Genomic DNA, 279,577 nt, shown 5'->3' with positions numbered 1-279,577 from the left:
TATTTTTCATATTTGCATTATGCAGAAGTTGTACAGCTTTCTAGCAAATAAAGGGCTTTATTACAATTGGAACTGCTTTATTGCTGGAGTAGCCGTTCAATAGCCCATCACACTTTGTACGATTGTTAAAAATTTGTTTGAACATTTTCCTTATAAATCATTCATTTCTTTTTATTAAACGATATTTGAATGCATTTTCACAGTTTATATTTTTTTTTACTGCGTTGTATTTCTTTGGGACTTCTTTAAATTATGATATATTTCCATGGAAAAAAAAAATGCAACTGAACCTTTCCTTTAGAAAAAAAACATCCTTCTGCATCCTAAAGAAAGCAAAAATATTCTTAAATTAACTTCTACATATGGTTTATAAGAGCAAGAATTCAATTGTCTGTCAAAGAAATTTTCATCTCGACTAAGGACTAAGGAGAATTAGTCCGAACTGATGTGTAAACGAAGCAAGCTGCTGAGCTTGTGAATCAATGTGTCTATTATCTTTTCCGGACAGATCAATAGAGCTGAAGAACGAGCTGTGAATCGCAAAAAAAGAGAGAAACACTGAAAGGAAAAACAAAAAACGACACACACTAACTCACCAGCCAATGGTTGAGCTTAAGTCTATTATCTGTATGTCAGGAAAGTCCATACATGACTGATAACCTTTACTTCCTCTGATAGACTTTACTTGTCAAGGTTCATGCCACCAAGTACCAAAAAGTTGCTTAAATATAGCATCTCTCATTATTCAGTTAGTTCTGGACTTTTAAACAGATCAAGAGCATATTAGAAAAACAGATCACATACAGCCATATACAACAAATGAGAAAAACATTAAAAAGTTAATTTCAACTTTATTATTTCAATTTGGAAAGCAAAACCCAATATACTTATTAATTACACACCGACTGATGTTTCCAAGCTTATAGTTCTGTTAATAATGATGCATCTCCACTTGCAGCAAATGAAAACACGCTTTAGATTAGAATATTTCTTCAAACCAGTAAAATAACCCTTTATGACACAGAAATCATGACTTATGGGAAAGTATGTTTAATACCTGCTTAAAGGTTATTTTAAAAAGCACTTTTATTATAACAAACAAACTGCATTTTTTCGTATTTTATAGTATATTGAATTTGACTGTACGTACAGAGACAAGGAAATACACTCTGCTCCTGTGTGTGCACCAACAACAGATAATACTAGGTCAATAAGAAAACCAGAGGTGTTGAAGTGGCATTAGCCAGGTAAAGCATAGCGATGTAATCTAATAGGACATGTAAAAGAGCCCCCCCTCATGGCTTATTCATTGCAAGGGATGTCATTACTGAATGTGCGTGGACTGTGGGAGGGATGTGCTGGCGGGGGCATTTTCCCTGGAGTCACAGGATGCAGAGGAGAGGACGGAAGCTGCAAGACTGCAGCAGCAGCTGATTGTTCATGCAGATGGGTATCAGCTTGACTCTATGATCGGGAAGAAGCAGTTCCTAGTTTTAATGTTTACCATGCAAAAATGTCATCTTAATGCCGTTACTTTTAACTTCATAAGTGCATTTAATGCACAATTTCACCCTGGTAGAGCACAGAGAGGGCTTTGGAAAATGCATAAAAGAATGGTTAACAATATTACAAGTAACTAATTTAAAAATATCAATTTCACTGTCACAGCCTCTGTATTTTTTAAATGTTTTTATAATTATAATTTTTATTTTTTTCTGACACTTTTTATGTTTTGTACGGTGACCTTGAGTGTCCAGAAAGGCGCCTTTTTAAATAAAATGTATTATTATTATTATTATTAATTCTCAGAATGGAGGGGTTTGCTTAAGTCACCAGGTTGTCAGATTCTGTGGATTATTCTCTGGAGCATTCAAGCTCACTTATCATATGTCGTTTTTTTCAGGAAAACCTCTCTAAAAATAAAATACTTTATTCAAAGCAGCCATGTTTTATGGGAAGTTCCTATTTGGTTAAAGCATCAGCACCTCAGATGATTTGCGACACTTTCCTTTGAACCTTTACAATAGAAATCTTTGGAATGTATCCACACTTTAAACATACTTCAGCGTTTGGTCTGCTGTGATCTGATATAAGAACAATAACACAACAAAGTCAGAAGAAATATGAAGAAGCTGTAAAATCAAGCAAAATGGTTTTCTTTTCAGGGACTTAAAATTGATCTATGGAAAACACAGTCTGCCAGTAATTTAAAACACTGTTGAATTATTCATATCAAAAACTGTAAATAAAAAATTGTATTTATGCTCGTATATTGATAATTTCTGCTTGTTCTGACTTTCATTCTCACTATGATGTGCTGAGATATCAGCACATTTCTCAAAGCAACTATGTACACAGAATATTTATTTATAAAGACAGTTCTTACTATTGCTAAGTCTCACTTCTGTCAACATGAACATTTCATGTTTTACATAAGTGAATTTAAATGTACTAAAGTATTATTCTTGCTCGAAATGGTATTACAAGGACACCGTCTGTTACACTACGCATTCTTTATAAGGTCAACAATAGGTTTTTACATACCTTCATAGTCTTAAAAAGGCAAGTGAAATTAAATCTGCAAATATAATATTATATTTTATATATATATATATATATATATATATATATATATATATATATATATATATATATATATATAATTTAATATAACAGGAATATCCCTAAAACATAGCAGGAGCCAATTCTGTGAGCTAAAAGTTTAATAACTTAACTTTTTCAGCATCTCTGTGAGAAACTGAAAGGTGGGCTGATATTCTAACAATGAATTAAGTTTATTTTGTCACAGCCATTTCCAAAAAACAAGAACAACTGAGAACATTGTAACTTTCCAGTCTATCATTGGGAAATCTAAAAGAAAACTATTTCTATACAAACATGCTAGATGTCTTTGTTGGAGTCATGGATATTTAACCCCAGCTTAAGTGGATCTCTGGAAAGAAACGAAAAAAATTTGAGTTTCGGGTTATTTTTATGAGGCTTGTCATATTGAGGTGATTTCTCAATATTCAAAACATTAAATCAGGTTCAAACAAAGTTTTTTTTCTTACCATTTTCATAAATAAACATGTCTTATCATTTCAGCTGGTAAAAACAAAAAATAAATCCACCTCCCCTGCCTTCTGTTGCCACAACGTCCTGCTGCATTAATCGTCTTTGTTGCAAAATTGATATGTGTATATTTACAACAATTTTTTAATTTCTGGTCAGTTTCCTAATTAATACTGCTATAAACACAATGCCATTATCCGTACATGCTAGTCTGTTCCTGTATTTGTGCCTGTGATGTGGCAGGTAATTGTTTAAAAGAAAATACATTTTATTTAATTCTCGGCTTTGAAAACAAAAGAAAAGGTAGATAGTGATACATTTATTTTTTATATATTTTTTAAAGTTTGATAATATAATAAATCGTATGAACCATTAAGAGATGTGTGACAGCGATTAGGGGTAATTAAAGATGAATAAAGCCGTGATGTTTGATTTCCAGGAAAGAGAGCCTCATGGTATTTACCTGAGGGCCACGGCACCACGAATCTATAAAAAAAAGACAAACCTCCTGCAGTGAGACGTGGAAAGCGCTGCACTGCTGCAGGAAAACAGCCAAGACGCTAATGGATAAAACACAGAGGATTTCTAATGGAGACACCATTATCTGCACAGTGTCTAAATATCATTATTTGGAAGTCGGGAATCAAACCACTAAAAAACCCTCCTTCTCAGAACAAACGTAAAAAAAATAAAGTGAGACCTCAAAGCCTGACTAAATGATGGATGATCTCACTCTCACTGTAATCTATAAAAGACAAATTCAGTTGGTCAAGATTGTTCAGATTTTAGCGCACTGCAGAATGGCACCAGGAGAACATTGCATCATGGGTAAAAAAAGGTAGGTAGTTGCAGATTAAGGACATTTTTCTCCAGCGAAGGTAATTTTAGTGCTGCACCTCAGAGAACTGTAAAGTTAAAACAGGATTTAAAGCCAGTGCGCAAAGGTTTAGAGGGTTTCCTAAGTGTCACTGCTCCTGGACTGAGCAGTAAACGTGTGCATCAATGAATGTCATTAAAATACAATTAATAGTTTAGTGCTTCGAGGTTAATTAAATGTAATATCAAAATCAGTTGCATAATTTCCAGTTTTCCAATCTCATATACTTCTAAAACATCTAAAACCTCCCACGAAATTGGAGAGACTTTTAAGATCATTGGAAACTTTGTGTTCTTTACTTAAATAGTAATATATATATATTTATAAAATGTAAAAAAAATTATTAACATGCAAAATACACACGAGGAACAGCTGCTGATAATCCTCATTTCTCAAATCAGCTTCTGCTGTGGTATTAAATTGAGTGGATTATGAGTTATGTTGCACAGAGGGGTTCTCTTACACTGATGAAGGAGAAGGAGAAGGAGAAGGAGAGGAGAGGAGAGGAGAGGAGAGGAGAGGAGAGGAGAGGAGAGGAGAGGAGAGGAGAGGAGAGGAGAGGAGAGGAGAGGAGAGGAGAGGAGAGGAGAGGAGAGGAGAGGAGAGGAGAGGAGAGGAGAGGAGAGGAGAGGAGAGGAGAGGAGAGGAGAGGAGAGGAGAGATCGACTGACCCTGGAGGTTGCGTTCCCCTTTAAAAGTCCCATCCCTCTCAGATACGCAGAGCTCATGCAGGATCTGCTGCGGCAGTGAGGGAACACTGCTGAGCTGTGCAGTTTGTGCTGCCAGTGAGCGTGCAAAGAAGAGGAGGGGGAACAAGCGTGCACCGGAGAAAGAAGGAGGAGTAAAAGGGAGAGAGAGTGCAAACAATGTCATTCTGTTCAGGAGGCAGTGCTGCAGTCAAGTTTGCCGCGCCATGAAAGCACACCACCAGTGACCAAGAGGCTCACAGAGAGTGAAGAGAAGTTTTCATCCTCTCCTCCTCCAGAGTGATGCAGTGCCTGACTCTTCAGTGGGTAAATATTCCATCCTTCCTTTAGTCCTCTACCTTGTCCTTTACTTTGCATGTTTATCTGCTAAGGTATTTTTCTTTCTGTTTGAAAGCATAACATATTCCTCGAATCATCCTTCCATGAGTTGATCTAGGCATGTCGGTGAGGATGCCTGCAGTGCTGAGGCTCCAGGCTGCATCTGCCTCATCATTTGCAGGCAGCGGCCAGCCAGACAGAGCCACTCAGTTCGCAGTCAGGCTCCACTGCTCCCTCATCCATGTTTAACACATGGCAAAGGCTCGAAATAGCAGCCGGCGTGTTAGATAGCTGAACCTCGACAGGGCTCCATTTCTCACAAGGGCACTGTAAACTTATCAGGATGCAAAGAGTTCCCTCCTCTAGTTGAGACTTGAGTCTATGCTGACTCTGCTGGTTGTATCTTGGCTTTTTTCCCCCACTAGCTTTGTGTTTACATTTAAGACAATGGGTATACTGTGCTTTAAATGCTTGACATTTGTAAGGAAGACCTGCAACAATGACTGGGTTTAGATAGTGAGTGGGAAAATGAAAATGAGGCCACAGCGGCCTGTGTGGGACAGGGAGGCTGTGGTGCAGTCATGAAGTTGTGCTAATATGACTCCCCTGATGTCCTATATGAGGATGTTAGATTCTTTACAATGAAAAACACTGCTGTAGAGCAAGTCTACTGTTTCTAGAGGTAAATGGAGATCATTCTTAGCAGAAATACTCCTACACTTTTCTCATAAATGTTAAAAGTCAACGTTGCTACCTCTCTACTTAACTTTAAGAGATTTAAAAAGGAGATAAAAAAATGTTTTTCTCAAGATGAAGGATGTTTAAAATGGTTGTCTGTATTAAATGCTGGTTTTCAGCCTTGCAGGGCTACTTTACTACATGCCTGGGTCAGCAGTGAGTTCACTTAAGGTAATCATGTTATGTGAGTTTTGGACTGCGTTCTGTAGAAAAACTTCTAGCACACAGAACTAAAGCTCTGCGCCAAGTATCTGAGCAAAGAACATCTGCAGTTCTCCTGCACGCCGGCTCACTGGGGTTAATGCTGCACTATCAGCACAGGAAACTGCAGCACTTACCTGATGTTTCTTGCACCTCTGTTCTTGCCCTGCCCCCCCAGCCCCTCCCCTACCTCCCTACACAGCTCCTCTCTTTCTCTCCTCCTCTTTGTCTCTTGGTCTCCAGTTTCCCCTACTGTAGTCTTGCTCGCAGGTACAGTTGGCCAGCAAAGCGCTTGACTGGCATGCTTTGCAGCTCGCTGATCCCCCCTCCCTCCTCCCCCTGAGCTGAAAAAAAGTATGCAGCACATGCTTTCACCATCCTCCTTGAGCATTTTGCCCGAGAGAGAACATAGAGAAGAGAACAAGAGCCAGTGAGGAGGCAGCAGAGCACCGATCCTGCAGTGTCCTGCAGCAGCTGTACTCCTGCAGTGCTGGCCCACAGCAGCGTGCACACACTCTCACACACACACACACACACAGGGATATGAAGATGCACACCACCACACAACTCTATCATTTACTCATCAGAGTCCTTCGCTGACATGACACAGCGGTGCACAGATTGAGGCAGGGCAGGCCGTCTCGCTCAGCGTTGGAGTAAACCGAGTTTAGAGACAGAACAGGGGGAAGCAGATGAATTCACCCCCCCTCACCCACTCTCCCCCCCTCCCTCCCTCCTTTCCTCACCCCCGATGGTGCATTGTCCCATTCCAGCACTCCTGTTTCGATGATGTAATCAATGCAGCAAGCTTTGAACTTGCTAGGCTAGGGGTTCCTCTAGACCACCCGCCCCCCACCCCTCCATTACCAGGTGCTCTGACTGACAGAAATAAAAGTGAGGCCTCGTTGCAGTCCCAAGTAAGACGGGAGATAAATGGCAAGATTTCACTTTTTTTTTTGCAGCTGAGGATAATTTCCTCTGAGTTGCCTCGCTCAGTGAATGTTCATATTCCACTCTTGACCAGCATCTCGTATAACTCAGTTTGGACTTTGCGGTGCTGCATCATGGCTGTCACTACTTTAACACCACCATACTCAGACCATTTCCCCCTCTTCTGCTCTTTTTCCACAGATTTCTTCTCTAGCCGCCTGCAAAGACGAAGCAGAGCTGAAAGCACTTGGAGTGCCTCTGGGTGTAACGCCGTAGTGACTTTGTTCTCTCATTGATAAGGTCATCGGCCTGTTGACGGGCTGCAGCAGAGAGTGACGCCGCTGATGTACAAAGCGCACAACTTTAAGAGACGTTCAGGCAGCCAAACTCAGACCATATTGTAGCAGGTGAGTTTTGCTGAGCTGGCTTCTGCTACTGAAGCCAGAATCTGCCTAGTGATCAACTTCCACTAACAGCAGTGATGAACTGGCATCACCCCTCCTCTAGTACTTAAAAAACCCAGCTACTCAACATAATTAGCACTCGCTGATACTGATGATCTGGCACATTTAGCACAGTTTACATATGAGTACCTAAACAGCACGCAGTGCACATCTGCACCTAAGCTCTGACCGATCTGATAGAAGATCTCTTGATTGCTACATCAGTGAATGGCTTTTAAATTCAGATCAAAGATCGAATGTTGATGCTCTATGAAATAGTTAATATTTCACACAGATCTCTAATCTTTGCTGATGCTTTTTCCTCAGATTTTTGGTTTTATAATTTATACTGGCTTCATCTGTAATTGATGTGACCTACTGAAGGATACTGTATAATATGATCTGATGAATCAGCAGCTTTCATTAGTACGCTGTGCTGGTGCCCAGTTACAGCTTCTGCTAAAGATCAGATAGAACTACAACAGATAGAACCGAAGAGGAATTTGGGCTCTTTTGGATTTTCTTTATTAAAGTTATGCATTCAGCTTCAGCCAATAAAGAGTGAAAGTTTGGTGCTAATGCGACAAAAATTAAAAGAATTCAACCATTTTATGGTGCTTACACAAACATTGTAAACAGTAACATGTAACAGTAAAATATTAATACTAAGTTTCCGCAACTATTGGTGCAGAATATTAAACACTTTGGCAGAAAGGCAGAAAAAAGTTTAAACTTAAGTATCAGACCCACGTGTCCCAAAAAAAAAAGCTAAAATTAACTTCATAGTGGGTTAATCTATAGTTAAGCCAAAAGTAAATCTGACAGAAACTGGATAATCTGGATGTTCAGCCAGTTCTCCTGGGTTAGCTGACATGTCACTCTTTCCTGACTTTACTTTTATTTGTGTTTTGTTTTTGACACTGAATTTAGTTTCTTTCTTGAAAATAAGGGAAAAAAAAGCTGCAGCCCCTTTTCAGCCTGCTAACCAGCAGTGTTCAGCAATAGGTGGGAAAACCTCATGCTGGCATAAGACTCTCTCGCACTTCCTCTGGTGCCCCATCAAAGCAACTTTAAACTACAGAAACAGTATTATGGGATGTTTTAACAGTTTTGAAAGTATAACTTATAAAACCTTGACATGAACACATAAACAACTTCTAATCTGAAAAGTTCTCAGAAACAAGTGGAACTTCCTTCTTCTTTGTCATCAAGTCAGGCCAGTTTATTAACGTTCCCCTCTGACACATTTTTTTGTTGAGCTGCCTTTATCCTGTCACGTCATCAGCTCAACAATAACCCCATCATGTGTTTTAAAGTGAAAGCTAAGCTAACTCAGTGAAGGTCTGAGTCATGCTGGGTCCTTTCTGGGCTTCCCCCTTCTCTGATCCTCCTCCCTCTCTGTGGTCTAGGCTCATGCACTGGGTTCGACTGCTGGTGGCGTGATGGAACATGCCTTGACATGTTGTGCTGTCTGGATGAAGCAGACGCAGAGACAGAGAGAGAGGCCACAAAGAAACAGAAGAAGCTGGTGGTCAACTGGAGCTTGTGTGAAGAGACTCTGCAGCAGCCTGTATTTTGGATGGAGGAGCTCTGCCGCTGCCTTGCTCCCTGGTGAGTGTGAATAATCTCCTATGACTTTATGTTCGAACTTATTTTAACAATTTGATTCACTCTCACTGCATAAATAGGCAGCTAATGGTGGAGTAGGTTAGATTTTGTAGCATAGTTAAGTAAAATAGAGGACTTAAGGCCATCAGATAAGCTAAATTAACAATATGAGTTGGCCTAAATTGAAATGTCGAAGGTTAATTTTAAAATGACGGCTTTCAGCATTGTGAAAGTGTCTTGGAAACTAGGGAAGAGGTTGCTGAATTCAGAGGACAGCTACACAAATGACAAAGTGGCGTGAAAACGCCTGCATGGATTCTGAGCCGAAGGATAACCTGATATTAGAAGCATCCTCTCTACAAAGCCAGGACCAACAGGAGGAACACTGCCTGTACAAACTACAGCTGCTACTTATGGGATGACGGTGTATTCAAAGTGCTCCCACTCAGTGCAGTCAGCACTTCTGCATGATTGCAGTTCAGTTTACAGAAAGAGATAAAACTGGGACAGACTTTCCACATTGTCACTCACAATCACATGTTATTGATAAACTTAACGGTAAAAATCACATGGAAGCTCAAATACATAAACCCCTGTTCAACGCACTCTGACCCCCTCTTAGTTTTACATTAGCCTACCTGAACTATTAACCCACTTCAGTATATAAGCAAAGGCAATTTATTCACACCTCAGCTGGTTTGCAGTCAAAACGCATGCAATGAGATTTCAAAGTTACGCTTTTTAAATCAGTTTTGTTTTCCGTCATTCTGTTGCAGAGGAGTCTGTTTAAGCATTGAGTAACACAGTACTGCTTCTCTCTCACCTGCTGAAAACTGCTGGCCAGCTGGCCGCAAGAAGGCCGCTACCCTTTCCCCTAGCTTCTTAAAGAGACACGTTGGAAATATTTCACAGAAAAAATAAAAAAACGCTGTTCTTGCAAAATGCATCCCCCATACTACAGTAGCTCGGTTTCAAAGGTACATTTGATAAGCTAAGCTTTTCAATTAGCCGACTGTAGACGTGCTTCCCGACAATTAAGCTTACGCTACTGAACAAAGAGTGTAAATACTCTGTGTAATAAGCATAGAAGATTACAGCTAGGTTTATTATAAATTGATCACTAACTATATTACATTTTTAGACTGTTTTAATTTTGAATTACAGCTAATATTATGTAATATATTTTAATTTTCTTCTTTACTAAAATACTGTGATAACGTTATATATGTCCACCATTGCCATGTCAATCCATAACTACTAACGGCTTTTGATTATGTCGATTTAAATGGCCTCCTGCCTCTAATTAATAAACAAACAGTTGCTCACACCACTCTTCAGAAACCTCCCTGTGCAATATTACCAACAGCATTGTTAGCCATAAGATGATTATGTGAGTGGAGTGGGACCAAGCCGGTGAAGCATGACTGCCGGAGCACTGCAAGCTGACAGCAGAACAACGGAGAAACGTAGGGAGCAGAGAAATGAGGGATGAGGAAGGAAAAACACGGGGCTGCTGATATGAGGCATGATGGTTGTTTGTTTTTATTTCTGACACATTTAGAGGTCTGACAGCAGGTAGATCTAGGTGAGTCAGGTGTAGGGGAGCCTAGGTTTGCTCAGCGTGGAGGTGTGTTTGTTTGTTTCAGTGCAGGTGTTTCTTCCTCCTGAAACAAGATGTTGCTTTTAGGCTGCATATGTCGCATAAATGCCAACTAATAGAAGAGACTGTTTACCTGAAGACACGTTCACCACAGCCGAGCAGGTTGTCGTCACACTGACTAATAATCACCTCAAACATTTTTTTAAATTAACACAATATTATATTCCTTTATAAGAAACATTTAAAAACCCTTACTTAAAGTACAACGCTTACACACCTGATACTAAAGAAGAAGCAATTTGGATTAAAAAATTATTTATTAGAAGCGTAGATAATGTAACACAGAAGATCAGGGAGAGGAATTAAGAACAAAACCACTGAGAGATTAAACTGTGTGCATTTTGAAACAAATAAAATTACCAGATTAAAAATAATAATTTGAGTTTAAGAAAAAGGAAAAAAAAAAAAAGAGATTTAACTTTAAATGTTGAAACCAATTTTGAACTTTCAGCAGCTGTGATGAAATCATGAGCAAAAGCCTGAAGTGCAACACCAGACTAACTCAATATACGTTCTACTTGAGGTTATTCTCATTAAAAAATGTCGAATAATGTCGTTGTGAAAATTATTATATTTTATGATTAGATAATTCAAGTAATAATTAATAAATATACCTGGTGCTGTCTTAAGAAGGGGGAAAAATCTATTAGATAAAATAATAATAATAATAATAATAATAATACAAATATGTATTATTATTATTAGCATTATTATTATAGTTTCAATCATTTTGAAGAAAAGCACTTAAAGGTGGCAGAGAAAATTCCCCCAAATTAATTTCAATTTTAATCAGTTCCAGCCCTATTTCAGTGTTAAAAAGTAAAACTATGGTTTATTTGCAACTCTATTTGGTTAAGTTCACAAGTATTCATACCCCTGGCAGATTTAGGTTAGGGATAAGATTTTCTAGATAGCAACCTGTCTTTTTTAAATAAAATAAAGATAATATGCAAGGATCTAGCCAGAGTCTGTAGTCAAATTTAGTAAAAAATAAAAATAAAAATTGTTGATGAAGCTAAAGATTAGGGTGACAGAAAGATGGCCTTCCCACATCATGGAATTAGATTTCAGCACTGGAGACGCTCCAAAGGTGGTCAGCAAACTTAAGAACAGGTTTCAGCGCTCCATTGACATTAATGATTATTCTACTGAGTATAAATAACATTTGAGAAATTAAAATTAAAATAAATTATGCTGCTTTATGATCTTTGGGACTACAATTCTCGTTCCATTTTAAAAATTTCTTGTTCAAAAGAAAAATTACTTTTAAGTCTAATCCATTCAATATTTAATATGACAATTGGACAATGTAGATCAATATAATGACAAACAAAATAGTTTTCTGTGTTATACCACAAAATATTTTTTGTAAATTACATACATTCAGGATATCCATTTTACACACTTCTCTATTTGCATAACTTCTTCCTTAATTCATTCACAAATGTACTGAAAAATAATTCAGTTTTTTCACAATTCTGCCTTCCTAATCTTGAATATGTTCCGAAAGAATCATTTGTCTAAAATAAACATTTAATCTAAAAATGTTATAAAAACATTTTGTCGTCTTGTGGACAAAACAAAACATCAAATGGGCTAGTTGACATTTTTCTATATATAAAAAAAAACAAATGTTTGACTGAATCAATGCTATAATAATTTCTGTATTTGAAATTTGGTTTTCCTTTCTCAAAACATTTGTTAATATTTTAACCTAAAAGCTTTTTCCGTGAGGAGAGTGGACAGCGTTTATTCCTGCAGTAGCCGGCTGCCTGAAACAGTACGGCAGCCTTTCATTCATTTAGCGAGCAATGCTGCTGGGTTTTCATTGGCATTCCTCAGCTCTTTATTAGGGATTACATCAAGGCCTGAACAGGAAGGAATTCCTGTTGACATGCGCTCAGCGACGGCGACGCCTGGCCTCAAGACAAAGACACAAAGGGACACGGGCGCAGCTGTTGGCCATCAGAACGCCGGTCAAGAGGATCCGCTGTCCTTCTCTGCAGACATGAGAAGCCTTCTGACAGATAAACACCTCAGCAAATTTGCTCCGTGTGAATGTTGCAGGCCGCTTTCATCAAAGCACTGAGATTCTTTTTTATCTGATAAGGTCCAGTACTTAAAAGCACAAACCAAGTTCTGGAATTCCCAATTACAAAACCCCAACTGTGTCAGAAAATTCACAAACATACAGAAGACGGATGAAAAATGTCCCCGTACAGACTCAAAACTCCCTCTTGTCCCTCGTTTGTCAGCAGCTGCGATGCTGGTCTCCAGTTTCCCCGTTGTCCTGTCAGAGAAGCAGATCCCAGCGGTCAGCCGGACTAAAATAGCTCTGCAGACAGCGGACGCAACTGATAGCAAAGGGGGATAGAAGGGTTTTTAGTTGCAGTTCCTGAGGAACATCAACACACTACGGGTTACATAGTAGTCCAAAGAGCAAATAGATACTCAAGTAGGTGAGAGCTAAATCCGACCGAGGTTTTGTTGCAAAATCATGAGTCATGTCAAATCTATTCTTAGTCTGCGAGTGTTTGTGTTTGTCCAAGTTATGCAAACTTCAAGAGATGCTGCAGAAAAAAGGCTGGAAGGATATGAGGCATCTGCTCGGAAATAGGCTCTGGGCTACTTAGCAGGAAGTGCAGACTCCTTAGGCTTTTGTATTTTTTTTTTTAGGCTTTATGAAAAAGTATAAAAGTTGTGAAATAATTCTTACACAATCACTTTCTCTGTCCTCACATCTTTTATTCTGCAGGTCCTCTACATCCCATCACAAAAAGCTGAGAGAAACTGCAAACGTCAGCAGCGGCAGACTCCAGGGGTCAGACGGTGCAGCTAAAGCCCGCCAATTCCATACTGAGAGGAGGCAGGTGGACAGACGGGTGGATGGACGGTAGGCCGCGGCTGCTGTGGGTGTTTCTCTGGCAGTGTCTTAGCTGGTTGTTGTGAGGAGTGAGAACGAAGCAATCAGCAAGTATACTGCCGCAGAAATTCTTCGCAATAAGAAGCCCTGGGATCATTCATCATTGAGAGGTGGAAAGATTTTCCACGGCAAAGAAAGTGAAGAGAGATCGACAGAGCTTGGCCTTTTTTTATCACCAGCATTTACATCTGGAAGAAGCCATCAAACTTCTCAATGCTTAAGCTGTACCTCTATGATCTTCTGCTGCCATCTTGTGACTGAAAACAACCTATCTGCATGCTTCTGTTTATCAGTCCTACCGGCTTCTACTGTAAAACATACAATTATCTGTTATAGCTGATTGTAAAAGAGATGCATGGCTTTAAAGGTATATTTCTTTGTGACAAATCTTTAATCTTATTATTCACTTCACTCATTTATTAGCTGTGTACAGGTGCAAATAAAGGTTTCTTAACAACTGATTTTCTCATTAGTTTTTTTTTTATTATCAAACATGCATTTTATAATTGTAAATAAAATCTTGCTCTGTGTTTGAACCACTTTGCCGTGGGTAAAAGCACAACGGTTCCTGGAAAGCTGGCGTTGCCAGGATAACAAAGCAGACTTAATGAGTGCAGATGAACCAGGTGCACATCAATTGAAAGACTCGCTAATTACTGCAGGATCTATCTTGTTTCTTGAAAAGAGTAATCAGACAGATGTGAAGGAAAAACACGCAAGTGCTGCTCATATGTGATTCTGACTCTAATGCAGACGTTGCGATTGCTGCAGTAGAAAAAAAAAAAAAAAACAACCCTTGGTGTTTCACTGCACTGCTGCAACCCGGGGTGGGGGTTTCTTCAGCTGAAGGGATGCAGAAGCTGTAAACTCCGACTCTCACACACAAGGTCACTGCTCTGCTGTTTTTCAGTCTTACTAAACTTCAGCTTTATGAAAATCCTTAAATATACATGGCCAGGAAATAATTACCAGCTGGATGCAAAGAACAACCTTCCCTCATTAATCAGAGCGTTTACTCCTCATCATGTTATCACAGGGGACCTGTGAGCTGCTCGATAAGAGGAAGTTCTACTTCAGGGCAGATGGTGTCCATCAGCGGACCATTTTCCAATTTACTTAATGTTATTTTTTTATGTGCGAATAATTTTTGATTTATTGGAGGGATTCTCAGTTGCAGATAAATCGACATGTTGAGTTAATCAGCAAAGTAATTCAAAAGGCTAAGAATGATAATGAACTCCAGGTCAGTCAGCTGGTAATAATTTTTCATTAAACGTGAACTGCAGCAATAAAACACCATGAGGTTTGTATGGAAATATAAGGCTTGGAGTCAGAAGATACAGTGAGGATTTAAAAAAAAAAAAAAAAAGTAAAAACAGGATTTATTAAATTTACGTTGCCCGTAGGCATTGCTTAGCATATATCAGTAACTCCAAAGTAAGGGTTGACATTTTATACATTTTATAAATATGGATTCTACATTTTAGAGTTTGTGTTAAGAAGTATAGACCAGCTTAGAAATATAGACCATTATAGAGGTATAGACCAGTATAGAAGTGTAGACCAGTATAGAAGCATAGATCAGGGTACATTTACTTCACAAAAAGCTTTTAAGGCATGTATCTACAACATATTGAGGGGGATTAAGTATATTTCCAATGGACCCACGCACATTTTATGTACAGCAGATTAACCCAGTAAGACAAATATAAAAAGAAATGAATTGAAATTAGCCCAAAAAATGGGGTTACATCTAATAAATAATGTGATGATGAAACTAAGTGTTCAATACTTTATAAAAAATGAAAATATTTACTTGTTGGAATTGCTCAGAGGTTATTTTGATCCATTTTTCACAACTGGTCTTTGGATCTTGACTGTTTTGCAGCTTCTTCTTTCCATTGACTTTCAGTTGTATTTTACTGAGTTGATTTGCATTCATGCAGCTTTACTTTCTTCCTCTGAAATGAGCTGATCGTCACCATATGTGATTGGTTGGGATCAATCACATATGGTGATTTAATCTTCTAATATTCACACAAAGTCCAGCCATGCAAAACACTGTATTTGAAACAATTTTAAAGGAGCCAACTTTGGTGAATCTAACCAGGCTGTTTTTCACAGCATTTCCAAATACTCTGCAGCAAACTTTAAACAAGCATCCTTTTATTTTTTGTTTAACTTTGGAGTTTCTTGCTATGAGTTCATAGTTACCATGATGGCCAAGTTATCATTGTGTTTTCTAATTAAAGGTCTTTTTTAAGCAGTTTGACTGTTATAGTCCATAGAATAGTTTTTTCTGTAGTAATTTTGAGCCCAGATGGTCTTTTTACTTTCAATGCTCTCAAACACGAGTGCAGAAATATGTCCTTAAACAATGCATTGAAATCTTTTTACTTAATTCTATCATGAGGTGTTTCTTGTTTGAATCCCTGGTCATCAAAAACTCTGTTATAACCAGCTGTTGGACGGAAAGTAATTTATGTTATTTCTTTGCTTTCAGTACCCTTTGTATCCTAACTTTCTAAAACATAACTTGATTTATTAACTAATATGTTCAAACTTTTTGAATTTTGTGTTTCATGTTATTAAAGATACATTTACTGGGTTGTGTGATGCCCCTTCTCATGCACAATCTGGCCAGCACATCGACAGATTATCCTCTGAGAAAACAATGTGTGATGAACTACCTGAAAGTTGAAACTGCTTTTTAATGCAGCCCTTTACTGTTGTTTTAGTAGCCTGGGTCGGCCTTCCAAATCACCCCCATTGATTCTCACATTTATCATCCTCTAACGCTGACCCCAAGCAGAACTCATAATTATTACTATTTTAAAAGGCTCTGAGCTTACTCAGGAAAAAAAAAACATGGAGCAATCCCTCTTCAATGTAGTTACACTAGTCAACATTGAGTAGATATTTGTAGTTAGTATTTCTACATATAATCCATACTGGAAAACAGATCTCTTGTATTTGCATGCATTTTGCCATATAAATACACACAACAGTCAAATACATGTAATAATTTCATTTGTACAGTGGAGATTTTTCTATAAATGCATAGTTTGATATTTAAATGAAATTAGGGCTGCAACTGATGATTATTTTGTAAATTGATTAATCTGATGATTATTTTTACGATTAATCGCTTAATATGAATATAGCCAAAGGTTCTTTAAAAGAGACTTTTTTTTTTTACAAAATTGAACCAGGAGAAACTCAAAATGTTTATATATATATATATTTTTTTTACAATCTTGGTATAATTGCTGCTTTAAGCGGGTTGTTGGGCCAGCTAAATGTATGTTTTAGTCTCTATACTCCATTTAACGATTATTTCAGTACTAAATTAGTTGACGATTATTTCAATAATCGATTAATCCGATTAATTGTTTCAGCCCTAATTGAAATGCAAAAAAGTCTAATAAATTTTTTTATATTTGGGAATGTAAGCTTTTATAAAATGATTCCACAACTGTTACACTACAGAGTAAAAAATTATCTTAGCACAATAGCCATGTAGAGATATATAAGATAGCAGTATGAATATTAAGTTCGGTGCTGGTGCTTTAAAGTTGCATAAGCATTCCTATAAGACTATCACTGACAAAAATATGGTGAGAGCTGATCAAATAAAATAAGACTGAAAACAGACTAAAATATAACTTGATACGGCTAAAATATTTTATAAGGTTAAACAATATCTGTTTTACTGGTTTAATACGGGACTTTTTTGGTTAACTTTTTTTTCTATCCATGAATCATTTTCTAGATATTAAAACAAAATCTATGTTTTGAAGGAACAAATGACCAAAACAAAAATCTGTTATGTGATTATAAATCACACAATTATTTTAACACTGCACAATGAACGACTTTGTTTATAGAGGACACCGGTTATACAAAGGAAAAATGGGAGATAAAAGGATTTATAATATCTGAAACTATGTGAGAACCGTTGTTCAGTGCTTTAAAATGTGAATATGCTGGAGGGCCAAAACAGGGCAAACCACTATCATGTGTTCTGGAGCTGCTGCAGTAATTACTGGGAGATTTCTACAAAGAATATGTATAAGAATATGACAAAGTAATAACCAAACAACTAAGTTTTGCATAAGATACATGCATTTTCAATCGATTTAAATAGCTATCACAAAAAAATGGTTATTAATGGAACTCCTAACAGCTGATGACTGGATTAATGAGATTTATAATCAGCTTAATGGTGGGGAAAGTAAAATATGTTTTGAGATTTAAATATGAAAAGCTTAAACGCAGTGGGAACTGTGGGGCTGAATGTTTCATCTATTAGCTCTGATTTCATCACTTAAATATATAGCTCTGTTCTACATTTGTTTTTTAATAGGATACCTTACATATTTAAAGAAGAGAGTAAAAAGTTTTTTTTTTTTGCTTTTCTTTAACATTTTTTCAAATTGAGAACTATGCATTTGTGAAATGTCAATTGTTCCACACAACCCCCCCCCCCCCAAAAAAAAAAAATGAGTCACACAATGATTCCACAGCTATGCAAGAGGATAAGGACCACTGAAAAAAACAAAAAAAGTTAACTATTTTTTAAATTTTATTTCAGTATAATATGAAGGAAAAAGTCAGAATTCTGACTTTAATCTCAGAATTCAGACTTTTATCTCAGAATTTTGACTTTTTTCTCAGAATTCTGACTTTAATCTCTGAGATTAGATTAAAGTCTCATTAATCCAGTCATCAGCTGTTAGGAGTTGCATTAATAACAATTTTTTGTGACAGATATTTAACTCGACTGAAAATATTCATGTATCTTATGCAAAACTGAGTTGTTTCGTTATTACTTTGTCATATTCTTATACATATTCTTTTTAAAAATCTCCCAATAATAACTGCAGCAGCTCCAGAACACATGATAGTGGTTTGCCCTGTTTTGGCCACATTCCCTCCAGCATACGCACATTTTGAAGCAATGAACAAAGGTTCTCACATAGTTTCAGATATCATAAATGTTTTTATCTCCAATTTTTCCTTTGCATAACCCGTGTCCCTTTGTAAAAAAAAAAAAAAAAAAAAAAAAAAAAAAAAAAAAAAAAAGTCAGAATTCTCGGATTAAAGTCAGAATTCTGACTTTTTCCCCATATTAAACTGAAATAAAATTTTAAAATCAGTTAACCTTTTTTTTTTTTTTTTTTTCAGTGGCCCTAATCCTCTTCCGTACACAGCTGTTACACTAGCAGAGAAAAAAAGAATCTAAGGACAAAAATAAACCTGTTTCTTCCCTCCACCAGCTGACCGTGACTTCTGCTTTGGGTTCCGGGGTTGGCGCAGCTGTAGGCTTGGAGGGAGGGCTTAAATGCTGCGTAAAAAGTTTTTGTTTGCCTCGTCAGGACTGGGAGTTTCAACCCTTAACTGCTTTTGAGAGAAATCATGATAACATCCAGCATAGATTTGCTGCTCCTGCTCCCTAAAGTGGTTGGGGGAACCTGCGGGTGTTGGCTGTAAGCGATGGCCCCTGGGAACCAGACAGAGCTGTATTTATCTGAGCAGGTGGTGGTGTTGTTTACCTGCGCTCTGTCCTTCCTGGGCTCCTCTCTGATCATCCTCACACACATTATCTGGTCGGATTTGAGGACCACTCCGCGCAGGCTGCTTGTTTTCCTCTCGGTGACTGACTGGTTGTCTGCTGTCTCTTACGCTTTCGGAGTCTGGAGTGTTTTCCGCACAGACTCTCCTGAATGCATCGCTCAGGGAGCCCTATCCACTTTCGCCAACACCAGCAGTTTCTTCTGGACCGTCTCTATCGCCGTCTACCTGTACGTCTTCATTGTAAGGTCGAGCCAAAGGGTCGCTGACAGCCTGGTGCTGTTCTTCCACCTCTTCAGGTATGTGTGTGTGACTGGAACCAGTGGCGGAGCCAGCGGGTTCCATAGGGGTGCCCAGTGCGCACTGAGAAACTGAAGGAGAGATCACCTAGTTTAGGGTCAGTCTACACCAGGAGTAACCAATTGAAAATAAGCGGGGTCCGAATAAAGAAAATAAACTACCAATTAAGGTCTGGAGACATTTTTAATTATAATCTGGTAGGCTACTTTAAAAATAATTTAACACTGAAATAAAATTAGGTGTTTATGCATTTTATAAAAAAAAAATAAAATAAAAATTAGAATTTTTTTCCATTTAAAAAATCTAAAGTGTTTTTTTAAGTAGAGAACAACAATTGTTCAGTTTGGTAAATAGATAATTTCCTGATCCACATATTTTATGAAACACCTGAACTGACTGTGTTTTTTTTTTTTTTTTTTTATGGCTTAAAGGGCAACACCTTTTTTATATTGGGCCCTTGAAATTACGTTATTACATCATGTCCTACTCACCCATATTATTTTTGTCTCATTTGGAGCCGTTCTGAAGATATTCCGTTAGGTTATATCCAGAGATGGCAAAAGTACTCACTTTCCGTACTTGAGTAAAAGTACAGATACTTGTGTTAAAAAATACTCTGGTAAAAGTGGAAGTACTGATTAAACTTCTTTACTCAAGTAAAAGTAACAAAGTACAGGCTTGTAAATTTACTTAAAGGGATAGTTCGGGATTTTTGACATGAATCTGTATGGCATCCCCATCACCAGTGTCATGCAATCACACTGACTTACCCCTGGCAGCGTCCTGTGAGCAGAGTTCTCGTCCAGCTTTGGTCAAGCCGAAAGTAGTCCGGCAGGTTTGCTAGACCCAGCGAAATAAAACGTTTCTCTTCCCAAAACATTATGTGTTCAAAAGAGTGATATTTTTGCATTCCAAAAACATTGTAGTGGAAAAAGTCACACGTCGTTATCACTTGGTCCTATTTTCTCTCTGTTCGTATCAGTGCGCGCGACACCATGACCTGACAGCTAGGGCCTACTAACCTGACAACAGCCAGATGCATGTCTCGCTCCGCCTAGCTCCTAGCTGGGCGGAGCGAGGCATGCATCTGGCTGTTGTCAGGTTAAGGGCCTAACTGTTTGATTCGCGATTGTTTACTACTGGGGAAGATGTCTGACTACGAGAGCGACGAGGAAAACATCGACTTCCACTTAGAGCCAAAGGGATATCTTTATGAACCCGAGTACACTGACGATGAACTTCGACAAATGGAGTTAGATCGGGCAGAAAGAGAGAGGGTGGACAGAGAAGTGATGGAAGCTGAAGCCGGAGCCGCAGGAGCCTCAGCTGGAGCTGCGATATCCAGGGTGGCCGACAAATCATGGTGCACTTGTTAATTCTCAAGCACATATCAAGGTTTTCATTTGTGAGCCTGATCGATATTTATTTTTGATTATATTCATGGTGGAGAATCCTGCTTCACAGCAGGATGAGCCAAATATACTCAAAATGTGCAGGGTCATCTTGGAGCACGAATTTTACTTCTCTTTCACTAGTTCACTGCAGTTCTTCCAGCAGTCCACACTTTCTGTGCTTTCTTTTTCTCATCTAAAAGTACCTAGCAGGTGTGACCCAGACTGACAAAGCTCATTGGCTAATTTGTTTCACATGCAGCCTGCTCCCAGATGCGCTGAAGGGCTTTACCGTAGAAACAGAAGAAGCGGAGATAGTGAAATTGGAGATTGCCTTCGGACAACATGCAACCATTTATAAATGCTTTAAATCAGGTTGGGTCTGGATTAGCCAGCAGGTAGGTCCGGATGCGGACTGCGGTCTGCTAATCCGTGACCTTTGGTCTACACTGTAGTAACTGGGAAACGACGGAGCACAGCATAGTAAATACATTTTCTAAATAAATCTATGAAGATAAAATAGATTTTTCTGTTAATATCTACAATAGGCTACCTTCACATTCATGGGCAGTTCTAGATGTGGGGGCTGACAAGTTCATTTTAGACAACTGGACATGAAGTTTTCTAGAAGACATTTTGCCTCTCATCAAATAGGCTTCCGCAGTTCAAACTGATGTTGAGGAGCAAAGAGGCAGTTCACAAGAACGCCAGTAGTGACTCGTGTCCTCATCAAGTATGTTCTTGAGAAGAACACAGAAAAGTATGGACTCTGTCCTTATCTTGGGTTTTATTTTGATTATTTTATTTTTTATTTTAGTTTTACCCCAGTATATATATCGTATTACATAAAAGACTAAAACTATACCAGAAACTAATAAAGCCAATCTGAGGCTAAGCATAAAAAAAAAAAAAAAAACATGTAATTCAATTTAAACTAGCTAAAAAAACAAAAAAAACAAAAGTAAAGTAGTGTAGAAAATTAGAAGTCAAAACAAAAAAAATAAAAGCGAAGGAAAGCTGTCAAAGCTTGGTCTGAACGGTGCAAATCCATTCTTCTTAATAAATGCGCTGTCTTCTTTGTTAATGATGGGAGTATTGATTCTAGACGTGTTCAAAATCAAGTTTTTTTTTTCTTTAAATTTTGGTTTGGTTTTTGCCTTTTTTTTTTTTTTTTTTTTTTTTTTTTTTAGAGAATGCACATTGTGAAATAAAATGAAACAAATATTTGCCTCACATTACAGATCAGCTGTTTCCGCTGCAACCGTCCCATTAGAATCACGTTTCCCTATCAACATCTCCTTTAAAGGCATTGTGGAGGATTTTCGCAATTTTTTTTAAAGAACCTGCCCTCTATTTAAAAAAAAAAATGCACATGCACAACCCTGTACCCGCTCCTGAGAGGGAACGCCTATTAATCGCACGCAAGAGCATGCACAAGCCCATTTCTCCTGGTGTTTCTGTTCTCATAGCCCGTACGAGCTTACTGTGCCCGAACATCCGCCCTAACCCCTAAATCCCTCAATCACTATATAGAGCGGGGACTATATAGTGGACTTTATAGAGAACTCAAATAACTGACTGTTCAGACAGATGATCACTTATCCCTTTAGTCATGTAACTCCTCTTCCACTGAGTGGTGCCCGCGGCATCTTTGTTATTAGTGTCCGATGTCGGGTAGCGACAGCCTATGGTGACAGACGGCCGCTGTGACAGCAAATCCCACAATGCATTGCGAGGAGAGCTCTCTGCGTAAAGCATTCCGGGATATATCTTCCTCTTCTGAGGCCTTTCTTTTCTTCGCATACACTTCATACACACTTTTTCTCTTACGACCCTTGGCCAATTTCAAAGAACCGCAGTGAGAAAGGTGAACTTCAATGACTGTCTGAAACCATAACTCACCACACAAATATACGCCTGAAAGTGCGCATGCACAGAAAAAGATAGCTAATTGGACGAGCAGGTAGGACAGCCTTATGTAAACATATCACCAGAATGATGGACAATTAGGAGGACCACTTATTTAGATGACCCACCCTGAAATAAAATATTTTCCTCTATACCTTTAAGTACAACTTGCCTGATTGCAAAATATTTATTAAAACCTCAGCCCATCACTGATCTGCAGCCCATGCTAGTGCTACCTCTATTTTCCTCTATTTACAATTCATGGCAGAATGTCGTCCTACACGTTCAAAAGAAGAAGCAAAAACACGAAAACTTTTTACTAGACAGTATATAATATTAATAGCAATGTTTCTGGTACTTATTTCTTTATTTTCTTAAGTAATACGTTTGTCTTTTTTATTCAAAGAAGGAATTAGCCTCAGGAATCTGTGCAAAAATATTTATTTTTAACGGTTTATTTTGATAAGCTATCAAAAAAGGGTGTCTTTAGAGGTATAGATTATTGTTTATATCATTTATAATGGAAATGAATAGCTGTAAACAAACTAGCAAAAAAGGATGAGAAAATATTTCTTTTATCAACTGGAGTTTATTCAGAATGCCGTAGTTCAGCTTCTGATGAACATTTCCCCCACCGTGCAAGTCTTTTCAGCATTAATGGCCTGTGTAATTTTGAGAATATAAGGAGGAAGTAGATTTTTCTAAAGACGCCTCCCTGCATACGTGGGAGTCTTAATTTGTTTTCACACACAGGCACACAGCTAGGCCTAAAGCGTTTCTTTATATGTAATAACTTCCCTTTATTTTCATGATAAAGTGAAGTTTATTTGTGATAAATTGGTTCAAGAGAAGAGATCATGCTTGAGTTGAAAATGGTAAACTTTTTTCAGAAGGTGGAAAACATTTTGGGGTTTTATGAAGGAAAATAAATCAGGAGCTCTTTCTACATTAACAGAATAGACAGTAAAAGAACAAGCAAAACAAAACACAAATAAGTAAAAAACTAAACTTAAAGCTACAGTGTGTAATAATTACAGGGATATACAGTCAGAAATGTAATATATTATACATAACTATGTTATTTATCATCATCAACGAGCTCAGCCTCTTAACCTTAATATTTGCGTTGCCTTAGAATTCGTTATTTATAATTACATAGGAGCGGGTCTCGCAGCCATGGAGGCAGACATCTTTGCGCTACGGCAGTGCAGAGCCAACAAACTAGCGATTGCGAGATCGCCCATTATGCTCGAAAGTAACTACGGCAAGTTGAGAGAGATGAACTGAGACGGTACTGAACAATGGATGGCAGTATTATGCCTGAGAATACTATCTGTAAAATTATCTATGTAAACAAACCTCATCACTTGAGAAGGTAGGTGATGCGGATGTCGTGGAAGACATTTTGTCCCGTAACGCTCGCCGTACTGTTGGGGGGGAGAAGCGGTGGGGGGGGATGTTCATGTTGCTGCGGTCTGCAGTCTGGACGTTAGATGTCGCTGAAAATTACACACTGTAGCTTTAAAAAACTGCTTAAATGATGTATGTGCAAAATATCTTTACTCGAATATATATTTACAATATACGTATTTATATTTGAATGCAAAAGAAATAATTTTTCATCGTGTCTTGTAGCATCTTTTTACCTTGAAGGATTCACAAATGAAATCTACACATAGGGGAAACTTTTTAGAGAATTAACACTGAATATTAAAACCGTCTTTTTTTTCTTTCTTTTTTTCTGTAGCTGGGGTATTCCACTAATCATCACTGTCACGGCTGTGTGTCTCAACAAAATCGGCTATGATGCATCAGAGGTGTCTGTGGGCTGGTGCTGGGTCAGGATCCACGCTCCGGATCGCGTCCTGTGGATGCTGCTGACTGGAAAGATCTGGGAGTTCCTGGCCTACCTCACCCTCCCTGTGCTCTACATCTTAATCAAGAGGCATATCCATAAAGCGGTGAGAGGCCTTTCTGTCAGCTAATGTCTGCACACATTTCTCTGCTTAAACTGAGCTCAGGGGATTACCAACTTTTCAGGTCCATCAAGAATATATAAGATGTGCTGTCTGAGCAATTATAATGAATAGAGATATATTATAAAAGGGCCTATATCATGGAAAATATAGACTTTTTAAAGCTTTTAACCATTTTATAATGCTATTACTTCATCAAAATCATGCTCAAAGTGGTATTTCGCTTGATTTATTCATGTCTGAGTAATCCTCATGAATTGTGTTCTGTGAGCAGCAGCCCTGTCCTGCAGAACAAGTGGCCATGACAGGTTAATGTAGAGAAGTGATTCCTTGGAAGATGGGGCAGATAGCCTTGACCATGCTGTGCCTGCCCAGTAAACAGCTCACCCACAACACACTGCAGGGTCATTCTGCTATAAGTTGAGACAAAGCGACTCTGTTAGCACCTAATCTGCACAGCAACAGTATTTGTTGTCTGTGAGATGTCTAAGACTTTTTTCAGCCTTGGCACTGGAAAACAACTAATATTTAAGTTTCACTGTATATTACGAAATCTCTGTTGCAGGGATGTCACGTAGTGGGGGAGATGCTCTCGCTTACATCATCTCCAAGCAGCTTGATGTTTGTGGGACTATAGTTGCACACATTTTTCAGAAATACTGTATAAGATCCATGGGACTATAGGTTGCAGTAGAAAAAATTGTGACAAAGAGACTGGTAATACAAAGGGTAACAAAATAGCCCAGAAAAACTTTTAAAGAGATCAAAGGTGAACTTCAAGCTCAAAGAACATCAGTTTCAGAATCGCACCATCTGTTATTGTTTGATCCAAAGTGTGCTTAAGGGGAGACGACCAAGGAGGTTTTAAAACAAATCATAAAAAGCCAGACAAAATGCTTAACTACATTTTAAAAGCCACCAAGCTTCTGGAAAAAATGTCCTATGAGAAAAAAAAAAGCATATCATTAAAAGATCACACTCCCTATTGTGAAAGATGGAGGAGGCACTGTTATTTTGCAGGTCTGTTCTGCTTCATTTGGCACAGGATGTCTTGAAATTCCACAGGATCAAATGAAATATCTAAACTTTCAAGGGATCTTAGAGAGAAGCTTTATCTCAGACACAGGTCTTGCAACAGGATAATGACCCAAAAACACACGGCTAAAAAAAAAAAAATTTCTATACCCCTAACTCTGAAAAAGCATAACGTACAACTTTAACCAAACTACCTTTACTTTTTTTTATTTATTTTAGGAATTGGTTTTCCAGAGCTAGATGATAGCCCAGCAAATTTGCTTTCACAAGCAGAGGTTTTTGCCATAAGGTTCCACTTGATACTTTTATTTGAAACTTTATTGTAAATGATTTAGGGAGTAAAATCATATACAGTAGTCATGGTAACAGAAAGGGATATGAAAAAGAATGAAGGGAAAAGAACTAAGGGGAGAGAGAACGAGACACAGAATATAAACAGTAACTCCTGGAAGTCTGCTTCCATGCCTGCATGGGATGAGAAAAAGAGTAAACAATAAATAAACAGCAAAAAGAAGACAACAGACACCCAAAGTAAACGAAATAAATGAAATAAAAAAGCACCTTCTAATATAAAACTAAACTGTCTTGTGAATTTAGAAATAAAGATGCTAATGCAGACTATTTTTATTTTGCATATGCAATTGAAATGTTAATTGTTGCACATCTACTATCAATCTGTCCATCTACAGTCTGTGTTCATGCATTCATACATCAGTCTAGCATCTTTCTATTCATCCATTCATTTCTCCATCTGGTTATCAAGCAGTTCATTTATTCAGCCGTCCATTAAGCCATCAGTTTGCCCATCACTCCTTGCTGTCCTGTTTCAGACTCATTCTGCATAGTTAACAGTAAATCATTTTAATTTCTCTTTATTTGATCAGATAATTTCTGCCACAAATAACATTTATCAAAAAGAGAAGAGATGTCATGAGCTAGGTTATAGCAAAAATACAAATTTCAACCCACAGTCCCTGGACATGCTGATGTTATACTTACAGAAATTCATAAAATATATACAAAATAATACACGTAAACATCACTTCATTCTAATCATGAAAGCACTTTCCACTCTCACTCACTCACAGTTTACAGCGCTCATATTTCAGCCATTCAATGCGTACATGTTTGCTTTGATAATCACTGTTTGGTCAGGTGTGTAAACATACTATAGACTGTGCATGAAATAATTTCATTTGGAAGAGTTTTCCCAAAGCCTTGTTACTTTATAAGAGAAAGATTGTTGACCAAATGCAGTTTCCAAATAGGTCATTTGAAACCTTTACCAGTCTAAAGTAAGATTTAAGTGACTATGGTGAAGTGTCTCTGAATAATGGACAGACCTAGCCTGAGCAGTGTCCCTTCAATGTCAGGCTTTAAATACCAATCTGTCAGATTTGCTCTCTGAATATTCATGAGGTTTGTTAATAAATTGTTATTGGGCCAATTATATCAGATATGATGTATGGTATTTTTCTGTAATGGCAGGATGACTCTTTCAAATGGTTGGTCTAAGAGTTTATTATATAAACCTCAAATTATTCTATTTTTTCTTTAACATGAATATTAGGTTCTTCATCCCTCAGAGGGAGGAAGAGGGAAAAATGTTAAGAAAAATAGCTGTGGTCTCTCATTTAAGATGTGTGACACATCTTTCAGTTAATCTAAATTTGAATGAACTCTGTAATCCTCTTTAAAATCATAGATCACACTTGTCTGACGCTGTGTCATGAAAAATTATCCATTGTTGCGGATGGTGCGTTACATCCTCTTTCAATTGCTTTGCTTCTGTAAATAATCTCTGTCCTCTGTTTGACGCAGCATGCTGCCCTGTCAGAGTACCGGCCCATCCTGGCCAACAGGCCCCCGTCGCAGTCTTTCTCATCCATGGCAGATGTGAAGCTAACTCTCATCCCCATCATATTCATCATCCTGCGCATTTGGAGCACGGTGCGCTTCATCCTGCTGCTGGCTGACTCTCCGGTCAGACAGAACCCTGTGTTGGTCACTCTTCACGTGAGTTTAGTTGATGTGCTGTTAAACTTGTGAGTGTAAAAGAGGATGTGATTAAACCTATGAGTCATTACACCATCATACTACTTTTTTTCTTTTCTAAAGAAAGAAACGGTTCTAAAGTGAAGCGGTTTTAGGATTGAATCAGTCTCCGGTACGAACCCATTCTAGACCCAACAGAAGACATTCACTAAAGACTCATCATGAAACTATTTTTGTCATTGTAATTTGATATCTCTTTTTCCAGGATTAAATGAGGAGTTGTTTAAAAGAACCAAAGTAAAAAATGAGTGTGGATTCTCTTTGATCAGCAAAGACCAAACAATATACATATATGCTCAAACATCAACTTACATTTGGTCAGATCTCATTCAGGAAGTTGCTCTGCACCACTTCTACTGGTGGTGAAAGAAACCCCGAGCATCCAAGCTGCCCTGAAGCATGCAGTATGCATAGCGAATCTTAAAATGACCTATATCTGGTAAATAAAGAAACCCCCCTTTAGGATTTTTCCTATCCTAAAATATTTGATGCTGCATTGATCAACAAGACCTGTTTTTGAATGCAAGCAAAGTTTTCGCAATATTTAAGCAAGCTACGATTTAATTCATAAAGGATTTAAGCAAATACAAAGCAAAACACTATGTGCATATTCGGTTTCCATTACCTTCTTTCAGCTGATAGGTCAACGTCATGCCAGTCAGAAATTGAACATCCAATCAGAGAACAGATTTTAGCTTTCCGCTACTGAGCTTATTTATTTATGATAGGCTACACTTTTGGGGGGTTTAATTAAGCAAGTTTATATGAAGCTTTTAGAATAGCTTTGACCTCAATCTTGTGAACTAACCTATCTGACAGGACATCAAAAACTTCAAATTAACTCTACCAGCTATGTCAAATAGAGGCTTAAAAAATCAGCCAAAATTATAGCACATAATAATTAGAAGTATTAGTGTGTAAACAGTTTTGACCAAATGCATTGTCATTGTTTGTTGTAGGATTGTTAAAATGGGGTTTCCGCTCAGGAAGAAACTTTTTTTACTATCTGCCTATTTGTGTCCCATCAGGGTATCGGCAACACGTCGCAGGGAGCGGCCAACTGCGTGATGTTTGTGTTGTTTACCCAGCCCATCCGCTCTCGCCTCTGCACTGCGCTCTGCTGCTGCTGCGCTAAATGTCGAGAAGAGGCACCGCGCTCCGACGGTGCCCCACAGCGCAACAAGACGAGGCGGGACTCTTCCACACAGAGAGAAGAAGAAGAAAACGGCAGTCGTGCGCAGGCAGTCAGATGATGCTTTGCTCTGAAGCTGTTGAACACTGCTGGCGTTTGTTCCGTACTCCCACTTTTTGGGCTTATATTACCTAAAGTACACTGATACTTGATGACAACTTGGAGTACTGTTTCACTTTTTGGTTCTTCTATTATGTTGTTTGATTCTGTTACATCAAATAAAGGACAGCTTACTGTAGCACCTCTATCATGTACTGTAACTACTGTAAGTTACCACTGTGAAGCAACAGGCGAGCAATTAAATTCTGCTTAGAGGAAAACGCATGTATGTGACGCCTGTAAACGTTTTCTTTTAAACTAACATTTCCAAACTGTTAAAGTTGCAGACTTTGAAAGGTTTAACACCAATGTGGTTTGCTCAAATTTAGCTGAACAATTCAGAGAAAATGCTGTTTCCTCTTTTTTAAAAAGGTCTTATTCCAGTACTGTACTTCCATGCTGGTTAGTGTTGGGTGTATGTGAGATTTTTTCTTTTTCTTTTTTAGCATGGTTTAACTGAATATGATGATAAAAATATCTCATCCTTAAGGGGGTTTTAACAGATATTGTCCTAGTTTACCGACACACTGTAAGCCTTTGGAAACTTAGAGGAGATTAAATGTTTAATGTTTCATAACTTTTCAACAGATTTAAACTGCTGAATATTTTAGGATTTCATTTTTTTTTCTCCATCTTATTTTTTTTTCTCCGGCCAATTTGACATCCTCACTCATTTCCTCTATGTGCACAGTGTGAATTGCAGTTGCCTCATACGAAAAACAAGTAAGCTTTTACTCCATATGAGGGACTATGTTAGTTTTTAGATCTTGTCTGTATGTTTTTCTTTGCATAGTTTTAGTCTGATGAATTTAGGCTAAACTGGTCTAGTTGACAAAGCTCCGCTGTCGTGTATTTTGACTGTGGGAGGAAGGTGGAGTATCTAATCTCAGGTCAGATGCATTCTCCATGCAGAATGAGTCTAAGGCATTAATGCTGCAAGGTAACAGCGCTAACAACTCCACTTATAGTGTTTAAGCATTTTCTGCTAATTCCTTCTCTGTTTCCATCACTGTGTTGTTAGACATACTTCTTTCTCTCTGTTTCATTTTTTTCCCCCACCCAAAAAACAAATGTTTTGAATTTCCAGTGCCTTTCATGCTTATTTAAAATAGTACAATACCCTTACCTTTAATTAATTAATGTAATTTGATTAAGTTTTTTTTACATCACCAGAGATGCAGTCATTTTAAAATATGTTTGGTTGTAATAAAATTTACCTGAAACCATTTCATATGGTTGATCAATTTTATTGTTTCCCTAAGGGGCTCGAGATTATCTTTGTCAGAAGGCATTTCTCTGTATGATCTTTTTGTTGGGACAGAAGAAAACATGAAATTCTAGTCAGCTCATTTTCTTAAATCTGGTAATGACTCCAAACATTAAATCGACCGATACTGTTTCATGGACGGCTGGAGCTGTAAGACACAAGGAATGAAGGGGGGTAAAAGAAATTGTCTAAAGCTCAAATTCCTTAAATGTGTAGTGGAGGAGTTTTTTCGATTTTTTTGAAAAGCCTCGCCCTCTCAACTTGGAAAAAAAACGCACATGCACAGCCCTGTACCTGCTTCCGACAGGGAACGCTTATTAAATGCATGAGAGCGTGCACGAGCCCATTTCTCCTCGTGCACGCTCTGTTTAAAAGTTGCTCTTTGCATCACTCATACAAGCTTACTTTCCAAAAGAAGATTTGCAATTTTTCTTCAATGTCAGACTCATCACCAGTACGTGAAAATGGGGGCTACCACGTAGGATGGGCTTATGTAAACATATCACCAAAATGATTGACAATTAGGAGGACTTATTATTTTGGTGATCCACCCGGAAAAAGAACATCCTCCAATATACCTTTAAATTGAGGTCCCGACATCTCCATAACAACAATTTGACACAATATCCGTGCAAATAAGCCATGTGATGCCCTCCACCATCACAGATATAAACATAGGGTTTGGTCAGATAGGGTTTTTTTGACAATCGAAACCCCAGGCAAATATGAACCTGTTAAAAAATAAAATAAAAAAATAAAACACACACTTTGTTTTTTTACTGTGATGTACTGTACACAAGAGGTCTGTGAGGCTGTGAACCGTTTTTTTTTTACATCCCTTTAGAGAGCAGGATTCATAACCCATTTAGAAATCCCCAAAATTCAAAAATAGAAGATGGGCAGACTCAATTAGAAAAACTGATATTGAATCATTTTTTCTCCTCGCTATAAACAAAAAGTAAGTTTAATTACCAAAGAATTACATGAAACTTTATTTATGAAGCACTTTTCATGCCATGGAGAAAACAAAGTGCTTTACATGGTAATAAAAACAATTGCATGTCAGAATAAAAACAAGCTTTCACACACACAGGTACAAGTAACAGGACAAATGCCTTAAAAGAAGCATTTAGCAAACAAACTCATCCTTATCCTAACGGACCTTAACCTGATAGAAACCAGTCAGCTGACAAGATAAGACCCGACCCAAGAATCTGAGTAACGTGGAAAGATTTGGTCACAGATCTTGTTTTTGATCAACTTATGAATGTTATAAGAGCGTAAGATGAAATAATCAAATAGGTACATGGTTTGCAAAAAATAAATTTTTCAATAATTAAAAAAATCTGAAGAATTATTATTATTCTCCTCACCAATTCAAAACCTAATCGATTAATAATTACAAATGAATTTATTTGAAAGATTTTTGCTTCTCTTTACCAATATGGAAAAAAGCTACTGAAATATACCTAAAAACAGCCAATCATAGATAACGAATAACGTGGCATTAAATACTGAAACAGAAGCAGACGCAGTCATTTTAGTTTGTATTTTAGCCAAACTTACTGCAGTCCTAAGATGCTGATAATGTGTCTGTATTAGTTTAACCAAGAAAATGTGAACATCTGTTCTATAATTTTATCAGATCATCATTTTTATTTAAAAGGCTTTCAGAATATTTCAGTCAACTCATCAGCTCAAACTTAAATGTTTTAAAACTGTTTTGCACCATAGGTTTGCTGGTTTTCATTTCTTTTAAACTAATATCCTGTTGTGCAACTGTTAGGTTGCAACAGATTTTGGTAACAAACGGCCTTATTGTGATGCGTCACCTTCATCACTGCTGTCATCGCGGTCAGGCGAAGCATGAACGACCATCACATGTCATCCTTCCTCCTTGCAACCTGAGCTGCGCTCGTGACCCTAAATGTCTTGCTTGACCCCTGCTTCTGGACACTCCTGTCTGCTGGACATGAATAAACCAGAAAAAATTCATAGGAGGGCATAAACTTGAGAAAACAAGCACAGATCAGACCAGTGACCTTACTTATAACCATAACAGCTATTTCTAAATCTGGCTGTTTGGGTACTGCAGGAGATTTGCTTTTCTTTAAGTCAGAGGCTGGTGATGACCCCTCTCTGATGCCTCCTCATGACGCCACCGCCTGAGAAAGAAAATAGCACAGGAACGTACCCTATATATGACATGCAGCTGTGTGGAAGGACACACATTTTAGGCAAGCATAAGAGGAAATTTCTTTGCCACACAGAATGGAGCGGTTGAGTTAAACCAGGCAAAGAAACAGAGGTAAACAAAGCATGTTTCAAGAAATTTAAGCCAGCTTTCTGTACCCAAAGCTGCTGTAGCTCAGTTAGCTTCAAAAACCTGTGGTACTTTAAACTAACGCATCATATTGCTGCATGTGTGAATTTTATTCAGTCTCAAAGCTGACACACTTAACAGTTGTGATCTTACAATATGTGGTTCCCATACATTAATCCGGTGTCCGATGTTTACGTTGATCTTATTAAAACAAGCAGTTCAACTTTTAGTTGGAGTAATGTGACAGAGAGCACAGTTCATCCTCTATTGCTGGGAATATAGGAGTAATGAGAACAGAGCGAGTATGGGAAAACTGACTGTGTGAATGTTGAGTCTGCACTGCCTCACTGCAGCAGTCCTAACACATGATAGACCAACAAAGACTAGAGCATTAGTGACTATAAAGTGGCAAGAAAATGATATTCCGATCCCCTTAAATAAAATCTAGAGCAATAAATTAATCCTTTGGGGAAAGTATATGTGAGCAATGAAAGTCCTGCAACAGATTCTCCAGGAGACGTCACATTTGGACAATGACTGACCGTTCTAACTCGTCTGTATAGTTTGTTTTAAACCTCTCTGGCTCAAGGTATGTAGTTTGTTTAAAAGGTGTATCTCCTTGCTTGACACTAATTTTAGTAACTCTAAGACCGAGTATGTATCTATAGCGAAATTATTCAGGCGCACAGCATAATGCTGTCTCTACCATGTTTCTATGTGTGGATGATGTTTGAGGGAGCTGAACGGGGTTAGACAGCATGCAGTTTAGAAGGTGCAGCTTTGGTCTCTTGTCACAAGAGCATTGTCTGAGCCTGTCACACGTTTTAAAATTGCAAGCTGCAAAAAAGTTTTACCAATGAACTCTTTGACGCACATTGTTGCAAATGTGCCAGAACCCCTTTGTATTATGCACACAGCCAAGGTAACATGTGCATCCTCTAGATAGATAGATAGATAGATAGATAGATAGATAGATAGATAGATAGATAGATAGATAGATAGATAGATAGATAGATAGATAGATAGATAGATAGATAGATAGATAGATAGATAGATAGATAGATAGATAGATAGATAGATAGATAGATAGATAGATAGATAGATAGATAGATAGATAGATAGATAGATAGATGATAGATAGATAGATAGATAGATAGATAGATAGATAGATAGATAGATAGATAGATAGATAGATAGATAGATAGATAGATAGATAGATAGATAGATAGATAGATAGATAGATAGATAGATAGATAGATAGATAGATAGATAGATAGATAGATAGATAGATAGATAGATAGATAGATAGATAGATAGATAGATAGATAGATAGATAGATAGATAGATAGATAGATAGATAGATAGATAGATAGATAGATAGATAGATAGATAGATAGATAGATAGATAGATAGATAGATAGATAGATAGATAGATAGATAGATAGATAGATAGATAGATAGATAGATAGATAGATAGATAGATAGATAGATAGATAGATAGATAGATAGATAGATAGATAGATAGATGCAATACATGCAATAATGTCAAAAATCCAAGGGGTATGAATATTTTTTCAGGCCGCTGTAACTTTCTTTGTCCTTGTGAGCAGCAGGGCACACAGAGAAGGCCCACTCTCTCTGTATTTCCTGCAGGAATTAATCCATTGTGTGATTTGGCTGACATTGAAAAACCTCGAGCTGGTGGAAACCCTTCAAGGAAGAAGTTTGTGCTCTATCTTCTCTGCTGGCTCTCTGCCCGGTTAATTCATTAGGTCCAGGGTACCTTTGAAATGTGGTGATGTGGGGACCGCTCTCTATGGAGGGACTCATTTATTTTTTTACTCAACATGAGCTGTTCATTAAGCTGATTTTGTTGTTGTAGGAGCAAATTCTCAAATTCACTGTTCAACACACAAAATAGAAAGAAATGTAACAAATAGAAGATCAGCTTTGTATCTAAAGGTTTTAAGGTCCCAGGAAAACTTATATTTGAGCAAAACAAGCATGTGACATCCTCCTTCTCTGAATCATGTGACGCTGTCCTGCACATCAGCGCTACCTCCTGTCCCTAAAAGTTATTGCAACCACAGCAGAAAATTTCACACTGCAGCTCTTACAGCTTTCTTCACTTTATTCTTTGACTGATCACTAGTAAAGTTTGCTGTCAACATACAATTAGGATAATAGAGGAGCTCCACTGACACACTTTTATTAAATACCTTGGTTCATATAAGACTTTTTAAATTTAAAAACAGAAAAATGTGCTTCACAGAGAGAGTAGAGAATCATTAAACCATTTACATTAAAGTTGAAAAATAATATATAAAAAGAGAAATTAGAAATAGACATAAATATTAAAAAGATCTAAATCAAATATTTCAGTGGCTCTTAAAATTAGTTCAAACTCTTAAGACCATGTAAAGAGAAGAAAAACAGAGAAAAAATTAAAACAATCTGAGCTTTTAGGACCAAAATTCCAATCTTGGTAATTAATGAGAGAGCTGAGGGGAAAAAAAAAAGGTTGATAGAAAAGTCTTTAAACTACAGCCAGTAGAATCACATATTCTTATGTTTAACATTTGAGATTAGGGCTTAAACAATTAATTGGATTAACAGTGATTAGTGGATTTTTTAAAATAATTGTCAACTCTTATAGTAATCGATTAATCGTTAACTTGAGTATAGAGACTGTAAAACATGCCTTTAGCTGACAGAGCAACCCACTTAGAGCAGTAATTATATCAAAGTTGTTTAAAAAAAAATAAAAATTTTGTATTTAAGATTAAAAAATACTTTTTTAATCTACATTTTGGTGATTATTTCATATTACCCCTCCTCATCCAGCATTATGAATGCAAGAAACTTTATTTTATATTATTTATCTAAACAGGCATTGTGTACAATGTAGAAAGGAGAGATGCATTGCTATTTTACTCCTGTAGGCAGAAAGAAGCTGTTTTTTTCCAGTAAGAGAACAACTTTCTTTGCATGATTCTTAGAGCTGGAAACAGTTTGTGAGTCCTGTTAAGTAATCAAGAAGTAACCTATTAAACCCACAAAGTAAGTGCTCTTTGTCTTTCACAAATCTTTAGTAAGAGTTCACATCTTCACATCAAGCTGTTGAAAGAGTGATACTGAAAATGTTGCCGTATGTTCCTATTGAAATGATAAAGTGAGACAATAGAGAAACCAGTGAAACTAGAGAGAGGCTTAACGAAGTGGACCTTTGTTTTAGATGTAGCAAACTATTCTTAACACTTCATCTTTGCTCGGCTCTAAAATCATATCTATTTTTAGATCCCTAAAACAAAAGACTTCCAGCTCGAAGAGCAAACAGATTTAGGGACCCTCTATGGACAAGCATGCTCAGTTTTGGAGGTAATATCTACGTGAACTGTTGCAGACAGAGTCAACAGAAAAAGAAAAATCCACCATTTCTGTTCCTGCAAAAGGTCCCTCTTTGAAGCTTATTCATTATGACATAAAGGCAGATAAATCCTATAAACTGGAGTGACGGTTCTGGCAACGGATTCCTATTTTAAAGCTACAGTGTGTAATTTTCAGCGACATCTAGCGGTCAGACTGCAGACTGCAGCAACATGAACGTCTCCCCCCCACCGCTTCTCCCCCCCAACAGTACGGCGAGCGTTACGGGACAAAATGTCTTCCACGACGTCCGCATCACCTACCTTCTCAAGTGATGAGGTTTGTTTACATAGATAATTTTACAGATAGTATTTCATTAGTCTGTGTAGGGTATAGATTTCATGTAGACTTAAGATAATAAATATACCCGTTATTTTTTCTACGTCGTTGTGACGTTTTGGTGAGCTGCTTTGCATGGTGATATAAACAGACGAAGGAATTGTAGTCATTAGTTTAACAGCGAGATTGTGTTCGCTGGAAGAATATATATTCCCCGTTTACAGAGTCCAAGTCTTGTTTGTGGCACGGGGGTTACAAGGCAAGGAAGAGGGAAAGGAAGAGGGCAGAGAGGCCGGGGTGAGCGTGCAGCTGGGGCCAGGCGAGAGAGGAGAGCCAGCGGGGTGAGAGCAGAGGAGGAAAGGCTTGAAGATCTCCAAAGGAGCCGGAGAGAAGTAACCGAGGTATATATCCAGAAAATTATTTTACAGAAAATTACTGAATCATTACCTGTGAAACGTCAGGGACGTTGCTGAATAAGTATACTGGAGAGTAACAGCATCATCACGCAGCATGTTATTGTTTTAGACAGGTCTGAGCATCCTGTACTCCAAAAACTGCAGTGATATTAGACAATTGTGTGTATAGGATTAATTACCTGTCCAAGAGAAAACTGGCAACTTGAGCGTCACTTTGAAAACCTTTTTCCTCCATCAGTGACTTCCATCGTGTAAATGCCGTGCCAATGTTGATCCGTGTTTTTTGTCGTTTCTTGTCACTCTTGCGTTTATTCTCGTCGTGTTTCCGCTTCTTAGATGACGGGGGTTCGGTGTCCGCCGCTTTTCGTTGTGATACAGAGTAGGCATGATCCTCCATTCGTCTGATGTTTGGCCACACAGTGCCAAACAGTTTGCAAAGTCACTCACGCCTGCCGCCTTGTTTACCTTTCTTGTTACCGAGGCGCAGTATACCTGCTTCTTCTTCTTCTTTGGTTTCAGGCAGACTAAACGCTTCTCAGGCATAATACTGCCATCTACTGTTCAGTACCGTCTCAGTTCATCTCTCTCAACTTGCCGTAGTTATTTTCGAGCGTCATGGGAGATCTCGCAATCGCTAGTTTGTTGCCTCTGCGCTGCCGTAGCGCAAAGATGTCAGCCTCCATGGCTGCGAGACCCGCTCCTATGTAATTATAAATAACGAATTCTAAGGCAACGCAAATGTTATGGTTAAAAGGCTGAGCTCATAGGTGATGATAAATAACATAGTTATGTATAATATATTAAATTTCTGAATTTATATGCCTGTAATTATTACACACTGTAGCTTTAAAGTCTTGTAATTCCTTTTATAAAAGTAGTAAAGTCGCCTTATCCTTATCATTTACCTTTTATGGCCAGCAATCTCTCTTATTGGTTTAATCAATTCAGGCAGTGTTGCGGTGTGATAGTTACAGAGGGATTTTGTCACGTTTCCACAACAATCTTCAGTGCATGAGAAATGTTATGTCCAAAGAACTGAAAAGTGTGAAAAGCATTTGTGTTCAGTCCCCTTGATTTTAAACCCCCTTGATAAATCACATGCGACTACTTGCCCTGAAAAAAATCCCTTCACCAGGTGCAGCCCGTTTTCTAATTGGGCAAGCCCAGCAGTTCCGTGAAGGCCTCAGAGTTTCCTTACAGAACCAACAGCTTCATAAAGACCAAGGATTACAGCAGACAGGCTGAGGGGAGAGCTTCAGAGAGATATGAGGAAGAGATAGGTTAAACAATATGTTACTGATCAAATCTGGAAATATCCGGAAAGGGACAGACATTTGCACAACTGCAGAATTACCAATATATGGTCTTCTGTGTTAACTGATAGGCTGGACGCTGTTAGCATTCATTGGAGAAGCTGCCAAGAGGCGTACGGTAACTTTATGGAAGCTCCAGATCAGATCAGATCAGGCATTAACAACACATTCCATGAGATTGGCCTTTTTAGAAAGGTAGAAGGCTGGTGTTGAATGAAAACCATGAAAATCCTGTTTACATTTTGCACCTTCCATGTTGCAGACCCTGCAAGTACGACTAAGAAGGAGCTCCAGTGAGGTCTGACTAAAATTCAACAATCGTTCCTACTTCTTTGAGGAAGAAAACTAGTGCTTCACTTTTTACTCTGCACTCCATCCTACAGGGAAACACGGTGGTGCAAGCATCATGTTGTGGAGTTGCTTTGGGGGTTGATAGAAACGTATATTGAGCTCAAGACAAGACAACACTGGTGGAAAAGGCTATCAGAGGCTGCATGAGTCTTCAAACTGAGGTTTCGCCTTCTAACAGCCCTAAAGTTTAGGGAGTAGTGGCCTGGTGGTTACAGCACTGTGCTTGGATCCAAGAGGTTCTTAGTTCAAGCCCCACTCCCACAGACTGCCACTCTGAGTCCCTAAGCAAAAGACCTTTAACCCCACATTGCTCCCCGGGCACTGCACAATGGCAGCCCACTGCTCCCGAAGGGTATGGTTCAAATCCAGAGAGTTCTGTTCATTGCTTGGTACTTGTGACAGTGTAATGACAATAACAGCTGGAGAAGTTACAAGAGGAAGAAATAGACCAATGCATATAAATCCAACCTAGATCATGGTATTTCTGGAAAACTGATGTTTACAGACATTAACATTACAACAAAAAAAAACTTTGTGGTTTTAATGTGGTATGAGCACTTTTGCAAGACACTGCTTGCATATCTACACCAAGTCAAGTCTATTATTCAATATATCTCATGTCCATTCCATAAAACTGAAATAACTTCCCTGCATGACAGCTATGTCAGCAGCCTGGGAGTAATAATCAGCTGTAAACCTTCACTGCGCTCTCTGATCCCATGTCCAAAGGGCGAGCGAGCGCTGCAGCAATAACAAAACACAGTTATGATTGCAGAAAGTGACAATAACTCTAATCGCAGCCATGGAGGAGAGTAAGGAGCTGGAGAAGTCTGTGGAACGGAGAGGGGTGAGTTAACCATCAGGGTTTAGTCTGGTTGGGGTGTAAATAACTAATATGGATGATGTTTGTGAAAGAAGTCTCTTTTTGTCCTCCACATTAGAAACTAACACCAGTTCTGGCACTGGCCACTCTCATCTCTGCGTTTGGTTCATCCTTCCAGTATGGGTATAATGTGGCTGTGATCAACTCTCCAGCACCAGTAAATTATTTTTGTTTTTTTCCCTCTAGCAGTCATTCATGCTTAGAGTTTATTAGAGACACATCATTCGGTCTTGTCTGCTTCTTTGCAGTTCATGCAGGAGTTTTATAACGAAACCTACACAGATCGTTACGATGAACCGATGGGGGACAACCTCTTGACCCTCCTGTGGTCAGTGTCTGTGTCCATGTACCCTCTGGGAGGCTTCTTTGGATCTCTGATGGTGGCTCCTCTGGTTAACAAGCTGGGCAGGTGAAAACTTCTTCACAGCGAGCGTGCCAACTCTGTATCCATCTGCAGAGAGTGTTTTAAATCTGCTTTCATCTTCCAACAGAAAGGGCACCCTTCTCTTCAACAACATCTTCTCCATCGTCCCGGCGATCATGATGGGGGTTAGTGAGATCGCCAAGTCCTATGAGATCATCATTGTGGCCAGGTTCATAGTGGGGATATGTGCAGGTTGGACATTTTTTATTTGACTTTATTTGACAGTACTCTGCAAAGTTTTTACACTCATGGAGCTTTTTCGCATTTTGTCACTTTGGGATTTATTCCATAGCTGATGCCTTTTTTTTTTTACAGATAAAAATCTGAAGGCCCTTATTCATAGTTAGCTCTTAGAGTCTGTATTGATTTTTGCCAATCCATTTCTATTCTTGTCACAGATTGTTATCTTGACTTTGAACGTTTATAAAATGTTTAAATATAAATAGTTTTAAAACAGAGGTTCCCAAAGTGGGAGTAGGACTTATCGGGGTGACGAGACACCGAGTGGGGTGAGCCTTTAGATACACGGAGGGCTAAAATATATCAAACATCTGTGAAAATCGTCAATTAAATACATTTAACATGCATTTATCCCATATATTATTCAAATATTGAATATATAATTAGTTTGTAAAATGCACTAAAATGCATTAAAAGTCCCCTTAAATAATTATAGTTCACATAATGAGTTAAATAGTTGAATATGAATTTAATTTCTTAACTTTATATGTAGAAATAAAGGGTGAAGTATTCATAATTATCTTTTTTGGGGGGTTGCCAGTCAGTTGCATTGCTGTTTTTTAAGGTCACAGACCTTAATGTTTGGAAATGTTTGGGAACCCCTGATTTGTATTAGTCAGATCTGTGATTTTATTTGGTTGTTTTCCTACTGGAAAGTGAACCTCTGTTCATCTTTTGCAGCCTCTACCAATATGAGATACAGTGCTGTGCAAAAGCATTTAGTGCCCTTAAACTTAAACTTTAGACCTCTTGCCACATTTCAGGCTCCAAACATAAACACATAAAAATTTAATTTTCTGAGAAGAATCAACAAGTGGGACACAAACATTAAGTGGAACGAAATTTATTGGATATTTCAAACTTTTTTAACAAATATAAAACTGAAACAATGGGTGTGCAAAATTATTCACTCTCCTTTACTTGCAATTATAGCTGCAAGCTCGGGCTATGTCTCTATCAGTTTAAACATCGAGATACTGACATTTTTGCCCATTTTTCCTTGATGCTGCCAGCACCATAATGCTGCCACTACCATGTTAGACAGTGGGGATGGTGTGTTCAGCCTTGTTGCTTTTATGCCAAACAATGTTTTGCACTGCTACCAAAAAGTTTGATTTTGGTTTCATCTGATCAGAGCTTCTTCTTTCACATGTTTGCTGTGTCTCCCAGCTGGTTCGTGGCAAACTTTAAATTAGGCTTTTTATAGATATAAGAAATGGCTTTTTTCCATAAAGGCCAGATTTGTGTAATCACAGTCGTATGCGAATGGTTGTTGTCCTAAGGGCAGAGTCTCCTACCTCAGCTGTAGATCTCTGCAGTTCATCCAAAGTCATCATGGGCCTCTTGGCTGCATCTCCAATCAGTCTTTTCCTTGTGTGAGCTGAAAGTTTAGAGGGACAGCCAAGTCTTTGTAGATTTGCAGCTGTCTGATACTCCTGCTATTGCAATATTATCACATGCACAGAGCTCCTTGGGATGTTTAAATCCAGCTTTAAGCTTCTTCACAACAGTATCTCAGACCTGCCTGGTGTGTTTCTTGTTCTTCATGATGCTCTCTGCACTTTAATCAGACCTCTCAGTCTATCACAGAGCAGGTGCATTTACACAGAGACTTGATTACACACAGGTGGATTCTGTTTATCATCATCAGTCATTTAGGTCAACATTGGATCATTCAGAGATCCTCACTGAACTGGAGAGAGTTTGCTGCACTGAAAATAAAGGGGCCGATTAATATTTCACGCCAAACTCTTCAATTTTATTTATGTTTAAAAAAAGTTTAAATTGTCCAATAAATCTAATTTCACTTCATTATTTTGTCCCACTTATTCACTCTTAAAAGTTTTGTATCTTTACATCTGGAGCCTGAAATGTGACAAAGTTTCCAAATGTTCAAGAGGGCTGAAAACTTTTGCAAAGCATCGTATCTGTTACCAAGCTTCAGTGTGTATAATGAGCTATAGCATACCCACAGCATGATGCTGCCATCGCCTTTACTTATCGTGGTGCATTCACAGTGATATGCAGGGTTAGATTTCCATCAGCTTTTCAGTTAGCCAGAAAGTTCAATTTTGCTGTCATCTTTCAAGAGATGGTTTATTTTGTATCTTATATGACTTGTGACAAACTACTAATAGAACATCATACGATAGAGTATTCTACTAATTTGATTGTCTTATCTAAACAGTGTCTTAGGCAGCTGTTTCATTATTGTCGTCCTTGTGTTGCCTCTCATTTATGTGGACAGACTTTTTTTGTCAGGTTTGCTGTTATGCCGGATCTCTGAGGTCTTCATACAACAGCTGGATTAATACTGAGATTATATTTTCTGGCCTTTAAGTGCATTTACATTTTTTGTAGAGATAAAATGAGCTGAATAAAGCTGCAAACTTTTTAATCTTGCAAAAAGTTTAAAATTCATGTCTTATTTATATTCTGCTTTACAAGTATGCACCCCTTTGCATTGGTTTTCACTTGAAATCATAAAATGGGACAGAACCTCTTCATATTTGCAGGTCTATCATCGAACGTGGTGCCGATGTATCTGGGAGAACTCGCTCCCAAAAACTTGAGAGGGGCTATTGGCATCGTCCCACAGCTCTTCATCACCATTGGCATCCTGGCTGCACAAGTGATGGGCATCAGAAACATACTAGGCAACAACACAGGTCCTCATAAATCCTAGAAAATGTCTGCTGCTGCTGTTTTATTCCTCCCACTCAGCCTTTAAATTAAACCTGTCCTGATCCAGGCTGGACCATCATGCTCGGCTTGACGGGCATTCCTGCAGTGATAGAGCTGGTTTTCCTGCCCTTCTTCCCAGAGAGTCCCAGGTACATGCTCATCCAGAAGGGAGATGAGAAGAACAGCCGGAAGGGTGAGAAGACAAGAGTGAAATTTGCTTTATGTGGCTGATTTAAAAGTAAATTCAATCGTGTTCTGGGTTTTGTCCCTCTCAGCATTGCAGCGTCTCCGCGGCTGGGATGATGTGGATGCAGAGGTGGAAGAGATGCATCTGGAGGACCAGTCGGAGCGGGCCGAGGGCCGTCTGTCGGTGGTGTCCCTGCTGTCCCAGAGGTCTCTCCGCTGGCAGCTGATCTCCATCATCATTATGAACATGGGCCAACAGCTGTCAGGGGTCAACGCGGTGAGGCATCCTTCACTTTGTGCTTCAACACACTGATCTTTGTTGTTTTTTTACAATATGAAGCAGATGCATCCCTGCTCTTGTGTTGCTTTATGTTCTTTAACCTAAAAAAATACTTCTTTTACAGATCTACTACTATGCAGACAGTATTTATGGTTCTGCAGGAGTAAATGAGAAAGACGTCCAGTACGTTACAGTGGGGACAGGTGCAGTGAATGTCTTCATGACCATAGCGGCTGTGGGTACCCTGGAATAACAAAAACTGCAAATGTAGAAGAGCTGATTATACCAGTTAGAGGCCTTGGTTCTGAAGAGGACGTTTTCTGTCACAGGTCTTTATCGTGGAGTCCTCAGGCCGACGGCTGCTCCTTCTTTTGGGGTTTGGCATCTGTTGTGGGGCCTGTGTGCTGCTGACTGTGGCCCTTCACTTCCAGGTAAACTGCTGCAGTGGGTCTCCAATTAAAGATGGCACTCTGGTGCCCTCTACTGGTTGATCCACAGATCTTCTCTGTTCTTTTTTATTCACAGTTTTAATGTTTTAAATAATCAAACATCAAACAGTTTCATCAAACAAACAAAAATCAAACACAAACAGCCTGAGTAGCTAAAATAAATTAATTAATAATTTCAACAATAATTAAAAAAAATAAACTAAGCCAAATTAATATGTGAAAACCTGTTTTGTCCCCTAACCTATTATTTGGTTATATCAACCTTGTTCAGCAGCAAAATCATCAAGTGTTCAGCAAATAGGTAATGACTCTTTAACATCAAGTGGAGGGATTTGTGCCACCATACTTAACTAGATTTTTAAAAGTCAGTTGCAATTGGAGCATTGGATCATGCTAAGGCATCTCACTTGGATTTCAGTCTGACCTTCGACCATTCAGAGTAGGACTTGTTAGTGAGCTTTAGAGCCTAGAGAAACCTAAATGTGTTTCATCTTCAGATTAAAAACTGGTGGTTACATTTTTTTTCATCATTTTTAGTCTTCTTTTTTAGCTGTGGTTTTGGCCTTGGACGTCTCTGTTAACCTAATATTAGATTTTACTAACCAGAGTTGACAAGATTTGGGGGTTAAAGCTTCATGGTGCACTCTAACAATGTTTCCAGAGGTTTTTGCAGGAGATACAAGTCTACAGCATCACAGAGCACACATGCTCTATGGTCTTTCCTGTTTTCGAAAGTGAGTCAGAGAAGTAGCCTCTGTAGCACAACATCTTTGTACGCCAAAAGAAACAGGAAGTAATGGATTATTATGCAAAGTTCAAATTCACTGTGATTAGTATGTTTTACAAAGATGTTTGTGGTATATTTGTTTAAGGCTGTTAATCAGTGTGCAATCTAATTATTTAGAAAAAAAAACCCTGAAACTATTGGATAATTTTCATTCCCTGAATAAATATTATCAGAATAAAGGCTGTATTGTTAAGTAACTGAAGGGTGCTGAAGGAGGATAAAGCTCCTGCTTATTTCTTTTTGTTGGGATAAAATGTTTTACATTAATAGAAACCTATAAGAAACTCTGTTCAGTTCAGTTCTGTTCAGTTTCAAAAAATGACATAGAAGAGTTCTCAAAGTATTGCATTTCTTCTCAGCTATAGTTTTCACAGCCACAATTAATATGAAAATCAAAAAAGCTAACTCATTTAACTAACATGTGAAAAGTAATACAGGTGCTGGTCATAAAATTAGAATATCATGAAAAAGTAGATTGATTTCAGTAATTCCATTTAAAAAGTGAAACTTGTATATTATATTCATACATTACATACAAACTCATATATTTCAGATGTTTATTTTGTTTAATTTTGATGATTACAAATGACAACAAATGAAAATCTCAAATTCATCATATCAGAAAATTAGAATATTACTGAAGACCAATAAAAACAAAGGATTTATAGAAATGTTGGCCAACTGAAAAGTATGAACATGAAAAGTATGAGCATGTACAGCACTCAGTATTTAGTTGGGCCTCCTTTGGCCTGTATTACTGCAGCAATGCGGCGTGGCATGGAGTCGATCAGTCTGTGGCACTGCTCAGGTGTTATGATAGCCCAGGTTGCTCTAATAGTGGCTTTTAGCTCTTCTGAATTGTTGGGTCTGGTGTATTGCATCTTCTTCTTCACAATACCCCATAGATTTTCTATGGGGTTAAGGTCAGGAGAGTTTGCTGGCCAATTAAGAACAGGGATACCATGGTCCTTCAACCAGGTACTGGTAGCTTTGGCACTGTGTGCAGGTGCCAAGTCCTGTTGGAAAATGAAATCTGCATCTCCAAAAAGTTGGTCAGCTGCAGGAAGCATGAAGTGCTCTAAAACTTCCTGGTATGTGGCTGCGTTGACCCTGGACCTCAGAAAACACAATGGACCAACACCAGCAGATGACATGGCACCCCAAACCATCACTGACTGTGGAAACTTTACACTGGACTTCAAGCAACGTGGATGAAGTGCCTCTCTTCTTTTCCTCCAGACTCTGGGACCTTGATTTCCAAAGGAAATGCAAAATTTACTTTCATCAGAGAACATGACTTTGGACCACTCACCAGCAGTCCAGTCCTGTTTCTCTTTAGCCCAGGCAAGACGCTTCTGACGCTGTCTGTGGTTCAAGAGTGGCTTGACACAAGGAATGCGACAGCAGAAACCCATGTCTTTCATACGTCTGTGTGTGGTGGTTCTTGAAGCACTCACTCCAGCTGCAGTCCACTCTTTGTGAATCTCCCCCACATTTTTGAATGGGTTTTGTTTCACAATCCTCTCCAGGGTGCGGTTATCTCTCTTGCTTGTACACTTTTTTCGACCACATCTTTTCCTTCCCTTCGCCTCTCTATTAATGTGCTTGGACACTGAGCTCTGTGAACAGCCAGCCTCTTTAGCGATGACCTTTTGTGTCTTGCCCTCCTTGTGCAAGGTGTCGATGGTCGTCTTTTGGACAACTGTCAAGTCAGCAGTCTTCCCCATGATTGTGTAGCCTATAGAACTAGACTGAAAGACCATTTAAAGGCTTTTGCAGGTGGTTTGAGTTAATTAGCTGATTAGAGTGTGGCACCAGGGGCCATCAATTTTGAACCTTTTCACAATATTCTAATTTTCTGATATGATGAATTTGAGATTTTCATTTGTTGTCATTTGTAATCATCAAAATTAAACAAAATAAACATCTGAAATATATGAGTTTGTATGTAATGTATGAATATAATATACAAGTTTCACTTTTTAAATGGAATTACTGAAATCAATCTACTTTTTCATGATATTCTAATTTTATGACCAGCACCTGTACAGGATCAATTCAATCAAAACATCAGTAAAGAAGGACATGGACACAAGGAAAATAAAGCCATAGTAACAAAACCACAAAGGATATATGATAAAATAAGAAAACTGTTGGAAAATGTAGAACTTTATTGAAAATAATTGCCAGTTTTAGAACTACTGTATTTTTAGTTGTTTTAATCACAGAAATAACTAAAATGTGAGGGCCTAATAACAGCAGCTGTTCTGCAATGTTTTATATTCCACTCCTGCAGATCACTTCTGCTTTGAGAAAAAAATATATCTTGCATCTCTGTTGATGTTTCAGAAAATCCAGGGGAGAGCATGAATTATAAACAGACTGACCCAGAGCACAGTCCCTCCTGAAACCACTGCATGGTTATCATGGCCGGACACAGTTCTATGTTTCTGTTGAGAACTAATTATGTGATTAATGACAATGTTTTTTTTTATTTCTGTTGACAGGAAAACGTGTCATGGATGCCTTACATCAGCATCGCGTGTGTCATCATCTACGTCATAGGACATGCCATCGGTCCCAGTAAGCCTGACCCACCTGTGGTTATTTACTCAGATGCTGGTTACAGCAGCTGCTCCATTAGCTGAAGTGCTGCTTGGACCAGACATGTAATCACAGATTTAGTAAACTCAGCGCTTTGGTGTGCTTGATGTCAGCCTCCTCTCTGTGGCTCTAGTAGAAGGATTGTTTGTTGCAGTGTTTAGAGTAACGTTGTACTCGGCAGGTCCCATTCCCAACGTGGTGACCACTGAGATGTTCAGGCAGTCGGCCCGGCCAGCAGCTTTCATGGTCGGAGGCTCCGTCCACTGGATCTCCAACTTTGCTGTCGGCCTAATTTTCCCCTTCATGGAGGTTGGTTATGCGAAGGAGCAGAGACTTATTAGACCAACTCCTAATGTTTATGTGTAGATTTTTCTGATATTCAACACTCACAAAATATTTCACACAGATTTTAAGATTTATGTAAATTTATTACATAACAAATTCCCATTTGTTTTTTTTTTTTTAGTTCATTTTAACACAAACCTATGAAATAAACCTCACATGGCCCATTTTCCTTTGAATAAAAAAGCATATTTGTTTGAAATAAACAATCATCATAATCATCACACTCCTTAATTATAACTTTGAGTAAGTATAATTGATCAATTCTGAATACATAAACCCAACATTTATGCATTTTAAATTCATTAGCTCTATCACTAATTAACTTAAGAATATGCGTCATATAATGTTCATTTAATAGGTTTAAAATTATCTAAAAACAAGTAAATGGGAATTTATGTAATAAAATTGCATAAATCTCTGTGAAAGTGAAAGCAAAGCAAATCACAGTAATAAGATGAAAAAAAAAGTTATTCAAATGATTTAAAGTATTTAAATCTCTTAAGCTTTCTTACATTTTGTGACAATACAAACCCACAACTAAATGTGTTTTATTGGAACTTCTTGTTTTAGGCAATCTTTAAAAGGACTTAGGTTGCGTTATAAAACTCACTGTCAGGATTTTGGTGTTGGTTTGGAGGAACCAAATGCAGAGGCAGGTAGGCAGAGGTGAATTTAGGTGGGTTTAATGAGGTTCACAGGAACTGAGGCAGGAATCAAAAATCCAACAAAAATAACAAATGAATCCGAACCAAGGAGACATCAGGGGAAAACCAAACTCTAGGAGCCAGGGAGAGACGAGGTAAGCAGACAGACGTTAGACGAGGATCCAGCAAACAGGAACTGAAGAGGAGGCTTTTAAAGGGGACAGAGACAAAGAGAGGGCTAACGAGGGGATTGAAAACAGGTGAGGGCAGAGCAGAAAACAGAGCAAGGGAAAGAGGACACAAGAGGGCAGCAGAGAACAACAAATGGAAAACCAAGACTGTGACACTCACCAGTTTAGTAAATTGGGTCCACTCAGTTTTATTTTATTAGGTAATATTAGTGAACAAACAGCAACATGGAGATCATTTAAAAAAACCAAAAAGTTTAGAAATAGAAGAAGTATGGTATAATTTGCCTCACAACCAATTTTGGAGATATTTCCAATTAAGTAGTTTATTGTCCAAATGGCTGGGAAGCCCTCTCAGATGTCCTTCAGGCAGCTTTGTTGAAATCTTGCTTTGTACGCTGGCCAGTGGCAAAGGTGTTACCTCTAACATATACAAAATGTTGATTATTCAATTGGGTGACTCATTATCAAAGGTTAAAAAACTCAACTGAAGACATGGCCCTGGACATCTCTGAAGGTGATTGGCACTCATGTTTACCAAATGTAAACACAATGTATAAAGAAATTAGTAATTATTCAATTAAAATCTTTCATCGATGACATAGAACCCCTCAACAACTCCATAAATGAAAGTTTATTCCTAAAGACGCTTGCTGGAGATGTAATGAAGAGGGAGGATCTATTCTACATATTCTCTTGACCTGCCCTGCTTTCCAAGACTGGTGTAGAATATTATGGAGGTCATTTTTGAAATATTGGAAAGAAGGTTTAATATCACTGCCAAGCTTGCAGTTTTAGGCTCCACGGTAAAACTCCCAGACTCACACTTCTGGTGTAATATTATCTTCTGACTAAGTGAAATACAGCCTCCTGTGTAAAATTCATCAGTGTGATTATACATGGTCTGCTTTTACTAACTGGCTAACTGTAAAGTAGATTTTGAAAGGTTAGTGTGGCATGTTGACATATTTGCTGTATTTTTTATAAAACAAAATTCAGTAAAGTATTACATAATGGCAGACCTAATGAAAACATGGAAATCCAGCTGAACTGATTGGACAAGGAGAGTTACAAGGCCAAGAAGCCCTCAGGAGGAGCTGCAGAGATCTACTGCTCAGGTCATTTTGTTATAAATTCCACACTTCTGGCCTTTATGAAAAGCAGCTGGAAAAGGAAGTCATTAAGTCATGTTTTCAGTTTACCAAAAACCATGTAAGGCAGAGTGTAAACATGAAAGAACATGATCTTGTTAGATGGTTAGATGCACATTGTTATTTAAGGTGGAAAACTATGACTGCTCGCCCCCACAGGCTGAGAGTGAAGCACAGTGGTGGCAGCAGCATGCTGTGTCTTGCTTTTCCTCTAAAGGGAACAGGGAGAACTGGTTTGAAATGATAGGGAGACTGATGTCCTAGGCAGTGCTGAAGGAAGAAAACATGTTAGTTTGTGAAAAACTGGAGGCAGGAGTGTAGATTAAGTTTCCTACAGGACAAAGCCCCTGAACTACAGCCAGGGTTACAATGGAGGGTTTAGATCAAAGCAAGTTCCTGTTACAGGATCGAGTCTAATCCAGATCTGAAAGTTGTTTACAGATTAAAGCAGATAGCTGGTGCCATTTAGAATGGGTAACAAGCTCATTCTAAATGGAGATTTATTCTTTACTTTTTGTCAAATACCACAAAACGCTGAAAAGTTTGTGATTGTAATATGGCAAACAACTCTGTAACTCTGTAAAAACAAAACAAAAAAAATATCCCCAGTTTATATATTTTGAAAACTTTTAATGCTAAATTGAATGTGAGACATCTGAGAGTGTGAACATATGAGTTTACAGGCACAAGCCTGTCTAAGATCTTTTATCAAAGAAAATGTAAAAGTTTACATCAGCTAGTTCTAGATGTAACATCATTAAGTTTGTAAATCAGTACTAATTAGGCCACTTAAGTAAGAAGATATTTCCTCCGTTATTTATGGCTCAAGCTGCTCTCTTTTTGATAAACAGATTGTTGGAACCTTCTAGATGTAGAAAAATATGAATGAATAAAGCAAACAAGTAAGGAATGTGTTTAGGGGGTAGAACAGTTTTTTCCATACAAGAAATCATACTATCTATCTTCTGTTTATGGCCAGCTGTGTCTCCCTGACATATTTACAACCTCTCCTCCTGAGGACAAACAGATTAGTTTTCCTCTCCTTCCTTATTTTTCAGAGAGGCCTCGGTGCCTACAGCTTCATCATTTTCTCCGTCATCTGCCTGGTCACGCTGATCTACATCTGGATGGTGCTGCCTGAAACCAAGAACAAGACCTTCCTGGAGGTTTCCCAGATGTTCGCCAAGCGGAACAAAACGGAGATCAAAGTCGGGGATGGAGATCTGCCTCTTAAGGACAGCAAAGAGAGCCTGGATAATTCAGAAAGGAGCAAAGCCTTCTGACTACATGAACGAGAGAACTGAGAGGAAAATTTTAGCTACAGGATGCAGAGAGGGATTTCAGAGGTTTAATTTTGACTCCGCTATCTTTGTAGGGATTCAGACTCAGGCTGGTTAATTTTGGCACAATTAGTTTTTAACATTCTTCAGCAGGTTAAAAATATTTAATAGTTGCAAAGATGTGACAGTATTTTAAAACACAAAACAAAAAAACATAAACTTTTAACGTAGGCCTTTATTTATGATGCACAGACATGGATACATGGATGAAGCTATGAAACATTTTAAACATTGAACTGCAAGAGCCTGATATGCATTTTATCTTTTATTACCATCACCATTTACTAAGGTCATACCATTAGATGGGATGTTTTGCAGCTTGTGAGCTCATTTCACAAGCAGGACAGGGTTTTCAGCAGAATGGTTGCAAAATTCGGAAACTTTCCATGGGAAATAAGTAGACTTTAGGAAATAAACATTGATATGTTGAAAAATGTGACTAAAATAACTACATTTAATTGCTGCTTACTGCTGAGGTATTGAGCCCATACCCCAATTTACACCCTGAATTCCTTCACCTGCAAAGATGATTTACAAGCGTATTGAAGAAACACATCTGAGCCCATATTCTAGCTGAAGTGAAGCAGCAGTGGGTGACATTATGGGGTGAATAAATATAAGGTGTTGGTTTGTCTCACAGATATTATGACTATGATGGGAGTGTTTTTATAATCATGTTGGAATCCCAAAAACTCACATAGTTTACATGGAAAGTTTGAATTTTAGCAATTTATTTTGAAAATGTAGAAGCCACTTTAGGAACATCTGTACTGGTTGTCCAGCTGCACTCCCCCAAAAATGCGTAGTTTGCTGCTTCCCCAGCTCAACACATTCCCCGCAATAGTGCCGTTTTTCTGGCACAAAAACTGGTCTCGGATCTCTGCTGTGGTCAGCACATAGTCCCAGATGTTGACATCCGTCATTTTACCCACAAAGGCGTCTGTGTTGGAGATTCCCAGATATCCGTCCTGGTCTTTGCCTAGTATGAGCGTACCGCCAGGGCTGATCATGTGGCTGCTTTGGAGGTGCCTCTGCTCCCCGCCCATCCCGTTGATCCACAGGTCCACCCCGCCTGAGTGGGACGACCAGGTGACGCAGTAGTTGGTCCAGTCTTGGGTCTTCAAGCTGTGGGGCATGTTGACGAACTCGTTGCTGATCCACAGACCCACCTCCCTCACATTGGTATCGTCAGTGATGGAGACCATCAGCTCGTTATCATGGCCGTTGCTGGAGTAGGAGATGACCGTGTTGACCCCTCTACCCTTGAGGAGAACATGCATGCAGACAGTGAAGGCGTCCAGATCCATGGGCTTGCTGAGTTGAGCCAGAGCGTATGTATCAGCGTTTTTATCATCGAAGCTGAGCACCAGAGGGAAGAGGTCACTGTGTTCTGATGGAGATAATAAAGCTTTCATCAGGCTGGAGAAGCAAAACACACCTTTGAATCATAGTTTTAAAGCTGATAAGCAGACATTTTACTCATATTTCCATTCATTTTAGTCACATGTCAGTCTTTTTGGATTGATTTCCATTTAGCTGAACACTTTTATTTAATACAGATAGAATATTGTGCCTCTGATGACATCATATAACAGATACCAGCATCTCGCCTGCCGCCCTGAGATCTTATCATTTTTATGCTTCTCTTTGTCCTGTAAAAAGCTTGTGTATGCAGTCTGTTATGAAAATAAAGCCTTTCTTATTCAATCTTCACAATTTGCATTTTTCCCTCAACATGTACATTTACTAGTATTCTGTATAGCTGGAGTAAAACACTTAAGTAGTATTTCAGAATACTGAATGCATTTTAGGAAAAATATGGCAGAAATAAAACACAAAAGCAGCTTGTGGAGACCTTGGCAGACCATACAATGGGGAAATTTAAATCTCAATAGGTAATTTTTTCTTAAAATAGGTGCATTTTTGTCTTGAAGAGAGGAGATAAGTGAGACTCTTTGCCATCTGAGCAAGACATTCATCCATTTTCCATCACGCTTATCCCAGGTGGGGTCGCGAGGGAGGGGTGCTGGTGCCTATCTCCAGCTGTCTACCGGTGAGAGGCGGGGTACACCCTGGACAGGTCGCCAGTTATTATCTAAATATCTTATTTAAAGAGTCAAAATAGGCATTCCATTGGCAAATCATCTTATTTACCTACTCAAATCAAAGGTTAATGCACTTAATTTAAGAAATGTGGACTTATTTCTTGATTAGTTTTGCAGTGTAAGGCGAGATCTGAAAGATCTTCAGAGACATAAGCATTTTTTAAGGTTCAATTAAAAAAAGCAACTTCCACCAATCAGCCAATCACCTGTCCAACCTGATACTAGCAGGGTGTTCCTAATAAAGTGGCTGCAAATGTGTAAAGAACACAGTTTTGCACATCACTTACGACCAAAGGGAAGATAAGGAAATATTTGTCTAAACACTCAGCAGCCAGAAAGTACTCTAGCTAGCTTTTGTACGCTCTTGTGATGTCAACAATCTAAATACACATAAAGAAGAAGTCAGCAGATGTTTTTCAGCAGCCAGATGAGTATTTCGTGGGAGTATATGCTATTATAATAAAAACACTGGTAGTAAATATAAAAACATTTACCAGGTTTGAAGGGTCTCAAAGATCGCCCTCCTATTAGAAATAAAAAAAAAGATTAATGGTTCAGAAGGTTAGGAGAGGATTTACATTTTTTGTACTTGCATCCAAAAGTTTAAGCACCTGAATACATATTCTTTCCAAGAGAAGTTATCAGACCCTCGATCCTGTGGAGCCTGGATTCGATTTCTTCTTGCCGACAAAAAGCTGAGGAGGTAAAAGGTAAACAAAGATGGCTTTGAAACCAGCTCTGCAAATTCACAAGTCATCTATAAAATAAGCATTTGAAAAAAAAAGCATTATCACACACTTCCTTTCCCGAGGGGTGGCAGGAAAGAGGACTCTACGACGCGGTCGTTGAGTGGCTGAGCGATACGGTAGTCATTCCACAGAGTCTTGTTATCCAAGTCCATTAGAGAACTCTCCAGCTTGTTGATCTGGGTGCGGCGGCAATATGGCAAATTAATGAAACAACAAAGACCCATTTTAGTCTCACGCGTTCACTCCACCGTACCTGGTTCTGTGACAAAGTGATAGGCGTGTCGAACACGGTCCAGATGATGCTCTCGTGGCAGGGGGGGGTGGTGAGGGAGCCCTCATACCTAAAGAAGTTACTGAGGTTCTCTGGAAGCATGGAGCGCACATCGAGGTTGGAAATGTTCATAGACTGGCCTGACAGGGAAACACAACAGCAAGTTAAAGGAGCTCTCTGGAGCTTAGGCTGCAGAAAGACAACTTTGCACATGCGTTAAACGAATACCATGCGGGAAAGCATGTGCATGTTGGGGAAACTCACCTGCAAACTGGATTTTCCCCAGGTTTGATATAAAATCACTGTAGTAGGTGTTCTCAAAATGACCATCCTGGAAAAAGGGAGAGCATTTTAATCATCTTTAATCACATCAAGGAAAAAGCCTTTTGAAATGAGCTGAGTGGTTTCACTTTAGATAAAAGTACTGAAACAACTCATTAGGTTCCGGCATCAAAGAATAACAAAACAAACCCCACTTAGTAAACACAAGATGTTTCACATTTGTTGACTATATGGTCCATTTTAACGCTTAAAATAACATCTGTACAAACTGCAAGTAGGTGTGGCGCAAGTACTAGAGAGATCAAGCAAACTTTGACAGGGTAAGGAGATGTTTAGCAGATTGTTCAAATGTAAAAAGATATAAGCAGTAATGTTATCAGCAACAAATACCCACTGGCTTCTTCTTTTGATTTAAATTAAGATTACAAAGTACAAGAGGCTAACAGGTAATGGTCAAATAAGAAGGTCAAAAACAACATGGATTCTGTCCCATCTTGGAAACAGCTCAATTTTAAAAGTCCTTAAAGTCATTTTTACACAAGATTGTACAAACTATTTACCATTAAAGTAATGTTGACAAGAGCTATATGGGTTATAAAAGAGTTTGCAAAAACCTTTAAAAAATAATTGAACTTTATTGATCTAACATTGGAGAAATTTACCTCTGCATTTAACCCAGCCCAGTGGGCTGCCATTGTGTGGCGCCCCGGGGAGCAGTGTTGGGTTAAGGGTTTTGCTCAGGGATCCAGAGTGACAGTCTGTGGGAGTGGGGCTTGAACTCAGAACCTCTGAATTCCAAGCTCTATGCCCTAACCACCCGGCGCCACTCCCCCCTGATGTTTGAGAGATTAGCTTTTTTTGTAGTTCTTGCTGCCTTTAGCCCTGGCCTCTTGCTAATCTAAGTTTATAATAAATCAAGAGCTGACTTCTGCTGGCAAGTTATTTACTTCCTCATCTTTAAAGCAAAACCTACTTCATTCTCTTTTAACTTCAAAATGAGGATGACTTGTTTGAGCAAGTAAAAAATAAAAACTCTGCAAAAGGCGCACTTTATCTAAATTGTGGAAGTCATCTTAGTTGTTCAAAGGGCAGCTTGGTCTTTGCTGCTGTCAGAGTGGATGCCAGCTGAGCCATTGCTGCCACAATGACCTTAAAGCACGGGGAAGAAAGTTTCTTATAGCTCAGACATGTCTCAGTTATCTAGCTGCACCTTCAATGTATCATGGTGAGAAAAACTTACTTCAAAAGCCAGCTGTTTATTGTTTGTAGCTTTTTTCTGCACAAAGAAATGTTTAAAACTGCCTCTAACAGAACAAATGCTCATTTGTTTTTCTAAGTGCTCTCAGAGCTGATTAAGGTGCTGAGCAGACAAGCAGAGGAATGTCTTTGTGGCTCACATACATCATAGACAAACGCAAGCACCGCCAACCCATCCGGCTTATCTTTGGCCTCAGAGAAGCTCTTGTACTTCTTAGAATTGTAATGAACGACGTGGAGCTGCAAGAGACACAAACACGTCAGATTTAAAAGGGACAAAAAAAAATATATTTATTGAATATTTTCCAGGAATTGAATAAATCATTCTTTTATTTCTGGTTTCAAAGCCTACCTCTGCCATGTAGCGGACGCCGTCTATGGTGTGCTCCGCTCCACTCAGCTCAGAGTCCTGGCCACCCCAGTGCAGGTGCATCTGGACAGCTGTGAACTCTCCCGGGAGGCCCTTGGTGATCTTCATCGTGTCAGGCAGGTCGATTTGAACTGAGGGCCACATTAACATTTCATCAACGACCTTTAATACTTAATTGTTCATTTGCAGCAGCCCTCCAAACCTATTTATTCAAAGACAGCTTCAAATAAACAATAAGCTCGGTGCTTATAAAAAGAAAAAGAAAGCTATTGTGCAATGTGTGTTTCTATTGTTTCTATGCTAGTTCATTGCTGACTTATAAAACGTGTAGAGCAGGACCCACATAAAGGGAGGAAATACTTTTTTATTTCAAATAAATTAGATACTAGACTTGATTACTGAACCGGTAGCAGGTGGTTGATTACAGAGGTGTCAAATAACTAAGTACAAATACTTTGTTACCTTATTCAAGTAGAAATTTTGCCTATCTAAACTTTACTGGATTAATTATCTTTTAGACAAATTTTTACTTCTTCTCCTCACATTTTTTGCAATAATCTCTACTTTCTACTCCTTAAATTTTAAAAATAGATTTGTTAGTTTTGTTTCATTTTACCTCAATTTCATTATGGCGTGTTGGTATAAAAAATAAAAACTATCAAAATAATTTGTTTTATCCAAACAATTTTTTTGTGGTTTGCTTCAGTACTGCACCAACTTGTCGCCACATACCAAAATAAATAGTTATTCATGATGATGTAAACATGGACGTAATTTTCGGGGGGGATGGGGGGGGACATGTCCCCTGCTTTTTTTTCAAACAAGCGTTTTTGTCCCCTGCACTTTTTACTTTTCAAAAACAATGTCACGCTACACAGACATTCCACGAGCAGAAAGCCACAGCTTAACCTGAAGCCCGCTTCCCTGAGTTTAGACCCCCAACAAGCTCCTGATTGGCCCACCATCTTTTTTTGTGCTACTGGCTGAAATTTAAGTTTCATGGATGAAAAGATATATTTGACACTGTTGCCATTAGTTTTTAAACTAAGAAAATGAAGTTTAAGGAAATTAACATCCAGAATTATGGAAAGATTTTCATTTAATAGGCCAGTGCAGTAAAGCATATCTCATTTTTCCTGCATTACTGTTACTTTTAAATTTTGAGTTGTTTTAAAAATTATACTTTGGGATTTTTAAACAGTAGGATTCTAGTTCTATTTGAGTAATAACTATTAATACTTTGGAAGACATGTAACTGAAGTTGGAATTGTATGAACTTACCAGGGAACAAGAGAACAGAATGAAAAAAAAAACATAATTAGACTGACATAAAACACAAGAATAAAAAGCCCCAATGATGAAAAACCTCTTACCTGTGTGTCCGTTGTTGGTCATGCGGAAAAGTCCTTTCTGAGCCTCATACCCACTCAGCTCCAGCTTTAACATGTCTGGGTTAAACCTGACATTGCGCCGCTGGATGTCTATAGGTGATTGCTTCTTGCCTCCACAGTCTGGGAATTTGGTTGCCCAGTGCATCTGATCCAAGGATCCCTCTGTGGTGAAAGTATTAATTCATAGTCAGTGATAATTAGAGAGAAAAAAAACCGAGAACCTAAAATATAGGTAGCACGGATGACTGCAGATATTAAGCAGCATCGTTCCTTTAGATTATGTTAAAGTCTATTTAAAGTATTAAGCTTTTGTTTGTAGAAGGATTAAACGGAGCGCACAGAACCTGTTCAGCTGGATATTCCCATTGTTTATTGCGTGGTAGGTTATTCACCGCTGAATATTAACAGCAGCTGTAATTTGTTCCCAAAGCTGCCCTAACAAGCTCTAAATGACAAGGCAGCAGTTTCCCAAAAACGCAATTAGCAAATTCACAGCGCAGGGCAAAGAAGCGGTGATCCGACAGCCCAGGTTCATGTAAAACAGATCGTAACAATTTTACTTGATTTACACAAAAATAAAACAAACCCCCCAAGTTTTATGGGTTGTGTTTTTGTGGTTAATATGGGGTAAAGAATCCACGCGGTACCATTTTACGCACGTTTTACGCATCAGGATCACATTTAATCAGGTAAAACGTTATTTTGTAAATATTCCGAGCGCAAAATAAGCCCACCTTTGTATGTCCAGTGTATATCAGTGTGGGCTCCAGCGTTGACCAGGCAGACAAGAGCGGCGGAGACAAACGCGGAGAAGATCTCCATCATGGTGCCTTGGATCAGTCACGCAGGACACCGACACCCCGCAGAGGGCTGCTCTCTGTATTTAACCCGCATGTGGTGGGGGAGGTGTTGAAGGCTCAGCTGAACCCGCCCAGAGCGCTTCCCATCAGTACCAAAGTGACTGGAAGGCAACCACTTAATCTGACACTTATCTGAAATGTGTTTCTAATTTAGTTCAGGCTTGAACTGTTATGGTACATTAAAAAATGACTGTCTGCTTATTAAGAACATCTACTTTTTACATCACAAATTCATTTGTTAACTTTGGTCTTTTTAAGAATCATATTTTTTTTTCTTCTCACATTTATTTCCCTTTATGTGCAGGAAGAGATTGTTTTGCTAAGTGCCCTGTAGTTATGGCCAAAAGTATTGAGAATGACACAAATATCATATTTTCACATGATCTGCTACCCTCTGGTTTTCATGCATGTATGTCAGATGTTGTCATCACATACAGAAATACAATTGCTATCATATTATGAGTAACTAAAGCTTTTAATGACAGTTAGATTGAGTTAATGCAGCAAGTCAAAATTTGCAGTGTTGACCCCTCTTCTTCAGGACCTCTGCAAGTCTCCCTGGCATGCTCTCAATCAACTTCTGAACCAAATCCTGACTGATAGCAGTCCATTCTTGCACAATCAATGCTTGCATTTTGTCAGAATTCCTAGGTTTTCGTTTGTTCACCCATCTCTTAATAATGTACTACAAGTTTTCAATGGGATTAATATCAGGGGAGTTTTCAGGCCATGGACCCAAAATATCTATGTTTTGTTCCATGGGCCAGTTAGATATCACCTTTGCTGTATGGCAAGGTGCTCCATCATGCTGGAAAAGGCATCGTTCATCACCAAACTGCTCTTGGACGGTTGGGAGAAGTTGCTCTCGGAGGACATTCTCCGGAGTTTTTCAGTCTGTCCCTGATGTTTTTCCTGGAGAGATTCTCATTATCAGTTCGTATGAAATCGTACGAAAAGTTATGCACAGCATTTCGTAAATTTTTGACGTTTTTTTCGTCGTATTTCGTCGTATTTCATCGTATTTTTACGTCTTGCCTCGAGACAAGATATCCATGCGCATGCGCATCTTACGCACCATTCAATACTATAAAATTTAACATACAATTAACTCTAACCCTCACCCTAACCTTAACTCTAACATACAAAACAGCAAGCAACCTAGTGAGAGACATCATGAAGTAATTATTGCACTGTCCGTCCCAGTTTTACGTCCTACCGCTGATCTGCTTTTTTCGTCTGTCTGGCTGCGCATGCGCACTGATATGTTTTTTCGAGGAAAAATGTCAGAAACGTACGAAATACTGTGCATAACTTTTCGTACGATTTCATACGAACTGATAATGAGAATATGTTGAGAGAAGTGGCCTCTTTGCCGCCCTCCTTGAGACCAGGCCTTGTTCCAAGAGTCTCCGCCTCACAGTGCGTGCAGGTGCACTCACACCTGCCTGCTGCCATTCCTGAGCAAGCTCTGCACTGCTGGTAGCCCGATCCCGCAGCTCAAACACTTTTAAGAGACGGTCCTGGCGCTTGCTGGTCTTTCTTGGGTGCCCTGGAGCCTTTTTGGCAACAATGAAACCTCTCTCCTTGAAGTTCTTGATGATTCGATAGATTGTTGACTGAGGTGCAATCTGTCTTGCTTTCTCTTTCCTGTTAGGCCATTTTTGTGCAGTGCAATGATGCGTGTGTTTCTTTAGAGATAACCATGGTTCACAGAAGAGAAACAATTCCAAGCACCAGCCTCTTTTTAAAGTGTCCAGTGGTGTCATTCTTACTTAATCATGACAGATTGATCTCCAGCCCTGTCCTGGTCACCACCCACACCTGTGTTAATGGAGAAATCACTGAAACGGTGTTAGCTGGTCCTTTTAAGGCAGGGCTGCAATGATGTTGAAATGTGTTTTGGAGGATAAAGTTCATTTTCTAGGCAAATATTAACTTTGGAACTGTTAAGCTGATCACTCTTTATAACACTCTGGAGTATATACAAATTGTTGTTATAAAAACTGAAGCAGTAGGCTAAATGACTGTACAGTTTGTGTGAAAAAGTGATAAACGAACTGAGAAGTCTAGCATCAGTCTGCAAAGGAAGCCTCTTAACGAGAAGTCATGCCAATATCATTGTGAAGACTTGTCATTCAGAGTAAAAAAAGGAACATAAAACCATTTGCATGATCATGCCATCGGACTCTAAGCAATTAATCTTAAAGCTTGTCTAACATTTTAACTCCAAATGTCCCACCTGTCAACTGGATTTCACTCTGCATGGGAGCATCTGCAGCCTGGAATTTTACTGCAATGCTCAACAGCATATTTCTTACTCAAACTCATTCATTTTTTTTTGCATGGAGTTTAACCCAAAGGTTGCTGTATGTCAATTAAATGACAGGTAACTGTTACATCCATGTAGACTTACAGCTTAAGGCACATTTCCCAGCTTTTTGAGTGCATTTAAGAATATTAGTGGCCATTGGTTTTTGTTTTTGTTTCCATTGTTAGATATATTTTTTACGCTGCAAGGTTGTGCAGTTTAAAGCACTGTCTTCTACATCAAGTTAGCATGTTCTTCCCATGCATACATAGGTTCTTTTCAGTGATTCTGTTTTCTTCCCACAATCCAAATACACCACTGTTAGGTTAATTGGCATATCTTAATTGCCCTTTGGTTTGCATGGTTGTATCTCTATGTGTTCTCCTGTGATAGTCAGGTGACCTGTCCATTGTTTCTTGCTAATAGATTGTTGGAGATACTGCTGGAGATAGGCACCAGGCTTCTGACCAAAAAGTTCCTGTTCTTGGAAATGCTGAACAAAAACTCCTACATAGTCTTGGTAAAATAAAAAAATGCTTTAGGAGCAGGTACTGCTCAGTCCAACTTTGGTCCCTTCTCTGTCTCTTGTCCAGTCAACTCCTCTCCCTGAATCTAATGTGTGTCTCCCTTGATCTCAGGTAAAACTGATGTTTTCAGATTGTACAGATGATCCATCTTTAGTAGTCTTGGGGTTTCTAGATAGCGCCTCTTAATTGGTCCTAAGGTTATACTTTGCCTCCTGCTCATTCCTGCCCTGTTTTGAATCTTTTTTTCTCAGCGTTTTATTGTCATTACACTGTCACAAGTACAGAGCAACAAAATTAACTCTCTGCATTTAACCCATTCCCTTGGGGAGCAGTGGGCTGCCATTGTGCGGCGCCAGGGGAGCAGAGTGGGGTTAAGGGTCTTTCCTCTGGGACCCAGAGTGGCAGTCCGTGGGAGTGGGGCTTGAACTCAGAACCTCAGGATTCCAAGCTCAATGCCCTAACCACTAGGCTGCCACTCCCCAAAGCAGGCATTTGCATGAAGGGTCTTCCCTAAGGACCCACACTGGCAGCTCATTCCCACAAGCTGGGACACGAACCCAGGCTTCCCGGGTGACTTACCACTTGAGCTAGCCAGCTGAATCTAAGCATGTTTCATTGGTTTCTTTTTCTCGGCTAAGATCATTGGAACAACAGCTTCTTATTCTAAAAGTGTCCTGACACCTTTTACCACCTCCGCGTGTATGCCAACTCTCTTTAGTTTTTGACCATCCAACTGAGACCTTTCAGTCTCAGAGGTTCTGACTGATGCCTCTTAAGCTGGTCCGCAAAAAAGTCTGTCGCCAACCTATAAGTTAAAGGGTGTGTTGTGGATCTTTGGGGGGGGGGGCGTCCCTCAGGGCCTAACAGCTCCTTTCAGAGCTGTTATCAGGTAGGTCAGAGGTCTTAGCCACGGGGGTTACTGTGGTACTGCAAGCGTGCCACAACATGTTCTCCCCTCGCAGCTAAATCTCCACCAGTTAAAATGGCTGACGGTAAATTTACTTCTACATCCATCACCCTGGGTCCACTTCAACACAAAAAACAGAAAAAAAAGAGCATAGATAAAAGCATTAATGGACCAAAAGGGTGAGTTTTGCATGACAGTATTTCATTGAACACATCAAAAGATGAAAAATACAGCAGTGCATGTGAGTATCAAATCTACTGGCACTGCTTGAAATGAAGGTGCCTTTTTGTACACCCATATTAGTTCAGCACTACTGCACCCCTGGTAGTGTTTTTATTTTAAGGAAACCTGCACGTGTTCAACAAAATATAAACTAAATCAAGGAGTAAAATAAACAATGCTCGCATATAACAGGGCTTTATTGATGTCTCTTGGTCCTTGGAGGATTTAATCAGCAAGGGAATTTACCTGAATGTACCTGAAGTCTACTTGTAGGAACATAAAAAAATACCTCTGAATGCACAGCCAAACACTACTTGAGCTTCACCAATGAGAACCCATACTTTCCTTTGTCTGATCATGTAAACACTCTGTTTTAAATAAAATAACCCACAATTGCATCATCCCTGGTATAGAGGCTTCCTGTTCTGCTGAATTTGATTTTCTTATTGTTTTGATGCTTTAGCTCGGTTCCATAAAATTGTTTCTGTAAGCTATCCTGGGACAGCTGATGGACTTGAACAATGGAGTTTAATTAACATGAGCGGATGGCTGAGGAGCAGCAAAGCTTTTGTCACACAGACTAGATAAATTAGAAACTCAATCCTCTGCAGGGTAATTTACACTGAGCTTCCTGCTGTGGGGCAGCTCAGGCTTAGAGTAAGTGCCTTCACCCAATAATGTTTAATAAAGAAGTTATTTTTTTACCTTGTAGTTAAAGTTATAAGTCGCTATATACAGTCATGGGGGAACTACATCTTTTATGATACTATAAGTCTTGAAAAAACTACATTTTATAGAGTTTAAAAGTGAATGGGGCCGCAGGAGCTGCTGATCAAAAGCCCAGATTCACTAATCTTAAAAAATAAAAAGAAACAAAAACTCTATAAGCAGGAATATAGACGGTTTGCTGCATTGGAGCACATGATTATGTCTTTACACAATGTCAACAAGGGAGGAGATGAAAACCAACCTCCAAAAAGTAATTATTGGCTCTCCATCACTCTGGGAAGCGTTGCAAGACCATTCAAAGAAAACAGATAGTCTGTTCTTCTGCCATTTGATAGATTTTTTGTACTCCTTAGCTCAACATCAGACCATGCAACTGTTTGACAGATGGCTGTTCAATGTCAGCATCTCTAACGTCTGTGACAGGGATATTAGAGAAAGATTAAACAGGTAAGCTTATAAAAAGTATTGCAAAATCATGCCTCGTTCTAGAATAATGCTCTTTACCCAGATGAGACACAAATAGAGATGTTTACCTTGATGGAAAGCAGCATGTTTAGAGACAACCCAACTCAGCACTCCACATGTCAAGCACAGTGGTGTAGTGGTGATGACTTGGGTTTCTTTTGAGAGGTGGGACTTTAAAATATATATTCCAAGCTCATATATGTTCTTAGATATTTAAAAATATCTAAGAACATCATTAAACCAACCCAGTGTTGTAACAAAAAAAGAAAAAGAGTGGGTAAAAGTCCCTCCACAGTAGGAGAGTAAAAGTTGTCCAATGCAAGCAGGGGATTTTAGGAAATAATTACATCATTCTATTACTGCTAAAGCGGATTTTATTACCTTTCCATTACAGTGTTTCACTGGAAGCTTTGGAAACTTTCATTTTTTCATTACTGTGAAAATTGTCTTAAACAAAACCTGATTCTTGAAAGTTTACAACTAATGTATTAGCCTTTTATTATGTTTAACAGTACACAAAACAAAGAAACAAACCAATTAAATGACCTTTGAGGCTTAACAATAATAATAATAATTTGGAAATTAAAGCCTTTTTCTTTCAAACGAACCCTTTCAAGAGAAAAATAGAAAATGCAAAAGTAAAAAAAAAAAACACCAACAAAGCAGTTGTTTAAGGATTACTTTTTTTCCTTTCAAAGTTGCCTTAAGTCTATGCTAATGGTTTAACCAAAACATGGGAGTAAGGATAGCCTTCAAATGCAGAGATTTTAATAAACTGTTAAACTATCCAAAAACAAACTGGATTCAAAATCTGCTTTTTTTGTTTTGTTTTCTCATTCATAACTGATTAAAAACAAAATTATACTTGCTTGGAAAAAAGAAACCAGTACACAAGACGATTATGAGTGAGGAGACATGAAAGACTGTCCTACGCATAAAGGATGAGATCACTCAGAATCCACAGACATTATGCCTTTCAGTGTTTAACTAAACATAAATCCTGGCTGTCATCTTCTCCAGCAAATCACCAGGTTTATCCTGGCTAAGAGAGCAATGATGGTTTTTAACGTCTTATGGACGTTAATGGGGTAATTTTAAGAAGCTAGGAGCAAACTGGTCATTTTCAAAACAGCATTGAGGGGGAGGTTTGGGGGGTTGATCTGCTCTGCATTGTTCAAGCTGCAGGAAGGTTTCAGTAAATAAGACAGATGCCCAAAGTAAAAGCATAGTTATTTGGTGAAATAAAATGTTCACATTATAATTTGTATTTGATGTATGTCTAATTTTCATTCTTTAACAAAGCCCCTTTTTTGGTTTTGTTTCTTTGTTTTCCTCGATTGAGAGCATTTCCTCATATTACCTCATCTTCCTCATTTTGTACAATTATATCTCAGTATAACTTATTCACATTTTTACTTGCAGCATGAGGATCCTATAGCAAATAGCAAAACTACAAAGCAATAATCTTTAATGTCTCTTTAGGAAAACGTAAGTCTTAAATCCAGTGCAGTTTTGTTTAAAAAATACAACGCCATGTAAAAGTATTCCCTTAACATTTACTTTATTTTCTTGGGATTCTGACTTATACGTAAAAAAATAATGTCCATATTTTTATTCATCTTTTTACAAATAAAAATCTGAAAAGTGTGGCATGCTTTGGAATTCTACCCCAATCCAAAGAACTAACGCTAGAAATCCCCAAAATTCCTTTCTATGTACATCAAGCTCTGTTGAAGGCATAGCACATCTCTGGTTACACAAAACCAAAACAAGAGCTTTTGATCTATACATAAAGCTCCATATGCTACAGAAACCTACAGAACTATATGGTAGCAGCATTATGCTATTCTGATAAAAAAAAACAAGCATAGACTGATTACAATGCAGAGCAATCCTGCAGAGATCTGTAAATTTGAAGTAGCTTGCAGATACAAATTGGCAAAAGTTCAGTTACTACATTTGCAAAGCTGCTAGGGCCTTATCTAAAAACACTCACAGCTGAATTTTTAGAATAAAGGGCTTTGACAATGGATTTTGACATGATCTTGGCACTGATGGCTGGCAATCATTGTCACCCATCAGATCCACCTTTTCCTGTTCCCTATTTAAGCTGCTTGTTCTCACCCATCGGTGCCAGATTTTTCAAGCCATTTGTGAGAGTTCTCTAGTGTACGAGTGTGTTTCTGATTATCTAGTCCTGACTAGTTTCTGCCCCTGGACTTCTGAGTTTTGGTTTCCCCTGTTCTGCTCTGTTTGCCTGATCTGTCTTCAGGCTGTTACCTGGAATCTGCCTGCTTACGACCTTGGATCTGTCTCCTGACCCCGGCTTGGAAACTCTTTCGGTACCTCTTCAGATCTCTGATCTTCTGGCTACGAAACCTGCTCCTGCTTGTACTCTGGGTTTTGATTGTCCCTCCTGATACTTCTGCGCTGCTAGCTTCTGCTCGTCAGTCTGCTCTGATCCGCTCCTGGAACTCTGGGGGCAGCTCCTACCACATGCTGTAGAGAAACAATCCTTCTGGATTCCACTCCTTCCTCTGAGCTCAGACTGAACTTTTAACCAGGTTAGTGACTCACATACTCATTATCATTTCCCGTCTTAGTTTCGTAGTCACTAACCTGAGGTTCCACCTCTACAGAGTATCCAGTGATCCTGCCCAAGCCTACGAGCCCCTGTACGCTAAGCAGTTAATAAACTCTTGCTTTGAAAACACTGTCTGTCTGCTTTTCTGGGTCCTATGTTCTGAGCTATTGGCAGATTTAGTCATATAGAAATTTTTATTTTGAAAGAAATTTGACAGCGTTTTCTTATTCCTTTCCTTTTGCAGTTATGAGCTTGACTGTGAGTGGCCGTCACATATAATCAGGGTACTGTATATTAAAGTTTGTGGATAAAATGTATAAAAATATTAATGAAATAAACAAAATAGGAAAAACAATAAAAAAACTTCTTATTTTCATATTGTGATGCATATGTGATGCAATGTAAATATTTATCACCAGAAATAAGCCCATCGCAAAAAGTTCTCTGAGTTTCTTGGAATTACACCAATGTGTTGAAAACATCATCTGGTCGATGGGCGACCAAAGCAATACACATAATTCACTGTAGATTCAGCAACCTGGACCAGGAAACTGTGCAGAAAAAGCTGACATGTCCGCTTACTGGGAAGATCGGGCACTTTCCCAGTAACGCCCTACTGTCACTGTTGCACATGTTTACACCTGAGCACTGCCCATTACGGCCAGTCTGTAAGCGATTCAACAGCTCTTCTCTGCAAAGTGTGCCTTTTGTTATTAGTGCTGCAAAGAGGCATTTCCTGTTTGAGGTATTTTTCTACGGTCAAAGATCACAAAGTTTTAAGATGTATTACTGCCTATAATGAGACGTTCAAATTTCTTAATGTTTGAGCCACTAAAGAACTGGTAGAATTAGACGTCTACCGAACCCCTACAAGACTCATTGTTTGATTTAGTTGCACTAAGCAGGTTGCTGCTGTAGAGGTTGTAAAATCTACAAACTTCATGACATCTAGATGTTATGTAGACCAGTCATCCTATTTTAGGGACTTATCTCATAGTCAGCCAACAGACATAATGGCAGAGAAAATGGCTGATTGGACAGTTGGTGGTGAAAGGTTACTTTCTGCAAAAAAAAGCAAAAAACAAAAACAAATGAAATGCTTTATTTGTTTTTGGTGTTTAGAACCACAGCAGCTTCTGTTCAGTTCTGCAGCTAAGCTAAATGCATTTATTTGCACCCACAAACAATGCAGCCCTATCTTTCTTTTCATCTAACACGTGGTGAGGCTCTGACTAAGCAAAGTTAGACTCTTAAACAGTTTCACTTTTCACTTTATATCACACCACAACATTTCACAACTTCCCTTTGAGACTGAAGTGTGGCCACAGCTAGCTGTGCCACAGCTCATTGGGGTGAAACACTTTATGTGAAGGATTAACAAAACCAAATGATTTCAGTGCAGCATGGATTATTGCTGCTACATTATATTAGATTTCATTATTTATAAGATCATTCAAAGCCTAAATCAACAATCAAACCTATTATTTTTTTGTACACTTTTAATAAGACCATACATGCAAATCTGTTGGTTAGTACTAACTCTAGAAGAGGACTTTGGCGCATCTCACATACTGTCCATCAACACAGGGAATATTGATACAATCTACTTTAAATCAGGCACAGTTTACCTTTTTATACCTGAGGTGTTGCATTTTGTTGTTCTTTGTCTGATGCAGCGAACAGAGAAAGAAGAGACTCTTTTCAGGCAACGCAGCATCAGAATGCAAAACAAAGTTATTTTTAGGATAGGAGGGAATGAAAAAAATGGTAGATCTACCAGGAAATGTTATAGGCATTACTGATCAAGATATCCCAGGTGGTGTCTGAAAGTCTGGATGATGCCCCTTTACTTGGCCTGCATGCCATATCTGGGGGAGAAATCAGTTGGAGTATTATATGCTAACCTCTTTCAGCTAACCTACAGGTGCTGGTCATAAAATTAGAATATCATGAAAAAGTAGATTGATTTCAGTAATTCCATTTAAAAAGTGAAACTTGTATATTATATTCATACATTACATACAAACTCATATATTTCAGATGTTTATTTTGTTTAATTTTGATGATTACAAATGACAACAAATGAAAATCTCAAATTCATCATATCAGAAAATTAGAATATTGTGAAAAGGTTCAAAATTGATGGCCCCTGGTGCCACACTCTAATCAGCTAATTAACTCAAACCACCTGCAAAAGCCTTTAAATGGTCTTTCAGTCTAGTTCTATAGGCTACACAATCATGGGGAAGACTGCTGACTTGACAGTTGTCCAAAAGACGACCATCGACACCTTGCACAAGGAGGGCAAGACACAAAAGGTCATCGCTAAAGAGGCTGGCTGTTCACAGAGCTCAGTGTCCAAGCACATTAATAGAGAGGCGAAGGGAAGGAAAAGCTGTGGTCGAAAAAAGTGTACAAGCAAGAGAGATAACCGCACCCTGGAGAGGATTGTGAAACAAAACCCATTCAAAAATGTGGGGGAGATTCACAAAGAGTGGACTGCAGCTGGAGTGAGTGCTTCAAGAACCACCACACACAGACGTATGAAAGACATGGGTTTCTGCTGTCGCATTCCTTGTGTCAAGCCACTCTTGAACCACAGACAGCGTCAGAAGCGTCTTGCCTGGGCTAAAGAGAAACAGGACTGGACTGCTGGTGAGTGGTCCAAAGTCATGTTCTCTGATGAAAGTAAATTTTGCATTTCCTTTGGAAATCAAGGTCCCAGAGTCTGGAGGAAAAGAAGAGAGGCACTTCATCCACGTTGCTTGAAGTCCAGTGTAAAGTTTCCACAGTCAGTGATGGTTTGGGGTGCCATGTCATCTGCTGGTGTTGGTCCATTGTGTTTTCTGAGGTCCAGGGTCAACGCAGCCACATACCAGGAAGTTTTAGAGCACTTCATGCTTCCTGCAGCTGACCAACTTTTTGGAGATGCAGATTTCATTTTCCAACAGGACTTGGCACCTGCACACAGTGCCAAAGCTACCAGTACCTGGTTGAAGGACCATGGTATCCCTGTTCTTAATTGGCCAGCAAACTCTCCTGACCTTAACCCCATAGAAAATCTATGGGGTATTGTGAAGAAGAAGATGCAATACACCAGACCCAACAATTCAGAAGAGCTAAAAGCCACTATTAGAGCAACCTGGGCTATCATAACACCTGAGCAGTGCCACAGACTGATCGACTCCATGCCACGCCGCATTGCTGCAGTAATACAGGCCAAAGGAGGCCCAACTAAATACTGAGTGCTGTACATGCTCATACTTTTCATGTTCATACTTTTCAGTTGGCCAACATTTCTATAAATCCTTTGTTTTTATTGGTCTTCAGTAATATTCTAATTTTCTGATATGATGAATTTGAGATTTTCATTTGTTGTCATTTGTAATCATCAAAATTAAACAAAATAAACATCTGAAATATATGAGTTTGTATGTAATGTATGAATATAATATACAAGTTTCACTTTTTAAATGGAATTACTGAAATCAATCTACTTTTTCATGATATTCTAATTTTATGACCAGCACCTGTAATTCATCATGGTGCAGGAGGAGGAGGAGGAACGGCAAAGGAGGTTCCCAGATGTCATGAGCAGGAACCCAAGAATGCTTTTCAGAACAATAGCCCTCATTATCCACCCAAAATAGGATAGAACGCCCCTCTTTTTTGCCAAAAGTGAACTGGAAGTCAAACTTTATTTCTCTTTTAGCTATTTCAATTTCAAAACCGCTGAAGTTGAATGGGAGGGGACGGTCATTATTACCTCTAATGGAGGTCTTGAGACCTCTAATGTCAATGCAAGACTAAATAAACAAATCTTCCTCATCTGTAGTGAGGAAATCAACCCCAGCTGGTGAATATGATTTACCAATGAGAGCGCATACCAACACCTCCTCCAAATATATCTCTGTAGCCTGTCTTTGGTGCAGATAAAGGGTGGACACTATCAGTAGGAGGTGATGTTTCTGGAAAATCATTGGCAAACCCAATGATTAAATCTGTTTGTTATTTTTTGTGGTTGTTTTTTGAGGTACAAGGGAAACAAAAACAAAGGAAATTCAAAAAGATCTGTTTTTTGTTTTTTTTTGTATCAGAAGATTTGGGGATCTTATAGAGCAGCGTTTAGACTACAGTGATATATAAAGAAAAGCAGTCATATCTAAAATTATCCCTTTAGGTCAAGCAGTACAGGAGTAGTGAGTTAAAGCCAAGTGTGACCCAGGATTATACAAATGCAGTTGAACTAAATCCAGCTGATCCGGTGAAGTAAAGTCTAATATTCATGTCTTGGGGAAGAGGCCTCACTGATTAAACATCGCTGAGAGGATGAACTATCTCAATCTTCCCTCTGGATCTTGGGAGTGGGGAGACCAACAGGATGTAGATACAAGTAGAAGATGTAACTACAGCTCTAATATTCAGCTTTTAATCAGCTTTTTATTCAACCTACAGTTTGGCTCAAAGTTATCCATACCCCTGATAGATTTAAGTTTGGAGCAATCTTTTGTTTTTATCAACCTTTTTCTGGTTCGAAGTAACATTAATGTTAAAGGTATAGTGGAGGATGTTCTTTTTCCGGGTGGATCATCAAAATAAGTGGTCCAAATTGTCAATCATTCTGGTGATATGTTTACGTAAGGCCTACCTATGTGCCCATTCCAATTTTCACTTACCAGTGGTGAGTCTGACATAGTGGAAAACTTTTAAAGAAAGTGTGCATGAGGAGAAATGCGCTTGTGCATGCACTCACGGGCTTTTAATAGGCTTTCCCTGGGTTGTGTATCTGCATATATTTTTTAGAGTGGATAGGGTGGGTCTTTTCAAAAATTTGCGGAAATCCTCCACTATACCTTTAACATCCTGACTTATATCTGCTGGAGGAGCTAAAGATTTGATGATGGTAAGGATCACATCAAATTCAAATTTAACTTCCATCCACAACGATCTGGAGGTCTTCACTAAATATATAATATATTTCACTGGAAACACACAAATAGATGGTCCATGTCATAAGAAAAGTTTGCTGCACAGTTGGAAAATCTAGTTAATCTAGGTAAATCAAGAATCAAAAAGTTAACAGACTCTACAAGGAAGAAAAAAACACTGCTACACTGGCATTGTTTTTTAATAGATAGAAAAATAAAAATAAATGAAAAACCACAGCTGACTTACAATTATTGAATAACTGCATATGCATATTTATCCAATTTAAATCTGTATATATTGCAAAAGCTTTAGATTTCTCGTGTAACCTGGAACTGATCGCTGGTTTGTATGTTGCTGAAAAGTTAATCAGATCCAGATCCTTTACAGTCTTGCTAATCAAAGGTTTAATGTTACAGGAGGAGCTGAACAAGGTTGTTTTGTTTCCTGTTGATAGTGTCTTAACTTTGGAACCAATCTAGCATTAATGAATTATTCATAAACAGTTACAATTGAACCAGCTTTTTGTCAGAGTTCCAAAAAAGATCTAATATGCAACTAATTGTGTTTCAGTCTGAGGTCAACTTTTCCAGGCAAACTGCAGTTGGGTGCTCATAAATCTGCAAGACTTGCATTCCCATTAAACAGCTGATCTCACGTGAGTTTCATGTAACAGCAACAGCCCTCAGTGTGTTCCCTCGATGCGTGTTTTCTTCCTGTTTTTACATTGTTTTTAGAGTGAAAACTTGCATCATTAACACATTTTACATTTATTGCACAAAGTGAGAAGTCAGAAGGTTTGCTATAAAAACTCTAAAAACTCATGGTATCTAAATGTGATTTTTTTTTTTACTAAATATAATAAATGATAAGTACAGAAGAAGTTAACTGAACAGAAAAGATTAAAGTCAGAATTCTGAGAAAAAAGTCAGAATTCTGAGATTAAAGTCAGAATTCGGATTTTTTTTTCTCATATTATACTGAAGTAAAGTTTAAAAATCAGTTCAGTTTTTATTTAGTAGCCCTAATCCTCTTCCGTAGATAAGAACTCATTTAATACCTATTTATGTTTATATCACATTATGTACTAATGCCATAATAGCATTATGAGTGAGGGTGTATGTTTCTGTTCTGCTGTGGTGAGCTGTAAAGACTTTCAAAGTGTTCAGAGAGTAGACGTCCTCTAAGAAATCAAGAAGTAAAATTGTACATCAAAATGATTTTAAATAAACTATTAAGAAATATGCTTATCTGATATATCAGTTATATTAATAGTACATTTGCATCCTCTTTTTGTTCAACCATTTCTGTTCAGCTGCAGAGGGTCAATGTTGAGGCTTGATTTCAGTTTGTTCTTCATTTTAAATCCGCAATTCTCTATGTAGGTAAATCAAAGAGGGAAAATGTGAGAAAGTTGTTTAAATAATAGGTATTTTCTTATTCTTCATACTTGGATGTGTTTGTCTCTGTTTATCAGTAGAAAAGCATTAGCTGGCTGTGTGTTTCTGCTTTCAGTTTACCACAGACTCTCTGCAAATTAAGTGATTTTAGAGCTGCTTTTAGTGTGTGTCTGTGCAATTGTTGGTGTTGTGGTTGTAGTTGCATGTATTGGTTGTTATGCACAGTATACCACTGCTATGGTGCAAGTCTAGAGATGTTAGTGCACCGAGTGACTGTGGGCTGCAGCCTCCCTTTGTGGTGACTGGAGGAACTGACTCTGACTTACACAAGCTGCAGAAATCCATTATATTTTTATGTATTCAGAGGAAATAAATCTATGAAAGAAAAAGTATAATTGGAATCTGCTTTTTGTACACCGAATTTTAAACACAGTTTTTTTTTTTTTTTACACATTTAATTCCTTACACTGAATTTATATCTGGTAAAAATGTCCCTCCAAAAAAATTTAGCTGCAAAAAAATCACCTACAAAACAATTCCACTGCAAAGGTATTGACCATTTGGTGAACTCAAGCCAAAGCAATCGGCACTCGTTGAAATCCAGCAGCTTCTAGCCAATTTGGTCACATGACAGTTGGGCATAGCTTTGTTCTAGGCTGAATTAAGCTGATGATGAGTTTTTCTTGTTAAATAGATATGATTACAAAATATGAGGTATCTACTAATAGACAGCCATTAGAGTTTTTCATCTAGTCAGACATGGTGAAATAACTGAGCCGATCACAGCTGGTGCAGCATCCCTGTTTGCCAAGGCTCTGGTTTGATCCAGAAGAAGCGGTCAGCGGCAAAACTTCCTTTTTTTCTGACAAAATGAGCTGATTTCATTGGCTAGAAGCTGCTCGATTCAATTGAGTGTAGATTGCTTTGGCTTGAGTTCACCAAAAGGTCAACACATATGCGGCTGAATTCTTTGCAGCTGAATTTTTTTGAAGGGGAATTTTTGCAGCAGAATTTTCACCAGAAAAAAAAAAAATTTAATTAGTGTAAGGAATTCAATGTGTAAAAAAAAACTATGTGTTTAAAGTTTGGTGTACAAAAAAAAGGCAGACTTGTTTTACTTCCATATAAAGCTGATATCTAAATGTATCAGTTTTATACATTGACTGTAATGTTTGCCCACGTTTTTTAGTAAAAGATGTCCAAATATATCAGATTGTGAGGAGCTCTCATGTTTGCAACATTCCTCAGATGATCCAACAACTGGAATTTCGCTCAGCAATCCCAAAACTGGGTTTTTCCTCTCTTTTAAATTTTTTATTTTGCTGAATTTGATGTATTCTTCAAATCTTTGCAATGTTTAAACCTCACCTGTCTATAAGTCTGTTAAAGCTACAGTGTGTAATTTTCAGCGACATCTAGCGGTCAGACTGCAGACTGCAGCAACATGAACGTCTCCCCCCCACCGCTTCTCCCCCCCAACAGTACGGCGAGCGTTACGGGACAAAATGTCTTCCACGACGTCCGCATCACCTACCTTCTCAAGTGATGAGGTTTGTTTACATAGATAATTTTACAGATAGTATTTCATTAGTCTGTGTAGGGTATAGATTTCATGTAGACTTAAGATAATAAATATACCCGTTATTTTTTCTACGTCGTTGTGACGTTTTGGTGAGCTGCTTTGCATGGTGATATAAACAGACGAAGGAATTGTAGTCATTAGTTTAACAGCGAGATTGTGTTCGCTGGAAGAATATATATTCCCCGTTTACAGAGTCCAAGTCTTGTTTGTGGCACGGGGGTTACAAGGCAAGGAAGAGGGAAAGGAAGAGGGCAGAGAGGCCGGGGTGAGCGTGCAGCTGGGGCCAGGCGAGAGAGGAGAGCCAGCGGGGTGAGAGCAGAGGAGGAAAGGCTTGAAGATCTCCAAAGGAGCCGGAGAGAAGTAACCGAGGTATATATCCAGAAAATTATTTTACAGAAAATTACTGAATCATTACCTGTGAAACGTCAGGGACGTTGCTGAATAAGTATACTGGAGAGTAACAGCATCATCACGCAGCATGTTATTGTTTTAGACAGGTCTGAGCATCCTGTACTCCAAAAACTGCAGTGATATTAGACAATTGTGTGTATAGGATTAATTACCTGTCCAAGAGAAAACTGGCAACTTGAGCGTCACTTTGAAAACCTTTTTCCTCCATCAGTGACTTCCATCGTGTAAATGCCGTGCCAATGTTGATCCGTGTTTTTTGTCGTTTCTTGTCACTCTTGCGTTTATTCTCGTCGTGTTTCCGCTTCTTAGATGACGGGGGTTCGGTGTCCGCCGCTTTTCGTTGTGATACAGAGTAGGCATGATCCTCCATTCGTCTGATGTTTGGCCACACAGTGCCAAACAGTTTGCAAAGTCACTCACGCCTGCCGCCTTGTTTACCTTTCTTGTTACCGAGGCGCAGTATACCTGCTTCTTCTTCTTCTTTGGTTTCAGGCAGACTAAACGCTTCTCAGGCATAATACTGCCATCTACTGTTCAGTACCGTCTCAGTTCATCTCTCTCAACTTGCCGTAGTTATTTTCGAGCGTCATGGGAGATCTCGCAATCGCTAGTTTGTTGCCTCTGCGCTGCCGTAGCGCAAAGATGTCTGCCTCCATGGCTGCGAGACCCGCTCCTATGTAATTATAAATAACGAATTCTAAGGCAACGCAAATGTTATGGTTAAAAGGCTGAGCTCATAGGTGATGATAAATAACATAGTTATGTATAATATATTAAATTTCTGAATTTATATGCCTGTAATTATTACACACTGTAGCTTTAAATACAATGACTTCCTAGTCAATTGTGCCAGAGGCCCACCTCCTTGAGGATGGGTGGGAGAAAAAGAGTGAACCCTGGTCCGAATGTCTTCTCAATGCAGGGACAATAAAAAAAAAAAATACAGAAAGTCTTATCTTTATCTGTGTTGCATCTTTATTAAAATGACTGTTATTGTTCTATAGTCCTCCTTTTGCTTTTATTTCTGTCGTGTCTTTAACCATCCACCAGAGGTCTCTAGTGTCTGCTTCTCCAGCCAACAACCTGCAGCTTCTCTCTTTCTACTTTCTAATCAAAGTATTTGAGAATCTACATTTTTTCAAAGCTTATTATCAGACCCTGCTTATTGCAAAATTATTGGGGTTTTTTCCCAATTCCTTTTTACATATTAAAATCTCATGTTGTTGCTCAGTCTTTTAATTCAAATTAACTTGTTTAAAAAACAGCAACAATAATGATCCAATCAAAAAGTCACTCAACCTGCTGTACCATCTTAGAAAATAGGAGAAGCATCCCGCTTCTAGACACAACTAACTTATCATAACAGCCTTTGGGTGTGAGACGTTTGTGGCCACCAGGGGGCGCATTTGACTTTAAAATGCTGCAGTCTCAAGGTCATTGCAGCAGGATGTGTTTTACCCTCTCGGTCGCTCCTGCCATTGATGCTGCAGGATGTGGACTGCGCAGCTGCAGAAGGACTGTGTCATACAGAGAGGAAACTAAAGGGGGGGACACTCATCAATTTTTCCTCATGACTAATTCATAGAAATTGTTGAAATACGAAATTCAAGTTTGACTAATCATTGAAAAAAAAAAACTATATATATATATATATATATATATATATATATATATATATATATATATATATATATATATATATATATATATATATATATATATATATATATATATATATATATTGCCATCCATATGTTGCCAATGTGGGTTCAGTTGTAATAAAAAAGTGCCTGCTTCACGCGGGGCACAATGATTCATTTCCGCGTTTCCATTCATTTCACGACGTTTGTAATGAGCAGATGGATGGTGCTGCCAGGAAACCAGACCACAACTAACATGTGACCAACAACGAAACACTGCTTCGGGAGATCCCTGCCTGCTCCTCTGCACGTACTCATCTCTGCGTCATCTTTTTCCGCATTACTCCATCTTTGAATATATATACATATATATATGGATTAAAGCACAGAAATACATTCTTTTTCCACCATCCGTTTAATTGAAGTTAAGATCTCTACTCTGTGTTCTGTACTGTTGTTTTAGGCGATGCTTCAATTAAGAATATCCGCATCTTCTATTCTCTGAAGTAGCAAAGTATGGCAAGTCATTACATTATTTAATACAACCTGTTACCCTCAATATTTTAGTAATCTCAACAAGCATTGTTCAAAGGAAGAAACATTTCCTATGGAGTTGTTGTCTTTTGAATGTCTACGACCCTTTTAAAAACATTTTAATCACATTTTAATACAATCTATGATTTGGTTATCTGAAAAAAGTAATATTAGGCAACCTTTCCTGTTAGCCACACTCAGTTGCTATTTGTTGTAAATGAAATTTTAAAAATCTAAAATGAAATAAAACTGTATCTTATTCATTAATGAATATAAATAATGGAAATTATTTGATCGGAATACCGATTATTTTAAGTGGCATAAGAATTTATATAAATCAGTGTTTTATAGGGGGCATTTACTCATGCAGTAGGCAGGCTGCAAAGGGAATCAGCCATGTGTTCTTGCTATGCATCACCATAATTCAGTGGTCAACAGGCAGCAGACAGGGTAGATAGATCCATCCTCACACAACTTTATGAGGAGCCAGTATGTATTTAGGCTTTTGTGAGGAAGAATTTAGTACACAACCTTGCAGGGAGAACATAGCAATTTAAAGATATGGATCCTCCTAATCCTTATTGCTAGGCTCTTTGTATTATTAAGAAAGAACAGATATGTATCATACCTTCAGTGTTAGAAACTCAAGCCAACTTGACCATTTAATGCCATTAAATATGCCACAAATTAAATTACTTTTGTTTCACTTTGTATATACTGATGTGCAGAGGCGATTCTAGAGTCTGTGGGGGCCCCAAGCAAAAAATCCTAGGGGGCCCTACCGACCAGTGTTCATCACCATTATGTTAGGCTATAAATAATCTGACACCAACGAAAAATGTATTAAATAAAACCTTTTTTTATTCCAAATGTTCTAAACATGAACAACCTTGTTATTTTGGAAAATATAAAAGAAGAAAAAGTTAATAATAAATTAAAATAAATGTATAATAAAATAAAAAACAGTAAACAGTATAAAAATAAAAAACAGTAAATTACTTTAAAAACCCAATACAAACGTTGTACAAAATATAAAGTATAGTAAGTGTAGTGAAATTATTGGGGTCCTATACTGCTTTCAGAATTGCTGCTTACGGGCCTTGGCTTGTGCAAATGCAGACATAAGTCCTCCAGATCCAAAGACCTTCGCACACTATACCCTATGGAAACAAGTGCCAGTCCTGAAAGTCTCTCTTGACCTCAGGTTTTTATCAGCTTTAACGAGGAGAAACTTCTCTCTCCAGAGGCAACAGTGACCGGGAGAGTTAACAGCAGACGGAGGGCAATGCTGAGATTTCCATAAAGATCCAGAATCCGTTCCTTGTAAATGTAATCAAGCATCTCTCTTGGAGAGGCAGAAACATGATCAGGAAAGGCATGGACAGCAGCCCTGTCCTTTCATTATTCATTGCTATCATAGAATTCACTTAACGCTATAGCTGCTGTCTCCCCGTTAGAAGACAAAGTAGCATCATTTCAATGACAGCTGTTAATGTTATGCTTAAATCATTATCTGCTCCACTTACCACTGTCTTTCTTTCTTTTGCTTCTTCATATTTTTTCTTCTTCTTCTTCTCGCTACCAGATGGATAGCTCCTCTTCATTTTCCTTCAGCTTAGTTACTTAATTGCTTTCCAATTTACTGAACGATAGGCCTACAACGTCACCCAACACATTCATTCATTTTCAGGGAAGTTATCCACCTGGCTGGGCTGGGCTGGATTTTGACTGGGCGAAGCCAATGTCAATCAACATTCCATCCAATCGAAATTTTTATATGCAGTTGTGCATCTCCTCAGTCACTATAGCGTTGTCACTTCACGCTCGCCTGTTGCTGTTTATCTACCGGGTGTACAGTAGCTGGCTCTCGGGGGCCCCCCAGCGGCTCGGGGCTCCAAGCAGTTGCTTGGTTTGCCTGTTGACAAGGTGCGCCTCTGCTGATGTGCCTGTATTCATATGTGAGCAAACAACAGTGATGTGATGATTCTATGCCACTTTTCTTTTCTCCTTAAGATATGTACCTTTATTTTGTACAAATTGTGTGGCAAAACTCACTGCCCGTCTGACCCTCCTTGGTGCCTGTGGGTATTAACTGAGGATTGATCTATTATTTGAATTTGACAAACAATATATGCCAAAATCATTAAAAACTCCTAGATTTCCTTGAAATGTTAAACCGTTTGAGTGTAGTGTGATTACATGCTAATGTGGCCTGCCGTAGCCCCTGACGGCGAACGTGCTTCCTCCCTCGCGCTGCTCTGCGTGGTGATTCGGTTCCAGCCAATCAGATTGCGCCTTTCCTGACTCCGTCCACTTATCATCAGGCTCTCAGCGTCACGAGCGTCTTCTCTGCTTGCCCGCCCGAGAGACACAGCACCCTCATTGCACACAGTTAGGCCAGAAAAGGTAACTTTATCCGCGTTTTTTTACCCTTTTCTTAAAAACAGAAGGTGGGCTTATTTAGCGCGTATGCTCATACATGTTTTGTATTAATTTTAAAACTTAATAATTTTCGCAAAATCCTGTACATAATTTATTTTATCCTCGCCGGCCTTGTCAGAGGCTTGTCCTTGGGTTAGCTAACTCCTGAACGGTTACCTGTCTTCCCTGCTCCAACAGTTTATTTTTCTTTCTTTTCAGTTAGTTTTATGTCTTGCAGGATGCAGCAGCTCGTGGCCCATCGTCTATTTTTAAAAGCAGGCCCGTCAGCTGTAGGGATATCACTCTCCATTTAGAGAGCTGGGTGTGTGGAGGGGTGTCGGGTTGCGTGGTCCACCTTGTAGCCAGTTTTCCTGCTCATTTTGTTAGAAAAGGATCGTTTAATTCAGCAATGGAGGATGTGTGGAGAACCTGATAGTATCACTAGTTATATTACTGTTTGAAGGCTGCAGGGGCGGAGGTGTGTGAAGGAAAATTACCGTGTTGCAGCAAGTCTACACAGGCTCAAACGTCTGCTTTAGGCAATGTCAATTTCCATCAATGGGTTTTCTTCCCCATATTTCTATACAGCTATAGATTTAGCCAGTAAAGTGATGGATATTTGGGGGTCTTAAATGTATACCCATAAAACAATTTCATCCTTTTTTGTTAGTTTTGCTGAATATATCAGGTGCCTCATCATTTATCCAAAGATGGCCTTTTTTCCAGGCAAAGTCTATATATTTTAAAGAAATTAACAAGCTCTCTCACTTTGACCAATCTTCCTGTATATTTTCCTGATGAGCATGGTGTGTAAAAGGGAAACATGCTGCAGGGTTTAGTAGAGCTTGTAGTTTTAATCCAACTGCACACATGAGGTTAAAGGCTTTTGCTTGGATGCATTTTATGACTGGGAAAAACTGAATTTTGTTTAACAGGCTAGTTGAATAAAAATGTTTCTTTCTCTTATCCCAAAAGACAACGTATATTGTATATAATTGAAAATATTTTTATCTCAAACGGGTTATACATGTACAAGAGAGCTGAAAATCAGTTCTTTATTTAAAGAAGTGGAGTACCTGTGTCCTGCATGTTTATTTGCAGCAACACACCTGGCTTGTATGAATGAGTGATTAAGGAGCTCCTGCAGCACTTGTTGGTTACTGAGGCTAGGTGATTGTTTGAATCAGGTGTGTGTCTAGAACATGTATCAGTTACACTAGTCTCTGGTTATCTATCCTCAACATACTTGGATTTTTCAGTTGTATATAGTGGCTATAATTCCACACAGGCTTTTAATGGTTGCCTCTGCTGTTGGTTTTAATGTGGCTGCAAACTATGGATTTGGTTTGCATAGAGTGCTAATCAATGGAACGCTGCAGGCATCATGGCCAGACACTCCAGCTCTCTGCTGCTGAAACTGGAAGAGATTATGGTGCCACTCAGCTCTGCAGTCCATATCACTTAACAAAAGGAGACCAAACAATTCCCTTATGCCAGGTCACGTTCCCATTGTTAACATGTTTATATTCAATTGCTGCAGTAGAGAACATTTGTGCAAGAATTTTGCAATTTTTTTGTTTGACTACCCACTCAAACAAAAAATGTTGCAGTGAAGCCACACCTCTTAGACTAAAGCATAATGTGTGGCCTGACTGCATCAGTCGGGGGTGAACAGGTTGTATGCTTAAGAACATTCATCTGTAGTTCTCTGGGATTTTTTTTTCCCTTGAGTTTTTTAGGTTTTTGTTTCTTGCCAAGTCATTGTTTACTCCTCAGCCAGAGACTGCAGTGTAGCCTGTCTCCTTCAGGGCTGCATTATATTAATGAGCCTTTGCTTTGTACTCTAACAGAATAAGAAACCATGTCTATCCTGAAGATCCACGCCCGTGAGATTTTTGACTCCCGTGGCAATCCCACTGTGGAAGTTGACCTGTACACGAAGAAAGGTATGTTGTCCCTTTTCTAAAGCTATAATATAATTTTTTTTTTTTTTGACCTTTTCGAGGTGATTCTTCAGGCGTGCAAGATTTTTTTCAGTCTGGCTGAGTTTCAGCCTCATTGTGTGTCCTACAAACTGTAGTATACAGGGGTCATGATGGATGAGCAGCCTCCCTATCAGGAATCGTAATGTCGGAAGATTAAACATGTTTCAAATTCAGTCGTAAGGTTTTTGTGGAAAAATCCTGCTGTTGAAGGAGAGCTATGAGCCGATTTACCAGAAACCTCGAGCACTGCCCATGTGCAACCAAGGAGGTTCTTCCCGATTGACAAGTCTGACCAGCGCCATCTCTCAGCGCTGGGTCCGACATACGTTTTTTAGACGTACAGTGTGAGTAGGTAGATCGCATCAGAGCGTCAGGCCGCACCGTGGGCTTTAAAATTTTTAACTCTGCGGCTTCTTCGTAGTTTGAGTTGTAGCTGAGTGCAACTATTAAAAAAAATCGCACAGTGTACGCCTGGCTATAATGTGAAGCTTCTCTATGGCGTTTCCTTCATCCAGACCTCAAATTATTAAGCTGTTTAATATGTAGATGATAAAACACAACAATTTAAATGTATCTTACATCAACTTTGGCAGACAAAGTTCAAACCTGTATTCTGTATCCCTCCCTGATGGCACAGTGAGATCAGAACCATTTAGTCAGATAAAATGATCGTTTAAAAATGTCTCCTGTGATTGACTGCAAGCATACTTTGTTAATATACTTTCAAGAAACCCAGAGTCCAGTCAAAAGCTGTGCTTTTGATATGAAACGTTCATCAATCGATCTGCTTTCTTCAAGAGCTTCTCCATAAATGCATCAGCCAATGTCATGTTCTTTGTAGGGATCCTTAACTAAAAAAGACAAACTGGAATCTGTGCTTAAATGCATAAATGGGTAAAAAAAAAAAAACTTGAAATATTTTTTTATTCCATTTTGGGTACGTTTTATTGTAATCTCAGAAAACCAAAAACCTTTATTGTCTCAGATGTTGGATCAATTAATCTGTTAAAAATCCGACTTTATTGGCTTCACTCTGTTTAGCCATTTTATGTTCAACCTTTAAAGTTTTCCCACATTTAACTGAAGCTTATATCACTTTATCTAAGCAAGTGGTGGTCTTTCTACCTTATTTTACTTTTTATATTAATGGGTTTTTTCCAAGTTCAGACAAAGGAAGTTACTCAGTCTCTAATGTCCTGAGAATGTTAATGAAGCAACCTGAATGATCACTGACATGGAAGAGGATCAGACTGGCCTAAAAAAGCAGCCAGACTTCTCTACAGCGATCTATTGATCGGTTTAGTATGGCTGTCTAGTTTTGTTTACAGTAAATCTCCTTTATTTGCTATTTTGACAGAATTCCTTTTTAGTCCAGCAACAGAGAGTGTCTGCACTCTACAGCATCCAGTCTGTTATAATAAACAGGCGCTTTGTCTCCTGTTGGACAGTCATACTCTGATCTTTATCATCAGCTTGTTGAACAATTTGCATAAAATCAATATTTTATTTAGCAGTTCAGAAACATTTGCAGTTAGGAAAGTTTTTTTTTAGCCCGTTTGCCCTCATATTTAGCAAATAAAGTCAGAAAGCACTTTATTCATGGCCTGATGTGGCCTGATGTGCTGTAGTCACTGCTCCCTGATCAGTGCAGGTTCATTTCCAGCTGCAGATTTGTTGGCCTGTACCAGAGCGCCTAGATGGCAGCTGGGTCCTGTTGTCCTAAGCACTAAATCCCCTCAGATTCTACAGTCTCTGCTGCTCCACTGAGCAGAATGAATAGTGCTTTTTTTTTTATTCCAGACTCATTCACTTCTGACTCGGCTGGGCTTGTGTGGGCAGGACTTGACATCCTGCCACAGATTTACTGCACATGCTCAGTCCATGGTTTTTTTTTTTTCTCATTCGGTTACATCATCGCGTTCTGCAGCTCAATTTCCTTGCTGTGGATTTCATTCCCTTTGGGCTGAAGGAAACAAATATCTGTACTCTATGAATGTTTCCCTGTAAAACGTAAGGAAGCAGCATGTCCTGGTGAAAAGTTATTTAAAAGCTGCTTTGGCTGTTTTGTGCATGAGCAAAAGTTTGTAAAACTAAACTTTTTTTTTTTTTTTTAAGGTCTCTTCAGGGCTGCAGTTCCCAGTGGTGCTTCCACAGGCATCTATGAGGCCCTCGAGCTCCGTGACAATGACAAAACCCGCTACATGGGCAAAGGTAAAGTATCCTGTTTAGTTGCTTTAAACTGTGGCCACTTCCATCCTTCTGCAACCTTTCAACACTTCTACAAACTCTACCCTATTTCTTCATCTTGTTTTTTTCTTTTCAATTTCCCCATTTCTGTTCTTCCTGTTAGGAGTCAAAAGAGCTGTTAAATATATAAATGAGTTCTTGGCCCCTGCATTATGTAACCAGGTAAATAAAGAGAAAATAAGGGTGACTCTGTCAGCACTGCACAGCAGCATGGAGAATGAGTTTGTACCTGGAGACTAATGTTGGTCAGGCACTAACAGATGTCCACAGATCTAAAATGTAGATTAAACTGCTAAATGAGTGGCTGTTTAAATCATTTACCTGTGTGAAACCAGGCGCTCTGTGTTCATCTGTGTGGCCTGCGTTGCATGGTCCTCTCCTGTCCGTCAGTCATGGTCTGCTTGTCCCTTGCAGGTGTCTCTAAAGCTGTTGAGCATATCAATAAAACTATTGCACCTGCACTGGTCAGCAAGGTAGGACCATTCATTGTTTGACTAATTTGTGTGCTGATTTCAGTTGTTTTAGTTTAACTCTAGTAAAAAAAAAACCTAACAGAAAATACTTTAACAGCAATGGTAGAGATGACTAACACTGCAGCATTTCTGTTTAAAATGTTTTAGAGCTGACCTTTGTGTTTAAAATGCTATTACTGCAGTATAATTCTCAGATGTCTGCACAACTTTATAGATCAATAACGTTAACAAGTGAAACAAGTTGAATTTCAGTGTCTTTGGTCCAACTTGACCTGTCCCCCCCCCTCTGAATCTAGAGTGTGAATGTTGTGGAGCAGGAGAAGATCGACAAGCTGATGCTGGACATGGATGGAACAGAAAACAAGTGTAAGATGCTGCTTTAAAACTGATTCCCAACATTTTTAAAGCCAGTTTTTTTTTTTTTTCTCTAATAATCCCAGAGGGAAATCACTTCTCTGCATTTATCCCATCCCCTTGGGGAGCAGTGGGCTGCCATTGTGCGGCGTCCGGGGAGCAGTGTGGGGTTAAGGGTCTTGCTCAGGGACCCAGAGTGGCAGTCTGTGGCAGGGGGGGGGATCAAACTCACAATCTCAGGATTCAAAGCCCTATGCCATAACCACTAGGCTGCCACTCCCCCGTGAGTGGTCTCATGGTATTTGACATAGCTGTTGCATAAAAAAAAAAACCTTGGGCGCCTGTGAGGTTAAGCTGTGTGTGGAGCTCATGAAGGCTTAAACTGATCAGAACAGCCCACATTCATTAAAGTTTGGCGTTTGCAAAGTCAATCTGACTGGTCAAATGGAAAACTACATCAGTGACCTTCTGGGATGAAAACTAAAAAGTAAAATGGCAGCCAAGATTGGAGCCAGATATTAAGGGAATCATTTCTCTGAACCTTCATGTCATCCAGACTCAATATACTTTACACATCACAATTTAATTTTTACCTTAGTTTTGACCTCCAAGATTGTTCAGAAGAGGATTAGGGCCACTGAAAAAAAAGTTAACTGATTTTTTTTTAATTTTATTTCAGTTTAATATGGGGAAAAAAGTCAGAATTCTGACTTTATTTTGTCGCAATTCTGACTTTATTTTGTCGCAATTCTGACTTTATTTTGTCGCAATTCTGTTACATGTTAGCTTTAGAGACTAGCTCTCTTGTTTTAATGAGGGGACCCCTCAGGCAAGTAAAGTCACCTAATTCCATCATTTTCCACCAATGTGTTACTGGCCCTCCCAAACAACTCACATCTTTGTAGGAGAAGCTGAGTGCTCCCACATCTCTTCCTTCATGGTGCCCATCTACATTAAGATCCAAAATTCTGAGATTAAAGTCAGAATTCTGACATTATTCCCCATGTTAAACTGAAATAAAATTTAAAATCTGTTAACTTTTTTTTCTTTAGTGGCCCTAATCCTCTGCTGTAAAGATGTAATAATTGCAGAACAAATTAAATGTATTGCTATAAATGCCAAAACTTGCCATAATTTGTCATAAGCAGCCAGTTTGAGACATTGTGGGTTAAAAGTAGGCAAACAAATTGCTCTAACTCTAATGTACAGAAGCAGCTTTTAGTGTTGTAGTCAGGAGCTGTTTCAGTGCTAGCATCAAATAATGGTTCATTTTCCATCCTTGGTGAGTTTTGTTGCCAGTGTTGCTTTTATTTCACGGTAAACATTTGTTTAGGGCCACAATGATCTGATCAACAAAAAGTACAGTTTGTCTTTTATTATTTTATTGTAAAAGAGGAAATCCTGCTTTTAAATTGCTGAATGTTATAATAGTTCAATAAGATATATTCCTTACAACCAGATGCAGCTTTAACTTTAATTTAGAGTTGTCGGCTTAACATGAATAATCCTCATCCTTTACCCTGGCTGTACAGATTTAATTTCCAAGAATAGAGGAAAGGCTTCACAAAAACAGAACCCTAAATTATTGGAAACCTGGACTAGATTGTTTTGGTTTAGTAGTTTATCCTCACATTCCACATCCCAGCTGGAGATCATACCATAAATGTACAGAAACTGTAAAGGTTGTAAATAACTATGCACTTGTATCTAAAACCCAACAACTGGATTTTAAATTTCTAATGTTAACATGTTGTACGCCTGATGAACAATAGTCTACAATTTAGCCTAAATTAAACTGCAGTAAATGAATCAAACTAATTAAAATGCAGTGATTTTACATGAAGTAGGAACCAGTGTCATTGGTGGTTAATAAGGTTGATAATCGTATTTATCTTGAAGCAATACAGCGTACTGATTATACCTGTCTTCCCTTCCTCAGCTAAGTTCGGTGCTAACGCCATCCTGGGCGTCTCCCTGGCTGTGTGCAAGGCTGGTGCAGCAGAGAAGGGTGTCCCCCTCTACCGCCACATCGCTGACCTGGCAGGAAACCCTGAAGTCATCCTCCCTGTGCCTGTAAGTATCATGGAAGCTGTCCTCAAAGGACTGGTGCCCTTTGGCCAAAAAAACATTTCATCCAGTCATTACACTTGATCCTGATTCCTTTCTGCTAATCTTTAGGCTTTCAACGTCATCAACGGCGGCTCCCATGCTGGAAACAAACTGGCCATGCAGGAGTTCATGATCCTGCCTGTTGGCGCCAGCAGCTTCAAGGACGCCATGCGGATCGGTGCCGAGGTCTACCACAACCTGAAGAATGTGATCAAGGAGAAATACGGCAAGGATGCCACCAACGTTGGAGATGAGGGTGGCTTCGCCCCCAACATCCTGGAAAACAAAGAAGGTGAGTGAAATGAAGTCGCTTAACCCTGCATCAGGGTTGTAGTCTTTGAAATGAAGGTCTTGCTTTCATCTCGCTGGGATTCTGTGGCTGACCACTCTATGAGCAGCTCACAGACCCTAAATGTGTTTTACTTAAGTATATTGCTTTTAATCAGCTCTGGAGCTGCTGAAGAACGCCATCGCCAAGGCCGGCTACACTGACAAGATCGTCATCGGCATGGATGTGGCTGCCTCAGAGTTCTACAAGGGAGGAAAGTACGACCTGGACTTCAAGTCTCCAGATGACCCCAGCCGTTACATCACCCCCGACCAACTGGCTGACCTCTACAGGGGCTTCGTCAAGGATTACCCTGGTGAGTTTTTAATACTTTTAAGGGATAGATGATGTAGATTATGCAACTGGGCCAGAATATTGACTCATTCAATATTTTGATCTAACCGAGGTTCTCCCTGAGGTATTAATCAAATGCTTACCTTTCTCACAGTTGTTTCCATCGAGGACCCCTTTGACCAGGATGACTGGGAGGCATGGACCAAATTCACAGCCAGCACCAACATCCAGGTGGTGGGCGACGATCTCACTGTCACCAACCCCAAACGTATTTCCAAGGGTGTGGCTGAAAAAGCCTGCAACTGCCTGCTGCTGAAGGTCAATCAGATCGGCTCGGTCACAGAGTCCCTGCAGGCGTGAGTATCCATAACACTGCAGGACTGTTGACAAAATTCAAAGCAGTAAACAGAGTTTAAGCAGACTGAAATGTTTCCTTTGTTTTAGCTGCAAGATGGCCCAGACCAATGGCTGGGGGGTGATGGTAAGCCACCGCTCCGGAGAGACTGAGGACACTTTCATCGCTGACCTGGTTGTTGGCCTCTGCACTGGACAGGTAATCGCCTTTTTATAAACACTCTAAACGGTTTTTACTTTTAGATCTAATGTATCTTGTACTTGTTGCAGATCAAGACTGGTGCACCTTGCCGATCTGAGCGTTTGGCCAAGTACAACCAGCTCCTGAGGTGAGTCTTCTGCACAGTCTGCTTAATAAAGGGAAAATATATGAATTTCAGACTTAATGGTGATAACTGTCCCTCAGGATTGAGGAGGAGCTCGGTGACAAGGCCCGCTTTGCTGGCAAGAACTTCAGGCACCCCATCTGAGACGGGTCAACTTCCTCTGGGCCACTGCGTGTTCATTGCTCATAAATAATCCCCCACACATGTACGCCACGCTAGATCGCCTGCTCTATATGGAGTGAAGATGGAAAAGACACCTCTATAACCCAAGGTCCAAGTCTGTAGTCTGTGGCGTTGAGAAGCGGCACTGTGTCCCAGTGCAGCCATATGGCTCAGCTCATCTGCTAACTCTGCTTTAGCTCCTGAATAGTGTTGGTCCTCGTGTTTTGTGTCTGTTACTGTGTGAAATTTCTTTAAGCTTCCTGTGAGTTGTAGTGATTGTGGTCCTCAGATTATTTGAGCAACTAACTTTAGTAGGGTTCAGCCTGAAGCAGTGGTAAGAGTTCTGTATGTGCAATGTGTTGCCTAAAGGTCTTGTGTTGCTGTAAGCACTGGCAGAAATATGTAATAAATAATATAGTTTCAAAACTTTTTGGTTTGCATTTGTCCTTTTAAAAAAATGTCCTTATTAGAATATTATGCACACTTGCAAAGAATCAAAGGGTTTTTTTTTATTCCTTGGTTAGTTCTCAACTTTAAGCTAAAGGAGGTAGACTCTTTGACTCAAGATGTTGACTCCATTTCTCCCTCCCCTGGGAGAAGGAATTTGAAAGCTCTGAGCCTTGCCAAGATAAATGGTCTATTCACTAGTGACCTCTGAGGGGTTCCAGCTGGATTTGTGCCACACAAATTAAACTGAAGGCCTTTATGTACTGGTCTATTTAAAAAAAAAAAGGTGTAAAACGGATCCGAATCTGTAACGGATTTAATCAAAACTGGTCTTTAAACAAACTTCACCTTATAGTGGATAAGGAGACTTGCAACCAAACTTAAACTGTCTTTGGTAGTTTAATGGATGTTTGGCGCCATCTTGTGCTCGATGGACAGCGGTGCACTTTCCAGACGCCACTGCGGGACATTTTAAGGTTATCTTGTAAAGCCAAACAGTGTCTTGTATTGTGAATTAGTCCTATGTATAACTTTCAACACTTTGTCATCTGAGCATGTCACCTACAGAGGGCTTTCTCCATATCTATATCAAATTGTAGGTTTTGTATTCCATTAACATTAAAAGAATAGTCGTCAGTAAAACTCACAACATGCACATAGGTAAGCCATATGGCTCTATATATGCACAAGGTTGTAATGGGTTCAAGAAGTGCATTCTGCATCTACCTTTGTGGTATTTGGCCGAATCGGTAAATTCTAAGTTATATTTTTCACCCCCACCATTAAGCATTATTGATAACATCTGCATTTACTAGTGAACATCTAAATCAGGAAAGTGCAATGCATTGTTGGACGCAAGAATGGAATGTTACTTGAAGGGTCCCCTTACATTACGATGAATAGTGATGCACCACAGGGCCCAAATCAGGTTATAACATTTCTGAATTATTGGTTGGTTCTTTATTTTGCTGTTATTGCCGTCAATTATGTAAATTAGACTTTTCATTTATTTGCACTTGAGCTAACACTACTTTCTGTTTATTGCTTCAAATCCAAATGAATTGCAAAATGGGTAAAAGAGCACAAGTATGAGCACTTTAAAAAGGTTATAGTTGATACTGAGAAACTGAGTAAAAATTTATTTATGAAAACAGAATTCTGCGTAGACAGTACAATGGACACATTAAAAGCAGCTAAGACCCATTTTTTAATATCAGTCATTTGTAGTTTTTTGTGTAATAAGCTGTTTTGATTTCAAATATTTTCACTTCTCAGTTGATCTAAATGTCATTTTTAATAACTACAGTTTTTTTTTCTGGGATCTGGGTTTTTAATTTGCAGTAATCTTATAACATTCTGATCCTCCCTCCCTTTTTCTTTTATATACCTTTATGCTTTTATTGGCTTATTTGTGTTTCCTCTACGTCTAGACAACTGAACTTCCCCACTGTGGGATGACAAATATCTATACTTTTTTAAATTTTAAGCGTATCACTCAAAGTTTAACAGTTTTTCCCTTTATACCACATTTGTTTTATTTTGATTTATTTTAAATAAAAAATAAAAAATATATATCTTTTTGGGGTGTTTATATTTTAATCTCCCCTGCACACCTAATAAATAATGAATTCATGATGACAGAATTGATGCCTCCAGGACTACTATTGAGCGTGGCGTTTCCGGCTTTGACCAGTAGGTGGCGGTATTTCACCGGTTGAGCTTTGAGAACTCACCCCCCGCTTCTCCTCCTCTAACTGCTCTCACCCCAAGATGAAGAAGGATGCTGTCATGCTGAGTACCTCTCATACACACCAGTCTGAGCATCCCGGCAACGATTACTCCCTCTGTATTCTCATAGTCCATCATTTATGACAGCATTATACCAAAAGCCGCTTGCTTAGTTCCAGCTACATAAGAAAAAGACACACAGGTGGCACTGCAGCTGTTGTACTACTACTGTTGTAGTGGCGACACTTGGCTAACTAACGTTGGCTAATTGCCCCTGCTGCTGCTGCTATTGTTTGTTGTTGCAGTCTCTCATCAAACAAATCACAGATGTTGTAGAGCAAGCTGTTTAAGGTAAGTGCAATGAGCTGCAATCAGCTTCTTCTTTTCACATTTGATATACAGCAGTGAATAATGATAAAAATGACAAATGTGAGGAAATAGTTTGGGAACGCTGGGCTGTTAACGCACATTCTTGTTTGGTAGCTGCTGGGCTCATTTGTTTGCCCCTGACTGTTGCTGGTTACCGTGAACCTAATGTTAGCGGCTAGTGACTAGCACTGATTGGGAATGCCAACTGGGTGCCGTCTAATGCATGGAAACACACGGCTCTTTTACAGCGGTTAGCTTGGAGTACGTGCAAAACACGCAACGTAACATTATAGTTTTATTTAATTTCTGTTAGATAAGGCTTAATCAGTAATAATGCACATTAGAAGCATTTCTACACGCGAAGCTCAGCTTGTGTGTGGTGTGTATTCCAGGAAGTAGACGTAGCCCCAACAAGCTATTGTCATTAGCTCCAGGAGACGTTAGCCAGCAAAGCTAACTTACAGTCTTTGTGTGTTTGCCTTAATTATTGTTGTGTTGCTCGTAGTTTGTGGTTATTTGAGATGACAGCACGACCTGTTTTTAAACCACACGAATGCAGGTTGGCTGCAAAATCTTGCTGAGTTGTGGAAACAGAAAGGAGAAACTTGAATATGTTTATGTTGATAAAATTGGACATCAAATATAGCAGCATTACTTCTGAACTACTCGAAACATTAACGGTTAATCTAGATATGCAATCTCCTGTTGTTATATTTGCATGGTTATCTATGCTTTTAGTGAATGTTTGGCTGATTTAAGGATAAGTGAAGTAATGCAAGTTTAAAACTAGTAAACAAAAATAGTTTTATATGAGTGGTTAAGAAAGATGTGCCACTTTTTTAATGTTTGTTTTTTGCTTTTGTTTTGGGATTTTTCCAGTTTTCTTTCCCACATAGAAAGCTCTGATAAACAAAACTTTAAAAGGGAGGGAAATATTTGTTTAATTTTCAACTGTAAAGCTGTTATCCAGTTGGCTTGGAGAATCAGATTTAAGGATTACAGAGTCTGCATTTCCTCACTTGTAATCATTATGCCGGATTCAAGGAACGAAGTGGACATCCTGACAGGATTTGACTTTTAAACTACCTTCCTGCTTCATCTAATCAAGTAGCTTACAAAAGGAAAGTTTCTGTGCAGTGCTGCTGCACCTCTCTGAGCATCTAAACAATCCCTGGCAACGGTTCAGGTCTGTTAGTAATGGCATGCTGGATACAGCAGAGACAGTAGAAAATGAAACTTCATACACACTTGTGGTTTATAATGTCTTGTTGTTCGGTCGCTGGGTTTGTCATGGTTATTACGTAATCATCTGTGGGGATGTTTTTGTGCTGACTCCAGATATTTGTGCCTAAAGCTTGAGAATTGTGTCTTGTAACCTTTCTAAACTCTTAAGAGCCGCTCCAAAACAAGTTGAATCCGTTTAAAGTTTCCTGACTATAATGTATTATACTCGTTTCGGTGCCCCTTTACCAATAGTGCATAAATAAAAAAATTTCTAGGTTTTCTTAGGGGTACTGTTTTGAGTTTAGCTGTACACTGATATTGATGATATTGAGGTTTGTGATTCATCATATTGTTTCAGTTTTACAGAAACTGCAACAATTTGCCTTGATTATAGCAACAAACTTGAGGCTACCCACAATACTACCTTCTTTCTACTATGTTATATATATATATTAGTGGTATACAACGACTTGAGTAGAGACATAAATGATTAAAATTGGTCATCTAGAGGGAACTTTTATATAAAATTAAGCATAATGGGTTTAAACGTAGCAGACACGTCACTCATTATGTCTTTTTAGCCTTAAAAAGTCTACTTTTGATCCCTAAAGCATCTTATTTCAGATGCTTGGTGGTTTGTAATTCAGTCTGGCAATGTTTAGTGGCTGTGATTTAGGTTTTCTCTCCCTACTATTTAGAGTATAAACTTGCTGTGTTGAGGTACAGAGATCTGCCATTACAGACTGTATGTTGATTACCAGTTCAGCACCACTCTGACTGAAAACCACCTTAATGGGTGGGTTTTGGAACAGCTCAAATTCCTTTGGGTTTTTTTTTTTTGTGGAGGATCACTCAAGAATGGCTCGAACTTTTAACAGCCTTTTGTTTGCTGTTGTCGTTCCACTCGAGGTTCTGTTCCTCGGTATGTCTTGCATTTATTTATTTATTTTTCTCTCTTGAGTAGAAAAAAAATCGCATATCCGATGACACACCCTGCCTATCGGGGGTGTAATCCGGTTGGGATGCTTTTGGAGCAGAGTCATGATAAGTGAAGTGTAATAAACCTGCCATTTTTCTTCATTGACTATATGTTTGAGTAATGGGAGCAAGCTGTGAGTAATATGTGGCAAAGGCCAGACAATGATGAGGAAAATCCCTTTTTTTTTTCTTTGATTTTTCTTTCCCCTTGTGCTGCGACACCTCTTTGTTGGATGACGTGTCAATGCACGCACTCTGGAATTCATTATTACCGTGTTGCACACAAATGGCAGCTTGTTGTTTTCACCTATTACTATGAGAAATAGTTTCACCTCAAAACCCCTGTTTTTCTCTGACAGCTCACTCCTGTACTGTCCAAGCCTTGTGGCGTTCCACAATGCATGGCGTTGAGGTAATCTTTAAATGCAGAGCTGCTGTATGTTGTTTCAAAGGGGAGGTGATTAGGGTTGATTTATTATTTTATTCAACGTGGTTCGGTTGCTGGGAGATCTAGGTAAGCAGTGAAACAGATGTTGTCAAGAGCCTACAAAGGAATAAACCAGCTAGATGTGAATCCATGTGTTTAAATGAGGAGGCGTACTTGTAGCAAAGACGACGCAATAGACGAGGGGAAAAAAAAAGAGGAAGGCAACTAGATTTTCCTTTGTGGTGTTCAATATCTGTTTCATTGCAAGATATCTGGCTTTTACACAGAAAATTAATGCCCTTAACAAAGGAGCAATGTTCGCTCAAAGACCTCTTGATGGGCAATTCAAGTGCTGTATATTCATTAAAAATAACAATCTGTCAGCACTTACTGACAGCACGCACAACAAGCCAAGCTCTCTTTATTCTCCTCCGAAGATGTTTTTCAGTTCCCGTGCCAAGAGCAGGGTAATTGGCTGTAGCAAAGCCGTGCATGTGTTGTTTTAAGATATTGGACTGACACGCACAGGGCACACTGGCAGAAATGAGGCGAGCAACCCCCCCTCCCCTCCTCTTCCTCTCTCTCTTCCCTTCGTTCTCCTCCCGGCCACCCCCCCTCAGCATGTCAGAGAAAGGGAAGACTAGATGCGTTTTGTGTTGTTTGACAGCTTCCCTTCACCTCTCATAAGAGGAGATCCAAAGCACGCCGCATCTTCTCTCATCTTTGTTTGATTCGGGGCCTAGCTCTGCAGCTGCAACAATTGTGCCAAGGAGATGGTATCGGCAAGAGCCGTTCGTGTTAACAATTGTGAACTGTCTTACTGCCTGCCACTGCTGGTATTTGATGTACTAGATGTGATCAAATCTGTTTTTCTGCGAGTGTCGGCCTCATCTTCATCTCACAAATGGCATCTGAATCCTGCCGGCTGGATTGGCATGCATACATCCTAACTAATAAGGCACCAGTTTTTTCTGTTCCTGAGGCTGTCTGCATATTTTCTGTGTTGTATTTAGGGTTTTGCAAGAGACCACAGTCTAATCTCCTCTCTGCTGTGTGTACCTATGCGGGTGATACAATGGTGAGTGTGGAAACCGCGAGTGGAGGCTTGGCTAACAGTTTAGCTGTGAAGAAATGCACGATGGCAAGGGTCATGGGCCTAGACACCCAGGGTTCCATCTCTCCCTTAGATTCCTCCTACATTTTGTAACAAAGCACACTGCCCTGTTTTCTCCACTATTGGATGTTAATGTTTGTTCACCTATTCTTTATATGCATTGCCTTTTGAACTGCGTGCAGTAATATCACTTGTGACAAACCCACAGATCTTCCCTGTGGATCTGGTCTGTATTTTAGAGCTTCCATCATTCTTGACCTTTTAAGCATCCTGGAAGCCAATATATTTGTCAAGTGTGAACATTAAGCTGCATCGAGCGGGCAAAATATCCTATAAGCTTGCAAAATCCAAATTTCAGGGACTCACAAGCAGTGCACTCTGATGGCACAGTTGGAGGGATACAATCTTTGAGGAAACAGTGTTCCAGTTTTCTGCCTGTGCATATTCGTATTCTCTATTTACATCATATGGCCACAACCACCACTGTTACAATCATAATGACAAAAACCCTGTTTTTCCTGATTTTTTGATATTTTGCACATATAGCTAGCATTAACACATCTTGGCTAATAAATACTAACGATCAGGAAGCAAATGATACGCTTGATGTTGTGTACATTTAATCAAGAAATGGTCAAAGTGGGACATTTTGTACGTGCTTCGTACAAACAAAACAAAGCAGGAAATATACAATTGTTGATGTGACGAGTTCATGTTTGTATTGCAAAAGTGGTCATCAGCCTACTAGAAATTGTGTCCAAGAATGATAAACCAGGCTTGCTAAAGTCCACAGCCCTCTTTCTAATATCTTGTCTGATTTATTTTTTGGATTTTTTTCTTTTTTTCTTTTATGTTTTCAAAGACAGAAGTGTGACAGTTTTATTAAGGTTGATTCTGGTATTATTTTGACATCAGTCTAACTGTTCCCTGATATATGCAGATGATATTTTAGGGACAATTCTCTAAAATATGATTTCCTTTTTCTTCATTTACATGATTTGATTAAAAAATCAAACAAAACTAGGGCTGCAGCTGTCATCATTTTAGTGATCTAATAAGTTATTCCCTTTTTTCAATGAATAGATTACAAAGAAATACTTCTAGTAAATTAATTACTCTAAATATACAAGCATAAAAAACAATTATCTCAAATTTTAATAGATTATAAATGGCCAAATCCTCTTAAAATATCCAATAGACAGACATATTGATATAATTATGTATGAAGAATGAATACCTTTAATTTCAAATGGAAAATGTTTACATGGTTTAATTATTTAGCAAATGGCATGCTTTAAAGCTTATTTTCCAGCAATCAAGGTAATGAACCGATAACCAAATTAGTTATTCTATTGATCAATTAGATGAATCGTTTCAGCTGTAAACAAAATATTATAAATTTCTAGCAAGTGGCTATGCATGCGCTCCACATGATGTCATGCACCCGTGAATCAGCCAGCGCCTACAAACATCGACGATACAAAATAAAAATGTTTATATTGGCCAAAAATATCAGCCAACCAATGTATCGGTCTAGTGCTTTTATTTATAAAAAATATTGTTGAAACAGCCTATCAGAAGCTTGCAAGGCCGTGACATCATCATTTTTAAATCATAACCTCAGTATTGCTACTTTGAACTACTAAAAATCCTTTTAGTAAGCTGACCTAAAATACTCAAAGTTTTTTCCTTTTAATAATATCTAAAATAAAAATGTATTACATGATGTATGTTGAGAAGCTTAACATAAGATTCGGGTCATAACCCAGTTTTTTTTTTTCTTTTAGTGCAAGAGAGCCTATTAATAGCTCTGTCACTGACGGTGCAAAAAAGAAAAAAAAAAAGCATAAATTGTCAAAAACAGGAGCCAGCAATTCAGCATCTCAGTTAGTGAGGAAAATGAAATGGTGTAGGATCAGCTGGCTGGCCCCCAAGGAGAAGGAGAGAAGGGTTGTGGGCTGGGGGGAGTGTGTGAGGTAGGAGCACTGCTTGGCTGCTGTGTGTGTGTGTGTGTGTGTGTGTGTGTGTGTGTGTGTCAGTCCTGATTAGGTAAGAGATTGCCTCATGTAATGACACTGCATGGGGCTGGTGGTGCAGAAACACAAACAATACATACCAGTGTTCCACTGCACACACACCCTGCAGCTGCCTGCTTCAAGATGTTTTTATAGACATATGCACTATCCCTGGAATACTTCCACACGTTTAAAGGTTTACTAAGAGACGCACAGAAATACACCCTTATTCTGCCAAATAGCCCCTTTTCTGGGCCCTCTTTTCCTGTGTAGTACAGATAAAAGGTGGAGGTGATTAAAGGAAAGGAGCACAATACAGCGCACATTTTTCTATCAGCGCTCATTGTTAGTATTTTTCTGCAAGCACACGAGGCTGAATGGGCTACATAACCTCCCAAACCTCCCGCTGTTAGTTTAACCTTCAGCAGGAACATGTGATATTTGGTTCCTGTTTGGACCTGTAACATTTTTATTCTTTACCCTAGTTTTGACCTAGTGGACACCCAAAATCGTCTGCGTAGATTAAATTTAGGGACAAAAAACAAAGTTGTGTTTAAATCATGCATGGCTTTTTTTTCTAAATTGAAAAATTTAAAACTTGTGGCAGGAGTTTGTAATCACAACTACTTTTTCCTTCCTGGAATTACAGCTACAAGCAGCGTGCGTCTGCCAGCTTTTTGCAAAGGAGTGACAGACATTCTTTGGAGCTTTAAAGGAAAGAATTCTTGAACTTCAATTTAGATGAATAGAATTTATGTCTAAACTTTGGATGGGTAATGGATTTGACTCCATATCACTAAAGGTACGGCTTCTTTGTACATTTGCTTTGTCGCTTCAACTGATTTGGATTCAGATTTTTCTTTCCTAAAACATTTTTTAAAACCATGTATCACTTCCTTCCACTTAACAGTTGTCCTCTGTGTTTATTTTTCACAGGAAAACCCTAACACTTTGTGACCAAAGTGACCTTAATTAGCAAATTTGAATGATACAGTCGATTGAATTGATTATTTCATAGAGTGGGTTATCAATAGCAGGAGTGTGTTTTGTCGAGCATTAGTAAAAGTGTTTGTTCAGGCTTCTAGTGTTGTGTTTAATGGAGAAAAACAAGGTTAGATCATCTGAAAATATGCTGGCTATGCTTTAGAGTCTCTATGACTAGTTTGGTTGATATACTGATTAGGGCTGCAACTAACGATTATTTTAAAAATCAATGAATCGGACGATTATTTTTTCGATTAATCGATGAATCGGACAAAAAATATTTTTTATATTAACCTCTTTATTCCAAAATAAACATTTTAGACAGAACAAACAAGCACACAAGTACAGGTTTCTCATTAACTGTACTGGTGCAATATGAAAAATAAACGTTTGTGTTAAAACTACGCAAACTCACATGAGAAATGTAGCTGTACATCCACAAAATATAGGGTACTTTGTTTCATAAAGCGCAAAAAAAGACATTTTTGTTTTTAAAGCCCCTAAGGGGTTCAAACAATAGGCCCCCCCATTTCAACAAATGAGTTTTTTTAGACTAGAAGAGTTCTGCCTTTTAAGACAGGAAAGTATAGCAGTTAAAGTTGCTGCTTGAGAAAATACTGAACCATAGAGATAAAAATAGCCCTGTGATTCAAATTATAAATTGTATTTGGAATAAAAATGAGAGAACTAGGGGTGCTAAAACACACATCCTCCAAAGACAGATATTTACATGGGAATGTGGCAGATAATTAATTGACATATTACTGATCTTGCTGGATTTTATTCTGCTTTACTTCCATAAATTGCAGGATCTTCTTTACTTTAACTTTGCCAGAAGATTTAAACTTTAAAAGCCTTGCCCTCATAATTTGCAAGTTAATTTATTTATAAAGAAAATATAAACGCTGCTTAAGCTAATTCAAATGAAATTAAAGGTAAAATAAGTAGCCAACCTTATCACTGTCTGTAACCTACTAACACGGTAAGGAAAGCATCAGATGAGCTACCTGAGAAACTAACGTTACGTTTCCCCACTTTAAAACCAAACAAACATGGTGCTTCCGTGCCATGTTAATTTCTTTTGAAAAAAGTTGCATGTTACGACTTTTTTCGCTTTACAAAGCGCAGGCTATTTTAATTATTGTGATCAATTTGCGCCGTCAATCCCGGTGCATGCGCGCTTCATTTGCAGTCTGGACGCTGAGGCTGACTGCAGCGCTGAGAGGGACTCCTGCGGGAAAACGCGGTTGGGGTGGGGAAGGCGCCCCACGGCAGAGTAGGAACGATACATGCTTTCACGTAAGAGTCTCCAAAAGCCGCCAGTGACACCGAAAAAAGTCGCCAGATTTGTCGCTAGAACGCTTTTTTGAAAAATAGTCGCTGGAGGGGTCTGAAAAGTCGCTGAGTTGGCAACACTGCACCTGCGGCGCTGACTCGCTCTGCCTTTTTTTTTTTCTTCCTCTATCAGTCCAGAGGCAGTGATGACGGCGCGGCGGATGACGCAATAATCGCGCGACACAACTAATCGATGATGAAATTCGTTGCCAACGCTTTTAAAAGTCGATTTTTATCGATTTTATCGATTCGTTGTTGCAGCCCTAATACTGATGTTTTGAGTGCACACATGATGCTGTGTTTGGAGTCTGTGTCTGACGGTTTATTGGAAGTATGAGGACAGACAGTGAGTGCTCTGTGTTAATGTTGTCAGAAAAAAAAGGCCTGGTGACATTGTGACTGCCTGTTCACAAGGTGCTTCCGGTAAAGCGTGTCCTTGATCGTCCTTGCAGGGTTAGACGACCCTATAGAGAGCGCTGAGGCTTCAGCTTGGGCGCTGGATACTCGCATCGGATCAACTGAGTTTAAAGATGGACGTCTTGTCTTTTGCACCTGGGTGCCAGGAGCCGGCGCAGAGAAAATGAGTTCTGAGGATTGGGTTTAGATTTGCCACTGTAGCACTTCCTCTCTGATACACTCCAGCTACCATCAGGGAAAGGTTGTCAGAGATGGAGAGAGAGAGAGCGAGCGAGCAAGTGGAGGAGGGAGAAAACAGCGAAGCACAGCAGTGCTATCTAATAGATCAATTTGTAATAAATCTGTTGCCTCGAGCTGTTGTTGTTCGCTTCTACTCACTAAAAGGTGTCTGCGTTTCTCAGGCAAGAAAATGCTTGTCAGGCTGGGCATACAGTGCTCTCACTGAATGAGACGCGCCTAAAGCACAGTAAATCGTTTACACTGAGCTCGGTTTACATAGGTCGAACACATTGCTCTCTTATCAGCACGTTCCATTGGTCAAAAAGAGGCCAGAGGACCAATCGATACGACTGAACGCTGAAATCAGGAAGTAATACTCCCCTCACATTAAATTTCCTCCACTATCCAATATGAACCATTAATCATGATGAAAGAGCAATTGATTGAGCGATCAGTCAAGCCTGGTGAATTTATTTCACCAGGAATCCTGCTGCTTTGTGGTAATCTGCTGAAGTAGCGCTGGGTTTCTTTTTCCAAGGAAAGTGGCAGATTTCAAATGGTCCAATTATTATGACAGCGGTTTGATCTTTAAGGTAACAGAGAAGCAGCCTTCAGTCAAAACCACAAGGGAGCCCTCCTGCTCCTCCTCCACTAGCAGCCATATGGACCGTACTAATTGTGTTTTACGCCAACCATTTTCCCCGATGCATCGGGGGACTTGTGCGAGCGCTGTAGCTATAATGTCACCAGCAGTGGGCTGGCTCATGAAAGAAACATTAGCAAGCAAGATGAGATGACAGGAAGGCAATATACTGCAAGGCAACACAATTATTGATTTTATTCAAATGAAAACTGCGGCTCTCTGAGCTGAATCTGTGAACTGTTGTCTTTAAAGCGTGATTTCTTGCACCTATTGTTTGGATCAGTTTGTTCTCATACATAAGGCATTATCCTATCACTTCATTAGAGGACTTTGTCTTAAAATCCCTAAAAAAAACCTTACTTTAAGCATTGAGGATCATTTTCACTGTACACTGACTTGGGGTTTTATATTGTATTTTTTTCTTTTTTTGTGATTTTCTTTTTCGTACAGATTCAGTTAATAAATAAGGAAAAACATACCTTTTTGTTTAGTTTTTTACCTGCTTATCACTGTTTAGAGCTGGTTTAGAAATAATTGAGCCGGCTGATTAATTAGCCACTAGTACTCCTCTTCTATAAAACCTTTGCTTTTTAAATTTTTCTCACAGCAGAGAACAGGTTTGGATGTTGAATGTAAATGTGGCATTCACTATTTGCTTCCTCCTTCTGACCCCGGATCCGTTGTAAGATATTTGAAGTGCTAAGTGCGACAGAGGCAAATCAGTGTGTGTTTATAATCTTCAGTCTGGAAAAGGGCACATCTATGGAAATTAGATCTACCAGAGGAAGGGGTTGGGCATTTTGAATGGCGACTGAACCGAGGGAGTGGATAAAAAAAAAAAATGATGCAAACGTGTGTTTTTATAGTCCACTTGCCAACAGATTTCTTGTAATTATTGAAATTGATGTTTGCTGCAAAGCTGTAAATCTGCAAGATCTTCTGTTAATAATGCAGCAGCCGAGCCGTTAGGCTGAGAAATAAAAAGCAATCAAGCCTCCAACATCCTGTCCCTCGCCCTAAAACGAAGCAGCAGAAATCCTAATTAACTGAGAGGATGAGGAGCTCTTACTCCAGTGCTTGGCTAGCTGCTGTACCCTAATGAAGACACTGCAGTAGTCTCTTCCAAACCCTCTTTCTCTCCCGCTGCCTTTGGCTTTGGCTGTTGCTTGCCTGGGGAATTTTTTTGCCCCCCATATCTTCTGTCAATTTCTGCTTCCTCTTTCTGTGCTTGTGAAGTTGTAGAAGTGACCTTTGAACTGATTGGGCGGGAGGAGTTTTGGAGTTGTCTGAAATCCCTGCACAGAAAATCTTTGAGCTAGAAGGTGGCCTTGGTGACGGTTATTGTATTTTATGTAAAGTGCTGCAGAAAAAAAAAGGTAGGAAGAGACGGCATTGATCTCGTCCCATTGATTTCATAGATCCTCTTTAGGATGACAATACAGTTGTCTTTCTGTGTCATCTTCAAGGGCTCCTTTTCAAATCAGCGATGTGGCAAATTACTCCTGTCATCTGCTGCCCATACTCAAACAACATCATGTCATCCTTTGTGGACTTGAAAGTCAGGTTAAATCTTACTGTGCACATCTGCTGTCTGTTTGGCTCTGCAGCACTCTTTGAAATCTACTGGAAAGTTTTAATTATGTGTTGCAGAAGAATAATAGTTCTACCTTTTTTATTTTTTATAGATAAATCTCAGTGAGGCATGTTTTGAAGAAGCATTAGGAGAGAATGCTTCAATCAATGCATACAACAAATGAACTGAAAATGTTAAATATAAAAATCAGTAATCATACAGTGGTGCTTTCTCAGTTATTCTGGAATGTGTTTAAAGGTCATGATGTATGTTGGCTTCTAATAGAACAATCGTTGCCCATTTCCCAAGTCGTCTACATACAAAACCTGCCATTAAAAAAACTCCTTTTATAAGACATCCTAATTCTCTATATGTGCATAAAACATGGCAGCTGTAAAGAGATAAAAATGGTGAAGTTCCCCACCATTCCAGTAATAGGTGATATGCTCTTTAAAGCATAAACAGACACTACCTCCTTACATAGAGAAGAGAAAATGATCAGTTTGTTGGAAGATTGAAAGGAGTTAGGGCCACAAAGACGTACTCCACCATCTGCCATCATTGTTGATATTGATTTGACTTCTTCTGATGTGAGTCGCACTGATCATGTGTCAGAGCTTCCCCATAAGAAAGCTCCCATTGTTCCTGTTAACAGGACAAAGGAGAAACATTAAATGCTGGAACCTGTTCTTGACATGTGTGTTGCATAAATGAAGAGGGGAAATGCAACATTTGTTTTTCATTTTTCCCAAAAATGTTTTTTTCTTTAAAGAGATGTCTGATATATTCTTTGTATATTTCTAGTTGGATCAATATATGGCTGCTAATAAATGGTTTTGATCTAAATGAAAGTTAATAAATTACAAGATTTCCCCAGATAAGGCATCGGAGCTTACTCCCCTAACCTTTATTTTATTTTTACTGCCCTTTTAAGAACACATGGGCTTAGAAAGTATAAACAAGTCAGCGTCTGCTTTAGCCACTTTTTTTTCTTTTGTTTTGTTTTTGTATAAAAAATAATGCTTGTTTGCTGCACAGTGGGTTTGTGAGGATCCATATTTTTATATTTTAGTATGTCTGTTAACTTACAAAAAGGCTGTAACATGTTATTTATTGACAGGAAATTTTTGAGGTTTTGAAAATGGATCTAATAATTCTGTGTTTGACCACTTCACCAGTCAGATTGCCTTTGATTAGCTCATTTATCTTTCATTTTGAAAGATGTTTATTATGAGAGGGAGGTTTTCAGAAATCACAATTGTAAGATATTTGCAGCTAGACTCTAGTTCACTTAGCGTTCCCTGCGTGGATTCAATAAAGGTTTACTTGATTTGTTTTCTTTTTGTTTGTAAAAGCATACCTTTGTTTTCTTTACTATTAAATGCCAGCTTGAGGTGACAGAATTGTGACTGAATAATGTCAACCAATGTAGATAACTAAGATATGCAATGGTAAAATTCGGTCTAACAGAATTAAAAAAATATGGGAATGAATACATGGCCTTGAGGGACACCTTTTGTGACATTAAAATAGTAATATTCAATCGTGTTTAAACAGGAAAGATCATTGAAAAACTAACCAGCTTACTGAGCCTGTGAATAAGCCTGGTTAATTAAAGAAAACAATGCTAGCTCTGCTTTCATTTAGTGTCTGAAACCACACCTTGCCTCAGCTCTAAGCCAGATTCTTCTCCATCTTCTCTGTGTAAACTCATCCTTTCTTCCTCTGCTATCTGTGGATTGCCACAGAGCGTTTTTTTCCTCTGCCCACACCCCCCACAAGTCCCCTTTGTTGTAGCAAGCAGCTCAAAAGCCTCTAGGGATTCTCAGACAAATAGAGGACAGCGACAGGTGAGGCTCTGTCCCTCCATTCTTCCATCTCTGCGTCTCCCCTGTGAGCACTCTACCAGACAAGTTTCCAGGCTCTCAAAAGCAGCAAATCGACTCACTGTAGGATTCATTGTCACTTAGCCAAGCTGGGGCCTTGCAGCTCTCTCTTAAAGACCATATCCTCCTCCTTATTTCACCATCTTTTCAAATAAAGCCACAGCTATGTAGTGTGACTTTATACATTGCATGATTATTATGATACATATATATCTTCTCTGTATGAAAATGCAGCCTTTTTCTGTTCCTTTAAACATAATCAGGGTGCTTCTGATGACAGCTAAATTAGGTGCTTGTCACATCTCCGAATATTCCCACTGGATGCATCCATTCTGCTGCGCTCCCATCTTGATTTGCAGCGTTTAATTTTTATGAGAGCGTCGGGCGGGACGGCTCTGCAGGCTCTATTGTGCGAATCTCTCATCAAGGTGGCGGATGTTCTGTTTGCTTGCACACATTTCTCGAGTATGATTGAGAGCGAGCAGAGCTCAGTCAGACTTTGTGTCTCAGACTTTATTCCTGGCATGAAGGAAAATGGAAGGGCTCGACATAAAGCCACCAACCCTCCTGCTGAACCTGGCATCATGCAAAAGCACCAGGATGCATGCACTCTATCAAGGACATATCGAGTAGTTGTAGGGAAAGATCAAAAATGGAATAACAATAACAGTTTACTCCTAAGTGTGAAACCTCTGTCACAGGGGAGACATTTGCTACCACCTCGGGCAGAACCTCCCTTGAAGAATGTGCTGTGTTTCCCTCCACTTCTGTTTCTCCTCCCATGTTTCCTCTAATCAGAAACAAAAACAGTACCATTTTCAACATAAAAAACAGTCCTGCAGCCTTGCTTATTTCTCATTTCCCTTTCTGCTGCTCGACTCTTCCCAGGAGTTTTCTTCACCTTCCCCATGTTGCTACCTTCTATGAAGATGTTGACACCAGGCACTGAGAACTAAACGGACACTTTCTCTTCACCCACCAACCCCCACCCTCCTCCTATCTTTTTTTGTGCCTTTCTCTTTATCACGTAGCCGCTCACATTACACAGGGCTCGTCCGTCGTGTAGCTACTGTTGCCGCGAGATAAAGACGATGAAAGTGAGAAATCTGTGTGACATTTTCTGGGAATTCAGCTAAGAGATGTGGGTGTGCATACAAAAATGTGTTTTTTTTTTCTTTTTGCAAATTAAGCTCATGGGGCAGAGGAATCATTGGCTGGTTTTAATTGTTTGACACATGAAATGAGAAACAATAATGTGCGACTTCTAGGGAGCCTAGGAGATTACAATCTGGTGGGCTGCTGAAAAGAGAGTCTGTGAGATGCAGTTGCACGTCTTTTTTTTTTCCCTCTCACTGCCCTCTCACTTAAACCACTCAAACACATTTAGTAAGCAGTGATTTTATTTATTTTATTATGATTTCTTATTCTCTATCTCTTCACCTCCTCTCCCTGTTTGTTATCTCGGATTGCTGCTGTTGGGAAAACCTCCCAAGCTTTGAGCGAATCCTCTAATGTCTGTGTCGCTCCTTGCAGCCTTGGTTCTCGGCAAATATCTGCAGCACCACCTGATTTGACTTGGTAATGGGGCATTGATGAGTCTTGGGGGAAATCGGAACAGGAGCACAAAACCGTGCAGGCAAAGGAGCCGCCGCTGTGAGGCGGTAATAAAGGATGTGTGTTGATTCTCAAACTCAGTTGACACAATGTGCCTTGCAAAAATATACATAGCCTTTGACATTTTTCACATACTGTCAGATTGCAACCTCAATGTTTGAGGTACTTTAGTAGGATTTAACATATAAGATCAACACACAGAAAACTATGCTTAATTTACCTTCCACTTAACAATTATGCTACTACTAAGTTATTTAGCTAATAGAAATAAGAAAAATGTGGGGGGCAGTGGTTTTTGTCATCCTTTTGCTCTGATACACATAAATAAAATCCAGTAATACTAATTGCCACTAGTCAGTCAGCTAATCAGAAAATAGAGGCTATATGAATGTAATTTCATTTCAGATCAGGTCCAGCTGATCTATACAGGCCTCTGAGTTTGTTTAGAGAGCGTTAGTGAGCAAACAGCTTCATGAAGACTAAAGTAGGCCGTAGTTAATGTTTGAAAGGTGGTCAGAATATTTATAAGAGCTGTTGATCTAAGGATGTTTTCATGCATGGCTTAAAAATATGGCTAAAAACTATATAGTTTCCATTGGTCCAGAAAGTTTCTGAATATAAAAAAAATAGGTTTAATGCTCTTGAAAGTTTTGAAAAAAAAAGCACATAAAGACACCTGCCTTTGAAGTCCTTTAATGTTTTTTTGTTGTTTTTAAATTTCACACTGATTATGATTTTTTTTTTTAATTGCTGCATCCTTGTTTCCAGATGCATAAGTATGTGCAGTCATTTTGGGTGAATTGGTGGATTGTCAGGCACTTCTAGTCAGTCATCGACTCTGTGAATAATGCAATGCATAAAATTTCAGGATGTATGACTTGCCAAAGAAAGCCATGCCGACAGTCGCAGAGCCAGCCTAGTTAAGCTGCATTGTCCAGCCATGCTGCTCCTTAGTTGGTGACTTTCATTAGCTGCTTTATGTTGTCTCTACTTTTTTGTCTTAACATACAGTTAACCTGGCAAATTGTGTGCAAGTGACGGGTCAGTAATTTAACCTGACTGCAGATTGTGTTGAAATATTGTGTAGTTAATAACTATGATACTAGCATAATAGACTTGCAAACTGCAGTGCTCGGAAATCGTCTGATTTTCACGTGATTGGCCAGAATCAGTGACCGGATGGATATTTGTTGTCCATGCTTGGGGTAGTATGGTGAAATAGCCCTTCTAGGGCTAAATTCAGAAAGTTTTTTTAAAAGCTACCTACAAACCTATTAAGAGCATTCCCGCATAATTTATCAACTGTATTTTATCTGTCTTCCATTTTGATTAAAAAAAAGCTAATCTCTGCTCATTCACTAAAACAGTGGTTAATTCACGATACTTAATAAACCGGTGTAAATGTACACAGCAACTGCTGTATCATGTGATCAGCAGAAACTAATTATTGCAATCGGCATTTGGCTCCAAAAATCCTAACCAGTGCATGTCAGCTAGCAACTCATGGGTTTATTCATGTAGTACCAATTCACAAGTCATCACATCAAGGCATTACAGAGATACTTTAGTCAAATCATTCAGACAGATTAGTTAAAATTTTCAATATAAGAAGCCCAGCTAATAGCGTAGAGTCATTGACTTTGCAGGATTCACTCGTTATGGATTAGCAACAAGTAGCAACAGTTACAAAAGCACTTAAGGCTAGTACATCTTTTCCTTGTTACTGTCATTTTAACTGAGGCTGCCTCATAAAGGCAGTTTTATACACAGTGTGTTTATGAGCTTGCATAATTATATTGAAGTCCATCATTTCATACATTAAAGATGTGAGAAACGTGTCAGAATCGTTGTTCCCCAGTGAGTATTTGAACCTTAAATGAGGCTTTAAGAAATGCCTCATGTTGCGACGTATTTGCTGAGGAGATTTTAAAGCTTCAACAAAGCCTGAACGTGCCATCACTAAACTTGTCCATGAATGGATATGAATGTAGACCTGATATATTATCAGTATAATTGAAGGCTGTTTATTTCATCCTCTTTTATTTTTCGGATTCAGCAACTTTTATGGCTTCTTTTTTTATTTGAACTAATCTTTTATTAGTAACATATTCAGTGGTAGCAGTAGTTAACTGCTGCTGGGTGTTGTCTCTATGTTTGAGAGAATTGGCACTAAGAGGACATTGACAAGTCATTGAATTGAATGTGGGAACCCTGGGTCTATATAGTTTTACAGTTGATAATATATTCTGTTGAAATTTATATAAACAATATAAAACCCCCAGAAAGACTATCAAGAATTCTCACAACAGAATCCTGTACAAATTCATGCCATATATTTTGCCAAGTTCAGAAAACTCCTCTAGAACTCCCCACCTTTCTTTCACTAAATAAATCCCTTCTTTATTTGGCTTGGTTGGGTCCACTTTCCCACTACAATGACCAAACCATTTGGACAACAGTTAATAGTAGTTTCTATTTTTGGATGGTATTGTCAAGAAGATGAATAAGTCATTAAGAGGAAGATTTCATCCAGTCCAGCTGGTTTAATCACCATAAATATCAACAAACCATAGAAGAGCTACAGATTTATGAAGACTTAAAGGCATAATGGAGAACTTTTGTGATTTTTTTAAAAGACCTGCCACTTAACAAAACAAAACAAAAAACGCACAACCCTGTACCCTCTCCTGAGAGGGAACGCCTATTAAATGTGTGCAAGAGCATGAGCCCATTTCTCCTCATGCTCGCTCTGTTTAAAAGTTGCTGTTTGTATCACCCATCTAAGCTTACTTTCCAAAAGAAGATTCCACCGGTAAGTGAAAATTGGGATGAGCATGTAGGACGACCTTACATAAACATAGCACCAGAATGATTGACAATTAGGAGGACCACTTATTTTGATGATCCACCAGGAAAAAGACCGTTTTGGACAACAACCTGCCCAGAATGTGGAGTAGGCAAGGTAACAAGCTGCCCAGCATGTTGATCTGTTGACCCTCTCGATAACCCTGTGCAAGTGAAATGCCCTGTTCACTCTCATGCAAGCAAATTGGACTGTCTGAAGAATCTTAAACTACATCCAGATTAAGCTGAAAAAGATATCTGCACAGAAAAGTTTAAGTGTACAGTTGAAACACCCAAAGCAGGAGGAACTGAAATAGTTGTTGTAATACTAATGCCTCACCACAGGGTGGTATATTAATACTGCCATAGGAAAATAAACACAGTAGAAGAAGAAGATCGAACACAGGGGTTAAAAAAGAGCCGTTTGTGTGAATAAAATCTATTTAATAAATACATTTTAAAACACAAGGATACAAGGACTCCGAAAACAAACTTACTGAATTAAGTTGACTTAATTGAAAAGCTACTAGACTAACTCTAGTAGCTTTAAAGCAGACAAGAACAGTGGTGGCAGCATTATGCTGTGGAGGCTATTTTTTTTTAGCAGATACTGGGAATCTGGCCAGAGATGATCTCTAATTATTGTCCTTGAACAAAGACACAATGGCTAAATACAGGCTAAAGGAATTTAAATAGAATTTTTGAAACCCATGTATGCTTTAGCTTCTACACAGTTTCTTTGGGTCTGTCTGAGAAAATCCCCATGAAGCATGACTTTTATGCTTGTGACTCAGCAGAAACACAAAATCAAAGGGTATGAATATTTTTGCAACACATCGAGTTATTGAAAACGTAAAACCATAGGGTATGCAGCAGCTGTGGTCCGTTGATACCTGAAGCGTCTGGCTGTCTCTACAGGAGGGGGAGGAAAATAAGCCAGGAGGAGGAAATAGCCTCCGACATTCAGCCTTCAACTCAATTTCTGTTTCTTCTACTTTACCCGAACAGTTTCTTCTTCTTCTTTTAGATCTAAAACTGTGCTCACTGTTCAGCGAATCAAGAGTTCAACGTGAAGGACATAAAAGGTAGCCCCGTCAGGAGTTGTACGCGAGATAAAAGCAGAATCGCTTAAGTACTCTGTTATTTGAAGCACATTTCAATTGCTGTTGATGTCAGAAGTCTAATAATTCATCTTGCTAGTTTCTATCACAGCACACGCACAACGCACACACCCACACACAGTAAGGCTCTATCTGCAAACACATTTTCGCCCCATAGGTGAGGATAGACCCTCCCCAGTATAATACAAGCAATTTGAAGATGAAATAGTTGTCGGGCTATGGTGTGTCTATACCCATCCTACAGATGAGGACTGTGAACAGAAAGCAGGAGCTGCCCCTGCCCATCTCCATCACAGGGGCATCTTGTCTCTGTTATCATTCCAGCTACTGCTGCAATTAATATTAATGTGCTTTAAAGCACACTCCAGCAGCAATGCCTCTCTTGTTTTCCTTCTCTAGCTTTGTCTATGTGCGTGTGAGACTCAAGAGGAAGAGGGCAATAAAGCCAGAGGGTAGATAAGAATCTAGCCAGGATATGACAGTCCTCATGTCAGCTGTCGTTGAGCTTGAAGGATATGTGGATAAAGACAAGGGATGAAGCTGAATCCCAACCGACCAAGCAAGCAGGTAGTACAGCTTGTAGTAGGAGGCTCCCTGCATCCACAGCGACTGGACTGTGCCATGTGCAAAGCCTGTTTATTTAGTCATGTTGTAATAATGCTTGACCTTTTCTTTTGAGTGCACGGCCTGACCTTTAGCACCTTACCGCTCTGCAAATCGGTGCCTGTGTGTGTTTCTCGCGAGCACGCAGTGGGAGGAGGAGAAGTGCACCTCCTTTATAGGGAGCGTCATGGTCTGCCAACTCGGGGAGTGGATTGTTCCAAATTAGTATGCATTAGGTGGTTAGTGCAGAGCATTTAATTATGCGAGATGGCGCTAAACTGTCTATGTTATGATTAGCCCAACACGTTACAACCTTAATCTTTTCATTCTTTTTTCCACCAGATCTGTCTTGGTTAAGATGAGGTGGGGGGTGGTGTAGGAAAGGTGGAGGCTATGATGATATCCAGGATGTTTAGGATTTTTTCTCACAAAGTCTGTTTTTAGGGAGAGATTTTCATAACTATACCTCAATGGTCTTCCTTTTCTTCGCCCAGGGCCTGAAATTCTTGATCTTATTGTGCAACGGGGTGTGTGTTGCACACATTTATTGTTGAATTGGACATGAAGCAGTTGTCTGCAGCTGAGTGGGTAAATGAAGTAATCTGAGGATGAAGCTAATATCAGACGGTCGTGCTTCCATGCCTCCCCTCTAGATGAGGGCTGTCACTCTGCAGCCTCCTATCTTGTCATGTTACGTTTGCATATTGACCATCACATGTACCTGCAGGTCCAAACAAAAGGAAATGAAGGGGATTTTGTGGAACATCGTCTTCTTGTGTTTGAATTATGACTGACTCTGAATCTGAATAATGCATGTTTGTTTGTAGTCTTCTGGGTGAAGATGGGATTCGTCACTCACAACATGATTTAGGGAGGCATCATACCACTATTTTCTTATTCTAATCATGTACTGACATTGTAGCATACACAGATATAGGGTGCTGATCTGAATACTAAATAAAAACCTATTCATTGTTATGGCTTTGAGATTAATACATTTTATTGATTAATTACATTTTTTGTTTATGTGATTTTTTTTTTTCACTGATGCACATCTTGGGCTTCCAAAGTTCAGGATGACAGCAGTTTATCAGGTTTTGTTCTTAGATTTGTGCTTATAACTAGATTTTGTTGCCCTTTGAATGATTGCCTTCCAGAAGAGATTATTGAAGTAAAAGTTAGCTTTTCTAAGTTATTGATTTATATCATAAAACTTAAAGGAGAAAATTGATCTGTCATAATTTGTAAGAAAATAAAAGAAGATTTATGAATTGATTTGATCCATATGGCTCAGCACTACTCATAATGGGTTGTTTTGTTCTTATTCTTAGATAATGTTTACCAGATCAAGATGAACTTTTACCACAAATCTGCTACATATCTTTATTTGCAGGTTGGCCATCTTTAAGAAACCAGTTTTTAATTTTTTGAGACATGGAACTCTGCTTTATGTTCAGTCTGAATGCTAAGCTAATGAGGGTTTTCCCTCCAAATCCAGCTCCACCTGCTTCTTTTGTTCACCTAAAAATACTCCCACACCGCTAACATAGCTCCTCCTAAATCATCTCGATGCTGCTACGGCTTCTTCTCTTTGCGACTTGCATAAATTTTATGGTTAAAATTTGAATTTTCTGGGTCAGAATATTTGAGAGCAAACTAATTCTGATTGTTAGAAAGTAAATAATTCTAATATCAGGTTCTGTAGTTTCAGTGTACCTTCAGGAAAAACAACTATGACGACAAATATCTATATAAATCTGTGCCAGTGCACTGAATCTGTGATTATTGGCTGGACATGAACTGTAGATACCAGTGCTATTTATCCCTTTTGCATTTAGACATGGGGGAACAATTTTTTGCTGTGCTTTAACTGAAACTTGTTTTTGCCATGTGTGTCTGGATACATTAGCTTCACCGTAGCTCCTAGTTTGCATTGCTGTGTGCTGAGTTAAATAAACCAACAGATTGATGGACAAGAATGCTATGTAAACACTGTATTATGACTGAGCCTAGTGACATTAAAGCGGATATCTGCTTTCAAGCTTTTCAGTTGCTCTCCTAAATCTAAAATCCTTTTACTAGTTAAATGTGAGTAAACTTATCTTCCACTGCTTAAAGACCTTAGTTTGGATCCTAAGCTGCTCTTAGTCAGTCTGATGATTTTTTTTTATTACAAACTTGTTAAAACAAGCGAGAGAAAAGAAAACTATTCTTTGCTTTCTTAAAATGGTTTAGAAATTAGCTGTTTCATGGTCTTAATACTAAGCATTAAGTGGTCTTTGAGCCAAATCTGACCTTACATGCAAAGATGCTCTACAAAAGGAGAAATAAAACCGCAGAACTGCATTGAAGTGGAAGCTGAGGATTAAAATGAATATAAATAAGATTTTGCTGTTATGTGTATATATGAATATATAGTTGATGGATTTCATGATATGCTGGCAATATCAGTATCAGCCAGTGTTGGTCATTTTTAAGCATATCGGTCCGATAGAGGAAAGGGTATCAGTGAAATGGTATTTTTTTGTCATATGACAGTGATTGCTTTGCAGCTCAGGATTGTGGCTGTTTGACTATTTTTGATCCTTCATGCTGTCTTGTCTAAAGAGTAGGGAAATATACCATATCAGTAAATATAGGTTATTGGCCATAACAGCAATAATAATATCAGATATCAATATTTTCCCAGATTTTCGATTTAATAAGGTAGAGAGATTAATCCAGTTTATATATTGAGTCTTAAAATAAAATGTCTTGTTTTACTTTAAACTGGTTATAAAAACAGAATACCTTCATCATTGAATTGCATTCTTTAAAGAATGAGTTCATGGTAAATATAGCTTTAGATGAGCTAAATCAGTTCTAACTTATATATCTACCAATTGTCTTGTTCTTCATGATGTAAGCCCCCCCCTTTTCTAACATTTGTTCTGTTTAGAACAGATTTAGCCCTGGATGGAGAGCATGATGGTTTCACCATCTTTTAAGAAATCCAACCGTTTTCCCAATAAATATAACAAGTATCCCCAATATTTTGCACTAAATGTGTTTCCCTCTAGAATAGTCCTTTTCTTTCACTTTTCCTTTCTTGTGCTGAACATTCCTTGCCACACAAAACTGCATTTATCATGTCACATTCCTGCCTTCTGTTTTCAGTGGGAGTCTTTTCATGGTTTAGGCAGGGCTTTTTTAATCTTGAAGAGCAGACGGTGGCGGCAGAGGAAGCCTGGGCAGAGCCGGAGCGGTCCGAGCTGAGCCAGGCAGGCAGTCGCTGCAGTGGAGCCCCTGGAGGAGCCCATTATACAGGAGAGATATCAAACCATGAATCATTTACGCTAGCCCTCCCATCCCCTCCTTTCTCCTCCAATCACACGCAGCAGTGACGCCCGGCTAGGCCGCCTGCTTGCCGCTGTCTGCATCTTAATGAATGATTATTATATTTCATAAACATGGTCCAGAGTAATTAAAGTATTATTGATCCTTTCCATGTTTGCTCCAAGGCTTACAATAATGTTTTGGGATATTTTTGGCTCCCTGCTCTTTCCACAATGTTGTTTTTTTGTTTTGATCTTGGACAGTAAGAAACTGTTAGGTTTCCCAGTTTCCAGAAATGGGTTTAATACTAGAGCGAAGTGGTGTTAAGGATTTTAAAGGGTTTCCCTTTAATGGAGTTTCAGGATTTGTTTAAAAGGTGGAGAGACACCAAGGTTAATGTGCTGGAAAAGAGTGATATAGGTCAGCGACGGTCTCTGCATCTGTCACTCTGACAAGCTGACGCTTTAGGAAGCTGAGCAGCAGTGAATGGAAAAAAAAGAGACAAGTGAGAAGAGAGAGAAAATACAAAAGAAAAACCTGACTGAACTGTGATTTGTGCACAAAGTGTTACCAGCGGCTGTTTGATATAAACTTAATCAGTTGCACCTCTTGAATGAGGATGAAGACTTTTAAATCAGTAAATAAGTCCTTTTCTTCAACCATCTGCTTGTTTTTTCCCCTCTCTGCCTCGCTGTAATTTCTCTTCTCTTGTCTCATTTTCAGCAAGCTTGTCTCTTTTTCTTTCTCTTTCGCTCTCTAAGCATCTTCCTCAGTTTTGATATCTGGTTAACTGATAGGAGCCATTTTGTGTTGCAGTTACTGATGTGGGGAAATTGTTGTGTTTTCTTTATTAACAGACATGGTTTGTATCCTTGAAGTTATCTCTATAATTTCCTTAAATGGATGAATGTTTATACTGTTTTATTGTGTCTCTTTAAAGAGTTGCACTGCTTTTTAAATGATAATTTCTCTTAAAACTTTTCACCTTTTAGTAGCCGGACACTCAAAACATGTATGAAGTATGAAAAAAGTCCAGTTTTGTTTAGGATAGAACAAATATGTAAATTAAGGTGCTGTCAGATTCAACTGAAAAAAATCAACCTTAAAGCTCAAATACTCCATATGTATGACAAAAAGTTATGCTAGTTTGCACCATGGATGAGGAGTTGGTCGAAAATACTGAACCTCTGGTCAGATGAGACTAAAGATGAACTTTCTGGCTTCTCAACAGTGGAGCTCAATGAAGAAGAACCCAGGGAGAAAATACTCTAGAAATTCATGGAATAAGAATCTCTGGCAAGACTTAAAGATCGCTGTTTGAGTCTGACTAAGGTAAAAACACATCAGGCAAATATTTCCCTCAGCAAATATCAACAAACCTGCTGCTTTGTTAGTTTTCTAAGGTATTGACGGGAGGATTTAAAATCTCCTCCTTTTTATTTTTGTCAAATATTCCAACAGTCGTGTCATTTTACTTCAGGATCATGTTCTTGTTTTATGTTGATCTAACACCCACTATATCCAGGAAAATACACTGCATTTTCTGCTGTAAATTTACTACAAGTAATGAACAGTCAAACATGTAAATCTTAGTTGGATGTTGATTTCAAGTATTCTTATTTCTTGACAGCTTTTTTTCTAAATAGCATTACCACAAATTGAATATTGCTATCTGTAACTTAAAGATGTAAAAAACCCCGATTGAGCCAGCCATTAATTCTGAGATAGCCGGTTTCAGCGAGCCTCTGCTGATTAGTAGCCTTTTCTCCCTGCCCTCTGGCTGGTCCCTTTTGTTAGCGAGCCACATGGCTGTGTGCAGACTTTATCCTAATCAGTGCTAAATATTCAGCAGTAGACCATAGCCTAATCAGCCAAGGCATAATCATTGTCAACCAATTGCTTTCCTCTTGACCTCTCGGATGGAGGTAAAACTGCACAGACTCTCCACAGCGCCGCCTCAATTACTGCAGTGGTAACGGTGATAAAGAAGACCTCCAGCTCAAATGGAAATGGCTTATTTATGTGGGCACACACGGCTCATAATGGGATTATAAGGAAGTGCATCAATGCAGTTTATGGGTGTCGTGATTTACAAACGTTTGCCAGGTATGCAGTTAAATATATATGTTTTTTTATTTTCTACCTCTAAACAGTGCAGCAGACCCCCCCCCCCCCCCCCCCCCCCCACACACACACGCATGCACACACACATTCTTGCTCTGCTGCACAAAGGTGTGTTTGTGCGTATGAGGAAAACGCTTGTGTGCTCTGCCACTGACTGACCCTCTTGTGCTACTGACAGCTGTGAGGTCGGAACAAAAAGCCGCCTTTTTCCCAAGCAACAGCTCTCTTTATCCTCTCTTTTTAAGTAAACACAGATGCATTAAAAAGGCAAGGATTTGTTTTGATTGTTTGATGGAACTAGTATTATGATTAACTATTCCTGTGTTTATGATTTAAATGAAATACGCAGGTGATTGATGATTGAATAAAATTCACATTTCAGATGCTGTGCTCATGGTTTTGCTGTGTGAGGAAACTCTAGTGTCGACCTAGTGATTTTTGCATATTAATAGGAGCTGATCCGTTGTTTTGCTGGGGAGACTGCACAGAGCTCTGCTTATTGTCAAGCCGCCCTTCACTTATTTCTGTTTATCCTAATGGAGAGCATTAAGGGAGGGACGTAATTAATTGACCCTGGCAGCTTAAAGGGGCTGCAGCCGAGCTGGGAAGCAGGTTCTGAGTGGGCGCCTTTCCCCCCCTCCCTATCCTTCGTTTTTTACTCCAGTCCCCATCTCAGTGTGCATATCAACGCAGGTACCCAACACTCCCCGCTGACCGATTGGCTCAGACGGTTCTTGGTAAGTGCAATGATGCTGGATGCCGAAGCCTGCGTGAGCGGCATAATACCTTCTAATGCCTGAAGGAGCTCTCTCTCTCTCTCTTCATTTCTATTTCAACACTTCCCTCAGCTGCTGCTTCCCAGCCAAGCCTGGCCAGTGGAGAGCAGAGCTGAGTGCCTCCTGTTCCACTCTGCTTTGCCTGGCAGTTTATTAAAGAGAATACTAGCTCCTTTTTTCTCCCCCCTCCTAATGTCAGAATGTTTGATTTTGACAGCAGCAGAAGCTGTCACAGCAGATAAAAGAAAGTGAGCCCAGGAATTAATGTTCACACTGCATCTGTATTTACGCCCCCCTCCAAACAATCCTCTGTTTCCTAGAAGGAAAGAAGAGGAAGGGAAAATGGAGGATGGGTAGCTGCAACCATGTATCTTTAAGCTGATGCCTTATAAGAACAACAACGAGACAAAGTAAAGTCATCATTTCAATACACGCTTCTAGTTATGTAGAAAAGACAACAAAGAAAAAGGAGGATTCATTTTAGAAATTGAACAGACCAGATTTTTTAAAGCAGATACGAATTATTATAACATCAGTTCAACAGAATTCTGACATGTGCTACAAATTTTTCCTTTTTTTTTTTTTTTGTTTAGGCTGAAATTGTTTTTTCTTGCTCCATTTATATGATAAAAATCTCACAATTATAAACAAATCTCAACAAATTTAAGAAAATATTAACAATGGATAGTAAATGGAGGGAGCAGCATTGCATGGACCTTACAGGATGTGAAGATATTGCTAATGAATGCACCAAAGAATTAGCGAACTCATGGCTGTTTGTGCTGCTGTCGATTTGAGAAAATATAAATATATAATTGTTTCTTTTGACAACATCATGTGCCAGGTTTGGGTATAGCTTTCTAGTATTTTTGTTTGTATTTGTCATCAGTGTGAAGTAAAGAATAGGAGTCGGTTAAAATAAGTTTCTCCAAGTGTAACTTCTAGTAGTAATATCACTGTTTGGTATTTACCTTTAAAAAAAAAAAAAAAAAAAAAAAAAATGTTTAACAATAATATGTGTTTTATCTAAATGTTAGTTCGCAGCCTCTACTTCGTGTTTATTACAATGAAGCAACTGATAAAATTAGCCTTGGTTTAGCATGGGTAATATGCTCCAAACCAGTTGATAGAAACACACCTTATTCACATTTTAATTTTCTGTCAGAAATCTTTAAAGCTTCAATTCAGGTTAGGATTGAAAGAACTGCAAACTGGGAATCAACCAACCTAGGGAACTAGTTTTATGTAGTTATTTCTGATACACTCTGCTTTTTTCGAATTATTTATATATAATTTTAAGTTTGATGTGTCTTTATTTTGTATGTGCATTAGGCCGGTTTTTAACAGCAGCATGTGTAAGTTTCTTGTCCATATCGCCTTTGGAAACGGAGGAAAAATACTAAGGCGGTTGAATATTTGGTTCTTATTTTTCCACTCAAGGTTAAGGGCTATAATATATAGACATATATCGTGGTAGAGTGTTACTTTGAAATGTTCCAGCGCTTGCAGTAGTTTGCATAATCTACAGCTGTCTGTCGTCTCCACACATCTCGATGCTGTACTCTTATTTGACAGCTAGAATAATGTATTCGTGGCGCTGCCACAGTGAGAGGCATTACTTTACCTCTGCCTAATTGAGGGGAAACTCCCCTGACACCTGCTTAGAGCGGCACAAGGTACGGAGAGCAGCCAGACTCAACCCTAAGAGCTGAGCCTGCTGAACCCTGACTGAAGAATAACAGAACCTGGGACCACCCTGGGACCGCAGAGGGAGGAAATTATTTAATAATGTTGAAGGCATATTACACCAGCCCTTCCTGTGTTTTCTCTCCCCCTGCACACTCTCTTTTTATCGCCCCTACCTGGCTCAGGAGACTGCTCCGGTTCTCCTGCCTGAAGGTGCAGCTAGATAGCTTTGCTTAATATTTCACACCCTAAAGGCAGAGATTCAGAGCAGAAGAAGCAGTAGAGAAGGGAGAAAGGAGGGCAAAGGAAATCACGGCTGAGGGGTTGACATGGATTGTGGAGTGAGGCTGGGGAGTAGTCAAGGGCAGTCAGGGCAGGCCTGTAATTGGCTGACACTGGACTACAGCAGTGGATTTGTGGGTGCATGCATTTATGCACTTGGGCAATGCCTGTACACTGCAAGGCCAAATATATCGCATGGCGTTCAGGATTTGACGCGCTGCCATCACCTTGCACTTAAGTGAATGTTGATCTCAACTACAGCAGACACTGCACATTATTATTTTGGGAGGGAAGAGGGACTCTTAAGACGACCTCCACTCACATGTGTAGCCATACAGGCAATGTCCCATCCGAGACTCAGATTTGACAGATCGTCTGAGTCCTCATCCTGTTTTAATTGTTCGGAGCCTTAGGGGGTGCTGGGAGCTAGCAGGGCGGGGCTGAGGATTTTTTTTATTCTGGGTGAAATGAGAAGAGGTGGGTGACAGAACAGTTGAAGTGTCTTTCGCAGGTGTAGAGAGAAGAGATGGAGGAGAGGGCTGACAAGCTAACCGCAGGGAGCCAAATAGTGGGAAGGCGTGCAGTAACAGGGAAGGGGAGATGGCTTTATGTAAGAGGGGAGCTCAAGGAAGCATCCATCTCCCTCCTGCAGCACTGATAGATGATTACCCACCTGATATCAGCTGCTCTATTAACAGTTACTACAGCAAGGAGGGTAGAAAAAAAGCAGTGTGATGTGAGCCGAGTGGGATTGAACACAAAAACGTTTCTGATACAGCCACGGTCCATTTTAGAATAAAAAGAGTAGAACAAAACCGAAAAGCTCTCCTGTAAGTCCCCTAAGTTGTGAGGTAATGGATCACATTTGTTTAGCCAGAAGATCTAAGATACTTTTTAAGGCCTAATGATTCCTAATCCAACAGCTCAGCCGTTACACTTCCTCATTACTTAGAACATGTAACAATGCTCCTCAGGGTTCATAAATTGTTAAGGAAGGTTTTCTAGGACTTTGATAATCAAATAAAGGTCTTATCTAATATTTTTGGAGTTTTACACAGAAGACTTAAGATGCTGCAAGATGATACTAAAGTTAGTACTACCTATCCACAATATTCAGCTCATCAAGGTTTTACCAGTGGTAATAATAAACACAACATTTCTCATCAAAGAGAAGGCTGTCTGCTTGTGCTATCAGTTGTAATCAGTGTATTACTTAGTCTGCTAAAATAAGAATAAATTATTATTTTCCTTTAATATGATCTCGTGGCGTGCAACACCCAACAGTATGTTGTTTAAACCTTTATTTTGAAGTATAAAGGAAGCAGTTTTGAAGTTGTTCAGTTTGTGATTTAAAATTGAAAATGACTATAGGTTTTTTACCTTGATAGTTATGCAACAAAACCATTGATGAAGCCTCTGCTGCTCTTAAATAGGTTGTTGGAAGTAGTTGGTAGATAAAGGACACATTGACAGAGTGACAGTTCAGTTACTGATGATTTAAAATAACCTTTAGAACTGTCTAACAAGCTAGTCAGGAATACATTTGGTATCGGTTCAGAGATCCCCAAAAATACTAAACAAACTTGACTGATACCTGATCTAAGACTCTGGAGATTTGGAAAGCTTTAATGTTCAGGTTTTTTTTTAGTTTTTTTTTTAGAGCACATTTGCATGAGACCTGCATAAAGCAAGCAATATATGGACCAACCAAACGTGAACTGAATTACTCTACATCAATTAGATTCTCAGTGTTTTCTAAACTCAACCTTCGTTTTGCTCTGAAGCATAGTGTAAATTCTTATCTGATTATCTTAATGTATCATTAAAGCTCTAATATTGATAAATGATTCTGGAAACACACTGATGGGTGATAATTTAAACATCCTGTGTTATCTGTCAGTACATCTTTGTTCTTCTGAAATAGGCATTACAGAGTTTTTTTTAATGATACTGCCACGTGTGGCCAAAACACAGAACTGCAGCCTTCTGCTTGTTCTCACGGCTCGTGCTCGTACTTACCATGTTTTTGGGTTTTTTTTTCACCTTACCTGGTATTGCCATTGGTGTCTCAGTTGAGCTGAATGCCGGTGACTTCTGAGTATCCACAAAATCCATCTTCGATATGAAATTTCAATTGTTTTCTAGCTTGGACCCATTTAACACGGATAAACTTGAGGTCACATCCACAGATAGACCCCAGTAACTTCCAATCTAAATTAAATTAAGTCTTAAAGATGCATTGTTGCTGAACTAGCGAAGTGTCTGTTTGCTCATCAAACGATGTTCTAGTCATGACGAGGTGAAATAAAAAGGCCATTTTAAATGTATTTTTCAGTAAAAACTTGCTTACTGTCCCTTTAAATGAAACTTTTGTTTGTGTTTTTCCATCTTGTGGCTACATGGAGGCTGAGACAGAAAATATCATCTAATTTCTCTTGTACTCTCATTACTGACAGTTTGAGCTGTGAGTCATCATTTCATTAAAGCCCCAATTCCAAAGTGCTGCTGAAAGACATGGGAAATGCACCTTGTAATGTTTTCTGTGACTATGCCCTGTTGGATTGAGGTAATTGCAGCCAGTGTTTACATGGCAGTTTATTACTCAGAGTATTATCTCTGTTGGGTAAATTATGAAAAAAAGAAAACAAAATGGCATGCTTGGTTATTGATTGAGTCCTTTTTAATGAAAAAGCTCCCAACACAATAGCAGGGCTGTTCGGGGCTGCTGGGATAAAATGCAGCCTTTTTTTTTCTTTTTTTGGTGTTCTTCCCGTATTGCTGGCACGGAGATGTCATCCAGCCAGTCATGCTGGGGTAAGAGGCTCTGAAAATAGCCCAAAGGTGATTGGGGCTGCACCGATAGCATACCTGCTGTTACCCTGAGACGTTATCCAATCCAGGCTTCTTCCCAGCTGCTTTTCTGCTCTGGATTGTTCTGAAATACCTCACAGAAAGATGGAGTGGGGCCATTATACCTCTGGCTCTCTAACCCTCCCAGCAGACACAAACATAAACACACATGCACATATATATCCTCACTTAAACCTGCAGCAGCAAGCGTACACACTCAATGCAGCCATCCACATTGTGGCTGATGTTAAGCTCTTTGTGTATGTTTTTGCCTAAACGTGCACAGATTATTGCGACCACACACACGCATGAAACCCGATTGTGCTGTCACCACATAAAAAATCTCTGAAGCAGTGCATGCTGGCTGGCTTTTTGCAAAGGGTCAGAGTTGATGGCAAATTACAGCTGTTGGCCGACCGGGGCTCGTGATGGATCTCAATGCACTCTGTGTTTACCCACACACCTGCACCCCCCCCCCTCACCAGCGGAGGGGGAGCAGGCGCTGAGAGCACACAGCCATTTTGTAACACCTCAAGAAACTCTCCTTCCCTGTCTGCTCGCTGTGTGTGATGAGGTGGTGCCATTAAGTGAATTTGCTGTTATTTCCCCAGGCTCTTTGCTGAAGATGTCAAACCTCAGCCAGCGAGGCAGCAAAAGATGACTGCCTACTCACACACACACACACACACACACACAAAGGCACCACCACTCTGCTACGCTTATGATCAGCTTTCATGCTTCTGTGTAATTTATCAAATTGCTTGGGCATGTGATGAATGGGCTCAGATCTCAAAAGGCTAAAAAAAAAAGAGAAGGCATTAGGTTTGCATTAGGCTGCTGTTCCTCCCATGTAACGGCTCTGAATTTAATTACAGTCAACGGTAAACATCGTATTCACATTTTCTTTAACAATATTTCAGTGGGCCTAATTGCCGAGTACTTTTGTAGACTACACTTGAGCGATTACACAAGTGGAATCAGTTTGTTAAACAGAATCTGCTCAATCCTATTACTTCTACTGCAGGCTACTATATTCTGAGTGCGCGGAATGAACAAGTAGGCTTAATGCGCTCTACATTTTCCTCACAAATGTCCACACTCACACATCCTTGCTGTTGAAGAGGCTGCTTCTCTCCTGGTGATTTGTCACAGTTCCCTATTGTATTACACACCACCTCTCCTTCACACTCCAAATCCCCTCCTCTTTTTTTTTCTTCCCCCTTTCTCTCTTTCTCTCCCCCTTTCCTTTGCCCCTTAAATCATTTCTTTACATGTGTGTGGGTGTCCCCTCTTGCTGTGATTCTGATACTTCATAACGGCAGGAGGAAATTGAGCTGACCTTGAGGCTGCCGAGCTCCTTTATAATGCTGATGTATGGGGCTGCGAGCTCAGGCAGCCAGTAAGTGAGAGGCATGTTTTTATTTGCCGAGGAGCAGGGCTCAGTGTCAGGACACATAACAAGGTTCATTTCTTTCCCACTCGAGCTGGCTAGTGTACCGGGAAGCTTAGTGTCAAGCATTTGGAGTCCGCTCGCTGTCATTTACCTGCATTAGCCTTTGTTGACTGAAATAAGTTGAATAATGCTCCCTGAAGGATGGCGATAGACGATCCAAACCATAGTTCACCATGTAGATAGATTTGATTCACAAAGATGGGATTTACAATCTGATGCTGCTTCGCACATTGTTTACATTTGTTGTCTTCTGTAATCAGTTGACTTAAAATCTACATAAATACCTCAACAGAATAATATAAGCCTTTTTTTCTCAGTCATGAAATGTATATAAATGTATCAAACAGTTAAAACTTAACCATAATAATCAGATTTGGACATATTATCTGATGTGGGAACTTTTACCAATGATCCAGTAAAGTACATTTTTTACTCCTTTTGAAGTTGCTAAATGTAACTTATTCTATTAAATTTCACATTTGAAGATTTTGAAAAAGCTAAGCTCTTTTTACAGAATAGATTAGATTGCTAAACTAACTGGGATATTTGCATGTAAACAAGCAGGTCCTGCTTACTCTGCCACCTATATTTAGGTGACAACAGTCTGCCTGCTTAATATCACCGCTATCACTCCTTGGTCTTGCAGCTTGCCTTCATTTTATGTTGCATTACCACCACTTACTGGATTATTTGAGTGCTAACTAATAAAGAGGGAAAATAAGTCTATGCCTGTGGTATCAGGCCTCTGTACAAATCAGATTGTATTGAAGAAGAAAGTATAGACCATAAAAAGTTGCAATAACCTTGATGCAAACATGTCCATTCTTTAAAACTTAGTTGAACAACTTTTTAAGTCAGTTTCAACATTTTATTTTTTATCTATTTAATCCTCGACAAAAACTGTAACTGCAAAAAACAACCCAACACTGTTTATTTTTTTTCGCTACAAATTAGGATTGTTTGAATTCTCAGTATATCTGGGAATGTTAAAACCTCCAGGAATGATAAAAATCTCACAAACACCTGTGAGAAAATGTGTTCTGCTCCGGCCTCCTGTTCCCATAGTTCCCATGTTCAGCTCAGACGGACCACTATACATCACCAAAACAATACCATATCCTCAGAGAAAGAAGGTGGTGGCAGCATCATGATCAGGGTTGTTTCTTTTCAGATGGTTGGATAATTAGTCTCGACGACGGTATGCTTGGCAAATGCTGCTCAGTTTTCCCAAAAACCTGCAGCGGAAGCTCTGTTTGAGTCCTGAGAGGAGAATGAAGGTTTGGGACTGATTCCAGTGGAAGAACTCCTAAACCTGTAGGAGGGCTATGGACAACAACTTTCCTCTCTGTCTTGTTTTTACACTCTATGTTTTCTGCTAAGAACCTGCTACACATTTTCTGCTCCTCAATGAGTTGTAGTCCTCAGCAAAAACGCAGAAACCAAAGATCAGACTTCAAGAATAAACCTGTGATCAGTCCATGTCTGCCCCCTTCATCTGTTTGGCTACTGAGTCCTTCAGCACAGATGCATTGTGTTTGGCTTCTTCATATCGGTCTCACATTGCTGTTGGTGTCATATTATTAATCAGTATTTGTTCATTGTACATGTCCCACTTTCTGCTCTGCAGTGCCACTTTGCTCATCAGTGCAATCAGCCGCATCCTAACAAAATCAGCCGGCTCTCAAATTACAGCCAGGATTGAGGGCAAGTCGGCAGCAGGAACCTGCCAGTGGTTTTTGATTCTAGCTTGTTTAGAAGAGAAGACCTGATGATTAAATGTTTCTAGATGATGACGAAGCGAATAGTTCTGATATAAATTATACTTTTTTGAGCTTTGGAGATGATTTTACTCAAAGAAAGGAGTGAAAGTTGGATGCATTTTTCTTCTATCGTTTGTCCTCATTTGTATTCCGTTGTGGAAATCTGTGATATTGTGTTGCCTAAACGTTTATGCCACTTTTTCTGAAATAAACTAATTTATCTCTAAAAATGTTCCACTTTTTGTAAAAATAAATTGGTTTTCTTAATCTTTTTTTTCACTTACTGAGTTCTTGATTCTCATACATTCTCAGCAAATTGAAAAACATTGTTTTAAAGAGATGAAGTCTATTTTCTTTTTTTTCTTTTTTTACTGGCCTGCTGTTATGAAAGGGTCAGTATGATTGTTATGTGCCCCAGGCACATTATGATTTTTGTCCATTTCTTTTCTTTGTTTTCTTATAAACTTTAGTTGAAGGATCTTTTGTTAATATATTTTAGGATTCTTTTAGTAAGTTAATTATGTTAATTTGTGGTGCTGTCGTCCGCCTATAAATAGGCTGGCCTTCAGCACGTTAGCGCGTTCCTTTCGCGTTCCTTTCCAACCTCGTTTGGACGCCACTTCCCACCTGCTTCATTTGCTCCATCGTGCGCGGTGCGCACTTGTCTTGTCGCTGCGGCCGGCAGCGGACGTTCCAGCCTGCCATGTGGTATTTTTGTTACCTTTTTCTTACTTTTTTCTTGAGGTTTTTGGCCTGGCGGGACCGGTAGTCCTGTTTTCGATTTTTCTTTCGCTTAGGTTATTTTTTGCCTTTAGTCCGGTACCAGTAGGGGCTTCGACGGCCCTGTATAGGGTTGGCCCCCTGCTGTACCGTTTTATTCTGTTTGATCGGCCTGCCAGGTCCAACTTTCTGTTGTTACTTTGGGTTTATTTTTTTATTTTTTTGGGGCACGGGATTTGAGGGCCGTTAACTATTTTTCTCTTCGCAGAACATCTGAAGAAGCCGAACTAAGAACAACTAAAACGGAGAGAATTTATTAATAAAATATCTTTTTTTGAACCCTCATTTTTTGTCTCGTGTCCTCAAATATGTTGTGTCCTTGGTGGGCGTAACATATTTTTGGGGGCTTGTCAAAACAATGTTTGCCTTTAGTGCCCTCCGATATGTTGTGTCCTTGGTGGACGTGACATATTTTTGGGGGCTTGTTTAAACAAAGTGTGCCTTTTAGAGACAGGTCGTGTCCTACGGTTGGTTCTTGTTTGTTGGCGGTTGTGCTGGGTTTGTGTGTATTTTTGCGCAGCTGACGCGCGTTGCGCTGATTAGTTAGAGCATTCGGTTCTGGTGGTGCTGTAGCTTTGTTAGTGCAGAGGTGTTCCTGATTTGGTGTGGCCTGATTCCAGGGGTAGACATGGAGTTTGACCTGGATGAGTTTGTTCGAGGGCCCACATTGGACACTTTGCATAAATGCACAAAGGATCTGTTGCTGGTAATGAACGTGCGCCCGCTCTGCATAAATCTATCGGTTGTTTCCAGTGAACGAGATGACGCAGGTGTCGGGGCAGCTGCAGATGCACGGGAAGCCGAGCATTTTGAGGTTATTGTGGATTGGACGATTTGACTCTGGGGTTTTTGTGGCTTTGTGTGTGTGCTTGACAGTTTGTGTGGCTAGATTCCAGGGGTGGACATGGAGTCTGACCTGGATGAGTTTGCTCGAGAGCCTACATTGGATGGAGTGTTCCTGTTTAGTGTGGCTAGATTCCAGGGGTGGACATGGAGTTTGACCTTGATGAGTTTGCTCGAGGAGCCACATTAGATGTCTTTAGTGAGTGCACGAAGGATATTTTTCCTGCTGCAGTTTTAACAGAGTCTTGATGAATCGCCGAAGGAAACCTCATGTGCAGCTGATCCATGTCGTTTAAAGGAACTTCAGGTCAATTTTGGACAGCTGGCTTTGATAGAGGGAAGAGCTGTTTTTTGAAATACGCAGACTGAAGTTGGTGAATTGGATGTATTTGCTGCGCTTGGTGGCATTGAGAGCGCATTGGATCATGTCTTGGATGTGAGAGCTATGTGACGCGTTTTTATTGTAGGAAGAGGGGACAACGTAGTGGCTGACGCACTTTCCTGACTCTAGTCCCGCTTTCCTTTTAGCGTGTTTTTATTGTAAGAGGAGCAGACAATGTCATGGCCGACGCACTCTCATGACTCTAGTTCCGTTTTCCTTTTTTTTCTCTGAATGGGTTGAGCTTTGCTTCGGACCCCATTCAGAGTCTTTGGGTGGGGGTGTTATGTGCCCCAGGCACATTATGATTTTTGTCCATTTCTTTTCTTTGTTTTCTTATAAACTTTAGTTGAAGGATCTTTTGTTAATATATTTTAGGATTCTTTTAGTAAGTTAATTATGTTCATTTGTGGTGCTGTCGTCCGCCTATAAATAGGCTGGCCTTCAGCACGTTAGCCCGTTCCTTTCGCGTTCCTTTCCAACCTCGTTTGGACGCCACTTCCCACCTGCTTCATTTGCTCCATCGTGCGCGGTGCGCACTTGTCTTGTCGCTGCGGCCGGCAGCGGACGTTCCAGCCTGCCATGTGGTATTTTTGTTACCTTTTTCTTACTTTTTTCTTGAGGTTTTTGGCCTGGCGGGACCGGTAGTCCTGTTTTCGATTTTTCTTTCGCTTAGGTTATTTTTTGCCTTTAGTCCGGTACCAGTAGGGGCTTCGACGGCCCTGTATAGGGTTGGCCCCCTGCTGTACCGTTTTATTCTGTTTGATCGGCCTGCCAGGTCCAACTTTCTGTTGTTACTTTGGGTTTATTTTTTTATTTTTTTGGGGCACGGGATTTGAGGGCCGTTAACTATTTTTCTCTTCGCAGAACATCTGAAGAAGCCGAACTAAGAACAACTAAAACGGAGAGAATTTATTAATAAAATATCTTTTTTTGAACCCTCATTTTTTGTCTCGTGTCCTCAAATATGTTGTGTCCTTGGTGGGCGTAACATATTATTGGGGGCTTGTCAAAACAATGTTTGCCTTTAGTGCCCTCCGATATGTTGTGTCCTTGGTGGACGTGACATATTTTTGGGGGCTTGTTTAAACAAAGTGTGCCTTTTAGAGACAGGTCGTGTCCTACGGTTGGTTCTTGTTTGTTGGCGGTTGTGCTGGGTTTGTGTGTATTTTTGCGCAGCTGACGCGCGTTGCGCTGATTAGTTAGAGCATTCGGTTCTGGTGGTGCTGTAGCTTTGTTAGTGCAGAGGTGCTCCTGATTTGGTGTGGCCTGATTCCAGGGGTAGACATGGAGTTTGACCTGGATGAGTTTGTTCGAGGGCCCACATTGGACACTTTGCATAAATGCACAAAGGATCTGTTGCTGGTAATGAACGTGCGCCCGCTCTGCATAAATCTATCGGTTGTTTCCAGTGAACGAGATGACGCAGGTGTCGGGGCAGCTGCAGATGCACGGGAAGCCGAGCATTTTGAGGTTATTGTGGATTGGACGATTTGACTCTGGGGTTTTTGTGGCTTTGTGTGTGTGCTTGACAGTTTGTGTGGCTAGATTCCAGGGGTGGACATGGAGTCTGACCTGGATGAGTATGCTCGAGAGCCTACATTGGATGGAGTGTTCCTGTTTAGTGTGGCTAGATTCCAGGGGTGGACATGGAGTTTGACCTTGATGAGTTTGCTCGAGGAGCCACATTAGATGTCTTTAGTGAGTGCACGAAGGATATTTTTCCTGCTGCAGTTTTAACAGAGTCTTGATGAATCGCCGAAGGAAACCTCATGTGCAGCTGATCCATGTCGTTTAAAGGAACTTCAGGTCAATTTTGGACAGCTGGCTTTGATAGAGGGAAGAGCTGTTTTTTGAAATACGCAGACTGAAGTTGGTGAATTGGATGTATTTGCTGCGCTTGGTGGCATTGAGAGCGCATTGGATCATGTCTTGGATGTGAGAGCTATGTGACGCGTTTTTATTGTAGGAAGAGGGGACAACGTAGTGGCTGACGCACTTTCCTGACTCTAGTCCCGCTTTCCTTTTAGCGTGTTTTTATTGTAAGAGGAGCAGACAATGTCATGGCCGACGCACTCTCATGACTCTAGTTCCGTTTTCCTTTTTTTTCTCTGAATGGGTTGAGCTTTGCTTCGGACCCCATTCAGAGTCTTTGGGTGGGGGTGTTATGTGCCCCAGGCACATTATGATTTTTGTCCATTTCTTTTCTTTGTTTTCTTATAAACTTTAGTTGAAGGATCTTTTGTTAATATATTTTAGGATTCTTTTAGTAAGTTAATTATGTTCATTTGTGGTGCTGTCGTCCGCCTATAAATAGGCTGGCCTTCAGCACGTTAGCCCGTTCCTTTCGCGTTCCTTTCCAACCTCGTTTGGACGCCACTTCCCACCTGCTTCATTTGCTCCATCGTGCGCGGTGCGCACTTGTCTTGTCGCTGCGGCCGGCAGCGGACGTTCCAGCCTGCCATGTGGTATTTTTGTTACCTTTTTCTTACTTTTTTCTTGAGGTTTTTGGCCTGGCGGGACCGGTAGTCCTGTTTTCGATTTTTCTTTCGCTTAGGTTATTTTTTGCCTTTAGTCCGGTACCAGTAGGGGCTTCGACGGCCCTGTATAGGGTTGGCCCCCTGCTGTACCGTTTTATTCTGTTTGATCGGCCTGCCAGGTCCAACTTTCTGTTGTTACTTTGGGTTTATTTTTTTATTTTTTTGGGGCACGGGATTTGAGGGCCGTTAACTATTTTTCTCTTCGCAGAACATCTGAAGAAGCCGAACTAAGAACAACTAAAACGGAGAGAATTTATTAATAAAATATCTTTTTTTGAACCCTCATTTTTTGTCTCGTGTCCTCAAATATGTTGTGTCCTTGGTGGGCGTAACATATTATTGGGGGCTTGTCAAAACAATGTTTGCCTTTAGTGCCCTCCGATATGTTGTGTCCTTGGTGGACGTGACATATTTTTGGGGGCTTGTTTAAACAAAGTGTGCCTTTTAGAGACAGGTCGTGTCCTACGGTTGGTTCTTGTTTGTTGGCGGTTGTGCTGGGTTTGTGTGTATTTTTGCGCAGCTGACGCGCGTTGCGCTGATTAGTTAGAGCATTCGGTTCTGGTGGTGCTGTAGCTTTGTTAGTGCAGAGGTGTTCCTGATTTGGTGTGGCCTGATTCCAGGGGTAGACATGGAGTTTGACCTGGATGAGTTTGTTCGAGGGCCCACATTGGACACTTTGCATAAATGCACAAAGGATCTGTTGCTGGTAATGAACGTGCGCCCGCTCTGCATAAATCTATCGGTTGTTTCCAGTGAACGAGATGACGCAGGTGTCGGGGCAGCTGCAGATGCACGGGAAGCCGAGCATTTTGAGGTTATTGTGGATTGGACGATTTGACTCTGGGGTTTTTGTGGCTTTGTGTGTGTGCTTGACAGTTTGTGTGGCTAGATTCCAGGGGTGGACATGGAGTCTGACCTGGATGAGTTTGCTCGAGAGCCTACATTGGATGGAGTGTTCCTGTTTAGTGTGGCTAGATTCCAGGGGTGGACATGGAGTTTGACCTTGATGAGTTTGCTCGAGGAGCCACATTAGATGTCTTTAGTGAGTGCACGAAGGATATTTTTCCTGCTGCAGTTTTAACAGAGTCTTGATGAATCGCCGAAGGAAACCTCATGTGCAGCTGATCCATGTCGTTTAAAGGAACTTCAGGTCAATTTTGGACAGCTGGCTTTGATAGAGGGAAGAGCTGTTTTTTGAAATACGCAGACTGAAGTTGGTGAATTGGATGTATTTGCTGCGCTTGGTGGCATTGAGAGCGCATTGGATCATGTCTTGGATGTGAGAGCTATGTGACGCGTTTTTATTGTAGGAAGAGGGGACAACGTAGTGGCTGACGCACTTTCCTGACTCTAGTCCCGCTTTCCTTTTAGCGTGTTTTTATTGTAAGAGGAGCAGACAATGTCATGGCCGACGCACTCTCATGACTCTAGTTCCGTTTTCCTTTTTTTTCTCTGAATGGGTTGAGCTTTGCTTCGGACCCCATTCAGAGTCTTTGGGTGGGGGTGTTATGTGCCCCAGGCACATTATGATTTTTGTCAATTTCTTTTCTTTGTTTTCTTATAAACTTTAGTTGAAGGATCTTTTGTTAATATATTTTAGGATTCTTTTAGTAAGTTAATTATGTTCATTTGTGGTGCTGTCGTCCGCCTATAAATAGGCTGGCCTTCAGCACGTTAGCCCGTTCCTTTCGCGTTCCTTTCCAACCTCGTTTGGACGCCACTTCCCACCTGCTTCATTTGCTCCATCGTGCGCGGTGCGCACTTGTCTTGTCGCTGCGGCCGGCAGCGGACGTTCCAGCCTGCCATGTGGTATTTTTGTTACCTTTTTCTTACTTTTTTCTTGAGGTTTTTGGCCTGGCGGGACCGGTAGTCCTGTTTTCGATTTTTCTTTCGCTTAGGTTATTTTTTGCCTTTAGTCCGGTACCAGTAGGGGCTTCGACGGCCCTGTATAGGGTTGGCCCCCTGCTGTACCGTTTTATTCTGTTTGATCGGCCTGCCAGGTCCAACTTTCTGTTGTTACTTTGGGTTTATTTTTTTATTTTTTTGGGGCACGGGATTTGAGGGCCGTTAACTATTTTTCTCTTCGCAGAACATCTGAAGAAGCCGAACTAAGAACAACTAAAACGGAGAGAATTTATTAATAAAATATCTTTTTTTGAACCCTCATTTTTTGTCTCGTGTCCTCAAATATGTTGTGTCCTTGGTGGGCGTAACAGATAACATTGACTTAAATATTTAATGCACTTTTGATTTTGCAAAACAATTAAGATAATTTGAATTGATTTAACGGCTGTGGTTTTGTTTTATTGCTGCAAAAATATTTTAAAATATTCATTACATTACTGAAGATTAGATCAAATTAGGAATAATTATCTGATTAGTCTAGTAATGGTATCTGTTGCAGTTTACCAACATTTCTCTCACTCTTCTCTCTCTTTTCTGTCCTTATGAAGCCCTTATTCCCAAATGAGGTTTAACTTTTCACCCAATAAATTCTGCATCCGATGTGAGCATCAAGGGCAGTAGAAGTTCAATGCCAACTGAGAGGAAATCTTACTGGCGTGCAGAGCGCTAGGCCTTACAGCTGAAATATGTCCCACCAATAACTGCATGATGCAGGCCTGTGGGAAACTTGAACAGCTGTACATCAAGTGTTGTCAGGATTTAGGGGTGGTAGTATTATTATGTAACAAATAAAATTGCATTGATGATGATCATTTGTGATAAATCTTGTCTTTTGCGTGTGCTTCCAATCTTCTGTGTGACTGTTGGAATCTTAGACACAGTAATCCTGCTCTAATATTCTGTCCACAGGCCTGAATTTGTTAAAGCTGACCTAAATGTCTATTTGTGTCTCTTGGAAAGCCGTAGCTAACAAATATGCTCTCCAATAGCTCTTTGAATATCATTATTATTCACCCTTAACGATATTCAGAGGAATATTTAATGATAATATTCGAAATGTTGCCTTATTTTTAGTCTGATTTGGATTAAGTGAATAAAACAAAATATTAGAAGTGCTTATTGAAGTTAGTATTAGTTTCAATGAAGGTAAAACATTTCTGCCAGCTGACTGGCGGTGCACAGCAATAGCAGGGAGGTAGCATTATTGCAATCTAGGAGCTCTTTCTATGTGGTTTTATTTAAATTAATTTAAACATTAACGGTGACTGTACAGGAGAGCTGAGCAGCTTAAGTCAAACATTTTTGTACTCGAGGATCACCTAATTTTTTTAAAGCAAAATATCTTTTTTTTTTTGGCTTTGATCAAAAACCAAGCATTGTTGACATTTATGTGTTTGAGGGGCAATCATTTTTCTGAATCTGTTCATGACTAAAATGCATAAATGAGACCCATTTTTCAGAGTTCATATGTATTTATTAATTGCTGATATGTTTTTTTTTTTTTTTAAATGAGATAACTATTCTATCCTGAATTCAAGAGTTCTATGTTAAAATGTTTCTTACTTATTCAACCCATTTCTGTCAGTATGCAAAGCTTGATTTATATTCACCGTGTTGCACAGGGTGCACAGGGTGCGAGGTCCCGCACCTCCAAATATTTGTAACTTGGTGCGGACCGCGCGTGCCACCTTCGTTCCAAATGGGAGGATATAAAGTTTTTCTCAACGAACAAGTTTTTCTGTACTGACATCAAATGGTGCAGAAGGTTCCAGTTGAACACTGTGTTTAAATTAGAGACTGACACGGGAGTGGATTTTCACTCCTGTCCTGTCCCACTCCCACAGAAAAAAATGGTGTCCCGTCCCGATCCCGGGCCGGAGTAGAAATCTAAATCCTGTCCCGTCCCACTCCTGGTGAAATTACTCCCACTCCCATCCCGCTCCCATTCAGAATGACTCCCGCTCCTGCACCACTCCCATTCTTGTTGTTTTTGAGCGCGGGTGAAAAACTCAGAGCGGAAGTTACTATTGGTTAGCTCCCGCTCCCATCTGCTCCCGTTAATGTTTAATCCTCTACCGTCCCAATCCCGTGATCGTTACTAATACTGACTCCCATCCCACGGGAATCCCACGGGTATCCCGTGACCCGTGGGATTCCCGAAAAAATGTCAGTCTCTAGTTTAAATGCAGTGTTGGTCCTGTTTATTCAGTGACTGAAAACGGCAAACAGGGGTGAGTTTATTGGCTAAGCTTGTGGAAAAACAAGGATTTAATTTCCTTTTAAATCGCATATATAAAGTCTGAAACAAATACCCATTGTATACAGTGCATTCAGGTTTTATTTACTGTTTTATTCCTGCGTATACTTCTGTGTAACACACCTGTTATTCTTCAATAATCATCAATTCTTAAATAAGCAATACTGCGCTCGGCCATTTTGGAAGTGGGATGTCGACTCTTTCTACTCTTGTTTTTGTCTTTCTGTTATGTTGATCACTGCCCCTCTGTGGTTTTTGCGAGTACTGCACCTATATCCGTGTGAACAGGGTACAGTGCTTCTATAGGCTCGTGCATGACGCGTACAGACCGCCGCAACAACCCAGGCTGTGATATTTCGGCCTTAAGTGTTAGCCAGCCTTTGCTGTGGTTGACTTGTTGAAAAGGGGGCGGCAGGCAATCACACCCAGTTGACTGGCCTCACCTCATGTGTGCTTCTGCAGACGGGCAGAAACTGATTCACTCACAGACGGCACCAACAGCACATCGACTGTGTGCAAAATATGTTTTAGTAGCTTAACAGCGGTAGACGAATCAATGAAATCTGATTTTGCCATCCATTGATCTTGGCACTCCGTGGCTGCAGATAATTACACTGCGTGTATGATAATATCATCAGCAGCTCTCGGTCAATTTATAATCGGAGGGTAAATGCCAGGAGAACCCACCCAAGCCATGCATAGAAACATTTGCACTGCCAAATGCTGTGGAGAACGCTCCAAATCTGCTTCACGAAAGCCTCCCAGTCATTCCCAACCCCTCACACACCAACACTAGTGTAGTAAAAAAAGGTAGGCGAGCCTTCTGTTGCCTGCTGACTGGCGTTCTGCTTGTTGATGAATGCGCCTGCCTGACAGCTCAATGTGCTTACCTAATTGGAGCAGCTCTGCTGTCACGCCGAGTTTCCCCGTCTCTCTCTTGCCCTCACCTTACTCAGTCCTGTATGGGTTTTTTTTCTTATCCGTTCCACTTAACCACACATCTTTTTAAAGGTTAATAGAGTTATCTTGTAAAGACACTTTAATCATTAGCCAATCGCTTTTGTTTGGCTCGATGTAACCAGGGCAGCCATTTTGAAAAAATACACATGTTGAAGCGAGGAGCAGAGCCTACTGATGGTTTCAGTTTTCAGCTTAGTGGTAGCTAAGTCATATTGAAGGATGTTTACAGTTTCCAGATCTAGTGTTTAGTGTAACAGCACATGGTCTCCTCTGTGGAAAACCCACGTGAAGTCATGCATCATATCCAAACACACCTCTCATCATCTACTCTGAGTGTAAGCATAACGTACTCGCAACTAGATCTGTTATTTTGTCTGTGCCGGCCTGTGGAGGTGATGCTTATTGTTAACCTTGGGTTTTAAAATAGCAGCTTTAACACCAAACATGTGGCAGCCAAGCAGAGGCACTATGGGCCGGACTGACGTCAGGACATTAAAACACTTCTCTTTGATGTCAGCCAGTGTCGAGGGGCTAAGGCGGTCGAAGTGAATTAGGGTTAGAGCGAAAAGGGTTTGAAGAATCGTTGTTCCAAAAAAGGTCAAAGCAGGGAATGACTAAAGCGCAGTCAGAGGGGCGTGTTCATCTGTTTAGGCTGAGATGAGGCAGCTGAAGAAGCAAAGGCCAGTTTGTCTGTCATCATCCCACATCTGCCCATTCCGCTCACAAATAATAAAGCTCAACTCAGAGGGCAGTAAAGTAATCTTCCTCTCACATGAGCTCCCAGACCGTAAGATGGGAGTGGACGTTTCTAGGCCTCTTCAGTTTAGCAGCTCTTGTTTTGACCTCTGGGAGAAACTGGATGAGCTTTTCTTAAAGGAAGAATGTTGGATGTCTGATGTAATTTGGACACAGCCTTCAGACTGAGATGTGAGCAGATTATAGCAGAGATTTTTTTATTTTTTTAAAAGACACGTGGAGAAAGATGACACCTTGCTCATGTTGCTGAGTTTTCCTTCCTGGTCACATTGTCCATCACTGTGGAAATCCCAGGGTCGCAAAAGAGATTGGAAAATCAATGTTGGCTATTCATGCACGGATCTAATCCTCAGATTTACTGCCATTTAATCTGTGGTTATGGCAGGGCTCTTATGGTGCTAATGCTGTCAAACAGATGTCTCGTCTCAGTCACTCAGGTTAGGCTGCACCTGGTGACTCCATCCAGGCCTGACGGTAGGCGGCCCACATGTTGGATATTAGCCTCAGACACCCACTGCTACACTGATAGGGCGTTCTACATGGGTTGTTTGTGCCATTTGTTTCCTTTACATGTTAGACAGCAGTATTATATAAGCTGCTTGTTTTAGCGTAGTAGAGCACTTTATAGGCTGCCTGGAAATAGGTTTAAGATTCTAGAAGCGTATGATAGCTTCAAGCAAAAATATAGCAGAATCTCATCATGGAAACAAAGAATTAAAAAGTGAAAACCTTAGGGAGAAAGAGGGGACAGGTGTATTGTTAATTATGACCAGCTCTGCAGTTAAACCAGCTGACTGCGCTCTCTCATACACACAGTGTGACATCGCCTCTGCTCCTAATAGGAAATATGTTTGCTTGTGATCTAAAGGCTGCAGCATAGTTGAAATATATGAATGAATTTCAACCCAATCACATAACAATTTATCCTAGCTTTGTTCTAATAATTACTCAGAGAAACATCCCTAATTTATTTTGAGGTGTCTTTTGGAAAACAGGGATCGTAGAATATTTTCAAGCATGCCGGAGGACGTCAAACTGATCTCACTCCTTAATGAAGGACAAAAACCATGATGGGTATTTCTAGTGGTAGTGATGTATGGCAGTGATAAAGATGAGACCGAAGCTCTATGCTGTTTGGGAAAAATGCATTTCTGAGACATCAGCTCATAATCAAACAAAGCTGACTGGTAAATATTTGCACAAATCAAGCTGTGCATCTTTTTCAATCCAATTATTGCATCGTTATGCGATTCCAGGCTCACATTCAGGACTGAATTGCCCAAACATTGACATCCTCATCTTGCTTACAGTAACCCATATCGGGTTGTGCGCGCGAGAGCACGCGAGCGTGTGCTCTTTGTTTCTCCGAGTTAAAGAGAGTAAATGCAGGGAATCTCTCAGTGTGCGGATGCTGAATGTGAAATGTCAATGTTATTGAACAAGTGCTCCGAGGCAGAGCTGTGATGTTTTTATTTCCAAGCTCTTGTAGAGCGAGGCAGAGAAGAGAGAGCTCATGGGATAATGGGGGGAGGTTCAGGGGGGAGTGTGTGTGTGTTATGGTGTGTGTATCCAGAGGTTTATTGAGAACAGGTAGAAGAGTTCAGGCTCTGAGCATAAGCTCTCAGTGTCCTTATTGAAAATGACACTGTAAATGTGGCTGTGTTGTGATAGATTTTTATTGTGCATCCTTTCATGGCATCTGCGGTCGGAGTCTTTGCAGAATATGCCAGCCGTCTTCTCCCAGGCACCCACCTCTGCCGTCAATCTGTTCTCACCTTGTTTGTTCCATTTGCACATCGTTCATGGCTTTTTTTCCCCCTGTCCTCTCCGTGTGTCTGGTTTGTTTTTCCTCCACCAGTATTTCTCTCACAGACTGTCATTGTGTCAATAGTCGTTTGGATGCAGTCTGACAGCGAGGTAGGACCTGAATGCAGCGAAGAACGGGGAACAATGCTTCTTGATGCAGAGGCACTGACTGACGTTAGGCGTTCTGCTCTTTCCTAACCACGGCTGCACAATATCAGCAAATGGTGCAATTGTGATATTGTTTTTGAACGGTACATTGATCTTCTTTTTTTCCTCTGTCATTTAAATCTTGAACACTGAGATTCAGCGTGTTGAGGGTGATTATCTTTGTAAGGTGTGAGCTTCTACTGCAGTGAGGCTCCATCTAACAGCCTGAATGAACTAATGGGATGTAAAAGGATCAATCTATGGCCAAGATAATATTATAATATAATAGACACAGTTTACATCAATAATAATGAAAATAGAATAAAAAATATCTACATATTCTTATACTGTGCAGCACACAGATAGAAAATGTACATAATACATTTTTTAAAGGTTTTTACAATTATTAAACATTTTTGTTTTGGTGAAACTAGCAATGTATTATTTTAAATTAGTAATAGGAACAAAAAAAAAAAAAAAAGAAACAATCTTCTAGAAGGTATAGACAGGCTGACCCAAGTGGGAGAGAATGAAATATTATTTTAAAAGGGTTGAAAGCCATGTCATAAAGTCCTACTTTGCCAGTCACTTCAAATCCAAATGAAATGCATCAGTTCCCACATTGGCCTCTTAGTGCAACAGTTTTATTTATTTCTCTACATCTTCCAGTTTTTTTTTTTTTTCCTTTTCTGATGTGTATTTTTTCTGCATTTACCAACAGCAGCACATATCTGCAATGTCTGCAGCAGCTAAGAATCCACTCACAATGCAGATGAGGCCGAGTTTCAAAGCTGGCTAGCAGGTTACTTAATGAGTTTGGTAATTGGCACGCTGTGACCTCCGCGCATCCCTGCCCTCCTGCTGCTGATGTGTGCAGGAACAGAGAGATGTTCAGCCTCCTCCCCTCCTTTTTCCCTCTTATTTCCTTCCTTGCCTCCATCAACCCATCCATTCATCCCTTCATCCGTGTTTCATGAGCAGGAGCTAATGCCTCCTCTAGAAACGCCAAACGTTTTATGTTTTAAAGACGGTTAGCGCACAGCTTTTCCACACAACGTGTAAAATAAACAACATTCTTTTGTTCCTCAGCCACCCACTGGACTGCTTTCTCTTTAACACTCCTAACCATCTTCTGCAAACACAGGACATGCTTTTTTTCTTTTTCCATTGTCCTAAATGTTTGAAAGAACTTTATAGCATTTGACTTTATAGTACACGTTTCCCTCGGTTTATTTTTGTTTAGATGATAAAAGACTATAAGACATATAGGTGTTAGTTTTAGGATTGTGCTTATTACATAGCAAGCTATACTTTCTCAGCTATATCTGTGTGTAGTTGGTTTCATAAGAATGTTTTGCTAATAAATGAGGATTCTTAAGTTGATTTTCTTGTGGCTGCTTCATCAGTCTGGGATGTTTTTGATTTTTTTTAGAGGATGTTTAACTGGGATCAGTGCCAATCCTGCTCACTAATATATGGAGGATTCTGGCTAAAGAGTGATCTTACCACCTTTCTTCTGATCCCATTAGTCTTGCTTTATACTCTGCAGAGTTGTAAGAAAAGCCATCATGAATTACAAAATGCAGTTTTCTCCCTCAGACAGCTGCCAAGTCGTTTTTTTTTTCTCCCTTCATCAACTCCCACAGTGTAATAGTTGATTCTGAACGCTGTAGGGGTTGGAAGGCCAAAGCACAGCTAAGTGGCTCCTCTTGACCCCGCCACTGATCTCCAAACTGTCTGCTCTGACTGCACACAGACTTGAGTTTTAACCATTTGCTTCTGCAAAAACAGTCTAATCCACGGGTGGAGCTCCAGCGCTGTGACTGTCTGCTGTCTCTGCATCCTTTTTCTCAGTGCTGACATGCAGAGAAAACGTCTGTCTCTCAGATTACTTTCCTCTGCCTTTATTCTTCAGGGTTTAGATGCAGCGTGGGCAACTACAGAAATGGATTCCCTGTCTTACTGTTAAAAAGCTGTTCTCTTCCTCCCTCCTGTCCTTTTATCACAATATTCTACAGTATTTATTAGGATATAAGATGACATTGATGTGTTTACGACTCCCTTTCAATCATTTTTATTCGAGACTCTTGATACATAACAGAGTTATGTTTATCACCAATTCACATGTTTAAATGTATTATGCTTTGATGAATAAGCAGTGCAAAAATAGTGGAATTGTTTCCCACAGAGAAAGGCGGTGTTTGGGGATTTCAATCTGCTGTATTTGGAGTTTATAGACGGCCTGATGAATCAAAATTTGATTATTCATTTTTCATGATGATGAGCAAAATGACCAGTGCACATTCCCATCTCTATTCTTTTTTTGCTTTTGCTGTTTTCTGTCCCTACAGTTTTCTTCTAACCTTTTTTGTTTCCTTTCCTTTTGATAATTCTTTGTTTAGGGTTTTAGTTCTTTCTTTCATTTTTTTCTTTGTTTCTTTCAGACTTCCACCTTTTTTCTTTACCTGTCCTCCATTGTGTTTGTTTCTTCCTTCCCTTCTCATGCTTTCTTTTTCCCCCCTTTCTTTCTATATTTTGAAATTTCCTTTTTCTCATATATATTTTTTTTTTACCAATAACATAAGTCCTTCTTTTAATCCCTTCTTTTGGTTTTCTTCACGTTTCTTTTTCCTTCCCTTTCATCATTCTTGATTCCCTCTTGTTTTTTTTCCAGGTTTAAAAACTAAATCTTAACTATCTGATCTACAATGTTTTCATTGCAAGTTTTTATATTAAGCTTTTAACAAATAAACAGCAAAGGACTTAAGCTGAATATAGAAACATTCAGTTCCTTGGACACAAAATACTCCTGTAAACCTGACACACATCAAAAGCTAAGGTGGAAAAAAAATCTAATGTAAACAGTTGTCTTCAATATTTGTCTTCTTCTGATGTGTTAGGGATGTTTTAATATTATCACCCTCTGTGAATTTTATATCCACTTTGTTAGTTTCCACAACAAGAAGAGCCAAGTATAACCAGAGAGGAATTGATTTCTGAATAAAAATGGGTACTAAAGCAGAAAGGATAGATCAGTGTGCACAATGCAGAGCCTGCACCTGTCAAGGATAGTGGTTTGTGGATGTAATGCTGTGTTTTACTGCTTTTCGGCTTTGCTTCCCCCTCCCCCATTTAAACAAGGCTGCACCTATGCTCAGTGTCCACAGGGTGGCAGCGTGTGGAGGTGAGACAGCCCTGTGTGAAATGGAGCAGTCAGTGGTTATCTGAGCGCCTTAGCCTGGAGACAGTAACCACACAATAATTACACACCCCAACTGTCACTCTGTCTCATGCTTTCAGGCCCTCATATGCTTAGATAACGCCTGACCACGTTTTATCACCCTGCTTCTGTACAAGCAGAAGACATTTTCTGAGCCGGACTCAGACACATGTACTGTTTGTTTATCCTGCTCGTGTCTTTGTTCACTAAAGTACTTGCCTGAAATGTAAACTTCCTCTTTACACCACAGCGCCCTGTCTGTCTCTCTTGGTTTGGGTCTGCTGGAAGCCCGTACAGTCTCATTCCTCAGAGTCTGTTCTCTCTCTGTGTGCAGCTACGGCAAGCTGAACTGCTCTTTTATTCTGATGAATGAGGGCCTGTTTGGCCCAGAGACACAGACACATTTGAGAGAAATGTCTGTGGAAAATTGGGGATTTACAAACACTATCTGAGGACTATATATGTGTGTTTGTTTGTAACACATTCTGCTTCTGTTTGGTGGTGTTTTTTAAAAACTGCTAAGTAAAAGTTGTTCCCAATATAAAGGTATCATGGTCTCTTAATAATAATGAAGGCTTTACAGATATGTTTATCTGCTCGATTGTGGATTTATTAAAGATCTAGATTATAGAAGGATAGATTTATGCAAGTTTTATTCTCCTGAGTAGCCTGTGTAGCTTGGCGAAGAGATTAAACATATGTAGCCTACAAGTGTCTTGGTTTCCAGCGTTGCGAGGCTGCCAAATGTGTCTGTGAATAGCTATGTAAACAAGATAGCTATGTGACGGTAGACCTTGCACTGATTGCTTAAAGTGAAACACTATTCCTCAGCTTCACTTGCCTTTTACAACTGTGTTAATGACAGCAAATAAAGACTTGCTGAGTAGCAGCTCACATAGAATCTGTTTGGTTAGGATGTCTTTTATTTTCATTTTATAGATTTTTATGCTGTAACAACCATATTTTAATTGTTTTTTTATCTTTATAATTAAACCAGTTTCTTGCAAAAAATGTAATACTGTTAAAATGTTTGAACATTTCTAGCCCATAGTTGTTCAGCTGACGATTTTATATCTGAAATGTTGCTTATTTGTATTTAGACATTTGGGTGTACCTGGGGTTGACGAAACCTGCTCCTAAAACTTGAAAGTTTAAAGATGACCCCAGTCCCGGATTTGTTTGGTCAGCCTTAAACATATAACTTAGGACTCTCCTTTCCTTTGACAGGCAAACGCACACAAAAAAACAGTGTCGGACTTCAGAGTCTGCAGTTTTGTTTCACAAGTGAATTCATTTCCAGTTCATATAATGTGCTGCATATGATCCAAGTAAATTGAAGGGATTTGTTACATGTGAAAATGTTTTAAACAGGCTAAACAGAAACAGTTTAGCCGAAATTAAGAGTCCTGAAAGTATAAAGTTCAGCACATTTCCTTGACTGATTTCCTTCTCCAAAAATCAGACAATTTCTCAGGAATTTAATACAGTTGTTTTACAGCTTCCCCTTCTTCTCCAGGCAAACCGTCTTGTTTCTAATAAATCCTGTTAATGCCTTTTTATTATTTTCCTCCGATTTTGCAACTTGTTAAGTTCTCCCTTTATGTTTCTATGAAGGCTAAAAAGGGCAGCGAGTGATTTGGAGTCATGCTTTCCTTGAAAGGGGAGGGACGACGTATGAGGAACAGTAACTTCTAACAGCACTCACACAGAGTCTTTGTTCTTTATGGATATAGTACGTGTGGCAAAGACAGGCACTGCTTTAAAGCCCCCATCTGGAAAACCACTGTTCCTATTCCTAATGCTAGCAGAACGGCTGCTTTACATGATGCCTGTATAAAGTCCAGTTTAGCACAGTCCAATTCTCATTTCTGGTTAGATTTCAGCACCAGGGAGGTCAGCTTGTTGCTCTGCAGCAATTTAGTCATGTGTTAAACTTAAGCTTCTGAATTACAACCCCTCCCCCACTACCAGCACCACCATCCAAACCTAACCTTCGTATTAGTTTACAAGTCTGTTTTCTTCTCCCAAACCTCTTTAACTCGTCTGCTCACCCCGGTGGATGTATTAAATGAACTCCATAGATATGAGCGATAAAGGCTCTCTGCTCTCAGCCTTTGCTCAGTCATCCGTGTCACTTTTTTTCCTGTTGTTTCAGCTACTGGCTGACTTATTTGTATTGCTGAGCACTTTAACTATTGGCTCCCATACTTGCTCCACTGAGCTCCTCTAAGTGGCTTGCGTGTTGTATTTTTTCCCCCTTCCTTCTCCACTGTAGTGAAATTAGGCTAAAGCAAACAGTTTTTGTCAGCCACAGCTTTTATAAAGGATCCATTTTTAATGAGAGTTAGCGGCTCCAGAAGTATTTAAAGCAAAGTGTCTGCTGCCAGTAGAGGGGATAGGGCTTGTTGGCCTTTGATTCTGTTTGGTAATACAAAGATGTGTAGAAATGTGAAAAAGTATTTATTCCTTACTGGTTTTTTTTTCCCCGTTTTTACCACATTCTTTATATCATTTCAAATGGTGATTTCATTTATCATGTGAGAAAAGTTATCTGAACCTAAAAAGCTCTATATTAAAAGTAGTTTTTCTCTAAACATAGTGACTGGTTTTAATACCAGCACCATCTACCATTAATCATTGCTTACTGACCTAAAAACAAAAACCTGTTAACTAGCTTTTTCTGCCATCCAAAGGTTTATATTCTGTGATTCAGATTGTCCTGCTAAAAAAACAAACGGATGTTCTTAGCCTTTAAGATTAAGAACGATGGTCATTTCTTTGTGGGATTATCTTCTAAAGAGCTTCATTCCTGCTTCCACAGCATTTAACAAAGCCGCCCAAGACCATCATACAACCAGGAACACGTATGACTGAATAGCTTCACACAAAAAAACTGCTCTTTATGGCCAGCTGTTGCCTTTGAAATGGAAACCATTTTTACTTAGTCTCTCTTTTGTATTGTTAAATGATGATATCTGACGTTAACTGGAGCAAGTTTGGCCTGGATTGTGTTGGAACCTCCTGGATGAATCCATGATTGACTCTTGGAATCATTTAGCTCCCTCCTGGAAAAGGTTTAACCACTCTTACGTGTTTTCTTTCTTCAGTTCTTTGAATTTATAACCCTTTCCACATTTACAGATAAAGATGGCTGAGTTCTTCACCTGTTTCGTGATTTGTTGGATCAAGGTGTGATCTGTTACTTTGTTGTCAGACAGGTTCTGGTATCTTAACTCTCTCAGGTGTGGCTACATTATTCTAATCAAACTTAATTCATGATTTAACAATGAAAGCTATTCACACATATTACAATAGTAGTTAAGATGGTTGTTTAACTCCAATGTCCCAATTTAAGAAAAAGAAACAGTCTACTTTTTTGTGTACATAGGGTTATCTTACATTATGAAACATTTAGGTGGGACAATAAAGCAAATCTGGGTAACATGGGCATATACTTTTCCTGATCTATGAATAATATTCTGATCTTTTTAATTCACCCAGGTTATTATTTCCTCTTCAAGTACTTATCCAATTAGCTGGATATAATTTCCTTGAATTCAGAACAGGGAGCAGGTTAGTAGTATTTTTATTTTGTCAGGATCCAAAGCACAATAGCTGCAGAAAAAGGTGCCCAGGGAAAAAGAAGGCATTGTGATGGGCCGTTCGAACAGCGAGCAGAATTGAATAGACACAGTCAGCTTCCCAGATACATGCTTAGGCCTGTAGAATGTGGAGTGCTTTGCTTGTAACTGCACCGGTTGTCTTCTTTCATTATCGGTTAATGGTGCCCAACTTGACAGAGCCATGTGATAAACAGAGGGGCTGTGAAATCCTGGAGGTGGAGTTCTCGTCTGCCTGATAATGGGATCTCATCTGCCAGGGAAAGGAAAGCCTGCCCCTCCAGCCAACCCAGCTTTGCCTTGCACAGCCCTCATAGCGGATTCACAGCACTCTGTTCGCTTCAATGCCGCCTCCAGCCAGCCAGTATCTCTCATTGTCCTGTAAATGCTGGGGTTTGACTCTCCTCTTCTTTAATTATTTGTTGGCCAACTGACAAACCGTGCATTAGAAACCTAGATAGAAGTGGATTTGAACTTTATCATCAGACCTGGAGGCTTTGGATATTTGTGTAGGGGAGAAGAAGAGTCCAAACTGTGAGTGTGGGTAAATATCATAAACACTGACCTTGTGAAATGTATACAAACGGTGATAGGGGAGGTGCAACGGCTGCTGTGGTGTTGGGTTACCATGGGGGGGGGGACTTCTCTGGACAATTTGCCACTAGAGCTGGAGGGAGGTTTACCATCACACAGCAGTAGCCCTACCACCCCCAGCACTGCTAAAGTAAAGACGACCAACATGGTTTGTAGCACAATGAATTCCTCCCCCCCGCCCTAAACTCAATTTCTATTGATCCTCATTGCCCGTCTCTCCTGCTGCCCCTGTTAGGCTTTAGTGCAAAAAGAGCCCACAGCACAGACTATTTGCTTTATTTAATTGGATTCAGACAGCGATCCAATATCACGTTTAAGACAATGAAAATGTGTCAAGCTACTTGCTCGTTGTAATGAAAGTTATCCTTTTAATTTATAAGTTAAGAGTCCATCCTTGTTTTGCATGCTCTCTCCCCTACATGTGTGCTGAACGTTATCATTCGCAGCTTAAAGTAATAGATAATCGGGGGTTGTCCTCTTTTCGGCTCTTAGCCATTTTAAGATTTTTGTTGTTGAGTTTGTTTGCCGTTCATTAATTTTCTATGTCGATATAAGCTAGAGCATTCCAATGGTACGAATTTTAAAACCCAAAGACGTAGAAATAATTTTCTAGGATCTTATAATTACTATAAAGGAATATAGTGAAGTGACGCCATCAAACTACAACTATCCTAACAAGGTTGTTAGAGCTATTGAGGTTTTATCAGGTGTTATCAGGTGGGCTATAAAAGCTTATCTCCCACAGGCCTCTGTAGTGACTCGGAGTGGGTCTAGATACGGACTGCAGTTTTTACAGTTTAATCTACATAAGTTATCATCTATAACATTAACACCAAGTTACCACTCAGAAACTTTCCGCTTTTTTGATTGTTTGTCAATTCACTCTCTTCAGATTGAGAACTGTGGCCTGGGAGGAATTGATCCTGTTGTAGATTTTAGGTTTGGTCTTTTTGTACACAAATTTAATGGGTAAGAAATCAACTAGGGCTTAAACAATTAATCGTCATTAATCAATTACTGAAATAATCATCAACTAATTTAGTAATCAATAAATCATTGACTGAAGTATAGAGACTCTAAAACGGGCCTGTAGTTGACCGAGCAACCCACTTAGAACAATAAGTGTAAAAATTGTAAAAAATAATATATAAAAAATTTTTTGCATTTAGATAAAAAAAGAACAACTTGTCAAGATGCTCGAAAAGTGGAAAATTTTGAGTTTTACTTGGTTTAATTGTGTAAAAAATCTTATAAAGAACATTTTGCGATTATTCTGATTATTAATTGATTAATCAATTTAATAACTGACAGATAAATCAATGACAATCAAAATAATCATTAGTTGCAGCCCTGAAATCATCATATCATCAGTTGAATGTTTGGTACTGACCATGTGTTTGACAATCATGAGTTGAAGTAAATTTCTGTCCTCTTACATCACTGTAGGAAAACATTATTTGACAGCAGATAATGACTATTAGCTCGATGGCTCTCTACATGATCCTCACTTAATGAGGATCTATGTCAGCTGCACCAAATGGAGACCAGAAAACAAAAAAATGGAGTTTGGATAAAGTTTTTTTTGTTAAAATATATATTAAATATTATGTGTGGTTTAAGAATTCTTTCTTTTTTACCTCCGTAAATAGTCAAAATATTTCAGTTACAATGTATTGCATTGATACAAAATGGTTTAAGGAAAAAAGTATTTTGTCATTTGCTGTGATAGTTGCAACTAAAACACATTTTTCTGACTATTTTTATGACCACTATGTTCTTATAACTTTCCGTGATCTTACGGAAGTTTACCACTCTGATGCCAGGTTTGATCATCGTAAGTTACGTCCCTCTACAGCATTTGCATTGAGATAGTTAATACATGTCAAGCACTTGAAATATGATAACCTAGCCAACCCCCCTTACTTAAGCCGCAACGGAGGTTCTGATATTGTACCACTGATATGGGAATGAGCATATTGCAGCTCTCTTTATCACCTGTTGTCATTGGTGATGTTTGATTTGAACGATTTAGCTCACTGCCCAGTGTGACATGGCCTGGGGGCGTGGCATTTACACTCAAAAGAAAAAAAAAAACAAAGCAACAAATATATAGTTGACTTAAAAATGAGTCAGACTCTTCTATCTACCTTACTAGCTCCACTTTTTTAATTTTGTTTCATAGAACCACTAAGAGATTATTGTTTTCTGGGTGCAGTAGATGGTTCCCGCCCAGGGCACCAGTCCTGCAAGAACCGCCTTTGCCTGGCTTAAAACAAAACCTGTACAGCAGCTCCAGCAAAATAAGTGAGATGAAAATCTAAAGCGAGGTGCAGGCAGTTAAAATCAGCCTACCATATATATATGGCTAATGAACTATAGTCACATCATCATCCTGGCTTGTTCCTGCCTTTTTTTTTTAAATGGGTGGGGTGGCTAATTAATTCATTATACAAAAATGCAAATGAGATGCACAAGCCTGATCCAGTGTGTTCCCGGAGGAGGAGGGGGGCATATATTAATGTTTTCAGATTAAAATCAGGACCCTGATCTGATATTAGTTATTTACACATTAAAAAGCGTAATGTCTGTGCAGAAGGTAATATATTATGGACTGTTGGGATTTAATTCCATTAAAGGCTCTCTTTGTCTCACCTCTTGTGTTTCAAGCATTATCATTGATCCAACAATGATGATGATGATGATGGTTGGACCACTTTGGCTGCTTCCACAACGCACCACCTTCACCCCTTTTTGTCCAAGTCGATTAAATTAAAATCCCCTCCATGTTTGGTGTTTTTCTTTCACTCTACTTCTTTTTCGCTTTTAAACCCCATTTTATTATTATTATTGTTTAAGCCCAGTGCATTCTGTGTAGTTCTCCTCCACTATGTGTGGATAAAGCAGACTGGGTCAGCCATGTGGATGCGTGTTGAACAGCTGAAGAGGAGGTGTTGGTGGTGAAGGAGGAGGAGGAGGGCTTATAGAGACGAAGGGAGCGATAGGGAGAGTGTGTGTGGAGGAAACAGGGAGAGCAGACGAGGGGGAGCAGCGTGTGTGTGTGTGTGGAAAACGGAAGCAGAGCCTGTTAACGGAGAACTCGCTGGTCTCGTACCGCTCGGAACAAGCGCCGCGGTGCTTTTTCATGTGGACCGTATCGACGGCGGCGCGAGCGGCTTCCACGGGAGCCGAGCTGACGTCACAGCGCCCGTTTCCTCGGTTATTTCGGTCGCGAGTCATTTATCAGTGAAGTGAAACAGTCTTTTGTTGAAGCAAGTAGTACTACTCTCCTCTCCGAGCCCCCTCCTCCTCCTCAGCGGTTTTTAAACATAATAAAAAGTGTTCGCCTCGCTCCTCACCGGCTCTGGGATTCTAACCGTTTTGCTCTTGTTTAATTTCGCGGGTACAGGATCTGTTGGTGTTTTTTCTTCAATTTTTTCACTTGTTTGCTGCGGTCTTTGGGACTCATAAGAATCAGCAGACTGGCGGGTGAGTAAAATAAATATCCAAAAAGGCTGCAGGACAGTTTTGTCGGAGGAAGGTGGAGCGTGGTGTGGGTGATAGCCGAGTTAACACTTGTAGTTTCAGTCATAAGTTTGCTAATGTTGTTTATACCCGGAGGAGGAAGCGTGAGTGACCTGGAGTCAAATGTTTTGAGTGCTCTGGGGAGCTGAAAGTTGGCCGCATTGTTGTAAAACTTGGCTGTGGACTGTGAAGCTCCCCTCCGTGACCTGGCTAGTCTGTAATAGCGTTTTAAAAACTAATGGCATGGACTGTGTGGAGAAGCATGGACACCTCTCTACCCAAAGGTGCCATCTATGTAGAAAATGTTGCTTAAAACAGTTTGATCCAGGTTTGATACTAAGATCATGCTAATAGATTAAGAAGGATAATTCAGCATTTAAATCTGGTCGATTTGACTTAAAGTTAGCTGCATTAAAGTTTTGGAGAACATCTGTAAAGCTAGTTAAAGATTAGGGTAATGGCAAGGAGTCACTACTACCTAAAAAAAAAAAACCTAATCTCTAAAGATAAATAATCAAAATGCAAACTAAAATCTGCAGAAATCTGGTCAGCAATAGTAAGATTGATTTAAATGATCTAATGTCAGTCATTTTATTATTATTATTATTATTACTATATATTACTATACTATTATTATAACTAATAATAACACGAATAAATAAACTTTTTCTAAGTGGAGACTCTGTCTATTATTTTTTTGTCATATCCCATCAGAAATAAGCTTCTTGGTTTGCTGGAAATTGATTAAAAACCTTAATCTGCTTGAGGTGAGATCCATTTTAAGGCTGGATGTAAAATGTTTAACCATACTTTGTTTCATAGAATACTTTGGCTATTTGATTCAACTGTTTGTACCTATCATTTTTAACCTCTCTAAAAAGACATTTAAATCAATAAGTGACCATGTGCTTGTAGCTGTTATTGCATTGCAATCAAATAACCACAATTCATAGGGTTAAACGGTGAGTAGAATAAAGAAAATGACTTTAGATGAGCAAATTGACACATAGTCAGTTTGAAACCTGTCTCAGTATCAGGTTGGCAAATAGACCAAAACTGCAAAGGTACAAAATGACCAAGGAGGCATCAAACTCATAAATGTGTCTTTTCCTCCCCCACCTTTTATGATGTCCCTGCTAATGAATGGGACTTCCATTTTCAGCTTTCTGGTGTCACAACACTGCAATAACGGAAAATAGTTGAGTTGCTTTCTTTTAATGTGGTTAGGGAAGTGTGGGTGTGAGAGCAGCTTCTAAAAGATACTGTTGAAGGGCCAAATTAACTTGAACCCTCTCCTTCTCTGAGCCCCAGAGGCGATGAACTCTGGCATAAGCACATGCAGCTCTCTTTCTGTTTGTGTGTTGGGTGATGGTGGGGGTCCTAGTCTGTTGTTAAAAAGAGCAAGGAGGGGCTGGCTGGTGGTGGGGGCTGTATGCATTTGTTTGGGCGTGTGTTTAGGAGCTTAGGATTTAGGCGCAGTCTACAGTTATTTGTCTAAAAGACGGCTTATGTGGTGTTTTTGAGCTACTGTAAAGAGAGGGTGTTGGGCTTGTTTACCTAAATAACTATAACCTGAATCCATGTGGTGTTTGTTGTCCTAAACACAAAGACAGCTTCCCACCTGACAAAGATTCAAATGAAGACAAGAGGAAGTGGCGATCCTTTTCATATAAATAAAACAGCAGCTTTGCTGTTAAATAGACTCTGATATCGTGCTTGTACTTGTTAGAGGCTAATCTCCTCTATTCCCACTTTATTGTCTCTTTTATGCTCGTTTATTAGCTGTTATGTGACCTCTGCTTTGATGATTCACATGTGAGTAATCCAGTTTGAGTGGGATAACACCACATCGGTTAGTGCTGCAGTAAAGACAGAGAAAGGTGAGAAGATATTCTGCTTTTGCTTTTCATAGTGTATACATACTTCAAAGTAATGTGAACATTCTGATAGGCTACACTTCTTATGGGAACATAGTATTGTTTCCTCTTATGTGGCCCTCTGATGGCTTCAGATCACTTTGCACCTTTGCTTGTTTATACGCATAGATTACCATTTCCTCCCTGCCTTCCTTATTACTGTATTTTGTACTCATGTACCCAGACCTGTGTTTAAATGTACCTATCTTATTATTTATCAGAGCTAAATTGATATAGATATTCTGAAATATCCCATTAAATGTCATCCTATTATCAAACATGACAGCTTATGTCTCCTTATCAAACTAGAATCGCTCAGTAGACCATCAATAGGTTATCAAAAATGATTAATCCTAAAGGATGGAAAACAGCCGTCATCTTCTTCTAGTTTGTGGAAATTGTTAGTTTCATTTTGAACATGTCTGCAGAGAAACTATCAATAATTGGGTAGATAAGAAATAAAGTAGAAAAGGAGCAGAACCTCCTGAATCCATGTGGTGTATGTTGTATAAACAAGCAGGAAGTAGAAATCAGATATAAGACGCCCTTCCTGCTGTTTAACGCAGACAAAGATGTTATTATTATTGCAAGGAGCTGATTTCCTCAGTTTGTTGGTTTGATTGACTGAGAAGTGGCTTCTGATTGGATGTGGATACATGTCAGTGATAAATGTTATGAAAGTTTAATAGAAGATCATCTAGCTTCAAGCTTCACATGCCTTTAGATGTAATTCTGGTAACGTGAACCTTTTTGTACCTGAATTTTTCAGCTACTATATTAAGGCACCTACCAGAGGACCTTCTGTCCTCACATTCTACTTCTTTAAAATCTGACTGTTTAAAGTCCTTTTGATGTCAATTACAATATGCCTTAGATTTGTGTTTTATTGAAGTATCTATCACCTTACCTATAAGATGAGAAATAAACTTGTAAACATATGATAAGATAAATAGGTATGCAGTAGTTGTTTAAACAGGTATGAACCAGAAATGAGGGATAAAATGATTGTGTTTGTATTAATGGCTAACTAAAAAGTAGCAGTGCTGCTTGCTTATCTCGTTGTTATGTGACTCTGCTCTAGGGCAGGAATAACCCTGTGACTGTAATGTTTAGATCAGACATTGGTCTGTATGGGATTCTCCCCAATTGACAATCTTAGTTGAAATACTCTGATTTTCTCAGCTCCAGAACAGATAAGCCAAACCAGATCTAATTGCTTTTATGTAGAACAAAATATAAAATAATTCCAGCTACCTGTGTTATAAAATATATATAACAGATACCAAAAATTATATCCATTTTCTTTAACCATGTTGATTGGTATTAAAGGCTAAAATACCCTTGTTTATTTAAAGGTACAATTTTAGGTTCTTCCAGCCAGTGAGTGGCACACTATCGTTCTGCACTGCGTGTCAGTCAGGTTTGCTCAGGCTATTGCTAACCTTTGGCTATATTTTGTTCAGAACAAAAGCAGCAGCGTCTGAGGCCATTTTCTTCCTTATGTCAGCAACAATGTTCAAAAATGTGACTGATGTTCACCCTTATTGTTTGTCTTAGCTTATATCTAATAGATGTAGCACAGAGAAGTTGTTGACGGAGCTGCCAGGATCTGGCTTGGCTTCTTAGCTTTTTCTCGTGTGACTTGAACCCACTGTTCCTATTAGTGCTGAATCCTGATATGTGGGTGGTGACGTCAAAACCAGAAGTAACTATTTACATATTTTGGACTCATCAAAATGTAGAAAATAATTACTTTTGGACTAATTTCTTTCAGATAAATTACTTTTATTCTGCACCACTCTAAAGGTCCCCTGGATATATTATTTTTAAGCTTGTTTTTGATGATAAAGTTGTAGCTACGACCTTTAACTCACATGCTTTCTAGCTTCCAGACGTTGTTTGAAATGGTCTTAGATGAAAAACCACAATGGGAGGCACCAGAGAAAAAGCTGCAAATACGTTTTATTCCTGCTATGTTCAGCTGGTGTCTGCATGAGATTTCTTTTTTTTTTTTTACTCCTTTGTTATGTTAAAAAACAACAACCCTGTAACAGGGTGAGATAAATCATTACAGCCCATGTAATCATAATCTCAGACTGCAGCGCCACTCGGGAAAACTTGCATAGCTTGTCCTTCTGAACTCATTTTAGAAATGGCATCCTCTTCCTTCGCTCCCCCCAGAGGTTAGGATATCCATTTAGCTCCACTACTTGTGGACTGAATGAAAGAGGAAGTGGTCAGCCCTCTTAATGGAGTTGTATACAGGAGGCTGAGTTGTTTTGCTCTGTGGGATTTGTATGGCTTGGGAGCACCGAGCGTTTCACAGTGAAGCTGGTGTTTGATGAGAAATACGGTGGCCGAAATCTTACTTTAAACTCACGTAGCCGTACCCTTGTCTGTATCTTTTCAATCATCTCTTTTTGCAGAGCCTTGCTCCAGAGTTTGTGGGAAATAAAATCCACTGTGGAATTCGATCTGGGGGTGGCTACGTTCCCAATTGGCATTGTTGATTCATGTAAACCTTGCGGGGGGATAACAGCGGTGTGAGTCACCCTTGCTTCACAAAACACAAGTCTCACAGCTAACGAGGTACTGAGAGCTAGTACACATGCAGCTCACATACGACTGAGTGTCACCTCTGAGAAATCACAGAGGAGATATCAGGATCAAAGAGGCTGTTTCTGACCATGCAGAGGGAAGGAAAGATGCTTCATAGTGAGGCGCTGCACATCGGCTGTCTGACTTGGCAGAGGCGGCTGAATGTTTGACAGGGCATTGGAGAAACATTATTTAATCTGCTAGCATGATGGCCCCCACTGGGATTGCACCACGCTGCGTCTCTCTCCCCTTCTTCCTCCTGTCAGATGCTGGCAGTGGCTGGGTGGTAGGGTAACAGTCTGATCTGGCTGTTTTAGCACAATGATCTTATGTTTGAGGAACACCTGAAGGCTGAGTTGCGTTTGATGCTCTGTTTCCAGGATTCACATTTTCTTCCTAACGACAAGTCTGCTGCTGCTGTCTTTAGCATTTCCATTTAGGTAACAGACATTTGTTTTTTGGTTTGTATTCTTGTAATTACAATGGCTTGATGCTGTTGTAATGCCCCACCTGAACAAAACATACAGGATCTTTAAAACATTTTTTTTAGAACACAAACAGAACCAAATGGTATCAGGAAATCACTGAGGACAGCATTGTCTCCACCCCTTCCATCCCCCCATTCTGAAACTCCACCATGGTTTTGAGCTGCGATGATAAATCTCTTCAGGTTTTTTTTTAGGCTAGAGACGGGTTTCATCTCTAAATGGAACAAGCTCTCCCCTCACTTGGTGACCTATTGTCCTTGCAGATAGTCCATCGAGGCATTGAGAGCACTTTAGCCACAGATGGACAGGGTAACAATGGTAGCTACTGCTAAGGAGGCAGTACCCTCTGGTGGGTGACTACAGAAATGAAGCTTTCAGTCCTCATAGAAAATGTAAACTGTTTTGCAGAGGAAAAAAGGAACAGGGGTTGATATCTTTAATTAAAATAAACCTCAGGAGCAGGAGAAGAGTTCAGAATTGGGGTAATTGAAAACCACCTCTCCAATCATCTGTGCCCGTGCATGTTTAAAGCGGCAGAGCTCATCAGAGGGCAGTTTTCTCACATGTTAAGTTGGGGGTTGGGTGGGGGGGGTCTGTCCTTGTTAATTCGGTCATAAACAGAGTCCCCTGTGGACCCGCCCCACTCTGAACACCATCAGATGTCTGCATGTCCTCGCATATTGTTTTTTTTTTTGTATAGAAATGCTCCCATAAATCAGTCAATCCTTTAATCTGCTCTTAACACTGACTAGCGTTTTAAATGCTGGAAAATCCAATGTGTTTTCCTGTTTATTAAATGCAACACAACTTGCTTCTCCTTGGCTTCCTTGTGTCCTGAGAGCTTGGGTAATGACAGATTTGCTGCACAAAATCGGGGGGCTAAGCCCTTCCTCATACTGCATCATTTGTTTTATTAAATTAGTGGCATTGTTGACCACGTCTGGTTCAAACAGCAAAGCAGACAGGCTGCAATAATAGTGAAGGGCCATAAACGACAAAGGGGAGAATAATGTATGGAAAACCAAGGACATATCAGCACCAAATATATGGAAAGAACACGCGGCCAAAAAATGTCTAGGTTCAACCTTGAGACTGCGGAGAAAAGCTTACTAATGGATCGAAACAGCCCCACCAGTTTTAGTCAGTCTAACAGTGCATCAAACTACAGCATGTAATTTAAAGCTCCTTCCATGGTTTATCAAAACCAGAAAAATGTTAGGAAAATCAGCTTTCATGTATACATTATAATTATCTTGTAATTCCAAGATTTTCATCAAGGAAGCTGTTATCATTGTTAAAGAACCCATAACACACGTTTTTTTTCTTCTTCTTTTTTATGTCTCATTGCTCTAATTGAAAACAAAGCAGCATTGGTCAGTAAAACCCTGATTGCTCCATCTCTGCCATTGTTTTTTTTATCCTCCCCATTTACTTTCCCTTTTTGAAACCAGCAACAGCCCCACAATCTCCATATGAGGGTGAAACGCTGCCGATGTCTGAGGCAGATAGTGACAGTAGATAAATCATCATGTGCTGGAAAATTGAATTACTGCATGGCTGTCATGTCTGGTTTTATTCACCCATCCTCATTCTTACTTACTTAAAACCTTTCAGGGTGGACCCTTTCTTTTTTTCTCTCTCTTTGAGCGCCTCCCAGACAGCTATTTTGGTTCAGATCACACGTTTGGTCTCTGGAACCTGTATTCTGGTGTCAACCTTTCAACCGCGCGACCACGGGAGTGGCAGTCAAACAGAAGCATTCACACTGCACCCTCGTATCCTATTTTATCATGTAAACATTTAATGTCTTCAAATGTACCGCCGCTTTATTTATGCATAGAATCTGCTGTTAAGTCTGAATTATACATTAGCAGATGAATAATTCATCAGTGCCATTCCTTAATGATTACTTGCCAGGCGGCGAATGGTAATATTTGCTGATAAATTTTCTCATTGATCTCGCTGGTGTGTAACCAGGCTTTCAGAGATGATGTGTGCTCCATTTCATTTTAAGCCCCCCGCCCCCCCTTTGAACTGAATAGCAAACTAATTGTCATGTTAGAAATAGGAAAGTCAAAATGTCAGCCCAAAGGAATGGTTTGGAAATGGATCCAGCCTGTATTTTCTGAGCTGATGCTTTGTTGCTGCTTCCCTAATTTCTCTTAATAATGGAGGTTTTCTCTTGTTAATGTACTCCCGTGGCCATCGCTGCTCTCAGAGCGACTTGTTTATCCTTAAACCTCAACAGATCAAGGAGTGATTACATTATTGTCTTTGACGACCTGCAGCTGCTCCTCGACGAGCCGTGCATGCTCTTTCTACGAGTCTAGACGCAGCCATGCTTGACAAAGGCTTTCTTTGGTACTGCGTCTTCATTCGGTGCTAACAGCTGCACCGAGCAGGGTTATTGGCACCTTAAAACACACAAAGTAAAAGCCTTGAAGCACTGGTTTCAACCAAGCAGGCACATTTCTTGTCAACACAATGAGAAAATATTGACTTGTTGTCGCCCTGTCATTTGATTATTTGCTTGGGCGCTTTTTATTTGTCGCCCTGGCAACCCAAATGGGAAAAACACAGCATCCACCTTGTCTTATCCTGTAATGAAGCACCGGGGCAATGGAGATGATCACATCTGGAAAAATTCTCTCTTAGCAGGAATGAATATCTTGTTTTTTTTTTATCACTCCTGTATGTCAGCTGGGTTAGTATCCACAAAAACCCTGCATTTGACAGCTTCTGTCTCAGCAGAATGTACAGCAGTGTGGGAGGGATGTACTCCAGTTATTTCACTTTGATTTCTGCAGCTCAGCTGAGTGTGATTTATCTATATATTTATCGTGGTAGCGAGGTGCTTCATTTTCTTTTGTCTGCAGAGGAGAGCAGCTTACAGCAGTCGGCGTCTGGGTGTAAGGCAGGTCATAATAAGACAACCTTTCATTTATTTCAACAGGATTCATCAGCGCCCTTGTTCTTCTAAAAAATAATGAGGTAGACAGCAAAGGCTGCCCCAGGCTCCATGTAGGGAGATGATCTCTCTGAACCGGCAAATCATCCCTGTTTTTTTATGCTCAAAAGACAGCCTAATGACTATTCTTGATTTGTGTCAGTGATTTAAGTTAACCAGCATTAATTCTCAGAAAGATCTAATGGGCTTGATTGTCACGCTGAGGCGAGGCAGTCAGCGAGAGGCTTGTGCTTGTAAAAGAGGGAGGGAAGCGGGGGGTTGGGGTGTAATTGTTTTTGCTGGCGGTGATTCTGACTGGAAGGGATGACTGCACAATCCAGATATGTAAACAAGCAGAGACACTTAAGGTGGTTTGCTGATACTGAAATGTCTAAGCGCTGCCCAAACGCTCTTTGTATACACCTTAGCTGTGTAAACGTGTTGTTTTAGCATACCTGTGTGTGTGTGTGTGCGCCACACATGCAAATCAGATATGGAAGATGGAGACGTTGAGGAAATCATTAACTATGACAGCAGACGGTAAAACAAAGAGAGGGTGAGGTAAAGAAAACTCAAAGGGTTGAATTCTGCTTACTGGAAAGCTGCAGAGGATCGCAGTGCGTTCATGGAGGACAATGGTAGCGTTTCCTCTGCCAATCATCTGTTCTCAAATGGCAATTATAGAATTCACATAGTGGCCTTTTTATTGTGGAGGCCATCATTTTTATAATTAAAAGTCTGTTTGATGTTTCACAAAATTGTTTCTGCTAGCAGAGCTTATTTCTACTCTTTGTTTCTTAAAAACAAACACTGGTGATACTGGAGTATAATTGGGTTTAATGGAGATCAGGTAATATTATAATGAAACTAAACCTGTATTTGGTGTTGTCTAGGTAATGCTGACATGGGAATATTTCTGGTAATGTATCAGTGTCGGAGTAAAAACGTACTTATCTGAAGTAAGAAAGGAAGTAGCTGGTGAGTTTCTTTGTATTGACATCAGCAGCGAGTAAAACCAGCCTCTTTGGCTGCCTAAAGTGACGTATCAAAACTTTTTGGCTTCACCTATTAAAACAATATTAATCTATCAGAAACATTTACCTGTTGAGGGTTAGTGCCAGAGATCATAATCAGCTTTGTGATTTTCTGCTGGATTCAAAACTTCTACCTCTATGAAGGAAGCATAACATTTTTCTGATTTTCTTGCTGTTGGGATACAAGATTTAGCAGGTCAGACCTCAACTAAATCTGGGAAGTGGTATCAGCCAGAAGAGCCCTGATCTGTGCATCCCCACTTTTCTGTGTCATAAATGGCTAAGCTGCTCACTCATCTGCTGATGAGACTTTTGATACGTAAGGCTGGGTAAAGACCAGCCCATCAGAAAGCAGTCCAGTTTGCAAACATCCAAATACTCTGAGGGTTAGTGCCTGAGTCAGCTTTGGGGCAAGACTGGACATCTGTCTCCTAGTGATCTATAACGCCCACAATCCCTCCCACAGACTGTCGGCTTTGGCACCAGAGCAGCACACCGGTTGCTGTAGTATACCAATCCAACCCACTGCACCGACTTATCTCACCAGCACAACAAGCAGCCGTGCTGCAAAAAAAAAAAAAAGGATTGAAACCATTGGAACACACGGAAACAGAGGACCTTAAGAGCCCCGTGCCATCATAACTCCACTTCACAATGCAGGCCTTTGTTCTGAGATTGTTGGAGAAGACATCATAGCGAGGAAGCAGCACATCTTTTTCATCCTCAAACACACTCACTCCCACTCAGTCTGCTGTCGGTGAAGGAGATCCTCCTCTTGATAGGGCTTCAGAGGAAGGTGTTCCTCTGGGACTGTTGTTGAGGGATTTCTTCAGTTCTGCTCGGCACTGATTAAAGGAACACTTGTAGATAATCCTTTTATTTAAAATAGTTTTTTGTAGCAGCAGGGTTGGCTTATGAGAGACTGGGGTAGAAAAATAGATTTGCTTTTTAAAATGGTTATCACCTTGATATCCTCTGCTCTGCTCACATAAATATTTTATGACAGGGTGGCTGAAATAGAGCTGTTAGAAGCTGCTGGTGAGAAATGAAGCTTCTATTTAGATCCTATACGCTTTCATAAAGTCATTGGTAGACAGCCCAAGGTTATTAGTGTGGTATGAGAGGAGTGTGTGCTCACGGTGTGTCTGGCGGCTGCTGAAGAGTCTTTACTCCTCTTCCTGCTGCAGAGATACGAAGAGAAATGCACTCAGTCCTTTATTGAGCATTCACTCATGAATCCTTGATGTATTACGGCTGCGCGTGAATGCGCGCGTGAGGGGGAAACGACACAGTTGTACTTTGCTTCATGTCACGGGATCTCTGCCCTCTGGGCGCTTGTTGCATGTCGCACACATCATGCAAAATTGATGGCTAAGGTTGGTGTCTTTCCTGGCTGCAGAGAGGCTGTCTCAGCATAAAGACAGATGTTCCTTCAGTGTCTCCCCCTTTAAGTATTGAGTAGCCATCGGCCTGCTGAGATGAGAATCTGATTTTATTTTCTGGGCTCCATCCAGCCTGGATAAAATCTGCTTTTCTTTGACTTCTCATAAAAAGGAAAATGTTAGCAGTTTGATTCTTTAAATTGATAATCACTGTTTTGTGTGGATTAGGAAGTGAAGCCTTCAGTCTTACTTATCGGTACGATTTAGGCTCTGCTTGAATCATCCTGTTTACTCATTACATGATGGCTGCGGTGAAAGCTATTACTTCGAGCTTTGAAGTACCTTGGTTTCAGTCACACCGTGGCTCTTACTTATCTTAGTGTTGCTCCCAAGGCCCCCGCGGCTTCCAATCAGTCCGGAGAGTGCCGTTCGCTGACACCTGTGCCGTCTGTGTGGGGAATAGGTGGGCAAACACAGCAGAGTCCTTGCAGCATTTCCCAGACTCTGCTATTGGATTACCAGCTGCCTTTCCAGGACTCATCCACACAGATGAGCTGCAAAATCAATGAAGCTCTCGGTGCAAAGCTTCTTTAATCACAAATGGCTTTGTTACTGCTGATCAGAGATTATGTATTTTCCTTTTTTTTTGCTAAACAAAAGGAAAATGTGTTTAATACCCACAAATCATCAGCAGCTCCCACTCTAATTAACAACAACGAAGGGGCTTTTTTTGTCTTCATTATTGGAATGATGGGTGGCTGTGCTGGGGGAGGACCTGGACATAGAAAGAGGTGAAATGCTGCCTAAAGTGATCTGGCCAGTTTCGCTGAGTGCAGCACGAATGCTCCTTTTTTCTCCCACGGAGCTGCTGCATCATAAATAAGCTAGGAGCGTGTTTTTAGAGCGATGAGGTGTCTTCCACTTGGCAGGGAGGAAGGGGTGAGGGGCATACTGACCCTGTTGTTTAGAAAAACGCAAAGCAGACTTCCCATTGCCCCTTGTTCCCTGTTAATTATTGTTTGATGCTAATAAAGGAGGGGTGGGGCGTGTTATGAAAGACAATTATTCATTGCATGGTTTCCCCCATACGGGCCCTGTTCCCCCTCCCTCCCCTTTATGCGAGGGAGCTGCCACGGCTGTCACTGAGTACAGCAGAGATGTCCCCTCAGTGTCTGAGGGAGGGGGACAGGAGTGAGCGTGGGTGAAGGACGCCATTTGCCCCAGTGATGTATGAGGAATATAGCAGTGTATGTAAAGAACTGCTGAAAGAAAGAAAGAAGGTCAAGGCACATTGCAGTGAGGCCATTTATTGATGGGTTGCACACTCTGACCAGCACTGCAAATACAGCTGCTCAGCAGCAGCAGTGGGTTGATGTGTGTGGCAATAGCCTTCCCATTTCAACTCAAAATACACATACAGACTATTGAATGCATTGCTGTTGCGAATATGCTAAGTGTGCCTGTTTATAAGCCAACATTCAGCAGGAAGCTATTTAAACAAACCTGCAGAAATAGCCAGAACCGCCTCAGTTGGTTGACATATTTTGTGGCATTGACTATGATAATCCGTCCATGTTGGTGTTTCTTTTCCTCTTCGGTTGACAGTTTACAGGAGAGACCGTAGAAGAATTCATGCACACACTCACTCCTGAGGGCAGTTTTACAGACAGATTCATGTAACATGCAATGTTTGGATTGTGGGAGGAAGCTGGAGCACCTGGAGAGAACCCACACATGCAGAGGGAGCGCTGCCAGGATTGAAAGCAGGACTTTTCGGTTGTGAGGCAACAATCGGAATAACTGCACTAAAATCATGCTCTTGTTTGAGAACCCAAAGGATAAATAACACAGACTTTATTTAGATAATTACCGTTATGTTTGTTTTGAATTAATGCAACCATAGATTTTCTCCATCTCACTGCTTCTGGATTTTCACTCACTAATACATGAAACACCCTCGTTCAGATAGCGTTATTGACTATTAATGGCTCTTTTGGGCTCTAGATCTTCTAACATCTGGTTTTTAAACTGAACTCAAGCTTAAATATCTGAATATGATGGAAGGGTTATGGACTTTAACCGATCTAATCTTTTCCACATACTAGAAGAGACAAAATAATTACTCTTTTCTAGAAGTCAGATTCAACATTATGCTGGTTATAACATTACAGACATATTTTTAACCTAAATGGTTGGAATGGAGGCCAAATCTGGAAAATTGAATCTTGAAATCTTTGAAATTTTCAATTGGAAATGAGGTTGAAACCACAGCATGCATTGACAACCATAGTTAGTGGATTTGTATATGTTTTAAGGACATTTATCCGTGTAGATAAAGCTACCATCTGGTAGAACATGTGCAGAGAATTAATATTTTTGCTATTTATGTTGAATTTGAAATAATTAATCCTCCATTAGATTTTTGATATGCTATTAAAGGTTTTACTAGTGGAAGACATGCACTTTTGACCGAAATGACAACATTCAGGTTTGTCATATCTGAGATTCAGAACCATTAAGAGTTTTATGTTTATAAACCATAAGGGTTGCATTTGGAGCCCTTTCAACGGTGGAGTTTGTAACTTATTAGTATGCAGCAGCTGGTGAAAGGAATTAACTTCAGTCAAATTGCTGATTTAGATTAGTCTGTTACTTGAGTAATGAGTGAAAACATAAATAAAATGAACAAAGCCTTTTAGTGGCAGCCCCAGAAATAGCAGATCCTCTGTGCATGACGACAGCATATGGCGTGCTTAAACACAATGTGAGCGTAGGATTATCTCACAGTTATGTCTCATAACACAGCGGCGATTGAGAGCACTTTAACACTTACTCTGGCCCAATAAGAAAAGCCCACTGCACAGGCAGGGCAGAGCTCCTCGTCATTAATGGAGAAGTCAGTGAGACCGCCACGGTCAAAGCCTGACATTAACATTCCAAGAATATCTGAGGCTCACTCAGCAGCTCAGATACACAGCCAGCTTTGTTCACCTCCTGTATCAAGGAGACAATCAAAACCAAAGAGAGTGTGAGTTATGTAGGTGCTGGCTGCGTTTTGAACATGCCTTTGTTGTTTTACTGCAAAAGGTGCAACATCAAACCAATGCTTGACGGTTTGTTATTTTTTTCGGGTGCGTTTCTGGTAAATAACCAGCAGCTTGTGTTTGTAGGAGCCGTAGAACGCTATCAGTCGGGGATCAAGTCTCCATTTCACACATGAACAGACAGAGTTAATCTCTGGATCACCACAGCACACTGTATAATACTCTGTACTCTATTCTTAAATTCCTTCCCAAAGGCCCCTTGTTCTAAAAGCAAGCCCCTGCTGTTAATATTTTTGGGAAATGTAGCTGATGTCTAAACACCGAGCTGGATAGAAACATAATAACTAAACCCTCTCAGCCTGGCCCTTTTACTTGGAAATATGCATTGTGTGTTTGTGTTCCACCTGTGTGCAAAAGCTAAAAACTGTACAGCTGTAAGAGGCTTAGTTCACGTTTTTATGCGCTGTCCTCTGAGAGTGTAAGAGCTCTGAGATCCTGCTTGCCCCTGCAGAATTTTCATTACATTTACCCCTATCCTCCTGTTTTATCTTTTTGTCTGAAAAGGACGAAAGACTAAAACAGAATGCATCTACAATGTGGTGATATTTACAATACCACCCTGGATTTGAATGCAGTTTAAGCAGCATGCAAGCCCAGCCCTTAGGGTATTTCCATTATTTGAAGCACTTGTATTCATCACCGTACACATGTGTTCGGCATCAACGTGTTCAGCACGCTCTCAGCTTTATGTAAACAGATTAATTTTTAGGCCACAGTAAAGGGATAAAGTAATAGCACATTAAGTACATTTTTCCCTTAAGAAAACCTTTTTTTTTTTTTTTTTTTTTTTGGATGACTATTGTCTTAGTCATAACTTTATAAAAGTAGTAAATTATTTTAAAATCTTTGTGAATAAAATTATGTAAAATCGTAGAATAAAAATTTAATGTAAAATAAATTTTTGCTTTAAATTGAGATTAATAACATATTTTTTCAGAGTGGCTTTTGACAAGGCTCTTTTAAATATTATTAGTTTCAGTTTGTAGTCATAATTCCTTGCATTTTCTTTTTTCTAATCATTAATTTTTATACTATTTCATTATTAATGTTCATTAATTATTCAAATACTTTTATGCCACTGCAATGTACTTTTGTGTTTTTCTATTAGCTGTTTTTATGTACAGCACTTTGAATTGTGTTGCCAGTGAAATGTGCCGTTTAAATAAACGTGCCCAAAATGAAACGATGCAGCAACGTGAAAATAGACTGAAATAGATGCAGTGCTCGCTAGAATTTGTTGGTGTGAAATATCCCAGCTGCTAAAGACCTGCTTGGGTGCAACATTTGGCAGACTATAACATTGCAGGTGCCATTTATTCCAAACATTCAAGTGTCTTTGATGGCCCCCTTCCCCCTGATGTTACAAAGATGCTTTCACTCATGAGAATGGAGGCTCATCATTATGATGGAAAAGCAAACATAGTAATCCAGTAGTGTTCAACTGCGTCATCCATTCTAAATGAGGAGCCTTCATGACTAAAATGTGCAGAGAGGTAAATGACCTCTCCTGCCTTTTGATGTAGATTTTGACGCGCTGCCTCTTGGGAAACATGTTGGAAAATGGCAGCTTCTTCAGCTGGAAATCAGTAGAGGTGGTTGTTTTACGGCGGTTAGAACAGATTTTGGAGAAAAGCGTCTGCTTAATTAGAGGTTACAGCATCCTTTGGTGTATTGAGGTGGAGGGTCCCGCCTCCTTTCTTACCTCGGATCAGTAAAAGGCAGTAAAAGGAGTGGGAATTGTCCACCGCCGGCCCGACCATCTGTCCCAATGTGTGGGATATTTTACTGTTATAGAACCTAGCTTAATAACTCAGACTGAGAAATAGTTTTGTATATTGACCTCCACGGCTTTGTTTATGTGCCCCCCCCACCCCTTGGACACTGTTCTTGACGGCATCCTTCATCGTTCCTGCTGGCCCTCGCCATCACTCTGAAACCTCTGAGCTGTCTTATCCGTCAATCTAATCTATTTTTGTTATTTTCTTTTCTCCTCGGCATTGGCACGTATCTCGCTCTCTGTGTGACATAGTGATTAGTGTAGCTGGAGGATGTAGGGGAGCTTTGTGAATACATTTTCTTTCCCTCTCAGGCTCATTTAGACTACCAGTTGAAGTTGAACTGATGGATAGGCTTGTTAAACTGATAGGCAGATTGCAGGGGAAGAGTAAGGATATTTGATTGCAGAATATCAGTGGAAGTGCTACATGATTGAGTGCTCAGATATTAAAATCTCAAGAGTCTGTTGATTTTTTTTTTCTTTCTTTTTCATCTCTACTTTCTACTAGTGAATCTTTTAACTGCTTACATCTGATTGAATAAACGTTTTGCAACTCTTCCCGTCTCCCCCCACAGCTGTAGCTCTGCTCTGTTTCATGAAGATAAATGTTTGGAGACAAAAACATGATAGAAATCTTCTCTGGTACAAATCAGCGTTGGATGTCTCCCTGGTGTGTATTTATACTCCTGACCCCAGCCTCACCGGGGGCTAAATTTCCCTGTTTCGGCAGCATAATATACCAAAAAATTGAATTGTCAGAGCCTTACTGAATGTGTTAAACACTAGAAATCCTTTTGAATCAGGCTCTGTTTTTTGTTTTTTTTTTGTTTTTTTCCCTTCACACCGCTTCTCACAGAACTACAGGGCAACTCAATTATGAGCTACGTTCATGATAGCACTGTCTGCCTGCACATACCTCACATTCTCCAGCTGCTGTTATCAGTGGCACGTTGGGAGAGGTCCTTCACTGGCTCCCTCACCATTACCTTCCTAAAAGTGACTCATTTAGAGGCAGGCGAAAAAAAGAAATAAAATGAGTGAGGGAGGACAGCCCTGGCATTTCCCCTTCGAGGAGTGATGTCAAAATGGGATGTTTTGTGAGATGAAATTGCAGTTTTGCTCTGCAGAGAGAGTCTAGGCTGAACCCAGTAGGTGCCGCGTCTTGAAGCAGCCGGTATTAGGCTGCAAACCAAAGCTCTGCCCACAAACATTGGAGGTAATGGACGGGTTGGATAGCGCAGTGGCCGCCTCTGGGTCATTTTCAAGCTCTCGTGGAGAGCCCACAAATGGAGCGGAGGGGGATTTAGCCTTCTTTTGGTGATGGAGTAGAGGCTTAGGCTGTGAGGAGCGTACAGGATGTTTCTCTGTGTGAAAAATGCCTGTGATTACAGGGTCTGTCTGGATCCTGGTAGAAGTCATAGTTATTCGAAAAATGTTCATATTTTCTCTTTTCCAGAACGTTCATCAATATTGTCCACCTATTTATCCAACAATCGTCCATCCAACAGTCAACACATCCATTCCTTTATCATTTTACAACCTTTTATCCAGCCTTTCATCTGTTCACACATTTGGCAGTATGTTCATCCACAGCTGATTAGATTATAATGCTGAAGGAAAGTATTGTTTTCTATTGAGAACCATTGGATAAGGCTGCTAATATCTCTGGTTTCTGTGGAGCACTGATTTACTTCAAACCACTCCCCTCTCTAGGCAGGTTTAAATGTTTTCATTGGAAACCCCCCATGCTGCTTTTTTTTTCTTTTTCTTTTCTGCTCTTGCTCTGTTTTTACCTACTGAAGTAACCCCGGATGTATTGTCTAAAAATAATAGTGTCAGTGATCACAGCTTTAGCGGAAAGGAAGAAAAAAAAATGTGGTTATCATCTGTAAATTGAAAAACAAGTCTTTTTGCTTTGCTGGTTTGCACTAAGACAAAGCAAGGCGAGATTGCAGCAGGTGAGACAAAGGAGGAAGGGTGCAGAGACCACAAAGAATCCCTTATGAAGTGGCCTGCCCCTGCCTCCAGCTGAGCCTTTCATTGTGCTGTTGTTTCTAGGGAGCTGGGATGGCAGCTTAGATTAGATCACTCTGAGTAATGGATTGGTGCTGACGAAAACCCGCTGCAGCTTCACATCGCCACACTGCCAGGATCCCTGCTCTACCGAGAATCTTGCTGGTTTATTCGGATCAATTTGAGACGCCCTCATTGTTAATAACCCTGTGTATATTCATACCAACATTGTTCTCCTCTAATCTGTATTCATGCGAGTATTTCATTCAATCCTCGAGCAAAGCCGGCCCTAAATCCTTGCCAGTCACATTTTGCTACTTCATAGTTCTGCATTTGAATATGGCATGGTTGCCTTATCAGGACCTCTCAGTAATCAGAGTGAATCATTGTGTTGTCCATATTTAGCTTTCATTATATTTCATTAAGATTTCCATTAACTTTGTATTTTGTGGACAATTGCATGTGATAAAGTGCATGTTGTGCAATATTTATAATCGCTTTTGACATTTTCCATAATAAAACATTAACCCTGCTGCTTTATCAGCCTGCTTCAATAGTTAAGGGAGACTCTGTGATTTGATTGGGTATTCTTTGGCGAATCATGGGTTTAGCTAAACCTAGGACTGAGTGGGTTGAATAAAATGTTCTTTTTTGTGAGTTGGAAGGAGAGAAAGAGCTGCGTTTAGTAGCAGAAACCCTCCGTGTGGCCGTTGGTGGGGGATGATGTGTTAATAGAACCACAAACCTTGTGGTTTTTCCGGCCAGAGGTCTCCATTGTAAAAGACAAGCGAAAGAAAAATGTATTTCAGCAGTGGCCCCCCGCTGGCTGTTAGCCCTCGACTTCATTGCTGTAATGTAAATGGTGGATTAGGTGTCGTTAGCTGGGACCTCCTCAACCCCTCTTCAGCCACTTCCCCCTCCTTTGCTTTTCCATTAAGACAGCCGGTATCTTTCAATGGGTCCTGGCCAGGTGATTGATGTGTAATAGCTCCTGGCCTCACCTGCCCCCCTCACAATGTTGTTCATCGGCCAACACAGCTCTCCTCTGAGCACTGTGGGTTTTTTAAACTGCAGTACCAAAGAAAAAAAAATCTTTCTTCTCTTTGTGTCTCACTTCCTTCTCTCTATTTGTCCTGTTGGTACCGACTACTTCTACATTTCTCAGCTTGTTCATCTTCCTTAGCTTGCATAAAATGACCAAAGGCAATAAAACTTTGCTCTTTCATTAGAAATCTTTTACCACTTTAGGGTTCGTAGAGACAAGTTTATGCACTTTGGTGGAATAATTGAAGCAGAGCAGCTGCATTGAGCGTATCCAGATGCAAACTAATCACACCTAGATTGTAAAGATCCTTGCAGCGGCTTGCATCAAAGGAGAGCCGGTCAGCCCCTCCATTCGCAACAGTTTAGAGTCCTTGTAGATTTCATTGGGAGAGGCTTATGTTACTGATTAGAGAAGCATAGAGGTGCTCAGCTTATACACAGATTCTGGCAGCCTTCAGGATCTGAGCCCAGCTATCACGTGCTGCAGCAAAGGTCTTTGCCTTTCTCACAGTTTCTATACTCACTGGTAGATGTGGGCAGAGCCAAAGCCTGAGTGGAACAGCTGATCCGTGTAAAATGCTAATAAGGAGCCACCGATAGGGCTTGTAGGTGGATTTCTGGTCTCTGAATATGTTTTTCATAACTGTAAATTACAGTTTCTGTTTGTATTTTAGAGAATAGGGTTGCAGACATTTTGATAGAGGTTAAGATTTCATAGAATATTTAAAATACAGAGCCAGCACAATGGACTCTGTTGAGCCTTAGCTGTCTGCTGAAAGACTTGCTCTCACTCACCCTCCTGCAGCCTGAATCAGCTGCAGAAATGTCCTCACGTCATAAAGTTAACCTCAGCCCTTTCCTTTGACTTAATTTTTAAACAACTAACTTTTATCATTCTTCTTTCCGTTTCAACTTTCCCCACCGAAGAGTGTTGTTAGCCTAGCAAGCTAATCGTTAGTGTGTTTACATCCAGTCACACAATATCCCTAATACACAAACGTGTGCAAAGCTTAAAAAGATGCATAAAGCCAACAGTAGCACATTGTTGTAACTGAGCTAACTCTGTCCAGGTGTCTGATTGATGTGTTTGATACAGCCTCACTGCTGTAGATCTTTTCCACTGGCATAAATTCCAGTTTCCCTTAGGTCTGAGGGATTGCTTAAAGCAAGGACTAATTTACACTGATATCATATTCACGTCATTTCTAGAAATCTTCAGCAGTCCTAGAATATCTTGTGAAAATATTTGTTTGTAGTTTGCAATAAGTTACCTGATTCCTTATATTGGACTAAATGCTGCTTCTACAGCTCCTTTTATTGTTCAGATGTTTTGTTTTTTATACATTTAATGTTTTAACACTTTAACTTACTTTTGTTCTAAAGTTGAGCTCAGAATTTGAGTAAGTCAATAGATTATTCCCCAGACCCTAACCACAGATTTACTGTGATGCTTTTAAAAAAGAAACGAGTAACAACAGTTGACTGTTTACTTCCACTTTGCGGATTTGCATTTCAACAAATCACCCAAGTTCATTTTGGAAACATGCAGTTACTGGTGAGTCCTCCATGGCCAACAGTGGTAATTCTAATGACTAAGCACTAAACTAAATTCAGACATGCTTACATTTGGCAAAGTGACTTCCAGATGAAATGCACTGACTGGATTTGATGCTTACGAAAAAGAAGATTGATTTAGCAGGTTTTGGGTTAAAAGGTTGATTAACCTCTAAAGGGAAGCTAATATTTAGCGTTTTGCTTCAGAAATAGCAGCTGATAGTGAAGTTAGTGCTGGACATCGGTTTAAGCAGGAGGCCACTGTGTCTCTTCACACTCTCTGTTTGAGGTATGCCTCAGTTGTGGCTGTGTATCCTTCCACCATCAGAAAGCTCCGGAGCCTTTTAATCTTCCCTCTAATGTGTGTGTGTTTGCCAGCAGCCCAGTGGTCGCCTGGTAACTCATCATTAGGTGATTAATGGGGCTGTGACGAGGCTGCGGTTTAATCAGACTCTGTGTTTGTGTTGAAAGCGACGACAAGAGCAGCTGCCCTGTCAGTTGGTGTCTGCTCACGAGATGACAGCCCCCGCTGCTAAGCACTGCCTTTGTCAGAATGGCTTCAGTTTCTATCATTCTGTGATAGTTGGAGCCAGAAGCATTTTTTTCCTTTCCTCACCTTACCGTCCTTATGGCTCTTCAAATAAACGCTTCCTCTCTTGAAGAGTCGCTCTACCTGGCTCAGTCCCCCTCTGTTTTCCAGCCTCTCTCTTGCCACCATGACCATGGTAACACCGCTGCAGACTGCCTGGTCTTAGCCCTCCAGGGCCGACAATAACCATTTCTAGCTAAATTGTTGCCGTGGGGGTGGAGATGAGCGCTCACAGTAAATGAGTCGCCTTCTTTGTAGGTGGTGTGTGTAGGATCGGTGAAGTGCCTCTAGTTCTGCTTTGCCTGCTTCAGTGTTTGTGGAGGGGTTTATTAAAAAAGTGATGGCTTGGTGAAGATAGCTGTAAGTGGCAGCGAATTAAGCATGGCAAATGACTGACTCTGGCTCTTTCCCCTCCCCTCCCTCGCCCAGCGGATTGCTGTATTCTTCCCTCCAGAGCTGTCACTTCACATTATCACAGCAGAGGCTGTCAGCTAGGGCAGTGGATTGGGTTGGGCTGGGAATCAGTCTCTGAGCCAGAGTGTGCACACACGGATGGGCAGAAACCTCACTAGTGGGCTGCAAAGACACTAGTCTGTTAACCTGCTCATTGAGAACAGAGCTTCATATGTGGAAACTAGACTTCTACTGCTGGAAAAAAGGCTCATCATGTGACATCTGATTATGTTTGGTTATATATCTAACGTTACAAACCTTTATGTCATCTCTTAGTGTATTATCTAATAGAGCAACTTGGTCCATAATTGCACAATGGAAGAAATAAAAATCTTTTTGCAAATAAAAATCTTGAGGGGGAAAAAGAAAGCATGGGGTGAACTTAGCTCGTTTGCTGATTGGTAAACGGAAGCCTTCATTTGATTTAAACTCGATATGAACACAGATTTTCTTTGTGAAGCCAAGAGAGGTGTTTACAGAACATTAAGGCCAAATCAATCCGCATCTGTTTCAGCATCCAACCCGACAGAAAATCAGGTGGCATTTCATCCATAGTAATTACAATATGTTGAAGCACCTGAGACTGGACTCTAACTGCAATAGCTCTAGTTTGATCAGATATACTCAGCAATTTGATGGGAAGGTCACAAGTCAGACAGGAAGACAGACATGGCGGCTAGTAAAACACATCAGCCTTGAAGGAAGTACAAATGAAAATGGCCATATCAGAAACATAAATTGATCATAATTCTGCTTCCGATGGGCAAATGTTCATCACACAGGCTTGCATTGTATCGGAATATGGCTGTGAATGTAATAAACACAGCTTAAATATAGTGTAGGAAGAAATAAAGCGATAACTGTAATTAATCAACTTGTTTGAGCTAATTTGAGCAGAAAATGCAGTTTTATGTTCACTCAGAGGCCGGCATAGGCAACCAGTTCACAGAGCCTCTTCGTCAGAGATTATATTTATATTTTAAAGAAATCAGATCTCAGCTTGAAGAGTGATTAGTTTGTCTTTTAGCGAACAAGCAACATCATGAACTGGTTAAAATATAAATGGAAATTTACTAAAAAGCCTCTAATGTCTGAGAATCTACAATATCTGACCTTTACACCCAGTTTGAAAGAGGATAATAGCGAGTGCTGCCTTAAAGTTTGCCACATGCTATGCAGGAAATGCAACAAATATGCAGAAGAAGATGCTCAAATCTGATAAAAACAGTTGTGATAAGCAAAACTAAGAAAGCTTATCATGTTGAACACGTTGTGGAGGCAGTACCATGGTGTGGGGATACCTTTCCTTGACAGGGACAGCGGTTATGGAAGAATTCCTATTAGACACCTCTTAGCAGTTCAGTAGCTTTTATTTGTCCCAGTGTGGGCAATATTTGTGGCAACCCTAACCCAGAGCAGAGGGGGAGTCTGCATATAAATGCACACCGCACCTTTAAGATTCTGATTTTACCTAACCCTTCCACTTGATAATTACTGATTATTAGACAGAACACCAACAATTTCAAGTTAAAGACTTGAAATGTTTAGCTTGGTCGTGTTTAAGCTCCTTCAGGATGGGCTTCAGAACAGCTAATGAATTCATTTCAGGTTTTCAGATTTTACTAGTTTTACTTTGTCTGTAATACAGCTGCTTTTGTGTCTTTAATGAAGAGGAAATTTAAACAAAACAATAAAGATTTCTTTTCTTTTAAGCTGTTTTTTTTTTTTTTTTGAGTGAATAATGTTTTTAAAGAGGTTATTTCAATGATGAATAGCCAACGTTGGTTCCTGAGGTTGTTTTTGTTTCATCACAAAAGATGCAAATAGTGCATGCAGCAGATAATAGATGTATAGTGGCAACTTTCTGAAATGTTTTTTTTTTGTCCACAGGTTTCGTGAAACACTGGGGTTGTTGGTGTGGCCAAATTTTCCCTGGATTTGACTGGTAAATTCAGAATTCTGAAGCCCAGGCTCACAGTTTACCTTTCACGGAGGCCCAGCCGTGAGAGGACTGAGGAAGGCACGTGGCGGATCATGACGGCCGACAAAGAGAAGGAACGAGAGAAAGAGCGGGACAGAGACAGGGATCGGGACAAAAGAGAGGCCGGGAAATCTCGACGGCAGGACGGAGACCGAGGCGAAAGCGAGAGCTCCAGGCCGCGCCGCAGCTGCACGCTAGAGGGCGGCGCCAAGAACTATGCAGAAAGCGAGCACAGCGAAGACGAGGACAATGACAACGGCAGCACCGGTGGAGGCAGCGGCACGGCCGAGGAGGCCGGCAAGAAGGGCAAAAAGAAGATGCCCAAGAAGAAGTCCCGCTACGAGCGCACAGAAAACGGAGAGATTACATCTTTCATTACAGAAGACGATGTTGTTTACAGACCCGGAGGTGAGTTCTGCTCCAGCATCATCCTGGTGTGTTAATGTGTGCTTTCACCCACGCTGGGTTCAACTGAACTAATGTGTCTCATCTTCAAAAGTCAAACAGGTGCTCTGATTCGCTCCCAGCTTTGTTTTTCATATAAATTATATATTGTTAGACAGTATAGAAAAGTCTGGAATTCATTCCAGGTGTTTTTTTACGTCTATTTGAGTAAAAAGACAATAAGATGATGTGCAAACATTGGTGTTTCCTTATACCCATGTGTTAATCTTGTGTCCTTCCTTCAAGGTATACTTTCATCATTTCTGCTTCAGGGTGTCTTACCATGTTATCCTTCTTTGTGTCAGTTTTCTGTCCTTCGTTAATTGTCTTTAATTTGATCTCGTCTCGTTCTTGCCTTTCTTGGCTCCCTTGTATGCTACCATTTTTACCTTCTCCTGCATTTTCCTTATTTACTCTTCATCCCTACTTACCTTAACATGCCTCCTTGTGTGTTGTCTTCCTCTCTCCCCTTCTTTCCTACCTTTTTTTCTTTGCTCTCTCTTCCTTATGTCCCGCTGATCTTCTTTCTGTTCTTATTTTCTATCTTTATGTTGTTTCCTGCTTATTTTTGGCTCATCCTTTCTTTCCTACCTTCTCTCCTTTTGGTCCTCCCTCTATGTGTATTTTTAAGAACTTTCACAGTAAAATGCATCTTGATGAAACTATCTTCGGGGAACAAGAGGAAACAAAACCTGATTGATCAATAATTGATTTCCCTTAAAGAAGCAGTCATCTCAGTAGCAATGAGCTGCGCAGAGATTGCAGATTCTTCAAAGAATCAACTCTCCAACAGCAGAAAGCCTCCCTCCGGCTAAAGGCCGATGCATCATGCAATCAATCTGTGACCCGCTCTGAGCTTTGTCTTGAGCCCAGTCAATAAAGCAAAGTGGTGCTTCACTAGATGATGTGATTGTGACGACAGCCGCAATAACGATTTCTTCCTAACACCATCCGACTCACTGAAAGTCTACCACCGTTTCTGGGGCCAAAGGCTTCTCCAGTTTCCTGGAGAGATTTTTGAGCCGCCCCTTCAGTGTCTCTGTCGAATGAGCTGAGAGGGGATGAAATGGAACCAAGCTCATCTAGAGCTAGAAATGTAGTGTTTCTGAACTACTGGCATCACAGTTACAAATGTGTTCTGCTGATTTCTGCTCTCCTGCTGCTCAGAGCTATGCACCTTATGACTCCATCGCTGCTGTTACATCTTGAGGCAAATATAGGAGCTGGTGAAAGGTCTGGCAGTGAGGGGAAAGCTCAGATGGAAAAAGTGTTCAAATGGGAAAAGTTAAACCTTTCAGGTGGCATCCTTCAAGCACCTTAATTAATGCACAACGGAAAACATACTTCCTGTGGTTTCCTTTATGATATTATGATAGTCGGGGGCATTTTTTGAATGTAATACTTTTAACATCATTCAAATTACCTTTTCTCTAAAGGAAGTATCCATCTATTTGTAACATGTTGCTTTAACAGTTTACTTCTGTTCATTAAGACATAAAACGGTGAGAAATTAAACATATTCACCAGTAAGCACAGGAAGGTATCCTATTGTTTGTTACCTCTAACTAACTATAATGAAATTTGTTTATTTATTAATGTTTTACTGCTGTTTGAAAGCAAAGACCTAACTTTGATGATGACGTCCCTTTGTAGCGACTTCGACACCGTAGAGATTTTCTTTAAGTTCGCCAGTCACCATCGATACCATCACGCTGAAAGTCTTCCAGTTTTCCGCTAATGATTAAGCATTGGAAAGTTTATCAAACCTAGATAAAAAGCATTCATCTTATATGAATTGAAATTCATCATGTCATTAATTAGATCTAACCGATGTTGGAAATCCCTAAAAGCGGTTGAGATTGTGGTGCAGTTGGCTGCTCTGCCTCGCAGGCAACATCATGGTCCTGGGTTTGAATCCCAGGTTTCCTTCTTCTGAGATGGGTTGAGATTTTTTTTAAACTTTTGTCGTCGGTTCGTTTTGTTTTTGCACCATAAAAGCTTCAATAAATATCTGATTCAATGCAGCGATTGTGCTTGTGTGTGATACTCCTGAAATGGTGTCACGCTTTTATTCACGTTGTAAATCGAATCGCCAGTTTTGTCGCCCTTCCTACCCTGACACCTAAGGTTACAGTTAGAGGTGCAGCCAGTCTGTGAAAATGTGATGCGTTCTAGAGACCAAAGTAAAAAGGAGGAGGAATAATGTAAACAGACGATTACATCGATGAAACATTCAAAAGGCATATAAACACAGTCAACCGTCTCAGCGCTCCAGCCCTATCCAATATTTATATTTCCACATCCGAGAGCACAGCAGAGCCAGTGTGGGGAATATTTATGTTTCCTGTCTCTTTCCTCCGGTTAGATTGACAGTTTTAAAGGGGCTGAAATGTCACAACCCACTCCCACCATGACAACGAGGGTATTTAGGTTGGTTTATATGAAGAACGGCTCTCAGCTCGGTTCTACAGCCTCATATGCTCATTTGTAAAATTCCTGCCAGTGTCATAATGGACACTCCTCCACCTCCTCAGCAGATTTCCTGCTGTCTCCTCATTGTTGGGGTGATACACCATACGTGTCTGTTTCCCTCCTCCCAGTTAGTCGTTGGTAGAAGTATTCTTGCCATCAGATTTGATTCGTGCAGCTTAGGCAGGCACAAAGCCTGCAATGGATTATGCTTTACTAAATGTTAAATCCCTTTATACCAGTCTAGTGAGATACAATATGTAAAACTGACCACCCTCAGAGGGGGATTTGCACCGCCCTGGATGTAAGGAGGCCAGGACTGTGACGGAGAACAGTCACCAAAGCAGGACTAAATTTGCTTCAGTCGTGGTCCTGATCATTTTCGTCGCATGGAGCTTTAGGAGCAAGCAGACCTGTGCAATCACATACAAAACAACTGGTAATCTAGTTCTGAACCCTCCTATTCTCCAACCACACTCCAGACTCTCTGCTTAGCCTCTTCTATCCCTTGAAGATGGCTTCAGGCAGCTTAGCATGCATCGATTGGATGGGGACTCTGTGCAAAGGGAAGTGCTAGCAGCCAGGAGGTGGGCCTGCAGCGGCTGTCTAAAAAGCACGTAGGAGTGTATCTGCGATGGTGGCCGGGGCACTGTGTCCCAGGCCGTTTGCATAGTCCACTTGCAGTCTGATGCGGGGGGCAAGCAGACATGCCAGATCGATGTGGGCCCCGTGGCTGAGCTTTCAACACTTCTCCAGGCTCAGCTAGACCCTGTTAAGCCTGTTCTCTCCTTCTGTCGACCCCCAACCCCCTCCACTCCATATTGTAGACCTTCTCCTACGAGGGTATACACATTGCCAGGAGGAGATCAATAGGAGACTCACTAAACTTATCTATACACATGAATGCAAAGTACTCTGATAAATAGAACTTATGCAAACCAGCCTCTACACTGTTGCTCATTGAAAACACTAAACACACCTGTTAGTGATTGTTTTTTTCCTCCACTGCAGGAGGACTCTGACTGTGGTTGATGGCTGGCTACCATACCATGCCTCCTTCCTTCCTTCCTTCCTTCCTTGCTTCCTCCCTTATTCACTGTAGCAACATCAAATGGAGCCTCCTCCTCTCAGAGTTAACACGCTCCCTTTACTCTTCCACCTAGTGTGTGTCCCACAACCTGGTTACCTCCACAGCTAGGTAATTTAGACGTAAGGCGGTAATGGTTTGTTTGAGTATATTGCAGTATACAAAGAAAAATTACAGGCTTAAAAAAAGTCCCTCAGCGTCTGAGCTCAGAGGGAATTCTTGATGAGGACGGCTAGTGCTGCTTTCTGCAGCCTTCTCTACTCTGTCACAGACAGCACTTGTATATGTAGCATGAATTTGAAGCATGCTGCACAGCATTAACATAGCTGACACACAAACACATTCATGAAGGCCAAAATCCAGTTATCATCCAGATTTCCTGTAACTTCCAACCCAACTGGCTGTAGTCAAACAAACGTCTCATTTTCAGCCATTACCACAGCACCAGTTTTTCATTTCAGATCTACTTCATGTTGCATTTAACGCCTACCTCTTGCGTGATTTTTCACCTTGCATTCCCAGACTATAACATATTTTGTTGAAAACTGTGGAATGAAAACAAATATTTGTTTTTCTTATTTTCTAAAAGAACTGACGAGAATGACATACATTTTTATGTAGACTCTTAATCAGTAGTTTGTAGGGCTACCTTTTCTGTTTGCTAAAGACATGTTCTAAGGTCACTTCAGAACCTAAAAGTTGTTTTATTATTGTAGCAGCAGATTTAGCCATAAATCCATTTTATGAACAGAAATAATTTCCCAGCAGTTGGAAGGACTACTTTCTGTCTTGGGTTCATGTTTGCAATGAAACCAAAGCAGAAGTACTTCAAAAAGGCAATAATGTATTTGCTTTTTTAAGGAAAGTCATATTGTCACCAACACTGTCGCTTATTGCATGTTTCCATTACATCAGGCAGGGCTATAAAAAAGGTTTGCAGAGGTGTCAGAAGGTTGACCTCCGCCCCAGAGTGAAACCTTTCATCTCCCCTCTCAGTATTTTTTTTTCTTTTGTTTTAAAATATATTCTGTATTGGGCTCCATCATTCTTGGTGAACAGTATCCCTTCTGCATAATGCTGCCACTGCTATGCTTCATCAAGGGGATGGTTTAAGCATTATCTGCATTGATAATTGCAGTTATTGTGATAGTTGTTTGTCTAAAGTCTTAAAGAATAAGCCTCTGTTTTACCGTTATCAGTCTTATTTATATTTAATTTTTAATGTTTGTATTTTAACTGAAGTTGACGTTTATGAATTTTAAAATGAGGTGGCATTTCTGAATTTAATGAGATGGTAAATGTGAATGTTTATCTGCTCAAGTGTGGCATCTTAGCTTGTTCATGTTAAATTATATTCCTGTAAATAATATTTGATCTAGCATTTCAGGATTATTTACTCTGTTACATTCATTCTGCTTTAAGAGGCCAAAGATGGTGAAAAGCCACTAAAATGTTACTCCCTAAATGTTGGACTGCTGCCACTGCACATTAGTAAAACACATCCCCTGAGCTGGAAAGGCCGAGCTGTCAATCACTGAGCTGCTTCTAGTCGAGCAAACATAAGGGACAAGCCCTGGGAATCATTTCCTGTTGAAACATGGCAGTGTGAATCTGTAGCCTGGCGTTAACTGAACAGATCTATTTTTAAAAGAGCCTCTCTCTGCTCTCACTGGAGACTCTGAGAAAAGAGCTTTTTAGTGAAATCCAACCACCTGCCGACTGCTAAATGAGAAAGTGTGGGCTAGGCGAGAGGGAGACGAGCGGGGTCGATGGAGGGGGGGTTACTGTCAAAGAGCCTCTGTTTTCCCCCGAGGAGCTAAGTCAGCTGTTGACCTGCTCCTATTGTAGGGAGCTGATGGTATCGCTTGCCATGTATTTCCCTTTGCTTTTCCACTGAGAAGAAGAAGGACTTGTTGGGCTGGTGGAAGGGAAAACAGGAAGGAAAGCTGTGGAAGAATCAAGTGTCCTTTGCACCTTCAGACCCGCGCTGTGTGTAACACACCACCCTGCTGGGAGCGAGCCAGCAGGAAGCAGCAAGCAGACAGCCTCGGCCATTGGTTGGCCTCACACAACGAGCTGCTGGAGTCTGTGCTAAATCAGCTGTAACAGTGACTTTTACCTTTCTTTGTCTTTATTTGTTCTTCAGCTTCGTTACGCCCATTATTGCTTTAATTTTGCTACTTAAAAAAGCCTCAACCAAAGTCATATTTAGATTAAACTATGTAAGCTGTGAAAAAAATGTTTTCACTGAAACAATATGGACTCTTTTTAAAGAAGTCTATGTATGTTTTGCTGCTCTAGACAGGTTTCAGATTGTAAATCTTTCAGATGTATGGGATAGATCAATATAATGTATTGCATCACTTTGAATAGCTGGAAAAAAGTTTGCACCAGTTTAAAAATAAAATCTGTCACTGTTGACCAAATGATACCCAGCAGTCTAGTTAAGAAGAAAGCCCTTATTATTCCTCCTTAATGTTTTCACCATCAGACCGTTTGCATCTAATCTGGGTGATCTTGAGCTATTTTGCAAAAAGGAAAGGGCAAAATGTAACCACTAGATAGATGTTCAAAGCAGGGTCAAAAGATTAGCGAGGCAGGAGTGTCTTTGCTGCCTTCAGGCCTTGCCTAAATGTAACACCAACCTGCTGGGAACAGCTGGTGTTGCTAAACTGCTGGAGAATACAGTTAATCAGCTGTAACACCTCTATACTTTTTGTTTTATCTTTTTAACACTGGTACCCTCACACTATCATTATGTTCATTATTGCATATTTTGTGCCGAGGACTCGTAGGATCGTTATTGCAGAGGAGTGGTTGTTCTGAAGACGCCTGCTTGTCAGTTTAGGCCCAGCGCCGATTTTAACAATGCAGGTGCATCCTGCTTTCAGCCCAACTCTCACCACCTGCTAGCATGGCTTAAACAAACACTCCCTTTGATTTTAATAAGCCCGTCTCTCATCCTAAAATATTCACCCGCCTCCTTCTCCGCTTGCTCTGTTTACAAAACGCTCTTGATATACGTCTGTGTTCAGAAGGTGACTCTCCCATTGTTTTCAGGTTGGAGAAGGAAAAGCCTGGCTGATGTTATCAGGAACCTCCCCCCTCCCCGCCCTGATGCTGAATCGCAGCAGTAAATTAAACAGTAGCATATCTGTTCTTAAACCAAATCTACTTGTCGAAGTGTTTTTAGATTAGGAGAACAGTAGGATGAACTAAGAGTTACAGCTTTTAAAGACTGAGGCAGCGTGTGTGAGCCAAGGTCTTATTAATCAGTATGGTGGTGTGCTGTGAACTAAGCATCAATGTTGTGCCCTTAGCTCTATCCTTGTGTCCTTCCTTCTCTTCCCTTATTTTGATCCTTGTTCCTCCTTACTTGTCGCCTCCCTCTTTGTTTTCCCAGCTCTCTTTTCTCTCTTTTTGGTTTCCAACCCTTTTCTCTCTCTCATTTTCTATCTTTTGTGTGTTGCTTGCCTTTCCCCCTCCTTTCTAATTTCTAGTTTTCTAATTTCTGTGTGCCATTGCTTTGTTCGTTGCTTTTCTCCTCCCCATTGCTGTTCCTTCCCTTTTTGCAGGTTTTCACGTCTAAAATCAGCCTGCTGTAGGCATTCATGCCCTAAGCTCGTGTTGAACTTTGTTTTTTTTCTTTAAATGTGGTTCTAAAGCAGTCTGGAAATTAAGAATTCCTGTTGAAGTCTAGAGCTTTGGTGAGGGTCTGAGGCAATGTGGATGTTAAACTTATTGCTGCTGAATGAACTGGAGCACTCCTCTGCTATGGTCCTGCTGCGGTCTCCCTCCTCCTACCATGAAAGCTACATCTACACACCCAGCATGCACTTCAGTCTTTTTAAAAAAAGCCCATCCCCCACATACACCCTCTGCACAGCTAAACACCCCCTCCTCCCCTCTTCACCTCTCCACTTGAGCGAGGAGACCCACTTCCAAAAGCACAAAATGGCAGGAATGTTTAACAATCCCCGAAGACCGTCGAGGAACCAGAAGGCCCTCTTCAGCTATGTTCCCCCCTTCACAATATCTCCCCCAGCTCCAATCCTTCTCTTTTTCATTCAAACAGTAAATTTGAAGGTGCTAACTTTTGCCTTAAGTTGTGAAATTCATAGTTTTGCCTTTCAGAGAAAAGCCCCGAAGGGAAGTAGACTTTTACTGCCCAAAATTAATTCAAAACGTGCTTTGTGACGTTGGAAGAATAGACTGCCATGCTGTCTGTAAATGATTAAAGTAGATCCCCGTCCCCCACCGCCCTCCTCCACTGCCACCTCCTATCTTTTTCATTCTCGCTCTCTCCTCTTTGTGCCTGTTGATGTGCTCATGGGCGCAGACACAGAGATTTGGCTCCTCTAAATGAATTTGCCGGCAAGGTGAGGGGACACTAAACCCTAATTCCCCTGATTTGACTCCTCCGAAACATGTCAGCTCCTTCAGATTAGTCTCTTTTGTTCTCCGGCCCTGCTCCCCCTCTCGCCTCTCTATCATGCTCCCTTTTCCTTTTTCCCTTCCTAACTCCTCGCCGTCTGTTATGCTGCCTGTGTTGCTCCCCGATCACACAATAGGACTGATGGATATTTTCATTCATACCATCTTGTAAATGACTTCCAGGGATGCCGTAAAGGAGAAACATGGGGGGGAGATATAATGCGTTACTCAGACCCAGTGTGGGCGATAACGGCTCCCTCCCCTTCATCCCTCCATCCGTTAGAACAGCTCATTCAGCTTACAACAGATAACAAGCCCACCCTGGGGTCTCCCACACATACACACACACTTAAGAAAAACAATGCCCATGATGTCAGGGATGCTCTTGTACACACCAGCACCTCTACAAACGGTATCTAGGGTGTCAGGGCCATTTAATATCTCCCCCTGCCTCCTTTTTTCCCTCTACGAGCGGTAAGATAAACCACAGGCGGATCGATGGTCGTGTTGACACAAACAAATAAATAACAGATGATGGCAGTGTCAGTCACTGAGAGAGGAAGGTGTGGGGAGAAAAAGGGAGCTCCAGATTTTTTGTTAGTTGTTCTGCATCAAACCGCTCAGCGTGTGTTTTTGGTGAGATGAGCACCGGCGTTGTCAGCGTAAATCTTACCTCTGTTGGCTTTCTTTGAATCAGAGCTAACAAAGCTGCAAGCTATCATAGCCGACGCTGTAATAAAAAACCAGGAGCTTGTTTGATTGTTTTTAAATCAATAGAAAGCAATATACGAGCGTGCATACGATCTCTTTGTATGAGATGAAGCAGGGAGATTCATCTTTCTTCACAGTTTGGTTCCATGCGCTACGATGCATGTAATATTAGCGGTTTGAGATCTTCTACTTATGGTCTGATAATACACGGTTCTGCTTGTTCATCACTTAGCCAGGCTGAGCCGAGTCTTCCATCATCCTCCAGAAGTGGCTGTGTGTTTCCATCCTCTGCAGCGAGAATGTTTTTGTTCAGGAGAAGAGAGTTCGTGACCCGGCCATACCACCAGTCACATTTAATTTAACAACGCAGCCAGCTCTTTTCACTCAGGCCTGGAGCTGACATCACTAAGTAGTACCATTTTGCAAATAGATGAGTCAGAGGGTGGTTTCTGTTTTGTTTCACTCAATGTAATCCAAAGCTAATTAGACATATAGTATATTAGTGAGTTGCTTATCCTCTCTTATAGATGTATTTTGGTATAATATCATATATTAGCTCTTGCCTTTTTGCCTCAGATGTCTCTTGGGGTTTTATTGCAATTAATGCATCACACTGCTTTTTATGTAATTGGTAGGGCTGCAACTAAAGGTTTTTTGTTTATCGATTAATCTGAAGATTATTTTTTTCGATTAATAATCGGATAACAAAAGGCAAGGCGAGGAAAATTTATTTCTATAGCACAATTCAGTACAAAGACAACGCAAAGTGCTTTACATGATTAAAATATAGGAAAATAAAACAGAATCAAAGCAAGTAGGAAAAAAATAAGAAAATAAATAAATAAAATTAAATGCAGACTCCAACAATGATGTATTTACCAACTTCTGTCAACCCTGTTGACTTTATAGTTCCCGGACCTATTTATTTCAAACACAACGTTGTTTTTTCAGACCACAAGATCCCTGATCCTGACACAGTGTAACAGCCAAAAATGCAGAAACAAAAAAGAATTTTAAAAACATTTGGACTAAACAAAAATAAAAAGTTGAACTAATGATGTTTTAGTTGAACTGTTTAACTAGACTAGTCGAAGGCAATCCTAAACAAATGTGATTTTATTCTTGATTTAAAGGAACTCAGGCTTTCCTCACTTTTACTGCGGAAAAAGTGTGGAAAAGGTTCTTTAAAGATTTTTTTGAAGCTTTAAACAAGGTGAAACTAAAACGTTTCTACTTGAGGAGTTCTGGATAGAGCATATTGACAGATTAAAAAGTTTTATCTTAAATACTAAATATTTAAATATGTTTGTACAGTTTTTGTACAAATACTGCCCTAAGTGAGTTGCTCTGTCCAAAGGTATTTTTTAAAGACTCCAGATAACAATTCATCGATAACTAAATTAGGTGAGAATTATTTCAGTAATGGATTATTCACAATCTAATTAATTGTTTAAGCCCTAATCATTATTAAAAAGAATCAAGAGAATCTAAAAGGCAAACAAAATGACCTTATTGAAGGCAACACTTAAAGGAAATCACAAATATTACCTCAGCTTAATCTGCCAAAAAAAGCTTTAATTTGAGTACATTTATTAAGTGGTAAAAAAAATTCACATTATCTAGGAACATTTAACCAGCAGTTCAATGTTTCTTTGTTAGAATTAAATGCATGATGGGTTATGATGGGAGTGTTGGCCCAGTGGCTAGAGCAGTGCGCTTGTGCTCTGAGAAGGTTGCAAGTACCTGGTTCTATCCCCATAGCCTGCACTCTGGGTTCCTGAGCAAGACCCTTAACCCCACACTGCTCCCTCTGTGCCACACAATGGTAGCCCACTGGGTCGAATGCAGAGGTAAATTTCTCCAATGTGAGATCATTAAAGTTAAATTATTCTTTATTATATTATTTTAATATAATAGAACTCAAATTAAATGGCTTGACACAAAGTTGACATAGGAGAATCAGCTCGTATTTTCTTCCTTAGAAATTTTGTTGCACTGCACAAGATCGTAAAACCCTTTAAAATACCTGGAGATTTGTAATGAGAGTCTGCTGACCAGAAAACTGTAAATGTCTTTTATTATTGGGCCTTTCCGGAGAACGATGTTCCAAAATAACACAATGGTTCAGTTGATGCCAACTCATCTTGTTTCAACTATAATCCACTGACCAAGTCTGGGCAAGTGTAAGAGATGACCGAGGGGCTTGAGAATCTCCAGCTGGGGTGTCCATACTATCATTTAGGAACGAAATCTGTCATTGCTGATTTTCTTAAAACCTGCTAAATAATAATCGGATTGATACATTTACTCGATGAATTTGTTTCCATGAAATTGAATGCCACAAAAATTTGTTTATTTCAAGACCTTTTATACATTGATACCAGAATGGTGAATAAATGATGCTGGAAATGTTCATTTAAAATTCAAGAAAAAGCCTCAAATATCAGAAAATGAGTGGCAGGCTTGGTCCCTCCATGGCTGCAGCCATGCAGGGATGACTGGAGGTGGTGGGGGTTGGGTGAAGGTTTTAAAGTCACTGGTGTATAAATGCAGTGGAACAATAACATAATTCCCCTTGAGCGTAATGTTTGCTTTGGAAAGGCAACCTTGTAGCGCTCCAAAAGTCTTTAATCCTATTACTCGCATTCCAATTGAATTTGACTTGAGGAGAAAAATGTCTTTTCAGCAGAGGTAACGGCACAAGAAATAATGTTTTGCCGAGTCTGGCTGCTTAACATCATGAAAGCTCTGATAAGTGGGAGCATAGTCTCTAAAACCTTTTTTTTTTCTCTATATTTCTCTCTACAGATTGTGTGTACATTGAGAGTCGGCGACCCAATACTCCCTACTTCATTTGTAGCATTCAGGATTTCAAGCTGGTGAGTAGATTTTGATTTGCTCTCTATCCTTTCCTCTGCTAACCTGAGATGCAGAACAGACCAATCAAGCTGGGTGTTTCAATGCTTAGAAATTGCTCAGGAAAATGAAGTGTGTGGTTGGTTTACATCCAGGCTAGTTTGAAAAATGACTTTTTGTCCTGAATTTTGTTGCCTGGACAAATAAGAAACCCCACAGGAAATGTGCTTTGAATATTACCCACATCTGCAGTCCGCTGCATGTAGTGTGTAATAATGCTCGTAATGAAAATATAGATGTTTGTAGATGCAATTAATTGATCTAATGAAGGAAACCCTCGCCAGTATGAAATTGATTTTTCTACATCCTAATGTGGCCAAATTACCTCTTTCCCTGCATAAAGAAAGAAATTAGTTTTTAATTTGCTGCAAAAGGGCTGATGCATCAAGCTCAGTTAGTTTAGCAAAGAGGTTCTTGTTTTCTATGCAATATGGCACTCACACACACTATTAGTTGGTTTTATTGCACTGCATTGTCTGTCTTCTTAAAATAAGGTGGGTGATTCGTCACAACAGATTAGTCCCCGTTGTTGTAGGTGAAAGATGATGCTTTTGTTTTTGGAGGGATGCAGATACTTATCTTCACTGATGCTAAAGAATCATAAATATTTCACAGCTGATCAAGCAGGAACTCTTTGAACTAATAAACGCTATGATGTGGGTTCTCTCTGAGCTTTACCACCGGTTCTAATGTGAGACATTTCCTCAGAGATCAGTTCATCCCAACAGCTGAAATGTTATCCAAATGTTAATTTATTGGCTTACCCTGAAATCATTCAGCTTTCTTGGTTAGTTGTGCTCTGGTCATGTTTTTAGTAAAGTTTTGTGGTTATGAAACTTTGTTTTTAAGGCTTTAAATGTAATTGTTTATCAATATAATAATAACAGGGCTACATTTTCTCTGGGCTGTGATGATTAGAGTGGCCGACTAATTCTTCAACTTGGTCCACTCTTCAAATTTAGCCCTTATGAAACCCACTGCTGAAAGGAGGCTACAAAACCTCCCAATTCCAGGTTGTGTTATCACAAAATGAAAAGCATAACCATAGTAGTATTACACAGAATCTTCTTCTGTTGTGTTTAGAGATGCACTTATAATTTTTTTTCCTGTTCCGATCTAATACCAACACATTGGTTGAGGATATGGGCTGATACCAATCTAATACTATCGTTAGAGGAATGATCCGTGTCGGAGTCCTGCACGAGTCTGATTTTTCAAAACGGTACCTGCCTGCACATGTAGCGTTCAAAACCGAGGACCTATTACCCGTTATTATACCCATTTAAAACCCAGGACCACTAAGGGACCCCTAAATAATAAAGTGCTCACAAAGTGTTAACAAAGCTGTTTTTAATGCTTAAACACATTTTTTCCAGCTGCAGCAGAATATTGTCTTAATAATACCCATAAAGAACATTGCCCGATGCCCACATCCAGATTAAATTGGCTGAAATAAGAAGGTTTGCCTTGTTCCTTAAAAAATTTGTTATCTGCACATTCTTGAATCAATTTATTAAGATAAAGAGTTAATAAATAAGAAATTATAAATAAGTTTAATTCATTCTGTAGCTCTCTGTGTGATACCTGCCCACATTTTGTTCATTTATACCCGTGTCAACACCCTGGAATAATATGGGTGTTTTTTTCTACCCAGAGCTGTACGTTTAATACGGGTACCTGCTGGATAACCGTGGGAACCCTACCCGATGCAGGACTCTGATCCGTATACCACGTGATTGAAAGAATCAGATTTTACTTGATCATTGTTTATAAAAAAGGTTAAAAACTAAGATATGAAAAATTAAGATATAAATCATAAAGATCTGATTAGCCTGATGATGATCCAGAAGGCAGCGTCATTCGTCTCACATCCCATCCAGATAATTGGTCGATATCGGAGCTGATCTTCTGGGTAATGAAAACTAAATGTAGAGCAGTCGACAACTAAGCCTGTTAGCTGCAGAGAACAGGACTGGAGTTTAGGTCAGATTTTTAGTTTGGAAATTACCTAAAGCCATCATGTGGCCATGGCATTATAATGATTGTAAAATACGGGTTCAGATTGTGTGCAGAGGATCATGCCCAATAAAGTGTGTGTGTTTTAGATGCTTTTGTGATTTAAGGGTTTGTTGTTGGATGTAAAGCAGGCTTTAAGGTGAGCTTTAGGACTTGCAGCCAGCTCCTCACAGCAGCGTAGCTTTAATCCAATTGTAGCTAGAAAGTGCTGAGGATTGTAAGTGGCCCTTTCTCACGGACATACACTTTGCCATAAAAAAGCTATGCACCTGCACCTTGGTTACATGGGTCTGTGCGGTAATTGTCCAGAGAGATAGAGAAAGAGACAGAAAACTGGCTGCATTAGCTGACCTCTCCCTTCAACTCTCTGTATCCGTCTCTCTGTGACTCCCTCCCCCAGTCCATCTGTAATTAATGACCAGCCATCTGCATGCTTCAGTGTGTATGAGCAGACTATTCTCTTGTCCTCCTATGTTAAAACAACAAGCCCCGCTGGCTTTTCAAACAACTACAGTGTTTTGCAGTGAGTTCACTCTGTCACAGGACGACAAATCACAAAAAGGCCCGCTGCTGCCCTGGGTGCTGTGAAAAATTCAACTTGTATTATATGGAGTCAAAGACTATTTAGTGAAACATGATGAGCGGTGTCATCGTACATATCCGTGTAGTGATGCATTGGAAAAAAAGAGGCAACAGCAGAAAGTATTCTTCTTTTTCCCTCCCCCGTCTCTTTGTCCTTCCTCCAGCTTTTCCTGCCTCACAAATTATTGATCACCCCCCTGCCATTCATGTTGTAGCGGGGCTTCAGAGGCACAGAGTAGGAGAAGAAAATTTCATTGGTCCTGTACCAACAACCCCATCAATATCACCTCTCTTACAGACACCTCCATTTTCTCGCCCATCTGATCCAGTCTTTAGGCGGAGTGTCGCTAGTGCTCTTCATCGAAAGGCCTGGGAATCCAATTAGGGCTGTGCATAAAACATGGATGTAGCCATCATGGTTGTTGTGTGCAAGATTTAGCTCCCCATTTTTCTTGTCACGTGTTTGATTTCTCAGAGAAATCTGTACTCTTATTAAACCCAGATTTGATATGCTTCCAGCAACAACATGCAAAGTTAACAACAAAAAGAAATTGGATAGGAGGAAACCAAATCAATTCTTAGATCATCCTTGACTTGGAGGACAATCATTTTCTTTTGCTTGTTTACTCAACAGTGGCAGCTGCGTTGCCCTCTGCAACCTCTGTGACTTATTGATCTGGTCATATAGATTTCAGCCTCCTGCCTTCCTCCTAACATGGCTGGACGGGTACAAAGATGACCGCTGGGAAGTAGTCATGTTTATTTATACACAAATAAATCCAGTTTATCAAAAAAATTAGATCTCAGCCTACATTTAGATCAAATGAACTGAGAAAACGGTTAGAGCTGTTGGAGATGCATTAGACAGTTATTAAATGTTTCTACTTATGTTTTCCTCAGTCAAGTTTTGGCTAATGTTAGCTACTTCTGGTTGAAGTTTATTTTTGGTACAAACCAGACTTACTGAACAGGTTCTGCTTTTAAACTTAGAATTTTGTCTTTTCAACATCATAGCATTTAACAGCTAGTATTTCAACTGTTCTCTACATTTAAACATAACATGAGCACATCACACATTGATGATAGGGAGCTGCAGCAGCTCACCCTGAGCGTCTTTATAGTGGCTGAAAAACACAAGTGTCGGTTCCACCTTAAAACTGGGTTGATATTAATAACCAGTGTCTATTTCTATTTTGTGTTGTAGGAGAAGAAAGGGTGTCTGCCTGCTGTAAGTGTGGCGATGTGGCTGTGGTAGTGATGCAGCAAAGGGTTGTTTGGTGTTTCACTGAAGCAGAGATGTAATGTCATTTATACAGTTTTTTGTTTGTTTTTTTTAACTGTCAAATTATCTGGTAAATTATCTGTCACTGACTGTAATGGCAAAAGTATTAAGGATATATACATATTTTTTGGTTTTGTAATGGTGCATTCTTATTGTGATCTGCTTGATGGAGCACAGCCTCTAGACAAAAGAGCAGCAACATGATCAACAGTCGACAGCCACATCTTCCCTCTAACCCTGACGTCATCCATCAATCTTCCTTTTCTTACCTTAACCATCTTCTGTCTCCATTTCTCTCGCTCTTATCCATCTGTTTCTACACCTGACCCTCCCTCCTCCCCTCTCCTCCTTATCTGTTGTCACTCACCTCCCCCCCCCTCCCTTCCTGCATCCCTCATTGGGAGTCATTGTGTCCATGTCCTCGAAGCTCATTGACCCTCCTACCTCCCTCTTTGCTTGTAACTAACCTCATTTGCTGTTATTGGCCAAGTTAGCTATGTTCCTCCCCCCTGTTCTCCCCCACACCTCGTCCCTCTGTCCCCCCCCCCCCCCCCCCCTCCCTCTCTCTCACTAATGGAGTGATTGCAGTATTTCTCCCTCTGGGAGCAAGGCGATTGAGGAGCCCAGTTCACCCATCACACACCCGCAAACATGCGCTCTCTCCCACTGTTGCCTCACACACAAATCTCCACCTAAGGATCTTTCTGCTTCTGGACATTTAATTAGAGCCACGCACAATGCAATTATCTTGCCACAAGTCCATCTCGTATGTTGTAGGTCTGAGCAGCTGAAGGAGACGGAGGATTTTCCTCGTCAGTGTCGGACATTTTAGCACGTAGTATTTATAGATGATTTTCCTTTTTAACCAGGCTGTTTGTAATGATCAGAAACGTGTCTTTACTTCCTTTCCACTGAGAAATTTGATACGTGTGAAACGAGCTACTTTCTCTATCATGCGTTCTGCACTAGCAAAGTAGCTGGTCTTTGGTTGTAGCTAATGTATTTGTGTCAGTCTAATTTATGAGACGTGTAAAAAACAAACGGGGTTACTTCTAACTCATAATTCATGCTGATAGTTTGGCTGTTTATCCAACAGGCAAGATTTGTGGAAGCGGATTTGGCTGTCCTCTAAATGTCTAATCAGTGAGGTTCCGGTCAAAAGAAATCTTCTTTAATTGGTGTCAACTTGTAAAGCTTTTGTTTTTGCTGCTTTTGATTTGTTCAATTCATCACTTTACTTTAATAGAGAGGCAGCAAACAGGGGCTTTTCTTAACCAGCACAGATTTCCACAATCGTTTACTTTTGTTTTGTCTTTAAAATATACTGGTTTGTTCATAAATGTTGTCTTTTAAAATCAAGCAGAAAATGAAGGATTATTTTCCTTCTTTGAGAATCAAACTCTAACCTTTTACTGAAAATAGATTTGAAATCAAAACTTTTGAGGCCTTTAATAGAATGCAAGAATAAGTATTTGACCTGCAGATGATCTATTTGAGCCAGTTTAGGAAAAAAGGACCCATTCCAGTTGATAGCATTTCCTCTGGCTAACCTAACCCAGTCAGATAAAATATTACTGATCCGAGGCGTTCCTTACAAATTAATGTGAAAACAGGATGTACATTTTCATAATTGTGGAAACATTCTCACTTTTACTTCCATTTCCTATACTCATGATGTGTATTATTGGGTTTACTGTAATATGTGTATGTTTTTATGATAGAATGAAGATTTATCACTTTATTTGGATCTTAGCACCTAACTGGCTCTTTTGTAAATAAACCTAAAATCTAATCCAGGCACTGAATGGCCTAATCTAATCTATGCCTAATCCATGGATTGAAGACAATGTGGTGCATTGCTTTACTTTTATGCAGTCAGGGCTCAACATGGACTGTCACATCTTTCAGGGATGCTAAGATTGTAAAAGTAGTAGCTTTCCAACCTCTTCTCCACCTGCAGTTTGGTAAACCTGTGTAACTCTAAAATGCAGCACAGTGCAAAAGGCAAACGTTATTTGCACAATAGGGAGTTTATTTAGCATTTGACACGTGTGCATCAACTGGAAATCATTCTTTCAGCTGAAGCTCATCATACTGCCTTGGAGGGGGGAAAAAAGCCACCGATTCAAAGCTCATAATTAAAAATGTTTGATAAAGATGCAAATATATGTGCATAAATATGCATTCTGAACACGAGCAGCTATTAGTGTTTTTTTTTTCCTCTCTGCAGAGCTTGACTTACAGGCCTAATGGAAACCAAAGTGCTCTGAATTAGCTTAACAATAAAATCCACAGGCTAATTAACTTCTGTCCATCACACTTTCACATCAATAAAAACATTTCACTTGATGTTCATTTGCTGTTGATAAAGTACTTTCCATCCATCGCTCTGTACCTGGATTCCTCTCTTTATTCATAGTATGAGTGTCAGCGGTCTGTGACGGTGCAGGAAGTCCATAAACATGGCACTCCTGCACCATAGCGCTTCTGTTTACACCACAGTGTCTTTTATTGGTGCTGAGGAACTGAGATGATGGAGGCTGGATGACTAGACATTCACTGCCTAGAAGCTGGAGTTTCCCCTCTTTATCCCCTCATGACCACCCTCCTCCCAAACCCCCGCCGAACATTTGAAATGCAATTATGGATCAGTGAGCACCGCCATCAGTCGCACTTCTTGTTAATATTTATCAAGTAGAGCAGCAGCCGCTGCCATCTCCTCAGAGAGGGGAGCTACAGTCATTAGAGGCTATTTTCTGTGTGTTGTTGTGTGTGTATTTGTGTTCACCTCATTCCAGAGTCCACTCAGCTGCTGTGAGCGAGCTGGTACATTTCACAGACATGAACATGCAGAGATGTGGGCGTTTATGGTGGTGCGTGTTTGTGTGTTGCTGTCCTAAGTGTCCGTTGGTCTTCGTGCACTCTGAGGAAGCTGTGTTGACGTGGGCTTTTGGCTCTCTGTAGATGGGTCGGTCGATGATGGGTTGTGCTTGTCTGTTTACCTCTGAGTAGCAGCCTTAAAGACATGGGAACCAAACTTAGAGCTCAATCTCCTTTCCTGCTCGCCTATAATCAAGTTGATTCAAGAACAGGGCATTTATGCAAATATAAGCCTGAGAAAACTACTGGGAAAATTCATAAAAATCAGTTTACTGTTTGAAGAAAGATTTAACATTAAAAAAGCCTGAAGAAACTACTACAACTTTAGTTTGTACAAACCAGAAAGTTTAATATGTATATTAGTATAATAGAGCATAATAACTATACAGTGGATGGAAGGATAGGCAGGGTTAGAGAACGTTTAACAAATAAAAATCTGAACAGAGTGGTGAGAATCTTTACTCAGCCACCTCTTCATAAATCCAGTACAGTCGGTTGTTGCTGGAGGTCATCTGTAAGTAAATGCAGTCCAACAGTTAGCAGTTCAATTTCAGCAGAAGTAAAGCTGATCTGTGAAGGCCTTACAGGTGTGTTAGAGAACAAAAACGGCGTAATGGAGACCAAAGAAAAGAATATACAGATTACGGGGGATGTTTTATTAAGATCAAAAGGAGATTCAGCTTATAAAACAATATTTAAAGATTAGGACATCTCACTGTCATCTGGCTCAACTTCAAAGCCACCAAAACAGGGCCGACCTAGAGACAACCAGGAGGCATGCTAACTCTGGAGGAGCTGCAAAGATCAGCAGCTCATCTGGAAGTATCTGACAGGAACACTTAATAATGCCCAGCATCTATATTTTCTTTCAGAGATAGACTGAGGCGTCCCTCTGAAGGGCAGCTGTAAATGCAGCAAGAAGTGTTTGCTGGTTACTAACGTAGGGTATACTGCTCAAATTTTTTATTCTGATCTGTCTTTTGTCCTTCCACTTTCCAGTCATGAACACATCATTAATTGGTCTGTCTCATTAGAGTAACCCGTGTTTGTGTTTCTAAGCTGACACTTGGGGCTATCAATAAGTGTTTTTTGTCTTATTTTCTAGTAATTATTCCTCATAATAACACTTTAGATTATTACTCTTCTATAAACTGTAAGGTTCTCTGCTAATCCTGCCTTTCTTTTATTCTGCCCTCTTCTGTCTCTGCACACTTGGATTTTCACTGAGGTGAAGCCTTTAATCCATTCTTTGTAAGAACATTGGGTCATTTATCCGAGGTGGCGAGGTCACAGGCTGCAGCAGCTGCTGTTTCTGTGCAAACACGCTCTTAAGCATTCACAGCCTGCAACACGGTGAAGTATTAGTCCCACTCTGGGGTAGGTTTGCATGCTTGGATCATTGCTCAGTTTAAATGGAGACAGGCATGCATCTCTCAGACAGATCCAGAACTTTGTCTCTTTTGGGAGGCAGGTAGGATGGATTGTCCACATGTGCACGGTGATGAATTAATAAAGCAGCCAAAGTTGAGCTAACCCATTTCAGACAAAGACGGAGCTGCAGTCAGTCCTCCTAGTGGTTCTGAAAACCACTCAACCCTCTCTGCGGCTGCTCACCGCCTCTTTTTTATCGTTTTCAGACCCAAAGCGATCTTCTTTCTCCTTTCTTCTCCCCTTCCTATGCTGTACCTAAACGCTGCTATGGAAACCAGCTGTTCGGTCAATAAGACAATCTCTTCCTCTCTCGGATAGACCATGGGGCAGAATATGCAGACTGAAACCAGAGCCCAGTTCTGCTTGTTTCAAGCGTGTTGATTACTTTCCCAGATGGGAGAGTGGGGCCAGCCTGCAGACAATGGGGAGGTTAGCCTTGCTGGGGGGGTGCAGGCCAGTGGTCAGAGGGCTTCACCAGGCTATTTAAAAGCTCGATCAATGACCACCTCCTTGTTGGTTACTAAATTATTCACTAGAAAAAGCTTGTGCTGTCTTTTCACTCTTAGTTTTTTGTTAGTTTGGTTGCTGCTTGACTCACACAGATTCATGCATTTTATTCAGATATATAAATATATATTAATATATATAAATATATACAAACCTTCGTCCAGCAAGTGCTTAACTCTGTTTCGCTTCAAAGGGGAAAATATTCCTCCTCAAAGCTTTACTCTGAGGGTTAATCAGGTGCTCTATTACATTTTATTTTATGAACTTTGTTCAACCAGCTAGCCATCACTCAGTCTTTTCTCTTGTGGATTCATTTAATTTGCATTTATTTGTATTTTGGTACTTAAAGGTTTTTAATGTAATAAGAAAGAAGAAAATCTAACTGGTCTGAAATGACCTAAACCACTGAACAAAACCCCTCTTTCTTTCTTGACCTGAGACTTTTCCCCTCCTTCAACAACAAATAAGCTCCTGAGGTTGAAAATTAAGCCAAGCTCACCAGGATCTATCAACAGATGCTTTGTTTCGTGTCAGCTGCTGCCTGGTTTTTATTTGTTTCTGTAAAGATTTAAGCTAGAGGAGCAGATGCAGCACGGAGACTGTGATTTGTCATTTATTCTGAAGATGGTGGAAAGATCAGAGATGCTCTGCTGTGGTAAATGATGCTATCTTAATCTTAACCTCAGCTTCAATGTATTTTATTGAAGTGGAATGTTAAAAGGCGCAGTTGATCTTTAATAAGTTAAAATAGTAAGATGTTTGACTGGGGTCGTTGACTCTGAAACCGTTTCCACACTATTTCATGTGAGGACCTGATTGAAATGGGTTCTGTTAAGTAATCAGGGTGATGGAGGCTAAATTTCATCTGAAAAGAGTTTGAAAGTCTTGTATCATGTTCCCTCCTCTGCACACAATCCCAGCTGAAACCATGTTGTTAGGTGCCGTACGTCAGTTGTTGGCAAACCCTTTATTTGTCCTTTGTTCTCTCAGCATTTCTGCCTTCAGTGCCTTAGTAGCTGCATTGGATGTTGCTCTGAAACAATAATTTCTCTCTCCTGGTCACCCTGCACTGACTAAGCAGGCACTGAACACATCTGTGTGGACCGGTGAAGCTTTAATTGGATTGCCCTCTGCTCTGAAAATGGAAGGCTAATTTTAACCCTCCTCCTCGTCTTCTTCCACATTACCGCTTTTCTTCGGTCCCCTCATGTTTTCCTCTCCTCTACACCTTTTTCTCCCCCCTCTTTTCCCCTCTCAGTTGAAGTAGATATCTGGCCTGCTTCACCGCTGCTTCTCAGCTCAGCTCGGTGTAATTTCCAGCTTGTCCAACGTGTGACATGCCAATAAAATACGAATGAGAGAGAACAGGAGAGGGGAAAAGGAAGGGGGGGACGCTGTAACTCTGTGGAAGTGGAGATTTACAGATGTATCGAGTTCACACGCTTCCACCAGGGTCCTGTTTTCCCCTCCTCTCTTTCTCCATTAGAGAACACATGGTGCAAATTAACTCTTGCCAGTAGGGAGAGTGGAGGGAAGGAAAGAGGGGAGGAAGGGCATCGGTCAAAGAGAGGAGCAGACAGGAGGAGAGGAAATTTCAGGGATTGCTGTGAGGTCTGAGGAATGTCTGCGTTCTGTACCTTGAACCCTCTGCCTCACACAGCCTTTAAAACAACAGCAACATCCCCACAGGCTGCCATACACAGCAGCTCCCCTGCAGCAGCTCTGCAATCTTATCCAGACCCTCTGACATTTTGTACATGTGTTGCAGCTTGACTCCCGGCTCACCCCATCTATCCTCCATCTCTGAATGCTTGTTGATCTAATGCAAGACAACCGAGGCACATGTGCTCATGCTTTGATCACGAGAAGAAGGAACTGTGTGTGTTTAGGGATCACTCATATAGAGTTTCTCAAAGCACAGTCAGACAGGATGTACACTATTGTGCAAAATCAGTTCTACTTGATTTGATCTTTTTAGCCCTTTGTGATTGTGTCTTTTTGATTGGCTGCTACATTACCATTATAATAATAGTAAGGTGATTTATTGTCATTTGTTTTGACAGAACCTCATAACATTGGAAAGTTGGTAAATAATGAGGTGGAAATAAAGGCTATGTGGTTTTAAAAAATGCTTTTACAAACATAAAAAGCAGGATACTGTCAGCCATGCCTGGGGAGGTTTGTTGCCATGTTCTTTCTATTACAGAAGTTTACAGCCTGGTGTATAGTTTTATAACCTAATCCTACCGATTCTTCCCTTTATTTCAGAGATCAGTGAATCACTTTTTCATAAAAGCAATTTAATGATTGATTAGTTGCCTGAAAATGAAAAGGGAAAAAGCTAACCTTGTTCCTTTAGAAATTGCCAAGCAAGGGCTAAAAATTATGTTGTTGTTTTTTTTTTTAGTATGGCTTAAACACTTTTAACACCTTGCAAAAAAAAAAGAAAAAATGTATGAAGTAAAAGAACCTTGGGTTACTTTACAGATTTAACAAGGAAGCAGAATCTGTGGATTTCAGTGAAGGGCAGACATTCACTGCTTTCCCTGCAGTCACACAGGAGGAGGATTATGTATTTTCCATGCGGTGCGTCACGTTTCCGCCCGCTGTGGTTGGCGTAGCATGCGCTTTGATGGGCGAGCCTAAATTGTTTTTGCCTGTCTGTCAGTGCCAGCGGATCAACTGAGTCAACCACAGCTGCCAGTGCAGGGGGGGTGCGCTTCACCACACTTGTGCACACACTTTATTTAGTCTGCGGATAGGTGTCTTTCCACAGAAGAGATGGCACACTACATTATTCCCTCTGAACCATCCTAACCTCTCCCTCCCCTCCTTGTCAGATGACACCTCAGACCAACTCTTTTTCTTTCCAGGCTTAATCTCCAAAACATGATTCCTACTGAGAAAAGCCTGTTTGTTTTATTTTCCTGAAAGTGTTGCTACAAAGCAGCACAAACACCATCCGTGATGGTAAAGACGTTTCCTGCCATCAAAGGGTCGAGCTGCGCTATCCCCCTCAGTAGCTGTATTCATTTCTCCTCCCGCCACGCTCAAATGCTCTTTGTTCCTCTCTTTACAGGAATGTACTTAACAGTTGGGCTGTGTTGTGTTTGGGAACAGAGCCGCCTTTGTTCCAGCAGGCGGTTAACACTTGTATACAGAGCAAAAGGGGGGAAAGTCCTCATTATTAAGCTCAGCCAAATTAGCTGAACCACTATTTTAATGAAAAGATTTAAAATATGCAACCCCCCCTCCTCTTAAAGTCTATTTCTCCCCTCTGAAATCTCTTCTGTCCTCACTGGTATGTAGAGTCTTATTTCTGCCGCTGTGTGGTTGGAAAGACAAGCTGCTGCGTTTCAGGCGGTATCTGACCCGCTGCTTAAAGTGTCTCTGGCCCATTTAGCTGCTAAAACAAACAGAGTGGTTTTCAGAGTCTTTTTGAAGAAAAAGCAAATCAAGTTTATCCATCCATCCATCCATCCATTTTCTGTACACGCTTGTCCCAAGTGGGGTCGCGAGGGGTGCTGGTGCCTATCTCCAGCAGTCAATGGGCGAGAGGCAGGATACACCCTGGACAGGTCGCCAGTCCATCGCAGGGCAACACAGAGACACAAAGGTCAAACAACCATTCATGCACACACTCACACCTAAGGACAATTTAGAGAAGCCAATTAACCTAACAGTCATGTTTTTGGACTGTGGGAGGAAGCCGGAGTACCCGGAGAGAACCCACGCATGCTCAGGGAGAACATGCAAACTCCATGCAGAAAGACCCCAGGCCAGGAATCGAACCCAGAACCTTCTTGCTGCAAGGCAGCAGTGCTACCCACTGTGCCACTGAGCAGCCCCAAATAATAAAAATAAATGGCTTTGGATTTAAAAATGAGTGGGTGGATTCTTTTTTTCTGAGTAAATTGGAGGTCTGTTACTATGAACTGTTGAGCCTGATAGTATTTTGAAGACATCTACCGCCTAGTGGCAACATCAATCGCATCTTTGTCTGTTTAGATGTCTCAGCTTTTCCTGATCTGTGAAAGAATCACAACAGTAGCAATGATACTGATAATCTTGGTCTGTAGAACCCTAAACCCACAAAAACCCTAAAGATGGCTTTTTTTCAGGATAGTTCAGGAGTTTAAAATAAAAATAGGTTTGAAGAAATGGTGAGACATTTCATTTAATGATGTAAAATAAAACTTGGTCTTTAAAAGTTGGTAACCTTTTAGAAATATCAGAGGATAACGGTTTGTATTCTTAAGGGAAGGAATCTGCAGCCTTTGCAGTCTAAGTGTGCATTTATAGCCTCGCCTTTTCTTGGCTAGAAAGTACTAATTTTTTCACTTAGAAGTTATTATCAATGAAAAAACAGTAAAAACTAATATGTTATTGAGAGCTGTTGAAAAATACTGAAAACTAATGTCACAGAATCTACCCTTAAAACTTGATGTATCTCAAGAACATTTAAATGTGTTTAGATTGTTCTGAAACCATTATTTTCCATAAGCCAGATTGACACCTGCAGTTCAATTTGAATCCAAAGGCTCCCGTAGAAAAGCTTCCTAAAAGGGAGGGACATTTAGTACAATTCTTTGAGCTGATTGGAGGTAGGTGCCACTTGGTGATTTATCCAGTGTTGAGCCAATCACAGCAGCAGCTGGGGCGTATCGTATGGGTGCATACGCGTGTTTTACATTTACCATTTGTAGCTGGCGTGTTCTTCAATTCCAACAATGCATTTCTGGTGCTCCTCAGATGAAAGCTTGTCTCTCCATTTAGCGTTAAGTGACCATGACTCTTGCCTGATCCGGTCAGGCAGAGCAAGCAAACACCTTTCCCACAAAGGCACAAATCCCAACCCTTTTCTCATTTTTCAAAAAATCCATTCTCCAGTGCAGCCATGTTTTACCTCAGCCTCAACATTTTGCACAAAACCCATTTGACAGCTTGTGTTGGGAATGGAAACTGTTACATTTTCTTTTTAATCAGAATACCATAAATAGTTATTTACAGTCTTTTCCAGTATCAACTCTTGAAAGGGAAAATAGTTAATATCTGCATCAGCAGATCTAATATTTATGCACAAATTTGCCATGAAATCCTGATACAATAAAAAAAAATTGCTTCCTTCATAATACTTGTCTGGTTTTCTGTATTATTTCTTTATATCGTCTACTTTATTCTTTGATCATCACCAAATGTTTTCACACCCATAACAGAGGACAGACTAAAATAAACGCTTCACATCAGACTTCTAATGGTGCTAGTCATCAGGTAAAAAGAGATGATTCACTGTGCAGCCATGTCAGAGTAGCTAATGGAGCCAGTTAATGAGTCCATGCACTCCCTCCATCAGGAGGTGGAGGGTGAGGAGGAGAGATGAAGGTGATTGAGCCCTCGTCTCTCCGTGGAGAGACAGTGACCTCTCGTCCTCTGCTTCCCATGGAGCCGACTTGTGCAAACATTTACTCAAAACGCTTACCTCATTTCGTCAGCATGCGCACTGAAGCAGTGCTTCTATTTGCTGCTTTGTCAGGATCAGGAGGGGGACACAAGAAGCTTTCCTTTGTAGGAAGGACTGCTGGTTCCCAGAGAATCAGCCTGAAAATAGTCAGATTTATCATGTATTTCTAGAAACATCTTACTTACCCTGGCACTAATCAATATCTTTCTTCTACAGCTTTTAAATAAGCTTCAAATTTCAGATTCTCTGAGGCTGCTTTATTTACTTTAAACATGCCTAAGAAACTATTCTTCAGTCCAAGTTGAACCGCTTGTGGTAACAAAAACAGAGCAATAAAAAAAGAAAAGCTCCCCGCTGCCTGTATTCCTACCTGCTATCATTTTTCAACCCCATCTTACCATATATCTAAAAGCAGCCGCAGTGGTTAATCTAATGAGAACTTGTCCAACAGCCCTGCTCATGTGAGCATTCCCTTCACACAGAGCCAACTGACCGTAATTAAGTGCAAACAGTTTGTCGCCATGCGAAAATGCCACCTAAATGCCAAATGGCAGAGAGGGCGTGTTCAGTCTCTGGGACCTGTGGCCTGCTGCCTCAGACTCCTGGCTGGATCGTTGCTGGTGCCAGAGAGAGCTTACAATGAGACAAGTACCCACATTCGCTGCATCAGCCCACACTGGCCTTTGTTAGACACATTTTCCAAAACCTCTCACACTTAGAGGACTATTGTTAGAGGAGCTGGCATATGGTAAACAGCAGAGGGCAGGTTTACTAATTAGAAAACTTGTCTAGAATGAGGGAACAGCTCTTGTTGCCTGGAAGGTTTCCGACGAACCATAGTTTGGTTGTTGATGTGCACAAATTCACTGTCGCTTTCCAGTCTTAGAGGAGAAGCTGGTTTATTTGAAAGGGTCAAACCCCAGACCTTAGACCTTATTTCAGGTTCACTGGGGTTGATGGTTAGAATATGTGGCTGTGAAACAATACTTTCCTTTAATGAGTTTGTTTCAGCAATTGCTGTTATATCCTTTGATGTCCAGAGACCATGTAAAGGGAGTCACTGCCATGTAAAACAGCTTAGATGTATGAGCCAGATGTTTGTTGACTGCTTTTTTTATGCTGATGAAGGAAGATCGACTTATCCTTTTTTATTACATGTTAATAAACCCGCTTTATTTATTTACTCTGTACAGAAAGCCTCCATTGTTCTTCTCTGGTTCTTTCCAGGAATGCACATGTTTATCTCTACCTATTCTTTAAATCTACCGTCTCCTTCTGCTGCTGTCTAGATCTCACTGTTTGTAGCTAGTCAATCTGATTCCCCCTTTTGTTTTTGGTCTGTTATTTACCAAAAAACATTTTCTGCAGAGTTTTTATGTTATTTATTAATAAATCTGTTGTGATTAAACATTACTATGTTTAACTATCTGATGCACCAGCCACTTCATTTTTAAAATAGCATCACCTTAATAACAGTCATGGTCGGATTTGCCTTAGTTTCTATTCCAGCAACCGACTCTCTGTTGGAAGCATGAAGAACTCTGGTAACAGATCAAAATAAAACATTTAGGGGATTAGATGATTCTTATTAAAGGTGCAGATATGACATGTGTTTAATAAAATGACAAGGTATTAACTTGTTTTTTTTTTTGTTTTTTTTCTTTCTATTGTTTTTGAGGTTATTTGGAGCTGAAATTGAAATAGAAAATTCTGATTTGTTGCCCCCTTCTTTTGGAGGAAGGGTAGAAGTAGAGTCTGACCTGAGGTTGCTACAGCTGTACTTGGTATTTGCTCTGTCAAAGTATTTGTATAATATTGAAACCCATTCCTAACTGTTTAAACGAACCGTGTTGACTTAAGCGGGCTGGCTGATAGTCTTTATCTGGTGGGCGCCGCACCACAGCTCCTTATAGGGAGCCTGTGTTAGCTCTGTGTGCCTCTGCACAGAATCACCAGGTGTCTGGAGTCCACCTGTCAACCTCTAACATGTGCCTTTAAAAAAAAGAAACTACCATAGCAGATTCAGCTTGATACCAGATGGCCAATGTGTTATGCTAACATGCTGTAACAACCATATTTATTGTGGTAATATGTCACACTAAGCCTGCCCTTATTTATAAAAGAATGAAAAGCAGGAGTGTTTTCACAAGGCTGGTGCTGCAGCCGCTGAACTTTATAGCCTTTTAAAGTACAGCCCGGCTACATTTTCCCCGCATCCCTTTCCAAAAGGCTCTAATGCGTGTGTTTGCTGCACTGTATGTGAGCAGCCTGTGTAATCACTCCTAGCTGCCGGGCTCTGGGGGGGGAGACAATCAATGCAGTGGCCTGTGAAGAGTGGAGAGAAAGGAGAAGAAGGTGGAGGAGAAGGCTGATCAATATCTCACCAGCAGGGTGGGGTAATATCCACTTCATGCAGAGACTCCAAAAACAGCGCGGATTGTGGTGGATGGGGGGGAGAGGAGGAAGAAATGAGAGAGGGGAGAGGAAGGAGGGGCGGCTGTAAGAAGATGCAAATCTCCCCGGCGCCCGTAAACAAGAGGCGCTGTGTCAATCAAGGAGCACATTTAGCATTCCCCTCTATCCCTCAACCATTCCAACACCTGCCTATTGGTTAAGGACGCGTACCGGGGGAGGGGGCGTGGCTTCTGGATGATAATATATGGGCTGCCATGGCAATGATACCCGCCGACTCATCAATAACCACGCCCTGTTGGGTTCCACACACCGCCGGATCGTTCAATCACCGGCCGATCGTATCAGAGCGCCCCCACCCACCCCACACACACAAGTACAGGTGGATGTCAGTCGCTGCGACAACAAGAGATGATATTCAGTAAAACCAGGCCAAAAATGAACCATCTTCATTCACAAACCCCACCGTTTGGTTTTGGTTGTGTTCAGGTTGTGTGTCCGCCAACAGATCTGCTCACGCCGGCTGCACAGTATAGTGAACCGTTTCTCTCTTCTGCTTGATTTAACTTCAAAGCCGGGGCTGGGTTTCACCGAGTGCGTCTGCTTAGAGCTGGGAGACAGGATGTAATGGCGGACCACTGAGCTGTGTGCTGTAAACGGACACTTCCTCTCTGGTGGGTAGGAAGTCCCCACCAAAAGCATACGGTCACCCTGGGCTACACAGATTATTCATCTGAATGCTTTTAGATGTTTCCTCATCTTCTCTTGCAACATTTTACAAACAGACACACTTGAGGCTTTTTTTTATGTCTTTGTCTGCAACCAAGTCCTCACCTCACCTGCCCCATCCTGGACAATGCTGCTGCCCTACAAAGCAAATGCAGTCAGTTTGCAAGAGTGCATTGAAAGAATGCCTTTTGATTTCCAGTCAGGCACAGATAAATGGGAGGAGAAGGCTTTGATGTGCGCAGGTTGCACCGAGTCGAGATGTTTGTGTGCCGTTCAGCCTCCTTTGTCTGGCGCTGCCTTCTCTGTGGGTGCTCCCTGTTTGCTTGTGTGTTCATGTGTGTGAACGATAACCGCTGTGTTTTACACACAGTGCTCATCGCTCCACTGTTTCCTCTTTTTCACAATTAGTGAGCAGTTGTTTACTTAACAATTTGTGTTTTATGGTTTTACAGTTTGGGGAAGTCTGCAGCAAGGGACTGTTCAGAGGGCAGCAGTGAAATTTGCTGGGCTAAAGACACAAGCTTTTGGTTTTTGTAGTGGCATTGTTTTGGTTTTTATTTTGTTAAATGCACAGTATTAAGCTCAAACAAACGGCGATATCAAGAATATCTTCTGCTTGTATTGAATTCACAGCATGTCTGCTCAGTAACTACAGAAGAACTGCTCTGTTGCCTGTCCTGTTAATAATTTACACAATGGTACACCACTCTCCTTATTTCACCACTTCTTACTTTGATTAAATATATCCTCTTAAAAAAGGAATTATTATTATTCATGCTTTTCATGCATTACTTCAAAATTCATGAAAATAATCCCAATCAGCATTCTATATTTCTATTATTTATTGTATGGTATTCATTGTTTTTTTTTTTTTTTTGCATAAATATTCATGAACTTTTTCTCAGATTTTCCAAGTTTAAACAATTATTGACTGATTGAGCTTTAATTCAGCTTTAATTCAGCTTTAATGTATTTAACCGGGATCTCATGTGATAGACTGCACAACGTGCCTGATTGTAAAACAAAGAATAAAATATGGTTTCATTGTTTTGTGTGTGCTACTGTTTGGGCATCAGAGTGAGCACCATTTTCTGATTTCACATTTAAAGTGAGGACATTTTGCTGGTCCTCATGTCCTTCTTCTTTGTTAAGTTTTGGACTAAGATGTGAATTGAGTTCAGGTTAGGTAGATTTACATCCCTGCTGTTATTAGCACATTTTAGTTTTTTTTCTTTTGTAACAATCTGTTTCAGTTTTTATGCTCAGTTGTAGTAATTTTGGGACAATAATTGGTTTTATTTTGAACTTGTTTTTATTCAGGAATGTAAAAATATCTGATGCATAATTGAACCCCTAACTTTTCTGCTACTATATTAATTATCCAGCTATATTTGAAGCGTTTTTGGTTGTGCTGGTTTTTCATTACCATTAAATCAGAGATTGGGTTAAAAAAAAGTTCCCAAATGCAGGCGACAACTTTCAACTTTTCAAAAAATGTTTAAACCTCACACTATTTTCCCTCTAGTTACATCTAACTTCATCAAATCCCAAATGTAGCTTGTTAAAGTTGTTGTAACCTGACAATAAGTATTTTGCAAATTTTGAAATCTCTTTATTTTTCTGCTCTTTTGAAACAAATAAAAGATGTTGACATAACAGAACAGCATAAATTGGAACCCTGCTACATCTGTTTGAGAAGAAACAGCTGGACATGGTGGTTGTTTTTTGGTTGAAATTGCAGCTGTCATCTGAAAGACTTTAGTGGATGTAATCACCCATTAGCTTCTCTTATATCATCCCCTGCTAACAACTCTTTGTTAATGTTCTGAACAGGAAAAGGCTTTTGATTGAGGGAAAGATTGAAGTCCATTTTCTTTCATTAGAAACTCTCATAAATATCCTGACTCTGAAGATGGAAAATTTACGCCTGCTTCAAATAAAGGGAAGCAAAATGTTTAATCATTGTGACTTGAAATGATCAGTTTTCATATTTCACAAATGTGTGGGGTTTTTTATGTTTCCTGACACCCGCTTAAACTCACCTTTAATCATGTCACAATATGGCAGCCACCGGTCTGGTCTGAGGGTCCACAGCCCATCTCCCTGCAGCCCTGAGCCAGACTTGTTATTGCAGCTGTGTTGTCTACAATACACCTCTTGTTGCAGCACAGCAGGAGGCTGCTCTAAGCTTCTGGCCTCTCTGTCCATATATGTGTGTGCAATCACATTCCTCTCCAGCTTTCATGCCGCAGCCTCTTCGAGTGCCATTTTAACTGTGTTTCTGTGAAAAGACCTGCAACCTCTTTAAATCTAACATCGCATGGCGCGTTTCATTTGCATCTTTGCCGATTTTCTGTCACACACTGAGGCAGGTCATTTGCATGTGATTATTTGCATATTGTACAACCCGAGCGTGCTTGACAGACCACCCACTGCTCAGCTCACGCAGCATCTGGCTGATACACAGCTTACATGATGTATTACTGATACAGCCAGTGTCATCGCTAGAGACTGACAGGCGGGCTAGGTCACCTTCAGACAAAGATAGAGGAAGGACTGAGAGATGAAGATCTGCAAAAAAAGATAGAGCAATGCAAGCACAAATGTTTGAGCTGACTGTTTTCTCCAAAGCTGTGCACCAGGTTGTCCCTCCAGTTTCACAGTCAGCGTTAGGATCTGCGTTTGAATGCTTGCATTACCCATTCACTGCTTATTTTCCTCCATCTGCAGCTGGTGATCACCACTCCTCTCCCTCCTGGGTGTTTGTGTGTTTGTTGAAATGAGCTTTGACATCCGTATTAGCGGGATCATAAATCTATACCAAATAACCGTGTGTATCATTGTTCCCGTTTCCTGGCCGATTCACATTTTTAGCTTTTTCTTTTTTTCTTCTTTTTTAAAGTCTGGCCTGTCATTTCAGATTTTTCTACTGATCACTTTTTTTTACACCAAAAAAGAAAAGGGAGGAAAAAGATAGGTGTTCTTTTGATAAACATCATTTTAAATCTAGAACATTTCTGCAAAGAGTCCGTTAAAGGAAGTGCAGACTGAACCTTTCAACCTTTCACACACCACTCTGAAAACGTACACCGTAAAGCGCCAGTTAAATTAGTGTTTTCTTGTGTCAATTACACTAAGGTGAGACATTGATTAGCATTGCTTAAAGGAAAAGCTTCTCATTTCCAGCCCTCACTCAGCACACTGCTCTATCTTTGCTTTAGCTTTCCCGGGAAGCTGCCACTGGTGGTCCTACACACAAGAGGGTTTTGGATTATCTGCCTGGGCAGACATCCAATATGGCAAATCCACACATACACACACAAGCTGATATCCTTTCTTCACACCCTTCTCTGTGAGCATTACTTTTCTGCTGTAGAGCAGATATTGTTGGAAAGAAATCTCATTACCTTCCCACAGGATGATCATAAAACACCAAACATTTAAATAGAAAAACACAAAAAAAGAGCGTCTGTATTATAGATGAAACATTGAAGACTGTCTAAGATTATATACATACACATCTACACAGACAAAAGCCCAGAGCAGGATGTTACGTATAAAAGTAAGTTTGGCTAAAAGCAGGTAAACAAAAAGTTTAAGTCAGGATGTCTGTGCTTTCTGGCAGACTCTAACAGTACGTCTTCCTCTGAGAGAAATAAAGTCATTATTATGATCTAAACACCCAGATATGAATCCCTCTAAATACCTCCATCTGTTCTCTACGGCCAACATCTGAAGGCTTTCTTAGAGCTAAAGTAGGTTCCTATAACCTGCTAGTGCTTCAGAGCTTTCCCAGGCTTATTCTTTAAACATTTCTTCGAAGAAAGTTGGCAGTAGTACTTCTCCTATTTTCTTTATTCATTATTTCCATACAGCCGAGTTTATTGGCAAGCAGAAAACTTGAACCGCTTCCCCTTTTGTCACATTACAACAAACTTAAAGGACTTGAAGATAATGGAAACTCAGGAGTTTTAAAAAAAGAAAAACAAGAAGTGTGGCTTTCATTTAAATGTAGCCCACTGGATTCCTCAACAGTAAAAATGGAAAAAGGCATAACAGCATATCTACAAAGGCATGGTCCTCCTGCGTTAATCAGAAGGTCCATCCTGATTAAATATTAGTCATTTCCTCCATAACAAAAAAAAGGCATTTAAAAAGAAAAAAAATAATAATCTGTTTAGTTTGCCATAAGCCTTCTAGAGAAAACGGTAAACTTCCGAATGAATGAGCTCTATCTGCTTTTTGTCCCTCAGTTAAATTAAATGCCTGTGCATGTTACATTTTTTTCAGCCATCGTTCTTAAACAAAGTGAAAATTATCTGTATATTTTCCTCCACATGACGATTATGTGCCACTTGGGGTTGGTCTAACGCATTGCGGCCCAGTAAAAATAAATGGAAGTTTGTGGACTCTGCATTTGAATTTAGCCTAAATCTTCAAAACCCATCAGGTCCCCAATGCCCTTCAGTCGTTCTTCAGGTAACGACTATAATTTCAGAATATATACTTCACTAGACCTCTCCTCCCAACAGAAACAGTGCTGCTCTTTTTACCACCACTTAGCTCGTCTTGAGTTTCTTGGCTAAAAACGACCCTGCGGCAGAAGTGTGTTGGAGGCAAAGGCAAATATTTGGGTTGGAAGCAGCTTGGCTTTTTCACGAAGCGAGTAGTCAACATGAGTGTTCTCAATTCTCAGCACCATTCACGGTGTCTGGAAGAGACGGCACCGGGGTCAGCTTGATGGATTGGTCATGCCGCTTCTGCCTTTTGGGAACTATTTATATAAAAGGGAAGATTAAACAAATACGACTCCAATTAGCCCTCTTTGTTACTAAAATGGAGTGGAGCAATGTGTTCGACCTCTTATGGAGTAGTCATGTGCTGTGCTTGTGACCCTCAGCTGCGTTAAAGGAGGCCTGTTGTTGGCTGTATGATCTGCCATTAGTGGCCCTGAAGTCTTAATTAGTATCATCTGTGAATTTCATGTGACTCAGCCCCCCTCATCTTTTTCCTCTCTATCCTGGATGCGATGAAGACCTGTTAATGCTCTCAGATCTGTTGCTGCCTGTCATTAATTTGCACATAAAGCAGCTAGTGAGTCCGACAAAGTATTTTATGCTTTTCCTCATTGGTCCACATTCGGGGGGAGGTTAAATTCAAGTCAGGCGTGGGCGCTCATGCCTAAAAGGCCCTCACCCAACATACACAAAGAGAAAGGAGCAAATCTACCCACTTTGACTCAGCTAATGCTCATTCAATCCAATATGGACCCGGGCTGACAGATGGGCTCAGTGTGTTCAAAGCAGAGGGTGCCGATTTAATATCCAAACAGGTCAAGTAAAAAAAAAAAAAAAAAAGGCAGAGAGAGAGAGAGACCCCTGTGTAGACGAGGTGCAGAAGTCCCGCCAGCAGTGCCACCACAGCTGGGACTCACCTCACCTCCACATCGCCCCCGCCTCCCACACTCGTTCCATTTGTTCTTGCTGCCAGGCAGGGAAGCAGCTTGTGCTCTCAAACATTGTAATCAGGATTTGTTTAGTGTTATTAAGCATTCCTCAAAGAAGGGGGGCCATGAGGTAGCAGAGAGTTTTAGATCAGAACCCGGTGAGGAAAGGAGTTGGATCACACCGCCGCTGGTTCCGACGGTCTGATTAAGCACTGGTTTTGTTTACCTCTTAGACAGAATCCCAGCCGGCCCTACTCCATCGCCCGGTCACTATATGAGTGATATCAATTTGTTCTGTGTTCTCTGTTTTGGAAAACTTCAATGTTTTATGTCATTAAAACGAATGTGGATATTAAAATTGAAATCCAGAGATTGTTTTCAAACAAAAAAGGCTTTCCAGGCCCGTCTGTGAAAATATTACTGCCTACTGTATTAATTTATGAATTAACTGAGAGTAAACAAGGTTCTATTGCACTCACTAGACCAACCTATATCCTACCCATCCTTTAAAACAAATAGAACCTGCCTGACTTCTTGAAGTAGGCTTAAAAAGGCATTCCATGGGAGAGAACATTAGGGGAACTGATGAGACAAAAGTGCAACCATATAAGAAAACATACAATCATGTTTTTGGTGACATACAATCATGGTAGTGGTAGTTTAACGATCAGGGGCTTCTCTGCTGGACAGCTTTTTTAACTGGGGTGATGTGCTCTACTTTCTTAGTCTTAGTGAGGACATGGGCAGCAGCGTTCTGGATCAGCTGCAGCTGTGAAAACACCGTTGCAGTAATCGATTCGACTAAAAATAAACGCATGGATTAGTTTTTCCAGATCATGCTGAGACATTAGTCCTTTAATCGGGTATATATATATATAGCACTGGGTATCAAATATAAAGAAACTGTTTATTTCACAGGGTATTAAATAGTAAGTAGTCATAGTCAATAGTAGTAATTGTAGCCATTAAGTTCACACACACTAGTATGGCTGAGCAGTACAGAGTTTATATTATGTGCGTCAGTCCACTAAGATGGCTAAAAAAGCATTAATTTTGAAGTGACTATGTCAAGTTCAGACTTTAATTCAATTGAGATGCTGAGGTGTTTCCTTAAACAGGATGTTGCTGGTGGCAAGCCCTCCAACACAGTCAAATTCAAACTAATCTGCCAAACTGATTTAGATCTAAAACAGCTTAAATGGACATGACGGCATAACCAGAAGAAATCTTTAGCAGTGTAAATACTTTTTTTTAAACACTATGTGATTTGTCCTTTGAAACCATGTCCTTTGTGAGTCAGTGAGATGATGGAGATTGCTCGACCACAGCAGATCCTTTGTAACCTGCCAGCATACACGGCCACACATATGCAGGTTTTTCAGAGCGCACGCTGGTGTTCTATCGTCCAGATGGAAGTGCTTATTGAGCACTGGTGTGCTGGCAGATCGCTCTGTCTCGGTGAGCGCAGGAGAAAATGAGGGAGGGGTGGAAAACCTTTCCAATCAGATCCATCATCTTACTGTGCATGTTTATGCAAGTATATGTGTGATCTTCCCAGCCAGCTTTTCCTGCCCTCCCTTCTCTAATCTTATCATGTCGGAGCAGCAGATTAGTCCTCCCAGATCTCATCTCAGCCTCCAAATGCCTCAATCAGCCTTTGTTCTTCGGTCGTGCCTGCTCTTCCCCTGCGACAGGCAAGGTGAACATTCCCACACGCCGCCCTCCCTGCCATTTCTAGCCCTGTGTCAGTGTCACACAGCCACCAGCCCTGATCCAGCAAACCAAACGCTCTCCTACCCCTGGGGCATTAGCTAACTAAGCTGTAAGCTCTGCAGCTTCCTAACAGAGCTGAACTGCTTGGCATTCCTTCCTAACAGAGTCTCGCCTGCTGCTCTTGTCTATTTGACCCCCCCCCCCCCCTTTTTTCTTTTCTTTTTCTGCTAAGTCTCCCTCTGCGCCATCTCCTGTGTCTATGTTTGAGATCTATCTGAGCTTCCTCATTCCTGGTTGCAGGCTCCTGAAGGAAGTCATAGATCCTGGCTGCTGTTGTCACCAATTACAGGAAGCGTGTGTGCCGACGGTGGAGGTGGTGGGTCTCAAAAAGACTTGGCAGAGGAAAAGGAGAGTGTTTGGAAAGCACAGAAAATAAACAGAGGTTTCCTGTTAACAAGGTGCACTGCTGAGGCTGTCGTGTGGAAGCTGGAGGATCTGGTATTGTTTAAAGCAAAGCCCCATTAGTAATGCGCCGAGGGCTGGGAGAATATGGCATCAGATTTATTTTTCAGCTTCCAGATTGTAACCGCTGGCAGTTCTCTAAATAACGGCTTCAGCAAATTTGAGAGAAACTCACAGGTATTTTTACTTTGCACAACTTTAGGACACCAAACAGCATGCTAGCTTTATTCTCCAAGCACATGGTTCACCCAGAGAATATCCCGACGCCTTCATCGATGTGTGATCCATCCCATGACATCGAAGCTAAACCATAACTGTGCACATTGAACCCAAACTTGGTAACTCCTTTGATACCACAGCTGGTATCCATATGTGTAATAAATCTTTACATTGTTTTTTCATTGGCTAATCAGAGCAGATGGAAGGTTTTCAGGAGTTTTTTCCTAAAATGTAAATGTGTGTCCAATAATAAAACCATAATGCCGGAGAAATGAGCTGCTGATCAGATTTGCATCTCTTTCCAGTGCAGTGAGCCCACCATTCATATTTTCCTGTTATGGATCAAAGGACGAAGAATCGTCACAAATATTTTTGCAGAAACTTCATGCTGAATGCCGTTGTTTTTTAAGAGAAGAAGACGCAAAGATAACTTCAGAATCAAAAAGGTGTTTTACGTGTAGTTGGAGAAATTACGAAGATGTAAGAAACTTTAAAAGGGCTATCTATGTATGAGACATGCTTGACTAAAAGCAGAGTAGTTCACCTTCTTCAACATCAGTAAAGCGTTTAAAAATGAAATGAGAAGAAGCTCTTTTAAATGTACCTGTATTTTCAATGAAGGCGTGTCAGCTGTTCATTCAGCCTGTCACCTTTGAGTTCAGTTTTTCAGCAGAAAGCAGGAGGGCTGAACATATTTTTAAACTTTAAGCTTTCATGACGGTTCCAGGGTTTGAAGTTTCATTTTCTAAGGAACACTTTGGCATATTTGTACTTCTTGTTGTCCAGAAATCGCCTCCTTCCATCAATGTCCGCCCATCATTAATCCATTCTCCCCATACCTGTTGGTCCATCATCCCTCCATCCGTCCAATCCATGGACCTAAAGCACAGAGAACTGTTTAGAAGTTGAGGCTGGTATGTTGAAAAATGTGTAGGACTTTAATTGGGTAAAAAATAGAAACAGCACTGTCTTATTTAAATCCCAAAATGTTCAGATTAGCAGAAATGTGAAGAGTACCCAGAAGGGAAGTTTGCTCTAAAACAAATGGCTTGTTGTCTTTAAGAGTTTCAATCTGTGCTAATCATTTTACCCATAAATCTGTTGCTCCAGCTGCTTTGATTGCTCTTTAAAACAAAAAGCTACTAAATAGAATGGGATTTGGAGTTAAAGGCAGAGTCCATGTTTTAATTGTATACACCTATATAGCTCCCCCATTAAATAACATAGCTGGTTCTTTTCACATTTAGTGACAGCACTTATAAAGGCTGACCTCTTGTACCACCCCCCACCCCCTCCATCTTTGTGGTGTCGTGGCTGCATTCAGGGGGCCCTACCTCCAGAGTTGACTGCACACACATGCAGCCACACAAAGAAGGCTACACGGCCATTATGGAGCGAAGGGGCCAGCCACCTTTAGCTGGTCACAGGCTGAATTAACTGTCTCACACATTGTTTAGCTGCTGGTAACTCTGAAGTGGATGCATCATTTGTTTATTTTTCTTTAGAGAAAATTTTGACAGACCAAGTATATGTTTGAACCTATTAATGTGTACTCTCTGAGGAAGGGCCCTGCCTTGCTGTAATCCCTGTCTGATGAGTAATCTGAAGAGCGCCACAGGCCAGTCTGAGCCACTGGAGGGAGGAGTTGCCATTGTGTTGATCCCCCAAAGCATGACTGTCAGATTTATATCATCTCAGTGCATAAAGGGGTGGCTTTGTTCCCTGGGGGGGTTCAGTAAAGCAGTAGGAGGACGGTTTTCATTTAACATCTGAGGAAATGAGATGGTCATAGTACTCCAGATCTAATCCAGCTACTTTGTCTATCCTTACTTTGCCCTTTTTATCACCTCCAGTTGTTTGCACAATCATTTTTTTTTGTTTGTTTTATTTCTTCCTCTCAGTAGTGGGTAAGTAAAGCCTTTGGCCCCTGTGCAAAAGCATTCCCAGGGTTTATGGCCCATGTGGAGGGAGGGCAGCGCTGTGTTTAGCCTCTGGCAGGACAGACAAAGATGTCTGACATTGTGCGAGGCTCAGCCATCCTCAACTCTCTATGGGGCAATGTGGAATGTCTCTAATCAATTCAGCATTGTGGTTCTTATACGTTCTCCCTCTGTCATTTTCTGCGGCAGGCTTAGGAAAAACCCAGACAAAGCAGCGAGTCGGTTCTGTTTGTCAGGCCCGAGCTGTCTGTCATCTGTCCTCGTTTTCTCCTTGCGTTATCTACTCATTTTTTCCAACCCACATGTTTATAGAATTGCGATAATTGAACGCTGAGCTCAACTCCCACTACGTGCTCCATATGTTGCACACTCGCTCTTCCTCTCCCCGTTTCCCCTCCCTCTTTCTGCCCGAGAGGTTTAATGCTGCAGCCTGCTCTGCTGAGTGGCAGCTACTCTGCAGTGACAAAGACGCTGATTATAGTGGAAGTAACATTTGGGATCTGCTTTTTGTATGTCTAGGTTAACCCTCTAAATGTGCTTGTATGTTTCCACTCGCCCTACAATGGTATGAAAAGGAATCCCTTGCTTGTTGATTTCTTGTCCTGATGTTTGAGATCATCAATGAAACTTAACATCAAAGGTTACCTGAAATTTATGAAGATTTCAAAGAAAATGGCTTTCCTAATTGACCTGCACCTTTTGATACCCTATTTGCCTTTTTTGTTTATAATTGTATTAACTAAAAATGTCTAAAGAGGAACTATATTTTTACTAAACATCCTGCTGTAGCTACAGATAGTTTCAGGGTAGGATTGCTCCACTATGAGAAATAAAAATCTCACGTAAAACATTTTTAGTCTTTCTTACATCACATCTTTTCTTTCCCCCACTAGGTCTGGACTATACAGAGTCTTCCAAAGTCCAGTTTAAAGAAATATTACTTTTTCCATCTGGGCCAGATTAGTTTGAAAAACCTGATAACCTTAATGAACTAAATCATCCCTTCTAAGCTGCTTCCTGTATTAACAGCAGCCTTTGTCTGATATTATGAGTTCCTTGACGACAGAAACTGCAAATCTACTGCTTCATTTTGATTGCTGTGATTTAGGCAGGCAGAGAATGAGACACAGAGGTAGCATTAACAGTCTCCTTAAATGATTCATCATGTATAAGCACCAGATAACAACTCGTTCTGCTGTTAGTCCTAGAAGGCAGCCGTGTGGATAAGACAAGAGGTTGGGGTGGGTAGGCCTACTGCTGGGAGATGACGTCACTGCACACATTTCTTCAAGCACAGTGTGTATGTGTGCACGGAGGGGGGCTCGTCTCACTCTATCAGTTTGGGTCTCTGTTGAATCACAAGAAGAGCCTGTGTGTGGCTGCACAATGTGGCGTGCATGCTCCTGTAATCATCCAGAGCAGTAAATGCAGCTGACTGACGGCATGCCAGCTGCTGTTTAACACGTCCAGACTCACTTATTCACTCCCCTCCTCCAAGTTTTCAGAAAAGGGAGAAAAACAGCAGAAAATAAAATTAAGATGTGTTGGAGGGGAAAATAATGGCTGTAGTGAGAAGTAAGGGAGGGAAATGGATAAAACCGAGGTGGGCTCGAGGTTTCAGGGAGGTGATGATTTACTTGGCTGCATGTGCTTCATCTCCTCCCTCAGTGACATAGCATAACAATGCTGGCTTTAAATATCTTCCCCCTGACCTCACGCACAGACTGGCTTGAATGTTAAGAGCCTGTCTTTGATTACCATAACCTTTTGCCCTGCTGCATATCTTCGCCTCTGTCTGCAGGTAGTGCAGGTGTCTCGGTCAGTGCGCCGCAGCACGAATCTTTTATCAAGATGGCTCAGGCTAATAGGACTGCGTCGCATTCCTGCACCCAGTCGAAAGCAGCCTCTTCTGGTGTTCTCTGAAGCTACTGTGACGCTCTGTTAGGCTTAATAGGAAGGTCCAATAAAAGTTTCATATCATGAAATGAAAACAGTATTTTGCCCTTTTCATCCTTCACCTCAGCATGGGTCTTAGATTTTATGATTTGTGTGCAACCCCCTCCCTTTTCTCTTTCCTTCCTCATGTCTGTGTTTCTCCCTTTGCCTTGGAAAGACTCTTTATTTGCCGAAGTGCTGCCACCTGCTGGCTGAATTATAGATAACATGAATTTTCTGACTTGCTCTTCCTGAAATGGCCAGTTGGTGGCAGCAATAGAAAAATAAAGAGGGAACCAAAGGGAGAATATGCTGTTCCTGTTCAAGAATGGTCTTAATAGCTTATTTAAGGACATATTTATTATTATTAGGTTAGGAAAAGAAACCAGTGACCCACCCTCTACCTCCTTCCTCCACCACTGTTTAGTAAATTAAATTTCTAAATGCCCTGCAATCCCTTTTTAATTGACTCACTCTCTCTGTAGGCCTTTTGGCGTCCTTTCATGTTAGTCATGAACAATGCATCTGGCCTTAGCCTCCGCTTGCCAAAAAGGCCAGCCTGTGACGTTGTAATCAAACAAAATGATGTCTGTTTATCTTGCTGTGGAAGCTCTCTGTGTCTCCTGTTCACTCGCTCTGTTTCTCTTCCTCCCTCTTTGTGTGTTTCAGAGTAAACGGGACCATCTGCTGATGAATGTGAAATGGTACTACCGCCAGTCGGAGGTGCCCGACTCCGTGTACCAGCACCTGGTGCAGGATCGCAACAATGAGAACGGTAAGAGCGGGTCATGGGCTTTACAAACCCATCGACACTCCGCACAGAAATAGATACCCTTATCTCTGTGCATCGCCACCCTTACACACATGCTTGTCTGCGTTCTCCCGTTCTATTGGGTGATATGAGAGCTGGCTGTGAATCCCATCTCAAACACAAACCAGATGACACCATCCCAGGCAGCCAAGCCAATCCTGTGGATCTGTGCTGTTCCCCGGGTAACACTCCCTTAGGCCTGACAGCAGCACTGTCAAGTGTTAATAACCCGCGGTGTCATCTGGCCCTTAAGCACATGCACTCTCTACACCGCCTGTGCCAGAGGACTCATCACGCACTCACACACGCTCGTCCACTGAACATGGGCTCTGTCAGCCACAGTTAGCTGCTGGATATTAAATCCGACGACAAAAAAGAAAGATAGATATGTGTCTAGCAGGGATGTAAATGATGTATCAAGTTGATTAACATTTTCGTTCAGCTAACAATTACTTAAAAGGCGGCCATTTTCTTAAAAACATTAGTTTTCTCTTCTTTATAAAGGATCTTTCCGTATCATGAAGTGCTTAATATTTTTTACAATACGCTGAGTTTTAGAAAGCACTACATCATTATATTTGAAATAACTGTATTCAGCTGTATTAAATACTGACTGGATAAAAAATAATGTTTTCTGATACATTATTAAATATATTCAAAATATATAAGAAAACAGAAAGCTTGGTGTTTTCTGGATAAAGTTGATTCATAAAACATGCAGAAAACTGTCATAATTTCAGATGAACGGAGACAGGAAACTCATAAAAAGCCAGGGTATGTTGCTCTAATGCGCCGTCAGACTGTTTGCCTCTTTGTTTCAATAAAATACTAACTGTGATATAATTCTGTGTGTAATGTAACAACCTGTGCTGGTAGAGGCTTTGTGCCGTTACAGTGTTTATTGCTCTCATGTCTTTTTCTGTCCTCCTTAACTACCTTAAGGAGTTTATCCAGTGTTTAAATTTACAAACACAACCACATAAAATATATTCTGCATCCTTGTTGCCATTAACCTGAATATATAATCCCTGACTGGACTTTAAATCGACTGCTTCTCTTACAAACACTAGTGAGGGCACCCTCTAGTGGATGGCAGTAAGACTACAGCATTGTGGCAACTATTTGTTCATGTCTTCTTCAGTCCAAATTGCCTTATGCCAGGATTGGGAACCCACAAATAAAATGACTGCACCAGCGTTTAAAGTGAATCATTTTGCTAAAATATCCAGAATATTAAAAAAAAAAAAAAATGTTGAGGAAATTAAAAAAAAAAACAGGTCTGAAAAATTACGATGAGAAAAAACTCAGAACTTTGCACTTTGACAAGGAAGCAGCAAAAAAATAAATATTTCTAGAGGACTTTTTATTCCCAAATGTTACAGAAAGCTAGAAAAAACAGACCAAATGCAACAGGAACTTCTTGATTAAAATAGAAACATAAATTATTTGCACATCCAAATAAAAATGTATGTATTATTATATAAAAATGTTAATTAACTGGAAATAAAAAGTGTAACAAAAAACAAATACCCCTATGAAGGAACGTTGCAGCTCATATTTTCCATGTATGATCAAGTTATTACTAACAGAAATTTTGTCCTGTATATTTTGGAAAGAAAACCAAAATTCAGAACCTGCAAATCAAAGCAGAAAGAAAACCAGAAATCTGTATTGAACATTTAAAAAGCTGATCGCTGCATCTCTTCCTCCACTGGGTTTTTGGCCTCTGAGTGATGAACTTCCACAGAGGATGCTGCTGGAACCCTTGGTTTTTCTGAGTTACTGTCTCAAGGCTGGAGCAGGGTGGCCCTAGGTCTCCTCTAGATCTCTATTACCTAGAACCAAGATCATTTTAGTAAAGTTGAAGCTTTACAGCTTTGATTTTTTTTTAAAACACTTTGCTCATGACTTAATGAATGAGATGCTAAAAAGATAGTCGTTCCTCCTTGTTGCTTCTTTGTGATATACTAATGGGTTTATTGTTTTATGCAGATGATAAACTTGTCCTTGAGCATCTTCCTGCTTCCCTTCCTCTAGATTCTGGTCGTGAGCTGGTCATCACAGACCCAGTGGTCAGGAGTCGAGAACTCTTCATTTCGGACTATGTGGACACATATCATGCTGCTGCTCTCAGGTACGACAGCACAAACAATGCAGTGCTTGAAATTCACGGCTCTCACTATTATATTTTGTCACTATGGGATGCTTTTAAACTTAGCTGTCTTCTGACACTAAAGTTTATCTGGCAAATATTCTAAATGAAGGATCTTAAATATTTTATTATTTTGCTCTTTTTGTGGCGCCCCCTACTGTTCATTAGATCTCACAGTTCTTTGTCTCTGGACTGTAAATTATTTTGTATATTTTTAAATGATCAGGGTAATTTTGGAAGAATAATATTTGATTCTTGATATGTCATTTCAAACAAAGAAAGATTTTTATTTTATTAGTTAGGCGTGATTGAGGTTAAAGCAACACTTTCATACCTGCTTTTGCTGGTTTACATTGCTGTCGTTTTGATAGAAAAACTGCATTGCCTATCACACCCGATTTAATCCATTAAAATGATGCTCCAGGGTTATTAAGATTATAAGGATATAAACTGTCCAAGCCCATTTTATTTATTATGCCTTAGCAATCTAATGACGCACCTGTCTGCAGCTCTGCTGTGCAGCTGATGGCACCCCTGTTTAATATCAGCAGGAAAGCATGTAGGCGTAGTCAATAACCACTCTTTGTCCCTGCCGCCATCTCTTCTCTGCGCCTCTCCTTTCCCCTCCTACCCCCCCTTCCTTTCTATCTTTAACCAGAACCATGTGTGAGCAGTAAAGCCATGTCTTCCAGAAACCAGTGATTTCAGGGAAAATTAGCGGCAACCTCTGCTACACAGAGCTCCCTTTGATTTGACTTATTCTCTGGGCTTTAGATAAACGGGAGGGAATTCCAGTGGGATGCTGTAATGCCGCAGCTCTGCGACGCAGGCCTGCCCTAGCCTCCTTTAATCTTTTCAGGGAGAGGAAGATACTGTTGCTATGCTTGGAAGCCGAGCTCCACATGCGTGTGATGTCTGTTATTTTGATGGAGTCAGACACCAGGGTGCTGGAAACGGGAAATGGTATCAAGATGTGGTCAGAGCCTCAGCCCCCCCCCCCCCCCCCCCCCCCCCCCCCCCCCCCCCCCCCCCCTCTCTCTTTTGCTGGTTGGGGGATCTTCCTGGTGGTGGGGGGAGGCAGACAGGCAGGTTGAAAACCTGTCTAGATCTCAGTGGCGTCTGTCTCAAACACCTCAGCAGCAGGCGATGAGTTGAAGCAGGCATGTTTGGTAGATGTGCACAGCTTCGGCACACAGCTGGAAGCCTCATCATACGTCAGCACTCGCTGGCAGACAATAAAAAACCTGCTGCTTCCATTAAATAAACTTCCACAGAGGTTTTAATTACAGCTTCTTTTTGTCATATTGTATTCTTAAGATTTTGCGTTCTGTCTTCCAGGGGGAAATGCAACATTTCCCATTTCTCTGACATTTTTGCTGCACGCGAGTTCAGAGCTCGGATCGACTCCTTCTTCTACATCCTGGGATACAACCCAGAGACCAGGTGAGCTGCTGCCATGTGTTCACCCCCTGCTGATCCACTACAATGGTTCCTCATGCAGTACCATTTATGTTCTTTCATGCCATGGTTATAAACCTCCATGTTATTGGGATTAACACAAAGAAACGCATAAAACTGTAAAATTAAAAGAAAATGTTGTAACTCTGGAGGAGCTGCAGAAATCCACGGCTCAGGTTATAGGACTCTGAAATATTTTACTAATATCATTCAGAGACTAAAATTATTATTTTACTTTCAGTTGTCATAAAACAGCAATAATCTAACATGATAACAAGGTAAAAAAAATGTATTCCAAAGGGTTTTTACAAAGAAAAGCTAACTCTATCAAATGCATCTTCTCTATGGCAATTGGTTCTTTAGTTTCAGATTGATTTGCAGCTAAACATCAAAAATGAAAGCAGATCTGTGGATGTCTTTAATATTTAAAGCGGGTGGTTTATTTTAAACAAAATATTTTTAACACCCAGGAGTATCGGTGTTCTGTTACTATTCCTATTAACAAATAGATGGCAAGAAAAGTGTGATTTATTTTTTCCTTCCTGCCTCTTTGACTGTGGGCAAATACTCCATTGATAGCGTCTGCTCATTACTCTGATCATCTTATCAGTAAACAAAGAGTCATCCTAATGCAGCGTAATTATGGGAAAGGATCTGGGGAAACCCCCGTGGCTTCTAAATTGTTTTGTCATTGATTAGATTAGTTAAATTATGCACCAGGTTTTAATTACCGGTCTGTTCTCACTGTTTTTGGAGCGGATTGTGACACATTACAGAATGGAAAGAAGTATTGGTACACTGAGTTTTTTTTTGTTTTTTTTTTATCACTCTCCAAGTGGATTCTTTTTCTTTCCAAATACCAATTATTCTAATTTTTTTTTATGGATCTTGGTCGATTTCATTTCTCTTTCCATAATAATAATAGTGTAATAAAACTGTAATAAACTACATTCAATTACAGGTTTTTAGTTGGTTAAAATGTTGGTTATTTTTTGTAAAGAATTTAGTTTTCTGTTTAGTTTTTTGCTGTGGGACTGGAAGAGTGCTAAGGGCTTTCATGATGTTAAATTATCAATTATTTAATTTAAAATCAGAATAACAGCTGCACATTAGAATCTGAGTGGAAACTATGCTTCAGTTCTGTGATCGGTGTCATTATTTACTGCAGGGACTCCTCATCCTACAGGCTTGCAGAGGATGAATCCAGGACACATGATTGTAATAGTCATCAAATATTGCTTTCCAAGTAGTCCTTTGGAAAATATCTGCAGACATCTGTTGTTACAGCAGGGTTTTCAGAGTCTGGGGGGTTTTCTGTTTTCCATAGACTGCAGGAAAGAGGTGGTGTGGATGTAAAGGAATTCCCTTTATAAAGGGCTGATTTTGCGCATTATAGAAGAGCAGCTGCAGTTAAAATGTGTTGGTTGGAGCATCTATCATGTTGCATTAACAGCAGTCCTGGTATTGTTACCGGGGGTTGCCGGTGAAGACCCCCTCCCTCCTCGTTGGGTAGTCGGAGCATGATTGCGTCGCAGGGATGGATCCACATCCCGCGTGTGTCTCCCTCTGTGTTTACGGGCTTTTTTCTGTGTGTGAGGTCGCGGCACATGCTCAGTAGAAACCCACGGAGGAGCGAGTGGAGCTGTTGACGCTGTGCGTGGAGGCTGAGGTCACAGCACAAGCTCAGTGAGCACCTCTCCGTGGCAGCAGGCGGATGCGTGCCTCTCCATTTTGAGGAATAGGTGTGAGAGGAGGAGGGGGGAGAGCGCCGCGCACTCGGTGTCACCACCCAGCCTCGGGGCTCCATGTCAGAAATGGACGACCTGTTCAGCCCCCGGAGGTAGGTCCGCTCTCCTCTCCTCTCCTCTCCGTATTTTGCTGCGGTTAAAGCGGGATGTTCGCTGCCCCGCATCGCTGTCAGGCGCCGGGGAGGAAGAAAAGAGCCTGCTCCTTTCATTCAGCCCCTCACCGCAGCTCTGCATCCCGCTTTAGTAACGGAGGAAACGCGCCTTAAATAGGCTCCTATAAAGGTCCAGCTAAATGCGCGGTGTTTGTAGCGGCGCTCGCCTTCAGAACCGAGCCGATACATGTTCTCCCAGCTGGGTGACCGTAGCGCTATGAAACGGGCTCCATTTTACAGCCCCAGCTGACATGGCGTAGTAAACTCCACCGGCTCGGCTTTACTAATACTTAATACCTTTAAGTTGCTCTGTCTTAGCCGGACTGCAATTATGTCAGTGTGCCACAAGTCCGGCTCTCTGATTGGCTGAAATTGATAGCGTGGGCGGGGCTTTTCCTTGATTACACTCACACAGCAAGTTGCTCTGACTGTCACGTTGTTTGGGTTTTAGACGTAAGCCTCTAATTACTTGACAAGATTGTGTGCTAATGCTGAATTTAAGCTGAATTTGTGAGGGAATAAAGAGATAGGTTTAACATTGTTTATTGCACTTAGCAGTAGTCTTATTAGGATTATTAGGGGGGAAACATAAATAAACACGATTAAGTGGTGCAGGAAATTAAATTATAAGCTCCTGGATAGCTTTTATTTTCCAAATTACCCATTTTGGAAAAATACTCTAGGATAAATCTGAATGACTAACTGTGTTACAAATATGAATCTGTTAAGTTTTGCAGTTTATTTCTCTAGCACACATCTGTGTTTTTCTCTTAGACATCCATTTCTGTTTTTCTTTGATGTGTAGCTTGTTTCTTTTTTATTCATTTATGGATTGTAATACTTAAAGGGGACATAACGCTGTAATTATTGCATTTTTTTTAATGCAACAAAGTGAATAAATACTATATATTATAAGCAATTATAAACAATATGCTCACTAAAATAAGAGCTTGTGTCCATAATGTTTTTTTTTTATTGCATTAAAGGTGTCTGTTAGAATACCTACTGCGATGATATCGTAGACTCAAAATGGTGAGAGTTGTTTGCTTTAATATGGAATAAAGTGCGGGAACTTTTTTTTTTTTTTTACAGTATTTGACCTGCTGATCAAGGGAAATTAGCCAATTCCATTCATTAGAAGCATTTCCATCTTAAAGGAAAATCTCCAAATGGTTTTGGTATAGGTTTGCTCACATCTCTGAAGACTCTTGCAGGATCAAAGCATTTTTTTTTTCCAGACATGTTTTTTTTTTATCCTGGAGCATAGGTCCTCATTTGTTATCCTTACAACCTCCTGCCAAATATACTGTCAACATAACCAACTGCAAAGTGTCAGAAACACATTCGCAAACTTTGGTTATCACATAAAAAAAAAAATCCATATTAGTCCAAAGTATACATATTTTATTTTTCTTTTTTTCTTTTTGTAAACTCAGAGCTGATAGCCGTGTCTTTCACATCATGTTTGTGTTTTGAGCCGTCCATTCTATTGGCACTTTTTCTTAGATGGATCTAGAGAAACAGCTTTCACACATCTTCATGGACAGTTAATTGAAACATGCACCAAATACTTATCCAGAGATCAAAATAAACTTGAACAGTAAAAAGCCTTTATTTTTTCCCTGTTCAATAAATCTATCCAAATTATTAATTGCTACCAAATTGTTTTAAAAACCAAAAAGTTAAGCTCAGTAATAACCAGATAAATCTCTGAGAAATTGGCTTTGCTGCATAAATGGATGTGATCTTTTTTCATGTTTTGGATAAAGAAATAGTTGGATAATCTATAGCATAGTTTCTATGAAAAGAGGAAAATGAGCTTGAGATTTTTTTTTTCTGAGAACATTAGAGGTTTTGAATTCACAGAAAATAATAGTTTAACTTAATGAACAGAGAATTAAAAAGAGGATTATATTGGTTTTAACCCAATATTATGTGGTTACAGTTTTATGTTCTGCTAAATGATTGTTGCAGCGTTTATCTGTTTCTATAAAATTTTCAACATTGTATTAGATTACATTTGTTTTTGTTTTTTTGTAGGTGCTGCAAATGTTTATTTAATAAGATGCAGTATTGCAACACTTTCTGGAGCAGTGGGCTGTTAATGTAAGGGTCACCTACTGCAGCTGAAAGTTTTTTGTTTTGTTTTTCTGCGCTGCGTCTGTATCCGGGTCTGTGCCAGCACGGCTGTCAGCCATAGTTCAGATTACACCTTTAATCACCCGCTCCTGTCACAGAAACTGTGTAGGAGGGGACGTGTTGGGAAGGGGAGCCCGAGTACCCCAGGGTTTGTGTGGATCGTAAAGAGAGCCAGAGGCTTTCGGCCTCTTGAGTTTCCTCTAGGTTCGGGTGATGGAGTACGAGCTTCTCCGGGTGCAAATCATGCTGACAGATTCTGGGCCGCCTCGCATTCGCTTGTATGAAAATCACAGCCGTTGCCTTGGCAACAGGGGAGGGAAAGGCTTTTCAAAAGGAACATCTTGTCATTTTCTTTAATCCACTGCAGCTGGAGGATCCGAACACTATTATTAAACAGCAGTTTCTATGGCTACCAGCGTTTGTACCAGCAGCCGCTTCCAGAGGCTCCTCGCTCTGCACATCCAAAGCCAGATACTCCACATCCTCCCCTCCTCCTTTTTTATTGCTGCATCCATAATATGAGGCCTGCACATTTTCTCTGAACAGCAGCGAAGGGAACATTCTCATGAAATCTGTTTTTGCTTCTCAGAATAAACCACTATGTACTTGTTGCACTTTTGACGCATTCATCTTCTTAATGTTCTTTGTACTTTAGCTGAGCTGTTTCAGTCATGTTCAGTGAGCTGAACATTTTAATTCTATACCTAGAACTTGATGGATTATGGATACATATTTAGCTTCACTCTCCTTTGTCTCTTCCCAGGCGATTAAACAGCACACAGGGGGAGATCCGAGTGGGACCGAGTCACCAGGTAAGTTATTGCACAGCACATCAGCATGGAAATGAGATGCTGCTTCGGCTGCACAGTTATCACAATGAGAGTAGACCACTGTTCATTCATGTGGAAAATCCAGATCCAAAATAAATCTGAGGGTTTTTGGTTTTTACCTTTTATGGGGATTCTACTCCGTCACCTTTCAACAGGAAATATGGTTTCCCACTTGGAAAAGTTTGGGTTTTGATTTTAGTTTTTATATATTTAATGGTCTGCTTAAGATGAACAAATCTAACTAACAGGTCTGCTTCCTGACTTTATTCTCTGGTTTAATTTCTAAATTTTGTGATTTATTTTTTTTCTCAACCTTTCTCCTCTCCTTTGCCCCTGCTTTGAGATCTTCTTTCCTTTCTTACCGATACCCTTTGCTCTGCCCCTCCTTTCTTTTTCTCCCTCATTATGTCCCGTGTGTCTTTATTCCTTTTGTCCCTCATGTCCTTCCTTATTTCATTAGTTTATTTCATATGCTGCTATTTCTTTCTCCCCTTAATTTCTTCTGACCTTCTATTTGTCTTTTTGTTCTCTTGTTTCGTTTTTAAAATGTTTCTATGATCATTTCTTCTCTTTGACCTTCAGTCATTCCTCTTTTGTTTTCCTTCCTTCTGTCATCCTTCCCTCCGTCCATCAGTTTTTTTGTTTTTTTTTCCCCAGATTCCCCTTTTAAAGACTGCCAATAGTAGAAATGTCTGCCATAAAGCATTGATTTTCTTAAATATGTATTTCTATTTATTATAAACTGTAAAACAACAGAACAAAAATAGTAAGGGAAGTCTGAAAAGTTTAGAATTTTTGAGATTGAAAATTTGTAGCAACTCTAATTTTATAGATGAAAGGTTTAAAAAATATAATTATTGTTGAACACCAACCAGATAGGCAGCATAGGGTTTCATTTAGATATTGAAAAGACATCAATATTTGTTTTTCCTTAGATTTCTCTAAGTTCTATAGAAATATTCTGGTCATTTCTTGTCCCCCCACACAGCCAGGGTTAATTTCAAAGAGAAATGTTACAACAGAACAGAAATACAGGGCTGTCATCAGACACTACATCCGATTATTGGATTGTGCCGCTAATTAGGAAGAACTGACAAATGTACAAAATACTCATGTAACAACTGTGTGTGATAAACACCATGACGCAACAAAAACGTAACAACTGTGCAATCAACAGCCGACATGTAACCGGCTCATTGAGTTTGTTGTGAGCAGTGAAGGTTATGTAGTATAACAGCTGCTGAAAAAGAAGAATCTGAGAAGACTGTATTTTGTGTACCTAAGGTGCAGTCCATGACTGAAGGAGCTCTCCAGCTGTGCAACAGCTGCATTGAAGAATAAGACTGTTTTTTAAAAACAGTTTCTAAATGCAAAAGTTCTCCTGAACAGATGCACACAAACTGCCCCCTTGGTCCCCAAGCAAAACCCTTAGCTGCGGTATTATCGCCTTCTGCAGCATATCATGGCATGGGTTAAATATGTTTGACAGGTTTGATTGGAACATACAAAATAGCAATGACAAAGATTATTATATATTTTTTTTTTATAAATTGCCATACAGCATCGGTATCCAAACAAGAATTTTGCCAACCAATTCTTTCTTTATAAACATTATTTAAAGAAAATTGTGTCTGTTAAGTGGCTGACTCTATGCTGGCCAGAGCAGATAACTGGACTAAATAAGGCAATGTTGTTATGATATACTTTTGACACTCGATAAAGATCAGAACAGCAAAAAGTTAGAATCTGAGCAAAAAGCATTTCAGAATTACAACTAAATTAAGCTCATCCCTGCTAAACCTTTGGTAATATTTTTTTTAATAGAAATCTTTGTTAATGTTATAATTGTCAAAATATTATTTTAACAACCAAAGTTGTTCTTTTTTAATAAAGACAGATTTTTTTTGCGTTTTTGTCTCAAAAGTCTCTGGTTACAAGCTCCTTGGAGAGAAGCTAATAATATAGATACATTTAGAAAGATTTGTGCTTACGACAGGTTTATATTGATTTGGAAACAACTCGTTGATCCATTATGTTAGAAACTGTACATAGGGACCAAGAAGGTTTTTTTCTGATTCTCATTCTTTACCACGATGTTGACATCCGTTGAATCAATGCTGCATCTGTTTTTTAAAAGAACTAGTAGTAAAGAAGCATTTCCTTCTTCAGCTTTATCAGCTTTACCTCCTGGTTCAACAAACTCTACAGTTCATATTGTATTCTGAGTGCCTATTTTCGAGCTCCCTATTTAAAGATGTATACAAACATTTTGATCTAACAGAGGTTTTCTGTAAACAGAGCTTTGTCTTTCGGTAATGACTTTCTGAGTTGAGGTGTTAAATCACTGGACTCCAACTTGTCCCTGCTGCCCCCTCTCAGAAGTTAAAAGTTGATGACAGGGGGTTGTAAGCTGATATTTCTTTTTTTTTTCCAAGCCTGTGTGCTATTTGTAGTGTGATACCATCTGTCTCTCTCCTTCTCTGTGGACCTAATTAGGCCAAGCTCCCAGAGCTGCAGCCTTTCCCCTCCCCTGGTGGCCGGGCCGTGACCGAGAATGAGGAGCTGGTCTGGATGCCAGGGGTCAACGACTGTGACCTTCTTATGTACCTCAGAGCTGCAAGGTGAGTCCAGAGGAAAGCAGAAATCCAATCCAAAGCACACATCTATAGTATCTAAACCTTCAGGTTTTAAAATAGATAAAAATATAATTCTATCATGGCAAAGCTGAGATGTGAGCGCATTTACATGTCTGAGAGACTTAGACAATATATTAAATCTGTGATTTCTTGTAATTCAACTTTTAAAACCACTTTTTGATGCTGGAGATATCAGCAAGGCTTGATGTCAGTCTGTTCTTTCAAATGCTGCTTAAGTTTCTGATATTCTGTAGCCACGGACTGCAGTTCAGTGAATGAAAAAAAAAAACTGCTGTCATTGAGGTAAAGCCGAAAAAATGTCCCTCACTACTTCCCTTACTTATTTTCATCAGGTCTTTACAGTATTAGGAAAACAGGCATTTTTTACCATCTCAACCATAATAAAATCTATTGCAATTAATCCTCAATTTTCTCCACTAAATGTTCAGTCCCTGAAATCTATATCAAATTAGGAATTTATGTCCAAAGAGATTATTATTATTGACACAATTATCAAAGCTGAATACAAATATCTATCTGAATGTATTTTATGCTTCAATTCACATTATTATTCCTATTAGCGGTTTTTATTACTGCCATCATTTAATAAATAAATCTTCATTGCACATATTAATGTTGCATTGCTGTAAAGCTTTAAATGAAAAAAAAAACACATTAAAATTGTTTTTTGTGTGTAAAAACCTATTTGGAAACAATATTTTGGTTTTAAATTGGACTGATATGAAAGACAAAGCAGTGATTAAAAATAAGTGTTTCAATCAGTACATTGCTTTCACATTCAGTTCGTTATTCTCCCTCCTAGTTTGAAATTTCTGCTGGTTGGTAATTTCTATTAAAACAAGGTCACCATATTTATTTATTTTTGCATAATGAGTGAAATTCTCTGTTAGATGCAAGCAGTAACTTAGGCGACCCATATTGAAGGCAGAGTACAGAGGTATTCTTTATACTATGCACCTTATTTATTCATTTTTTTTAATGCTCAAACCATCCATCGTTTGTGTCTGCAGAAGCATGGCTGCCTTTGCAGGGATGTGTGATGGAGGATCGACAGAAGATGGTTGTCTAGCCGCCTCTCGAGATGACACTACATTAAACGCACTTAACACAGTAAGTTAATATACAACATCTGCACAACTCCATGGTCACACGTTTTAGGTACTGATATTTCTGTGTAGGTTTAGTTACAGTTTTGTCTGCAGTGATGGATCATAATAGGGCCTCTGAGACAGCAGACACCCCACTTCCTTCTCTTTCTGTGAACCTAACCTCAGCAGCTAACAGTACATTATGCATAATGAGAGATTTGTTCGTCACATCGACAATGAATGCAGAGGAATCGAGCTCAACAAAGAGATTAGAATCATCATAAACAGGGGATTTATATGCCGAGTCTATAAAGTAGAAAATTAGCATAGCGAGCAGGTCATCGTCTCTTGACCTTTTTCTCTATTTGCAATTCCAATGAGTAATGCTTGTTTATTCTCAGAGGGAGAGCTTCAGCGCTGCCCGTTTCACCCAATTGAATGTGACAGAATGCTGTAAGCTCTCCAGATATTACCTCCTTTCACTGCGGTTCATCTTCAGGTTGTTTTCAGGCCTTGGCAGGCATTTCCTCTGACTCTGGAGGAGTTGTACAGACAGTTTCAGTCATACCTTGTTGTGAATAAGCTTTTTTTTTTATGCATATCAAATAGCCATCTATAGCAACCATATATCCCTTTAACATTTAACACTCCTATGACTGTAGTCTAAAATGTTTTGGGGGTTTATATGTTGCTAACATAAAATGCCATTTGGCTATAAAGTATAAGAAAAAATATCTATATTTTTCTATTTTTATAAATAACCTAAACATTGTTCCATATATCTGTATTCAAACCTCCTTTATATCTATACCCATAACAGTCAGTGCGAATAATCACTTTCCGCAGCCCGTCAGTATAAATCCAGCTGTTCTGTGAGGGCTTTATAGGAGAAAGTTAATAGAGAAAAAGCAAAAACTACTTCTTAAAGTCCAAGGAGGACAGAAAATGTGTCCAGAAAAAAATTAGGTTAGGTTCTAAAACTATGAATGAGGCTCATGTTATCTCTGGAGGAGCTGCTCTCTCTAGAAATACAGCCTGTTAAATCCTGTTTGTATTTAACGACACATCTGGTAGGCGATACAGTCAAAAAAGGAGCTTTGATCAGAAAGTTGATCTTTTAGCCTACATGCAAAACATTGTGTGTGGCAGAAAAACTGAGCAGCATTCCAACACTGGGAAATTTGCCTTATGACCCAGTAAAAGTCCAGACCTAAATCCAAGTGAGAGTGTCTGCTGAAACTTTAGAATTGATGTTCAAAAATGATGGGAGATTTTAAAGCCTTTTGCTTATGCAGCAGTTATTCATTGTTTGAAACATTAGTTTGCACATGTAAGGTCACAGAACATGGAAACCTTTTTGTTTGTTCCTTTTCTTCCCTGAAGGAATATAACTGAATGCTCTGTTGTTTTTTCAGCTTCATGAGAGCAGCTATGATGCAGGCAAGGCTCTGCAGCGTCTGGTGAAGAAGCCGGTACCTAAACTGATAGAAAAGTGCTGGTCTGAGGACGAAGTGGTAAGAGAGGCTTTCTCTTTGTTTCTTTTAAGCAGTTTATGTTTATAAATGTGGGCTGACACACACACACAACAGATCTCTTTATCCAGCTCCAAAGTGTCTTCACTATTAGCTTTAGGTCAGAGCAGAGAGAGTCTTTAGAGGGAGCTGTTGAGCGTTAACAGGGAGCTTTGGCCCAGCCTCACACAGCATCCGTAAAAAACAGTCTTCGGTTTTCCAGCCTCTCCACGGCTCACGAGCAGCTGCGTCCTGTTTATCACCCACAAAATAAATCTTTTTTTTTGCATGGATGTCTGAAAAGGGAAAAGATTGGGGGCTGGTAACATTCGCCTCCATTTGTACTTAGAAGTGAATTTCACCACAGCTGCCGGAGGGCTGGAATCAGAAAATGGCTGATCAAACACCACTTCATGGGTGGGAAGGAGGGGGAATGAAAGCTCTGAATTACACCATGTCAAACCCAATGAGCGCTGTGGCTTTGGCTTTCGTGCGTTTTGACACACTGGGCTGCATGTTTGTGTGCCCAGTGCGTTTTAAAAATAACATTACTTCCTGATCTGACTGCAGATCTTAGACGGCTGAGTCTCTGTTGGAAGTCTCCCTCTCTCAGGCAGTTCATTTGTTTGTTTTTTCTTTTTGGTGTTTTTGTTGTATTCATCTGATCCTTTAGCTTTTTTTTCTCCAGCAGTGGGTCATATTTAGCGGTGATATTTCTAAATTCTTCTTAGTGTATATTTCTAAAGTAATTACACATGAATTGCACATCTAAATTAAGCAGGAGTCCTTTTGTTGGACCATAATTAACCACATTAACTTAACTCTTCTAGACTGAGGTGAGCTAGCTGAACTAACCTGTATTTGTCCCTCTTTGCTGGCAGCAGGCTTAAAAATGCTTAATAAAGATAATTAGAGGCAAAAATCTCTGTCAGAACATGTATTACAACACTTCTCTTTGAATTAAACTTCATTTACTGCCTTTTTAACAGACAAATAGGTTAGTGCTGCAGTTATTTATGTATTTTTTTAACTGTTGGCTTCTTCATCAGCATCTAATGAACAATAGAGTTTAATCAGTTTTTGTTTTCTTTAATACTTATTTATGTTTTTAACATAAAGGAACTTACAACTCGTAACTTAACTTTCGCTTTCCTTTATTCCAAATGGGAAAGAGAGGAAAGCAGAGTGAGGCAGATGGAGTTTCATGTTTGAAACTTTCCAGGAAAGGACAAAAAGAAAGTAGGCAGGAGAACCGAAAGCCGTGTCTGTCCTGTCATCACACATAGCAACAGATGAACCCAAGGTCATTTTTCCTCTAAAAAAAAAAAGAAAAAAATGTTTTAGGTTTGGCATTTTAAAAAAAAGTAAAATATTTAGACAATCTTAGTTAAAGTTTGGGAGACCTAGTGCTGTGGGCCTGTTTTTCTTCAAAGACTCCAGCCGATCAGAGTTGAGTGTTTGGGAAAGTGGATCCTTTACAATAATCAGGACACTTTGAATAAAACTTAAAAGGGATCAGTGTTGGCTCTTTCTACAGGATCATAATCCCAAACATATAACTCAGCCAACACAGCAGAGAGGAGAGCTCTCTGAATGCTCCACTCATGTGAAATATTAAGTGCTTTCCTGGAAGGTCAGAGGGTTTGGATCGTGAAAAACAGAGATTCCTGTCATTTTGGCTAAAATCTGATTTTTATTTGCTGAATAAATGCTTTCAACAGTTTGACTGAAATAAAATTACTTAAAAACATATTCATTTGAGTTTTTAGCAGTGATCTTCACTATGTTGCCAGAATAAATAATCTTAATCAGATTGTAAAACAAGGTGGACTTTGTCCAATTTAAATAAATCAGAAGAAATAAATGGACGAGGAAACTTTTTTTTCTTTTCACTCGCAGATCAAAGCTAATCGCTTTGAAACATTACACCATTTCAGTCTGGATTAATGTGAAGACATGTCTGTTAATTCCCGTTTATGCATTTAGGTTTCTACGTGTGGATGAGTTGTCTTCGTAGTTTGGTCCCTGTTCAGAGCCCAGCATGTTTGGGGCTTTTTCCAGAGGTTTTCAGTCGGCTCTTTGTGTTCCACCTGCCTGTGGAGTCAGAATATCAACGCCGGGCTGTAGAGGACATGGCCCACAGTGATCTGATCACTGCTAGGGCCTTTTCAGCCTCACTGCCTTAAAGGATAGGTGTTAAAGCCAGCCCTACTGCTATTCATTTATTTACCTCCCTGTGCTTTGCCTCTCCTCAGCTCATATGCTCATGCCCCCCCATCCCCTTCAGGACTGGCATAATTATTTCTGCCCGCTCTTTTTCAACTCACACGGTTGTTTCAGATGAGAGTAAAAGTGACAGCGGGTCGTTGAAATGACAGAATCAGCCTGTCTGCAGGGTCACTTGTCACTTTCTCCTCCCCCTATGTCATCTCTTCCCTCTCCCAGCTTACCTCTGCTAGCTTCAGTGTAGCTTATGAAACTGCTCTCAACTCTGACTTCAGTGTTTATGTATTTAATTTTCATCCATACACATAAAGCTAATTTAAAAGCCATATTCAGACGGCTCTGCAGAAAGCAGCACCCCATCACCCTGCAATTTCACGAGTACAGTGGTGACTTTAGATTATACCATAGAAAGCTTCCATGCATTCGAAAGCAGAGAAAATATAAAACTATGAATAATTTATCAGAAACATCAAGTGTGTATCCTAATCATCCTGTCGCTATTGTGGAGTCTGGAGTGGGATGTTAAAGCCAGAGCGCCGCTTTATTTACCCACTGAGAAAGAGCAGACAATGTAATCTGTTGTTGTGGTTGGATGGAAGCCGTCTCAGATGGTCAGACATGAAGCAGTCGTCTGTTTTTACTCACTCAGAAATTCAGCCTTATGCCAAAGCTCATCCTTTTCATTATACCATGGTTTCATCTGCAGATTCCAGAAAAATGAAATCATTGACACAGAAGCTGTTAATTAACAATAAAGGTAAACAAGTTAGTTATTATTTGCCGTCCCATGGTTGCAGTGATGTTACACAATAGATTTTTGTTTTTACCTCCAAACTGTTGTTCTGAGGGCTCGTTCGTGCTTGTAATGAAACCACAGTTGACTGCCAAGGCGGCTGTCGTGTGGAGCAATTTCTGCTTTTTCTATACCCTAAAAGTAAACATGTCATGGAAACTGTTTCACTCACATGTCAGTTTCAGGCTAACCTCAGCTCACATTTCTTTACACTCATAAGTTGCATAACTTAAAGGGGCAAATCCAGTTCAGCTGATGTTTCATTTTTGATTAATACAAACTATTAACCTTTCACAAACATAAATTCAGGAAACTAAGTTACTTTCTGTAGCATCCTCAACATGTTTGAGATATTTAGCCTTCTATACATGAAGCACGTTTTTCTCTACATTCAAAAATATATCCAGTTCATAGGGGGATCTACTGGGGTGGCATAGGGTGGCAACTGCCACCCTAAATGACAGCCTTGCCACCCCTGCTGCCACCCCAGTTGGCGGTAGGGGTGGCGAGGCTTATAAATTATGGATAATTTGAGAATTGCGACCGCTAATTTACAATGTCGGACTGCAGTGAATGCAGCACGAGATTACGCGGGAGCGACTGAGACTGATTAGTTTTGAAAACCGAGCGGGGCAAAGCGAGGGAGCCAGGGGTGATGGGGAGAGGAGACACGGGATGAAACAGGTAGAAACTGATTAACTACAGTATCTATCGAGAAATTAAATCATATTGAAAGCACAATGTTGCTAGCATAGCTGCAATGCTGATTTTGAGATGATAAAAATCCGGTTGCAGAACGTTATTTCTCTATCTATGATGTTAGTTAGGCCTGACATCTCAGGCTCATAAAGACATATTTGCAGTCAACTATGACAGAAAAGACACGAACAAGTTTGGTTGTACTCAAATCAAAACGCAAAAAGGCATTGGATCTAAATACAATTGTGAAGTGTTTTGCTGAGCAATGTGGAAATCACTGCATTCAGCTGTTATAGTCATGTTAACTTTATGTTATGCTCTCTGGTGAGCCTTTACAGAGCTGTTACATTTTGTTTTGGCACCTGAGAAAATCTGATATTTCCTTTAATGAAAACCAAAAGTGTTAAAAGTTAAAAATGTGATACTGGTGTGAATCCTGCTTAATATGAAGCAGTAGTGTTTTTTATTTTTTTGTATATATAGTAGTGTTGCGCCGATGCCATTTTTTGGCCCCGATACCGATACCCGATACCTGGTTGTGCAGTATCGGCCGTTACCGATACCATAATAATGTAAATAATTGCCATCATGGCTTTGTCAAGCTGCTGCCTACCTTTGTGAAGCAGGAAAAAATCTAATACAAAGTGAATCTAGTAGAACTTTTTAATAAAAAAGTTCTACTAGATTTTTTAATAAAAAGTTCTACTGGATAATAAAAATAAAAAGTTTTTATTGCCTACCAGGAGTGGGTGACAATAGTTGAATAAACTTATGGCTCTCAAAATGGTATCTGTGCCCTATTTGTTGGTACTGTGCGACAGTGGCGTTGGATGGAGGAGTTTGCCCTGTAATCGAAGGGTTGACGGTTCAAGCCCCGACTCCGACTTTCATTGTCGTTGTGTCCCTGGGCAAGACACTTCACCTGCATTGTCTACTGATGGTGGTCAGAGGGCCCGGTGGCGCCAGTGTACGGCAGCCTCGCTTCTGTCAGTGAGCCCCAGGGCAGCTGTGGCTACAATGTAGCTTGCCACCATCAGTGTGTGAGTGTGTGTGTGAATGGGTGAATGAATGTAGTGTAAAGCGCTTTGGTCAAGTCTCCTAACTTGAATAAAGGCGCTATATAAGTACATGCCATTTACCATTTACTCGCCGATACCGATACCACCGTTTTAGGGCAGTATCGGGGCCCCGTCCGATGCTGGTATTGGTATCGGTGCAACACTAATATATAGTATGAAACTATCCAGAAATGATCTGTATGAACCTACTCACAAAATGTTTTGTACTTTTACAGATTGGAAGCAACATTTATTTTTATGTTGCTTCTTTTCAGATTTGTGGAGTTTTGGAGGTAACATACAGTACCTGCCTTTTTGTTGATTTGTTGATACAGCAGCTCTATCTACAGCATATTTACATGCATGAAATGTCCTTTCATGTTGCCTTAACTGCTGTATGTCAAGTTACTGAGGAACAAATGGGGTGAATGTGTGTTCAGAGTAAACAATACATAGATGTCTTGTACCTTGTTCGGATGCCTTGACCCTTTTATTTCTACTGTGTAGTGATGCTCACTTTAGTACAGCTCAGTCCATAGATCTCTGATGGGAAACTTTTTCTTTCTATAGTTTCTTCTTGTGCAAATGCTGCAAAGCTGCCTCTCTGACAGTCAATCTCATACATCTGCGACTCAGCACCTGTGTCTTACCTTAATACCTTCCCTGTGATAATGCCCATCTAGAAGTAGTGTTATCATTCTTCTATCTCCTATTAGATGAGATCTCATTGTACAATGTATTTCTAATATGAACTGTTTCACATGAAACACATACTGTACATACTATTCTCACCGAACTGTGATAACTGTGATTAAATTCAGTGTAAACAAATGCCACATGTTGCCACCCCTCAAAACTTCGTGCCCCCCTCTCGCCACCCCATAAATATTTTTCTAGATCCGCCCCTGATCCAGTTAAATAGTTAGTTATCTTGACCATGAACACTTGACCTGCGGAAGTGTTTGGGATTGAACCCCTGACTTCACTGCCTAAAGTTGCTTTTCTAATTAGAAGGCTTTCATAATCTGAATAAAATACACCCTTAGAAAAATACTTGATGCTTAAGTCAAAATCATCATAACATCATTTATATAATCGATGTTTTAATTCTAGTTTAATGAGATTACAGTGCAGTGTGTCCTCTACATTTAAACCATCCGTTAGGGAGCAGAGAGCAGCTTGCAGATCCCAGGCTGCAATGTTTGGCTAAGGGTTTTCCTTTATAGACCCAGCTCCAGCCTGTCCTGGATGCAACTGCCCTGATCTATAACCACTAATATATATTTTAAAAAGCATCCATCACTTTCTTCCAGCTAACTTTTCTAATAATACCACTAAAGCTCCTGGAATGTTGTGATTAAAACAAGACCTAATGTGAATAAATGCACGGCACTAAGTATTTTTTTTAAGTTTGACCCTTTTGCATCTGAAAACCAACACTGGGCTTGTCACCCGCAGCAGCTGTCTTTTGCACTTGTTACCAGGCGGTGCTAACATTGCATCGGCCAACAGGAGGTGCCATATAAACAATCAGAAGCAGCAGCCGCAGTCTCGCTGTGTGCCGCCACGTCAGAGACACGGGCTGATCTATGACTGCTGCAGGGCGGGAGGTCTATTTCTCAGCCAGCTGCACCATGCCGTGGCTTATCTCCGGCTGTGTCTGTAGCTGATGGATGACTGCACTGAGGGGTTGGAGGGGTATCGGCAAAAATAGGGAGACGGAAGACTAGCAGGCCCTAAGTGGTAGAAAATGAGCATTCACATCAGAGATGCACCACTTCAGCAAAACACACTGACAAAAAAATAATGAACTGATCATCATCTGTTTGGAGGCCGAAAAATCAGTGTTTGCTATGACATGTAAGGTTCAGAACCAGCCAAGTATTTTTTTGCCTGTTTGGTAACTAATTAGCGGGCGGGATGGGTGTGTACTGGAATTTCCTGTTACCTTTTGTGTCAGTACATGCTAGAATAAGCAGTGGTTGTTACTCGGCTTTCCAAAGGTCATGCTATGAGTGCTGCCACATTTGTTATGTGGTAAATATGGAACGTTTACACTTGGAGAGGTGGAGGAACCTCGGGTCTGCAGAGATGTCTGTCTTATAGACTGTTAATGATTGCCAATGCCTCTTTAATCGTCTGCACAGCTTTTTACGCATCTAAACATAGATCCTGTCTATGGTGTCTACGCAAAGAGGATGTGGGTTATAAAATGTCTGTCAGTGCGGTTATTCCTATTCAAGCGTGTTGTGATTTCCTCCTGTTAAGCCGAGGCTAATCGTTTGACAAGTTCATACTTGTATAAAAGAAATTGTTTTTTTTTCCCTCTTTCTTTATTTTTGGCTGTTGAGCTCAGCGTCCTCATCAGGCTCAGTAAAGGTCAGCTTTTAACAACGAGTCAAGTATAATGACTCCATATTGAGTGAATGAAGCTTTGTTTTGTGTTGGACGGCCTTGCATTACTGTTTTTTTTGTTTTGTTTTTTTTCAGAGGAATGACATTTAGAGGGAATTATGTTCCATGTGTGAGCCTGCCCTCTGTTTGTCATCACGATACCATCTGTGTGCCTGTGTCTACATTATCTTAACCAGTTTTACAACTCCAAACAATCGGCTTTCGAACAGGATGTACGCGTGCACAATGGCCCATTGAATTATTCTGGGTTTTTTTTTTTTTTTTCTCGTCCTCCTTTCATACGTCTCCTCTCAAGCCTCACAATGGCGCTCTGTTCAGCTCTGAGGGGAAACTCGGGGAGGGTAAAAAGCGCCAGCTCTCTGGAACACGCTCTGAGAGAGAAGCCTGTTGTTTCTGCACAGCGGATGGCCATTTGGTAGCACTTCCACCCAGCTAAACCCCCCCCAAGCCTCCCACCCTCGCTTCTCCGTCTCCCAAAGCCCCTCCTCTGCCTTTGTTCCCTAGCAACCAAGGGCTGGAGCAGTCAGAGCAGGGGCAGAACGATTCAGGGAGCAGATTGGCGGATGATTTATTAGCTGGGCTGGAGAGCAGTGAGCCCAGGCAGCTGAAATGGAGCCTTAAACTGGAGCCGACATGTAGAGAGAAGGGAGGGAGGGAGCCAGCAAGAAAAAGAAAACTGAAGGGAGGCGGGAGGGGGAGCATGCATAAAGCTCAGCTATTAGGATATGATTGGCCAGGTCTCCCTTGCAAAAGAGATTTTTAATCTCAATGGGTATTACCTGGTTAAATAAAGGATAAATAAAAAAATTGCTTCGACTGAGTAAAAAGTACAGTTATGGAACATAATTAAGATGACCTGATGAGGTCAGACTGCATGAGCGGGTCTAATTGATTTTCAGTATAAAAGCTTTACTGGCTTGTGTAAAGAGCCATGGAAATGTCGTCTAATCCTCGCTACATTTCTACATCTCATGATTTACAATAGGGATCTAGTGGAATATCCAAATCGGGCGACATACAAAACTGGGTTAACTAGAATAAAACAAGATTTAATTTTAATAGTATTAAGATTTTAGAAATGCACATTAAGTTTCACAAACCACAACTTTGGTTTCAAGGATATATAATATGTGTGGAAAAATGCATGACCATTTAATTAACTTTATATATGCCATTTTTTATTCTTGTCAAATCTTAATGCCAAAAGAAACTTTTTTTATAGAATAAAGTTTTCATATATCTAAAAATTTGGTTTTTAATTTTCTCAGTTTAGTTTAGATTTAATCACAAGTATTGAAGATTTTAGTATTAGTTTGATCAAATGCAGTGTAGGCTTATGAAGCGCTGATCAAGCTATAAAGCAGGTTTTAAATTTAGCTTAGTGGCTAATGCTTTGTTAATCAATGTCCTCCCTCTATCTCTGATTACTTTAGTTTACAATAACAGTTAATTCACTGTTATTCTACAAATAACAGTGAATTAACCTTTTAGTTTATCATTAATGGGAAGCGATGGAGTAGATGCCTGCTTTACTATTTTAAACAGCTAAATTTTATCTGCTCCAGTCAGAGCTTACGAATTAGATATCACCAAGGATGAGTTTAATAGCTAACAATTGACTGAATATAGCATTCTCTATATAATATTTTTTTTTTAGAATTCAAGATTTAAAGCTACATACCATGTATTAAAAAACATGAAATTACTCTTTCAAACTACACTAACGCAGTTACCAAATGAGGTTTGGTTAGCAACTAGCAAATAGCCTTTAGTACTCTCATAGTATGTGATCAGTCTTAAAGTATTGATATACTGCTAAAGAGTTACAGTCTAGACTAATGTCTAATAAAGCTACAAAGCAAATGTTATCTTAGGAATCATAGGAATCATTAGCAGCTAACTCCCAGCCAGGCGCTGTCCCTTTGTTAGTGTAGATTATCCGTTTTAGATTTCTGCTAAGACAAGATTAAAATGGACTTATAAAGGAATGAGGAAGAAATAAACCAAATACAAACGTTAGGAGGTTCAGGCACTAACTCTTTGCCGGTCACAGTTTCTCAGCTTCTTTTTTTTTTTTTCTTGTCTATGTTTTTGTTTTTTTATTTATTGTAAGCAGCTCGTAAAAAAGTGAAATACCCTTTAATTTTAATATTGACAGTAAATTACGCAGCACACGATAACTTAAGGATCATTGTAAACAGGCTCACTAGGAAACAGAAAAAGGCTCTTGAGTTTTGTGGTCATTGAAAAGCTAGAAACAGACGCTAACATTAGCGCTGTCTGGGGCTATCTGTTAGCCAGTTGGGGATTAGATCTGTACTGACAAACCATTAATGTCATGTTTTTCACCCTGTCAATATTTATCTCTTACTAAGCACTAATATGGTTTCATATAAGTGATTTCCAGGTATTATAGATCTCTTCTTTTGTACTGAGTCTTGTTTCTGATCCTAACAACTGTTTTCTTTTTTTTATTATTACTGGTGAAATGAATATAAAAACAAATTGGGGGAATTTACACACTACTGCCCTTTCTTAAGATCAGGCTTTATAAAACAGTTAATTTGGCCAGTAATACAGTGGCATTTGAATCACAGGTTCTAACACTCCGATCGTTTACATGTATTTGGACATAATCGACTGAATTATGTAATATTGATCTTCTGGATCTCTGCAGCTTGTTTTATCTGAGTGAAGTTAGAGTGATGATCCAAATGTTAATCTGCCATTGACCTCTGAAGCGGCTGGAGATGGGTGCTGTATGATGAACTCAAAGCTTTCCATTATGGATTGCTCCATCTACTGGCTGATCAACTACTCTGTCATCGGAGTGATGGATGAAAACTTACTGATGTCCCATGTGACTAATGTGACAGGCCTTTTTGTTTAGATGTCAGCAGAGATTCACTCGTAAATCACTCCTTTTGATGTTTAGGCTGTTTAAGTAGTATCTTTAGTAGTAATTTAGTTACACCCTAATACTTGGAGAGTGTTTTCGTTAAGATCTAACTTGAAATGTGTTTTGCATCTCCTGGTTAGACGGAGCTGTTGTGCGTGTCTGTAATATTACCCCCTGGGAAAGGGTTGTGTTTTGCAGCTGCTTGCTTTACTTCAGTAAATTTGGCCTTTGTTCCACACCAAAGCTGGATATGTAAACAATCTGTGGTTACATAACTCACTGCGCTGGAAAGTGAAGTTCATTAGAAGCTCCATGTCTGTTTTTCCTTCCCACTCATCTTCCTTCCATCATGTCCAGAAGCTTATTCTCAAATTGTCAGCCTGCGTGTTTTCCTCCTCCCTCAGACTCACAGCTAGTTTTATCTCTGTAAATACTAACTCTAAGCTGTGAATGCATTTAGGGGAATAGTTTTCCTTAAAAGGCAGCTATTATAGATGTTTTCTATTTTTATTGTTAAACAGTTTCTGTTTTTTTCCTCTGTGGTGGATAAATATAAGCCTGCTCATTTAGATGTGGCAGAAACAGGCTGAAATGAGCCCCGCACCCAACATGAATCCACTTCAGGTTTTCCAGCCTGCCGCAAACCAGAGGCTCTCTTGCAGAAAGATCACATGTAAAGCCTTCCCCTTTGTAGTGGAGGAGCACAGAGTGACAAGCTATTTCTTTCTTGTTAGGAAAAAGAATCGCTGTGCTGTCCGAGACCTTGTGGATTTGTCCCCTGATTTATTTCCTTTCTCCTCCCCCCCTTTTACCTGCGGCTGGACGTAGATATTTGTGCTGCACTCCCTGTGGACTTTTCCCCGCTTTTTGCCGGAGTTACTTGGTTGGAAACGGTTGGCTGAGATCACTGAAGAACGGGGCTTGCCACTGGAGCAAGAAACTAAATCTGTTGGCCGCCTGCTTCGCTGGCTGTGAATGTTTTCAGCCACCGCTTTTTATGGCTGACAGTCTGTGGCTCTTAAAGGAGAAGGAAAGCATTTAGGTAGTTTGGATTTCTGGTTTTGTTTCTCCCTGTTGTTGTTTTTGCTCTCGGTGAGGTGAGACTGCATGTTCACATTTGTTTTTTATTTCAGATTAAAGCCACTGTCATGAAGTAGCCAGCTCTCTTGGTGTATTTGATCTCTTTTTACTCTTATAAGTGTTTATGTTGATTCTACAGATTTTAAAACCAGCAGTAAGTTGTAGTTAGGGTGATTTTCTGAATTTTTCAACTCTCAAGTTCAGGTTCTGACATTGAACTTTCCCTTTAGAGATTATTGCTGTCCTCGATCTGTTTTTATATCCAACAGTGTTTCTTTAACTGTGTTTTCACAGCACATGAAAAGACTGGGTTAATCTTAGTGTCTCTCCCTGCCTTACTTGTCATTTCCTCTCTCATTTTGCCCTGACATGGCTGTGTTTGCTCCGGAGTTTAAACGGAGCTACCGAGGTTTCTCAAACACACATCAAACCCCTCCAACCACAGACTAGAGAAACGAAAAACCTTTCTTCTTTTTTTCCCCCCTCTCTTGTTGTTGTGGTGCTCAGCAGTAACTTCTTGCAGCCGCAGCTTAGCTGACTTCACATACACTAATTTGTCTTCTTTTCTTTTTTTATTTCTTCCTCTGAAAAATTGCAGAAGCGCTTCATCAAAGGGCTGAGGCAGTTTGGCAAAAACTTCTTCAGGATCCGGAAAGAGCTGCTGCCCAACAAAGAAACGGTAAGATCTTTTATTTCTCTTTCTGTGTAACTCAAACTTTACAGAGTTTTGGATACAGGTGTGCAGAAAACTAGGGTCACTGTTAAACACTTCAGGCTTTCTAACTAGAGGCCTATTTATGTTATTCATTAAAACCTTCACTCTTGGATTTTCTTGAAAAAGAAACTGATAAAATTATGCATCTGCTTCAAGGACTCAACCTTAAAGCTAGCTCTAAATAAGTTGTAAAGTTGCAGCATATCTTAACTCCATGCAGACTGCCCTGTAAGTCTGCTGTAAAGTGTTTCCAATCATTGATAACTTTTACAGGATCTATCAGTAAATTGTCTTCATAATTTTCATTGCTTTCTGGTTTGATTTGTGCATTGAAGTTGCCCGAAATGGTAACGGAATGCTGAATTATTAATGGTTTAGATTTGAGGTCCAGTGGAGGCGGTTGTTTTATCCTGTAGCTAAGAGCTTTGCATGTCAGAGGCAGTGCCTTTGATTTGCGGAGGCAGTTATTTAATCTTTTCTCACACTCTGTAATTGTGTTATTTGCATACACTAGCAGCGTGGGGTGTTGGTGTCGCCACATTTCCCTCCACTGTGTTTGACTGAACACAAATATCGCTGTGGTAACTGGCCCTGAACAACTGTATGTAACCTCCTGTCATGGCATAGAATAGTCCAACTCTTAGGTTAGATAATCATTACTAAGATAACTTTTTATTTGTTGTATGAGGGTTTTTAACAGTGAAAAACTAAACTCTGTTGCTGCTCCTGTTTGCAGAAACTCACCACTGATTTCTAAGCAGAACGCTGCCAGCCAATGCAAGGTTTTAGTTTTATTATAAAGGGATTTTAGAGCAGCTTTTTGCATGTGTGACATCAGACATGCACCTTTGAGTTTGTTGCTGAATTATTCTCTGAAAAGCCGTTTGATTCTGAGAACCTTGCAGACCTTGTTGTTTTGTGTGGCTGCTCCTGCTGGAAGTGTGCCGACACAATGCTGACACAGACATCAAAGAGAGAAAAAAAAAACTAAATTGTTTGTCATGCTTCTCATCTGCTTCATTTCCTCGTCTGCTGCAGGGTGAGGGTACGGCAACCCTCTCTGTCAAATGCAGACTTTCATATACTCAGGAACTCCTTACTGTCGTGGCCTCTGTGCCACATCTTCTTTTTATTTCTTAGAATTGGAGCTTTGAAAAGAGGGTGCTTGATTTAGGTTTTACGCAGTTTGGAGCATGGCGTTACAACAAGGTTTAAAAATTATATGACTTGAAAACTTTTTCCACCACGGAGTTCCTTTGGTTTAAAGTCTCAGGTAGAAAACTTATGTGATTATTTGCTTTTATTTTCAATATGAGAACAGCGATTATTCCAGCTGAAATAATTAAGCTTCTTAATTATGACTTTAGTTGAAATAACATTTAATTTTTGTAATATTTGAGTACATGTCTTTTTTGATATACAAATATATTTAATAAGGATCCAGTACATTTAATTTTAAGTGCTTATTGAGCACAATTGTTTCACTTTTTGCAATCTTGCTCTTGAGGCTAACCCTTGAGTATGTTTTAGTTGTATAGCTATTTAGGTTATCTGCTTATGTAATCAACCTGCTGTCACTCAGCAATCAGTTTCAAAACAGTCTTACATTACTGAGAGTCATTAGCCTCCTGAAATCTCAACATTCTCTCTCTTTTTTAAACCAGAGATATTTACAATAAGCCAAAAAATTTGTTTTTTGTTTGTAAGTCTAGGAACCATTTTCAGCCAGCTGACTGGCAGTGAGCAGTAACAGGTGAAGGAGAGACAGCAGTTCGTCTGTGCTTCAGCTGGCTAAAATAAACCTTTTAGACCTTTTTAGGATCTAACAAAGAAGATGTTGCTACAGGACCAGCATCCGTCACTCCTGCTGTTCAGAACTGCAGGTAGCCAGTCTGTTAAACAGCTAGAATAGAATAGAATAGAATTCAACTTTTTGTCATTCCACTGTCACAAGTACAGAGCAACGAAATGAATTCTCTGCATTTAACCCATCCCCTTGGGGAGCAGTGGGCTGCCATTGTGAGGCGCCCGGGGAGCAGTGTGGGGTTAAGGGTCTTGCTCAGGGACCCAGAGTGGCAGTCTGTGGGAGTGGGGGATCGAACTCACAACCTCAGGATTCAAAGCCCAATGCCCTAACCACTAGGCCGCCACTCCCCTACCTGAGCTACCTGAGCAGATAGCCAGATGATACCAGCTGGACGTATCTGAGTTACTAATTTGAAGACTAAAAACAATCATTTCTGCTGTTTTATTCTAGGTTTGTGTTTAACGCTAACGTTGAGTTAATTTAAATAATTAGAAGAGAATACGTATCTTGGGCCTTTTCTTAATCTCTGATGGCTAATTTTTCGTTAAAAGCAGCTAGTTCTCTCTTTTATACACAAACTATTATGTCATGCCTTAGACCTTTATTTGGATATTTTATGCTTGTTTTTTGTAACCTGGAGGTTTTGAAAGAGTAGGAAATCTTAAACTGAAGTCTGTTCCTCTATAATCATTACAATTATTATTTTTTGGCTGTTGATTGGCTATAAAGGATGTATTAATGGAGTTGAACCTGGAGGGGGAGTTTACTTGGCAGGAAAAGTAATTGACCTCCTCCAGGATGGAAGCCCAGCACCACAAAGCAGAGAGGGAGATTAATTTTCCTCCTGCACACGGAAACTAAACTGGCCTTTAAACAGATAGGGTGGCTGTAGTAATGCACAGAGGAATGTTATGGGTTGGTTTAGAGAGAACTAGATGTCTTTGTAGCAGGACGATGCATATACATGATTATCGGTATTGTAGATTTATCCCTAAAGGAAGGTTTTGTTTACACAGTCACTGTATCATGACAATGTGGAGATTTTTTTTTTCTTCAGCTTAGGCTTCAGCCGTGCCTGTTTTGCTCATATTTTGTTTCATAAATGGAGCAATATGTTTCACAAGCCTGCTTTCTCCTGCCCTGAATCCTGGCATGCAGTGCAGAGTGTAAAGCCCTTGGGCGGATATCCAGGGCTACAGAGGTCCAGTACGGAGTGTCTGCCCCTCGCTGCTCCTCCTCGTTCATATTAGCCGCTCTGCCCCTGAAGCGCCTGCATAGCTCCAACAGCCAGTGCCAGGGGCAGGCACCCTGCTCTGTGTAAACACACCAGGCCTGACTAGCAGTCAGGAATGCCTTATATAAAGTCACAGCAAGGCCCAGCGGGGGGAGGTGGGTGTGTCGTCTGACCGTCTGCAGCTAGCTCTGCTGCCACCATTTCCTTCTCTTCAGAAAGGACGTCATGGAGCATGGACTCGCTGTTTGAACAGCTCAAATATGCTGAAATGACAGATTAGAGATAAACTCTGCGGCTGATATTTTTACTGGGGGGGAGGGGGGGGGGTCAACAGACTGTGTTTGCTAAACAGAGCTCTATCATTTTCAGCTCTGTTTGCTGTCCAGCTAAATACGGAAACAAACAAACCAAAACTTTCACAGATTTAAGAGAAGAAAAACAAGTCACATTTTCTGGAGATTAATCGCTCTTTACACTCGAAGAATACTGTCAACTACCTGCAGTTTTGCTGTTTTATGGCAGAGATATGCTCAGTGTTCAGTCGCCGTTTTCTGTCACTCCAATGAAAGGGAAAGTAAAATATTCTTCACTGAACAAAAACATTATTGCAAAACTATCTCATGCTTGAAACTGCTCCCTTTGTCTGTCCTGAGAGAGATTTTAAAGGGGCATGAAAGCACAAGTGATATATTTACATGATGCTCTCACAAGGGTATTGTACAGTTTATCGACCATAAACATAAATAAAAGAACTGAGCAGCTATAATTTAATAAGCTCAGTAACGCCACATAAAACGTTTAAAAGGCTGAAAACAAAAGCTGCAAGCATGTCTGCATTTTTATCAACTTTTGTTTTTTCCAAGTCTCATTTCTTTTTTTTTCTGTGGTTTTAACTGTTCAGATTTGAACCTTTTGCTTGATGATTAAATATGAAAGCTCAGAGAACACAGTGACGTTGATTTTCATAAGACAATACATTTTATTCTCAGTAGATTCAGACCTTTGGCATCCATATGATCAAAGATACAGAATAAAGCAGTCATATTTGTCCTGGTTGTAGAGGTGAACGATCATATTAGATAAGAAAAGTTTAGAAGTGGAAGAATTTCAGATTCTGAATGGTGGCAGCTGTAGATCTGAACACATTTTATGTACGCGCTGTTTTATCCTGCTGACATATACACTGTTTAATGTGGTTCATGTCACTGATTGAGGAAGACTTAATGCCCAACAATCAATGCCCCCACCTCTTGTCCAATGACTGCAGGAGATGGCCCCTTAAATAGTTAGATCAAGAGATTTAGAGTGTCAAACCTGAAAGGTATTTTTTAAAGAGGAGCTTATTTATGCTAGGATAATACATAAATCAATCATAAATAAGAATACTTTTACAAAATGCTGAATTACTAACCTGACCCCATTAAATGCAAGTTATTCTTTTGAATTGTTGGCATTGTTGTTCGTGTTTTAAAAAATGATTTTAACCTTTATAAAAAGTAGATTATATCAAAGCTGTTCTGTGCTCTTGTGCAAAATAATCCATATTTTTTGTTTATTTTTAACACAGAAGATCTTTTTTAGATCCCTGTGTTTTCTATATGCCGGTGAAATGAAATAGTTTCTTGATTTTGATTTAATTAATACAAAATCTTGTTTTTAACCATGTCACCTAACAGAAAATGCAGATGCAAATGTAGGAAGAGTTTATCCACAGTCTTTAATCCAGATTATTTATGCATATTGTTGGTATTAAAATCGAGGCTCTCTGGCCGTCTGTGCTTGTGATTTTTTTTTCTTGCCTTATCCCATTTAGCCAGGGCTCAGATTAACCAGAAGGTGACATGTCGAGCCGAGCTGCTCTCGTTGCATCTTGGTTTTTTGAGTAAAAGGAGCGCTCCGTCCCCTCCAGCTGCTGTCATTACAAGATGGCCAACAGGAGAGTACTGCTCTCAGAGCGACCTCCCAGCAGATGTTTGCCCCGGTACAATCTGCACTAATGTCAAATTGAATAAATTGCCTTGTCCTTAGCACAGCAACCCCAACCTTGGGGGGATAGGCGTAATTATAAATATTTAGGCTAAAACGCTAATTAGAGTTGCTACAAACTACGGTGGCCCGGTGGGTGTGGCGGCAGCAGCTGGTGTTGTGAACAGGTTCAGTGTTTGTTAAATCAGTAAAATGCTGTCAGAGCAGATAAATCCAACCAGCACACATTGATGTTCTTCTGCAGCTGAATGGAGGCACAATCCCCCAGCAGACTAATAGATGGAGCTTCCTGCGTAATTGAGTCTTTGGTAGGCTACGTGTTGTGGTTTTTGCAGACTGGCTTATCAGCACAACACGCTGGACCGAGCCTCCAACGCCGCTGCCTTCCATTCTGCTCTCACTGAGGAAAAGCGCTTACAGCAGGGGAAAACACGAGTGCTGATTCTTCATCGTGTGCATCCATGACCTGTGAAAGCTGAGCTCATTCAGTCTCTCTGTTACAGAGAGGAGCTTCACAGCAGGGGCGTCTGTCTTTTTAACCAGTTTCTACATGCACCCTGGTCCACCTGCAGGGATCCTCTCACCCTTACATGTTCAATCTCTTTAAAGCATTAGTCTTTTTAATGACCACACATTGTCTATATCTGATTCTACAATTGTTTTGACACTAAATAATAATCCTTTGTTAAAGCTTGTGCTTTATTACACAGAAATTATATATATATATATATATATATATATATATATATATATATATATATATATATATATATATATATATATATATATATATATATATATATATAAAACTTAGTCTAAAGCAACAATAGATATTACATTGCTATATAAACAGTTTTACTAGTTTTTATGCTAAATTGAAGTATTTAACGTGAAATTCCTAATCCAACTTGTAACCTGTTCTTTTAACTGAGACGGGGGGGGTAGGTGTTAAATTGTTGAATTTACTTTAAGGTCTCATTTTAATCAATTCAAATTTTTCCTCTATTTATCCACCAAAGCACACCTTTATTTAAAATAGAAAGTAGGCATTATGCTTAGGAGTGTTGGCCTAGTGGTTATAGCAGTGCACTTGTGTTCTGAGAAGGTTGCAAGCACCCGGTTGGATCCACACAGCCTCCACTCTGGGTTCCTGAGCAACACCCTTAACCACACACTGCTCTCTGGGCGCCCACAATGGCAACCTACTGCTCCGAGAAGGGATGGATTAAAATAGGTAGAGTAGGTAGGTAGTTTCTATTTGTAAAATAATATTTCTTTATTCAAAGCTGGGTTTTTTTTAATGATGATTTTTAATAGTTTTAAAAGGATTATTATCAATTTTTTGCTGGATGTAAAGCTTCTTACAGAAAACCACCAGTGTGTTTCTTTTTTTTTTTTTTTTTGTAAAAATGACAGGGCAGGCTTCAAGCAGAGCTGGCAGGAAAAGGCTGATGTGCTTCTGCCTACTGAAATGGTTCAGTAATCACCTCAGAGTTCAATTCTGGTCTTGTTGACATTCAGCAAGTTTCCTCCTGCTTTAACAGTCAGTCTGAAGGTGATGGAAGTCAGATCGCCCCCAAAACCTAACACTACGGCTGCCATGGGTGATGAGGAATTGAAAGTTTATGGGTCAAACCCATATATAATAAACTGTCATCTGATTTAGTTTGAAAATACTTCCCCCTAACCTTACTGAAATGAATCAGGAAGTACTCTACCCTCCTCCATGTGAAGGCTAAGGAGGAAACGGGAGGAGCCCTGCTTCATGCTCCTCTAATGGATGTTTACACAACTCACCATCAGCCAGCAGACCCCAGAAACGATATCCCAGAGCTCTCTGCCCCCCTCCCGCCGATCCCCTGAAATACTCATCATACACTTTTGCTTGCTAACTTTCCCTTGCTACGGTTAACTCTTGGTTTCAGTCTTGAGTTTCTATTGTGATTCACTGCTGGCTTTTTCCTAGCCGACCCTCACCCTGGTCGGCTCTCCCCCCGAAACGCTCCTCCTTCCCCTGCCAGCAACAGCCTTAACTGTTTGGCTTCATGTCAAAGCAGAGGCCTTTTGTGGCTCTGTCACAAATCTGCCAGGAAAAACAGAAACCATCTGTTCGGGCCTGGGTCTGAGAGCGGATGAGGGTGTAAACACTGGAGTTTAGCCCTCCGCCCTGCACACTGGACCACCTAGACCAACACTCCTACCAGCAATTAGGCTGCAGCCTAAATTAATTTAAAAGTTCTTCAGGATGCGACTTAACCCATTATAACCAGCCGAAACGGGTTTCTGCTAAACGCAATTCATTTTCATTCTAGTTTTCAAACATACACATACATATATATATAACAAGCTAATTTTAATTAATTACAAAACTGTTTATGTTTACTTCCTGATAAAGACAAATATTTGATATGAAAAAAAAATATATATATATATATATTGATAATTCCAGCTCACTGAAGACATCTAAGTTCCTTTTCTCCTTCGGATATCTGTAATGGTAGCTGCTTTTAATGTAGCACATGGCTAATTAGCATATCATTACATCGGCGCATTACTGAAGCTGTTTCAGAGCCACTGCGCCTAGACTCATTATCAGGTTAACAGTCGGTTAAATCTGGTCCAACTGGTAGAGACAGAAACTCAACAGTGTCTAATTACAAAAAACAATGCTTCATTCAGTGGTTTTCATTTTGTAAATTGTACTTTAAAAGTATTTATCTAACATTAACCAGTCAAGGTTGTAGTATGAAGATAATCTGCTCCCACAGACTTGGATTTTAAAGAAAGCTCTAGATATATGAACCCTAATACAGAAAATGTGTTAAAAGATATATTATTAATAGGTATGAGCGGATTTGTAGTAAACCTGCACAGAAAAACAGTCTTTAAACAATATTAAAAACACTCTTTAGACTGGAAGGTGTTTAGAAACTATGCCTCTCAATCAGAGAGAGAGTGAGAACCTCAGCAAGTAACAGGAAGGCCAAACCGAATATGGCAAACTTGCTCTGTTTAAGGAAAATGATGCATTTACGATGTTACTTCAATTTTGCAACGCCTGATTTTGATCAAATGTTTCAGCACATGTTCTTGTACTTGAAATCTATTTCACAGTCGCATATGTATGTGTAGTTGCCTGCTTTAAGTGGAAGCCCTGAGTGTCGTGATAGGAGGGGTAAGCCTTTTGCTTGTCGGATAATCCAGCAGCAGAAAGCTCCTGCAGATGGAAGCAGTCTAAAAGGCCTTTTAATGCTGAGCTTATGTTGTCACTATCTCATGTTCTGCAGAGCAGCAACAGCAAGGTCTGTGTCGCCATGCAGCGATTTAGTAGACTCAGAGGTAATTATTAAGCAAAAGCCAGGACCTGTCGAGATTTCTGTCATATAAGTTATTTTTTACTAGATTCCTATGAGCAGTTTTGGAAGTAGTTTGTGGAGTTTTTAGCTTTTCTGGTATCTATTGAAAAAAAAAAAAGAAACACATTTCACTTTTAAACCTCTTACTGGCAGCCCAAACGTCCAATAGAGGGGTAGAAACAGAAGGTAATGAAAGTTAAAGTGCTGCTGGGGGCCTACGGCAGCATGACAAAGTGCCTTTGATAGAGAAAAGTACACAGTCGGGTGAGAGACACGACTGATGTGGCTTCAGAGGGCCTAAATTTGACATGCAGGCAGGCTGAGAGGTAATCTGTCTGTCTCCCTTTGACACTAATTTACAGCGCAAAGCTTCCCTCAGCCGCAGTAATGCCGTGTTCATCTTAGGCTGCTTTTATCTCACATATTGTAGAACTCTGCTGCTCGTTGAAACTGTTATGTTTCCCAAACAATCCCTCCTTTGTTTACAGTGACTCACTGAAAACGAGCTGCACAGAAAGGATCATCTTTCTCGCTTTTATTCCATTTAAATTTCCTTCTCATCTAATCAGTTGCTTAAACTCAGGAAGACTTTATTAATCTGCCTGCTCTGTTGTTTGGTTTATTTACATCCGGTAGCAGCTAATCACTGCACCTGTTAATTCTCTTTGAAAAGTCTGAGTTAATGTTTTCATTGTGCTCGCCCTGATATAATAGTACTTGACACAGTGTAAGTGATGGAGAGGCAGGGTGACCTTTCCTCTTGTCTGCCAAGCTGGTTCTGAAGCAGTGTGTTTGTCAGCCTGCAGCGAGGCACTGCTGAGAACAGTCATTAGGCACAGAGCAAAGCCAGCGCTCGGCACCACTCGACACTTTTGATCTGCACATTTCAATTAGATCTCACATCAGGACGCCTGCCTTCCCTCAGTTAGCACCTGTGGCCTGCCTTTCCAGCTGGCCTCGGCCAGGTTGGAGGAGGAGGAGCTCAGGAAGCGGAACAACATGAACCGTTACCGACTGAAATAAACGGACAAACTGAAGGAAAGAGAGCAGCTTTTAGGAGTTCCCATTAGCTTCCTGTTAGATTGTAGTTAGAGAAATTGATTTATCAAAATATTCGGGAGGTTTCCTCACAGGTTAGTGTAGATTTTAATTATGAACACTGAAACTAGGGAGACAAACATTTCTGTATCCAGGCCTTATTCCCCACCTGACTTTCCTGAAAGTTCAATCTATGTTTCTATCCATCTATTATTCATCTATACATACCTCAGTTTGTTTATCTACTCTTTATTCCATTTGAATATTCATCCATCCATCTGTGATTTTTCCAAGTTACAAATTTATAGTGATGCAACTATATAAAGATTACTATAGTAGATTTGTCCTCAAGCAGTATGAACGGTACAGAGAACCAGTCTGGAAAGGATCTGGACTTTGTTGAAGCTGTGAAGGAAACCATGGAAGCTCCTTAATTTCCTCTGAAACAGGAGCAGGTCTCTCTGAACTCCGACACACTCAGTAAATGCTCCCAGCCCTGCTTTGCCTGATCGTTTGGGAGTCCTTACTGTTTTCTGGTAGATATGAATTTCCTCTAAGAACCACATGAAGGGAAATCTTATTAAGTGGCCTAAATCCCACTGAGTTGAGCATTATCTACCAATCAGAGTAGCAATTCAGGAAGAAACAAGCTTAGTCTTTAATGTTGAATCTAAATGACTTGTTGGAGTAAAAAAAAAAAGCTTTCTCATGTTTTTTGCAGCCATCGGCAACCGGCCTCAAGCAGACTCCTTTTTATGATAAGAAATGAAAGCTTCTGCAGCCCCTTTGTTTCCTTTAGTTAAACTCTATTCTTTTGAACAGCTTGCTTTCCGTCTGTTAGATTTCTTACAGCAGCTTATAAACATTTGTTTTCATCCTATCTTTTTTTGTTCCCCACTCTTGTTTGTTTTTAGCTCATTTTACAGGCGCTGCTATTGCCGAAAAGTCGTTAATGCCTTTTAGAGAGCAATGGGCTGACTAATTTATGTCAGGTTTTGCAGCTGAAGCGGAGAAGGAAAACAGTCAATAGCTATTAAACCCAGGGAGCTTTGTCGAACAGCAGTTTAACAGACCCCCGCCTGTAGATGGCTGCCCTCTGGGCTTTAAAGATTACAGGTGACTTACTGCTCACCAAACAATCCCATAACATGACTTCATGAATATGTCATCCAGACACTAGATGACTACTAACTAGTGAGAGTTTGTTGTTGAGTTTCACCCTTCAAAGCTCTCATCAGCACCTTTCAAAGCTTGTGTGTCATTGCTATATTGGAAACCAGATGGTAATTGTGCTTTTTGATCCATGGTTGCGTGTGTAAATGTTTCATTTTGGGTATTGATTTCTTGGCGGCCCTTTTGTGCTTGGATTTGTCCACCCGGCTTGCTGGCAAATGCACCCCACCGAATGTTTGATTAAAGTTCAATTGACTCTTCCAGCGAAGGGGCGAGCAGCCATTTCACTCCCTATTTGTAGCGCCAAAGCGCTGCCTGACACGTTCTTTTGTTCCCATTCAACCTCCTGCCACCCAGGCAGCCACCAAAGCACTGATCCTAATATCCCACATTCAGAGAGCCTCCTTGCTTAATCCTGGGACAGACAGGGCTGCAGCACAAACACGCCTCAGGCACCTACAAATCCCGACATGGACTGACCTGCACTGCGGCCTTTCACTCTCAAACTCTGTTCCAAAAATGTTTTTGGTCGTCACACTTATTGAAACCCAAACAAAATGACTCTATGAGAATAAATCTGCCGTTCTGTTTCAGGGAGAGTTGATCACCTTCTACTACTACTGGAAGAAGACGCCAGAGGCCGCCAGCTGCCGAGCTCACAGAAGACACCGCCGCCAGCCTGTTTTCCGCCGCATCAAGACACGAACCGCCTCAACTCCTGTCAACACCCCCTCACGCCCGCCCTCAAGCGAGTTCTGTACGTAAACACACTCAACCTTATTAGGCCCATTGCTAAAGTATTCAAACCCATTTGCAGCATTATCACAAACAATCGCGTGAGGATTTTCTGCAACAGACCAAAACACAGGAAGTCAGCCTTTTACTGTTCTAATGTTCTACAGTTTCAGAGGCTGTAGGCTTATAGTTGGTATGTTGCATAATCCCACTGTGAAATGCACAAAGGCATTGTGGGTGAATACTTTAGCAGCTGCATGTGGCCGATGAATATATAACCTGGTTTATACGATGTAAAAACTGTGATATATTGTGTTTCTTCCAGTGGACCTGAGCTCTGCCAGCGAAGATGACTTTGACAGCGAAGACAGCGAACAGGAGCTGAAGGGCTACGCCTGCCGACACTGCTTCACTACCAGTAAGCAAGCCGCTTCTGCACACGCTTCGTCATTCGGTGTCGCTTTGCTATTCCTGGTGTGTGCTGGGATCTGTTTGATCCCCCCCCAACATGGAGCTGTGTGACAGATGGGCATCAGAGGATGTCAGGACTAATTTGATCAAATCAGACATGAGCCCACAGCTCGTTCACTCTCCCCACCTCATTATCCTTGTCTCTTTTTTTCCACACAGCTGGCTCCCACAACCAGGCTGCCAGCTGAACAGTCTAAGGTTGCCACCACAAGGGTGGCTAATACGTTTGGCTTCACCTTGTGAACACAGAGTGATAAATCACTGACAATTTAGGTGTAGGGTATAGCGCTGGAAATGTAAAGTTAGAAGTTGGCTGAGGATCTTCTTTGTATTCTGCGGTTGTCGGTTTATTGCAGTGTGTTGCTTATTGCCTGTGAGAGTGTCGTATTTCTCAACTGTGAATGGCTTTCCTCAGCCTCCAAGGACTGGCACCACGGGGGCCGGGAGAACATCCTGCTGTGCACCGACTGCCGCATCCACTTCAAGAAGTACGGGGAGCTGCCACCCATCGAGAAGCCTGTGGACCCGCCGCCATTTATGTTCAAACCCGTCAAAGAGGAAGAGGATGGACTCGGCGGGAAGCATAGCATGAGGACTCGACGGAACCGAGGCTCGGTGCGCAAACACTATCTCTTCACAATCACCCATCTATTTTCACCTTTAGGAAACGAATCTTCCAGACATCCCAGGAGAAATAAACAGTGAGACTACTGTGTCTGCTGTCATGAAATAAATAGCACAGGAATAACATTTTCTTTTATTCGGGATTCTAAGGCAGTCTGGAAATGTAAAGTTGAAGTATTTCCAGGTCTGTAGAAGTATTAAAAAAGAAAGTAGAAAATATATGGATATTCAAATTTATTTTGTCATCTTTTGTCTAACTATTGAGCTTTCCATTAATTCTTAGATTCCTTTAACATCCATCTATTATAGGTTTCCAAAAAGCCCAAAATGTCAAAGTCAAGATTACCACAAAAAAAAAAAACAAATTAACAAAAAACTGCTTTCTTTTTAATAAACCAAGCATGTAATATTGTAATGATTTCAGTTTTTTTTTTTTTTTGTAAGAAAAATTTTATGTTTAAATCGATGAAGACCCAGTAAAGGGGACCAGTGTGAAATGCTAGAAATATTTTTGGGTATCTGTAAGAACAAAATCAAAATCTGCTTTTAAGTAGAGGTCACTCGACCCTGGAGCTCACTTTGACCACCCCTAAACCATTCCATCATACATGCATCCATCTGTTCTATTGGTTTCTAGACAAATTAGTTTTTTCAAATATGTGACGTCCACATGGAGGTTAATGTGAGCATTGGTCTCCACTTTGATAACAGATGTCAACGCTACGTAGTGGTCGTAAGAAGCAGACAGTCAGTCCCGATGGCCGAGCCTCGCCTACCAACGAGGACCTGCGCTCCAGTGGGCGAACCTCGCCGAGCGCAGCGAGCACTGACAGCACCGACAGCAAGACAGACTCCATGAAGAAGCCAAGCAAGGTAAACATAGACCCATTCCAAAACATTAGATCTCTATCCCAGTCATGTGCTGTGCTCTCTAATGGCTCTGCTGCTTCACAGAAGATTAAAGATGAAGCTCCTTCACCTATAAAGAGTGCCAAACGGCAGAGAGAGAAGGGAGCTTTAGACTCAGAGGACCCTGAGAGGGCCAGTGCCAAAAAGTCTAAGACACAGGTGAGTCTGTTTGACATTCGGCAGGTGCTGTATTTAACTCAGAGGTCAGGTTGTTGTGAGCTTCATCTCTTCTCATCTGATGTCTCCCAGGAGCTCACCCGGCCAGACTCGCCATCAGAATGTGATGGGGAGGGAGAAGGGGAGGGTGAGAGCTCTGATGGGAGGAGCATCAACGAGGAGCTCAGCAGCGATCCAAAAGACATCGACCAGGACAACCGGAGCTCATCCCCAAGCATCCCGAGCCCCCGCGACAACGAGAGCGACTCGGACTCTTCAGCCCAGCAGCAGCAGCTCCTGCAAAGCCAGCACCCTCCGGTCATCCAGTGCCAACCAGGCACCTCAGCTGCCTCTACAGCACCAGTTCCACCTGCAACCTCAACCCCCTCCCTGCCTCCACAGGTGGCCCCCACTGCTGCTTCCACCTCTCTACCTCCTCAGCCTCTGTCCCAGACCAGCCCCATGTCTCTAATCCAGTCTGGGGCGTCGCTTCACCCTCAGAGGTTACCGTCTCCTCATTCACCTCTGACTCAGGCTCAGCCTCCTGGTTCCTCAGCCCCACACCAGTCTCTACCCAGCCCCCATCATGGGCCCATGCCCCCCATGCCACACCCACTACAACCAGGTCCTCCTCACATGCCTCATCCACACGCCATGACCCCTCAGGGATTCCCTGTGGTTCCCTCTCAGGTCCCGCCCCCATCTGTCTCTGGCCAATCACAGCAGAGGTCTCACACTCCTCCTCCTCAGTCCCAGCCATCCTCTCAGAGTGGAGGCCAGCCCCCCAGAGAGCAGCCTCTGCCCCCTGCACCCATGGCCATGCCTCACATCAAGCCCCCTCCAACGACCCCCATCCCTCAGATCGCCACCCCACAGTCTCACAAACACCCGCCTCACGTGTCTGCACCTCCGTTCCCTCAGATGCCTTCAAACTTGCCTCCACCTCCTGCCCTGAAGCCCCTCAGCTCTTTATCCACGCATCATCCTCCGTCAGCACACCCCCCTCCCCTCCAGCTCATGTCTCAGCAGCAGCTCCAGCCTCCACCGGCCCAGCCTCCGGTCCTCACCCAGTCCCAGAGCCTTCCACCTTCAGCCAGCCACCAGCCTACCCCACCACCTCCCCTCCCACCTCCCGCTGCGGCGTCACATCCCAGCGGGGCACCGCCACAGCCACCTTTCTCCTCACATCCTTTCAGCACAGTTCTACCTCCAAGCGGCGCCCCACCCTCCTCGTCGAACTCTATGCCTAGCTTACAGACGCCGTCGTCGTCTTCATCCGCCCCGTCCTCTTCCATCTCCATGCCACTCCCCGCCTCGGTCAGCTGCGCTCCCCCCGCCCAGGTGGTGCCGCCTGTCCATATCAAAGAGGAGCCTCCAGATGAGGTGGAAGAGCCTGAGAGCCCGCCTCCCCCACAGAGGAGCCCCTCCCCGGAGCCCACCATTGTCAATACGCCTAGTCACGCCAGCCAGTCAGCACGGTATGTCTGGAAACATGGCAGCATGTTGTTTTATACACTGACAACAAAAAAGTAGAAAAAGGCCAGTATGACGTGGAAGTCTTTATACATATAGTTCTAGGTATGAATTAGTGAGGGAGGGATAATTTTCCCATAGTTCCAAAAATTCTACAAACTATAGCTGCTCTGCCCCTCCAATCGAATGTGAAGCCTCAGCGAGTATCACAGCAGGACCACAGGGGACTGCTGGGAGGCCAGAACGATTCAAATCCCATTCATGCTCTGCGTGTCTACCAGATATTAAACTGGTTGAAGTTTAACTGCCCTTGATTTCTAAAGCTGACCTAGATCTGTGACCCAAATCCTTGAACTGATGGAGAGCGGCAGGAACGTCCTGATGATGGAAAGTAGAGAGGAGATTGAGGGAAATATGGGTTAATCTTAACTGCTGTCAGCACTGCAATATTCAATCGAAGCAATCGCGTGTTTAGTTAATGCTGTGCCGCTCTTATAGAAGCTACTGATGTTTTTACAGGTTTGCTTTGCACCCAAAAAAAAATGCTGGCTGTGTTTTTTCAGCTCTGATGCAGAGAATGGAGCGCGGTCAGCAGAATGGCCATCCAAGGCCACAATTAGCCCTGAGGTGGCTGATAGTTTAGAATTACAGAGGATGGAGCTGAGGGAGATTAATTACAGCGAGACATCAGCGAACCCAGGCATCTGAAAATGACTATCTGTGGTTACCTTGTGCTTAAAGGACTCGAGGACTGCCAATGAATAGCAATGAGGATTTTAACTCAGAGTCAGCGTAGCAGCAGAAGTGGCTGTAGAGGGAGTTTTTTCATTTCTGAATAATGAGCCACTGTAATACACGTCAGGGCTTTTAAATGAAGATGTAGTTTCCTTGCTTTAATGATTGTAGTCCTCATGTCTAACCTAAAAATGTTCTGTGTTTTTGCCGCAGGTTCTACAAGTACCTGGACCGGGGTTATAACTCGTGCGCTCGGACAGATTATTACTTCACTCCACTGGCTTCGTCTAAGTTGGCCAAAAAGAGAGAAGAAGCTCTGGAGAAAGCGAAGCGGGAAGCTGAGCAGAAAGCCAGGGAAGAGAAGGAGCGGGAAAGGGAGAAGGAAAAGGAACGAGAAAGAGAGCGTGAGCGAGAGAAGGAGGTGGAGCGTGCAGCGGTCAGTACCTCCTTCCTTCGCATTTCCTTGGTTTTTCTACAGTTGGATAAAGTTAAGTTTTATCTCTTTGTCTTCACAGAAAGCTTCCAGTTCTGCTCATGAAAGTAGAATGGGGGAGCCCCCCATGGCCGGCCCCGCTCACATGCGTCCCCCATTCGACGGCCCCCCAACTACAATCGCAGCGGTGCCTCCTTACATCGGCCCCGACACACCCGCCCTGCGCACCCTCAGCGAGTACGCCAGACCCCACGTCATGTCCCCCACCAACAGAAATCACCCGTTCTTCGTCTCCCTGAACCCCGCAGACCCGCTGCTGGCCTACCACATGCCCAGCCTTTACAACGCCGACCCGGCCATGCGGGAGCGGGAGCTACGAGAGCGAGAAATGCGGGAGAGGGAGATAAGGGAGCGGGAGCTTAGGGAAAGGATGAAACCGGGCTTCGAAGTCAAACCTCCAGAAATGGACTCGCTCCATCCTTCAACAAATCCAATGGAGCACTTCGCCCGGCACGGAGCCCTCACCTTACCTCCCATGGCCGGCCCTCACCCCTTTGCCTCCTTCCACCCTGGCCTGAACCCATTGGAGCGCGAGCGGCTAGCCCTGCCGGGGCCCCAGCTACGGCCGGACATGACTTACCCAGAAAGGCTGGCTGCAGAGCGGCTCCACGCTGAGAGGATGGCCACGGTGGCCAACGACCCCATCGCCCGACTGCAGATGTTCAACGTCACGCCGCACCACCACCAGCACTCTCACATCCACTCCCATCTCCACCTCCACCAGCAAGATCCGCTCCACCAAGGTAAATGAAAGCCCTGCTTATATCCAACAATGTTCCTGTGATGTTTATGTATCAAGAAAGCTTCATAACATTAATAGTTAACATGCTTTGATAGTTAAACTCAAAGATTTTTTATTTTTCATAAGATCAGAACTGTTAGAGATACAAGATTTGTTCAAGTTAGTAATAACTTAAAGTGTGTTAGATTGTTTCTGTCTTTAAAAACATTAATTTGCTCATTTTGTGTTCAGCCATACATTTACACGGCCTTGCAAAAGTATAATGCTCAAACCTTTTTGACAATATAATATATAATATCGCTTTGTAACAAAAATAATACAAATAGTACATTACTAAGTCAGAAAAGCTTTATTGACAAGTAGGTTTTACATAATAAAATTAGCTAAGAAGCATTTTCTGTACAATAAACAGTAGTGGAAGAAAAACATTTATTGTTCTGATATCACTAAGTAAAGTCTAATTAAATTGATTAATACTGTTTTGAAAATAATTCAGATGTTTGTTAGAACATTGGAGAACGAACAAACAGCATCATAAAGACCAGAGAACAAAGCTGGATTAGTTTAGAAATAAAAATCCCAAGCTTTGAACCAGCCTACTGAGCCCTGGCTGTCCACCTGGTCTGGATGAGCTGCAGAGATCCACTGATCTGTCAATCAGTCATGAACTTCATAAATCTGGCCAGATCATGCACACCACCTTGTTTGATTTAAAAGCACATCTCTACAGCACCATCATCAAAAAAGGCAGATCTTTAAAATCTATGTAGACAAACCTTCAGACAGAGCTGCATTCCATCAGTCAACTTTCCTGCTCTAGATAGTTGCATTGATTTCTGCAGACGTCCAACCTTTACACAAAACAGTTTGCAGAACTGCACAAATATTTCCATCATTTCTTATGCAGCAACAAGATGCATAAATGCATAAAACCACAAATAGAAGCTAGCAGGTTATGTAACAAAGAAAGCCATTAATACTTTTGCAAGGCTTTGAGGATGAAACTAAATGGCATTATGTTCTGTTGTTCTTACTGAAGTTGTTCTGTGAATATCTGTATTACTTCTCTCATCTCCAATAAAAGCTCACTGCAACACATTTCACAATTTAAATTGAAACTATTAGAAATGAAAGGCTGGTTTAAAAGCCGCCTCATTAAGCAAAAAGGATCTGAATGAAAATCAAAGCGGTCGCAGCAGCGGACCATGAGAGGAGTATTGTTGTATGAGACCGTGTATCGCTGATGATGCTATCGGCGATACACTGTCATGTATTGAGTGTACCTTGATCCTAAGACTCTGACACCCAGAAGGTGGTGGTGAATGTCTTGTCTGTCCTCCAGGGTCGGGGGCCCACCCGCTGGCCGTAGATCCCCTGGCAGCCGGACCTCACCTGGCGCGCTTCCCCTACCCGCCCGGCAGCATCCCCAACCCTCTCCTGGGCCAACCGCCGCACGAACACGAGATGCTACGCCACCCGGTCTTCGGTAAGCTCCCTGTCAGCGTCAGGCTGCTGTTAGCGCTCCATCAGACAGAGCTCTGGCACTAAGCACGTGTCCCCCCCCCTCCCTCTCTCTCCTGCAGGTGCTCCATACCCACGGGACCTACCAGGAGGTCTTCCACCACAGATGTCCGCAGCCCACCAGCTGCAGGCCATGCACGCCCAGTCAGCTGAGCTCCAGAGGCTGGCGATGGAGCAGCAGTGGCTCCACGGGCACCATCACATGCACGGGGGCCCTCTGCCTGGTCAGGAGGACTACTACAGGTCAGGCAAGCACCAAACCACCATCCTCCGTCGCCTTCAGTTTTCCTCTTTTTAAAGCCTGTTTTCCATTTCAGCCGGCTGAAGAAGGAAAGCGACAAGCAGTTGTAAACAACCTGAGAGAGGCGGCGACTGACGAGTGCAGGACACAGGAAGTTGTCACAGCAGCAGCAGTCTTGGAGGCTCTTCATGGACACCTCCAGTCTTGAAGAGGGCCAAGCAGATCTTCTGATTTCCTCCATTTTCTGTTCCTGTCCAGGACCTTTTTTTTTATTTTTATTTTATTTCCTTCTTAAGACATTGACTTTCTTTGGTATATAACCAATAGTGACGACATCCTCAAGACTCCTGCATGACAAGCTTCCCTGATGTTTTGTAGGTGCTAGAACAGACACTGTGCTTATCAAGAAGAAAAAAAGAATAAAAACATAAAGACCTGTCAGACCATTTATGGAAAAATAACAAGTGCTATCTTAAATTCAACGTTTATTTTAATACATTGTTGGAAGTTTTTCATAATTTTAAGAAAAGCTACAGCATGGCGTTTTTCAGTCTGTAAATAGTATATATAAACATATAATTATAATTATTATTATTATTACTAGGTGTGGACTCCAAGTCGTTTCAGCCTCCAATATAACTTGTTTTGAAGCATTATCCCTTGTTTCAGAGGGGAGCACCATGGCATTATAAGAGCAGTTTCTGAGAGTTGCGGTTCGGTTGTGACCTCACTGTGTTAGATTTAGTCCCACATACGCTTGTTGTATGTAAACCATACCCCCCCCTTCATGCCCTCCACATCCACCCATCCATCAGCTGTGACGGTTGTCAGATTCGGCGTGTCGAGTTACTGATCTGAAACACTTGAAGAGGCAGAAGATTAAAAAAAGGAGAACTTTGCACTGAGTGTCTGGAGCTCTGTTAAAATGCTTTTTATCCCTTTTTTTGTATTTAAGGAGGAGGAACGGGACACCCTTGCTGTCTGTCGGGTTTTTAAACATTGGTTTTATTTTTGATTTCTTAAGATATGGACACATTTTAGGTCAAATTAGAGGCAGTTTCTCCATTTTTGACTCGGTCTTTAAACCTTAAAAGTCCTCATGTCAGTCTTTAGTTTCAAAGCACCTGCTACACATTTAATATCAGGAAACCACTTAATAGGGTCTGTGAGGCCAAATGAAATCAAAAAGCGTTCATGATGTACAAATAATACAAAACCTCACCATCTGCTGGATGTCTGCCGACCACCAGGTGGTGAAGGTATGACCATCATTTTAATTGTTTTGTTTACCATCATATCGCTTGTTTTTATGTATTTTGTTGAGACACAACCAGCTTCCTGGAGGTTTGGGAGTGTTGTGGTTGTGTGACACCAACTGTTACATGTCATAATAATGCACAAGCCCATGTTTTTTTATTTGTTCTGCCTTTTTATTTCTCCCATGCACTAAGACTGTTTGTCATGGACATGTAGAAAATAAAACTGTGGCTTGTTCTTATTTTCATTGGAAGCCGTTGAAGAAACTTTATCTGCATTAAAAACGACCGCATTTTCCCATGGAGCACTATTTTTCATCAAAAGGCCTGCAAAAGTTAAAAGTAACAAAAGATAATGAAACACGGACAACCGCCTGTCACTCCATCTCCCCTTTCCTTACCGTGTTCCATCTCTCTACTCATCTCCCTCATCCTTTTATTCCCTCTTCTTTGTGTCTCCGAAGCCTTTGATGTTAAGTGTTGTCAATGGTTTAGCTTCTTGTTTCAAAGCGGCAATAGCAGAATGTAAATTCTGACTGCTAAGATTTATATATATACTGGTATCTTGAAGCTTATTGTATATATGAGTAGTCGCCATGGGATGACACAATGTAAAACAAAAAGTAGAAATAATAAGAAAAATTGTGAGTCCTGTGTTCTCTCCATTTGAGTATTTTGTAATTTTTTTGAAAAATTTGTGGAATTAAAATAAACGAATGAGTTACACCACAGATAACGACTCATCTATCCTGTCTATTGGACATAAAGAGCCTCCTAGGTTTTGCATTTTGTCACACACCCTAGTATTTTTATAGATTTTAATTTGATAAAACATGAGAGGTTTCTAAGTGTCTGAGCAGCTCTAAATGAATCGGGGGATTTTGACATTTTCTACAAAACTTAAAGGTGAGTTTTGGATTCAGGCCCTTACTCTGCCAGGTTGGTATTTTAGAACAACCTTTTGTTTCTTCTATTCTTCTTTCTTTTCTTCTATAGGGATGCCTAACCTTGTTTTATGTTTATAGACTTAAAGGTTTTCATTTTTTCTCTTTAACTGACCTCAGTCCATGATGGAGCTCCTCTTTGAACAATGATTCCTCCACTGATGTACAGTCATGGTTGGTCAGCTCTAACGCCAAACTCATTTTTGTTCTTTATGTTCAATTTCTGCTGGAAGGAGAACCACCACCAAAACATTTAAGTCTTCAGTAGCTTCTACCCAGGTTTCCAGCAGTAATGCCCTGTATTTATCTTTATCCATCTTCCTATCAACAAACAGGAAGTAAATGTTTACCCACAGCATCATGCTGCCACTGCCATGTTCAGCTGTACATGAAGGTTTGAACATAAATCCATGATTTTTCATCTTGCTAGTCCCATGGGCGGCTCTAGACGGGCCAACTGGTCCTGGCGCCTGTATTGTGTGACCAATAGGTCTCTTGGATCCATTAAGAAAAATATTCCTGTTTGTTTCTTTAGTAAACTAATTCTGATTTGATTAAATCTGGTAATTAACATTTGAAATAATTGAAAAATATGTTATATTGCTAAGTTACCAATGTACATTAAAATAATAGGAAAAGCTTTATTTTATCTTTTAGTACAGATTTATTTAGCAACTAATTTCATTTTCTTTTTTTCCATGATGAGGAATGTTTAGGTAAATAAAATTAACATTTTCAAACCGAAAATGCTCATTTTTTAATTGGAACATCAATGTTTATTAAATTAAACATGGAAATTTATCTTCATTCAGTGATGAGGCATTTGGCTTTTTGGTTCTGTGGCTCTGGTAATATATATTGAATGATAAACTATTGGTCCGTTTTTTTTTTTTTCCGTCATGGTGCTCTGTGCACCCATGAAAACACACGAATGAATACTGCCCAGAACCACCAATAGGCTAGAGCGCTTTCCTCATCTTTCAAACACATCATGAATCTTTAAACAACTCAAGTCCCGATTCTCTGCCATGAATATCAGCTTTAAGGAAACCCTGACTACAGTGGCGATCTCCTGAACTGGGTTTTATTTGTGGGCATTTCAGTAAAAGGGACTTGACACAAACACACCATGCTTAAAAAAAATCTATGCATTTCCCTTTGCTTTAGAACTATTTATTAATATAGAAGACACACATTTGCTGCATTACATTGAACAGAAAAAGAGCAAAGTGGTATGATGACTCCTGAATGCACTCTGTAGCATATTTTAAACCTTTTTTTTAGATTAAATAGGTCACATTACTTTGAAAAGGAGGCCTCTATTTTCTTGTTTGATATATTTGCTAAGTGATTCTTAAAGCAAAGGGACTCCTCCTTTCCCCTCTCTTGGAATAACAACCTTTTGTTCTGATTTGTTTGTTTCTTTGCAGCCTTCTATTTTCCCTGCTTCACAAGCAGAGCTGTGAGAGATCATCTCAGCAGCAGGTTGTGAATCCCTGAGCCGAATATTGCTTTGCTGCGCTTTAAAAACATCAAAGCCGGGCTAAGCCACGAGGAACACCTACTCGGGCTGAGATGCTTCGCTATCAGCCGGGCGGGGCTGTCATTTCATCTTATGTGTGGGGAGTGATAGACCTGCAATCTGGGATGGTGTGCTGCAGTGATGGCTGTCATTTTGAGAAGGAGCTATTATTCCACTGCTGCTTCTCTGAAATGTTGACCTGTCCTGGTGGGAAATGAAAAATAACAAAATTGAGCATCCTTGCAGGTTTTTATCCTGCCGATGTGGTGTGACTGTAGGCTTTGTGTGAGGAGCTGCAGCTTGTTGCCGCCTGCTTACTTTACTTCCCCAATAAAACAAGACGTCAGAGTCCTCCAAATCCGGCTGCTTGAATAATTCATCCCCTCCTCCTTCACGCCAGCGATGGAGCGACTGTGACTTGTGTCAGCTCAAATCCTGCTCATAATACTGTGTGTACCCCTCAGGCAGGCACGCAGGGATTCATGGCCTTAAAAAAACTCATCTCTCTCTGTCTGAATAGCAATATGTCTTGTGCTGTTACAGTGTCTGCAGCAGCAGGTCTCAGACCACAGAGCCTCCTGTCTTTTCTCTCGCTCCACTGGGCCTGGCTGCTGCAGAGCTTGATGCACGGTGGCAGAAAGGAGCCTGTGCTTTTAGTGCGTTCACTCGGAAGGAGCTGGGCTCCAGCAGGTTCTTGTTTATCTCTAAATAAAGCCGTATGCGGATATAAAAGAAAACCTGCTCCGCTTCCTGAATAGCCCCCTCTAAGTGAGGCGCCAGCATGATTTATATGTCAGTTACTGGAATAAAACCTGCTCATTCACATCTGGGCCAACATTCAGGCATTTTACAAACCAGGCAACCTGTATTTATGTAAAAACTCCACTCGATTAAATGGAGCACAGCTGTCACAATTTGATGCATGTGATTAAAGTAATTAAACGCTTCAAAGATGCAAATGAGCCAAAAATGCATTCATGTGATTTATTTCAAACGAGCTCAATCTCCACGTTTCTGCAGCCTGAATATTTATATCTGTCAAAATGGCCTCAGGTTTTCTTTTTTATTGTTTTTATTTTTTCAGAGAAAGGTCACAGCAACATTTTAAGTGCGAAACATTAAAATCCCTGCTACATCTGGGAGCACAGCTTCCATCAGGGTTAGATTACTGACCCCTGACCTCCTCTCTACGTGCTCTAATCACCACTTCCTCCTCCTCTAACGGGGCCTGTAAAGCTGCTTCCTTCCTCTGCTTCAACACTCGTTTTTGCAACCAAAACACAGAGAGGAAAACTTCCATGACATAAAGAAAACCATTTATTTTCATGTGTGGTCCTAAAAAGATTTAAAATGTATAATATGTTGTCTTTTAACTAGTTTGGCATGTGCATAACTATCAGAACGTATGTTCCCTTTTTGGATACTTCTGTTTTTTTGCTCCTTTTTTTAATGTTTCAGTTCATCAAAGAAATGTTAACATTAGTTTAAATTAGCAATTTGCTGCAATTCCTCCTGAACAAATGTGTAGAGACAGTAGAAAGAAGCAGGTCTCTGAACAGAAGCAAGCCTTCTGCTGTGATTCAAAAAGCATTCAGCTACTGCACATAATCACTTTACACATAGTTATACAACATTTACAGAACAGTAACAATGAACGTTTAGACTCAAACCAAACAAAAACATTTGTGTTTATGTAACTTGAATATGATGGGATCTATCATGAATTTAAATACACTCAGAGAAGCTAGAGTTACAGCTCTAACTGCAGAATCAACTAAAAGCGTTCCTCCTCTTTTTATTACACTTGGTCATTCATAAAATCCTTAGCCTGTGGTCTGTAGGAATTGACATTGAAAAAAAGATAAATAAGGTGCCATCACTTTAGATATAACCTTGTAAATCAATACATGCCAAGAGTAAAGTCAGTGTACATGCAAATATGGCAATTTTATTTTGGTGTATAGCATAAAGGCTCCAATCATCCATCCATCCATCCATTTTCTTACATGCTTATCCCAAGTGGGGTCGCGAGGGGTGCTGGTGCCTATCTCCAGCTGTCTACGGGCGAGGTACACCCTGGACATTTCGCCAGTCCATCGCAGGGCAACACGGAGACAAAAAAACATTCACTCACACACACAAGGGGACTTTTAAGAAGCCAATTAACCTAACAGTCATGTTTTTGTACTGTGGAAGGAAGCCAGAGTACCCGGAGAGAACACACATGCTCATGGAGAACATGCAAACTCCTTGCAGAAAGAACCTTCTTGCTGCAAGGCAGCAGTGCAACCCACTGCGTCACTGAGCAGCCTAGGCACCAATCAAATAATGCAAAATTTTTATGGAAATTAAGCCAGGGTGGAAATGTATTATGGGTTGCTATAAGTGCTGGACAAAATGGGCTGGCACTAAGGAAAGAGGAAGGAAGAGAAAGGAAAATGCTTCCCATCAATAGTTCAGTTAGCATAGGGAGCTTCTGATGTTCTTATTGCCATATCTGAACTACAGTTTCCCATAATCGTTTGCGTAACAGGAGGTATATGCACAGCCAACCTCTAGAAGTTTCAACAGTATGCAGCATTTATGTAACTTCTGTTTTTGTAGTGCGTTTCTTGAAGGCTGTATTCCCAAATTGATCACCATCATTCATATGCATTTCTATCACATAGTGACGTCCATAAGGCAGCACAGCAGTCCGGAGTTCATTTCCCTGCCCTGGATAGTAGTTTTACTGTTGACATCTCCAAAGGTGAAGAAACAGCAGCTTACATGAGGAGCTGAGGAGCCACAGTAATAAGTTAGGGCTTCACGGTGTGTGATAGACCTCATAGTATCATGACGATATACACAATCCAGACGAGTATATCATAGAGAGGCTTTCATGTATAGTACATCATTAATAATCAGCAGAAAGGCTGACTCCACATTCTTGGATGAAATAAACTTGACAAACAGGGACTTTTCCCACACAGAGCAGAGTTTTGGCTGGAACTCCCCCTCCCCACCATTAAACATGAAGCACATCATAACAGCTGGACGAGGCTTTGACATCCCAGATTTCATGAGTACAAAACATTCAGGCTTACACAGTTCTGCATTTATACTCATTGGAAGAAAAGGTTATTATTTTTAGCAGATTTTCCCCTGCAATATCCCCACTGATATCCCTGTCCCGTAAAATTAAGACAACTATGCCAACGGTTTCAGCGTCATAATATCAGACATTGTCATATTTCTTCATAGGATTAAGGTACGCTGTGCAGTGTGTACTGGGCCTCACATCTTTGTGCTTTTGTGACTGAGAAACGTTTACAGGCTCTAAAAGCAGAGCATTCCTCGCTTAAAAGAAAAAAAAGATGTGATATTTATACAGAGGCGTAGCCAGAAAATCCTAATAGGGGTGGCCAGTCAATAACCAATGTACATTGAGGGGTGGCCGAACGGCACCAGAACCTCAGGGTAAAACTACACTGTTCAAACAGGAATGAGCACAACATCCATATTTTCTAACTAAAGACAAACTATACTTTCCTGCAGCCTTTGTTAACAAATAGACCCATATATTTAAACATCTACGCTGTGTAAATAAAATGTATAGTGGACAAAATTCTTTCAGGTTTGAGTTCTGGGGCGAACATATTTTACATTGTCATTACCTACTTTTGTCAATAATAATTCTGCAAAAAAAATGATATTTAAATCTAATATCCACATTTAATGAATTTTTATGTTGTTTTTAAAGTAGTTATTTATATTTGATTTCACTGAAGACTCCTGGATGACTTGCAGAGGCACATTATTTTATCTTTACCCCCAAATAATTCAAAATCTAGTTCTGAAAAGAGCATAAATTCTGTATCTATCATCTTTAATGTTTGTATATTGATGTGCATAATTAACCAAAGGGTTTCTGTTGTCATTAGTTGTTAATATATGAAAAATTGTTTAATGAGTTTTTAACATTCCCCTTCAGAGTATTACGGCTGCAACCATCTGTATTAGAGGGAAAAAAATGGTAGGGGTGGCCACAGGGGTGGCCAATGATTGGCTAAGGATGGCCATGGCCACCCCTGGCCACCCATCTAGCTCCGCCCCTGTATTTATGGTGTTATGTTGTTTATTATTTATAGCTAACTGGAACTGACTGCTTCCTCCAACTAAAACTGCTTCAGCTGACCTGCTCTGAGTGATAAGGGGAGCTCCCCCTTTTTTGCAGTTTTGATAAAGTGAGGGGTTTATTTGAGGGAGCTTTGTCTCCGAGTATAGTAACCTTGGGTTAAAGATAAAGAATCATTTAACCTTTTGCATGCTGAGAACTGTATCTTTGTTTTTGCTCTTTATATTCTCCCTTTCTTACTTTTTCACCCTGACAAAGGAAGTCAATCAGCCTTTCCAGAATTTAGGCACCCAAATGATATTTACACACAAAAAGCAGAATTCTTTATTTGTTTGATATATGAATTTATTTTTCAGTGCCTTATCACTGTTTTTCCTACTGTCTCTTTTTTAAGTTAAAATTGCATCCATGTGGACTTTAATGGATGTCTGAAAGGAATCAGCTGCACTAGATTGGAAAAAAAAACTGAATCCAAATGTACACCACATTTTAAAAAAAAGGTGTATAATTTCCTTTCAGTTATGAATCCCGGCGTGTTTTGCTCAATGTAATAAATCTGAAATTGTGGTTTTAACAGGACAAAATGTGGAAAAAGTTCCTGTGGTTTAATACTTCACTAAGGCATCGTCTCTTTTAGCAGCTTTTCTGCAGCTGCTCTCAGATTACAAATTCACATCATGATTTCATAAAGCTGGGTCCACTCAGATCTCTGGCAAAAACATGAAGGAGGTTTTGTTTTCCAGCTTTGGAACATTTTAAAGGTTTGAATCTGTTCTTCCATCCTGACGAATCTGTGGATCCGGTATCCCTGCATACCTCCACATGACATCCAGCGCCTCATGTTGGGATCTGGCCCTCTGAAATGCTCCTTCTTAGCATGTCTGAGAGTCCGTTTATCTGTTTGTGTTGCTGCATGCTGCGAGCTTCAGGCTCCTGCACCTCTAAACGATATCTGCACTCACATTCCTGTCATAGCTGATCTGGATTTCCCCCTTCTCTGCACCAGCGGATCAACCCGGCGCAGCAACTGGCACGACCAGTGCATTCCTCAGCCTTTCCCAGTGCACACACATCAACAACCTCAGGAGACCTCTGCTGTCGCTCACCACAACCCTCACACACCCAGCTTCTCCTGCACACACTCCTTCCTCATCTATGCCTCTTTGTCCTGAGTTGTATTTCACAGGAGTTTGGAGTCAGATGAACTCTTTGTCCAATAAAGCGTGCCAGGTTTGGGTCCTTGTTGGCAGAGGAGAGACAATGCAAAGCTCGCTCCCCAGACATCCTGGCTCCTCTTTAATGAGTTGTCATAAAGCATTGAGCTGGCAGTCTTAAGGTTTGCTCAGTCAGACCCGGGTCCTGCCTAACTGTCCTCATTCCCTTCTCCTATGCTGCCGTGTCTGTGCATTGTCAGAGTCCCTCAGACACTTCAACTTTTTCAGAGTGCAGCATTTCAATTTTACCATGCAGCCAGTGGAAAATCTGGAAAAATAAGGGTCTACAAAAGAAACAAAAAAAAACATCCTATGCTGTCATCTTAAAATATTGGGACAGAGGAGGAAAATTGGTTCTTTTGGCAGCAGTCTTTGTCATGGATTTATTTTTTTAGGGGAAAATAAGACTCCAGGCTGAGTTCTGATTTACTTCCCCTCTTCCTAATAGGCAGAGAAACCCAGGAACAGTCTGCCTGCTGCCATGTGGCTAACCCAAACCCCTGTAACGTGCAGTCATGTGGCTCTCATAACCCTGTCCAACTCAAAAACAGATTTGTTTAACTCCAGCTCTTGCAAACATTTTTGTTTTTTTTTTATTCCCAGGGAGCACAGTGCCTGATAAAAGTCTAACTGCTTAATATATGACCAGGGACAAAGTACAGGAAAACATTAAACTGAAACAAAGATAAAGTTTACCCAGATTCTGGCCTTGTGACTAATTTCCATCTGCAGTCCATGTGGAAGTCAGCATTATTTGTAGGAGTTATATAGAGAATACAAGATCAAACCAACAAGAAATGGTTCATAACATTTATTGCAGTAGTATTTTTTCCTTTTTTAAATATTTCCACGCAATCTAGAATAAATAAATCTGGAATGACCTCACTCTATCACTAGAGGTTCTAGATCTACCTCTTCACATCATAGATGACCTCACCCTATCACTAGAGGTTCTAGATCTACCTCTTCACCCCATAGATGACCTCACTCTATCACTAGAGGTTCTAGATCTACCTCTTCACCCCATAGATGACCTCACTCTATCACTAGAGGTTCTAGATCTACCTCTTCACCCCATAGATGACCTCACCCTATCACTAGAGGTTCTAGATCTACCTCTTCACCCCATAGATGACCTCACCCTATCACTAGAGGTTCTAGATCTACCTCTTCACCCCATAGATGACCTCACCCTATCACTAGAGGTTCTAGATCTACCTCTTCACCCCATAGATGACCTCACTCTATCACTAGAGGTTCTAGATCTACCTCTTCACCCCATAGATGACCTCACTCTATCACTAGAGGTTCTAGATCTACCTCTTCACCCCATAGATGACCTCACCCTATCACTAGAGGTTCTAGATCTACCTCTTCACCCCATAGATGACCTCACTCTATCACTAGAGGTTCTAGATCTACCTCTTCACCCCATAGATGACCTCACTCTATCACTAGAGGTTCTAGATCTACCTCTTCACCCCATAGATGACCTCACCCTATCACTAGAGGTTCTAGATCTACCTCTTCACCCCATAGATGACCTCACTCTATCACTAGAGGTTCTACATCTACCTCTTCACATCATAGATGACCTCACCCTATCACTAGAGGTTCTAGATCTACCTCTTCACCCCATAGATGACCTCACCCTATCACTAGAGGTTCTAGATCTACCTCTTCACCCCATAGATGACCTCACTCTATCACTAGAGGTTCTAGATCTACCTCTTCACCCCATAGATGACCTCACTCTATCACTAGAGGTTCTAGATCTACCTCTTCACCCCATAGATGACCTCACCCTATCACTAGAGGTTCTAGATCTACCTCTTCACCCCATAGATGACCTCACCCTATCAGTAAGTCCAAAGCTGCTCTGAAATCATTCACGATGATTCTTGGCCAATAACCGGCTGATCCCCAAAGCAGAAGGTCGACTAAATGTGTTTTTTTTTTTCATCCCCTCATTTCGACTTTTGATAATTTCGGCTAAAAATGATCAAAAGATTCGCAGCTAAACTATGTTCTTTATATATTCTGTATAAATCTCAGGATTTAGTTTTACCAGTAAAGCCGTAGATCACTGATTACTATTGATGATTACTGATTACTAATACCGTTGCTTCATTTATCTCTAATATAACTGCAACAAATAATTTCCAAACCACCATCATCATTATCTTCATCATCATCATCATCATCACCTATCTGCTATCACATATCATCTTAACAGATCTCTTAAGCCCTTTTTCCACTGAAAGTTCCAAGCTTTTGTATTTTAACCTGATAAAAATAAATCCGGGGTATTTTGAGTGCTTTAGGTTTCTACTAATCTGAAGGGTTTTGGAAAATGTATCAAGCCTAATGACATATGTAGGAGGGATAAGAAATAAAAAATACACAAAAATAACTACACATATACCTGTATTCTTTGTGTTTCTCTATTTATGTATTATTTCATTTATTTCTGTATTTCTACATGTCCACCTTTAATCCTCTGTCGCTGTATGTTAATGAGGTGGGTGTTTCTAATATTCGTCTCTAGCACCATTGGTTAACTGTCACACAGAAGCCTCATATTTATAAAGACTGTGCAAAGAAAAATGCACCACACCTCCAATGCAGCTGGTGGCAGTAATAAGAAACCAAATAAATTGCCACCCTCACCTCAGTTAACTGTTGTTGTTCTGGGTTATTTGATCTTTGAGGAACTCCAGTGCTTGTTGGGTCTTTGCACCAATGGGTTAAAGCTGAGTGAATGATTCATTTTTCCTGCCATCAGTCTCCTGCTATAATATGAAGGACCTGTGTTCTGGCTTCCCCCATCAGGAGGCCATAAAGAAAAGCTGGTTGAGTGCCACCCAGGGCCTTAGAGGTGCAGCTGGGGGTCCATCAGACATGGAGCACCTTGACCTTGTGTTTGCGCAATGGCCACGTTTGTGATAGATGACGCTGCCAGAGCGTTCACCTGCAGCACCACAGGCCTGTCCACTTGCCCTGACACAGATGGATCGGCCTTTGTTTTTCACCCCCCCTCCTCTGCTGTGAAATGAATCATCAATGCAACTTCATGGAAGCAAGCACCCCTGTTTGGCTACTGGCAGATAAAAATCACCACCATGGTGGTTAGAATCAGCCTTTTTAAGGCCCCGAGGAAGAAGATGGCAAAAGAAGATGTTTAAATGCATGCCGCCCTTCACCCCCTCCCTCGCCTTGGTTATCAAAAGAAGGAGGCTGTGAGCACAATATTTGTCCCTGCTCAGGAGAACAATTTATCTTGGATGGAAATAGCTTCTGTTGGAAGATTCAGCTGTAATAGACCATCTCAGGCACCGCTGCATTCAAATTTTTTACTCTGAGGCCTACTTCCTATCTGCCTATTGCCTCAGCTGCAGCACGCGTTTTCTGCTCCATTTCACAGGATAATAAGGCTGTGGGCTAAAATGGCTTAAGGCAAACGGATATATCTGTGCTTTCACTGTTTTATGATCTGTTTCAATGTGTTTGTATGAAAACTAAAAACTGGCCACATCACACATAAAATGGGTTTGATTCCCAAAGACCGGAAAAAGTGCTGCTATATTTGTTACCATAAACTCTATATTGCATTTTCCTATAAGAACACATTTTCATGCTTTACTTTATGGTTAGGTGCTTTACTTTAGGTTCAATAATGACATATTCAACAGAGGTTGAGAACATGTTATTTAATAGTTACTGAATTACTGAAAATCCAGAGCGTCTGTATCACAGGCTGAAAAGGTTTACCCTGCAGTGCAGCAGGTATTCATCTAATCTAAACTATTTCACATTGCATCATATTTAGATCTTTTTCAACACAAAGCTACATACAGAGTTATTGTGAGGTCATTTAAAATGATTGGTTTAGACATTTTTATTGCTCTTTTACTTTGTTAAAACCAAAATCCCCTGTTACCAATTAGCTTCTAGATGTTCCCTAATTATTCTCTTTGATTACCACTGTGTGATGTAATCAGAGTTTATAAACCAGATGTTCTGTTAGGGCCTCAGAGGTTTATCAAGATGTTTCTGAAAAAAAAAACAAAAGCTGTTTATTTATTAATTTTATTGTACTTTAACTTATCTCCTTGACTTTATTTCCTCTTTTATTTTGGTAATCTTTTTTCATTGTACGATAACTTGTTTTTACTTCCTGTTCTGTTTGTAACTCTTGTTTCTGAGAAGTAGGGTTTTGTGTTCTGTTCAGCAGCTTCAGCCTATTAGTTTCTCTCTCAGTAGTTCCCATTACCAACTTAATTATTCCCACTACTGCAATCACCCTGACTTAACATAAGAAACGCCTTTATTGCCTCACAGTGGGGAAATTTTGGGTGTGACAGAGGCAGAAATAAGTAGAAAGAAAACATTAGATTAAAAAAGATTTATAGTTAAGCGCTGCAGTTGAGATAAAAAAAGCACTTCTCTGATTGTAAAAACAAACGCTTCCACATCATGTAAAAACATTGCATTTATTTTTGTAAGACTCATATTAAAGGGATTAGAAGAGTGCAAATACATTCTTAATCAGATCAAAAACCTGTGCAACCACTCGGATGTTAGTAAACACTAACTGGGCCTGTTGGGAGTAGTAATGATTAGAAAGTGGAACAGTAGGTGGGAGGAAGGATCTGCGGCAGCGCTCCTTTCTACATCTATGTCGCAACAGCGAGAGCTCACTCTGTACCTCAGTTTCTTATTGCTTAATCCTCTCCTGATGACACACTTTTATCCTTGGCTTCTCAATTTTTCCACTTATTTGCCAATCTTGTTCTGGATTAGTAACAGTAGGCTCTGTTTTTTGCATGTTTGATTTGTCTTTAGTATACCTTGGCTTTCTTTTAAACCAGCATTAACTTGTGACGGAGCACCAATTAACACCCCCAAAGTAGAGGAGAATAGGGCTATTAGTCAGATAAGTAGCCAGACTGTTTAGGGAGGCTGTGTAGATCCCTTGCTTCAAGCTAATAATTGGGAGATGAGAAAGTATCTTGAACTGACCAATGTTTTTGTGAAGGATGCAGCTAGAGGGGAGAAAATAATGTTGACAAAGGATAAAGTGGGTCATGCTCTTAACAGGTTTGTGGTGGGTTTAAAAAAGCTATTTTAATTTAGCCCTAAAAGGACTGTTTTTTGGTCCTACTTCCAGCACACACACAACCAGCGGCCTCCTTTCACCTCAGGCAGATAGCCTCTAGAGGCCAGCCTCGGCCTACCACCGTCTCTTCCTGCTCTATCTCCCTGACGGGCTGCTTCGTTGTCATGCTTCTCTCCCCCGATTTAAGCCCGACATATTTATCCAATCCGTTTTGCTTCTATCCTCCATGATTAGCCTCTAGTTAGCCCAGGCCAGCTGTTGCCTCTCCTGGGGCATCAGCGCTGTTTCCCAGCATGCCTCTCTGAGTTACCGCTATGCTCCTCAGCTCTCTTGCTGAGCTAACTTGCCGCTGCTGTCGCTGTGGATCCTTAGTTCCCAGCAAAGCTAGCCGCCTTATGCCTGTTGTTGACGCTATTCTCACATTGATACCCCATTGCTTCTGCCTTAGAATTTTATAAACAGTATTTTAATCATTTTTGTATGATTATATATACATAGGCCTAACTTGCTGCATTCACTTTGTATTGTTTACCTCTAACCTTATGTAATTATAAACTTCTGCTTCTAAGGCAATGCAAACATATAGATTAAGAGTTTCATTTGATAAATAACATATGCATGGATAATATCCTACATTTCTGTCAATAATTCCCGTTAATTATTACACACTGTCCCTTTAATTTTTGGGACGTGAACCCTGAGAAATATGGAGAGGCAGAATGTATTAAAAATATATATGAAACATAAATATGAATGTCCTATGAAAAAGATAAAAGTACAACACATTAGTAGATGTAACATTTTTATGCATTTTTATCTAAAATATATTTTGAACATTACATACACCATTATATTGTAAAATGCACAAAGGTCTCATTATCCAATTAGAAATAGTTTTGAAATGATGAATTAGAAAATCCAATCTGATTTAAAAAAAAAAAGATTGTGTTAAAAAGATAATTATTATTTCTCTTTATATATATAAAGTATAACCATATATACATACAGTGTGACGTTATTATATATTTTTTATGGGGTCTGCAGCATTGCTATTTAAAGGGTCAAACACTGAAATGTTTGGGAACCCTTGATGTTTTCCATCACAACTATTTTATTGGAATAATAACTAGAATACCAATACCAAGAAACCCTAAATAACACAACAAATTGAATGAGTAAAAATGGTTAAATCAAAGTCCAGGTTTACTGTCCAGCTTGGCTGAGCTCAAGCTAATTAGCATAACTATATTTTAATTTTCCTTTATTTCAGAATGTTGTACTTGTATTTAAGTGTATAAAAATTAATTTGAAAGTTGCTGTTGTTAAAAATGCACAGGGCGTTTATGTGAACTTTTATCCATTAAATGTTTCTAAATCATCTATATATTACTGCCTATTTGCTATTGTGGGTTGCTAATCAGAGGATGTTGTTCTTAATCCCTCTAGTGTGGATGTTCAGAGCAGCTAAACCCTCTGGAAACACAACCAAGAAGCAAAACCAGGCAAAATGCTGAGCTAAAAGTGAGGCAGACACTTAAGTAGGCAGAATTTCTTCTTCCACATAAAGTCCACATAAAGCAGTTTTTAAAAGTGTGCAGGGGGACAGGTCAGTTTAATGAGGTGATGTGAAGCCTTGAAATGAACAGCGCTGTGATATCCTGCAGCAACAGCAAATAGAAGCGCTGGGAATCATTGAGCCTGAGAGCCGGAGGCACAAAGCTGCACCACAGAGCAAACAGCCGGAGTGTTAGTTCATGTAATGATGCAGAATGGATGTTGGATTATTACCACTCTGCTCATGGAGTCTCCTTTAAACACTCGCCTCATGAAACAGCCTCAATTCTTTACAGCACCTCACTTTACAGGCAAGCATCGTGATCCAGATTACATTAGACAAGCAATAATAGGAATCTAAAGTGAATTTGACAATATCGCCTTGCATTAGCAGTTCCTTAAAAACACGTCCAACAGGACGCACAGCTCTCCTCCTGATGATACATTTCCACGTTGAACACTTTTCAGTGGCAGCCCCTGGGGTTATGATGGAGCGGTGTGCATGGCTTAGTGGGGCCCTCCTCCCTCCCTACATGGCCTCCACTATGGTGGCTGGCTGCAGATTTAATGGGTTTAGCAGCTGTTGAGGAAAAGCAGTGAGGGCTTGTGGCATATGCTCTGGTTAGAACAAAGAGCAGCGAACACCACCGCACAAGCTGCTGTGACTGCCTGAGCCTGAACCGGGTGCTGCCACAGGGCCTTGCAGTCTGCCATTAAACTGTTTTACAGCTTGTGCTTGTTCATTTTATTAGATCATCTTTTTTCTACTCTCTCCTCTGCTGTGCTATTACCACTGTTTATCTCATCCCTCTTGTTGTTTATGGCTGAGAGAAAGGAGCTGTATTTAGTTTTTGACAGCATTGTGACAGTATTTACTTTCTATTCCCTTATGTCTCAGTGTATTCGCTGTTGGTTTTTAATTTACAAAGCCACAGCAGATAACTGTCTATTTAAAGGCACTTAACAAGGCTGCCCTCTTCAGGTTTCACTGTAATCCTCCCCTAACATCTGCTTTCAGTGTGGATGGAGAGTGGTGCACAGAGTCCTCTAGTGGACATACAGTAGGCAGCCTGCACAGATTTTGAAAGCCCTCTGCTTGCTCTAAGATATTTAGATGTAATTATCATCTTTTAAAGTAGTCTCAACACATATTTATGGATATGTTTCAATTTAAGTGGATTTTTGCAGACAGCTTAACTTATAACACTTTGTTTTAAATATTACATCCACCAACATGATTGTATCTCATTAGGATTTCAATTCAGATCCACATGAAGCAGTGCATGATTTGACGTGGTGGGAGTTCTAGACAGGGGCCAACCAGGGCCAAGGCCCCTGTTGAACTGGTCCTGTCCCCTCTTATATAACACTAAATACATTTATGATAGATCAATTATAGAAACCGTAAAACCTTTGGGCCAGTTTTGCTTTTAATTTCTTAAAGTTTTATTCTAACGATGATGGAAAAATGAAGTGTGTTGCAGTATTAGCTTAAAGCTATAGTGTGGAGACATCTAATGGTCAGACTGAAACAACATTCAGACTTATAGTTCGTATATGATAACAAATAACATAATTATGTATAATATCTTACTTTTCTGTCAGTAAATCCCTGTAATTCTAGTACTAGTTAAACAGTTAAACTGAAACATCATTAGTTCAACTTTTTTATTTTCTTTAGTCCAGCTGTTTTTAATGTTCTTTTTTGTTTCTGCATTTTTTTATTTTATTTTATTTATTTTTCCTACTTGCTTTGGTTCTGTTTTATTTTCCTATATTTTAATCATGTAAAGCACTTTGCATTGTCTTTGTGCTATACAAATAAATTTGCCTTAGCTTTAAGTAATATTGATATATGATCACAGTATCCATCTGCTATATTTGAGGTTTCCTGTTCAACTACTATTTCAGATGATTTAACTATTTCCCTGTTGTTGTTGTTTTTTTTTTCATTTTTTTATTTTCTCCTTTTCCATGTGCCGCAATGTAAAAACATTGGCCTCTCCTGGTACATTTAAAGTGCTTGATGAATGTCTGTGTACTGTAGCATGACCTTTTTGGACAGTAAAACGTGCATGGGACCAACAAGGATTTGTTTGAAAAAGTGCAGGAGACATGTCCCCCCTGTCCACCCCCAAAATTAAGTCCATACCTTGGGGTTTAGAGGGTGGGTGAACCTGCCTGGGCCTGCATGGTTTGTGGGGTTCCAGCTAGTTAGGCAGGTCTCTGGGTCCTGGGCTGTTGGGTTGGCCCACTTTTCTCGTTGACAGTGTTCTATTGGACTAGGACCTCCACTGGCATTTTTTTTTACTTATCTTACTTATATTTGCTTTTTTTTTTTTTTTTTTACTTGCTTTTGTTCTGTTTTTTGTGGTCCAATTGATTTATTAGTTTTACAAAATTTTTTGCTTCTATTCTGCTTTTATTTTTATTCTATTTTTGTCAAATTCGTGTAACACACTTTTAATTCTCTATGTACTGATTTGTGAAATTTGTAAAATTGCCTTGCCTTGCCTACCCTTGCCTTATTGCTGTGCCATACTCTCTCTGTCACAGTGTTCTGCCCGGCTTGTCTGTCTTCACAGAACAGCTGTGTTCACTCTGAGGTTCACTTCCATCTGCAGATACTTTCTTTTTGGAGGAGGATGGATTCTGTGTTGTTGTTATTTTTTTTATTTAGGGGTATCAGATTAAAAAGGACTCTCAGTACAAAAGCATACACTTGTCAGAGTTTAATTTGTAAAACATTTTTGCAAACATTGTCTCATTTTCTACAAAATTACACACCACAATGGGGTGAGTCAGATTATTATCCTTTATTAACCAGCTGTTACTGAACAAACAGACCGAGACTGAACAAGTTTTATTGCCATTTGCACAACTACTCTGTTCATACATGAGCTTCAACAGACAATATGTGTAAACACTGATAAGGTTGTATTTGTGCAGAGCCTCTATGAGTGAGTAGAGCTGTGTTCTCCCACAGACGGATGACAGGAACAGCTCTGTGACAGTGTGGGAGTAAAGTGTGGCAGGTTTTCTGTGTGTGCACGATATTTTACAGTACAGTGTCTCTAAGTCTAGAAGCTGCTTCTTTGGGATGTCCGTTAGCATATTTGTAATAAAAGCAGATTGTGAAACCGGTCTCCTGCACAGGTTTCTTACCCTCATTAAGGGAGAGACACATGTTCTCTCAGCTGAAGGAGGCATAACTTGGTTAGAACAAACAAAATGGCTCTCAGCAGAGCAAGAGGTTAGAGAAATGAGAAGGCCGGGGAAGGAAACATGAGCCCCAGAGGCTTATTGTGCGTAATCTCCACCAGCGTCGCTTGTCAGTCTCTTCATGGCTGACCTTGTCTGGAGCACTGCTGCAAGCGTGACCCCCTGTTCCCGCTTGGCTGAGTGGACCCGTCACACCCTGTTTGTCTTTACCCCCCACCCCCCCACACATACACAGCAGAAACTCTGCCTTTGTGCTCCCTTCACTTATTTTGGATCGTAACACCATGAAGGGCAGCTTAAGAGAAACCAGGAACATAAGAAAAAAACCTAAAACCAGATCAGACGTAGAGAACATTGGGCATAAGTTGTGTCATGAAAGCTGCTAGAGGATTCATGTTTTGGTTCATTTGCACTGAGAGTGCTGTAAGCAGGAGGGGAAGGGAAACTACAGGAGCAGAGAACGGGTTAAATAGAAACGGATAAAAAAGTGTAATGTTGTTACCAAACCCCATAAATCCTTGTTGATCCTGTTTTAAGAAAGCAAAAAGCTCCACAGGAACAGATTGTGTGAGATTATCAAGATTAGTCTGTTTTCCTAACATGCTTGGTAAATCCAAGTTGTTCATTTCACACAGACATGAAGATGGAAACCTTCATGCTCATACTTGGTCTTTACAGGCTTCTTCTGCCCACTTTACAACATCTTGACGGCAGTTACAGTACCTTCAATAACCCAGGCTTTTATTGTTTCAAGCTGCAAGTGGGCCCTAATTTAAGAAAAAGTTATGACAGGGACTCAGACAGGCCTATTAACTCTGTAGTTTCCAACCATTTATTTTGCAGACCCTGAGAAAAACACAAGCAGCCTTCAGAAACATCATTTTACATTTCCCCATTTATGACAACTTTTTATGCCAAGAAATTACTCTTTAAAAATAATCATTTGAAAGCAGTTTTTTTGTTTTTTATTTTAGTTTGATCATTCACGATAAGCGTGATGAAAAATGGATGGATGGATAGTTTGATCACTAATAATCATGATCCTGAAGCCAACTGTGGGGGCTGCTGAGCTAACCATCAGGCCCTAGATTAAAAATGTCAACAACAAGCTGCTCTATAACACCTGGTATCCATTAAGCTTTTCCTGATCCAAATTAGCTACCACAACTTGGTCTGATGAAAGATGTTTTTATACAATCTAATATGAAACCAAAACATATGATGAAGTAAATCTAATAAATCAGCTTAATACTAGACCATGAAAAATCCTTTTGCATTTAATGACTGCAGTTTCATTTAAGTTCCTCTATATGTGCAAACTCTAAAAAATAGATTAAAAATCATTAAAAGTTTCTACTCCACAGCTTTACAACAGCATGAAAAAAAAAAAAAAATACTGTATAATAATATTTTTTGGACAGATTTCAATTTCAAATCATTGTATGATTTATACTGGATTTTTCTAAACTCAGATTAGCAGGTTTGTTTTCAGTTAACAGAGCATGCAGATGGTTGAAACAGCAGAATAAATTATATCTCTAATTTAGGGCCATGTGAGGCTGGAACAAATCTTTTACTGTCCTAAGACACTTTAGATTATAGATTATGTATATACAATATGGCTTCGGTAAAGTCAACCATTCTTTTCTCTTTTTGATTTATAAGTAAAAGTGGCTCATTGCAAAATAATCAGCAGTAAATATGTTTCAAAGGGTAGACAAAAAAAATTTAGTGTAGATCGTCTGGACTTTGATTTGCTGTTGCTTTTGCCATTCTTATTAGGCGTAGCACCAGAAGGGGGCGCCAGATCACAATTTGTGACACCATGATGATGTAGTGGAAAAGTTTGCACAATTGACTCCTTCTGTTTTCATCCTCAAATGTTTTCAACCATTGTCATTCATTCGCTGACAAAGTTAATCTTAATAAATATCATTTTTCAAATGAAGATTTCAATAAATATAGAGATAAAAGCTAATCCAATCCATCCATCCATCCATCCATCCATCCATCCATCCATCCATCCATCCATCCATCCATCCATCCATCCATCCATCCATCCATCCAATTTTTGCCATAATAATTAGTTGTGCTATCCTACATGATAGACATTGAGTGTGTGATATCTGCTAATCAGCCATTTAAATAACTACGGAGGAATTTTATCCAACTTTTCTTTACAGAATTGTTTTAATTCAGTCACTTTGGATGGTTCCGAGGCTACACATGTGCTTGAGGTCACACAAGAGCAACTTTATTATTATGTTCAAGAGAGCAGAATTCTTGTCACTTGTTCGTTAACATAAAGACCTCCTTCTGAAGATGTAAAATAAACCCAGACCATCACACTAATGATTTACAGCTCTTCTCCTAAAGTACTGCATTAGTTTTATTCCAATTCAAATGAGATACACAGCTTTCAAAATGTACATTTCCTGCAGTTTATTTCTTATTGTTGAATCATGAACCCTGACCTCAACTGAAGCAAGTCAGGCCTGCAGCGCATTGAATGGTCTGTGACCTCCTGGATGAGTCATTGAGGCACTTTTAAAGTAATTTTGGTTGATCAGCCACTCTTGGGAAGTTTCACTTCTGTAATGTGTTTTATAATAATAATAATAATTTAACTTAATTTGATCTCATATTGGACAAATTTACCTCTGCATTTAACCCATCCCTTTAGGGAGCAGTGCGCTGCCATCATTCGGCGCCCGGGGAGGAATCAGGGGTAAGTGACTTGCTCAGAGACCCAGAGTGGCAGTATGTGGGAGTGGGGCTAAAACTCACAACCTCAGGATTCCAAGCTCTATGCCCTAACCACAAGGCCGCCACTCCCCAGTATTGTGGTTTATAGGCCTTTAAAATGGCTTTGCATCCACACAGTGAGTACCATCACCAGGATGTGGAAATGTGACCAGATGTTCGATATTCATATTATGTAAAAAAAAAAAGACAATCATGCTCCTTAAGAAAATTCATTTTATTGGGGCCTGCCATAACTAGGCAACTTTAAGTTTTTTAAGCTTTTCAAGATTTTAACCAGAAAACATGATGCAGTGCAAACCTAGCGCCACTCAACCTCTAGCTGTGCAAAGACAACTAAGAACCAAGAGGCAAGCGTCTGAGAATTTTTGCACAACATTATTGTGCCAATTTACAAATCAGCTCAAGCAGGTTTGCAAGAAGAAATATTAAATATTTAAATATTAAACTAATACAAAACAAATATATGGGCAATTTATGTTCAGCCCTACCCTGCCTAGTTAGATGCTAGATATAATGCATGACATTCTAGTTCAAATTGCACTTATGGTCAAAATTATAATCAGTTGGTGAAAAAATAGTCTAAATAATGATCTCTAGTTATCATTGCTTTTGCAGCAATATAATTGATAACACTGGACAGATATCTGCATAAGAACCAGCCTCAGTGTGTATCTCCTGCCATTAGTGACCCTGCCAAGAAGGTAGAGATGGTAATATTAGTAGATCCTTTAATAGCCATTTTAAGGAATGTGTCTTATATGCAAAAGAAACAGAGAAAACATTAAGCTATGGGAACAATAAACCAATATGCAACCCCTTCCAGGAAGTAGATGGTGAAACACAGAAACACAATAGGGTGTGCAGTGACTTCAAAAGCAAACAGTGAAAAATCAAGTAATTGTCAGAAATAATCAAAAATATTGCACATAAGCATTGAAGGAGAAAGGGAAAATAGCAGAGAAACAAGCAGCAGCCAGTTTATCCTTCAGTAGCATAACTGTAGAAATAGCTCATAATAACCTAAGGCAGTCTTGCTATAAGATTTATATGGAAAGTTTTCAGGCTAATCTTTAAAGCAGGGTAACTGCCACACAGGAAACACCCAGGAGCTGGTTTCACAGCAGGGAAGGCGGATTACTAACAGAGAGCAAAACTCTGTTGGAAACATTCATTTTGTTTTTTTTCTTTCCTGACTCTATGTTTAAGAAGAGGTAGTTTAATATCTATTTTATTTCTAAAATAAAATCTTGAGTATCGCTAGGCATTTTTAAGGACAAAACACCTTGAGAATCTATTGGAAAATATTAAACCTTTTGATGTGAAAAAATGTGGAAAGGTTTTATCCCCTTAAAAGACATTATTATCTTCACTAGGTACTAAATGCAGTTTTAAAATAAGGATTTTATTTGTTAAGGTTTAACATTGCTATGGAAATGTATTTAGAATATAGATAAAATCAAATATTTCAATGCTACAGTATGCCGATCATATTTTTGCTGTATTTTAATTAGCCTCACCTCATAATTAGAACCTTACTTGTAGATTGAAGGTATCTTTTAAATAGACTGTATCTGATAAAACGAAGAACACAAAAGCTCATAAAAAGCAAAACATCATGTCCAGATCTAAAGAATTACAAGAACAGATAAAGAAGCTGTCATTTACATCTATGAGTCGTTTGTAAGGCCTAGAGACTACAGCAACCCACAGTGAGATCCTTCGTCCACTAATAGAGCATCAAACAGGCACACTAAATATTCCCAGGAGGGGCAGGCTCACCAAAGTAATTCAAGGAGATCCACAAACAAACACCCAGCCTACTACCTGAAGTACAAAACAGGCAGTAGGACACAAAGTATGTCCACATGGGTTTGACTCAAAAATAGAATCATTGGATGAGCTTTGATTTGATGGAAGATCAAGGACTTTATCTACAGGACTTTAGAAAAAAAAAAATCACATTTCACTTCAACTTTTCTGAACTTAAAGTTGCAATAGTTTTCATACCTTTTGTTCACTTAGCCATTGATCAGTCTTTTGATTCCTGCAGAGGAGCCACATAAAAATAATTTAGGAATGACCTGAGAATAGAACTAGACTTCTACACTTTTATTTCATAAGCCAGAGCAAGCAGGTGCTGAGGCAATTACAGAGCTGGTGCTTTGAGGCAAGAAGGTCCTCAGTTTGATTCCCAGCCTAGGATCTTTCTGCATGGAGGTTTGCATGGAGGCATGGAGGCATGTTCCGCTCTGCATTATTCTCTTTGGGTACTCAGCTTCCTCTCGCAGTCAAAAAACATGACTGGTTATTGGGCATCTCACAAATGCCCTTTAGGTGTGGGAACATCTGTGCATGGTTATGTGTCTGTGTCGTCCTACAACGGGCTGCTAAAGATTGGCACCAGCCCCCTGTTATCTGACGGATAAGCAGAAAAAAATGGATGGACCTTACAGATTGACAAACATGCATCCAAACCCAGACACAATTCTAAGAAACACAATTTTT

At 40.2% G+C, this 279,577-nt stretch overlaps 5 protein-coding genes and 2 long non-coding RNA genes across 16 annotated transcripts; 5 read left to right on the top strand and 2 right to left on the bottom strand.

The window, feature by feature from the left end:
- Positions 1 to 4,685: 4,685 nt before the first annotated feature.
- LOC119797043 lies at positions 4,686 to 13,938 on the top strand. 2 transcript variants are annotated; one of them, XR_005282544.1, is made up of 4 exons: positions 4,686 to 4,962; positions 7,045 to 7,250; positions 8,696 to 8,897; positions 13,310 to 13,938. It is a non-coding gene; the product is annotated as an uncharacterized LOC119797043 (long non-coding RNA). The 2 variants fall into 2 exon arrangements; XR_005282545.1 differs by having other exon boundaries at positions 4,688 to 4,962; positions 7,144 to 7,250.
- A 4,811-nt stretch (positions 13,939 to 18,749) lies between these two features.
- Positions 18,750 to 29,149, top strand: gpr157 (G protein-coupled receptor 157). The gene is made up of 4 exons (XM_038306007.1): positions 18,750 to 19,350; positions 24,398 to 24,611; positions 27,483 to 27,677; positions 28,745 to 29,149. The coding sequence occupies exons 1-4, from the start codon at positions 18,974 to 18,976 to the stop codon at positions 28,967 to 28,969; spliced, it is 1,011 nt and encodes a 336-aa protein (XP_038161935.1). The 5' UTR covers positions 18,750 to 18,973; the 3' UTR covers positions 28,970 to 29,149.
- Positions 29,150 to 32,476: 3,327 nt separating this feature from the next.
- Positions 32,477 to 52,300, top strand: slc2a1a (solute carrier family 2 member 1a). 3 transcript variants are annotated; one of them, XM_038305954.1, is made up of 13 exons: positions 32,477 to 32,582; positions 39,112 to 39,229; positions 39,324 to 39,422; positions 39,514 to 39,674; positions 39,757 to 39,881; positions 42,446 to 42,598; positions 42,682 to 42,807; positions 42,890 to 43,077; positions 43,205 to 43,315; positions 43,410 to 43,511; positions 46,824 to 46,899; positions 47,102 to 47,229; positions 50,307 to 52,300. In XM_038305954.1, exons 2-13 carry the CDS (start codon positions 39,185 to 39,187, stop codon positions 50,529 to 50,531), a joined length of 1,539 nt encoding a protein of 512 aa, XP_038161882.1. In that variant the 5' UTR covers positions 32,477 to 32,582; positions 39,112 to 39,184; the 3' UTR covers positions 50,532 to 52,300. The 3 variants fall into 3 exon arrangements, with proteins under 3 accessions (XP_038161882.1, XP_038161884.1, XP_038161885.1); XM_038305956.1 differs by having other exon boundaries at positions 32,479 to 32,582; positions 39,158 to 39,229; XM_038305957.1 differs by having other exon boundaries at positions 32,487 to 32,582; positions 39,183 to 39,229.
- ca6 (carbonic anhydrase VI) lies at positions 50,744 to 57,906 on the bottom strand. Its single transcript, XM_038305953.1, has 10 exons — positions 57,748 to 57,906; positions 56,996 to 57,175; positions 55,605 to 55,753; positions 55,397 to 55,492; positions 53,978 to 54,044; positions 53,696 to 53,853; positions 53,492 to 53,618; positions 53,305 to 53,388; positions 53,188 to 53,217; positions 50,744 to 51,978 (listed from the first exon to the last, which is right to left on the bottom strand). Exons 1-10 carry the CDS (start codon positions 57,836 to 57,838, stop codon positions 51,344 to 51,346), a joined length of 1,617 nt encoding a protein of 538 aa, XP_038161881.1. The 5' UTR covers positions 57,839 to 57,906; the 3' UTR covers positions 50,744 to 51,343.
- A 20,479-nt stretch (positions 57,907 to 78,385) lies between these two features.
- On the top strand, positions 78,386 to 87,590 carry eno1a (enolase 1a, (alpha)). Of its 2 annotated transcripts, none has more exons than XM_038305977.1 (12): positions 78,386 to 78,514; positions 80,380 to 80,475; positions 82,630 to 82,725; positions 83,176 to 83,234; positions 83,531 to 83,600; positions 85,528 to 85,661; positions 85,767 to 85,989; positions 86,144 to 86,341; positions 86,474 to 86,675; positions 86,764 to 86,872; positions 86,944 to 87,002; positions 87,080 to 87,590. In XM_038305977.1, the coding sequence occupies exons 2-12, from the start codon at positions 80,391 to 80,393 to the stop codon at positions 87,141 to 87,143; spliced, it is 1,299 nt and encodes a 432-aa protein (XP_038161905.1). In that variant the 5' UTR covers positions 78,386 to 78,514; positions 80,380 to 80,390; the 3' UTR covers positions 87,144 to 87,590. The 2 variants fall into 2 exon arrangements, with proteins under 2 accessions (XP_038161905.1, XP_038161906.1); XM_038305978.1 differs by lacking the exon at positions 83,176 to 83,234 and adding an exon at positions 82,865 to 82,923.
- A 1,791-nt stretch (positions 87,591 to 89,381) lies between these two features.
- rerea (arginine-glutamic acid dipeptide (RE) repeats a) lies at positions 89,382 to 257,345 on the top strand. Of its 6 annotated transcripts, none has more exons than XM_038305947.1 (22): positions 89,382 to 89,687; positions 169,067 to 169,565; positions 181,111 to 181,181; positions 210,903 to 211,008; positions 213,082 to 213,178; positions 214,535 to 214,639; positions 219,457 to 219,505; positions 222,020 to 222,144; positions 223,191 to 223,290; positions 224,684 to 224,782; positions 236,548 to 236,628; positions 247,853 to 248,015; positions 248,319 to 248,411; positions 248,880 to 249,079; positions 249,800 to 249,961; positions 250,043 to 250,156; positions 250,247 to 251,631; positions 252,575 to 252,797; positions 252,877 to 253,597; positions 254,909 to 255,082; positions 255,180 to 255,360; positions 255,435 to 257,345. In XM_038305947.1, exons 2-22 carry the CDS (start codon positions 169,211 to 169,213, stop codon positions 255,466 to 255,468), a joined length of 4,638 nt encoding a protein of 1,545 aa, XP_038161875.1. In that variant the 5' UTR covers positions 89,382 to 89,687; positions 169,067 to 169,210; the 3' UTR covers positions 255,469 to 257,345. The 6 variants fall into 6 exon arrangements, with proteins under 6 accessions (XP_038161875.1, XP_038161876.1, XP_038161877.1 ...); XM_038305948.1 differs by lacking the exon at positions 89,382 to 89,687 and adding an exon at positions 145,754 to 146,241 and having other exon boundaries at positions 250,046 to 250,156; XM_038305949.1 differs by lacking the exon at positions 89,382 to 89,687 and adding an exon at positions 145,754 to 146,241 and having other exon boundaries at positions 254,939 to 255,082.
- Positions 225,934 to 227,928, bottom strand: LOC119797056. Its single transcript, XR_005282546.1, has 3 exons — positions 227,833 to 227,928; positions 227,555 to 227,705; positions 225,934 to 226,094 (listed from the first exon to the last, which is right to left on the bottom strand). It is a non-coding gene; the product is annotated as an uncharacterized LOC119797056 (long non-coding RNA).
- Positions 257,346 to 279,577: the final 22,232 nt, after the last annotated feature.

The sequence above is a fragment of the Cyprinodon tularosa genome, unplaced genomic scaffold (assembly GCF_016077235.1).
Source record: "Cyprinodon tularosa strain WSP-4 unplaced genomic scaffold, ASM1607723v1 ctg57, whole genome shotgun sequence".
NCBI lineage: Eukaryota > Metazoa > Chordata > Actinopteri > Cyprinodontiformes > Cyprinodontidae > Cyprinodon > Cyprinodon tularosa.
The sequence above is the reverse complement of the archived record's forward strand: the minus strand, read 5'-3'. Positions and strand labels throughout refer to the sequence as shown.

Bases quoted from the DNA above. Each gene is read 5' to 3' on its own strand.
- gpr157 (XM_038306007.1), top strand. From the start codon at position 18,974: ATGGCCCCTGGGAACCAGACAGAGCTGTATTTATCTGAGCAGGTGGTG. The intron at 19,351-24,397 runs GTATGTGTGTGT...TTTTTTCTGTAG, and splicing joins CTGTTCTTCCACCTCTTCAG to CTGGGGTATTCCACTAATCA. The intron at 24,612-27,482 runs GTGAGAGGCCTT...TGTTTGACGCAG, and splicing joins AGAGGCATATCCATAAAGCG to CATGCTGCCCTGTCAGAGTA.
- slc2a1a (XM_038305954.1), top strand. From the start codon at position 39,185: ATGGAGGAGAGTAAGGAGCTGGAGAAGTCTGTGGAACGGAGAGGG. The intron at 39,423-39,513 runs GTAAATTATTTT...GCTTCTTTGCAG, and splicing joins TGATCAACTCTCCAGCACCA to TTCATGCAGGAGTTTTATAA. The intron at 46,900-47,101 runs GTAAGCCTGACC...TGTACTCGGCAG, and splicing joins AGGACATGCCATCGGTCCCA to GTCCCATTCCCAACGTGGTG.
- ca6 (XM_038305953.1), bottom strand. From the start codon at position 57,838: ATGATGGAGATCTTCTCCGCGTTTGTCTCCGCCGCTCTTGTCTGCCTG. The intron at 54,045-55,396 runs GTATGTGAGCCA...CCCTTTTTCCAG, and splicing joins TGCTTGCGTTTGTCTATGAT to GATGGTCATTTTGAGAACAC. The intron at 51,979-53,187 runs GTAAATGTTTTT...TATCTCCATCAG, and splicing joins TTTGAGACCCTTCAAACCTG to AACACAGTGACCTCTTCCCT.
- eno1a (XM_038305977.1), top strand. From the start codon at position 80,391: ATGTCTATCCTGAAGATCCACGCCCGTGAGATTTTTGACTCCCGTGGC. The intron at 83,235-83,530 runs GTAGGACCATTC...CTCTGAATCTAG, and splicing joins CACCTGCACTGGTCAGCAAG to AGTGTGAATGTTGTGGAGCA. The intron at 85,990-86,143 runs GTGAGTGAAATG...GCTTTTAATCAG, and splicing joins CATCCTGGAAAACAAAGAAG to CTCTGGAGCTGCTGAAGAAC.
- rerea (XM_038305947.1), top strand. From the start codon at position 169,211: ATGACGGCCGACAAAGAGAAGGAACGAGAGAAAGAGCGGGACAGAGAC. The intron at 169,566-181,110 runs GTGAGTTCTGCT...TTCTCTCTACAG, and splicing joins TGTTGTTTACAGACCCGGAG to ATTGTGTGTACATTGAGAGT. The intron at 236,629-247,852 runs GTAAGATCTTTT...GTTCTGTTTCAG, and splicing joins TGCTGCCCAACAAAGAAACG to GGAGAGTTGATCACCTTCTA.